This window comes from Schistocerca serialis, chromosome 4 (assembly GCF_023864345.2).
Source record: "Schistocerca serialis cubense isolate TAMUIC-IGC-003099 chromosome 4, iqSchSeri2.2, whole genome shotgun sequence".
Lineage (NCBI taxonomy): Eukaryota > Metazoa > Arthropoda > Insecta > Orthoptera > Acrididae > Schistocerca > Schistocerca serialis.
The window spans coordinates 536,553,949-536,842,306 of NC_064641.1; the positions used below are offsets into that span (position 1 = coordinate 536,553,949).

A 288,358-nucleotide genomic window follows, 5' to 3' on the forward strand; every position below is an offset into this window, starting at 1 on the left:
TCCCCAGACCCCCAGAGAAAATGTTGAGGTACTCCTTACTGAGGGATTCCAATTCTGGAAATGGTACTAATCTGAGACCAGGTGGACAGAGTCATTGATGACAAATCTGACAGCTGAAAAAGCATCTGGCCAAATAGATTTTCTGTACCCATGCTGTGGACCACAAGGGCGGTGAGGTGCTGGATGATATTTTTGTATGTCGCTGAGATTTTGAGTTGTCCTTTGCCTGGAAGGTTTGTTTGTTATATGTCACTAAGTGGCAAGCCATGGGGTGCTGCTTCCAGCTGGAAATACGTTTGAGTGTTTAACAGGGGTGCAGTGGCACTGGTTTCAACCTGAAGCTGAACTTGGCTATTGTGCAAAGTGAGTGTGATGAAAATTTTCTTAGGCAACACCACTGTGATGTGGGACTCTGACAAAATCACATTAACATCTATTATTTCCTGTCAAGATGAGTGTTTTGAGCAGAATGTAGCAGGCAGAAACAAGCTGTGCTTCCTTCTAGCATGCCTCACACTGTGCCCACCTGTTGGAGCTGGCTTCTCTGGCATATTCAAAAACAGTCCAGGCACAGTAGAAATGAACACTGGTCAGGCAACTGAGACTTCTTTCTTTGCTTATGAAATAGAGCTGAATTGCAGCAGTGCTTGGACTTTACTGTTGCCACATTTGCCTTATCAGTTAAGTTCGATCCCTCTCCTGTATCTGACACAACGGCCACAACATCGCCCCAGAATTCTAATTGACAGCCCACGGCCTGGGGAACTGTGAGGGATTGGGCTCATTTTGAAATGTCCTCCAAAGTAGGACCATCAAGTTCTAGAGCTTTCGGGTGCCCCTCCTTATCCAGAGCCACCTGCATTATCATGTCCATAATCGTCTCCTCTGCTTATGATTCCTTATTTTTGCTGGAGTAATAAAATGGCATTTCCTACTCAGTCCCTGCTGTTCGCCTGTCCATGTACAGTATGACGGATTAGGCTGTTTATGACACTGATAAAACTCCACACAGGATGCAATGACATGGCACCATTGGTGAAAGTAGAGAGCACACATTTAATCAAAGTCCTGGTGTACTGGTTCCACAACAGAGGCCAGTTTGTGCAAAAGCTGGTTTGTACTGGGTGGGATCCATGACAGGAAAAGTGATTTTAAAATGGTTGGATCCATTACTGGAAAAAGTGCTGCCAGATGTACTTCTCATATCTTCTCACTCTTCCACAATCTTATCCTAAGGTGGGAATGACGACGGACTTGTAGCTGATTGTTGGGAGAGCAACATGGAAAACAAGGTCTCCTGACATTTCTGTCCCTGTAACTGCTGTTGCAGAAATTGTTATAGCATGACTTCCAGCGACATACCTTCATGATAGCCTATTGAGTAGGGTGCATGGTTATGTAATGAACATGAAAAATGCTTATGATCATTTCCAACAAAGTTGCAAATGAAAACATGGAAAAACACAAGATGACCCCTCCAGAGCAAGTATATTTATTGATCTCACAGGACAACAGTTCACAAAATATACAATGTATGTCATAGCCACATGGCAAGACAGGTACAGTACAGTTCTAACTAGCATACTAAATAGCTTGATGAATGTGTAGATGGTGTCTCACAGGCAGCTGTGGGAGGCACCTGCGCTGCCATCATGTGCAGTCTCTCGGCAGTGGCGTCTTCACTGGTGACCACATTTCGCAACTGTGGACAAGGAGTGACTGTCACATTATATGTGCCAGTCATGCTATGAAGGCCAACGTCGGATACAAAGTAGATTCTTCACTTTTTGACAAACTTTGTGAAAAATGTTTTTATTGCAGTAACAGCCTTAGTGCTTTTATTGAAGAAAGTTGTAAGTCATTTTTTATGTGTCTGACTATTTTGACAGAAAAGCAACTTAAATTCAAATGGAATATACATCTGCAGCTCAAATTAAATTGATAGTTGCTCCAAATGATAAACAAAAGAATTGTGATTTCGTAGGTTGTCAGCATTGCATAAGAGCAACTTACCCTCTGCTCCTCGTATCTGTCTTTCCTCATGACAGAGTAAATTCTCTTTGCTTTCATCACCACCCGCTGAAAGATCTAAAATTAACAAAACAGATGGTATTTTTAAATGAATACAAATCATATTCAAAGTGTCTGGATGATACAACTTCTGTAAATGCATTGCTGCAAAAACCACATTCTGGTTGTAACAAATCAGTTGAAGTAAAATTAATCCAGAAACAACAACCAAGGGAGCCTCTAGGGTAGGAAGAGTTGGAATTAGAAAATGAAACACCATTGTGCATCATATTAATAAGTATTTGACATAAATTTCAAAGTAAGACCTCTACCCATTCCTGAGAAAAATGGGTCTTAACAGACAGGCAGCAAATGGCAAAACAATATTTTTTATGTGATACAATTATAAATTAACAATTTCTTGATTTTTTTCCTTTATTTGTACTGTGAAATCTTATTTCTCACCAAATTTCATGATTCCAGGTCAGTGGGAAGTACCCTATGGATTTTGATGAATGAATTTGTATCAAAATATTTTACATAAAAAGCCATATCTTTGGATTGCATTGACTTAAAATCTTAAATTTTTTTACAGTGCCTGCGGACCACAGATTTTCCTATTTGACATAACTTTCAACTTGATACCTGAACCCATTCCCACAAAAAGGGTGGGGGAGCCTTAACAGATGGACAGACAGACAGGTGGATAGCTGAGCTATAAGGGTTCCATTTTCACTGACTGAAGTAAGCAACCCTAGAAAACAAAGGAGGAGATCATGGTGAAAAGTTGGAGCCAAGTGAATATCTAAAGTGCAGCATGTTGTATAGATGGTTACATGTTTCCTTGGGCTGAATATTAATTTCATAAATACATTTTTTAGTTTACCAGTATTTTTTTTGTGAAAGGCATCATGTAAACCTCGTGATACTCTACATCCAGTAATTTACTTATTTTCAAGCATTTGTTGTTTAGATTCTTCAGTATGTGTTACTGTGAATGTGAAAGAGGTTGTTTATGGTGTCTTTCCAGAAGATCAAACTGATTTGGCCACGTCACATGTATGCTGTTACTAGTCACATAGTAAAGATCTGAAGAATGTATAATTTTTAAACAACATGGAATTTGAAAATATTTTATTTCTAACTCTTTTTAAGTATGTATATAAACATTGCATAAGGTCCTTAAATGATTTTACAATCGCATATACTATAAATAAGATCTGCAACTAGATCAAGCGGTGGTTAAGCACAGAATAAATATTTCAAAGCTTTCTGGTAACTGAATGTTTTAAATATATCATATCATTTTACTTGCAGTATTAATGATCTGAAAATACAGTGTTCAAATTCTCACCAGCAGCAAATGTAACTTATCTCACTAATGTCAAAGTTCACACTATTATTTGTTACCATGTCTATTTAATTGAAACATTCCATTGCTTCATTGTCTTTAAATACCAAAGTCTGTTGCATGAATGAGAGGTAATCTTATTTGATACATATAAATGCTGCACTTCAATTGTTGTTAATCTTAGGCACTATAGAAGCTATACAACAATTCTTTCCATCAGTAGTTCACTTATTATAGGTTATATGAATAATCTTGCTCACTGTTTCAAAATTTTATGATATTTTGCATGAAAAATTTTGATGCCTTTAAATAGGAGAATGATGCATATTTAAAGGAACACATAAATTAATGGTACTTATTGATTTATCACATAGTAATTTGTTTGTCTGTAAAACCACATTTTTCAGCTTAGCTGGTGAAAATTGTTATATCATGATAAATTTCAGCAATACACACATAATAAAGCAATATGTGTTACAGTAGGTGGTCATTTATCAGCATGCTACTTCCAGCATCTCAACTGTTTTTAACCTTTCCAGAACTTACTAGAGTGTAAAATTATGATCTAAATAAAGGAAATAATGATTCAACAAGTACACACAATGATCACTGTATTTTTGTCATTTTTTTGTATTCATATGACTAAAAATATTAACATCTAGAAATATAGAGAGAGTAATACATCACAAATTCAACTATAAAAGTACAAAACTTAGGAACTGTGTGAAATTTTACTGAGAGCAGTACATATTTAAAACAAGGAGTGCCATTTCTGAATTATCACAGGTAAATCATACAATGCACTTTGCAGTACTAGATATCAAATAATATTTTCTTGATAATATTCTTATATGCAATTCAGTGCGTCATCTATATTCAAAGTAGAAGAAGTACTAAAAAAAAAAAAAAAAAAAAAAAAAAATACGAAAAACAAGTTAGTCTCTGATTATGTGTTATACCACTATGATGCAAAGTACTCCTTTACAGTATATAAAAAAAATACAAAAGAAATAAACAGAAGAAACTGAAATAGGCTGCCTGCAAAAACCAAGTATGCCAAACCCAACATCTGCAAGAAGAAGGCGACAACAATCTTTTGGTATTAATGATTCCTTTTTGTGGAGCTGTGGAACTAGGAACAATAGAAGAAGACAGAGGAAGAGGAACAAGGTATCTAATTAAGAACCCAAGTGCCACAAAAGTAGGTTTTTAAGAAATTATGTTTTCTACCTAGAGCTGGAGAATCAGAGCATTAATGTATAATTCAAATTTAAGCCAGAAGCATGGTTTAAAGCTGTAACCCACTCAAAATGGGGGAACTAAAATAAAGTAAAAGCATTAATACTGCAGGTTGTTCATCATTTCAAGTAAATTACTTCACATATAAAAATAGCATCTACATAAAAGCATTGTTAGGACTAGGAAGCAACCACTGTGCACTATTGTTGGTTTGCACTGCAACTGCTAGTTCCCTTCTCTCTTTTTCTTCTTTGGAGAAGAAACTTTTCAGTTCAAGGTCTACAATTTCGACAAGAGATCTCCAAGTTTCTGAATATAATATCTTGGTTTATATTCTGGATCATCTGAAGCATCATCCAGGGTACAAACCCCAGACAATACAAGAATTGTCTGAAAGCCACATCTGTTGCCAAAGAGTATATCCTGCTTCACCCTGTATGGAAGATATTCAGCAATATAATATGTGATAAATTTCCCCCAAAGCTAGTACAAAACAAAAAGTACACATAAAATTGTTGTGGTATATTCACATGGTGAAACTTTTCATTACAATAGAAAGGAATTTAGAAACACCAGAGTTTTTAGTCCTCCATTCATGTTTCTATAAATCCCAGAATCCGGGCAGTACGTTTGACATATTTATACTTTAAAAGGGCAAGTCATTGTTTAACATCATTACTAAAAATATTAAAAAGTACTTGACCAATTTATCTCTCTCTCTATCTCACCAAGTAATCTATAAATACATATAACAGGCAAACTCTCAAAAAGTTCTTGACCAATTAACCAATCTCAGATTCTTACAGGATGCTTGTATTACTAGAGTATCGTGTAAGACTTTTCGACATTTATGCTGTCAAAGTGGGGGAACAAAGTTAGCAAAAATTTCTTGACAAACTTACTTCAAATTTTTACATACTATATTAACTGCGAACGGCTGAAAGCAAGAGGAAACTACAGCCGTAATTTTTCCCGAGGGCATGCAGCTTTACTGTATGATTAAATGATGATGGCATCCTCTTGGGTAAAATATTCCAGAGGTAAAATAGTCCCCCATTTGGACCTCTGGGCAGGGACTACTCAAGAGGATGTCATTATCAGGAGAAAGAAAACTGGTGTTCTACGGATCGGAGCGTGGAATTTCAGATCCCTCAATCGGGCAGGTAGGTTAGAAAATTTAAAAAGGGAAATGGATAGGTTACAGTTAGATATAGTGGGAATTAGTGAAGTTTGGTGGCAGGAGGAACAAGACTTTTGGTCAGGTGAATACAGGGTTATAAATACAAAATCAAATAGGGGTAATGCAGGAGTAGGTTTAATAATGAATAAAAAAATATGAGTACGGGTAAGCTACTACAAACAGCATAGTGAATGCATTATTGTGGCCAAGATAGACACAAAGCCCACACCTACTACAGTAGTACAAGTTTATATGCCAACTAGCTCTGCAGATGACGAAGAAATTGATGAAATGTATGATGAGATAAAAGAAATTATTCAGGTAGTGAAGGGAGAAGAAAATTTAATAGTCATGGGTGACTGGAATTTGAAAGTAGGAAAAGGGAAAGAAGGAAACATAGTAGGTGAATATGGATTGGGGCTAAGAAATGAAAGAGGAAGCCGCCTGGTAGAATTTTGCACAGAGCATAACTTAATCATAGCTACACTTGGTTCAAGAATCATGAAAGAAGGTTGTATACATGGAAGAGCCCTGGAGATACTAAAAGGTATCAGATAGATTATATAATGGTAAGACAGAGATTTAGGAACCAGGTTTTAAATTGTAAGACATTTCCAGGGGCAGATGTGGACCCTGACCACAATCTATTGGTTATGAACTGTAGATTAAAACTGAAGAAACTGCAAAAAGGTAGGAATTTAAGGAGGTGGGACCTGGATAAACTGACTAAACCAGAGGTTGAACAGAGTTTCAGGGAGAGCATAAGCGAACAATTGACAGGAATGGGGGAAAGAAATACAGTAGAAGAAGAATGGGTAGCTTTGAGGGATGAAATAGTGAAGGCAGCAGAGGATCAAATAGGTAAAAAGACGAGGGCTAGTAGAAATCCTTGGGTAACAGAAGAAATACTGAATTTAATTGATGAAAGGAGAAGATATAAAAATGCAGTAAATGAAGCAGGCAAAAAGGAATACAAACATCTCAAAAATGATATCGACAGGAAGTGCAAAATGGCTAGAAAATTAGAGAGACCTTTGGAGAAAGGAGAACCATGTGTATGAATATCAAGAGCTTTGATGGAAACCCAGTTCTAAGCAAAGAAGGGAAAGCAGAAAAGTGAAAGGAGAATATAGAGGGTCTATACAAGGGTGATGTACTTGAGGACAATATTATGGAAATGGAAGAGGATGTAGATGAAGATGAAATGGGAGATATGATACTGCGTGAAGAGTTTGACAGAGCACTGAAAGACCTGAGTCGAAAGAAGGCCCCCGGAGTAGACAACATTCAATTAGAACTACTGACAGCCTTGGGAGAGCCAGTCCTGACAAAACTCTACCATCTGGTGAGCAAGATGTATGAGACAGGCAAAATACCCTCAGACTTCAAGAAGAATATAATAATTCCAATCCCAAAAAAATCAGGTGTTGACAGATGTGAAAATTACCAAACTATCAGTTTAAACAGTCACAGCTGCAAAATACTAACGCGAATTCTTTACAGACAAATAGAAAAACTGATAGAAGCCAACCTCAGGGAAGATCAGTTTGGATTCCGTAGAAATGTTGGAACACATGAGGCAATACTGACCCTACGACTTATCTTAGAAGAAAGATTAAGGAAAGGCAAACCTACGTTTCTACCATTTGTAGACTTAGAGAAATCTTTTGACAATGTTGATTGGAGTACTCTCTTTCAAATTCTGAAGGTTGCAGGGGTAAAATACAGGGAGCGAAAGGCTATTTACAATTTGTACAGAAAGCAGATGGCAGTCATACGAGTCGAGGGGTATGAAAGGGAAGCAGAGGTTGGGAAGGGAGTGAGACAGGGTTGTAGCCCATCCCTGATGTTATTCAATCTGTATATTGAGCAAGCAATAAAGGAAACAAAAGAAAAGTTTGGAGTAGGTATTAAAATCCATGGAGAAGAAATAAAAACTTTGAGGTTCGCTGATGACATTGTAATTCTGTCAGAGACAGCAAAGGACTTGGAAGAGCAGTTGAACGGAATGGACAGTGTCTTGAAAGGAGGATATAAGATGAACATCAACTAAAGCAAAACGAGGGTAATGGAATGTAGTCGAAGTAAGTCGGGTGATGGTGAGGGAATTAGATACTTAAAGTAGTAAAGGAGTTTTGCTATTTGGGGAGCAAAATAACTGATGATGGTCGAAGTAGAGAGGATATAAAAAGTAGACTGGCAATGGCAAGGAAAGAGTTTTTGAAGAAGAAAAATTTGTTAACATCGAGTATAGATTTAAATGTCAGGAAGTCGTTTCTGAAAGTATTTGTATGGAGTGTAGCCATATATGGAAGTGAAACATGGACAATAAATAGTTTAGACAAGAAGAGAATAGAAGCTTTCGAAATGTGGTGCTACAGAAGGACGCTGAAGATTAGATGGGTAGATCACATAACTAATGAGGAGGTATTGAATAGAATTGGGGAGAAGAGGAGCTTGTGGCACAACTTGACTAGAAGAAGGGATCGGTTGGTAGGACATGTTCTGAGACATCGAGGGATCACCAATTTAGTATTGGAGAGCAGCGTGGAGGGTAAAAATCGTAGAGGGAGACCAAGAGATGAATACACTAAGCAGATTCAGAAGGATGTAGGCTGCAGTAGGTACTGGGAGATGAAGAGACTTGCACAGGATAGAGTAGCATGGAGAGCTGCATCAAACCAGTCTCAGGACTGAAGACCACGACCACAACAACAACAACAACAACAACAACAACAACAACTATATTAACATTGCAGCAGACATGGGCAGAACATTCTTTTGAACAACAATACGCTAGTTTTCTGTTAAATTACACTGAGAGAAAGAAAATGTTTAAACATTAGAAAAATTATTTTTCCCATGTATATTCTTTCTCTTCAAATATAAATTTAAACAAAAATTGTATACACAACTATGAAAATTTTGTTTTCTTCTTCACAGTTGATTTTAATAGAAGACAGAGAAGTTGTATTTATAGTTTATGGGCTTGTGATTACAATACTACTACAGAATCTATATAGCCTGAAACTTTGTAATCCTATGCATTTGCTGATTAAAACTACGAGAAATATTATCACTGAAGCTACTACCCATGAAGATCCAGCAGCACTACAGGGGGAGGGGGGGGGGGGGGGACACGAAATGGACAGAGAGCAACAGAAAGGAAGGTCTGTGGGGAATGGACATAGAGAGGGGAAAGGAGGAGATGAACAGAGATAGGTAGGGGAGTAGGTGGTGAACAGAGAACAGAGAATGGGAGAGGAGGAGGAGATGGACAGAGAGAGGGGATAAAAGGTCAGTTCCATACATATTTAGCTATTGTGAAGCTTTGCTGCATTTGCTAATATAATGTATATTTGGTCTTTAAGCATTATAGATGACTGCAACTGCATGGTCTTTCAGCCGGGTACACACCAGCTGTTGTCAGGTGGTACCTCCGTAAAAAATAGCATAATCATGGAGACCTGTGAAGGAGGATGTGGGACTCAATGGAGAGAAAGAGTTATTTTGAGAAAGGCATGATTGTAGCGGTCCATATATTTGGCAGTTCAATCAGTTTTAGATACAGATAATACACATGCCTGGGATTACTGTTAGTAATATTACCATGAACTGAAAACAACAGAGAAATACAAAATACTTAAAAAGTAAATGACCTAAACTACTGAGCTATAAAACACTGCAGACAAGCAAAAATTGTCAGACTTTTTGTCACTTATTGTGGTGGACTTCCACAGCTGCTCAGGAAAGAAGATTTCTGACAGAATAATACATAAAGAGGCAGACTAATAAAGTTTTCATTATCGTGTTATGCCCAGAAGGCTGTGATCACAAGAATGAACACACAACTTATCTTAGAGTAGTGCAAACAATGCTTTCATTGATCTGCACAGCAGCAGAGGAAGGTTTCAAGAAGTGATAAGTCACAGCACATGCTATATAACTTAACTGGACATGCTTCAGTGTGGTGAGTCTTATTTACGTGACTGTGTTGTGTGGATAGTGAATTTTAGTATAAGTGATGTGATTATCTGGGACAGTTTTACTGTGGACTGGGCCCAGATAATTGGTTTTGATCAATTAAAAAAGGGATGTTGATAAGTAAACTTTACATAGCAGCTTATTTTCCAAACTTGATAACAGTCAAGAAGTATATTGTTCAGAATCAGAATGATAGTGATCCTGTCTACAAAGCAAGATCAATTACAATGTGATTTCAAGAAAATCAAGCGATTTTCTGGGCTGGCCTGCTCAAACCCTTTATCTGAACCACATTTATTGTCTTTGGAATGGACTAAGTGTTGTTTGCATGCTTAATCAGTTCATCCAAAAACCTAATAACAGACAATCATCCCGCTTGAGGATGAATGAAACTAAACTGTGCATTCATTTTATCAGAACCTCACAGTAATTATTCCCTGCAGATTAAATACCACAATGGTAGTGAAGGGAACGTAATCCATTCCACAGTTTATGTCTTTGGAACTGTAGCATCATAGCCTTGAAGATTCCTGTAGGCACCATGAGCGGTGCTTTGAACATCACCAACAATGAAGGACCTCCAGGCCCCTGACCACTGAAGACCACTAGGGCAGTGTTATAAGTGAAAGGACCTGGGCACTAGTTTTCTAGTACAAGATTACTCCCATGTGTTAATTGGTGCTATACTTATACAAAGTTGTTGATGGGTAGCAAACATTCAGTACACACAGACAAATGCCTGTGTTGGGCCTCTGGTTAAAGCTAGCTGTGTCTGCCACAAGTCGCCAATGGTGTAACATTTCTTCATCCACAAGTTGAGTACAACATATTTATTTAAAGTGCATTTGTGTCAACTAATCTTTTGCTTTCCTGTCCAGATTCCTATGGCGACAGATCCTCTGGCCATCTTCTACCCATTTATCACTAGCCCTCAAGTGGGAGAGCTGTTTTTTATAACACAAGCAGGTGCACGGCACACTTTGTATGCATGTGAAGAGTCGGTGTCTTTATGTTACCAAGTAAACATGTATGAGCATGGTTTAATTCAACAATAATAAATAAACTTACATTATATGAGCTAAATCACAGTTTAATTAAACAATAATAAAATAAACTTTCAAACAATGGAAAATCCAGGGTCAAATGTAACAATATTACGAAAAAGATAGTTGCTACTCACAATATAGCACAAATGCTGAGTCACAGTTAGGCCCAACAAAAGGACTGTCAGAAAGTGAGTTTTCGGCGAAAGAGGCCTTTGTCAGATATAGATGCCTTCGTTGGAAATAGAAACCCCCCCCCCCCCCCACACACACACACACAAAAGCAACTATCCTTTTCATAATATTGTAAAATAAGCTTTCCTTATATCAGTCTTTTGCTGTGTGCTAGTCTAATATGACAGTAATGACCAACTTGAAGTATTAAACAGCACAGCTGCTTCAGTATGCAGCTCATGATCTAAAGGTTAGTGTTGTTGCCTCTGGGTCCCGGGGTCCCAGGTTTGGTTCCCAGCTAGGTCACAGATTATTTCCGCCTGGGGACTCAGTGTTAGTGTTGTACTCATCATTTCCTCATTATTCAGGAAAATGGTGAGACTGGACAGTGTAAAGATTGGGAATTTGTACAGGCACTGATAACGATGCTGTTGAGTGCCCCACAAACCAAATATCATCATCATCATCATCATCATCAAAAGCTGCATCAGATGGCAGCCAAATGCTTATTCTATTACTAATTATCTTGCGGACAACTGTCACATTATGGGAGTGTGCTGCTAGCTCATAATCTGGGTCATTTTCTTGTATGGATAGTAAATCTTTTCTTGTGTAACTTGCTGTTTATTTTATGTTATTGCTGCTCACTTATGACGTATGACAACACAACTTACCACTGTGTTAGCAGGTGCAATAATGAACGAATAGATATGGAATCACAGTCATAAAACAACAATGGTACAAGACAATGTTATTTGGGGTTGGTACACTTTATGTATAAGTTCAACCTCTCAAGGGTTAGCAGCGAGGATGTAACATATGGCTTCTCAGAACGTAATAGTTACCAACTCACATCATACCAACTACCAATGAACCTTGTCGAATCTATTATGCCACATTATTTTACTTCCTTTGCCACCCTTTTTTTTTATTGCTTTTGTTATATCAGTCGTTTACCGGGTGCTAGTGTAACACCACAATAATGACCCACTTGAAGCATTAAACAGTACAGCTACTTCAGTCCATGGCTTGTGGTATAATGGTTAGTGATGCTGCCTCTGGCTCACAGGGACCTGGGTTCGATTCTCAGCCAAGTCAGGGATTTTCCCCACCTGGGAACTCAGTGTTTATGTTGTCCTTATCGTTTCTTCATCGTTCAGGAAAATGGTGAGACGGGACAATGAAAAGATTGGGAATTTATACAGGCACTGATAACCACATCATTGAACACCTCACAAACAAAATGTCATCATTGTCATCATCAACAGCTGCTTCAGATGTCAGCCAACTGCTTCTTCTTTAACTAATCTTATGGACAACTGTCACATTATGGAGCTGTACTGCTAGTACATAATCTGTGTAATTTTCTAGTATAGATCGTAAATCTTTTCTTGTGTAGCTCGCTGTTTATTTTATGTTCTTGCTTATTACTTAGATGTATGACAATGCAACGTATCACTATGTTAGATGGTGCAATAAGGAAGGAATAGGTATGGACTCACAATCGTAAAACAACAATGGAATGGCACAAGACAATGTTATTTGTTGTTGGTGCATTTTATATATAGGTGCGCCCACTCAAGGGTTAGCAGCGAGGCTATAACATTTGGCTCTTCAGAACATAACAGTTACCAACTCACATCATACTATTTGCCAATGAACTTGTCGAATTTATGATGCCAAATCATTTTATTCCCTTTGTTACCTTTTTTTTAATTGATTTCTGGATATCTTTATTTGCGCTTTTACCATTTGTGCTGGTGGATATTTCTGTTTCAGATCTGTGCTTGCTATTTTTGTTCAATTTACTTGTTTGTGCTGCCACTTACTGATTTAGCTTTAGCATTTTTTGCTTTGCCACACCTACCCCATCACCCAACACTCCATGCTTACCTGCCTCGCACTTAGCGGTATCACAATGGCAAGTGCCTTTGGCACCAATGCTTACTCTAAGACCCCTTCCTCAGTTACAGATGCAACAAATAACGCAGCCACTAAAATGATGAGAGGCTTCATTTAAATGCAGATGGCAGCCAACAAGAATTATAATCAGATGCCGCCAACTAAGCCAGTGCCACAACTTACACAGCCATCATTAGAGCCTGTGTTTCCCCCTTTTGAAAATGACAAAATGGATTGTTTTGAGTACTTGGCTCAATGTGAAGCTCATCTATCTGCACACTTAAGTACCAGGTACTGTTAAACAACTTTTTTTTCTTATCAGTGGCCAGTGAGTCTGTGTATGAAACATGCAAATTATTCCCGCACTTTGTTGCCAGAACTTACAACCTATGAAGAATTAATCCAGGCTTCAAATAGATTCTATTATGGGAAAGTCCACATGATGGCTGCCAGGTTTAAATGCTTCAGATTAAAGAAGCAGTCAGATCAAACTCATAGGCAGTGTGCGACAGATTTACAAGGGCTTACTTGACAGTGTCAGTCTCAATATGAGTGTGGCAAATATTATAGTGATCTCAAGATATGTGACATAATTACTCAGAATGTGGCTGATAACAGAATAAGGGAACAGATTTTGAAGTATCCCAATCCTTTCTTGCAGCAGATTTCGCACATTATTGACTATCGAGCATCTTGCGACAGTGACTTAGATAGTTTTCAATCAGTCAATATTTGTGATGTAGTGCCTAGCAATAGCATTACTGGCCACATTAACAAACTACTTCCAAGTTGAGTGCACAGCAGCCTCCTCAGGATCAGCATAGCCAGCCACATAAACAGCCACGGCAGCAAGGTACTGTCGTGAAGTCTTGCCTGCACTACTTCTCCGCACATAAGTGTCACTTATGCTTATCATGAAATGCAACTTGTTTTTTTTTATGTTGGCCAGAATGGGCATATTCAAGCAATATGCTTACAGAGAAAAGAGGGCTCCCCCTCCTAATATATGCTCACAGAAATCAAACTTTGTTGTATATGTTGTGCATTCTGAACCAAACAGAGCTTCGAGTGTGGAACAGAAGAGAGGCAGTTTGCAATTCAAGAAATCAGTAGTCTCTTCTTTACTGAAATGCCACTCTGACAAACCCTTTGTGGACCTTGTGATAGCTGGCCAAATTATTCAACTGCAATTAGATGTGGGTGCCTCAGTTTCTTTGCGTAATTGCACTTGGACAGCCCAAGCTGCAGAAATCACACACTACACTTACAGCATATAATGAACAAGACAGTCCAGTGCTAGGTTCTTGCAGCCTTCCTGCCTTATACCAGAATTTCCAAAAGACTGTGAAATTTCAGGTTTTTCATTCATGGAACAGTGCAAATATATCTGGATTTGATTTGTTTGGGTTGCACATGGTAGACAGTGTGTTGTCACTTGCTCCATTTGCTTCAAAGGATGGTGTTGCTCAGTTTTGCATTGAATTCAAAGAATTGTTTGCTGACAGCTTAGGCAGTTGAAGTCTCTAATTTTGTTGCACATGTAACCATGAAACACAATGCACAGCCTTGTTTCTTAAGGGCTTGCACTGTACCACACACAGTCCTTGAACAAGTTCCTCACGAACATTGACACTGGCATAACAGTGGTATTATTGCACCCATCATGGCCAGTTAGTGGGCATCTTCATTACTATTCATCAAGAACCTTCAGGCAAAATGCATATCTGAGCAGACTTTAGGGCAACTGTGAAACCCCCCCCCCCCTCCCCCCCCCAAACAGTGATTGATTCCTTTCTTTTCCCTTATGAATTTATGGAATGTTTGGGAGCTGGTAACTACTTCTCTAAGATTGCTGTACCTGATGTCTACCTCCATTGCTTACTTCCATATCCTTTCAGATGAACAGTTACAACAAGTGCTTGTCATTAATAAACACAGGGGATTCTTGAAATTTCTTTATTTGCTGCACCAGCAATTTTCCAGTGCTGTTTGGAACAATTAACTGCATCCATTCCTTCGTATACAAATTACTTAGATGATATAGTGGTACCAGGTCACACAGCAAATGAGCAGCTTAGTAATTTGTGCACTCTGTTTTGGGTTGTTTGCGGGAGGAGACCAAACAGCGAAGTCATCGGTCGCACTCTGTTTGAAGTGTTATAAGATCAAATCAGGCCTTAATCAAAACAGAGAAAAGTGTGTGTTCTTTCAAACTGAGATTGAGTACACGGGACATGTAATTAATTACCAGGATGTTCATCTGATGCAGTAGTACTTGCAGGCCATTCGTGACCCCAAACATCCAAGGAATGTTACTGAATTGCAATCAGTGCTAGAGAAGCAACATATTACATCTGCTTCATTCCGAATACAGTACAGATTGCAGCACCATTGCACCACATTTGCCTCAAAAATGCACCTTGGTGTGGTCCCAGGAATGTGGCATTGCTTTTCAACTGCTCAAAGATGATTTGCTCAGAGATCATTGCCTAGTTCATTTTGATCCTTCCAAACGTGTAGTCTTGCCTGTGGGTGCCTCTTTTTGTGGCACTGGTGCTGTACTCTCACACAGGATTGGTTCTGCTAACAGACCAATAGCCTTTGCCTCCAAATAGCTTAACATAGCTCAGAGCAATTATACACAAATAGAGATGGAGGCTCTTACCATCATCTATGGAGTGACTAAATTTCATTAGTATTCATATGGAAGAAAGTTCTACTTACTGACCATAAGATCTTGCAGTCACTTTTCAATCTGCCCACGCCCATTCCGAATCATACTGCACAGAAATTGCAACACTGGACTCTCATCTAATCCCACTTCCAATATGAGATAATGTACAGACCCACATTCAAGCAAGCTAATGCATCCATACTTTCATATCTTCCCTTGGGACTGGATGCTGACTTTGATGTATCAGAAGCATCTTGTTGCTACATTGATGCACAGGACTCAGACACACTGAACCAGTTCCCATTTGATAACTGGAAGATCACCTAGGCCATGGCAGCAGATCCAGACTTGCATATTACATTGTGCTACATCAACATTAGCTGGCCTCGCACTGTGAAACAAATTGTTAGCCTGGTGATTCACTGATAATTTGCGCTTTGTTTATCTGTCATACAAGGTGCCCTGCTGCTACGCACTGAATCTGAACAATTGTGTGTAGTGATTCCAAAGGTTCTCCAGTGAATTGTTCTTAGTTTGCTTCATCAGGTTCACTGGGGCGTAGTCCGTGCCAAACAATTAGCTCACTAACATTGCACATAGTTTGGCATGAACTCACAAATAGAGCAAAAGATGACTCAGTGCCATGATTGTGGGGAAAACCAGGCAGCCCCTCCCCAACAGTTCTTTGATTGGCTGAAGCCTGAAGTGCCTTGTCAGAATTGCATTTGAATATTGCTGGACTCTACTGGAACACTCACTGGCTTATTGTCATTGACACGTATAGTAAGTTTCCTTTTGTGGCTTACCATGCACTCTGTGATAGCATGTGCACTCTTCAAGCTCTGCAAGCTATATTTTGGCTTGAAGGTCTACCAGAGTTGCTTGTGACTGAAAACAGACCTCAATTTGTAACTGCAGAATTTGAGGATTTCTTAAAGCCAACAGGATTCATCACATCACCATCAAGCCTTTTCATCCACAATTCGATGGAAAAGCGGAACACTTCATTTGCACTTTATAGCAGCCAGATGGATAAACTATCCACCCACCACATGCGGGACCAAGCTTTGCTGCTCTCCTTGTCATCCTAATCACTCCCAGGCTCACAACAACCATTGCTAGTGGAGTTGCTTCATGGACAGTGTCACCATACTTTTCTGCAGTTGCTGCTCCCACCATAGTGGCCAGTAACTACTCTGCCCACTCAGGCAATGTATCAAATTAATGACTCCCTTTTTTTCAGATCATACAGAGCTCAGAAGCACAAGGAAAGCAGATTCATCATAAAGTTGTTTGCCAGTTTCATGTTTTTGATAGAGGATCCAGGCAGATTGCAGTAATGGCGCCTGACTCAACTTCGCACCTGTAAATTTCGTAATCCTGCTGCTAACTCTTCATCCACAGATTCACTGCCTTCATAGATGATGCAGCATGGATCCCCTCTGGCTACCTGGGGTCTTGTGTTGCTAGCTCCTTGATCCTACAGCTTTTCCACCACCAGGCAGACAGCAGCTGTCCACAGCCCCTTTCACTCCCTGGCCAGCCTGGGGGCTACTGTACCACTTCAAGATAGAATTGCAGTTTAACCACCTGAAGACCTTGCACCATCGTTGAATACAGTAGCATGCCTTCCATCTCATTTCTCAGCTGACATTCTGGGATAGTCTCAAAGCGAATGCAGGGATGTGGAAAGGAGCTCAGCACAAGCAAAGCATCAGCTCCTTTCTTTCCTTTCTCCATGCCTCCCTCCCATAGTGATTGCAGCAATCAATGAGGAGGTTTGAGGGCAGGGAGGAGTATGGTATCGTAGCTTATTGATACTGCTGGAGCCGGTGCCTTGAAGATTACTGGAACACCATAGGGGCAGAGTGGAGTGTGGTATCATTGCTAATTCATACTGCTGGAGCGAGAGTGTTGAAGATTCCTGTGAGCACCATGAGCAGCACTCTGGACATTGCCACCAATGAACCTCCAGACCACTGACCAATGAAGACAGCCAGGGTGGTGTTATAAATGATAGGCACCTGGCACAAGGTTACTTCCATGCTGCTAGTCAGTGTCAAATGTACCAAGTTATTGATAGCTGTTTCTACCAGCAAACATTCAGCATACACAGATGCATGCCCATGCCAGGCCTCTGCTTATAGATAGCTGCATCTGTCACAAGTTGTCATTCACCCACAAGTTGAGTACAATATATTTATTTAAAGTGTACTTGTGTCAAATAATATTTCACTTGCCCATCCAGATTCCTATGGCAACAGATCCTTTGGCCATCTTCCACCCATTTATCATTAGCAGCAAAGACACAACATTTGGCTCCTCTGAACATAATGGTTACCGCCTCGCATCATAACAGGAACTGCATATACATCACCTTCTGGTAATGTGTTTGCAATCTCCCTTTTATCATTTACATTTTCTTATTGGTTTGATGTTTTTTCCTGATTTTGTGGATGATAGAAGTCTTCCTGTGTGTAGCAGTTCAGAAATTTATTGGAGTGTTGAGTTCTGTCTCACATTTTCCATTGTCACAATATCTTGAATGACATTTGATGATTTTCCATTAATGAGAAATCAAACCAAACCGGAGAAAAGTAATATTACATAAGAGAAATAAATAAAAGGCTGAGAAAGCTTAAGACAAGCCTTGGAAAAAAAGGAAAAAAAAGACAATTAGTTTTTCCTTGAGTAAAGTAAAAGTTGATTGTCCCTATAAAGCTTCAAAGCTTCTACTTAAATCTGATCACTGAAAATTGCCTTTTATATCTATTACATGTAACATTATTTTTAAACAAAGGAACAGTTATATTTCTTCTTCTTGACCCATGGGCCTGAGTGTGTGTTATCCTTTTCTATGCAGCTTTTTTTTTTGCTCTCATTTCATTCTTTCTTTCTCCTGTTGCTCCCTGTAAAGCAATGTGAAAGTATAAGTATTTCCTGAACTGTTTCATACTGCTATTTCACACGAATAGATGTTCAAGTTGCCTACCATGTTTGTGCAGTCTTTGCCTGTTAAAATTTAATTCATAGCTTTCACTTATCAACTTTGGAGTTCAAGGTTATTATGGCGACTAACAAACTTCCAATAACGCACAATATGTTTCTATTATAATTTCTTGGAAGGTAGTACTTTGAATGCTACTAATATCGTTTACTCATGCCATGCATTGTTACATGTTGTACCTAATATTTCATTTGATAGCCATTACATCTACAAAGAGATTCCATTTATCTTTTATATATCAAGTACATAAGCCATATGTTTCTGTTTGTATCTCAAGAAAGAAGAGACTGTGAGTACCTTCGCAGCATTCCCTGTCATCTGGTAGTTTTACTGAAATACTGGCAGCTATAACCTCTTGCATAATTACATTTATTCAGAGCCACCCACACTTCATGTTGATAAAGACAATTAGTTTGGTGTAATGGGACTTGTGGACATATAACATTAAAAATGTGATAATGAATTTTTCGCTCCATAGGTAACACAGGAAAAATGAAAATTGATATCATCCTTTTTTTCTGTGTTCTTTCTACAAGTGTGCTTGCCAATACTGAAAATAAATTTGAAATCTTGTAACATCACTTTCAGAACTGCCTCTGTCCTTTTTAGAGCGGTCACTGAGAAATAATAACTTGTCTGATTCGAACTCTTGTGCAGTACATGTATTGTTTGGAGGACTCAACACACACTCAGTATTTATGTTGATCGAGTATTAATGACAATGTGGCAACATAAAGGTGTGCAGTACAATAGTGTGAACATAAACCAAAGGTTAGAAAGTAAATAATTTACGAGTAATAATTAAAGTAAAGGAGAGCCAACCATTCATCTCTAGCTGATTGATGAGTGGTGCAAAGCTACACAACAGAAAATAATGTAGTACTTATACTAGTAACTCTTGCTCTTTCTGTAGTAAAGTATACAAATTCACTCACACATACACACATGTATACAAAAGATGCACATATCTATGCCACTGTGAGACTGACTGTTGATTATGGATAGCAGTTGCCTGGGCAGATGGAGGTGGGACGGGATAGGGAAGGCAACATGAGGCAAGGAGGGAGTAGTGGGATAGTATGTGGCAGGTTTTTCAACAGATGACTCAGTGGCAGCACAACAAGATGAAAGGAGTTTGGAGGGTAGATCATATAAGAAATAGAAAGAGAGAGGTGGGGATGAGGTAAGGAGAGAAAGGTGGAGATGAGAAGGGAGACAGGAAAAAAGGGAGGGGGGGGGGGAGGAAAGGAGAGGAAGGTGGAGATGAGGAGGGAGAAAGGAACAGAGAAAGGAGGGGGGGAGGAAAGGGGAGGAAGGTGGAGATGAAGAGGGAGGGGGGGGGGAGGAAAGGAGAGGAAGGTGGAGATGAGGACGGAGAAAGGAACAGAGAAAGGATGTGGGGGGGGGGGGGGGGGAAGGAAAGGGGAGGAAGATGGAGATGAAGAGGAAGACGGGAGAGAGAGAGAAAGAGAAAGAGAGAGAGAGAGAGGGGGGGGGGGGGAAGACTGTAAGCATTGCTAGCTGCTGCAAATTCCTGCATAGCATTTTATGTAGGCATGACCACCTACCGACTGACCACTCAAATGAATAGCCAGCACCAAACTGTGGCTAAGAGCAGAGTTGACCACCTGGTGGCAGAACACAAAGCTGAGTACAACATACTTGATTTCAATGGCTGCTTCTCAACCCATTCCACCTGGGTCCTTCCCCAGAGCAACAGCTTTTTTGCACTACATGAATGATTGTTATCCTCGGAACACATCCTCTGTTTCCATAACCCTCTGGCCTCAGTTCTCCACTAACCCTTGCCCCACACTCACCTCCACACTGCCCCAGAACCCTAACTTTATTCACATCCTCTTCCCCTCAGTCTCCCCCTCATGGTCCACTTCCCCATGTAATCATACCCTGGACGAACTTATCAGTGCTGGTGCCCACATTGTCACATTTCTATCACTTGTACCTGCTGCCTCTCCCTCATGCATTCCTATCCTATATGCCCTGTAATGTAACATACCCAGACATGCCAAAATGAAGAGATTGCTACCTTATGTATGAATCTGATAGATTCAAATTTCTTTTTACTGAAAAATACAAATTCTATGTTTTTGCTCATTTAAATAATCTTACGTTGTTTGCTTGTGAAGATATCGCAGCTTATTACTAAGTAGAAAATTTTTTCAAAAACATAAGAACTAAAGTTGAATGAACTGAAAATATACTTGTATTTTCTGCTTCAAAAGTAATTGGTGCAGTAATTTTTACACTAAACACAACTGTACAATGATATAAGGTGATACAAATGTTAATAAAATTAATAATTCAGTTATTGGATCTGTAATTAGAAATAACATTTAACCATTGTGGCAACTACAATTTTTTTTTGATTTAAGCATTCTGTTTAGTTAATCTATGTGTACAGTACAGATTATGTCATTCATAAATTAGTAAAGCAATTAGTTTCATGTAAAAATTTATATTTCATTAAAATTTGTAAATGTAACAATATTTGGGAGAACTGCCATTGTTAAAAGATATAAATAACTGAATGGCTGAGTCCACAGGGTCAGTCAGTCAATTGCAAATTTTCAGGCCGTTGCTAGATTGTACATTTATGGACAACATCTGTACATAACATTTTCAAGAAATTTTTGATTAGTTCATTAAAAATTTAAGATGCAACTGTAAAAATGTGTCCAGCTTTCATTTTACATATCAAGTTTGCTGTCTCATATGCCACATGCACATTTAATTTTTGTATAGCTTATAGTGAAACATTGTTCCACTTTAAGACTACTAAATAAGAGAAAAAAAACTTTTTGCTCATTCTTAATTGACTGACTCTTGACAGTTGTCTCATACTGTGATAAAGAATAGTACTTAAAGCACTTACATGTCTCCAATCATAAGGGTCTTTGAAGGAACAATAGAATGTCTACTTGATACAACATCTTTTATAAATAATCCTGGTTTGCCAAGAATAACAGCATTTTTTTCAGAAACTGTTTCCATAATTGAAAGGAAACTCCCTGGACCTGTGTGAGAGTAACATATTATTATCACAATCAATAATTTCATGAAATGTGACATTCAAATATGATAGCACCAGTCTAGTACATACCTATCATTTTTAGATCACTACGGAACATTACAGTTTCATCCGTTGCTCCAGCAACAAATATACAATCAGGTTTTTTCAGCAGAACAACAGCTTTCATCATTTTTAAGTAATTGATGTTGGGATCATAGTCAACAACAACTGCACCATATGATGAATCAAGGGATGTGATTTGATTTTTGAATCCAGACAAAGAAGTCTCTGCAAGTTCAGGCTGAATAACATTTAAAAATTATTTTGAAGTGAAAATCACATAGCAAAAATATTTAGTAACACTTTTAATTCTAGAAAAATTTAGAATAATGTGATTGGTTTTTTAGTATGCAGTAATGAACATGAAAATTATAATTTAAAACCATGTATTTCAAAATCAAACAATGGAAGGACACAGATATAACTATCTAGTAGTTGAGATAAATGTCCTTTCTTCATATTGCTTTGCAACATTACACCCAGATATTTAATTGACTTGACTGTGTCAGGCAGGATACTAATAATACTGTATCTGAGCATTATAGGTTTGATCTTCCTACCCCATCTGCATTAACTTACACTTTTCCATCTTTGTATCTTTCTAAATTTTTAAAGCTGGGTTTAAGGTTGATACCTCACTAAGACCTCAGTTTTATTGATACTGACACTTTACATTGTTTTACAAGTTCTAAATTCTGATGAGTGAATCTTTTAAATTATTTTTAATGTTTTAACTTTTCTTGTCTTTTGTAGCCTGATAATGTATAATAAATGCTTCTCATTTTTTTCTTCAGTCTTAATTGCATATCTAATGATGACAGTAACTGAAAGAATGTATTAAATTATCTATAGTCGAGATCGCACAAGATGATCCCTGACAGCTCATAGCACTGTTCCCAGCTCTCAACTATGAAGCATCAATGGCTACAGGTGAAATCAGTAGCCATCGACAGAGCTGTTATGACAATGAAGTGTTGCCACAGAGACATTTACAAAATCACATTACATTACTGGTTGAGGTAGGCCAGCGAAGCTGCTCCACCCAGCCCACTACAACTACTGGGGATCAACTTACACTGACTCAGTTATAGGTGACTTTACTCACAAAAAGAACATTAAGTTTAAAAACAGCTGTAAACAAAGCATTCAGTGAACTTGAAACCTATTTTTGTTTTTTTATAACATCCATCAAAAAGTCCCAGGAACATTTTAGCACATGTAGGATTAGTTAATGTCTTAAAATAATATGTTCAGGCAATTACTGAACCTTAAGAACCAAAGTGGCAGACAATCAAATGAAGGTTGAAATTTTGAATTATTTCATGGAAGAATGTGGCACCATGGTTTTCATGCAGCCACAAGGAGGACAGATATAAGGATAGAGGCTATAAAGTTCAAAATCAATTGGTTACTCAGTTATGAGACATGACACTAGCCACGAAACTATTAGATTTTACTTCGATTATGCAGCAGAAATTTCTGCACTTCCAACAGTTTTTGAAGTTTGCCAGAGCAGTATATCTGTGTAACTGGGAAACAGCTGACAAAGATTCATATTGGTATTCTGTACTTCAACTGTTTATTTAAATGTGCATTCTCACTTCCTGTAAACAAATTCAATACAAGCCTAGCAAAATTTCTAAAAATTGAATCATACCACAGTACAGGAAGTTTAGGAGTCTGTGACAGATGACTTGTAATTTTAGCGGGCTCAGTCATAATTCTGACGCTGCTCAATGGCAATAAAGCAGCATATTGTGATGTAAGGTAGCTATTTGTCAGAAATATAGTATAAGATGAAGTACTGTGATGAATGTACACTTTAAACAGGTTCAAGCTGGATTTTTAGTGCACTTTGTGTTTAGGTGTCTTATGAAAAATGTAAATAATTACAAATACAATGTAATCACTCTGAAGTAGTCATGTAACTTGATTTCCCAGTATTATTCTACAAATGATCAAGTAGCAAATCCGATAAATAATATCTAATAAATCTAGTAGTTTACAAGCATTATTTCATGAAAATGCTAAAAAATTATAATACTCAGAGATGAATAAAATACAAAACTGAAACTTCCTGGCCGATTAAAACTGTGTGCCCGACCGAGACTCGAACTCGGGACCTTTGCCTTTCGCGGGTAAGTGCTCTACCATCTGAGCTACTGAAACACCACTCACGACCAGTACTCACAGCTTTACTTCTGCCAGTATCTCGTCTCCTACCTTCCAAACTTTACAGAAGCTCTCCTGCGAACCTTGCAGAACTAGCACTCCTGAAAGAAAGGATATAGCGGAGACATGGCTTAGCCACAGCCTGTTATAGTATGTTATGATTATACACAGCAGCAATTTGGTAGATGCTTTGCTAATTTTACATTGGCATTTAATAGAAAAAATACATAATAGTCAGACTAAGCCTGTAACAGGAATCAGTAATTTCTAGCAGGTTAAAACTAGAGTAAATGCAGTTATCTACCCCAGATGACCATGTAATGCCAATAGGACATCATGTCATCTTCTGCCAACTGCATCGCTGGATGTGGTGTGGAGGGGTCAGGAGATCAGTGCATCGCTGTCCCAACCATTGTTGGCCTTCTGAATCCTGGAGTTGCTGTTTCTCATTCAAGTAACTCCTCAATTGTTACCACATGGTTGAAAGCATCCTGATCTAGACTTCCTATTAAGGAATAATATCTAGTAGTATTGAGAATCAAACATGGAGTCTCCACATGGAAGTCAGACATGCTGACCACTTAGCAGTCATGCTGACCACTCAGCAGTGAATGCACACACTTAGTAGCTGTGAGAACATAAAAAATTTGTTCTCAATTAGGAATCGTCATTAAAAGTGATAAGCAGAGTTGAACTATCACAAGGAAGTACAACTCGAGTGGTACTGGTACATGTGAAATATGTTGCAAAATTTTCCAGTAGGAGTCAAGAAATGTATTACCACCAGTCTCATACATGTCACAGAATTGTCTTAATGGGAAAATTAGAGTTACGTTTAGTACAGAGGTGTGTGGGCAGTTGCTTTTCTCCAGAACATTAATGGGTTAGTTAAGAGGGAGAACTAATGATAGTGGTACAGTACGTGCCATTTATGCAGCAAATGGTTGCTAACAGAATACAAATGTAAACATAGAGTCTAGATTGAGACCCAGCCTGGAAGGCAGTTGTACTTTCCTAAGAAAATTCACATCAGAACCACTTATCTGCATACTTTATGTTCCCTTTGGAACCAGCCTGATGGCTTTCATTTTGTCATCACCCTCTGTATCCTGACCCTTTCTCCCACAACACCTTGTCCATCAATGTATGTTGGGGAACCTCTGTAGAATCTGGAAGAAATACAAAATGGTTACAGGCTATCTGAAGCTTTCAGATTGTCCATGAGATACAATCTGATGTAGAGAATAGCTGCAAGAGGCAAAGTTCTTTGTACAAGTTTCGGTCTACAACACAGTACCAAGTTGTCAGACAGTCTTATTTCAGTGTACACTGTGACACCGAGTCAAAACTTAGTGTGGAATTTTTTGAGCAATGTTAATGTAAATTTATGAAAAAAATGGTGGAGATATAGAGTCATGGGGCAGGGACGAGAGTGATAGATGGGTAGGTGTGGGGGACAGTGAATTTCTGCTTGTGGGAGGATACAGAGACATAGTGGGCAGCGGGTAGGTACGGCAGATAGTTGCAAATGGGAGGTTGGACGGAGGGTGTGGGAGGGTGGGAGGGAGCAGAAAAGGAGAGAAGTAACAGACCACGGATGTACTGGTGGAATAGAAGACTGTGTAGTGCTGATGTGGAAACAAGGAATGGAAAAAGTGGTGAATGACAGTGAATAATGGAGGTTGAGGCTAGGGGGTTACAGGAAAGTTCCCACCCGCACATTTAAGAAAAACTGGTGTTGGTAGGAAGGATCCAGATGGCACAGGCTGTGAAGCAGTCTTTGAAGTGAAGAATGTTGTATTGGGCAGCGTGCTCAGCAACTGGTTGGCCCAGGCCCAGTTGTTTTTTTGGTACAGTTTGTCAGTGACCATTCTTGGAGAGAGACAGCTTGATGGTTGTCATGCCCACAAAGAATGCCACACAGTGGTTGCAGGTTAGCTTGTAGATCACATGACTGCTTTCACAGGTAGCCCTGCCTTTGATGGGATAGGTGATCCTCGTGACCAGACTGGAATAGGTGGTAGTGGTGGGAGGATGTATAGGACAGATCTTGCAACTAAGTCTATTACAGGGATCTGAGACATGAGGCAAGGGGTTGGGAGCACGGGTGGAATGGTGATGGATGAGGAAATTGTGTAGGTTTGGAGGGTGGCAGAATACCAGTGTTGGAGGGGTGAGAAGGATTGTGCGTAGGACATTTCTTGTTTCAGGACACAACGAGATGTTATTGAAACCCTGGTGGAGAATGTGATGCAGTTGCTCCAGTCCTGGGTGGTACTGGGCCGTGAGGGAAATGCCCATTTGTGGCCAAACAATGGTACTCTGGGAGGCAGTGGGTGACTGGAAAGACAAGCCACAGGAGAACTGTTTCTATACGAGACTGGGAGGTTAATTTCAATCTGTGAAGGCTTCAGTGAGACCCTTGGTATATTTTGAGAGGGGCTGCTCATCACTACAGATGTGACAGCCACTGGTGCCTCAGCCGTATAGAAAGGACTTCTTGATATGGAATGGGTGGGATCTGTTGAAGTGGAGGTATTGCTGGTGGTTGTTATGTTTGATATGGATGGAGGTACTGGTGTAGCCATCTTTGAGGTGGTGGTCAGGAGTGAGGAATGTGGTTTGTTGTGTTGAAGAGGACCAGGCGGAGCCAATGAGGGAGGAGGTGTTGAGGTTCTGGAGGAATATGGATAGCATGTCCTCACATTGAATCAGATCACGAAGATGTCATCAATGAATTTGAACCAGATGAAGGGTTTGGGATTCTCGAGGGTTAGGAGCATTCCTCTAGATGGCCCATGAATAGGTTGGTGTAGGATGTTGCCATGTGGGTGTCCATTGCCATACCGCAGATGCCTTCAAAGGTCAGGTAATTATGGGTGAGGATATAGTTGGTCATGGCAACCAGGAAGGAGGTTGTAGGTTTGGAATCTGTCAGAGGTAGTGTTCAATGGTGACAAGGCCATGGGCATTAGGGTTGTTAGAGTACAGGGAGATGGTATCAACAGTGATAAGCAGAAGATCTTGTGGTAAAGGAACAGGAACTGTGGAGAGTCAGTGGTTGAAATAGTTTGTGTCTCTTATGTAGGTAGAAATGGTTGGTGTCTTTTATGTAGGAGGGTAGGTTGCAGGTAATACGCTGAAGGTGTTGGTATATAAGAGCAGTGACCAGCGATAATGGGGTGTCTTGGGTGGTTGAGTTTATGGACTTCAGGAAGCATGTAGAAGGGAGGAGTGTGGGGAGTGGTAGGAATGAGGAGAGAGATAGACTCAAGGGAGAGTTTCTGGAATGTGTATAAGGATTTGTAGAGAGACTGGAGATCCTGTTGATTTCTGGAACGGAGTTTCTGTGGCAGGTTAGGTAAGTGGATGAATCTGACAGCTGGTGGAGTTGTTACAGCAGGTAATCCTTGCAGTTCAAAACCAATTTGTTAGCAGGTACGATTACATGGTCAGGATCACATTTTAGGTGGTGGACTGTGGTTCTTTTTGCAGATGTAAGGTTAGCTTGTATGTTAAGGGATTTGGGGAATGATGGTGAGGCAAAGTTTGAGGTTAAGAAATCCTGGAAAGTTAACGGGGTGACTTGGGGGCAGTGGAAGTGTATCATGGTTGGGTGGAGGAGTGAACTGAGTCAGGCAGGGTTCAACAGGGGTTTGGGGTTGAATCTGATTGGCAGGGCTGTTGGTAAAAAAGTGTTTCCACAGTAGGGACTGGGGAAATGAGAGAAGGTCTTTAACAAGACCAACAAGATAGAATTTGGGAGTGGGGCAAAAGGTAAAGCCTTTGGAAAGGACTGATACATCTGTGGGACTATGCTTTTGAAGGACAGGCTCATGACTGTGTTTCGGGTTGGTTTAGGTTCTGCATTCTGTGTGATGGCTGGAGCGAGTTTCTGAGTGTGATAAATACAGTGGGACTGCAAGACGGGATTTGTCAGCTACGAGGGGTTGAGGGGAGGTGTGGAGGCTGTTGTAAAGGTGGTGTATAATGGTAGTCCAAGGCAGGAGCAGAAGATGAACAGGTTGGAGAGTTTTTTTTTTTGAGGTAGTGTTGTGCATCCTGCTCTATTCCTAGAGGGCGAGAGTTTCAATGTGAGAGATAGGAGAATTTTACGGTTATAGAGGTGGTATGACAAGGAGGTTTGGGCCTGATTTACATAGTTTTGCAGAACTAGTTTGGTGAGTGTTAGGACTGGTGGAATTCAAACAGATGGAGGTCATTGTAGAAGGAGGGGCTGCATCTGGAGATGGATGATTTGATGGTAAGGCCATTTTGGAGGATTCCATAAACCATGCAACGCATAAATACATGTTTAATAACATAAAAATGTGTGAAAAAATATACAAAAATATGTGGAAAAAATCACAAAAAGGACAGAACAGATTAATTATGGTAAAGAAAGATGAAACCTGAGGGAGTAGGGCCACTAGTAAAAGGTGAAAACAAAGTAAAATTGACATGAAAACACAATGAGTTCAAAGATAAAAATAAGTAAAAACGATTATAATATGGGTTGCAGTTTAGTGAGCAGATATATATATAAAGAAGGGGGATATCAGGTGTGACTATATTAGGTGTGATTAGTATGTGCATACTGGAATAAGAGAGGAGAAAGACTGGGGGTGGGGAGGGGTTGGCAGAATGAGGTAAAAGTTTGTGTGACACAGGAAGGTATGGAAAATAACATACAAAAGCATGTGAAAGTGGTGCAGGAAGAGTTAATCTGAAGGTCTAGGAGTAATGATATCGGCTGGATTAATGTGGGACATGAAATGCTGCACCGACAATCAGTGCAGTCTTGCAGCAGACTGTCATATGTAGATGTGATGGTTGATACAGTTTGGCTCGTAAATCAGAGCATTTGATGCAGTTTTAAAGACATGTCAGACACAGGAAAGAAGAGAAAGAAAAGGATGGACAATGAGTAAAGTAATGTATTAGAAAATACATGGTGTATAACTTTGCTTCCACCGTTTGCCAATATGTGGTTGAAAGAAACAGATCCAGACATCAGGCAGTTAGCTTGAACCTCAGTCAAGATTCAAACATTAGTCGATTTGTGTCTGCATCATAAAGTTGTTCTTGATTGAAAATGTCAGTTTACGAGCCTAATTTTCATCATTTGCAGGAGGTGTTACTGTTTTGTTTCAGTATGAAGAAAACAGTACCTGAGTCTCATCAAATTCTCTCAAGTATGTACGGTAAGGACGCTATTAGTGAAAGAACATGTCGTGAGTTGTTTCAACGCTTCAAGAACAGTGATTTTAACATTGTAGACTGGTATAGTGGTGGAAGAGAGAATGTTTTCAAAGTTGCAGAATTGGAGACATTTCTGAGTGAAGACTCACGTCAAACTCAAGAAGAATTGGCACGATTAGTGGGAGTGACACAGCAAGCCATTTCAAAATGTCTCAAGGCTATAGGAATGATTCAAAAAGAAGGAACTTCGGTCCCGTGTGAGCTGAAACCAAGAGACATTGAATGGTGTTTGTGTTTGCGAATAGTTGCTTCAGAGGCAAAAATGGAAGGAATTTCTGCATTGCATTGAGACCGGGGCTGAAAAATGGGTTCATTATGATAACAATAAACACAAAAAATCATGGGGATATCCTGGCCATGCTTCCACATCGACAGCCAAAATGAATATTCATGGCTCCAAGATCATGCTCTGCATTTGGTGGGACCAAATTGTGTACTATGAGGTGTTAAAACCAAGAGAAACAATCACCTATGCTCGTTACCAAATGCAATTAATGTGTTTGAGCAGAGCATTAAAAGACTAATGGCCGCAATATAGTGAGAGGCACAATGTAGTGATTTTGCAGCATGACAAAACTTGACCTCATGTTACAAAAGAGGTCAAAATGTACTTGGAAACGTTAAAATGGGAAGTCCTACCCCACCCACCGTATTCTCCAGACATTGCTCCCTCTGTCTATCATCTTTTTAGATCAATGGCGCATGGCCTGGCTGACCAACACTTCCAATCTCATGAAGAAGTCACAAATTGGATCAATTCGTGGATCACTTCAAAAGATGAACAATTTTTTCAACACGGGATTTGTACACTGCCCGAAAGATGGGAGAAAGTAGTGACCAGCGATGGAAAATACTTTGAATGATACCTGTGTAACCAATTTGTTTCATTAAAGCCTCAAATGTTGGGGAAAAATGGTGGAAGCAAAGTTGTACACCTTGTAGTAACAAAGGAAGATAGCACTGGGTTATGGGATGGAAGGAAAGCCATTAGGCAAAATCAAACAACAGAAAATCACACACGCATGACCATTCTCCCTGGAAGCAGAGACCAGACTGTGAGCAACAGCACACAATAGGAAAAGCAATCTGGGGGATAGGAGGAGGCTGGGCAGGGAGGGGGAGTGACAGCAGGGTAGGAGTGGGGGACAGTGGAAGTGCTGCTTGTGGGAACATATGGGATGTAGTGGGGAGAGGGTAGGGCAGCTAGGTGCAGATGGGAGGTTGAACAGAGGGTGGGGAGTGGAGTGAGGGGGAGGGGGAGTAGAAAAGGAGAGAGTAAAAAAATTGTGGGTGTATTGGTGGAATAGAAGGCTGTGTAGTGCTGGAGTGGGAACAGGGAAGAGGACAGGTGGGTGATGGACAGTGACTAATGATTATGGAGGCCAGGGAGGTTTTCCACTGTTTAATGTAAATTTTAATTTGGCTCAAATTTTTCTTAGCATAGTTTTCCATTTTTATCCAGACTTGGTGGTTCAGTGATTCATAACATTTAATTCACAGAGCAGCAAGAAACAATACCACTGTCACCAGCACAACAGTCTAAAATATAAAAGTTTTATGATTCAATGAAGAATAGAAAGATGATGTGTGTATCCCAATGACTCATTTTGTCTTTTTCTGTCAATTTATTTGATGACCTGTTTCTTCACTCGTTATTATTAGAGGTCTAGAATGAAAAAGTGTCTAAGGTAAACACAAAAGTAAATATATCACTCACCTCATCTCCATGACAATCAATCCCAGCTTCTTTTAATGTTGCAATAAGTGACCTGGTTCCTATCACATATGCTTTCTTATTGAAATCCACACTTTTCAAATAGGCTGCTATGGTAACACCAGGTATTAAAATCTGCTCCTAAAAAATGCAAACTATTGTGGATGCTACTAACACAGTAAACCTCTATTTTCACACCAGATAATAAAGTTACATATTGTAAGTTCACAAGACAAAAAGATTAGTCACCCCTAGAGAAATCAGTACAAGCATAATTTAACAGTGTGTAATTCTAACCACGGAATTGATAACTGCTTGGATTCTTATGAAGTGAGTGCATAAGGTTGTGCAGATATGTCACATCCAGGGGAAGCCACTCACTTAGGATTTGATCATGCAGCTCCTCCAACTAGCAGGAATGCTGACATTTGTGTTTTACCTGCTGTTCCAACATGTCCACAGATTTTCTGCAGGGATCAAGTCAGGTAATTTTGCAGGCCAGTTGAGCTGTAATAGAGTCAGGGAGTGTTAAAAAAACCAGCCACTTATTCTTCAAGCCTGATTAACTTTGATGTTGTCATCTTGTGTGGCTGTGTGAGCAATGGCCTCTTGTGATGTGACTGACTCCAAATGTTCATTACATGCAGTTCCCATTACAATGTTCTCTCACTATTAAGTTGGACTGGACCTTCATTCGCTGCCTTCAGCAATTCCTGTCAGGTTTTGATTCACAAGCTGTGAAGCACATCTTCAGTCCCTCCCAGTCAGGTCCTTTTTCAGACCACAATGCTGACATCATGTTTCATGGCCTTGTATGTTACTCCACTGCTTGTAAACACATTCAACTGTATGCCACAAAACAACAACAAATGTGGCAACTTCAAAGACCATATGGCTGCAGGCATGGCAAACCACAATTGCCTCTTTCTGCCATTCTGTCATGTCTTTACATTTACCCACATTAAAGCACAATGTCCATTTGAAGCATAAATGTCTCACTGATTGGTACTGCTTTATGCTCACACAGAGGCAGTGCATGCATGGCTGAGCATGTGACCCAATCGCTGTGCCCTCTGTAAGGGCGAAAAAGTCACCTGTGCATGCACTCTGAGGTGACTAGTTTTTTGTCCAGTGAGTTTAAGTATGATTTGTTGCCTGAAAAGTACTACAAATATTTTGAAATTAATAATGCCTGTGAATTAAATTTATTTTTTAATTTTCTTCTAATAACAATTCACAGATAAATTTAGCCATTATGTCAATGTAGAAGTAAGGAAGTTAATAGCAATACATAATTCCACACAAAAAGCAAATTATTTTTGCACTTTCAGACCTAGGACTTACTACATTAGGGAAACAAGGAAAAAGACAAAGAAAGAAAGTTATGTAGACTGTCATGAGTATCACACTGGAAGAGAAAGACTGATTACAAAAATGAGAGTGCAGCAACAGATGTTGCTTACACCTCTTTACCTATGTACCTAACTTATTCACAGAAAATGCAAGAAGAGTATCTAAAACTAATACAAGAACATTGAAAATAATCATTAAGTGCACTTCACTGGATTTATTGGAGGTACCATGGTATCAGCTGATTTTAAAAGGGAATTGTGTTGTATGAGGAAACAGTATGACTGGCCAGTACTTACCTCCAAGAAGCTAAATTCCAAGTATTGCCAATACAAACACTAAAACTATTCCTAACTTTTGGAACTTTCCAGAAGAAAAGAGGGATTGAGTGAGGCAGGTGGAAAGGAGGGACAAGTCATTCAGACACCAAGTTGAAAGGGAGCCCCATGATGTGAGGATGAGAGTAGAAGGAGAAGGCATCATACAGAGTATGAAATTACCCTCCTGGTTTAATCTCCATTAACAACCCCTTCTCCTTTTTTGCCAGTGGCCACCATGATAATGATGCGGGCCAAGTTTGAGGGTTATATGGAGATCCAGAACCAGATGAACTGACTTTGGCAAGACCTGTTTAATAAAGGAATCTGGACTGGAGATGACCTGTGATGAAATTTATAATGAACCAAATGGTAACAGGAAATTTATCTAGTCCATAATAAATTCATGTTGTTATCTGAAAATAGCTTTCTGCATAAAGTAATCAGAAAGGACATTAAAAAGCCATCCAAACAACCATGGATCATTAGAGGGATTAAAGGATCTTTTGAAAGGAAAAAGAAAATGTATCTGTTGGCAAGAACAAGTAGAGATCCTGCAGTAGTTGTGCAAACTACAAAAGCTGCTCAAAATTGCTAGGAGAAGTAATTCAAAATTCAAGGAATACGCACACAATGTCAGAAATCAGTAATTCTGACAATGGACTTAAAGCTGTATGGAATGTTGCGAAATGGGAGACAGGACAACCAGTGCTTTAGCACTGGATAATATCACTATTGAACTGAATGGAAGGGCTATAAATGATGGGTCACAGGTAGCAAATATAATTAATAATCATTTCTTAAATATAGTAGAAAGTATAGGGATAAAGAAAGATCACAGCAGTATGTTCTAAAAGCAGCGCTCATAAAATTTAATCATATGAATGTATCACCAGCTTCTTCTGGAATTAAGAAAGTTCTAAATTCTCTCAAAAAGGAAATCCCATCTAGATTTGATAGTGTTTCCTATAGGGTATTAAAGATTTGGTTCCACATAAAAAGTGCTGTCTTATCTGAAATATATAATGTGTCATGTCAAGGCATTTTTCCAGAGAGACTGATGTGTGCTGTTATTAACCCCCTCTTTAAGAAAGGTGAGAGGAGAGATGTCAATAACTACTGACCTCTTTTACTACTAACATCATTTTCCAAGATTTTGGAGAAAGTGATGCATTCTAGAATAGCATCTCACCTGAGCAACAATAATATCCTCAGACAATCAGCACTTGGATTTCAAAAGAGCTGCTCTACTGAAAATGCCATTTACATGTTCACTCACCAAATTTTACAAGCATTAAGTAAGAAAATAGCATTGGTTGGTATTTTCTGCAACCTTTTAAGGCATTTGACTGTGTGAACCACAATGTTATCCAAAATAAACATAAGTTTTATGGGATTGATGGTATAACACCCAGGATAATGTCATATCTAACCAAAATAACACAGGAATTTGTACTTAATGATTCAACCAACGTAGTATGGGGACATTGTTCTGACTCGGGAGAAATCACATATGGGGTTCCCCCAAGGTTCAATCTTAGGTCCACTATTGTTCCTCATAATTGTATAAGATCTTCTGTCTAATATATGACAAGCATAATTAGTTCTTTTTGCAGATGACACCAGTATTTTAATCAGTTCAGGCACACATACAACAACAGAAGAAATGGTAAACAAGGTTTCTTAAAAGTGTCAGCAACTGGTTTTTGTGAATGATGTCACCCTCAATTATAAAAAGACATCACATGTCCAATGCTGTACATCTAGGAGTACTACACCAATGATAAGTGTTTCACATGGTGAGGAAATAATAAATAGGCTGAAATCTTCAAAATTCTTATATGTCCATATTAATGAGAATGTAAAGAGAGTAAAGCACATTTTTGGAACTCCTAAAACAGCTTATTTCAGCCACATTTGCAGTTGGAATCATTAGAAATCCTGTTGAGGAATGAATCAGTAAGTTGACATATTTTGCATATTTTCATTCAAGAATGTCATATGGAATAATGCATTGGGGTAACTCATTTTTAAGAAAGGAAGTCTTCATTGCACAAAAATGTGCTGCAAGAATAATATGTGATGCTCACCCACAATCATCTTGTAGACATCTGTTTAGGGAGTTGGGCATTCTGACTAGTGGCATATTCCTAGAGTCATAATTTAAAGCCAATTCTTGAAACTTTATTAATAGTCTTGATAGTTTCTGTCTATCTTCAAGAGTATGCCAGCTCAGTACATTCAACATCTCAGGGGCACACTCCCACAGGCCACACAAACCTCTGACCATACATGCTGCCCCTCTGCTATGTTGCCTCTCCTGTATGCTATGGGTCCAGCACACATGAGCAGCATTTTAGTATCGGTCACATGAGTGACTTGTAACCAGTCTCCTTTGTAGACAGCATTTGCCTAGTATTCTACCAATAAAATGAAGTCTGCTTCCTGCTTTACTAACTGAGCCTATATGGTCATTCTACTCCATGTCCTACTAAGAGTTATACCCAAATATTTGTATTAGTTTACAGATTCCACCTATGGCTTGCTAATATTATATTCATAGGTACTGCGGTTTTTTGTGAAGGGCACAATTTTTTACATTTCTGAAAATTTAAAGCGATCTATCACTCACCGCACCACTTTGATATCTTATCAAGAACTGACTGAATATTTGTGCAGCTTTGTTAAGACTGTATTTCATTACAGATAAATGCATGAATGCAGAAAGTCTGAGGTTACTATTAATATTGTCCACAAGATCATTATATACAAAATGAACAGCAAAGGGCCCAACATGCTTCCCTCTCACATCTGTATATTCAATAATAATAATAAAGAAACCAAAAAATTAAAAGAATTGAACTTATAAATGTTTGTAATGTAGCTATATCTATAAATTAATTTGCAGTATGAATGTATAATGACTCATTCCACATTATTATGGTTTATTGTGCATGGAACATGAAACTAACTAGCTAAGTGACATCAAAACCAAACCCAGCTTTCACCAAGATGGTTATTATGTTAATTCAGCCACAGAAAACGACTAAGGAACATGAATGTGTTCAAATGAAAAGATATTACATAACATGAGATAGCTAGCTTGGAGGACTTCTTCACCACTTATATTAAAATTATGCTGCAAACAACAGAGAGAACATTTGGGGCAGCCGATCCATAATGACTGAATGACTGTCACATGCATGCCTCACAAATGTGAGGCACACATCATCAGTGCCTGTGGAGCAGCTGAGTATGAATTTTATTTTTTATATATCTGTTAGCAGTGCTGTACACCTTTTATGACCAGAGAAAGGATGATGCTTCTAGTGATGGAAAGACTGAGTTGTCTATTCAATGACACTCTAAGTGATACTCAGCTGAACATACTGGGTGCTTTAAAAAGAAAGAAGAGACTTCAGTTGTTTATTTAAGAGAAACTATGAAAGATACACATTGTGCATTGTGCACATTGTGCACACAGATACACATTGTATATTTCACTGGATAGAGAAGAGTTCAAAATACTATGTTTGTACAGACACTATTCCACACGCCCAACATGGGTACCATGTGTTGCTTGAGAAACATCAAAATGGTAAACCATTTCTTTCCATGCAAGAATCAACAGGTCCCTGTCTAATTCAGTTTCTCAGCTCTTGAAGATTAGCTATCATAGATCTGACAAAGATACTGTCTTTTATGTACCCCCCCCCCCCCCCCCCCCGAAAAAATCACGAAGTGTGAGGACTGGTGGCCTGGGAAGCCAAAAGCAATGAACAATTTCTTGTTGTCTACCTCTTCCAATCCAATGTAATGGGATGATGGTGTTACGATAATGCTGCACCTCACGGTGAAAGTGAGGGGGGATGCCATCATGCACAAAAATGAAATCATAGTAATCTTTGTCAAGTTGAAGAAACAATCAGTTTTGCCGCATGTCCAGATATGACATTCCTGTCACAGTTTCCTCTGCAAAAAAGAAAGGCCCATAAACTTTGTGAACAGGAACAGCACAAAAAACATTTAGTTTTAGTAGGTCTCTTTGATGTTCAGTGATGATGGCAGGATTTTATGACACCCAAATTCTTACATTATGGCAGTTTACTTTACCTAACAGATGAAATTTTGATTCATCCAAAAAGATGAGTAGCTCAGAAAAAGTGTCCTCTGCTCTGAAATACAAAATTTGTACCTTGTTATATGGTCGCCAGGATGAAATTGTTACAATAACTGCAACTTGTAAGGCTTCACATGCAGGCATCAATTCAGGACATACCACACCAACCTGTGGACTTCTGAGGGCTCCATGTGAATGCATCTTAGATATACTCAACATTTTCATCAGACATGCATGGCCAACCAGTCCTCTTCCCTTTGTGTTTGCAACCAACTTCCAAGAATTTTTTATGGCAGTCACAAATCTGCTTGTGCAGAGGTGGCTTGTTGCTGAATTGATGGCAGAATGCACAATGCACTTCAACAATAAATTCATTTCAAGTAAATTCTAACACACAAAATGATTTCTCTTGTGTGGTGTAATTGCTATGTTGCTACAAACGATTAACAGTGCAGCTCAGTCAAAACTTTCCTCTATGTAGTGATGTATGCAATATGTTTCTATCTTTTACAGTTTATTTGTAATAAACAACTGAAGTCTGTTCTTTCTTTTTGAATCTCCTGGTAATCAAAGGTAGCTTGAAGGCTATTTAGAGAGGTCATATCAGATGAGGAATTTTACAAACAATTATATTTTTTCTGCTACAGTGCACCATCAGTACTTCACGTATTTGCACAATCAAAACACATGAGTTAATCGTGCAATCATATCTTTTGAAGTTCATCAAACTTTCCTAAATCCATCAAGGTACACTAATACATATTTGCAATGTTGAGTTAGATTTTGATAAGTCAGGTACACTATGTGATCAAAAGTATCCGGACACACCCAAACACATACTTTTTCATATTGTGCTGTGACCTACTGCCAGGTACTCCATATCAGCGATCTCAATAGCCTTTAGACATCATGAGAGAGCAGAATGGGGGACTCCACAGAACTCATGTACCTCGAACGTGGTCAGGTAACTGGGCGTCACTTGTGGCATATGTTTGCATGCGAGTTTTCCACACTCCTAAACATCCCTAGGACCACTGTTTCCAATGTGATAGGGAAGTGGAAACATGAAGGGACACATATAGCACAAAAGCATACAGTTCGACCTTGTCTGTTGACTGACAAAGACTGCTGACAGTTGAAGAGGGTTGTAATGTGTAATAGGCAGACATCTATCCAGACCATCACACAGGAATTCTAAACTGCATTAGGATCCACTGCAAGTACTATGACAGTTGGGTGGGAGGTGAGAAAAATTGGATTTCATGGTCAAGCAGCAGCTCGTAAGCCACACATCATGCTGGTAAATGCCAAACGATGCCTCACTTGGTGTAAGCAGCATAAACATTGGACGATTGAACAGTGGAAAAACATTGTGTAGAGTGACGAAACATGGTATACTATGTGGTGATCCAATGGCAGGGTGTGGGTTCGGTGAATGCCTGGTGAACATCATCGGCCAGAGTGTGTAGTGCCAATAGTAAAATTTTGGCATGGTGAGAGTAGTCTTTTTGTTAAGGAAACTAAAACCAATAGTTAGCAGAAAACAACTTTTATCTTCTTATTATGCCTTCTTTGAATCTCACTTACAGTACGGAATAAAATTATGGGGCAACTCAACTGGTGCTCAGACAGTGTTCATGTGGCAGAAGAAAGCAATTAGAGCAATTACAGGTATTAAAAGCCAAGAATCATGTCGAAAGCACTTTCAGGAACTTAACATCTTAACATTACCTTCTCTGTATATAAAAACGTGTCTTCTTTCCATAAAAAAAACAAATACATACCTTACCGTCCAGAACAGATGGTCATTCACATGATACCAGATATAAAAACAATCTTGATGTAGACTTTACTAGGCTATCTAAGGTCCAAAGTAGCTTTAAGCAAACAGGATTAAAATTATATAACAAGTTACCACAATCACTGCAAGACCTACAAGGTGATGCCTTCAAGAAGCAACTGCACAAATTGTTAGCTGATAAGTGTATCTATGATGTAAAGGAATTAGAATGTAGTAGAGAGTGAGAGTAACTATGATGTAAAGGAATTGGAATGTAGTAGAGAGTAACTATGATGTTAAGGAATTGGAATGTAGTAGAGAGTAACTATGATGTTAAGGAATTATAATGTAGAGAATAACTCTTTATCCTCATGTAATGTAATCTGAATGTACATAGTTTCCCAATTTTAGATTCACTATCAAATGTAATGTCAAAACTGTCTATTTCAACAAATGTTGGATAATGACAAGTAATAAATAAATAAAAATAAATAAATAAATATGGTGTGGTCATGTTTTTCATGGAGGGGCCTTGCACCCCTTGTTGTTTTGTGTGGCACTATCACAGCACAGGCCTGCATTTATGTTTTAAGCACCTTCTTGCTTCCCGCTGATGAAGAGCGATTCCGGGATGGCGACTGCATCTTTCAACACGATTGAGCACCTGTTCATAATGCATGGCCTGGAGCAGAGTGGTTACATAACAAGAACATCCTTGTAATGGACTGGCCTGCACAGAGTCCTGACCTGAATTCTGTGGAACACCTTTGAGATGTGTTGGAACATAGACTTCATGTGAGGCCTCACTGACCGACATTGATACCTCTCCTCAGTTCATCACTCCATGAAGAATGGGCTGCCATTCTCCAAGAAACCTTCCAGCACCTGATTGAATGTATGCCTGTGAGAATGGAAGCTGTTGTCAAGGCTAAAGGTGGGCCAACACCATATTGGATTCCAGCATTACCGATGAAGGGTACCATGAACTTTTAAGTAATTTTCAGCCAGGTGTCCACATACTTTTGATCACTTAGTGTACTTCAAATACTGTACCATTGTGTAGGCTATGTCTTGTAGTGGTACTGTTTTTGGTTTCTGAGCCTGTTTAATACCAGCACTTCTAAGCAACTGCAAGTGACTTACGAATTTATATTAATGAATATTAAATGATTTGATAAATACAGGTGAAGCCAATTCCATTTCCTGAAGGTAGTTCCCTTTTGTCACTGCAAATCACTGCAGCACACACTGCAGAAACATAGTGCCAAATTGTGACCAGAAAGCTATCCTCTGATGAGCAAATGAGAAAAACCATGTTGTCAGTACTGATTTCACTGGGCATGATTGACCACAACAGGCTGTGAGATGGTGGGGTGGGGGAAGGGGGCCACATCAAAGCGTTTCCGTTTGGGTAATTGTTAGTAAAATGAAAGTAAAGAATGAATACTGTTTTTCAAGGCAGTGTTAAACAACCTATCATACTGAGGATATGCATGTTAATTACTATACTGCAAGTATACGTGCATGCAATCAGAAGATATAATATGTTTTCATTGTAGTGTATGGTCCTCAGTCAGAAGATCAGTCTGATGCAGTGCTCCACACAAATCTTATCGTGTGGAAGTCTCATCATCTTTGCATGACTACTGCATACATTTGAATTTGCTTACTGTATTCAAACTTTGGTGCTCCCCTCTCCCTGCCTCCCTCCCCCCCCCCTCCTCCTACACACACATCCCTCCATGATCAAAATAATAATTTGTTGATGCCTTAGGATTTGTTCTATCAGATGATCCCTGAGTTTACCTATAAATATCTTTTTTCCCCAGTTCGATCCAGTACCTCTTCTTTGTTATTCAGTCTACCCATTTAATCTTCTATATTCTTCTGTAGCACCACATTTCGAAAGTTTCAACTCTTTTCTTGTCTAAACTGTCTAATATCCACATATCAATTCCATACACAACATTTTTGCTAAAGCTAGAGGAGGTTCTTGGTTCACTTTATAGGAAATACGAAAAGTTAGTTATATGTGGTGACTTCAATATTAATTGTATAAGTGATTGTGCAAGGAAGAGGATGCTGGTGGACCTCCTTAATTCATATAATCTTATGCAAACCTTATTCTTTCCAATGAGAGTGCAAGGGAGCAGTAGAACTACCATAGACAACATTTTTGTTCATTCCTCATTACTAGAAGGGCATTCTGTTAGCAAAAAGGTGAATGGCCTTTCATATCATGATGCACAAATTTTAACTCTAAAAGATTTTTGTGCTGCAACACGTGTTAAATATAGTCATCAGCTGTTTAGGAAAACTGATCCAATTGCTGTAGAGACCTCTCTAAACCTTATCAAGGAACAAGAGTGGCAAGATGTTTATAGCGCTGATACAGTAGATGACAAATATAATGCTTTTCTCAAGACTTTTCTCGAGCTCTTTGAAAGTTGCTTTTCGTTAGAACGTTCAAAACAGGGTACTAGCACAAACAGGCAGCCTGGGTGGCTGACTAGAGGGATAAGAATATCTTGTAGAACAAAGTGACAATTATATCAAAACGTTAGAAACAGTCTAAATCTAGATGCAGCAGCCCATTACAAACAGTATTGTAAAGTGCTTAAAAATGTTATTAGGAAGGCAAAAAGTATGTGGTATGCAGGTAGAATAGCTAAGTCTCAGGATAAAATGAAAACCATATGGTCAGTCGCAAAGGAAGTGGCTGGAATGCAGAGACAGGTCAAGGATATAGAATCAGTGCATAGTGGGAATGTCCGTGTTACTGATAAGTCGCATATATGTACAGTATTTAATAATCACTTTCTGAATATAGCAGGTGAACTAAATAGAAACCTAGTCCCAATAGGGAATCATATAGCGCTCTTAGAAAAAAGTGTTCCGAGACTGTTACCTGAAATGCTCCTCCATGATACTGACAAGAAGGAGGTTGAATTAATAATTAAATCACTAAAGACCAAAAACTCTCATGGATATGATGGGGTATCTAGCAGAATACTGAAGTATTGTTCTATGTATGTTAGCCCAGTACTTAGCCATATCTGTAACTTTTCCGTTAGGAGTGGTTGGTTTCCTGACCGATTAAAGTACTCGATAGTGAAGCCACTTTATAAAAAGGGAGACATTGATAATGTTGACAAGTTTAGACCTATTTCTATGCCATCGGTGTTTGCTAAAGTCATTGAGAAGGTTGTATATACAAGGTTACTGGAGCATTTAAATTCACATAATTTGCTGTCAAATGGTCAGTTTGGTTTTAGAAATGGTTTAACAACTGAAAATGCTATATTCTCCTTTCTCTGTGAGGTTTTGGATGGATTGAATAAAAAGTTGCGAACACTAGGTGTTTTCTTTGATTTAATGAAGGCTTTTGACTGTGTTGACCACAAAATATTACAGCAGAAGTTGGACCATTATGGAGTAAGGGGAGTAGCTTACAATTGGTTCGCCTCTTACTTTAAGAACAGAAAACAGAAGGTAATTCTCTGCAATATTGAGAGTGGTAGTGATGTTCAGTCCCAATGGGGCACTGTTCAGTGGGGCGTTCCCCAAGGGTCGGCGCTGGGGCCACTGCTGTTTCTTATTTATATAAATGATACGCCTTCTAGTATTACAGGTGATTCAAAAATATTTCTGTTTGCTGATGACACCAGCTTGATAGTGAAGGATCTTGTGTGTGATATTGAAACATTATCAAATAATGTAGTTCATGAAATAAGTTCGTGGCTTGTGGAAAATAATTTGATGCTAAATCACAGTAAGACTAAGTTTTTACAGTTTCTAACTCACAATTCAACAATAACCGATATTTTTATCAGACAGAATGGGCATATTATAAGCGAGACGGAACAGTTCAAGTTCCTAGGAGTTTGGATAGATAGTAAGCTGTTGTGGAAAGCCCATGTCCAGGATCTTGTTCAGAAACTAAATGCTGCTTTATTTACCATTAGAACAGTATCTGAAATAAGTGACACTTCAACACGAAAAGTAGTCTACTTTGCATATTTTCATACGCTTATGTCGTATGGTATCATTTTTTGGGGTAATTCTTTTGATTCAAAAAGGGTATTTTTGGCTCAAAAACGGGCTGTTCGAGCTATATGTGGCATAAGTTCAAGAACCTCTTGTCGACCCCTATTCAATAGTCTGGGAATTCTGACATTGCCCTCACAGTATGTATTGTCTTTAATGTTGTTTGTTGTCAGCAATATTAGCCTATTCCCAAGAGTTAGCAGCTTTCATTCAGTTAATACTAGGCAGAAATCCAATCTGCATGTGGAATGCACTTCCTTGACTCTTGTGCAGAAAGGAGTGCAGTATTCTGCTGCATCCATTTTCAATAAGCTACCACAAGAACTCAAAAATCTTAGCAGTAGCCCAAACTCTTTTAAGTCTAAACTGAAGAGTTTCCTCATGGCTCACTCCTTCTATTCTGTCGAGGAGCTCCTGGAAGAGCTAAAAAATTAAGCAAATTCCAGTGTTACATTGTTGATTTTCCTTATTTAAACTTACAACTTGTCACCTGAATATGTTTTTTTATATTTCATTTTATCTGTTTCTAATATCATGTTATAATTTCATGTATTGACTTGTTCCATGACCATGGGGACTTCTCCTTAATTTGGTTCCACGGAACAATAAATAAATAAATAAATAAATATAAGGCTACACTTCATACACATAGTTTAAGAAAAAAATTCTAACACTTAACTTTTTATTCATTGTTAACAATTTTCTCTTTTTTCAGAAATGCTTTCCTTGCTATCAGCAGTCTGCCTTTTATATCTTCTTTACTTCAGCCATTTTTCAGTATTTTGCTGCCCAAATAGTAAAACTTATCTACTACTTTTAGTGTCTCAGTTTCTAGTCTAATCCCCTTAGCATGACTTGATTTAATTTGAATACCTTGTGTTACTCTGGTTTTAATTTTGTTAATGTTCCTTTTATAACTTCTTTTCAAGACACTATCCATTCCATTCAACCATTCGTTTGAATCCTTCAATGTATCTGTCACTAAGTATATAGGTTCGATAACATCTGATATAGGCTACAACTCTGTCTCATTCCATTCTCAATTACTACTTCCCTTTGCATGATCAGCAAAGGTTGTAGGTAAGTTTTTGCTTCCTGTTTTTTTATATCTGCTATGTTTAGAATTTCAAAGAGTGTATTCCAATCAACACTGTCAAAAACTTTCCCTAAATTTATTAATACTATAAATGCTGTTTTGTCTTTCTTCAACTAATCTTTTAAGATAAGTCAGATGGTCGACATTGCCTCACATATTCCTACATTTCTGTGGAACTCAAACTGATCTTCCCAAAGCTGGCTTCTATCAGTTTTCAATTTTTCTGTAAATACTTCTTGTCAGTATTTTGCAATCATGATTTATTAAACTGATGGTTCAGTAATATTCAAATCTGAGACTGCCTCCAGTGCTGGATGGTTAGTGGTGCTGCCTTTGATGCCTAAGGACCTAGGTTTAATTCCTGGTACAGCCTCAGATTTTTTCTGAGGGTGGGAGGTATGGTATAGGGTCCACTCAGCCCTCATGAGGCCAAATGAGGAGCTGCTTGAACAAAAGAGCAGCAGCATCATCAGAATTCATTTACTGGTAATAGCAGCTGGGGGAACTAGTGACAAGCTGATCACATGTCCCCCTGTCATAGATTGCTCCTTGTACAATCTCATAGGTAACAACCAGTGAGTCAGAACAGACCTAAGGCCTAATCTGTGAGTGGTGTGTTTATCTTATTATCTTGACACCTGTCAGTACCTGGCTTCTCTGAAACTGGAATTTCTGCAGAAGTCTGAGGTTGGTTTGTCTGTCCTAATATATCTTGTAGGGAAGGTGGCAAGGATCTTAATAATCCTTTGGAAGTGCCAAGAAGCCCATAAGCCTTTTTTGACTTAGAACTTTTGATGATCTGTCAAATTCTTCTCACAAAATCATATCTCTCATCCCGTCTTCATGTATTTCATCTTCCCATTCTATAACATTATCCCTATTATTCAATATCATTTCAATCTTTTGCTTCTTTGCTTAGCACTGGGCTTCCATCTGACAACATGGTATTCAAACAACTACTGCTCTTTTTTGCAAAGGTCTCTTTAATTTTTCTGTAGATAGCATCTACAGTGTGTTAATAGTCTTTCTCTGATTACAAAACTTTGTTTAGAAAGAACTGTCCAAGATACAGCTACGTAGTTTGTTGCAAGTGTTAGCTGAATTTATGGATACACTTCCACATCATCTCTGACAGCTCCCCCCCCCCTCTCCCTATCCCCCTCCCCCCGCTCTCTCTCTCTCTCTCTCTCTCTCTCTCTCTCTCTCACACACACACACACACACACACACACACACACACACACACACACACACACACACACACACACACATACAGAATATGCACAGCACAATTCTACATATCAATATAATAAATATGAAATTAACATTGTACAATATTTTTAAAAAAATTTCACAATGAAGTAATGCATTAGTCTTAGACATGTTCTCTGATGATACCTGCAGTACACTTTGAGAAACATACTTATCACAACATCTACAGTTAAAAGAGTATAAAATTTATGATGAGAACAGCATAACTAATGACAATGAAGAAAATACAAGCGGTTTTATTGATTCAGGAGCTCAAATTATTCATCTATGTTATAAAAACATTTATCTAACACGTAATTTTTTAATTCTAACTTAAATTTTCTCTCATTTTTAATTCCCTTGATGCAAATTGGCAAAGCATGATACAGCTTTATTCCATAATCGCTAAGGTGTTTTTGTTTTGATAGCTGTAGGTAAATCTGAATTCATTCGTAAACTACTCAAATATGTTCTTGTATACAGTAGGCTACACTTCTGATTATGTACAAAGATGGTACTGTAAGTATTTTTAACTGCATGAATAATGGCTTACAGTGTGTTTGTGGAGAGCTGTGTGTAATAATTCCAATGGGTCTTTTTTTTTTTTTAATTTAAAAATGTCTGACAACTGAGATTTTGATATACCACGGAACAATATTCCATGAGATACAATGGAATGGAAATAAGCAAAATGCACTAATCTTGCAAATTCTGTGCTACAAACTCTAGAAATTATTCTTAGTGCAAAACATACAGAATTGAGATTTTTGGATGTGTCCGTGTCATGACCTTTTCAGCTCTAGTCAAGATCAATGTGCAAGCTGAAAAAATTTGTAGATGGTACTTTCTCTACTTCATGGTTGAGCCATGCTGGCTTGTATCGATTGATCAATTGGGTCGGCATGGTGTGATCTTTGGGCTTGGCCGTTTGATGTGGCTTTTGGCCACAACGGGCGTGGGGGCTAGAAAGGGGACAGTTAGAGAGCCGCGTGATGCATGAGAACCAGAGGCGAGCGTGGTTGAGCAGGCCGGGACACGATGTAGAGGTTGTGATGTGTTTGACACGTTTGCTAGACCAAACCTGGTTTGTAGTGTGGGAACTGGACTCGGTCACATTAGCCGAATTGAGTCGTGCGACCCTGATTTGGATCTGCAAAGGATTTTATAAAAAATTTGGTGAGAATTGCTTGTCATGTTTCTGGTGCGCATATTAAACTGATCCTTGCTTCCCAAGTATTGGCACCATGACTGGAAACTGTTGTCATGCTAACCAAAAGGTCCCCTCTATTTAGTGCTGTTTAAGTAAACACATGTTACTGTGTTTGGTTAAAGGTTTATCTGGATTTTGTGATGTGATGCAGTCCGAGTAAGCGAGGTGTATTAATTGGTACTAATGCTGTTCGGAGTGATGGACGGCATAAGCCAGTACAGTGAAACTGTAATATTTTTCCTGGTACAGTGAGCCGTGTGGATGTTGCTATAGTGGGTTCAAAGCACAGGCTTAACATTGAATCTGTATGTTCTGTGTTATCTAATTGCATTACTTGTTCACTCATAAACTGTGAAATGGTAGCCTTACTTGACTGTTTAAGTTTATCAGTACCCCGTCAAGGGGTAATTTAAATGAGCTCCCCAGTTTCAGTGAGCATATGTTAACCTACTAGTGTAGTTTAAATTTCTAAGCTGACTTGGTATTATGCTATTCGCCCTCGTCCTTTAAGGTTATGTCAAGGGCATTAATTATTGATTCACCCTTGACTATTTTATTTCAATGTTCATGAAATAGGCTGTTATTTTATACATCGTAGTTATTTTACGTTTGAGGAATTAATGTTTGCCGTTTTCTCGTTTCCTCCCCCCCTCCCCCTTTTCTCTGAATTGTATAGTAGCAAGGGCTCTAAGACCTTTTTTTCCAGTGTGTTATAGTGTACTGTGTGCGGCACCCTGTCCAGCTCGCCCGCTTGCTGTGGCGTCTGGTTCTTGTCGCCTCTGGTCTGGGTCCAGTGGGGCCCCCCATTCTGCTACTTGAATTTGCCTGTGCCTATGCAGCATCACCTGTTTTGAAAATGTGTCACGAAGGGGTGTATCTGTTGGTATTTTCTTTTGTGTTAAAAAAATTGTGTGATATCCATTATTGGTTAAACTTTATCTCATTATTGTAGTCTCCTTTTAGGAGCTTTACTGTTTATAGAATTTAATTAACTTGCAGGGAACTTAATGCTTGGTTAAAGATGAATGTTGTTGTTTGAATAGGGCAGTTGCCCATGCTTGTAAGGATTTTGAATTTTAAAGACAAAATTTTATTTGGGCAAAGAAAAGTTAATAAAAGTGTTGTTGTTATAAACTGTGAATGTTGCTTATGTGACCCGGCCCTCCCGCTCAACAGCAGTTGGCCTATTAGGATGGTTTAACCACCACAATGGTCACCCAATAACAAGTGGAGGTCATCCATCTCATTTGCTTTACTGTACCGTACATAATTTGTTTTATTTAAACTCACTATTAACCTATTAGCATGCAACCACTGCTGCACACAGTTGAGAACTTTTTCAGATGTAGTGGGTAGGATTTTCTGTCATCATTTATAATTGTGATTGTATCAGCTGCAAATAACATATTTTGAATGAACTGTTGGGGCTGTTAAGGTTATTTATAAAGATCAAGAATAACAGGGGGCCAAGAATACTACTGTGTGGGACACCTGTTTCCATTCTTTTAGCATCTGATACACACTTTATTTTTTGCCTGTTCTGAGATGTGAGTTCTACAGCCTATGTTCTATCTTGGAGATATGATTCAAACAATTTTCTCCCAATTCTTCTGATGTCTATTGTCTCCAGTTTTTCAAGGAGAATTTAGTGGTTTACTGTAACAAAGACTCATTATTTGTACTTTTCCTAGATTAATTACCCTCCCATACACTTTTTTGTAGTTTCTTATATATTTTTTTGAACTGGGGTCAGTACAAGTTTTTATTTCAGAGCTGAGTCTTTTCAGAGTCTTGAAAGAATTTTTTATACCAGATGTGATCAATGAATTTGTGTTGTCTATGACCAGATGAGTTGATTTTAACTAATCTTTTTTAAGCACATTTCAAAATTTGTCATGAAAAGAAATGAGAAAACACTGCATGCAGAATTTGTATTTGTTTGTGGCAACGTTCCTACCCAGGATTGGTCAGTCAGTGTAACAGCAAACTGATTGCAGTTTTCAAGGGAGAAAATTCCTTTATACATATGATGTATTGTTTTTTTAACTGTCAGAACTTTTATGATGAGTGCATTGTAGTTAGATAGGCCTAAGCCAAAACTCATTACTTCTGTATCTGCAGTATCTATATTTGAAAATATATTATCTGTGAGACTTTTTGGAGTGTTTGTTAGCCTTGTAGGGCCATTTATATAAGAATATAAGTTGAAACGGTGTAGAATATTGAGGAACTGAATTTTAATTGGACTTCCTACCAACATATGAGGTCCACGAGTTGTGATGAGCATCAAAGGATGATAAGAAGAATTTTAAAAGACTGGCAATGTTGATGACAAGACAAGAAATGGTAGACCTGGAGTGAGTGACAAAACTGTTGATACCGTGCTTACAGCATTTCAGCACAGTCCGTGGAAATTGACACATCACATTTCCAGAGAAACAGTCACACCTAAGGTCACTGTAGTGAAGATTTTACACAAACAATTGCTTTTACATTCATACAAAGTGCAAAACCTGCTAGTTTGCAGCCAGATGACAGGCCAGATGTGCTGAGTTTGCTAGGAACATGCTGGACCAAAATGATGCAGACAATGACTATCTCAATAAAATTTGATTCTCTGACAAAATGATCTTTCACATCTCCAGAAAAAAATCAGACATAATGTCCAAATCTAGGGGTCACAATACCTATATATTGTGGTGCAGCAGATAAGGAACAGCTTAAAAGTGAACATGTGGTGTGGCTTAATGCACAATTATTGGACTGCTCTGTTCCAGTGAGCCTACCACTACAGTGGCAGTTTACCTCGACATATTAGAACTTTATGTTGCACCTCAGTTACAATAATTTTAGCCATAAGTAGTGTTTCAGTGAGATGCTGCACTTCCACACTGACAATTATTTGTCCTTTGTTTCTCCATTTCTAAGAGGGTGCTGATTCTGCAACTGTATGTACAATTAACAAAAATGTCACTCTAGTTATTAATAAGAAGTTTATTAAGTCTACAACCAGTTTAACTCCTGACACTATGCCATTTTCAAGTAGACCTGAAAATGTACTATAGAGAAGCAATTTCTTAAGTTCTCGGATGAAACCTTTCTGGACAGATGGATCGGTAGAGATGGTCCAACATCATGCCCACCGTGTTTGCCAAACATAAACCCTCATCATATTTTGTAAGTTTACATTAACGATAAAGTGATCACTTCAATTTCCTGTTGTACAAACTCTTATGGCATGAATATCTGATGCTGTAGAGGCAGTGGTGGAAGAGACTTCTGATGAAGCAAGCTGGGATATTTTTAATTTCCCTCTTGTTTTGCCATCTGCCTCCTTAAAATTCATTTTTCATTTTTGGCTAATTACTATTAACATATGTGAGCTTAATCTGCATTTTCATAAAAGAGAAAGATTGACCCTCAACTTTAAAGAATATAAAACTAGATCTAATTTTGTGTTTAGTTTTAGGTATGTAATTGATTATCTAATTTATTTTGACTATTACCAATTAGTATCTTTCATTATAGGGTGAAATCAGTAATTGTTTCATAAATTAAATTCTATTGTTGACATATAAACAAATATAAATTCTGTAATAATATTGTAAACATTTGGAATACGAAATGCTAGTACTCTTAAAGTATCTATTTGACTCTAGTCGGAAACATGTTAGCAAAACCAGCCCTTCATTAATTCCAAAGTAATTAACAGTTTTGTCAAAAGTATTGTTTGCATAACTATATCTGTTAATTTCATGAGTTAAACAAATAATTTGGACTAACCCTTGCAGTAGACGAAACTGTTAAAAAGAACCAATATTTTGATGTATTCAGTTAATTTAATGAGTTAAGTTTTGATTGTAATTTCTGTAAATTTAACTTTAAACAATGTAGGGTTTCAGCACCTATTACTGTGATGATATATAAGGGCCCGATTTTTGGTCATGAGTCAGTCAGTCCATGGCCGAGATTCAGATGAGGAACCTGTGTTGGTTACCACGACAACAATGATCAACTTAACAGTGAAATAAGTGTTACACCAATAGCCCATGTGTAAAATCAATGACAGTGTCTGCTCCATAAGTACCTGATTATTCTTCAAGAACTGTGAATTTTGTGGTTAGGTCTTACTGCTCGTAGATGTTCAATAGAAAACTATTGTAGTGGTATATGGAGGTTCACCTGAAAACTATTCATGAGGCTTATAGAATGCTAAGCAACAGTGCACTGGTCATATAACTGTGTAATATTAGGGGTTGGGAAAAGTGAAATTAAAGTACAGTGAAACGCAACTATGCATCTATTGGCTACATTATTTATGGTAGTCAGTGTCCAAATTTCAAATCCCATTTTTCAGTCAGTGTAGCAACACAGTATGTTGACACCAAGGACAACAAACAAAAGAAATATTAGCAGGTGGAACCGCTACAGACTGACAAAAACATGGAGAGAAACTGAGGACCATCTAGACATTCTGTGAGCAACAAATGGAGTATATGTGGAAGTGTATCCATAAAATACTTGATGAGTTAGGCAACCTTGAACCAGAGACTGTGAAGGTTCTGTCACAAGCTAGGCTGTGGCTTCCTAGACTTAAGCCATAGGGTTGAGAATTGTAGAGCCCACCCAAACAAGTGTTGAGAATTGTAGAGCCCACCCAAACAGGTCACATGTGCACATCATATATAAGAGGCAGCTACACAGATAGCTAACAATGTGTGGAGTGCACACAACAGTTTTTAGATTGGGTGACTCTCCATCCATTTCAGATAATGATAGCTGTAAGAGCCAAAGAAATGTCACTCCCCCCCCCCTTTCTTCTTACAGGCGAAAGTATTAAAATCCTAGTGGTTAACTGCTGAAGCATTTGCAACAAAGTGCCAGAGTTTGAAGCATTCCTAAAAAGCTCTGAAGTTCACATAATACTAGGCACAGAAAGCTGATTAAAACCTGAAGTTCATATAGGTCAGATCCTTTAGAAAAATTTAAGCATTTAGCAAAAGGACTGAGAAATGGGAAATGAAGGTGGTATAATTGTCGCAGTAGACAAGTAACTCAAACACACAGAGATAAACATTTAAGCAGCATGTGAGATTGTTGGGCAACATACAGTATCAGTGATGGGCATACAATTGTAATAGGATCCTTCTATCAACCACTCAACTCACTTGCTGATGAACCAAAAACTTTAGGAAAAACCTCATGAACCAAAAACTTTAGGAAAAACCTCAGTTCCATAATCAACCTGTAATCATTGGAGGAAACTTTAATCTTCCAACAATCAATTGAGATAATTATAGTTTTGCTAGGTGTGGGTGTTAAAAAAACTTCCTGTAAAACATTACTAAATGCCTTCTCTGAAGACTATATAGAACAGATAGTTTGGAACTCCATGATGGAAATATATTAGATCTAATGGTAACAAAAACCTGATCTGTTTGAGGATGTCCACATTGAAACTGGTATCAGTGAGCATGGGGCAGTTGTATCAACAATGAATACCAAAATAGAAAGGGCAGCTAAAACAAGTAGAAAGATATACAGGGTGGTCAGAAAATGTCTGAAATGCTTGTCGTGACGTTGTAGGGCAGATTGTACTGAAACATAAATGTTAAGAAAAAATGTGATACGTTGTGCCGTTTCCGAATTATTTAGCATAGAATTTAGCCAATCGGGGCATCGCGTGCTCACATTCAAGTGGTCTGCCAGGGGCGGTGTTGCCCAACAAGTGCTTTGTCTCGTTAGCTGAAACTTGAATTTACGCGCGCGACGATCTGATTGGCTAACTTAAATGCAAAATAACTTGGAAACGGCACAACGTATTGAATTTTTTTCTTAACATTTATGCCTCAGTACAACTTGCACCTCATGGTATACAGTCACTGTAAAGAAACATTTAAATAAATAAAGACTACTGCATAACAGGTATAAAATAAAGCATAAGGCTATGGGTGTACCAATCTCAATGTAGTCTCTAGAAACCCTCTACCACAAAAAGAGAATGATCTTGGACTGTGAAAAGACAGAGTTATAAGTCTTGGACTGAGGCAGGTGCAGGTATATATGTTGACAAATAAAGTTTATGCAGATGTGTCTGCTGCATTCGTTATTTAGTCAATAAGTATCAGCCCATACTATGATCTCCCTTCATTTGTGACCCCATGTTGGTTTTGAAATGCACATTTCTTCCAATTCTCATCATAATTTTTTGTCATGCCAATGTGGCTGCCTCATCACACTCCGATCAGTGCACTGCTTCTGGATTGTAGTGCTGGAAGGACTGCAGTGCAGGATGGGAAGTGCTCTCCATGTATAAAAATGATGTCAAAAACCGAGTGCACCAATGACTCAAGACTAGTACATACCAACATCATCAAACTTTTGGTACATCAACAATGTCCACCACTTATGAACCCATTCCCAAACCAGGAGTACAACTCTGCTGTTAATAGTGCTACCTGTGTACAATGATCCCACAGCATTTGTGTCATCCATACCTGCATCACATGTGAAGTATGAATATCTGCGTACCACCTTATAACAACCATTCATGCATTATGAACAATCACTGGCCATGATGTCTCACACCAAGGGCCTGCTTTTAGATTTGGAGAATAATGCCTTCATGGGCAATGCTTCCATTCAAACCTGCGTGCGCAATACTTGTGACACAAATTGTGTGCTTCCCCCATCTTCTGTATCGTGAAATGAAAACTGCCAGTCATTTAATGTTTTATCACAACAAACCAGGATTTGTGCACAATCAGTAGCCACCTTGCCTGCTGCAAGAGACAATGCTGCAAATTCAGGCTTTGCTTCATGTTTGAAGCTTTGTGCTCACCTTTCGATGCTGCCACCCCATCTTGTGGTTTGAGATTATTGATAATATTTTACAGCAACAGGAGACTTTGATGATGACACTAGATACATCAGTTTACTCTGTTATCTAGCAGTTCAAGTGGAAGTCATCAGTGACATCATAGTGTCACCACCTCAAACAAACAAATATGAAGTGGCAAATTGTGTACTTCTACAATGCTTTTCACAAACCTCTGAACAACAAGCACACAAGGCTATGTATGATCAATAGCTGCACAACAACATGCCATCACATCTCTGGTGACTTCTCCATGCAATCATCAACTGGGCCCTCATGCTGGACACAGTACTATGGAAACTATGGTGGGTTAAACTGCTGTCATAATTATAACTAGTAATGATTATGGATGAGACTGAACTTCTCGATGAATGACTCATGCTAGCTGACCATATGTTCTCTGTCATCCATTACTATTGATTAATAAACAACCAAGATGTGACACATGAGGCAGCACATGGGCATTATCTTCTTCAATGGCAACCACTGACAGCTGAACCAACTTGAAGGAACCTCACTATGACATCACACCTCACTGTCCAGCTCCAATATGTAGCAGCAGGGAAACGCTGCTCCTCGCCACAGGATAAGTATCTCTTCACAGCTGTTGCTCTCCTGGTTTCATAAAACTTCAGGCACACAGCTCAGAAATGTTGAAAACCATGTGAGTTACCAAATGCCTTCAGCAGGATGAAATAAACACTTCAGCCTGCTCAACACAACATAGTTTCCAATCACCTTTTCATGTTGCAGAGGCTCATATCACTTCTATAGCACCTGTAGACAGATGCCTCTACATTCAAGACCTAAATACAAAATAATTCTTCCCTGAGGATATGGGCTCTGATACCAGTTCCCTGTCCTATGTCACCACACCCACTTATAAGCTGTCTGCACTTGGCAGATGACTCAGATATCTCCATCCATGGCACCACCTCGTGCACTGTTCAGGTTACACCAGAATTACAATGCACCTGGACATTTTATGTCATGCATGTGTGTGAGCCTATTATTGGCATGGACCTCCTGTTGTTGTTGTTGTTGTTGTTGTCTTCAGTCCTGAGACTGGTTTGATGCAGCTCTCCATGCTACTCTACCCTGTGCAAGCTTCTTCATCTCCCAGTACCTACTGCAACCTACATCCTTCTGAATCTGCTTAGGGTATTCATCTCTTGGTCTCCCTCTACGATTTTTACCCTCCACGCTGCCCTCCAATGCTAAATTTGTGATCCCTTGATGCCTCAAAACATGTCCTACCAACCGATCCCTTCTTCTAGTCAAGTTGTGCCACAAACTTCTCTTCTCCCCAATCCTATTCAATACCTCCTCATTAGTTACGTGATCTACCCACCTTATCTTCAGCATTCTTCTGTAGCACCATATTTTGAAAGCTTCTATTCTCTTCTTGTTCAAACTAGTTATCGTCCATGTTTCACTTCCATACATGGCTACACTCCATACAAATACTTTCAGAAACGACTTCCTTACACTTAAATCTATACTCGATGTTAACAAATTTCTCTTCTTCAGAAACGATTTCCTTGCCATTGCCAGTCTACATTTTATATCCTCTCTACTTCAACCATCATCAGTTATTTTACTCCCTAAATAGCAAAACTCCTTTACTACTTTAAGTGTCTCATTTCCTAATCTAATTCCCTCAGCATCACCCGACTTAATTTGACTACATTCCATTATCCTCGTTTTGCTTTTGTTGATGTTCATCTTATATCCTCCTTTCAAGACACTGTCCATTCCGTTCAACTGCTCTTCCAAGTCCTTTGCTGTCTCTGACAGAATTACAATGTCATCGGCGAACCTCAAAGTTTTTACTTCTTTTCCATGAATTTTAATACCTACACCGAATTTTTCTTTTGTTTCCTTTACTGCTCGCTCAATATACAGATTGAATAACATCGGGGAGAGGCTACAACCCTGTCTCACTCCTTTCCCAACCACTGCTTCCCTTTCATGCCCCTCGACTCTTATAACTGCCATCTGGTTTCTGTACAAATTGTAAATAGCCGTTCGCTCCCTGTATTTTACCCCTGCCACTTTCTGAATTTGAAAGAGAGTATTCCAGTTAACATTGTCAAAAGCTTTCTCTAAGTCTACAAATGCTAGAAACGTAGGTTTGCCTTTTCTTAATCTAGCTTCTAAGATAAGTCGTAAGGTTAGTATTGCCTCACATGTTCCAACATTTCTACGGAATCCATGGACCTCCTATGCCACAACAAACTTTTGCCCAATGTAGTGCACATGGCATTAATGCACCACACTACTGGATCTCTCATTTAAGGGCAATTCTCTGAGACTACACCCACTACAATTCATCCTGCTAGATGCGTCTCTGCTCACAAGTCTATTACAGGAACAATCCATCAATGTGTCTTTATGATTCAAAGCATTCTCCCCACTCAGCAGCAACACATTGACTGCTTCACAGAAGCATGATTACTTCACAATGAAAATTCCACCTCCCCATCAATGCATCAGAAGTCAAACCTGCAAGAGCACGCACACATATACATGAGCTCACTTCACAATGGCCAGCTGCAGACAACATGCTGCCACTGCACGCTATGTGCCCCCCTTCCAGCTATGGCAACTCTCCTACGTGACATTACTGCTGAATTGGTTGCACTCATTTTGGCAAACCCTTGCTGGTCATCAGTGATCAGAGTAGCAGTTCAAGTTGGGTCAATTCAATGCCCTGGCCCAGCTCTGCAGGATTACCGCCATGTGGACAACAGTGTATTACCTGCAAAGCAATGGCCTTGTAGAGAGATGTCACAAGACCTTGAATGGAGCCCTAACATGCCATGCTGGCTTGTGGACCAAAGTGCTGCTCTGGATTCTCCTCAGCATCCACTCCTCATATAAAGAAAAGTTATGTGCCTTCCTAGCAGAGGTGATGTATGGGGAACCATTAGTCCTACCAGCTGACTCTGCACAATTATTACTGATAATCATCAACAGGACCTACCAAAACTCATACAATATGTTTGTCAGCACATTCAGTAGACGCACTCACCACCCCTCCCCAAGGTATTCATACACGAAGAGCTCTCTATATGTGAATTTGTCATGGTAAAGGATGACATGGTTCAGCGAACCTTGCAGCCACCATACACTGGCCCACATCGGGTACTTCAGTGCGGGCTGTAGATATTTGTTATCTTGCTTTGAAGCAAGCCCACAACAGTCTCCCTCTTCTGCCAAGATGCTCTGGATACATTGCATCTTGAGTATGATACCTTGGTCAACACTACTGTCAATCAAAGCATGTTGCAGCTTTCTTCCCCATCAGCAGAGTTGTCTCTCAATGACTGATCTCCTCCCAATCTACCATCTCCATCATCAGCCCCAGCTTTGCCATCCAGACCATGCTGCAGCTGCCCATGAAATTCACTGCAGCACCTGGCACCATATCATACCTATAAACTACGCATCAGTTATGACAATCACTTGAAATATGGTCCAACCATGTCCATTCATGTGCCAGCCACAACACATCCAGTCAAGTGCACCTGCACCTTCACCTCCTCATCTACCACTGTTCTCAGCATTGTGCTGGAACAACAACGTATTCACGACAGCCACCACAAGAAATGGTCCGGCCTTGTCCGCTCATGTGCCAGCCATGACACAGCCAGTCAAGTGTACTTGCACCAGCCACACACACTGCTGCAACAACCCACAGTGCTCTACACTTCCAGTGAAGGAGGGGAGGGGGGAAGGAGTTCTTTGGGAGTATTGACCTCGACACAGTCTCCAGAGACCCTCCACTATGAGAAGAGAATGATCTTTGGATTGTGCAGAGAGAGAGTAGTGTGATCTAAGTCTTGATCTGAGGCAGCTGCATGCATTTATGTTGGATAGTAAAATTTATGTCAATATATCCACTGCATCCATTATTTATGGGTGTGATAAGTATCAGCCCATATCACAATCTTCCTACAGGTATATAGAGATACTGAATGAAACACACTTGGCAGTCAAGAGACCTTCAATAACTGCCTTAGCAGAATATTGTTGAATGATGTTTCACCAAACTCAAAAAAATTCTGGTCAAATATAAAGGCTGTTAGTGACACCAAAGTTAGCGTCCAGTCACTCATGGACAAGACAAGAACTGAAATTGAAAGTTACAAAGCAAAAGCAGAAATGCTTAATTGTGTTTTTAAATGATTCCTTACAAAGTAAAATGCAGTAGTATTGTCCCAATTTAATCTTCATACCACTGAAAAGATGAGCAAAACAGATACTAGTGTCAGTGACATTGAGAAATGGCTGAAATTGTTAAAATTCAAAAAAGCCCTAGGACCAGATGGAAGCCATGTCAGATTCTGTACCCAATTTGCAGCTGAGTTAGTCCCTCTGTAAATATCATCTTCATATACCTCTCAAACAAAAACCCATGCCCAGCAGACAGCAGGTGGGACATTATAACAATGCTGACAGATTAGGTGATTTCTAGCATGGTTTCAGAATAGGTCGAAGTACCACATCAGCAGCAGTACAATTTGACCACCATGTACTTGAAAAAAATATATGAAAAATCCCAAGCAGCAGCAGTATTCCTGAACCTCCCAAAGGCTTTTGATACAGTACATCATGACATGCTCTCATCAAAAATTGCAAAGAGTGGTGTCACTGGAAAACTCATGCAGTTGCTAGAAACAAATTTAAAGGGTAGACAGCTGTGCACCGAGATTATATAATCTAATGGAGAGATACCACAGAGGAGAAGGTCAAGTATAAGAAATATGCATCTTGGTGTTCTTCAGGGCTCCATTTTAGGTCCAGTCCTATTCATATGCTATGTAAATGATTTCCCAAGTTCTCTTCCCAATAAGCAATTGATCACTATGTATGCAGATGATACATCTGGTGTCTGCTGAAGTTGAAGAGTTATGTAACTCTATCGAAAAGGCAAGAGCTCACTTTGAAACAGACAACCTAAAAGTAAACATGTTGTTGTTGTTGTGGTCTTCAGTCCTGAGACTGGTTTGATGCAGCTCTCCATGCTACTCTATCCTGTGCAAGCTTTTTCATCTCCCAGTACCTACTGCAACCTACATCCTTCTGAATCTGCTTAGTGTATTCATCTCTTGGTCTCCCTCTACGATTTTTACCCTCCACACTGCCCTCCAATACTAAACTGGTGATCCCTTGATGCCTCAGAACATGTCCTACCCACCGATCCCTTCTTCTGGTCAAGTTGTGCCACAAACTTCTCTTCTCCCCAATCCTATTCAATACTTCCTCATTAGTTATGTGATCTACCCATCTAATCTTCAGCATTCTTCTGTAGCACCACATTTCGAAAGCTTCTGTTCTCTTCTTGTCCAAACTATTTATTGTCCATGTTTCACTTCCATACATGGCTACACTCCATACGAATACTTTCAGAAATGACTTCCTGACACTTAAATCAATACTGGATGTTAACAAATTTCTCTTCTTCAGAAACGCTTTCCTTGCCATTGCCAGCCTACATTTTATATCCTCTCTACTTCGACCATCATCAGTTATTTTGCTCCCCAAATAGCAAAACTCCTTTACTACTTTAAGTGCCTCATTTCCTAATCTAATTCCTTCAGCATCACCCGACTTAATTAGACTACATTCCATTATCCTTGTTTTGCTTTTGTTGATGTTCATCTTATATCCTCCTTTCAAGACACTGTCCATTCCATTCAAAAGTAAACATAGAAAAATTAATATTATTCATTTTAAACCAAGTGGTCCAAACAGACAAAATACTGTAATTGATGAAATTCTATCAAAAACCTGTACACATTGTAAATTCTTGGGTTTATGCATAGATGATCAACTTTCATGGAAGCAGCACCCTGATGATGTCAGTAAAAAAATAACATCCAGAGTATATGTATTAAGAAGATTATCACCAGCTTGGATGTCAGCTCCATCCTAGTGCAGCATCAAGGATATCGAGGACCAGTTACAACAACTGTGACCATCTTGCCTCCAGGAGAGGATACAATGGTTTTGTGACAAACTTCCCAACTGAATCAATGCTTAAATCCAGGTCAGATGGGGTGCGCTCATACTGCCAAGTTCATTGTAAATTTGACTTGATTTTGTATTTGCTTAAATAATGTCACATACCCTCACAACTCATTAAACTTAATTTGGTTTTCTCCTCCCCTTCTGATGCTTCACTTGTTTTTTCAGGAAGTGTAATACTGTCTACATCAGGAAAGATCGTACAACTTTAGGACGTATCCCACATTACCCAAAATAGTAAAGATGAATTTTATAGTTTTTTTCTGTGGCAATAATGCCATGTCCAATAAATATTCAAATTATTTTACAAAGTTTAATGAATTTTCTAATTTCTCTAAGCGCATATATAAAGAGTCCACACACTGGATTGACTGTATGAATTAATGATTATTACTGAGTATAAATGGTGAAGACAGTAATTTCTTACCCATTAAGTAATAATCAAGGAAGCACATCAATTATTCTAATGAAAGAAATTTAGTGAAACAGAAGACAGTAAACAATATTTGTCATCAAAGTTTGAAAACAGAATATCACCACAGTATCCAAGTGTTGTTTGGAGACATTTGTGATTCTGTAAAGTAGTTATTGCAAATCTATCACGTCTGCCATAAATGCTCCTGATGGCATTCAGTATTTCTTCATAACAAGGGAAACAAGTAATCAATGTCAGAAACACATGCCACTGACTCTTCCCTCCCTGATTTTCATTACTACTTTGGAATAATGACCTGAAAGACTGTAAGGTTATTCAAAGACACTTGTCATTTGAACCACCAAAGTGAGACACACCAGTTAGTTGTAACTGAAATGCAGCTACTCACAGAGTTCAAGTGTGGGCTCTAATTATCATATGGCAGTGAAACTAGGTATATATTTTAATGCATTAATGTTGTTGTTCTGGTCTTCAGTCCAAACATCTACACATCTACATCTACATGATTGCTATTCACAATAAAGTGCCTGGCAGAGGGTTCAATGAACCACCTTCAAACTGTCTCTCTACCATTCCACTCTCGAACAGCATGCGGGAAAAACAAGCACTTAAATTTTTCAGTGCAAGCCCTGATTTCCCTTATTTTATCATGATGATCATTTCTCCATATGTAGGTGGGTGGCAACAGAATGTTTTCGCAATTGGAGGAGAAAACTGGCAATTGAAATTTCATGAGAAGATCCTGTCACAATGAAAAACACCTTTGTTTTAATGATTGCCACTCCAATTCACGTATCATGTCTGTGACACTGCCTCCCCTATTTCACAATAATACAAAATGAGCTGCCCTTCTTTGTACTTTTTCGATGTCATCTGTCAGTCCCATCTCATGCAGATCCCACACCATGCAGCAATACTCCAGAATAGGGTGGATAAGTGTAGTGTAACCAGTCTCTTTGGTAGACCTGTTGCACCGTCTAAGTGTTCTGCCAATGAATCGCAGTCTTTGGTTTGCTCTACCCCACAATAATATCTATGTGATCGTTCCAATTTAGGTTATTTGTAATTGTAATCCCTAAGTATTTAGTTGAATTTACAGCCCTCAGATTTGTGTGTCTTATCGCGTAATCGAAATTTAGCTGATTTCTTTTAGTACTCATGTGAATAACTTCACACTTTTCTTTACTCAGGGCCAATTGCCACTTTTTGCACCATACAGATATCTTATCCAAATCATTTTGCAAGTCGTTTAGATCATCTGATGACTTTACAAGATGGTATATGACAGCATCATCTGCAAACAATCTAAGATGGCTACTCAGATTGTCTCCTATGTCGTTAATATAGATCAGGAACAATAGAGGGCCTATGACACTTCCTTGGGGAATGCCGGATATTACTTCTGATTTACTTGATGACTTTCCATCTATTACTACGAACTATGACCTTTGTGACAGGAAATCACGAATCCAGTCGTACAACTGAGGCGATACTCCATAGGCAAGCACTTTGGTTAGAAGACACTTGTGAGGAACGGTGTCGAAAGCCTTCTGGAAATCTAAAAATATGGAATCAATTTGATATCCCCTGTCAATAGCACTTATTACTTCATGATTATAAAGAGCTAGTTGTGTTTCACAAGAATGATATTTTCTAAATGCGTGCTGACTACATGCCAATAAATCGTTTTCTTCGAGGTACTTCATAATGTTCGAATACAGTATATGTTCTAAAACCCTAATGCAAATCGATGATAGTGATATAGGCCTGTAATTCAGTGGATTACTCCTACTTACCTTTTTGGGTATTGGTGTGACTTGAGCAATTTTCCAGTCTTTAGGTACGGATATTTCTGTGAGTGAGAGGTTGTATATAATTGCTAAATATGGAGCTATTTTATCAGCATACTCTGAGAGGAACCTGACTGGTATACAATCTGGACCAGAGGCCTTGCCTTTATTAAGTGATTTAAGCTGCTTTGTTACACCAAGGATATCTACTTCTATGTTTCTCATCTTGGCAGTTGTTCTTGATTGGAATTCAGGAATATTTACTTCATCTTCTTTTATGAAGACTGATTTGATGCAGCTCTCCATGCTACTCTATCCTGTGCAAATCTCTTCATCCCTGAGTAATTACTGCAACCTACATCCTTCTGAATCTGCTTACTATGTTCATCTCTTGGTCTCCGTCTATAATTTTTACCCCCCACGCTTCCCTCCAGTACGAAATTGGTGATCCCTTGATGCCTCAGGATGTGTCCCACCATCCGATCCCTTCTTCTAGGCAGGTTGTACCACAAATTTCTCTTCTTCCCAATTCTGTTCAGTACCTCATCATCAGTTATGTGATGTACCCATCTAATCTTCAGAATTCTTCTGTAGCACCACATTTCAAAAGCTTTAATTCTCTTCTTCTGTAAGCTGTTGATCGTCCATGTTTCACTTCCATACATGGCTACACTCCATACAAATACTTTCAGAAAGGACTTCCTGACACTTAAATCCGTACTTGATGTTAACAAATTTCTCTTCTTCAGAAATGCTTTTCTTGTCATTGCCAGTCTACATTTTATATCCTCTCTACTTGAACCATCACCAGTTATTTTGCTTCCCAAATAGGAAAACTCATCTACTACTGTAAGTGTCTCAGTTCCAATAACCATACAGTAGAGCTGCATGCCCATGGGAAAAATTACAGCTGTAGTTTCTCCTTGCTTTCAGTTGTTGCTGTTTGCAGTACCAACACAGCAAGACTCTTTTGGTTGATGTTACAAGGCCAGATCAGTCAATCATCCAGACTGTTGCCCCTGCAACTACTGAAAAGGCTACTACTCCTCTTCAGGAACCACACGTGTCTGTCCTCTCAACAGATACCCTTCCATTGTGGTTGCACCTACAGTATGGCTATCTGTATCACTGAGACAAGCGAGCCTATCCACCAGGGCAAGTTATATGGTTCATGGGGGAGGGAGAGGGGATGCATTAATATGGAACTGATTAATGCTGGAAAAAAGTTAGTTCCCATTTTTAGCAGCAGGTGCAAATTGAGTGCTTTGAATGCAAGAGAAACATACTGAAATGTTTCCATATGTAATGGACTAGGAATTGGATGTGGGCAGAAAACATCAAACAAATGAGAGAGGATTAATTTTGATTTTATTATTAACCACTGATTAAGCAATTTGTCCAATATGAGCACTGGAGATGTCATTGAGTTGCTGCATCCATAATATGATGTGATCAACAGTTGCTCAGAGCACTTTCGGTAGAATCTGAGCAATGTAGTTCTGTATACTGGCCTTCATATCAGGCAGAGACCAAACATGTCCCTGGTAAACAAATTCTTTCAGATATCCTCAGAGCCAAAAGTCACATGGATTAAGATTGGGTGATCTGGCAGGTCATCAGAGCGTTCACTTGGTGGTTTCAATACAGTTGTGCTTTTATAAAGCAGGAATCACATGCAATACAAGGAGGTCTTGAAAATGTGCTGTTGCCATGATACACCAGACAGATCCTCTGGGTACATTCATTCAAAGAAGAATGGACCAAGAATGAAATGCTCTTGAATCCACAGCACACAGTCACGCATGGTGAGTGTAATGGCTCTTCATGCACAGCTTGCAGTTTAACAGTATCCCAAATTCAGCAGTTCTTTGAATTCAATGCAGCCTGTAGTGTAAAACATGCCTCATCATTCCATAGAATATTATCCAGCCACAGGTAATCAACTTTGATCTGTATCAGGAATCGAAGACAAATCCAAACACTGCTACGGATTATAAGGTATCATTTGCTGCACTGTGTGAATGTTGTATAGGTACTGGTGTAAAATAGGCCACAAAACTTTCTGTACTGTTGACCATGCGATGGGCAATCCTTGTGATACTGCACAAGCACTAGCACTATCCACGGCACTTGCTGCATGGTCACTTACAACAACAGCAACCTTGTCAGTAACTTCCACTGGGATAGGATTCTTTCCTTTTATAGGTACCACACCAATGTTTTCAAATTTAATTATCATCTTCTTTAAAACATCTAATGGCATCAGGCCTCTCCTCAGACCTTCCAGTCGGTGACACTCTCTCAATGTAGCACTATAACTGCTGCCATTCACATAAAACAGATTCACTAACAGTACATGCTCTCCTTCGCAGTTGTCATACTGTTCCTTACATAATGGCTTGTCAAATTTCATTGTAGAAGTCATACCATCATACAAACAGAGTACAGTGCCAGATTCGCACCTGGTGGGTACAGTTGGAAGTAATTTTCTTTCCAGCATAAATCGGTTCTGCATTAACATGACAGAATATCTACCAAGGATCACTGCCATATGATAATTACAGCATGCACTGGCCCTCTGTTAGTAGCTCCACTTTAAATAAGCACTCACTCGCTATCTGATCCTAACTTTAATACTTGTAATTCCTTAATGGGGAACATTTCTCTTAAACAGAAGAGAAGCTTCAGCACAATGGTGATTCAGTCCTGACTGCTGTCTCACTGTTCAAAAGGACTGATGACCTCAGCAGTTTGGTTCTCTAGGAATTCACACACACACACACACACACACACACACACACACACTCTCTCTTTGTTCAAAAACAGCTAGTTGGATGAACAACATCCAGGTTGTTCTGCAAAAGATCAATTCCTGGCAGCTCTTTCAATGTACAGGTTTGTCTAGTATATGAATGTGGACAGGAAAGTGGATGTGTGAGAATCAGGACAGCTACCATTTGCTACTTAACTTAATTGGTAAGAGACCACAGAATTAGAGGACAGCACTGGAGAATGGTGCCTATATGGTGCTGAAGTGCAATTTACCATCCTTATTTGGAAGTTAGTAGTGCAACCATAATCCTAATAATTTATTTCTGTAATGTAATGAACTGGTTCACTGTTAACAGAGATAAACAGAATGTACAAATTATTTTTGGAGTATTGTGACACTTACACAATGCCTAATTACATTGTACTCTCATAAGCGTTCATTTCAGTTGTAAATAATACAAGAATGAAGTACAAGTGCACTGAGAACAGTTTCTATAGGAACTCATGTCTGTACTGAATTTGTCAACTTCCCACTCCTAGTTCCACTTCCAGTGGTACAAAAGGTTTCTTACACTCACTGAATGATTTTCCCCAGTCAGAAGATTGTATTTACACATAGTTCCGTTACACTTGCCTGAGGTATTATGAAGTTATGTTTAAAAGGGTGGGAAAGTCTTACCAACACAGTATTTTGTATAACATAATATGTCATGTGTGCATCAATATATGCTCAAATTGCTCCATGCACTCCACAATTACACATACTTTTACATGTTACCTTCTTCTCATCTTCACCTCTAAGGGTGGTAAGGTAATATCATACCAGAAGTTACAATATTTTTTCATGTAGTAAGCCATATGTGCAACATATTTGGTTGAAATTTCTCCGGGCATTCCAGGATAATGCTAATGTTATATGCCACCATTTTGCTGTATCACATTCATAGGTTTTTTTTTCAGATAGTAAGTTAAATGTGTGCAAAGTGTGACTGAACAAACGCATGTCACACATATCCATTTTTATGTAGGCAGAGAGTTTGTAAGTGGTATAAACATTGAACTGAATGGTATGATACACTGCAAGAAAACTAACATTAAAAATACTTTCATATTCAATTTCTCATATTGTATGGTTGTATCCTTCTACTTATCAATATCTATAACGTTTGTCTTCCCAAAGAAAGGCTTTAATCACCAGTCCACTTACCAGTCCAATTAAATACAGCTAGAGCAAAAAAAATACTTTTGCATAATGTCGTATTTAGCAAACTATCCTTAATAATGATAGTGTCATACAAATGAGCAGTACATAATCATTATGTTTCTATAAAATAATTTATTTATTTTTTCCATATTTCTCAGGGTTCTCTAGCTTGCCGTGCTCTGTGGCACATCACATTTAATGAGTATATGAATATGTATGTCAATCCATGGAAACAAAATAATGAAGATCTTACCTTTGTAGCATTGTAGCCCATAGCTTGGATCTTCATTAGATATTTTTCAACAGTCAGAAGATTGTTATTAGATATAAAAAATATTTTTTTCCCCATTTCATCAAGCTTTTTAATTGTTTCTATAGAGCCTGGAATCTGCTGGTCACCCATCCACAACACACCTACATAAGACTTGCTGAATTAAAACATGTGAAAGAAACATATATTTATCTACATGATAGTATATTTCTAGTCTAAAGATAACATCAAACGTCATTATAGCAGTGTGATCTACTCAAAAAAACATACTGAGCATGGAGAATATCTTGTCAAAACTTAAATTAATCATTCATTATATTTTGGTCATCCAAAGTTTTTGCTAGTATAGAACAAAAGTTGCAAAAAACACAAAATGTAACTAAATTTATCAAGGAATCTTGTACTGAGAGGTCGCAGGACTGAAATGAAAATTTACATTACTTCTATTACCATAAGACAGTTGTTCATGCACAATGTATTTAAGTAATACACAAGACTCTCAGCTATCCAGCCCAAAGTAGCAGAAGGTCAAGTTGGACCCAAAAAAGTTGGATAGGTTGGAGTAGGTTGGAGTTCTATCAGCTCTCTCTTCCAAACCCACCCATTCAAAATGCCTATCTTTTATACCAAAATCCAATTTTATTAATATTTTCTGACTTCTTATATAATTCATGCTAGTTATAAATGTTGGTTATGTACATACTGCATCCTTCAAAAATTATTACAGGAAATAGGGAACATTGTAAAGTATGAATGTATGATTACACACATGTGAAGAGCTAGACCTAAGATAAAAGGTGAAACCTGCAGATTTAATGTTTTAAAAAGTCTTTGAGAGGTTACTATTTCCCTCCTTTACCCTTCTTCTGTGCTGCAGTATCCCTCCACTTATGCAAACAGGTGGTACCAGCTGGTGTTGGCTTCCTCCTGCTCACTAATGTACTGTTGCAGTGCCTCAATCATCTTGAATCCTTCCAAATGTGGAATGACATTACTCCTGTAATCTAAGTTTGCCTCCCCCTGTGTTATTTCCCCCTGCATTACCATTTCTACAATGTCATTGTCAGTTAGTTCATCAGCTTCACTGCTTGCCATCCATTCTGAGATAACCTCTGCATCAACATCCTTACAGCCCAGTACATTATTATGATATCAATAAAGTAGGCTGGATAGCGTGAAGGCTGGGTACTCATGAGCTAGATAGCCGAGAGTCTACTGTACTTTCTTTCAGTACAGTTGCATAATTTTAATATATTGTAAACAAGATATGAAACTGAGAACAGATAGTTGAACTGACTGGAAAAGTTCAAATTATCCTGTAAAATAAAAGAATGGAAAATGTAACAATATTATTATGAAAAGGATAGTTGCTACTCACCATATAGCAAAGATGCTCAATCACAGATGGGCACAATAAAAAGACTACTGGAAAGTGAGCTTTCCGTCAACAAGGCATTTGTTGAAAATGACAACATACACACACACTCTCTCACACAAATGCAACTCACACACACATGACCACAGACTCTGCTAGCTGAAGCCGGACTACGTGCATGATAGGGGGGGGGGGGGGGGGGGAGGGTTTAAGGAGGAGGCTGGGGTCGGGACAGGGAGGGATACCAGGGTAGGGGTAGGTGATGGTAAAGTGTTGCTTGTGGAGGTGAGCAGGGATGAGGTGGAGAGAGGGTAGGGTACCTGGGTGCAGTTGGGGAGGTGACATGGAGGGCTCTTAATCAGAAGTTCAAAGTGATCTGATCAGTTGCTAAAGATTTTCAAGGAGAGAAGTAAACAAACTGCGTGCATTGGTGAAATAGAGGGCGGTGTAGTGCTGGAATGGGAACAGGGAAGGGGCTAGATGGGTAGGACAATGACTAATGAAGGTTGAGGCCAGGAGGGTTACGAGAATTTAGGATATATTGCAGGGAGAGTTTGTGGACTTCACAAAGGCATATGACTCCATCGACAGACAGACTCTTATTAGGATCCTGAAGAACAGAGGACTTGATGGAACTACACAAGAACTCATAAAAGAAATTTTGACAGACACAAAAGCAAGGATGAGATTCAGAGGAGCACTGTCACAAGAATTTGAGATCAAGACTGGTGTTAAACGGGGAGATGGATTGTCACCATTGTTGTTCAATATAGCACTGGACGAAGTGATCAGGCAGTGGAGAGCAATAAATGAGGAAATGGGAATATCAAAGACCCATGTGGGCTACAAAAAGGGCAACAGGGCTCAAGTGGACTGCCTAGCCTTTGCAGATGACATAGCAATAGTAAGTGAGACAGAAGAAGACGCAAAGACACAGCTCGACAACTTAAGTAAGGTAGCCAGAAAGGTGGGACTTAGGATAGCCTATAACAAGACAAAGACATTAAACACCATTGCAGACTGGGAAACACCGGAAGGCACTGTGCAAATGGTGGACAAATTTAAATACCCGGAGAATTTATAACAGAAAGGAACAGGAGCAAGGAAGGAATAACAGAGAGGATATAGAAGATGAGGTCAGCCTTCTGCATGATGAGAGAGATATACAATAAAAAGAATATATCCACAGAGGCAAAGATAAACCACTACAAGGCAACAGTGAGGAATGCAGTATTATATGCTGCTGAGACGATGACACTAGGAAGAAATGAGGCAGAACAACTAGAGAAAGGAGAGAGAAAAACACTGAGAAAAATATTAGGTCCCAAAAGTGGTGGATGCAAAGACCTAGGGAAGAACTGTACCGGAACATGAGAACAATATCCGGGGAAATCAGACTCAAAAGGGCAAGGTTTGCTGGGCATGTAGTTAGGATGAGACAGAATGACGAAGAGAGTGTGGGAAACAACAGGGAGGGCAAGGGAAAAGACAGGAACCAAGTGGATTGTTGAACTTCAGAAGGACTGGTTGGAATTGGGGATCAAGGTCGAAGGAAAGGAAAATTGGAGGAACAAATATACACTGACAAATATGCCGGAGATCAGTGACAGAGAAGAATACAGGAAAAGATTAGAATGTCACCAGTGGAGCCGCCAGGAGAAATGGAAATTGAAGATCTCAGAAGAAGAGCAGGAGAGAAGAAGAGAAAGAATGAAGAGGTTCAGAGGTTCTGGGAGAAGAAGAGGAAAATGCAGTCCACGAAGGGGCTACCTGTGGCCCTACAGAGGTCGTAACACAAAAAGAAGAAGAAGAAGAAGAAGAAGAAGAAGAAGAAGGGAGAGTTCCCACCTGCGCAGTTCAGAAAAGTTGAGGATGGGGCGTGACTCATGCTTGGGTAACTCAGTTGGTAGAGCACTTGCCCGCAAAAGGCAAAGGTCCCGAGTTTGAGTCTCGGTCCAGCACACAGTTTTAATCTGCCAGGAAGTTTCAGACAGCCTGTTGGTTGTCATGCCCACATAGAATGCAGCATAGTGGTTTCAGCTTAACCTATAGATCACATGACTGGTTTCACAGGGCCAAAAGCTGATTTTAAAACAAAATTATGCTGTAATATAGATAAAATTGAGCCCAGAGTTTTTGATGCAGTTTGTTTGCTCATCTCACAAAAGGAAAGGAAAGGAATTAATTTTTCAGGTAAGTCAAGGTTCAGTGTCCTTGTGAAAGTAAGGTCATTAGACACAGTGAGTTTGCTCAAAATGGGCAAGAAGGGGATAGGGAACTGCACATAATCTGGTTGAGGAAATTGTCCTTGCATTAGCTTGTAGAAATTTAGGCAAACTGTGAGAAATTCCTTGCACATATAGCCCTATAGTACACCAGTATGTATGGGAGTTAGTGAAAAATAAAGCAAACAGAGCACAGAAAGTACTCTTGGTTTTCCAGTTCCTTTATGGGAACAGGGCACAATTATGTAAAAATTAACACAGGACATTAACATAGTAAAATTGCATAGCAATAAAAACAGACACATTTTGCACACAGTAGCCACACAGAACTGTAGGTTTCAGTGAGTGGCAGGCAAAGAATCATAAATATCAAAAATTATTCACAGCTGTTCCATACTTAGCAAATACAAGAAAAGAAAACTTACAGGTATGCACATGGTAGATACCGCAATCAACAGACATGTGGCACACTATGCACTATGATAAAATCATTACTTAAAATTGTATGATGCTAACGTAGTCCACTGATCCTGTGACATGGCAGGGGACAGCATGGAAAACATAAATCTAAAATTGGCTCATGTGCACAATATTCTATCGTTCTGCCACTAAGGCTCAGCAAGCTCTTTTGTAGATGTCTACAAACACCATTCAGCCTAAGCGTATGATGCACACTCACCAGCATCATCTGCTTTGCAACCATACATGGTCAGAATACTATTACTGCACCTGGTGACAATTCCCATCTTCATATCCACACAGCACGAAAGACACTCACTACATAACACTAACTCACTTGGATGAGTATGTCAGACATTTGGTGTTGGTGTGGGAAGTAATGGTCACATGCTTCTCTCTGGGAAACCCATGGGCTACAGCAAGGCAGTGCATGGCAGAGAGATTCCCCTACTTAGTCCGTTTTGCTCATGGCTGATTTATGTCATCTGCTGTTGTGATCTGCTGAAGCAGATGGTTGGTGAACCCACACACACTGTAATGCATCTCCACAAAAGCATGATCACATAAATGAAGGTAATCAGATTGGCACTTGAACATAGTCTCTCCTGAATACAAATTCTGTGATACCCACTGATAACCACTGTAAGACTTTATTCCATATGAAAAAATAATGAAGAAAAAAAAAAAAAAAGAAATTAAAACATATGCATAGGCATCCTTATAGTATATGATACTGAGAATGTGAGTAAAGAAATAATCATTCAGTTCTTGTCACTTGTAGGTTTCTCTTAATCAGAAGTTAAAAATTATCTGCTTGGTTGCTTAAGATTTTCAACCCTTCATTTCTGTGTATTTTGTCTCAAGTCCCAGAAGAAACAAACTGTTTTCACACAGCTTAAAATTTAGTATTTTGTTACAGGTATTTGTCTCTTAGTTATCTCACAGTTTTTGTGGGTAATTTCAGCTGTTCTACTTGCCATTATTTTTATACTGTTAATTCTCTGTAGTATTCATTATTATGAATTCACATCCATCAAATAATATACAGAGCTTATATATTCATCCCTGCTCCAAGCATGCTTATCCTTCATGAAAGTTAATGTGATTTTATTAGCTTCCTGAAATAATTTATTTTCAAATAAGCAACTGCTTACTTCTCTCTGAGACAAGCTTGGTTGTCATTGCCTTAAATTCTTAACTCAACTGAAGTTATCACTGAGCAAGAGAGCAGTCACTTAATTCATTTAAATTTATAAAATGTGTACATCAAATATTCCTTTGCATGAATCTTCTTTAACTTTAAAATGAGTGTTTTGCCTTCACTGGGCACAACCAAGGAGATAAAGGGCCATTATTTTATCATACTTTATAGTACTTTTCATCATGTAAATCATAAATAATTTAAACAATGGGAATCCAGGATGGAATTATGACAGATCTTATGAAAAGGATAGATTGCTACTCACCATATAGTGGAGACATTGAGTCACAGACAGGTACAACAAAAAGATGCTAAACAAAAGGGTTTCTTCTAAAGTAGACAAATTCAAAAACACATTCACAAAAGCATAACTCTCTCTCTCTCTCTCTCTCTCTCACACACACACACACACACACACACACACACACACACACACTCAACCATTGAACTCGGCAGCCAGAGACAATGGTCTTGTGTGTGTGTGTGTGTGTGTGTTGTCTAATTCAGAAGCAGGCCTTTTGGCTGAAAGCTCACTTGTTTAGTGTCTTTTTGTTGTGTCTGTCTGTGACTCAACATCTCCATTATATGGTGAGTAGCAGTCTATCCTTCTCATAAGATTGTCACAAATAATTTATGCATTTTATTCATTGGTTTGGGAGAAGAGCATGTAAATTTGTATTGTTATCATATCCACCAAGCTGTGAAACATTTGGAGACAACATGTGAGATCAGCATTGAAGCATAGAGACGTCTAGAAGAATACGAATAACAAGAAGAAGAAAAATTCATCAGTCTGAAAAGTGGTCTATTGCAGCTCTTCATGCTAGACAATTAGTGAAATTATTTTTTGTATCTTTGTAACTACTGCATGCTGCCTCAATTTGAATTTTTTAATGTACTGAAATGTTGATCTCCCCTACAAGTTTTATCCCTCAGAGTTCCTTTGATTACCAAATTAATTATTTCTTGATGCCTCAGGACATGCCCTATCAACCACTTCTTCCACCTTTCAGTCGAGTTGAGTTTTAAGGATCTTTTCTTCTCAATCCAATTCAGTACCTTTTCATAAGTTAGTTGATGCACTTGAGGGAATATGGTATGTTGTTGTTGTGGTCTTCAGTCCTGAGACTGGTTTGATGCAGCTCTCCATGCTACTCTATCCTGTGCAAGCTTTTTCATCTCCCAGTACCTACTGCAACCTACATCCTTCTGTATATGGTATAGTTGTAGGTAAACAACTAGAATTCTCTCATATACAGATTTATTCACACTTAGCATCTACACAGATACAAGTCCGGAGGCTAACTGCCGTTAGCGTCCAACATGCTCTCCAAAGCCCTCTCCTCAAAGATAGCACACTTACGCACAGAACAAATATCAATTTTTATGGCGCTCTACGCCACACACTCATTTGATCTTCAGTATTCTTTGGTAACACCACTTCTCCTCTCCTCTTGTCTGTATGATTTATTATTTATGTTTTGCTTCCATATAAGGTTACAGTTCAAATGATTGCTTTCAGATAAGGCTTCCTAACACTTAAATTTGTTCTGTTTTAATAAATTTATCTGTTACAAGAAATCTTTTCTACCTATTGCCAGTCTACATTTTAACATTTTATGTCCTCTTTAATTCTGTCTTTGCTGATTATTTTGATGCTAAAGCAGCAAATGTCATCTACTACTTTTAATGTCTGGTTTCTTAATATAATTTCTTCAGAATCATCTGAACTTAATTTGAGCACATTGCAAGATTGCCTCCAAACGAATTGACCAACCGTCTGTTCACCTTCTGGCAAAATAAGAAGGTTTGCACCACTTGGCTGATTGAAACTGAAAAGGACATTAACGAACTGGGAATAACTGATCTCCAGAACAGACAGTCTGTGAGATGTACTTTGAAGGAAGCCTGAGGATTTCAGGCAAAGGCCTGAAGGAAAGGTACTCTCTGGACAGAAGAAAGGAAGGAATTACATCAGCAGAAGATGTGACAGTACTTGGCAAAGATTACAGCCTAACAGTTGAACAAGCATGGTCCGAAATAGGTCCATTTGAAACAAGAAGAAGAAGAAGCTGAAGATGTGTGAAAACCTGAAAAGTGTCTTGGCATAAATAAAATTATGTCAAAAGTTGTTGGTTGCTGTATGTCTTCAAGTATCATGGATAAATTAACCAGTCAACATTGGCAAATGCATTTATTAAATCTGAGACTGCCATAATTGTGAGTTTGCCTTTGTGCAACATTTCTCCTAATATAAGTTATAGGACAAGTATTCCTTCATATGTTACTTCATTTCACTATCCATTCTGTTCAGCTGATCTTCAAAGTCCTTTGCCATTTTTCATGGAATTACAATGTCATAAGCAAACCTTAAAGCTTTTATATCTTCTCCCTGAATTTTAATTCCCTTTCCACATTCCTCCTATGCTTCTTTTACTGCATGCTCAATGTACATATTGAATAACATGGGGATGGAATGCAATCTTGCCTTGTATCCTTCATTCATTTATTTGTGATAATTCCAGAATTTCAAAGAATGTATCCCAGTCAGCATTTTTACTGCTACAGCATTAAAAATTCAGTTGACATAAATGTACTAATAATGAATCCTCAGGAAGATCCTAGGCCTGGTAGAAGAAGATGGAGAATTCAGGAGATGACATAACTCGGAGCTCTACAAGCATATTCAGAGGCTCTCTGACCGTGAAAGAAAAAGAAGGGTAGCTTTCTATAGCCATGCTGCAAGATTGCCTCCAAACAAATTGACCAACCGTCTGTTCACCTTCTGGCAAAATAAGAAGGTTTGCACCACTTGGCTGATTGTAACTGAAAAGGACATTAAAGAACTGGGAATAACTGATCTCCAGAACAGACAGTCTGTGAGACGTACTTTGAAGGAAGCCTGAGGATTTCAGGAAAAGCCCCGAAGGAAAGGTACTCTCTGGACAGAAAAAAGGAAGGAATTACATCAGCAGAAGATGTGACAGTACTTGGCAAAGATTAAAGCCCAACAGTTGAACAAGCATGGTCCAAAATAGGCTCATTTGAAACAAGAAGAAGAAGAAGCTGAAGATGTGTGAAAACCTGAAAAGTGTCTTGGCATAAATAAAATCATGTCAAAAGTTGTTGGTTGCTGTATGTCTTCAAGTATCATGGATAAATTAACCAGTCAACATTGGCAAATGTGAGTTTGCCTTTGTGCAACATTTCTCCTAATATAAGTTATAGGACAAGTATTCCTTCATGTTACTTCATTTCTCTAGGACTCAAAATTGTCTTCTCCCAGGTGGCTTAATGGCTGGGAGCAGTTCTTTCAATTGGATGCCACTATGGTGACTTGTGTGTCCCAGATCTGAACAGGTTAGCAAACTAGGGAAGGGGGACCTACAGTTTAAAGTGGAAGCTGAATCATGTGTCTTTCCTGGTGACTCCTCATATTTTTGAGAGGTGAAGACTAGATTAAAGGCACATTGAAAATTTCCATGGTTCAACTGGGATTTGATCTCACGACTTCTTGGTTGCTAGGGATGCACTTTACCACAAGAACGCCAGGTCCGAGGTTGGATTATACTAGTTATTCCAGCCTTCTGTAGAAGATCTGTATCAGTATTTTACAATCGTGAGTTATTAAACTGATGGTTCAGTAATACACTTATCAGCATCTGCCTTCTTTGCTATGGAATTATTACACCCTTCTTGAAGTCTGGGGATATTTTGTCTCTGTTATGTATCCTGTATAAGGGGAGTAACAGTTTTGGTATGCTGTGAGGGAAACACTGCAGGTTGGATGGGAGGCCAGCACCCTCAATTAAACATGTTTTCAAAACTACAAGTAGTAGTAGCTATTCAGCCAAAGATCTAAATAATTCCAAGGGAATGCCATTTACCCCAGATGCATTATTTTTGGTCAGGTCTTTCAGTGCTTTGTCACATTATTCTCACAGTATCCCATCATGACTCCTATCTTCATCCACTCATTCTTCCTCTTCCACGATACTGTCACCAAGTCTCTTTTGTTTATACTCTTCTACATATGTCTCCCATCCTTCAGTCTTCCCTTCTTTGCCCTGTACTCACTTGTCATTTGAGTTCTTGATGTTAATACATCTTTTCTTCAGATGTTTCTTTAATTTTTCTATAAATGGCCTCTATCTTACCCATAGATATGCATGCTTCTACAGCTTTGCATTTCTCCTTTAGCCATTCCTAATGTTCTACTATGCACTTCATGTCACTCTCACTTTTAGGTGGCTGTATTCCAGTTTGCCTGTTCCATTTTAGAAGCTGACCTTGGAGAAATGTAGGAACATGTAAGGCAATACTGACTCAACAACTTGTCTTAGAAGATAAGTTAAGGCAAGGTAAACCAACATTTATAGCATTTTTAGACTCTGAGAAAGGTTTTGACAATGTTGACTGGAATACCTGCCATTCTTCTGTAAAGAATTCATGCTAGTATTTTGCAACCATGGCTTATCAAACTGATAGTTCAGTAATATTCACACCTGTCAGAACCTGCTTGCTTTGGAATTGTAAATATTACATTCTTCTGGAAATATGAGGATATTTTGCCTGTCTCATCCATTTTGCAAACTGGGTGGAAGAGTTTTTTCATGGCTGGCTCTCTAGGGCTATCAGTAGTTCTGATGGAATGTTTCTACCCCTAGCATCTTGCTTGGATTAGTCCTTTCATCGTTGTCAAATTCTTCTCACAGTATCATATCTCCCACCTCATCTTCATCTACATCCTCTTCCATTTCTATAATATGGCCTTCAAATTCATCTCCCTTGAATAGACTTTCAATATACTCCTTCCACCTTTCAGCTTTCCCTTCTTTGCTTGATATTCATACAGCTGCTTCTCTTTTCTCCAAAGGCCTCTTTGATTTTCCTGTAGGTGGTATCTATCTTTCCCCTAGTAAAATATGCTTCTAAATCCTTACATTTGTCCTCTGGCCATTCCTGCTCAGCATTGCTGCACTTCCTGTGAGTTTCAGTTTTTTAAGACATTTGTATTCTGTTTTGCCTGCTTCATTTGCAACATTTTTATATTTTCTCCTTTCACCAATTAAATTCAGTATCTCCTGAGCTATCCAAGCATTTCTATTAGTCCTTGTCTTTTTACCTACTAGATCCTCTGCTGCTTCCACTATTCCATATCTCAAAGCTGCCCATTCATCTTCTACTGTATTCCTTTCCCCTGTTTTAGTCAATTGTTGCCTAATGCTCCTAGTGAAACTCTCAACAACCTCTGGTTAAACTTATTCAGGTCCCATCTCCTTAATTTCCTACCTTTTTCCAATTTTTTTACTTTTAATTTACAGTTCATAACCAAAAATTGTGGCAAAGTTCACATCTGCCCCTGGAAATGTCTTACAATTTAAAATCTGGTTTCAAAAATCTATGCCTTATCATGATATCATAAATCAATCTGAAACCTTCCGGTGCCTCCAGATCTCTTCCACATATACAACCTTGTTTGATGATTCTTAAACCAAGTGTTAGTGATGATTAACTTACGCTCTATGCAAAATTCTACCAAGTAGTTTCCTCTTTCATTCCTTTGCCCCAGTCCATATTCACCTACAATTTTTCCTTCCCTTCCTTAACATCAAATTCCAGTCCACCATCACCTACAATTTTTCCTTCCCTTCCTTAACATCCAATTCCAGTCCACCATCACAATAAAATTTCCGGAAAATCCAGGATGGAATGTAACAATATTATGAAAAGGATAGTTGCTACCCACTGGCACTGAGTCGCAGACAGGCACAACAAAAGGCCTTCATTGGAAATAGACAACATACACACATACACTCACGCAAACTCAACTCACACACTCATGACCACAGTCACTGGCTGGTGTGGTCACACTCAGCAGCCAGAGACTGCGGTCATGTGTGTGTGAGTTGTGCTTTTTTTGTGTGTGTGTGTGTGTGTGTGTGTGTGTGTGTGTGTATTTCCAGTGAAAGACTTGTTGGCCAAAAGCTCATTTTCTGAAATTGCTTTGTTGTGCCTATCTTCAACTCAGCATCTCTGCTACATGATGAGCAGCAACTACCCTTTTCATAATATTACTGTATTCACCTCATCAGAAAGTCCTGATCCTCCTGCCACTGAACTTCACTAATTCCCATTATATCTAACTTCAACCTATCTATTTTTCTTTTCAAATTTTATAATCTACATGAATGATTAAGGGATCTAACATTCCATGCTCCATACTTGTATTAAACACATTAAAAACTAGTTCCCTGATATATCTGATTCTGTCAAAACCATATTGTTTTATCCTGCTAATAGTTTCTTCAATTACATTCATAGATGTACTGCAGTTCTGTCTTACAGAAAATGAACTGGAAAAATAAAATGTGAAAAGCTTTGTTTATATTTTAGAAATTACTGAAATCACGTGGTAGTGTTTCGACCTTACAAAGCACTTTCAGTCATTCAAAAACAGGCTCTGCACCAGGCCGCGAAGGCCCAATGGATATCTACGGGCAACTGTGTCATCCTCTGCCTAGTGGCATGATGCAAATGCAGTATGGACGGACTTGTAGTTAGCACACCACTCTCCCGGCCATTTTGCAGACTTTCCAGACATTTGAGCTGCTACTATTCAGTCAAGTAGCTCCTCTGTTAGCATGACAATACTGAGTTACCCTGTGCTAGTCTTCCCACCAAGGAAAAATCCTTGGCAGTACCAGGAATCAAACCCAGGTCCTCCATAAGGCAGCTACCTATGCTGACCACTCAGCTACAGAGGTACCTTACAGTCATTAGCTGTACAATAAACCTCTTACCTGGTGGACTCAGATAGAATACAAATCAAATATGATGCAGCCAAGTGCGGGACTACTTCTAAATCATAGCCATATTTCAACATTTCATACTACCAAATAATTTCCTAAGTTCCATTCTCATATGCTCAACAAAATGTTTCGCTGAAGTGTATATGTATGTATAGATTTGTGTAAGACAGAAGTTTGGAAAATTTCATTGCAACAAAGCAGCTAGGCCAATTCAATATTAGGTCAGTTTGAAGATAAAGTACGGAAGAGGTGACAGAAAAAAATGTAGCCTAAGAAATACAAAAGAATACAACAAAACGAAAATGCAATACACAAAATTTGTAAAGCACCTAGTTTGTGCCACTACTGAAAAAGTGTAATTATTGTTTGACTGAAACAGTTCTTGTAAAGTGCTTTCATTCACATCATACCAGTCTTATTACTACTGTTATCTTCAATTATTATAGCTGTTGTTAGGAGGGTAAAGGATTGTTTGCAGTTCCAGCAGACAAATTTTACTCACCATCACAGTCGGTCAGAACTGTATCAAATGAACTGACAAATGCTGCCACTTCTTTACTGCTGAAGGATGACAAATCTGGAATCTGTTGTCTTGGTGCCATTGTGGTGGAATATAACTGTGTTATAGCAAATACTGAAATTACTACACACAGAATTAATGTGTACATCAACAACAAAATGGGGAAAATTAACACACTTGGAAGTATGATTTACAAAAGAACTTATAGGACACACAAATGAAAATACCAAAGTAAAACAATGTACATTTATAAGCATACAACTGCATGCTGCTTGTATCACTAAATGAGATAAATATTAACAATGAAATGACATGTGAGGGGAAGGTTTATATCCTAAAGTGTGGAGAATATCTTGATTTAAAACATTGTGAAATATCCTATAACTTGGTTGGTACACAGGTGTAATAGATGCAGAGAATGATTTTTGTTCTTTCCCAGAGAAAGGAAACATTTAAAAAGTATACTGTACATTGTGAAGATAGTTGATTAATGTAAATTACTTCAGAACAATGGCATCTGGATAGCATGGAGAGACCAAACGATAGATTAATGCTGGAAGGTGGAAAGCTGACAGTCTAGTAACTAGCTATTTGTTATTGGTGAAACTGTGGGATCTTTTTGTACTACACTATGTGAATGATGTAGCCTTAGTGATCATCTGTTCCTTTCTTTCAAGTTGTGATTAATGCTACAAGTAGTTCTACTGTTCAGGCTCTACTAAACAGAATCTGCAAACATTAGTAGGATCTGTTAAAACATTTAAAAGAGACATATTCCAATAATCTTTTAGTTGTCCATGTGTAATGTTAAAGATTGTTTTTGTGCTACATCTGTACTTGCACGTTCCCATGTCAGTTTCTTCAAAATCTGTTGTGCTTGCATTCCATGTTTGTCTTATTACCTCTTCGTCTTACAGATGCACACTTACGGCTGATGTACTATGTTTCTCCACGGCATACGTCGTAGAAGTTAACACTCTCCTGTAAAATATCGCTTCAGTCGGTACAGTGCGTACTCAGCGTTTTTATGGCGAAACATATTTGGCGGTAGTAAGGGAGATGGGGCAGGAGATAAGGGAATTTTCATTTTGCAGTTTCATTTATTCTCAAACAGCTCAAGGTGAAGATCCGAAAGGAGGAGCACGACCGGACGCCGTTTACAAGATAATTTCATGACGTCGGCTGACGTCACGACTGACATGACCTTCTCGATCCCACACTTAAGATAACACACAGAACTACTTCTAAATGCGTTTGTTCATTGGTTTTTCAGAAATGACTGTTATACAGAAGAAGGAGCCAGGTCACATGTAAGCTGACATACAACTACTGAATTTTGCAACTCCGAGACACATGTTTTTGTCTCGTCATTTTGAGAGTAACGAGCGTCTGCTTGTCTGTTGTAATTATTCGTGTTTCTGAGAAAAGCTGAAATATTTATTAAAAACCAGCACATTGTTTTAATAAAATAATTTGTGGACGTGACAGTCGTTTGTCACTGGCCAGTCCGAGATTGTTTTCGCGGTTGGTTGCATGCTTCTACATTGCCAGGACACTGGACAGTCAATACCGCTGTAGAAGTTTAACAACAACAACAACAACAATAATCATCAAAATGGTGCTAGACATATTGTAGCTGCAGTCTTGAGAATAGTGAATCCATATGGGAAATATTTCACAGTTTACGTTGTGTACTAGGCGAACACTATAATATGTCGTCTGTGTGTAAAAGTTGTGCCAAACGTTTAAACTTAACCAGATAATCGCGATCTGTCAAACATAAAGAGGAAGTGGAACTGTACGGGCAGAAATGTTTAAAGCAAGCATTAATCGTTGCATATACAATTTATACCTTTTATCATAAAACACATTTATATTCAGTGCAACGAATTATGAATTATCGTAAAGTATTCGAAAGTTTTTAATGTAATGTAACGACCGGTTTACTTTCTGAACAAGTATCTGGTTATGTCGCAAATTTATGAAAGTCGGAGAATACCTCTCTTTAACTGCAATTTTGTTAATATTCTTATATCAAATATTTTACAGTATTAATAATTTCTGTACATTGTAGTGTCCAAAAGGGAAAATATGTCGGACTGTAAAGAAATATTCTATAAGAGGAAAAGATGCATCATTCCTATTGACATGCGCGACCAAAATATAAAATATGCCGGGCAGGAAAGAAAAATTTCGTAAAGGAGAAAACGCTCTAATTACTGTTGCTAATCAAAGACGAGTGATGTGAAAAGAGCAGTTTAACAAATTTAGGGAAAATTCCAATATTGGTGATGAAATTGATAGCTGTGGAGACTTAATGCTAAGTTAGTAAGAAACTGATCTGAACGTGCTAAAGGAGAAACTAAACACATTGAAACATAACTGGCGTAGCATATATGGAATGAGGGATGCTTTTTCTTGTTAAAACTTTTATCTTTAATCACATAGTTTACCATATCATTTAACTCTTAAGCCATTTATGAACTATATTTATAGGTAACATTTCCTAATTGAAATCAACTGCAGTATTACCTCTGCCATAAAGACTAATAGGAATTTAACCAAGAATAAAGACTTAGTAAAATAGTTATAACACATACTAGGTTCTCCCTACAATGAGGAATTGAACAACGAAAATCTTCGATAATTTGCGTTTTTATACAAGGCTCAGTGTGGATTTCATAGAAGGCAAGCTTCAATTAAAATTTTAGAGAGATTCAGAATATAAACAGCACTCTGGCATTACATTAGCTAGTCGGCAACCCTTTTGATCATACTACGTATAAATTAGAAAACAAAAAACCTTTGGAACAACTGAAATGGAAATGTCACCACTGAAATGTTACTTATCAGTAGAAAGTAAATGAACATCTCTGTAAAGTATTGCAGGTGATATGTGAATCCCCTGTTCACTTCCTGTTGACCACTTGAGATTTGTTTATGATGATTCCGAAAGAGAAACCAGATTAGCCACTAAAAATGTTTTCCGTGGCTGAGAGATCAGAAGAATGTGTTTGGCAGGGAAACAGTCAAACACCCTCAGTGTAGAGGTATGTCAGGGGAGTAGAGAAAACAGGTGGTCTCATGTTATCTCGTTGAAAGGTAATGCTGTGGAGATGTCAAAGGCAGGGCACAGCTACAACCCTTAACACTTCAAAAAAGTAACATCTAAAGTCCAAATCACCAACTGTGCGAACTAGAGATGATTGTTTTGTGTACCTAATGGCAACTAATACAATCACATTGAGTTCTGACCCTATATAATGATGATGATGATGATGATGATGATACTGCCGGCATGGCTCTCTCTGGTGCTGCATCAGGGGAAGCAACGACAATGCTTGCTGTAGTGATAGTTATGGGTACTTCAGACATTCAGTTAAGTGGATACGGAGAAAGTTATGTCTTTCCTTAGACAGGAACTACAGTCATTTGATTCAGACAGTGAACATTTAGAGGAACCATGCCACATGTTCAAATGAACAGTTAACCAAACTGTACGAAAATATGTACTTAGCAGGGTAATTGAAGATATTAGAGATCCCCTGTGCTTTTCAGACTGTGGAAGCTCCTGTAAAAACTGTGTGTACTGCACAACAGCTATAAAACAGAGCATAATTGCACAGATAAATGTTAATTAAAACACATTAGATATCAGAAGGGCAAAGCAAGATGACTTCAATAACTGTTGTTGTAAAATATATTTTACAGCATTCTCAAGCTAATTTTATTTCTCATACAATTAGAGTGCATACAGCTGTAAATAAGCTAGGAAGTGGAATGAAAAATAGCAAGATGAAAGCTGGAATGTAGAATTCTGTCTTCAAATATTCCTTCACAAAGGAAAAGGAATTAATGTTTCCTTCTTTAATAATATACTACTATCATGATGAGTGACATAATAATCAATACTAGCGTTGTTGAAAAGCAGGTTAAATCGCTAAACCTCAATTAAGGCCCCAAGTCCTAATGAAGTCCCTGTCAAGTTCTACAGAATTTATGAGGCAGTTAACCATAATTCACTGCAGATCTCTTGAGCAAAGACATATTATCCTTGAAAAGAGTGTACATCATACCCACATACCAAAGAGGAAGTAGAACTTATCCATAGAATACTGTCATGTGTCACTTGCATCTTTATGTAATTTAATACTAGAACATATTCTTAGCTGTAACATTATGACAAACATGGAACAAATTAATCATCAGCATGGCTTCTAAAAAACAGTGAACATGCAAAACTCAGCTCGCCTCTTCACATACATCGTCTTCATTGCTATGTATACAGGAAGCTAGAGTGATTTAGTGTTTGCAGACTTTTGAAAAGCTTTTGATTCAGTAACACATCAACACCCAAATAAAATTTTATCAAAAAGGAAAATTAACTTGAGAAAACTGTAAAGTTATATAGAGAAAAAAATGGCAGGTCATTACTTACCGATAGCAGACATAATTTGAGCACCAAACTGCCATTAGCCACATTTAAGAGTGAAAAAACTACTCTTTAGTTTTGGAACTATTGGGGAGGTTGGGTTGGGGGAGGTTAGAAAGGAGTAGCAGATCTCTCACATCTGAGGGTGAGAAGGACTCAGCCGTTACAAGGTCAAGGAGAAACAAAGACGAAGGAGAAGGTGTCAGAGAGAGAGAGAGAGAGAGAGAGAGAGAGAGAGAGAGAGAGTTCTGAATCTGAAATGTTCAAAATTGAGAAATGCTGAGTCTGTTTCTTTTTGGATATCATTGACGAAGAGTACAATATTGAAAACTGTTTACTAGGCACTTTCAGTATCTGTACTGGCTGCTATGCCCAAAACTATTTTGTTCAAGGAAATTTATTATGTCACTAAATGCAGGGGAGAAGGTTGTAATTTGTGATTCAGTTCTGTTGCTCTTGACACAGATGTGTGTTGTCTTATTCTCCTTCAATCACCGGGGACAATTCTGTGCTCAGAACAAATTTAGTAAATTGCACATAATGTTAAAGCTAACTCATTCCTTTACTGCAAATAGAACCAGCCTGTGTATCCACTGCATCTGCATATTCAGTTTGATTGATTTCAGTAGTTTTTCAACTTAACATCATTATTCTTTATAGTGTTATAGCAATAGAATGTTAGAATTATTCCCTGGTGTTATTTGTGGAGGGTATATTCAGTATGGAATGTAACATTTTGGCTTTTGTGTTGCTTTGTAGTGCGTATCTTATAAGAAAGTCTCTGAACACTAGTTTTAATGTAACTGAAATCCTTTCAGTTTTTTCACTAAATTTCTATGATTTTTTTTCATTAAATTTCATTGAGTTTTGGGGAGATCCTGTGAAGATAGCTGAACTTTCTGTGAAAAGTGCCACCATGAAGCATTTTCTCTGAAAGAGGCTACACACTTCTATGAAAGTAGGTCTGATGTCAGATCATATGGAATAGGGTGCAGGTATGTGATAAGTATTCCTTAGACTGCATGAAACAAAATGTAATTTATACATAACAGCCCAGAGCTGTACAACTGCCCCTGCTCTGTGTGGAAACTATGGTCTCCACTATCAGCAATGCACAGGACAACCTTTGGAATGGACAAGACATAGTACCAGCTCGCTACAGAAACTGAGCATGGAAGTGAAAGAAATCATTTTGTGTCCATTAAACAAAATCTGGGCTGAAGATTGCTATTCATACTGATGGCACCAAATAGCTGTGATTCACTTCTAAAACCAGAAGAGGACTGATTATCCCTAACTAGTGTTGCACTCACTATCTTTATAGGAAAGTCTTTTAAGCATATTATTAACTACCACACAACACTGACTAAATGATTAATCAGTTATTTATAGTTTGAGTTTCTGAAATACTGGTTTCACCCTTGACAGTATTATCCAATTAAAAGGCGCATTACTAGAGTCTTGCCTATGGAAACATTATGGTACTGGCATGGTTGTGAATCTAGAGAAAGCTTGTAATACTATTGAGAAACATACAGTTATTGACAGCCACATGGACTGGTATCCTCTTAAATTTTAAAATCTCTATGAGTTTCTTAGGGGCACATCTTTGACAAGAAGTTATCATTGCTGACCCATCTGCGTGATGTAAAATGAGAATCTATGAAGGCACTCAACATGTATTTCTACAGAAAGAACTGGCTTGCTCATTGAACTGATCTCACATTTTATAGAACCTCCTTTCACAAAGGTACTTTACAGATCAGCTAGACCTTGTCGTTTAAAGACTTGAATGTGATATACAGTGAGGGCAGTAGACTGGCCACGGAAGCCAACTGAACTATACCTGTAAAAGCTCTGCACTGAGGCTTGTTAGCTGCCTCTTGCTCTATAGCATAGCTCTTATATGCAACACTACAGAGTTAGTTCTATGGCAGAGAGTCTATTGCATCATGGCTAGGGTTGTGTTGTCTATATTGTACAGTGGACATCTAAGAACAACCACGGACCAATTAAACAATTTTTTTTGTCATAACAAGGGAATACCTACTTCGCGTAGCAGGCATTTCAGACTTTAAACAGATAAAGCTCAAATATCATCCATAGATGATTGATGAACCCATTCCACCTTCCTGCCTCCATTCCGCTATCGAACCCCTCCTATTGCTTTTCTACTCCAGCTGACCTCATATCTTCCCTTCATTATTTCTTTCTGTTACTCTGTATTCTGAACCTTCCTCTCAGTGTTTCTTCTAATAGCTAACCAACAACCTGCTTTCTTGTCTACGTTCCACACACTAACATGTTCCATTCTGGCATTATCACTGACTTTTACTTGCCTGCAGCTCAGTGCTTATTCTGTTTGGTGAGTATGTATCTCTCCTCATATACATTATTTGATCATGAGTTTCTCATAATTTTTTTATCATTGTTGCCAGGAAAGAAGCTATCCTTTTTCCTTGATACTTTTGTATGTTTTTCAGATAATTTGTTTTAGAAAGAATGTGGAACTTCAGCTCCCAGTCTGCAGGACCATGGTTTGTGATCCAGATTTCTTTTCTGAGAGAGTGTCTTTATCTTGTGTAGAGATATCCCACTTCCCTTTGTTGTGATTCCTTTTTTTCTGTTTTCTTTCTGAGGGCCTGCCAAGTTTGAGACACCCCCTACCTTCAGCTACAGTACAGCTGTCGTAGCACTTGGTTTGAAGCAGCACACGGTTGTTTCCATGTAGGCTAATGTCAAATGATTGACAGCTGCTAGGAATCAGTGTGTTGGATGAGCTCCCAAGAGCCATGAATCTGTGATACCTGTATCACAGGTACCTCAAGTACTATCTTCTTCTGCAGATACTGTCTCCTATGCAGAAAGTACAGGATCTGTCATTACCCGTCCACTTGACTGCGAGTGACATGTCAGTGGTAGATATAAGCAGCCTGACATGATGGATGTGGACGAGGGCGTCCTCAGGGTGTTGTACCGATCCCCCTAACCAACAAGTTCGGGGTGCTGTCTGTCACTGAAACTGGGACTGACCCAGTGGGACTCACTTCACCTGTTGTGTGGAAATCTGTTTTGTCCAGTGTCAGTAGGAGGAAAATGCAAAAGGGTGGGGGTCTATTAATTGTCAGCAGTTCAAAATTATGGCAAATGACGGTATCCCTTAGGGAAATTGCAGTAAGGGGCAGGAAAGGACATCAGGTGCACTCAGTGTGTATGCCTGGGGGCCTCATTTAACATGTTGAAGAGGCTATTCCAGCAGCCATTGAGGGAACAGGGTACAACCAACTGCAGATTATGGTGCATGTTGGAACAAATGACACCTGTTGTCTGGGCTCTGAAGTCATTATTAGGTCATTCCAGCAACTGGCAGAGAAGAGTGAGAAGACCAACCTTGCATGTGGAGTTTCATGAAGCTCACAATTTGCAGCATTGTCCCCAGAACTGATCATGGCCCTTTGGTTCTGAGTTGAGTGGAAGGACTGAACCAGAGATTTTGAAAGTTCTGTGACAAGCTAGGCTGCAATTTGCTGGACTTGCGCCATAGGGCTGAGAGCTGTAGGGTCCCCCAAAATAGATCAGGTGTGCGCTACATATCAGATGCTGCTACTCAGTAGCTGACTGTGTGTGGGGTGACAAGGTTTTTTTAGATTGGGCAACTCTCCATCCAATCCAGATGATGATAGCTGCAGGAAGGCAGAAGTATCAGTGTAAGATTGAAAGAAATGCCTCCCAGAGGTGAGAATATTAAAATCCTAATGGTAAACTGTTGAAACATTCACAACAAAGTGCCATAGTTTGAAGCGCTCATGAAAGGCAGTGAAGCTCACATAAAACTAGACACAGAAAGCTGGTTGAAACCTGAAATTGACACCAGTGAGATTTTTGGGGAATATTTAAGTGTATATCAAAAGGATATGCAAATGAGAAATGGAGATAGTATATTTGTAGCAGTAGACAAAAACTCAAATCCACCGAGATAGAAACTGAAGCTGCATGTGAGATTGTTTGGACAAGACTCAGTATCAGGGGTGGGCATAAAATGATAATTAGATTCTTCTATTGTCCACCTGACTTATCTCTTCATGTAACCGGAAACTAAAGAGAAAACCTCAGTTCACTTGTACGTCAGTTCCCCAATCAAACTGTAATCATCAGTGGAGACTTTAATCATCCAACAATTAATTGTAAAATTACCCTGATGGGTGTAATAAGACCTCCTGTAAAATTCTACTTAATGCCTTCACTGAAAACTATGTAGAACAGATAGTTAAGAACCTCACTCATGATGGAAATATATTGTATCTAGACGTGATCTCCTTGAGGCTATCCACATCAAAACTGGTATCAGTGAGCATGACACAGTTGTGGCAACAGTGATTACCAAACTACAAAGGACAACTAAAACGAGCAGAAAGATATATATGTTCAGTAAACTAAATAAAAAAAAAATCAGTAATGCCATATCTCAGTGAGGAACTTGAAACTTTCAGCACAGGTCAGGAGCATGTAGAGAAACTCTGGCTCAAGTTTAAAAGAATAGTTGACCAAGCACTGGATAGATATGTACTCAGTATAACGTTCATAATGGGAGGGAACCTCCATAGTCTACTGTCACTGTAAAGAAACTTTTAAAGAAACAGAGATTACTGCATAATAGGCATAAAACAAAGCGTATGGCTATAGAAAGAGAAATACTGAATGAAATACATTTGGCTGTCAAGAGAGCTATGCATGATGCCTGCAATGACTGCTGTAGCAGAATATTGTCAAATGACATTTCACAAAATCCAAAGAAATTCTGGTCGTATGTAAAGGCTGTTAGTGGCAACAAAGTTAGTAAGACAATAAGATAATTTTTTTAAATCTAGTTTACCTAGGTTTCAATGCCAGTACTGGTATCTTCTTCAGAACCTATAAATTTACCCATACAGACATATATTAAACACTGAAATACATCATCAATCTAATGATTTCATAATAAGGAAATCTTGATACTTACAAAACTTAAATTATTTTGAGGGCCAAATGTTGGTCATGTCACAGAATAAAACTAATACAGAATAAAGATGCATAATCATAAGATTATGTCTGTCAATACTAAAAACAATAAGAAAAACGTAGACAGAGCTACACTGGGCCAGGAATAAGGGTCATATGTAAGCAACAGGGAAACCAGGCACTGCGAGCAGTTCCGCGGTGAGGCTTGACCAGCAGCCAATCGCATGCACGAGCATATGCACAAGCGCTAGAGACAAGCTGTCTCAAAATTACTTAGCGCAACAGAAATTGTAAAAAAAAATATGACGAGAAACAGTACTGCAGATGGACAAATGCCTACCTATGGTACAGTAGATTAAACAATTTTGCTAAGAACTAGCTACTAAGTCAGAGCAAGAAAATTTACATTCAAATATAATAAGATGGCAAAACCCCACTACAGTAACTAATAAATTAGTATGGGAGACACAGGCGTGCAATGCTTGAAATAGCCTGAATATAAAACAGGCAAATTAAGAAACACTTTTGCAACTGGTGTCATTACCAGTATAATACAAAATATATGGAGACACAATGTACAAACACACTATAATAAAGGGGCAAAGCAGATAGGAAACAGCATCGGCCATTCGAAGCGGACCGTAGGTCAACTCCACTGGAGTAAAGGTTGCGTTTGTACATTGTGTCTCCAGATATTTTGTATTATACTGGTAATGACACCAGTTGCAAAGGTGGCTAAAACTGCTAGTAGTCCTGATTTGAGAATGAAACACAAGGTATATTTTTGGAGTCTAGATGTGGAAATGTAAACTATTGAAGTAGTTTGAGGGTGAACAGGTGTTCTCAATAGGGGTGTAGTGGTCACAAAATTTGGTTTATCAACATAATGATATTGATGATAAAAAATAAAGATGTGAGTTAGAGATGTATCATTTCATAACTAACTCTTATTTGTGTTGTTGATTACATATGCTGCAAGAACAACACATTGATAAAAAAAACCCTCCCAAAGGCGTTAGATAGATCCACCCAATTTCATAATTATGTGCAGCATCTTCACGAAACTCAGTGGCATAATAGAGAGACTAATTTTGGGTGACTGTATGACTATTTAATGGCTAACACCCCTTTTAAATCGTGGGAAAATCCAATAGGTTATAGAAATAACTGTACAAGGATAAAACATCACTCATGAAGTAGAAGAGGCATAGAAATGACAGTTAGTAGTGATCTGGAGCCTTCAGACAAAGAGCTAAAAAATACTCACTTCAATAGCTAAGTTTTCAGAAAAAGCTGGCTCCTTAGGGGAGGCTTTGTCTGACAGCTCGGTTACTGGTTGACAGTTCTGTAAGTCTTCAGTTTCTTGAGTGGTGATATATCTTCTCATAGAAATTTGGTAACCCTGATTTTATTAATGTATTGTTGTAAAACTGTTTGGAAATAATATTGAAATCATATTTTGGTTTTTACTGTGAACAGCTGCTGAGTTTGTATGTATGGGAAAGATGCAGTGATTGAATGCTTACCCAAAAGTTTGTTTGTAAATTCAGTTTTGAAAATTATGAGGTTGTTGATGTGTATGACTCAAATTCAGCTGCACAAGGCTGATCAGTATTTATTATCCATCAGAATTTCTTCTTCTTCTTCTTTTTTTGCGAGGGGGGAGGTGGGGGGAGGGGGGGGGGAAGAGGCAGTTGTTGATTCAGACTATATAAGAAATCATCTTCAGACCTTGCTGTCAATAAGCATATGAATAGCATAGCATGGCATGTTAAAACATTTTTGTGTTCTTGTCATACTGATGGATGACAAATAGTGTTTTTTATATCACTCAACCTGTATTTCCACTTACACTCGGTTCAGACACACAAAATAAATGTAGCATCATAAAATTTGAAACAAAGTTCATGAAAGGCTAAGGCAGACAAGACATGAGCAGGAAAGTCCATGTGTAGGCAAGAAGCCAACAGCAGCAGATACAGGCAAAATCCAAATAGCAAACCAAGCACAGTCATAAGAACCACACTGCTTTCTCATATAAGGCGCACAAAAATACTGTAGGTTCTGGCTGAGGCATACACTGAAGTGTCTTAACAGCAGGCAGTGGCTGGTCTTCTACCAGGCCAGTTGAGTGGCTTATGTGATATCATGCCACAGATCTTATGCCAGATGGCTCACAATATTTACATCTACACACATACTCTGCAAACCACTGTGAGGTGCATGGCAGAGGGTACATCCCATTATACCAGTTATTAAGGTTTCTTTCTGTTCCATTCACATATGGAGCTTGGGGAGAATGATGGTTTGAATGCCTCTGTGCTTGCAGTAATTATTCTATGCTTATGATCACGATCCCTGTGTGAGTGACATGTAGGGAGTTGTAGTATATCTCCTTGGAGTGATCATTTAAAGCTGGTTCTTGAAACTTTGTTAATAGACTTTCTTGGGATAGTTTATGCCTGTCTTCAAGAGTCTGCAATTTCAGTTTCTTCTGTATCTCTGTGACACTCTCTGATGGATTAAACAAACCTGTGACCATTCATGCTTTCCTTCTCGGTATATGTTCAGTATCCTCTGTTAGCCCTATCTTATACGGGTCCCACACACTTGAGCAATATTCTAGGATGGGTCGCATGAGTGATTTGTAAGCAATTCTTTTGTAGATTTATTGCACTTTGCCAGTATTCTACCAATAAACCAAAGTCTACCACCTGCTTTACCCATGACTGAACCTATGTGATCATTCCATTTCAGTCCCCGATTGATATTATAGTCAAAGCGTACCGTAGTTTTTAGTTTTATGGAGTACACAGATTTACATTTCTGAACATTTAGAACACGTTGCCAATCTCTGCACCACATTGAAATCTTATCAAGATCTGACCGAATATTTATCCAGTTTCTCTCAGATAGTACTTCATTACAGATAACTGCAACAGCTACAAAAAACTTAATTTTACCATCAATATTGTCTGTAAGGTCATTAATATACAACACAAACAGCAAATGGTCCCAATATGCATCCCTGGGGCACATCTGAAGTTACTTCTACATCTGACGACTACTGTCCATCCAAGATAACATGCTGCATCCTCCCTTCGAAAAAGTGCTCAATCCAGTCATAAATTTCACTTGATACTCCATACGATCATGTAGGTGCGGTACCGAGTCAAATACTTCTTGGAAATCAAGAAACACTGCATGTACCTGGTTGCCATGATCCAAAGCTTTCAGTATGTCATGTGAGAAGAGTATAAGATGGATTTCACATGACTGATGTTTTCAAAAACCATTCTGGTTGACATTGAGGAGGTCATTCTGTTCAAGATACCGCATACTCAGAATATGTTCTAAGTTTCTACAACAAACTGATGTCAAGGATATTGGATGGTAGTTTTGTGGATCACTTCTACTACCATTCTTGTGGACAGGTGTGACCTGTGCCTTTTTCCAAGAACTGGGCACGGTTCTTTGTGTGTGAGATTTATGATAGATTATAGTGAAGAGACGGGCTAACTCAGCTGCAAATTCATTACAGAATCTGACAGGGATTCACTCAGGGTCTGGAGCTTTGTTCAATTTTAACGATTTCAGCTGTTTCTCAACACCACTGACACTAATACTTATTTCATTCACCTTCTCAATGGCACGAAGATTAAATTGGGGCAATTCTTCTGAGTTTTTCTTTATAAAGGAACATTTGAAAATGGAGTTAAGCATTTTAGCTATTGCTTTGCTACACTCAATTTCAGTTCCTGTCTCATTCATTAGGGAGTGGACACTAACTTTGTTGCCAATAACAGCCTTTACATACAACCAGAATTTCATTGGATTTTGTGAAATGTCATTTCACAATATTCTGCTACAGTGGTCACTGGAGGCATCACTTGTAGCTCTCTTGACAGCCAAATTATTTTTCATTCAGCATCTCTCTATCTATAGTCCTACACTTTGTTTTATACCTTTTACACAGTAATCACTGTTTCTTTAAAAGTTTCTGTACAGTGATAATGTATCATGGAGGTTCCCTCCCATTATGATCTACTGGGTATGTACCTATCCAGTGCTTGGTCAACTATTCAAATATTCTTTAAACTTGAGCCAGAGTTCCTCTACATGCTCCTGACCTGTGCTGAAAGGTTCAAGTTCCAAATTGAGATATGACATTACTAATATTTTATCTAGTTTACTGATCATACACTCCTGGAAATTGAAATAAGAACACTGTGAATTCATTGTCCCAGGAAGGGGAAACTTTATTGACACATTCCTGGGGTCAGATACATCACATGATCACGCTGACAGAACCACAGGCACGTAGACACAGGCAACAGAGCATGCACAATGTCGGCACTAGTACAGTGTATATCCACCTTTCGCAGCAATGCAGGCTGCTATTCTCCCATGGAGACGATCAGATGCTGGATGTAGTCCTGTGGAACGGCTTGCCATGCCATTTCCACCTGGCGCCTCAGTTGGACCAGCGTTCGTGCTGGACGTGCAGACTGCGTGAGACGACGCTTCATCCAGTCCCAAACATGCTCAATGGGGGACAGATCCGGAGATCTTGCTGGCCAGGGTAGTTGACTTACACCTTCTAGAGCACGTTGGGTGGCACGGGATACATGCGGACGTGCATTGTCCTGTTGGAACAGCAAGTTCCCTTGCCGGTCTAGGAATGGTAGAACGATGGGTTCGATGACGGTTTGGATGTACTGTGCACTATTCAGTGTCCCCTCGACGATTACCAGTGGTGTACGGCCAGTGTAGGAGATCGCTCCCCACACCATGATGCCGGGTGTTGGCCCTGTGTGCCTCGGTCGTATGCAGTCCTGATTGTGGCGCTCACCTGCACGGCGCCAAACACGCATACGACCATCATTGGCACCAAGGCAGAAGCGACTCTCATCGCTGAAGACGACACGTCTCCATTCGTCCCTCCATTCACGCCTGTAGCGACACCACTGGAGGCGGGCTGCACGATGTTGGGGCGTGAGCGGAAGACGGCCTAACGGTGTGCGGGACCGTAGCCCAGCTTCATGGGGACGGTTGCGAATGGTCCTCGCCGATACCCCAGGAGCAACAGTGTCCCTAATTTGCTGGGAAGTGGCGGTGCGGTCCCCTACGGCACTGCGTAGGATCCTACGGTCTTGGCGTGCATCCGTGCGTCGCTGCGGTCCGGTCCCAGGTCGACGGGCACATGCACCTTCCGCCGACCACTGGCGACAACATCGATGTACTGTGGAGACCTCACGCCCCACGTGTTGAGCAATTCGGCGGTACGTCCACCCGGCCTCCCGCATGCCCACTATACGCCCTCGCTCAAAGTCCGTCAACTGCACATACGGTTCACGTCCACGCTGTCGTGGCATGCTACCAGTGTTAAAGACTGCGATGGAGCTCCGTATGCCACGGCAAACTGGCTGATACTGACGGCGGCGGTGCACAAATGCTGCGCAGCTAGCGCCATTCGACGGCCAACACCGCGGTTCCTGGTGTGTCCGCTGTGCCGTGCGTGTGATCATTGCTTGTACAGACCTCTCGCAGTGTCCGGAGCAAGTATGGTGGGTCTGACACACCGGTGTCAATGTGTTCTTTTTTCCATTTCCAGGAGTGTATATATTTTCTGCTTGTTTTAGTTGTCCTTTGTACTTTGGCAATTATTGTTGCAACAACCATGCCATGGTTTAGATGTGGAGATCCTCAGAGAGGTCAGATCTATTTGTTGTTTGCAAGTGAACTGAGGTTTTCTCTGAAGTTTTCGGTTACCTCAGGAGATGAGTCTGGTGGATGATAGAAGGCTGTAATTATCATTTTATGCCCAACCCTGATACTGATTCTTGTCCAGACAATCTCACATGCAGGTTCAATATCTATCTTTGTGGATTTGACTTTTATATCTACTGCAACAAATACACCACCTCCATTTCCAATTTGCCTATCCTTTTGATATACACTTAAATTTTCCCAAAAAATCTCACTGCTTTCAATTTCAGGTTTCAACCAGCTTTCTGTATCTAGTATTATGGGAACTTCACAGCCTTTCATGACTGCTTCAAACTCTGGCGCTCCATCTCTGATGGATGTAGTAGCAGTTAAGTGGATATGTTAATTTCTGGCCCTGCTCCTAAATGTCTTCCATCTCAAACTGACCTAAAGTGCAAAAAATACCCTGGCTGGTGTGATGGAGGATGCCTGACATGTGATATCACAGTGCTGGAGCCACTGTATTGTGTAGGTAGGATACCAGTAACAGTTTGTTGGCTGTCTTCTGCTTTGGGCCATCCCTTGAAAGGAAAAAGTAGTGGAGGTGCCGACTGACCTGCTTCCATTGGGAAAGTTGTCCAAAAAGTCCTTGGCATGTGGTTGCTGGTTGTTCTGGGGCTTGGAAGTGGTGGTCCTTGGAATAGAGTGGTGAGAGCTGACAGTCCACTGCCTGTGTGGGACAAGCACAGATGATTCCAGTATCATAATATTTGCTGGCCGTAATGACTCCATCCTGATATAGCTCCAAACATGTGTGCCCACACTGTAGTGGCTACTCGGAATGGTGTGGTGGTGTCCCTTCACTTCAGTGACAGAAACAGCTGATGGAGACAGGTCAAAGCCTGACTAAAATGCTACGAAGTTTTGGTCTTCCATAAAGTCTGTAAGCAGACCAAAAATTGATTCAGTCACACAATGGCCACGAAAAGGCGGATGACAGAGAGAAAGCCAAACTACTGATTTTGGTCTTCCAGAATTGTTTCTCCTTTCAGTCATCACATGAACACCAAAATGCCTGATTTCAAGATAAGTTATTCCAGAAAGAGAAAAGCAAGTAAGACTAGTTTAGTGAACAAAATACAAGCTTACCAAATTTTGGATCAGATTTGTGATTGGATGCATCAGTTTCTTGATGATCAACTTAACAGGACAAATGTAGTAGGTGTAAAAGAAATTGTAGGAGTACCTCAAGGTGCTCCACAGAAGTCACGGACTTTGAACATGGTCAAGTGATTTGGTGTCACTTGCATCATACGCCTCTAAGCAAGATTTCCACACTTCTAAACATCCCTAGGTCCAATGTTTCCAATGTGATAGTGAAGTGGAAACATGAAGGGACACATACAGCACAAAAGCGAACAGGCTGACCTCATCTGTTGACTGACAGAGACCACCAACAGTTGAAGAGGTTCGTAATGCGTAATAGGCAGTCATCCATCCAGACCATCACACAGGAATTTCAAACTGCATCAGGATCCATTGCAAGTACTATGACAGTTAGGCGGGAGGTGAGAAAACTTGGATTTCAGGGTTGAGCGGCTGCTCATAAGCCACACATCATACCGGTAAATTCCAAACGACTCCTTGCTTGGTGTAAGGAGTGTAAACATCATATGATTGAACAGTGAAAAAATGTTGTGTGGAGTGATGAATCACGACACACAGTGTGGCGATCTGATGACGGGGTGTGGGTATGGCGAATGCTCTTGGTGAATATCATCTGCCAGCACGTGTAGTGCCAACAGTAAAATTCAGAGGCGGTGGTGTTATGGTGTGGTCATGTTTTTCATGGAATGGGCTTGCACCCCTTGTTGTTTTGCATGGCACTATCACGTCACAGGCCTACACTGATGTTTTAAGCACCTTGCTTCCCATTGTTGAAGAGCAATTCGAGGATGGTGATTGCATCTTTCAACATGATTGAGCACCTGTTCCTAATGCATGGCCTGTGGCACAGTGGTTATATGGCAGTAACATTCCTGTAATGGACTGGCCTGCACAGAGTCCTGACCTGAACCCTATAGAACACCTTCGGGATGTTTTGGAACACCAACTTCATGCCGAGCCTCACTGACCGACATCGATACCTCTCCTTAGTGCAGCACTCCATGAAGATTGGGCTGCCATTCCGTAAGAAAACTTCCAGCACCTGATTGAATGTATGCCTGCGAGAGTGGGAGCTGTCATCAAGGCTAAGGGTGGGTCAACACCATATTTAATTCCAATATTACCGATGGAGGGTGCTACAAACTTTTAAGTCATTTTCACCCAGGTGTCCAGATACTTTGGATCACATAGTGTATAAAGAGATTAAATTTTACACGCTTTCAGAGCATTAGCTCCTTCTTCTGGCAGAAAGATTAAAGGGAAAGAGAGAGGGATGAAGGAAAAGCACTTGTGAGGTTTAGAGAAAGGGGTAGATTCCAGAAAAGTCGTCCAGAACCCCAGGTCAGGGGACGCTTACCAGACAGGATAAGGAAAAGTTGATTTTTGGGGGCTGCACCAGACAAGATCTGAAAACCTGAGAGCTTAAAGGTGGAAGATAGGATAATACACAACAGAGGGAATATTGCCGAAACACCATGCACAAGTCAATAAGAGTGCATTGTACATGATAGGGGTGGGTGGGTGGGGGGGAGGTGGGGGGGGGGGGGTGCAGCGTAAGATAGAGAGGTCAGTAGAAAATGAAAGATATAGAAAACTAAAAGGGAGTGAAGAAAGGAATAGTTAAATTATTTTCATTCATACATCAGATCATTTATGGATATAGAGAACAATGTGTCAAATGCTTTCTGGAAATCAAAACATATGGAATAGTCCAACTTGGAATATGCACAGGAGTTCTGCAGCAAAGCAATGTTAAGCATACTGGTCTGTATTTTTGTAGGTTTATTCTTTTACCCCTATGGTAGTTACCTACACTTTTTCCAGTCCTTGCAACTTTGTACTGAACAAGATTTGCAGTAAATGCAAGCTGAGTAAAGGGCCAATGGGAAAGAATACTCTCTATGAAAACTGAACAGGGATTCCATCTGGACCTGTTGAATTTTTTTGTTTTTGGCTCTTTTAGATGCTTTTCAAGCCGAGGATGTTTGTTTATATGTTCTCCTTACATTTCACATGTTGCCATCCTCTCACAATGAAGGATTTACCAGCGGTGGATTTGGAGTAAGTGGTAGTGGGCGGGCGTATGGGGCTAATTTTACTGGGAACAATTGCAGACGCTTGGTGCGGCAATAATGACCTGGGAATGTCATATGGTTTGAAACTGATGTTGCAGAGTTTAAGAAAGCAGCAATGATTACAAAGGATAGTGCAGGGAGGATATCAGGGAGAAAAGCTTTCATTTCAGCACTGGACTTGAGAAAGTCATAGACTTGGTGGAGTAAGGTACTGATGCATTTGAGGCCTATGTGGTAATGGGATGAGGGAGAGTGGAGTGTGCAAGGGAGTGCTTCTACATTTTTTAGACGTATGAATTGTGTTATTGAGAGTGTGAGAGCAGAATACTAGTTGGGATGTTTATCTGTGCATAACATCTATGGGAGAACAAAGCCTAAGTGAAGTTGTTGTAAGTGTTGATGAATTCAGTGGTGGAGCAAATATGTTTGCCACAGACGCCAAGGCTGTAACAAAATGAGTTTTTGATGCAGAGGTGTGGCAGCTGTCAAAGAGTAGGTATTGTTGCTTATTGGTGGGACTTATATTGACTGAGGTTTGGGCGTGAGATTCAGTGAGATGGAAGTCAAGGCCAGGGAAAGTGACTTTCGATTTGGAAAAGGACCTGGTGAATTTGAACTGGATAAAGGAGCTACACTGTTGCAAAAAGTGAAGGAGTTCTTCCTCAGTCCAGACCACAGAGATGTTACTGAAAAATCTATATCAAACCAAGAGTTTTACCTTTTGTGGCTTTAGGAATGCCTCAGCCATTCAACCCTTGCAAGGCCATTCCAATTCCCATAGCAGTTCTCTTGATTCATTTCTAGACCTATAGAAGTGAAGTAGTTAGAGGGATGGACAAGTTTAGCTAGATTGATAATAAATAAGGTTTTAGAGAGATTTTCAGGTAGTCATTGAGAGAAGTATTGTTTTAGGACCAATGTTTGTGTATGTGGGATGTTTATGTAGAGTAAGGTGACATCAGTAGTGACAAGGCACAGGTTCCAGGTGGGCAAGGGATGGGAATGGATTTGGAAATAGTTGGTGTCTTTTATGCAAAGAAAATTAGAGAGGTGCTATGCTCAGAAAAAGAGTGCCTTGGTCTCAGTGTTCCTGGAATTTATAAAATTCCTTGTAAATTCGGCAGCAGTTGCATTGCTCAGTCAATATGAAAAATTCAGAATGCGGCCCACTGCACTTTCTCCACATTAAATATTGCGATTGCGACACATCTGCTGTTGCTGAATGAAACCTCATGATCAAACATATGGTTATATCTGACGAAATGAATATTTATCCTTTGCATTTGCCTACTGAAATTCTGTCATTAAAGAAACTGTTCAGGTAAGAATGTGCAAGAATTTTAAGTGGGACAGAGCTATAGTCTTAGTGGTGCATGGAAACAGATGTTTAATGCTCAAAGGTAACAAAAAAATAAACTGAGTTATTCGCTATCTAACAAATTTAGCATCACTGCCAGTGTTCTTCCATCATAGACATCAATATAATCTCTGATAGCTGATAGCATGTGGAAGGTCTGTGATCCATTGACATCTCTAAGATATAATTTGGCCAACTAAGTAAAGTATTAACCATGCTTGCGATCGTATGTGGTTGTGTTACTCTTGGTTTGTACACAACAGCTCTTGCAGTTTTGAATGAAGGGAGGGTTAATATGCCATTCAGTCAGTTATCTCAGCAAGTAGTTGCCATGTTTAGTATACATGTAAAGCAAAAATGAATGAAACCATCAAATTTAGAATAGTTTAAATATTGTGGCATTCAAGTTATGAAGGCATTATCCGATGGAAGATGGTGTAGGACAGGATGATGACATGAACAATGTTTTTGGTTGATCTGATTATTCAGAAGCATGACTATACATTTTGCTGCTCAACTGAATTGTTCTGGATAGGATAGTGGATGAAGAAAACAATTTTATAGATGATAATGTGATTAATAGTGTTTAAGATCGTAGTGCAAGTGGCAATGGCAGAAACAGTGATCCTCAAAGAGTAATGGTGACAGTTCTGGTGACTATGAACTTCCACCAGAAAAGAAATCCAATATTGTTAGTATGTCAACCAAATTTTTGGAAAAACATCTCGAACATATTTGTGATGATTATCATACACCTCTACATAAAGAATTTCTTGGATATATTTATGATGATTATTACACACTTCCATGTAAGGCTGCAATATACAGCTTGTTATTGAAGATGCATCCATTTATAAAAAGTACATTGAAACCAAAGTAATACTTGATTATCTGGAGAAAAAAGGTTGTACTGAACATCCATTTTGAGGAAATAAACCACTCAAATAACTGGAGGTAAAACAACACATACTATCCCAATTTCACATAGCATGGAATGAAGGAAAACGTGTCCATTATGGCACCTGAACTTTTGGGCAATGCAAAAAGCAAGAGAAATTGAGCACACAAAGTTTAACTGTTCTCCACCTTCCATAGCACGTTTCAAGAAAAAAATACGGAATGTGCCATAGACACATCACTGTTTTCATGACATCCAGAGATGTACAGGAAGACTAAGATATTCACATGTCTGGGATCTGTTTTGTCATAGAAGTGAACGAGAAAACTGCAAATTTCCAGATACAGCCACACTGCATTTGGAACATTGATCAAAATGGATGTAATTATGAAATAATTTCTTGTGTGACTTTATCCAAACAAGGGCAAAAATCAACAACTGCTTTGGTCCAGTCTGCACACACTGCAACTCATAGTTATGCAATAGATGTTGAACTTTCACCTGTAAGTTAAAAAGGCTGCTGAAGACAATCTTCCACCAAACATACATTTGTTGTGTGTGTCTATATATATATATATATATATATAAAAAAAAAATTCTAGCTTTCGCAACCAACGGTTGCCTCATCAGGAAAGAGGGAAGGAGAGGGAAAGACGAAAGGATGTGGGTTTTAAGGGAGAGGGTAAGGAGTCATTCCAATCCCGGGAGCGGAAAGACTTACCTTAGGGGGGAAAAAAGGAAAAAAGGACGGGTATAGACTCGCACACACACACACACACACACACACACACACACACACACACACACATATCCATCCACACACATATAAAGACACAAGCAGATGTATATATTTTGTCTAGAAATATATAATATGTGCAAGAAAGACAACAAACACTATAAGGACTCTCCACAGTGATTTCGACACTAAATTGGGAAATAGAATTTTCATGATGAAAATGGATTCTGCTATTCATAACCAGCTGTGTCCTCCAGTGTATCAGTCTGTGTTCAAGTATTTCCATCTAGCAGCTGGATACAATACTCCCACATATTCTGTTGAATTCAAGAATGTGATTCAAGTGGCATTTGATTTTGCAGCTCTCGAGTGTGATTCTGAGGGCAGATATTGCTTTTGCCAAATGTGCCTATTGTGATTCTGCATATTGTTTTATGCATTTTGTTGGGGAACCTCATGTACACATTTTTAAAGTCCAACAGTGGACAAACTATGAGTAACACAATCGAATGCCTTCACCATTCTAATCACAATGGTACATAAAACTTACGAATACAACTGGAACACTGAATTCCTGTTCACTGCAATACAGTCTAGTTTTAGGAACTTTGTTTCTGCCTCCAGAGTTCAAATCAAATACCTCCTCCAAGCTAATTACCTTCAGTGTCAGTAGGAATTTTTATTTGACTGTGTGATATCTGTACAGGAACAAACAATTAAAGCGTGGAGTGTTGCTGACTGAATTCACAGTAACTTTTAGTATCTTATATCTGTTTCAGATTCTTTTTCCAACACAAAGAAACTGGTTTTGATACAAGATGTCTCACTCAGGAGATGCAGCAAATAACATTAAAGATATGGCTATTGATTTCATAGCAGGATCCTTAGGTGAGTATATTTTGTTTTTCTTATCATCTAATATGTTTTTGTTCTTTGACTTGAAGCAACTATTAGCTAGGAATTCTTTTCCTTTTCTAATTACATCATACATACTGTCCAGTGTTCATATTAAAATGTGGCTTTGGAATAAGATGATTTAGTGAGTAATGACATAAAATATAAAAACAAAAAAATCAGAACATGTAACACGCCAGCTTCAGTTGCAAATAGAAACCAATCTTTTTACCCAGGTTTCAGCCAAAGTAATTTGGCCTTCTTCAGAAGCCAGTGACACTAAACTATTGCATGCCAAAGTTTGCCCATGTCAAGTATAAAACTGTAGCTCCATAGTAACCAGTCATAAATCTACATTACTTGGGCTGAAGAGAAACAGCAGGCCCCACTGCACGGACAAGGTTGGTAGGCCACGAGAGCTGGTGGAATTGAAACTGTGAGGATGGGTCGTGAGTTGTGCTTGGGTAGCTCAGGTGGTAGAGCACTTGCCCGCAAAAGGCAGAGGTCCCTAGTTCGAGTCTCGGTCCGGCACACAGCTTTAATCTATGCCAAGAAGTTTCAGCAAAGTGGTTGTTGCCATAGTGATCATTCTCAAAGTTTAACAAAAACAAGGAAATCCTGCATTAAGTGTTTCTGCTGCCAGAGCTGGCACCATTGACCACAGTCCAGTGTTACATGTTTGCTTGCAAGAAATGTGGGTGTGTAGGCATTATCTACTGAAACAGCCCATGGCCTACATCATGCATCATGCCAGTGCCATTATCTGATACCAAAAGTATGCTCAAGCTGATAATCTTACTGGACAACAACAAAGCAGACATGCATTTACAAGTGACTACCAAAGCTTCTGTATCGCTTATTAGTGCTGAAAATTACTTGTATATTGGCTTATCACTTTTGAAGAAAATTAAGTATTGTTTGGTAATACGCAGTAATCAGTCAGTGTTTGCTATAACGACAAGTGTTAGTTATAAACATGTATGTATATAAATAACATTTTCTGTAGTGCATTTGCCAGTAGCTAGTAACATATTTGGTTTAGATGGCTTCAGTGGATTTGGCTTTCAGATATGAGATTCAGTTAACATCATGTCTAATAATATTCTGTTTAGTGATTCAGATGGGTCATGTAAGAAATAATCTGATTTAATGACTCTAATCTATGTAGCACACAAAACTGTGGAACACACAGAGCATTTCTTCAGAGCTTGACCCATATATTTCACTGTAAGGAGCCAGTTACAACAAAACTCAACCATTTAAAGGCATTTCGTATTGTGATACCATTTGCATTTAGCCAAGGGGCAATGGTTTTGGTGGTAAATTGAAGGATATATCAGTGCCAAATCTAACATAGCTGTTTTTCGAATTCTGCACCCAAAAGAACTACTGACTAAGTTATCATGTAAGATATATTTAGCTGACACTTATTTGCTGTTGTCCTTAGATGCAGGCTCAAAGGATTTTATGATGATGATGAATATACATTTTGGGCTATATCAGTAGTTTGGTGTTGTGAGTGCTCATGCAATATTTCAAAAATACTTAACCAGCTTATACAGCGAGTACCGGCTACAAAATATTTAATAGACTTAGACTTAATGGGCTCAAACATAAATTAAATAAATGTAGCTTTTTTTTCCAACAAAGTATTCAGAACCTGAGTCATGTACTGAGTGAAGCTGGTCTCCGTCCCATGTTAACCCACACTGAAGTGACTGATGGTCTCTCTGTGGCTAAAGCTTTTAAGGCACTTTAGATGTTCTTGGGCTAGAGTGATTACTATGACAAATTTATATTGAATGTTGTGAGACATTATACCTGCTCAAACAGCTTTGAAAAAGAATGTCAAATTTTAATGATCCCTCACATTCAGACCTTGTTGTTGAAGCTCAAAAAGTATGTGAAGTTTGCTCCCTGCTTGGCCACATTTAAACCAGGTAAATATTTAATCCTAGCATTAGATGTATAGCAGTTTGGTATAAGTATCTGGATTGGTATTTTAAGTAAATCCTCCCCTGATGGCACTAAAGAACCAATTGTGTATGTGCCTTAAACACTAACAGTAACAGATGAATTGTAACCAAACAGAAAAAGAGGTGCTGGCTATTACTTATGATATCAAAAAATTCCATGTTTTTATATACAGAACAAAATTTCATCCCGTCAAGGACAACAAGTCACTAATTACACAGAAGTCCTGGTGAAAGTAACTTTAAAGTTGTCCCAGTCTGAGATGATATTGGGTGATGACATGAGAATTCTTTCCCATCCCTCCCAAAGTGGCATTTCATTTCCCAGCCATCTATAAAATAGCCTGGTTCCTCCATATAGCACACCTACTCCCAACCACTTTCCACATGGGTCACAGTCATGTAGAAGGCCCAATTCAAAGGCCTGTCCTGTACGCCTCATCCAGCACATACTACCCCTGTTCCATAATAGGCAACTCCAATCCTAGCAAAGTCAGAGTTGCCTGTAAATCAGCATATCATATACCAGCTCTACTGTAGCTTCTGCACACCATTTTATGTGGACATGTCCACCAAGTCAGGCAGCAGTAGCTGACCGAGACAGATGCAGCAACAGGGAAGTAAACACTTTTGTGTCATTTACGAGTTCCCAACCAGAAGCGAATTTTATTGTATCATCTATGTGCTTTAATAGTTTAGTTTCTTGAGTTTCTGTGAGTAAATTTAACATCTAATAGCCACAGTTCTTGTGATTTCATTTGCGTCAGAAAGTAAACCAATTTTGTTATATATTAAAAGTTCCTAATCAGGGGCAAATTATTTACTTTCACTTGAGTGCTTCGTTAGTTAGGTTTTTCAATATCTGTGTATTACTAGACACAGTTTGTGCATTTTTGTCAGGGTCTACAGTAGAGTTGCGCAGCATGTGCCAATAGTCCGTTTATCTGAATAGTTTAGTTTTCCACGGTCTTTAGTATGGACAGGGACTGTGATTGTTGTGTGTGGATGTGAGCTGAGTTGGCGACACTTCGCTCGCAGCTTCAGGCTGTGATGGCTTCGGTTAAACAGCTTGAGGCTACAGTGGATGGGGGCCACTATTGTGGGCCGGCTGTGGGGATCCAACAGACGTCCAGCACGTCAGAGTCCTCCCATTGGTCCTCATCGGTGGCATACGCAGTTACTGCTCACAATGAGGCCAACCCCTCACCTGTGGTCAAGTGGTAGGTCGCCCCAGGGTGAAGCAGGCGGCGAAAGACTTCCCAGGCGGCCGCATGTAAGGCCTCCCCAGTTTGTCTGACAAACAGGTTCCAGGTGCTGTCTGTGGCTGACACTGTCACTGAGCTGGATGCTGTCGCCTGTCCTGTTTCAGAGGAAACCACTCAGCCTGCAAGATCCAGGCAATCGCAGAGGGTGGGATTATTGGTAGTTGGGAGCTTCAATGTTAGGCGTGTTGTGAGACCCCTTGGGACTTGGAGCAAGGAGGGTAAGGAAACCAATGTGCACTCCGTGTGCATACTGGGTGGAGTCATTCCAGATGTGGAAAGGGTCCTCCCGGATCCCATGAAGAGCACAGGGTGCATCCAACTGCAGGTGGTTACTTACGTCGGTACCAATGATGTGTGTCACTTTGGATCAGAAGAGATTGTCTCTGGTTTCGCGAGCAGCTAACAGAAGTGGTAAAGGCTGCCAGTCTTGCTTGCAAGATGAAAGCAGAACTGACCATTTGCAGCATAGTTGACAGGACCGATTGTGGATCTCTGATGCAGAGCCGAGTGGAAGGTCTGAACCAGAGGCTCAGATGGTTCTGCGAGCGTGTAGGCTGCAGATTCCTTGACTTGCGCCAAAGAGTGGTTGGATTTTGGATTCCGCTGAATAGGTCAGGTGTCCACTATACGCAGGTAGGTTAGAGGGTCTCGGGAAAACACAAGAAGAGCTTCAGTCACAAGGGGTGCAGGCTGAACACAGGAAGAACGTAGATACAGGAACTATTGGTGTAACAGTTGTAAATTGTCGTAGCCGTATTGGGAAAGTACCAGAGCTCCGAGCACTAATAGAAAGCACTGATGCTCAAATCATTATAGGCACTGAAAGCTGGCTAAAACCTGATATAAGCTCAGCCAAAATTTTTGCGAAGAACCTAACAGTGTTCCGAAAAGATAGGCTAAACACGGTTGGCGGTGGCATGTTTGTTGCTGTCAGAAGTAGTTTAACTTGTCGCAAAATTGAAGGAGATACTTCCTGTGAGTTAGTATGGGCAGAGGTCATTGTTGGCAACTGGAATAAAATAATAATTGGATCCTTTTACTGACCTCCCAGTTCAGATGATACAGTTGCTGAAAGGTTCAAAGAAAACTTGAGTTTGATTTCAAACACGTACCCGACTCATACGATAATAGTTGGTGGTGACTTTAATTGACCCTTGATATGTTGATAAAAATACATGTTTAATTCTGGAGGTATGCATAAAATATCATCCAAAATTGTGCTAAATGCATTCTCTGAAAATTATTTCGAGCAGTTAATTCATGAGCCCACGCGAATAGTAAACAGTTGTGAAAACACACTTGACCTCTTAGCAACAAATAATCCTGAATTAATAATGAACATCAAAACTGATAAAGGGATTAGTGAACACGGGGTTGTCGTAGCGAGATTGAATATTGAAATCCCCAAATCCTTGAAAAATAAGCGAAAAATATACCTACTCAAAAAAGCAGACAAAAATTCACTTGACGCCTTCCTGAGAGACAATTTCCACTCATTCCAAATTAATAATATAAGTGTAGACCAGATGTGGCTTAAATTCAAAGAAATAGTATCAGCAGCAATTGAGAGATTTATACCAAATAAACTAACAACTGACGGAGCTGATCCTCCTTGGTACACAAAACTGGTTAGAACACTGTTGCAGAAACAATGAAACAAACATGACAAATTTAAAGAGACACAAAATCCCCAAGATTGGCGATCCTTTACAGAAGCTCAAAATTTAGCATGGAGTTCAATGCGAGATGCCTATAACAGTTTCCACAACGAAACGTTATCTTGAAACCTGGCAGAAAATCCAAAGAGATTCTGGTCATATGTGAAGTATGTTAGTGGCAAGAAACAATCGATGCCTTCTTTGCGCAATAACAAAGGAGATACTATCAAAGACAGTGTTGCCAAAGCAGAGTTATTAAACACAGCTCTCCGAAATGCCTTCACAAAAGAAGATGATGTAAATATTTCAGAATTCAAATCGAGAACAGCTGCCAACATGAGTAATGTAGAAGTAAATATCCTCAGAGTAGTGAAGCAACTCAAATCACTTAACAAAAGCAAGTCTTCTGGTCCAGACTGTATACCAATTAGGTTCCTTTCTGAGTATGCTGATGCATTAGCCCCATACCTAACAATCATATACAACCGTTCGCTTGACAAAAGATCCATACCCAAAGACTGGAAAGTTGCACAGGTCACACCAATATTCAAGAAAGGTAGTAGGAGTAATCCACTAAATTACAGGCCCATATCGTTAACATAAATATGCAGCAGGATCTTAGAACATATATTGTGTTCGAACATTATGAATTACCTTGAAGGAAACGGTCTATTGACACACAGTCACCATGGGTTTAGAAAACATCATTCCTGTGAAACACAACTGGCTCTTTATTCACATGAAGTGCTGAGTGCTATTGACAAAGGATTTCAGATCAATTCCATATTCATGGATTTACGGAAGGCTTTTGACACTGTACCACACAAGCGGCTCGTAGTGAAATTGTGTGCTTGTGGAATATCGTCTCAGTTATGTGACTGGATTTGCGATTTCCTGTCAGAGAGGTCACAGTCCATAATAATTGACAGAAAGTCATCAAGTAGAACAGAAGTGATTTCAGGCATTCCCCAAGGTAGTGTTATAGGCCCTTTGCTGTTCCTTATCTATATAAACGATTTGGGAGACAATCTGAGCAGCCGTCTTCGGTTGTTTGCGGATGACACTGTTGTTTATCGACTAATAAAGTCATCAGAAGATCAAAACAAACAGCAAAAAGATTTAGAAAAAATATCTGAATGGTGTGAAATGCAGCAGTTGACCCTAAATAACAAAAAGTGTGAGGTCATCCACATGAGTGCTAAAAGGGAACTCGTTTAACTTCGGTTACACGATAAATCAGTCTAATGTAAAAGCTGTAAATTCAATTAAATACCTAGGTATTACAATTATGAACAACTTAAATTGGAAAGAACACATAGAAAATGTTGTGGGGAAGGCTAACCAAAGACTGTGTTTTATTGGCAGGACACTTAGAAAATGTAACAGACCTACTAAGGAGACTGCCTACACTATGCTCGTCCGTCCTCTTTTAGAATACTGCTGTGCAGTGTGGGATCCTTACCAGATAGGACCGACAGAGTACATCGAAAAACTTCAAAGAAAGGCAGCACGTTTTGTATTATCAAGAAATATGGGAGAGTGTGTCACAGAAATGATACAGGATTTGGGCTGGAAATCATTAAAAGAAAGGCGTTTTATGTTGCAATGGAATCTTCTCACAAAATTCCAATCACCAACTTTCTCCTCTGAATGCGAAAATATTTTATTGACACCGACCTACATAAGGAGGAACGATCACCACGATAAAATAAGGGAAATCAGAGCTTGTACGGAAAGATATAGGTGTTCATTCTTTCTGCGCGCTATACGAGATTGGAAAAATAGAGAATTGTGAAAGTGGTTCAATGAACCCTCTGCCAGGCACTTAAATGTGATTTGCAGAGTATCCATGTAGATGTAGAAGTAACTGTCCATCTGAATGATCGGACACTGCCAAACCATAGCCAGGAGCTGATTTGGCCACCTAGTGACCAAACGTGCTGCTGAGTACAACGTGATGGATTTCAGTGCCTACTTTACAACTTGCTCCTTTCTGCAATTCCAGTTTCACTGTATTACCTAGAAGAGAACTGTCCTTGTAACATGTCCTTCAATAACCCTCCTGGCCTCAATCTCTGCTGTCCCTTCTACACACCCTTGTCCTCAACACCCATGGCCCTATCTCCACTTATCCAACATTCATACCTTTCACTCTACCGTCTTCCTCTTCCTCTTTTCTATCTCCCCCTCTCAATACACTGCTTGTGTGCTGGATGTAACTCCCACTCAGTGCAACCAGATGAGCTCACTGATGCCATGTACCTATCCTTTGCGTCTGCTGCCATTCCTTCCAAGTGCCAGCCATCCTTTCACAAGGGTACCCATACCCAGTGTTAAGGGGGCGGGCACACCACACTCCCCTCCCCAGCTCTCAGGGGAAGGAAAAAATATAATGTAGTTAGATGCTTTTCATTCAAGAAATTTTTTTAAAAGTTGGTATTATGCAGGTTTTTACAGGTTCAGAACTGGAACTATTTTATGGCTACTTAAAAGTCATCACTTGTCCTCCAAAATTTTTAATATTAAAAATACTCCATAACCCCTCTCCCCTCTTCCCCCCCGCCCCCCCCCCCCTCCTCCGCAGGACTAGCTCTCTCCCCCTTCAAACTATGCATGGGCATCCTTGTTCTACAAACCATTTCTCACCTCCTTTCTCCCCTTTCCCACTGCACCTGGCACAGTTCCTTGCCCCATTCGAGGTGCAGTTCCACCATAATCTAGTCAGCTGGGACGATGTAGCCATGCAGATGTATGTGTGTGTGTGTACCTGTATTCTATAATGTAAATGGATAGATAAAAAATCTACTCACCAAGCAGTGGCAGGAGAGAACACACACAAAAGGATTTAACTTTTACAATCTTTCGGAGCCTGTGGCTTTGTCTTCTGGCAGAAGAGTTGAAGGGGAAGGGAGAGGGGTGAAGGAAAAGGACTGGAGAAGTTTAGGGAAAGGGATACAGTTCAGCTAAGTCACCCACAACTCCAGTTCAGGGGAGACTTACCGAAGGGATGAGAAGAAAAGACTGATTGTTGGGGACTACGCCAGACGAGTCTTGAAAACCTGCAAGCTTAAAGATGGAAGACAAGGTAATATGCAAGACAGAGATTACTACTAAAACATTGAGCACAAGTTAATAAGAGTGGAAAGCTAAGTGCACTGTGTAACAGAGGCGGGAGGGGGGATGGCAAAAAATAGATAAGTCAGAAAATGAAAGATGCAGATAACTAAAATGGAGTGAAGAAAGGAGTAGTTACTGTGAATAAATGCTGAGACAGAAGGAATTAACTTAAATTAAGGCCAGGTGGGTGGTGAGAACCAAGGGCATGTTGTAGTCATAGTTCCCACCTTCAGAGTTCTGAGAAACTGGTGTCTGGGGGAAGAATCCAGCTGGCATGTATGGTGAAACAGGCACCGAGGTCTTCTTGACTGTCATGTTGTAGAGCATTCTCTACAACAAGATATTGTGTGTTGCATGTATACACCCTCTGCCTATGACCATTCATCCTGACTGATAACTGGGTGGTAGTCATGCCAAATCATCATGCATTATCCTCCCAGCAGACAAAGGATCTGCCACTATAGTACTTAACCAGTAGGAGAATGTTAGTGAAGGTCTACACTAGCTATCTGACATCTCTACGTACAGCATCTGCCATCAATATCCCATCCCTGTGATTCAAACTGACCTACAGTCCCTGCTAAAAACCTCAAGCCCCTCACAAGGACTTGTACCTCAATGCATAGAACTTCTTACCCCACTCAAACCATGCACTCCCACCTTTTACCTTCTTCCTAAGAACCATAAACACAATGATCTTGGCCGCCCTAGTGTTGCTGGCTTCAAAGCACCCACAGAATACATCTCTGCCTTAGTTGATCAACACCTGCAACCCACAGTACAAAGACTTACCGCCTATATGAAAGATTCCAACCATTTCCTATATCATCTGAAATGTGTGCACGACCCACTCCCACCACACACCTTGTTTGTCACTATTGATGCCATCTCCCTCTATACCATCATCCTCACATACATGGTCTGTCTGCTGGTGAACATTTCCTCAGTCAACACCCACCTGATTCCAAGCCTATGATATCCTTCTAGCTCACCTTAATCAACTTCACACTTACCAACAATTACTTCACCTTTGAGGAGCAGACATAAAAACAGATCTGGGGTGTGGTCATGGAAACCAGGATGGCTCCTTCCTATGCCAACCTTTTCGTGGGTCACTTGAAGGGGCTTTCCTGGGATCCATAAACCTTCAGCCCCTGGATTGGTTTAGGTACACTGATGGCATCTTTGCCATATGGACTCATGATGAGGATGACCTGTTAAAATTCCTGGAATCTCTAAATACCTTGGCCCAGTTAAATTTCACATGGTCCTATTCCATATCTCATGCCACTTTTCTTGATGTTGATCTCATTCTCACTGAAGGCCAGCAACAGACTTCCATCCACATCAAACCTACTAACAAACAACAGTACTTCTGACAGTTGCCATCACTGACATGTCAAACATTCCATCCCATACAGTCCTGGCATTCGAGGCAAATGTATTTGTTTGGATGCAATACCCCACTGCTCTCACTCCAGCCTTCACTGGATGCAATTGTCCCGGCAGCTTAGTTCAAAAGTAGGTTTCCTAAGCCATCAATTCCAATCCTGATACTGCTGATCTTCCAAAAAACAACTTTGGAGCACATTACCTGTCAAATGTTATCCTGGTCTCGAATATATCAATCATCTGCTTCGACAAGGTGTAATGTCCCCACAGAAAATACCCTCTACCACGCACCAATTAATCATTGTCAATCAAACCATCCACATTCATTCACTTTGGAAAAGTATCTGATCTGATTTTCTCGTAACATATGCGGCGACAGCTAGACGACGCCAAAGTATTTTCTAGCGCGTTTATTCTTTGAAATAACAGAGATGCATATATGCATTCTCCATGGTTGTTAGAGTGGTAACTAGGACAGCTTCTGGAGTGGGGATTGAGGGATTGACGTATTTCTGAGAATTACATATTCTGATTTTCTTCCCGCTAAATCGAGTGAATTAACTTTTGTCCCACTAGCGGTTTGTTTGAATAGAAAGAGAGTGTAAACGGAAAATAATTAAGACGTGGAATCACCGGAGATCTGGACATGCAATGGAGATGGATTTAATACACAATTTCCTTCATAAATAAGGTTTGTGACTTTTTGTTCCGGAGTGAATGAACGAATGAGTTTTTTCTGAACTATTTGATGATCACGTTGGCCCTGTAATTAGTGGGGAAGTTTCAGCTGTGTCGAAGAGGGCCTGCAATCACTGAGTCTGTGTTAAATTGTCCAAAAAGGCTTTGTACACATCTGGAATTCGCAATCTTTCGTAAAAGGAACAAATTGTCCACACGATTGATTCTCCCGACTGAATACAGTGTTTAACAGTAATAATAAATGTAAAGATCTCTTACAGAAAGCCAGCCGCTGATTACCAAGATGAAGGACTCCACCAAAGATCCTATTTGGCTGATTTCACATAATGAAATATTATATTAAAAACTGTACATAGATAAAGGAGAGAAAGAGAGAGAGTGAATGAAAATAGAGATAATACTAATAATCCTCCATTAGTCTAACTTTTCGCCTGTCTTATCACGGATCAGCCAAGACACGGGAGGCCCTTACATTACTGTATAGATTTATGTGTGAAGGTGAAAGGGTCTTAAAGGCAACAGATTCACGGCTATACAGACAAGACACTACACAAAGTTAGCGGCTAGCTGCATTCATCATCTATTCATAGAGGAAGAGACGACAACTTATTAATCATGTTAAAAAGGCCATCACTTCCTAAAATCGTGGCCTGGAATTAGATCTATTCCGCCTGGGGTTTTGCCCACAACACCTAGAATAGCTTTTCGTTGCCCTCCCAATCTCCGCAATATCCCTGTCTGACCTTATGCTCCTTCTGCACCCATCTCCCTAACGTGTGGCTCCTACCCTTGTGACCGTCCCTGCTGCAAGACTTTCCCTATGCGCCCTCCTACCACAACCTATTCCATCCCTGTAACTGCCAAAACACATACTCTTAAAGGCAGGGCCACCTGTGAAACAACACATGCCATATACCATTTAATATTACTGGCATTTATTTTTTTTTTAAATGACGTAATATTATATTTATTGCTTTTGCTGGTGGAAAGCTACTAAAATGGTAAACTGGTGCATAGAAAATTTTTTACTTGTTGATGTTGAAATTATATATTCCACCAACCAGCATCAAATTCCCGTCAGACTCATGAGAATGTTGACCGATGGCATTGTTTAGAGGCCAGTGACCGATCTAAAAATTACGCAGTTTCCGTAATTACACTGGCTGGATATTGACAGAAAAGAATGGTAAAAGAGATCTCAGGGATGCTGAAATAAAAGTATTATAAAATACTAGGTGACTGAACACTAGTAGCGTTCGGCTGTGGCCACCAAACAATTCATCGGCAACTCTCCTTCATTGCAGCCTGAAAAAGTTCTAAAATGTAGCATAACAATTTGATATGTGGAATTAATGAAAAATGAAAGTACAGTGTTAATTAAAACATGGCTTTTGAAATTAAATTATCATAAGTATTTACCAAACATTAGAGAGAGACACATACATCTGTGAAACAGCCATCGAAAAAAAATGAGAGAGAGAGAGAGAGAGAGAGAGAGAGAGAGAGAGAGAGCTCACAGGTCCTATTTTTATATAATCCAAAAACAAATTATGGCAACTGCCTTCAACTTGCTTTGCAGTTTCAATACGTAAACATTTCTCTCGAACATTCTTTAGCTGAACAGGGGGGGGGGGGGGGGGGGAAACATTGCTTTCGTTAAATAATGACCTTTTCTCCTTTGCGGATTTATTTCAACGGAGAAAATTAATTCTTAACGTATTTTCACCTTAATTAAAAAACTGAGGCATATTCTATTAATTATTCAAAAATGCAACATTTCAACCAGCTGTTATGTAAATGCTATTCGGCCTTTTACATCGGCATGAATACAACCCAGTTATCAGGCAGGAGAATGGACATAGGCAGAGGGTGTATACAGGCAACACACAATATCCTGTTGCAGAGCATGCTGTACAACATGACAGTCAAGAAGACCTCGGTGCCTGTTTCACCACATGCACCATCTGGATTCTTCCCCCAGACACCAGTTTCTCAAAACTCCGAAGGTGGGAACTAGTACTACAACATGTCCTTGGTTCTCGCCACCCACCTGGTCTTAATTCAATTCATTTCCTTTTGTCCCATTATTTATTCACAGTAACTACTCCATTCTTCACTCCATTTTAGTTTTCTACATCTTTCATTTTCTGACTTGTCTATTTTTTGTCGTCTCCAGTCCCACCTCTGTTACATACAATGCACTTAGCTTTTCACTCTTATTAACTTGTGCTCAATGTTTTAGTAGTAATCTCTGTCTTGCATATTACCCTGTCTTCCACCTTTAAACTCTCAGGTTTTCGAGCATTGTCTGGTGCAGTCCCCAACAATCAGTCTTTCCTTCTCATGCCATCTGGTAAATCTCTCCTGACCTGGAGTCGTGGGTGACTTTTCTGAACTGTACCCCTTTCCCTAAACCTTTCCAGTCCTTTTCCTTCACCCTCTTCCTTCCCCTTCAACTCTTCTGCCAGGAGAAGGAGCCACAGGCTCTCAAAGCTTGTAAAAGTTGAATCCTTTTGTGTGTGTTCTCCTGCTGCTGCTTGGCGAGTAGATTTTTTATCTATCCATTTACGTGATATTAGCAATAATTGAATATTTTCGTTGATATCCATCTGTATTCTGTAAGATTTAAAGCAGAAGTGTTCAAAATCTAGCAACTTTCTTAGTAATGTTACGTGCCTGTCTACGGCTCAATGTGTCTGCTGAAGTATGAGTTATTAGCTTTACTCCAGTCATTATTTATCGTCCACCAAGTACTTTTGATTGTCATAAAACTGTTTAGATTTACTTGAAAACAAATTTTATAGTATGAGCAGCAAAATGCATATTATGAACCTGAACCTAGGATCAGCAGAAGTAGCAAAAGAAGATTCAGTGTACAGCTTTACTGTATTTATTTTTTTTCATATTACAATGTTTGTTCGATGAATACTGCCACAATTTATTTTAAAGTCATTAATATATACAGAAAAACATCCATTTATTTGCTTCAAATTTGATATTTCTTTTGCACGTTTGTCAAGTTTCAAACAATTACAAAAGGTTGAATGGTCTAGTAAACCATTGAAATGGCATCTATCCAAGACACTTGTTTCAATCAGTGTGCTGTGATTGAATTCTTTGCTGGGGGAAAATAAATTGTGGTGAACATCCATAAACGTTTAGGTGCAGTGTGTGGTAATGATACAGTTGTGTTGGATCCCAAAAAAGGTATCATAGGCAAATGCAAAATGTTCTTAAAGTTTTCTCCTGCCAGTACCTAGCCAAGATAAACCAGGCCATTCTGTGTAGTAATCAGAATGACAAACAGGCAGAGAGACAATCCTTAAATAATATGGCACACGTAGGAAGCTATTGCTTCACCTCATTTGAACGAGAGGACTGAATTATTATCTTAGCAGCATGACATCACTGAGGAAGAATCATCACATTATTCTGAGAGCACAACATGATGGTTCAAGAACAAGTAGGTGTTCCACAAGAACACTTATCAGCCCACTGACATGTCAGAAAAGCACAAAACTGAAATTGTGAAACCACTGTTGTGACACCAAGGTGGGGCAAAGAGTGCAGATGAGCCAGGAGGGTTTGGACAAATGTGGTCATTCTCAGCCAGATGTAACATCTTTGCCTCAGTTACTTGGTGGTAATATCCATATAAAATGCTGTGCAGAAGCTCCCTTAGTGCTGGTATATGATATGGCTGCTTTATAGGCAGCTAGTAATAAATACTCAGGCTTCTAATCCCATATGTTATTCAGTTACAGTGAGCCATGTATGATGCTGACCCTACGATGTGCTGCCTACCATTTCCCAGATGACTTCTACATGTGGCATTGCTGCCTGTCTGTTTTACTGAACCTGGTTGCTGTGAGCTGCCAACATCCCATCCACTGAAATGAAGTCCTTAGCACTTCTACTTCTAGCTTTCTGAGAGCCAAACGGATGGTGTTTAAGGCACCATCAACCTGTTGCTGTATTCAGGAGGTGCGCTAAAGGCTGCTGCCCCCAACTTGCATCTGTGAGCAGGCACTGGCACCCACAGCCTACTTCTAGTGGAGAATCTGCTGTAACTTAGCATTACCATCTACATGACTATAGTTCAATTCTTTTATCTTGGCGGCTCGCGCGTGCCCGCCCAGACGCGGGAGACTGCTGCGTTGCCTGTTGCACACGATGCACGCGCCAATAGAAGCAGCGCCATAGTATAGCTAGTTTGCAAGCTTACGTTTAGGGCGGAGCGCGCAGTTCATGAAGTAAAGCCACCACGGCCACATTAACCCTTTCACTGTTACAAAGACGTGCTCCCTGCATTCCGCACTGTGTGCGATTTTGCCACTGCACTGCTCGCCTGTGCAGACACATGGTGTTGCCACTGCTTTGACACACCTATCATTCGATTCCACAAAAACTATTTGGCCCAAAAATTAGATTTTTACATGTCTTCTTGACTGATACCTTCCCCCCATAAATGACTTAATTTTGTTTCGATGTTCAACGCAGTTATTATGCAGCATTAAATGTAGTAAACCATTGCACAAAATTTTGAAGAGTTTGCAGAGGTAGAAGTCCATAGCGTATAATTTCCGTATGGTCGATTTTAGTTGCCACAATGTTGAGAATGAAATGTGGACAAGATACCTAAATTTCATATAAAATTTACTGTATAACAATATCTCATTTAAGTACCACATAGGTGTCGTATGTAATATTGAGAAATATTCCATCTTTCGCGACTGTAACAAAAGTTTTATTTACACTGAGCACGTTTGGCTTTATTTTAAAGCACTTCAATGAATCAAAAGGAAGTAGACAAAATACATTAAACAAAACTGTGGACTTACAAAAACATTAGGACTTGAATATACCGTCTATCAGTGAAGTGCTCTGAGCTATGTCAAATATAATTTTTGTGTGGGGCACACACAAAAATCATTTATTTGCTAAAACACTGATCAGCCAACAAAAACGTTGAATATTGTGTTACCGCAGCACAAAACTACGAAAGGTGACTTGGCAATGGAGGAGACAAAGTAGTGTCCACTGAAGATGCTTCAAAAGAGAGAAACGCGTCTGGTCTAAATAAGTCGCTTATTACAGTTGCAGAAGAGGAATATATTTCAGTACCATTGGTGAAACTGCGACTGTGGAACAAAAACAAGAAAGAGAACATGAGTACCATTGTGTATGTGCCATACCTTTCATTGATTGAAGTGCTTTAAAATAAAGCCAAACGCGTCCGGTGTAAATAAAACTTTTATTACAGTCGCGAAAGACGGAATATTTCTCAATATTACATACATATAAAAACAAAGATGAGGTGACTTACCGAACAAAAGCGCTGGCAAGTCGATAGACACACAAACAAACACAAACATACACACAAAATTCAAGCTTTCGCAACAAACTGTTGCCTCATCAGGAAAGAGGGAAGGAGAGGGGAAGACGAAAGGAAGTGGGTTTTAAGGGAGAGGGTAAGGAGTCATTCCAATCCCGGGAGCGGAAAGACTTACCTTAGGGGGAAAAAAGGACAGGTATACACTTGCACACACGCACATATCCCTCCACACATACAGACACAAGCAGACATTCTCTGCCCAAACTCTTTGTCTTTAAATATGTCTGCTTGTGTCTGTATGTGTGGATGGATATGTGCGTGTGTGCGAGTGTATACCTGTCCTTTTTTCCCCCTAAGGTAAGTCTTTCCACTCCCGGGATTGGAATGACTCCTTACCCTGTCCCTTAAAACCCACTTCCTTTCGTCTTCCCCTCTCCTTCCCTCTTTCCTGATGAGGCAACAGTTTGTTGCGAAAGCTTGAATTTTGTGTGTATGTTTGTGTTTGTTTGTGTGTCTATCGACCTGCCAGTGCTTTTGTTCGGTAAGTCACCTCATCTTTGTTTTTATATATAATTTTTCCCACGTGGAATGTTTCCTTCTATTATATCAATATTACATACGACACCTATGTGGTACTTAAATTAAATGAGATATTGTTATACAGTAAATGTTATATGAAATTTAGGTATCTTATCCACATTTCATTCTCAAGATTGTGGCAACTAAAATCGACCATACGGAAATTATACGCTATGGACTTCTACCTCTGCAAACTCTTCAAAATTTCGTGGAATGGTTTACTACATTTAATGCTGCATAATAACTGCGTTGAACATCGAAACAAAATTAAGTCATTTATGGGGGGAAGGTATCAGTCAAGAAGACGTGTAAAAATCAGATTTTTGGGCCAAATAGTTTTTGTGAAATCGAATGATAAGTGTGTCAAAGCAGTGGGAACACCATGTGTCTGCACAGGCGAGCAGTGCAGTGATGACAAAATTGCGCACAGCGCGGAATGCGGGGAGCACGTGTCTGCAGCAGCGAAAGGGTTTATGAAGAGACAAAGCACTAGAAATATCAAAATATTGCATTCAAACGAATATAATTCATGAAGTAAGGCACTTCGATATTGTTTTTAAATAATTAAAATATTAAGCTCCGCCCAAGGTTTGAACTCATAACCTGTTGCGTAGAAGTCCAACACCTTAACCATTACGCTAACGCAGATCATCTGCTTACAGAATACAGTGAGTAGTCTAATACCTCATGCAAAATACTAACAAACACTTTTGGTATGACTATGAATTACTCACGCTTCGTCGAAGTACAATAGGAAATAAACAATTACCGCTCTTCTTTAGTGCGAAAAAGCGGTTCGTGAGATTGATACAAACACCTTTCCTTCCTATCGCCTGAATTAGGAGTCTTATTGCTTGTTTCGTTTAATTAATTAATAGAATATGAGGCAATTGGTATAAAGAACGCTTTTTTCCAAACTTTCTATAAAAGAAAGTCTGCTATCAAGACATTGCTTTTGTTCTATTACTTTATTTATGACTGAACATTTCTAATACTGAAGACACTCGTCCATGCTATGCACTGCAGTTGAGATCTGGCAACGTCGTTCTCTGTTCATTGGCTGACTGTGTTTTGTGACGTCAGATGCGCAGAACGAACCTAAACTTGGCCGCCAACATAAATGATGCGCACTTTAGGAGATCTAACAATGGAAAATCCAGGATGGAATGTAACAATGTGAGAGAAGGAAGGTTGCTACTCACCATATAGCGGAGATGCTGAGCCACAATAGGCACAATAAAAAGATTCACACAATCATAGCTTTCGGCCATTAAGGCCTTTGTCAGCAGTAGACACACATACACACACGCACACACACACTCACGCAAGCGCAACTTGCACACACATCTGCAGTCTCAGAGAGCTGAAACTACACTGTGATCAGAGTGATGGGAGTGGCGACTGGGTGGGGGTAAGGAGGAGGCTGGTTTGGGAAGGGGAAAGGATAATATGGTGGGAGTGGCGGACAGTGAAGTGTTGCAATTTAGATGGAGGGTAGAAGAAAAGGTGCGGAGGGGGGAGGGGCTAAGTAGCGGAAAGGAGAGAAATAAAAATAAAAATAAAAGAAATTAAAAGACTGGGTGTGGTGGTGAAATGACGGCTGTGTAGTGCTGGAGTGGGAACAGGGAGGGGGCTGGATGGGTGAGGACAGTGACTAATGAAGGTTGAGGCCAGGAGGGTTATGGGAATGGAGGATGTATTGCACGTAGAGTTCCCGCCTGCGCAATTCAGAAAAGCTGGTGTTGGTGGGAAGGATCCATATGACGCAGGCTGTGAAGCAGTCATTGAGATGAGGTGTATCATGTTTGGCAGCGTGTTCAGCTACAGGGTGATCCACTTGTTTTTCGGCCACAGTTTGTCGGTGGCTGTTCATGCGAACAGACAGCTTGTTGATTGTCATGCCTACATAGTCGCATCTGCAGTGATGAGCAGTCTCTCTCTAAATATACTGCGGGTCTCACTGAAACCTTCACTGACCATAATTATCCTCCCAACCTTGTACAAAAACAAATCTCCCGTGCCTTATCTTTCCAGTCTCCCACCACCTCCCAAAGTCCCACAGTCTGGCCACAGAGGAGCATTACCCCCGTAACTCAGTACCATCCGGGACTGGAGCAACTGAATTACATTCTCCGCCCGGTTTTCGACTACCTCTCATTGTGCCCTGAAATGAGAAATGTCCTACCCACTATCCTTCGCACCCCTCCTACCGTGTTATTCTGCTGTCCACCGAACCGACACAATATCCTCGTCCATCCTTACACAACCCCTGCTCCCAATCCCTTACCTCATGGCTCATACCCTTGTAATAGACCTAGATGCAAGACCTGTCCCATACATCCTCCTACCACCACCTACTCCAGTCCCGTCACCAACATTACCTATCACATCAAAAGTAGGGCTACCTATGAAATCGGTCATGTGATCTACAAGCTAAGCTGCAACCACTGTGCTGCATTCTATGTAGGCATGACAACCAACAAGCTGTCTGTCCGCATGAACGTCCACCGACAAACTGAGGCCAAAAAACAAGTGGACCACCCTGTAGCTGAACACGCTGCCAAACATGATACACCTCACCTCAATGACTGCTTCACAGCCTGTGCCATATGGATCCCTCTCACCAACACCATCTTTTCTGAATTGCGCAGGTGGGAACTTTCCCTGCAATACATCCTACGTTCCCATAACCCTCCTGACCTCAACCTTTGTTAGTCACTGTCCTCACCCATCCAGCCCCCTCCCTGTTCCCATTCCAGCACTACACAGCCGTCATTTCACTACCACGCCCAATCTTTTAATTTCTTTTATTTTTATTTCTCTCAATTCCACTACTTAGCTCCTCCCCCCTCCACTCCTTCTCGCCTACCGTCCGTCCAAAGTGCAATACTTCACTGTCCGCCACTCCCACCATACTATCCTTCCCCCTCCCCACCCCAGCCTCCTCCTTACCCCCACCCAGTCACCACTCCCATCATGCACTGATGCTGCTGATCGCAGTGTAGTTTCAGCTCTCTGAGACTGCAGATGTGTGTGCAAGTTGCACTTTTGTGTACTGCTGACAAAGGCCTTAATGGCTGAAAGCTATGATTTTGTTGTGCCTATCATGGCTCAGCATCTCCGCTATATGGTGAGTAGCAACTTTCCTTCTCTCGTATTGTAACAAGGAGATCTGCTGAAGTTGCTCTGTCACATCCCTTCAATTTACATGGGAGTGCCCTAGGAACACACGGTCTACAGTCTGGTGGTCGACGCCACTGTGTGAGCTGTGCCTGCTGCTGGTCGACGCCACTGTGTGAGCTGTGCCTGCTGCTGGCTATCCTTCATGACATTGGGGTATTATGTAAACAGCCACACTGGAGACAGTTGCCTCAAGATATTGTTGAGCATGCATGTCAGCACATTCAATTCTGTGTACTGTGTTTGCGGTCTTCCTCTCTGCTGTCATAGAGAAGATGATTGGATAGTAATACTTGACTGAATAAATGCATGTCTTGCTAATGCTATCTCATTGGTGCACAGAGCACCATCCAGCATTCACCACTTTTTGCCATCCTGCATGGTAAGGGCCTCAATCCATGCCCTTACAATTGATAGGAGTACTGTTGGCAATGAGTATGAGAGTTAAAGCCTCAGGAGGTACATAAATTGAGTTCCATTATCAACCATTGTTTGGTACATCTTCTCACAGCCACTGCTCCCAACATGATAAATCACACAGATGCCATTATTCATGCAGACTGGCACATCAGACTTGGATTTACAGCTATCAGAGAGCTTTGGGGGGGAAGGGGGCAGAGGGAGGGCAGGTGTTTTTTTGAGGCCAATGGAGAGGACTTCCTGCTATGGATCATTACGCATGAGGGAACCTGATTTATCACTAGGATGGTACCACCTGCAATCACCAAAAAAGAAGATATTCAAGACAACTCCCTCTGTTGAAAGTCATGATGACACTCTTTTGGGGACAATGAGGGTATCATTCTCACGCACATGTTGCCAGAAGGGTCAACTATTAACAGAGAGACATATGTGAGTACTCTGAACAAATTCTAGACGTGTTTACTCTGAGAGGAATTCAAAAGAAATCTTGCTCTAACATGACAATGCATGACACATCTTGTCAGTTCACTTGTTGTGGTTTGATTTGTATTTATGTATAGGGGGGAAAAAATCATAGTATATAGGAGTCTATGGAAATGACATATCTGTAGCTCTGTAATGCAGGGCACAGTTATTTTGTAGAACAATATATGCCCTCTTGTATTGTTCACTGTATTGGTGTACCTTGTGCGTGTGTGTGTGTGTGTGTGTGTGTGTGTGTGTGTGTGTGTGTGTGTGTGTGTGTGTGTGTGTGGGTGGGGGGGGGGGTGAGGAGGATGTGATAGGGACATATAAACAAAATTACTTAATTTTTTTTTGTTAATTCATTTATTTGCAGGAGGAATTGGCTCAGTTTATGTTGGTCAACCTTTGGATACTGTAAAAGTGAAAATGCAGACATTTCCAGCATTGTATCAGGGAATGGTGGATTGTTTTCGACAAACTCTAATGAAGGAAGGAGTTGCAAGAGGTCTGTATGCTGGGACAGTGCCAGCTATAGCAGCAAATGTTGCTGAGAACTCTGTTCTCTTTGCTTGTTATGGATTATGCCAAAAAGCTATAGCAAAAGCTGTGGGAGTCCAGGTATGTGAATCTGTTTAAAGGTGGAGCAATCTTAGTCAAAATGATTGTTGCTGTACACTTTTTAATGACTATCTACAGTCAACAATGCTCACAGTGTCGCTGACATCAAACTAGGTTTCCAGTATCTTTGTTTCCAAGAGTAACTTAGAAATGGATTTGTGAAATTAAGCAATAAGAGTGAAACAGAGGCACCAGCCTTGGATGCTAAAGAGATACATGTGATTATGAGTAGTAATTAGTCAAGCACTGTTTTGTAAATGAGAGTCACATGGAGCACAAACATGAGACATAATAATTTTGTAGAATAATGCACTGTAGTTTGCTTTCTAAGGGCAAATGTGCAGTTATGTCTGCTGAAATACATAATTTGATTCTGGAATACTGGTGTGATGCATTTCAATGCATGAACATTGTTCTGAATTCTTTCCTATTCTATCTTTCTGCTTTCTCACTTACATAACACGTAAGTTTAGCATAAGAATAATACTATTTTGTCACTCTTGATCCTGTATTTTCAGTACTTATTGTGATCTGCTGCCGGGCTCACTACCTTGTGTAGTCTATTGCCTGGCTTACAATGGACCTGGGTCTCTTTTATCCATATTCATGGTGACCCAGCTTTCAGCCCAGTTTATTTGTAACTTGGCCATTAAATGATATTTTCCATTGATGAGGTGGAGCGATCTCCCATGCAATATTTAGTACTGTCATATAATAATGCACGAAGTTCATGGTTACACTACTTTTCATAACTTTAGAAACCTTCCTTTGTTGTCTTCTTGCAAAAGTTGTCAGCAATGCAGGAGGAGACAAGTGGTGGTGTGCAAACATGTAGTGCATAGAGAATTGTGTGAACACTGGACATACCCGTGAGCACAGTGGGTAAAATCCTACGAAACATCCTTCTTTGCTATCCATTCAAAATTACCCATGTGCACGAGTTGCTTCCTGTTGACCTGTCAGCAAGAGGGACCTTTGCTTTAGAATTTCTTACTGACATGGAAGTGGACAGTGATTGTCCGTGGGATATTTTGTGGACAGACGAAACCCACTTCCATCTGACAGGATATGTCAATACACGGAATTCTCGAATATGGTCAACGGAAAATCCACACGTAAATCAACCAGTACCACTTCATCCTGAAAAGGTCACTGTGTGGTGCAGGTTTATGGCCTCGTTTATCATAGGACCATATTTTTTCAAAGAGACAGGTGCCTCCAGTCCTGTTACCTGTACCGTCACTGGTAGGCGCTATGAGTGTCTTTTGCACAACCACATCATTCCAGCTCTCCAACAGCATGGATGTGTGGATGGGATCATTTTTATGCAAGATGGCACACCTCTGCACATTGAAAATCCAGTTAAGCAGCTACTGAAGTGCAATTTTGGAAATGCTAGAATTATCAGTTGCCATTTTCCTACAGCCTGGCCATCCCGATCACTTGATCTTAATCTGTGTGACTTCTGGCTGTGGGGCTGTCTGAAAGATGTGTTCAGTGTTCCAATTGCAAACTTAGCTGCATTAAAGGCAGGCATTGTGCAACACATTCTGAACGTGACCCCGGAAACCCTTCGATCAGTTGTGGAACATGCTGTTTCTCAGTTTGAACTTCTTGCAGAAAATGGTGGACAGCATATTGAACATGTTTTGTGCCAGTCACACAGAAATTAATAATTTGATTTGATTTTGATTGATGCTTTTTATGCAGTTTTTGGCCTCAGGACAATTAAAAACTGCTGTGACTGATGCTTTTTATGCGGTTTTTTTGCTTCAGGACAATTAAAAACTTGTGTGATTTATGCTTTTTAGGAAGATTTTGGCCTCAGGTCAATCAAAAACTGATTTTCCCATCCAATGTGGTATGACCTTATTGTGGTGGATGGGCTTCTGTAACTAACAGTATCACACCTATACATCCATGCACACTGAGTAGTGCAGTTTGTTTAACGTCAAACATACACCTTAGGCTTCATTGTATGATTCATTTGTCATTTGTAGTTGACCACTATTAAATTATGATGCTTACAGTGCCATTTATTGCTACATTTTGTAACTATTTATTTTTCTTCTGCCATACATTTCCCCCCTTCTCCAAAAATATTCCGTTGCAGTTTGATGTCATTCTGACCAGTGGTGTTATTTCTACAGTGGTTTGAAAGTTTAACTTTAATTATAATCACCCTGTATATCAAAGACAAATTCAATAATAATATGTAGTACAAATTTGACTTACTTTCATGAGGTGAAATCAGTTGTACTGTCAATAGGCAAACATAAAAGTGACACAATTTCTAGCTTTTGAAACTAATAGTTCTTTCCTTAGGGAGGGTAGAGGGATAAATTGGATGATGGCAAACATAGTCACTATAGGTGTCCCCTGTCACATTTTGGGGTTTGAGAGACCTGCTCTTCCTTTTGAAGTTTTATTTGGCCTGTTACCTTATGCTTGTATTGCTTAAAGATTAATGCAATGTTATGTAGAAGAGGATAGTAACTGTCTGTCATGAGGATCAGGCATGGTCTTGCAACTTACAAGAGATGCCTCATATGGAAGTTAGTCAGTTAGTTTCATGTCCCATGGATCATTTTGCATGTTAAAGCATAATGATGTAGACTGAGTCATTTTACATTCACATTGCAAATTAATTTGTACATATGGTTAGATGCTGAACATTTCTGAGTTTTCTTTTAGAGTTGCCAAGGAGAACTATTTTAGTTTGTTTTCAAATGATTCTTTGCTGTCTGTCAGACATTTTATATACCTATCTGGGTATGTGATCAAAAAATTTTGTTGCAGCATTGTACAGCCCTTTTTGTGCTAAAGAAAACCTTAATGTGGAAGAATGAATATAATTTTTTCTTCTGATTTTGTGATGGTGTACATCATCATTCCTTTTGAAGTGTAATGGATTATTTACAACAAAATTCATGAGGGAATAAATACTCATATACTATGAAGCAGTAGTCAGAATGCCCAACCACTTAAACAGATGTCTACAAGATTATTTTGGGTGAGCACCACATATTATTCTTACAGCACATTTTTGAGCAACAAAGACTTTCTTAAAGATGAATTACTCCAGAACATTATTTCATATGATTTTACTGAATGAAAATATGCCAACTTACTGATTTGTCTCTTCCCAAGATTTGCAATGATTTTAAGTGCAAATATGTCTAAGTTATCTGAGGAGCACCAAAATGTGATTTTTCTAGTTTAAATCCTTATCAATACGGACATCCTTATCAATACGGACATCCTTATCAATACGGACACCGAAGAATTTTGAAGTTTCCACCCTATTTTTTATTTCCTCACCAGGTGTTACACTTATCATTGGTGTAATACCCACAGACATGCAGAAATGAATATCTTATATCTTTTTAAAACTGAGGGCAAGAATGTTTGCAAAAAACAGTAATGATGCATTTAACAAATTTGTTTACCTTTTCTTCTGTTTCTGTATGTGTGCTTGGATTGATTGCAATACTAATGTTATGTGTAAAAAGAACCAATTCTGCTTATTGTATAATGGAGGAAGATCATTTACAAATATGAGGAACAATAGTAGATCTAAGGTTGAGCCTTGGGGAACCACATAAGTGTTTTTTTGGAAGTCAGAATTATGTCCGCATACTAAGTAGAACTTTCTGCCTTCATTTGGTTACACATGACGTTAGGCATACGGTAGCTATACCAACAGTCCCATAAAACTTCAATTTAAGTAGACAAATACTGTGGTTCACACAGTCAAATGCCTTAGATAGGTCACAGAAAATAACACCCGGAGTTATTTTATCATTTAATGCTTGAGTGAGTGAACATGTAAACGGCATTCGCAGTAGAGCAACTCTTCTGAAACCCAAACTGTGATTTGCTGAGGATATTGTTGTTGCTAAGGTGATGTACTATTCTAGAATACATCAACTTCTCAAAAATTTTGGAAAATGATGTCAGCAGTGAAACAGATTAGTAGTTATTGAAATCTCTTACCACCTTTCTTAAATAGTGTTTTAATTATGGCACATTGCAGACTCTCCAGAAAAATGTCTTGATTTAATGATGCATTGCATATTTCAGGTAAGACCGGGGATATTATGTGGTAGCAGATCTTTAGTACTCTATTGGAAACACCATCAAAACCACATGAGCTTTTATTTCTGAGAGAATGTATAATTTTCTTAATTTCAGAAGGAGAAGTAACCTTCTTTTATTCACTTTATGAAAAAAAAAATGAAATGATCGTATGGCATTGTTGGTCGGGAGGCCCCATGCGGGGAAGTTCGGCCGCCGTATTGCAAGTCCTTTTTAGTTGATGCCACTTCGGCGACTTGCGAGTCAATGATGGTGAAGAACACACAACACCCAGTCATCACGAGGCAGAGAAAAATCCCTGACCCCGCCGGGAATCGAACCCGGGACCCCGTGCACCGGAAGCGAGAACAAAAGTTACTTATTCAACACTGTGCTGTGATTTTTCTCTTGAACTGTTTGTCCCCATGCTCTACTATATGTGAGAAATAATTGTTAAATACAATTTCTACCTACATCTCATCATTTATAGCCCTTCCATTCAAGTCAATAGTGATGTTATCCTGTCCTGTGGCTGGTTGTCCTGTCTCTCATTCCCCTACATTCCTTGTAGTCTTAAGTCTATTATTGGAATTATTGATGTCTGACATTATGTGCATATTCCTTGGTTTTTAATGTACTTGCTTAAGAATTTTGAGTAGTTTTTGTAGTGTGCAACTATTGCAGGATCTCTATGTGTTCTTGCCATTAGATACATTTCTCTTGTCCTTTAACAAGATACTTTAATCCTTCTAGTGATACATGGTTTTTTTACATGATTGTTTAATGTCCTCTGTGATTAGCTTATGCAGAAATCTATTTTCAAACAATGATTCAAAATGGTTCAAATGGCTCTGAGCACTATGGGACTTAAGTTCTGAGGTCATCAGTCCCCTAGAACTTAGAACTACTTAAACCTAACTAACCTAAGGACGTCACACACACCCATGCCCGAGGTAGGATTTGAACCTGCAACTGGAGCGGTCGCGCAGTTTCAGACTGTAGCGCCTAGAACCGATCGGCCACCCTGGCCGGCTCAAATAATGATATGAATTTGTATCGAAGTAGAGTAAATACTATGTTAGCATTTGGTTCATTATAAATTTCATCCCTGGTCATTTCTTGTAATCTATTATTAAAAACATATATAATGGAGCCATTAATTATCCTAACTGATTTCTGATGAGCTGCCATTTCTTACATTGTAGCAGTTTTCTTTATCATGTGGCATTGCTCATATGGGATAGTTATTACAGTAGCTGAAGCTTATTCAGTAACTAGATATCAATTCGAAATTAAAGAGCCAACCATTAAGAGTGTACATGAAACACTCTTTAATGGTGTAAATGTTGTTGTAGGGACAAAGGCTCATAACTAGAACTATTTTTATCTTGGTTATTAAAGACATTCAGTACATTTTTAACTTAATCTGTTCCACTTGACATAATCCACAACTTGTCTTTGTTTTATCTTTTTAACATGTGTAATGTGTTAATATTTCAGCTCATTTGAGTCTGAATGAACCATAACACTTAAAACATGATTGAGGGTTGAGATTTCGCATCCTAAGCATCATCAGAAAACACTGATTCAGTTTTATTGCTGGTGTACTTCCCTAACAATGATCCTTCAATTTTCATGGTAAGAGTAACTGTTCCTCAGTTGCTCAACTGAGCATATACATCTCCCTTCAGTTAGTCAACGAATGTATGCCAGGGTCTTCCTTGGGGTTTGCTCATCTGTTATTTTGATGTTTTAAATTCAATACTTTTAACCACTGGATGAATCATTTCAGTGCACCTGATTCATTCTACTTTTATGTAGAACACCAGTTCCTGTCAGATCACCGAAGTTCCGCACTGCCGGGCTTGGCTAGCACTTGAATGGGTGGCCATCTGTTCTGCTGAGCACTGTTGACAAGTGGGGTGCACTCATTCTTTGTGAGGCAACTTAAGGACATACTTGATTGAGAAGCAGCTGCTCCAGACACGAAAACTGACAATGGCCAGAAGAGCGGTGTGCTGACCTCATGCCCCTCCGTATCTGCATCCAGTTACACTGAAAGGCTGAGAAGGGCACAGTGGTCAGTCAGTATCACTGGGTCTTCTGAGACCTGTTCAGATGGAGTTCATTTGATGCATGTTAAATTTTAATCATTAACATCATCAGGATTTCCTTCCAATGAGCTAGGTAGGAACTATGCCTTCATTGATTTCTGTTCTGTTATAGCTTTACTCTCTCAACTGCATCCCACGATATTTCTCCCCTCTTGAGATATTCATTAACCTGGTCTGCCTGTCTCTCCCTAAGCCACCCAATCATTCTTTTCCCTGATACTTCCATCTCCAATTACTGATAAGGAGTTCAAGACAGGAGAATTTGCTTCACATGACTTAACCACTTCAATCTCATAGTGCTCATTCTTTATTCCATGATCACAGTCACCAACAGGTCTCTCCACACATATATATTCCAGACTCTGTCTCACCTGGTTTGTTGAAGAGTCGACCCAAGGAACTTCATATCACATGTTTCTATTTCACTCTCTTCTCTCTTATTTATGGCACAGCTCCCCATACTATACCTCATAATTGGCAGGAGATAGGTTTGACACTTGGTTTGTTTAGCTCTTGTCCCAGACTAGGTTTAATACTTGGTGGAAGAAGCTGCATCCATTTGCTACTCTGTTTAAAGCTTCTAGTTTGGCACTTACTACATTTGAAGGGACACTATCCATATAATTGAAACTTTTCATGCATTCAAACATCTCTTCTTCAAATATGATGTTACAAGTTGTGGGTACCCTACTTTTTATCTGCATTGCCCCTGTTTTGCTCTTACTCACAGTCATCTTGAATTATTTAACGTTTTTATTCAAGTAATCCAGTCTCCTCTGATCCTTCACTTCCATCTGTCCCCAGATAGTGATGTCATCAGCAAAAGCAAAGGACATTGAGATCTTTATTTTCTGCTTCCTTGATTTCTTTCATGTTTGTGTCCATAAGTGTGATGAGGACTAACAGGGAAAGCAAACTGCCTTCCTGAACACGGCTCTTTGTCTCAAACTATTTTGATCTTACACCTCCTACTTGTACACTGCTTTCACAACCTTCATACATACATACATACATATGTACATGATACCTTCGTACATATAGATCTTTACAGCCCAAAGAAGATATAAGGAATGCAAGGAAAACCACTGATAAAGAATGAAAAACTAGAACTCCACAAAAAATAAAAACAAATTGAGAGTGGGAACATTAAATGTAAATAAGTTGCAATGTTTAACATAAATACGACAATTTTCTTGTGGACAGTAGGTGAATGTTGTTCTATGATAAATATCAGTATGTTCCTATAGCAGATAAAACACTAGCTATTTAGTAAAAGCAAGGCAGAAATGTCATTTTCAAACTAGTGTTTTTCTTAATGGTTTTACTATGTTGTAAATAGCATATGTAAGCATAAATGGTTTATAGAAATTTAACAAAAGCAAATTATTAAACTAGTTTTTATCAGTTTGTTCTCTGTATTAACAAATGTCCTGACTTCTTGTACGTATCTGAAGGTTCTTCTTCATGGTGAAGGTCTATGAAATTTGATGACTGAATCCAGAAAAGTACTTTGGTGTAGATCTCTGAGGAGCATATTTCATTGTACTTTTTGTTGCCAATTTAGTTTAATTGTACATACATACATTAATCCTGGTTCCATAGATCATGAATATGACATTTTGTAATGATGTGGAATGTGTCACTTTAACATTTTCTTTACACAAAATAATTTATTATGATTATGATTATTATTATTATTATTATTATTATTATTATTTTACAGTTACTACTTCATATCTAAAAAATCATCTATTGAGTAGAAGGAGTTGTCATTCAGAAATTCTTTTAGTTTGCTTTTAAATGTTGGCTGTCTGTCTGTTACACTTTTAATGCTATTTGGCAAGTGACCAAAGGTTTCTGTGGCAGCATAGTTCACCTCTTTCTGTGCCAAAGTGAGATTTAATCCAGATTAGTGAAGATCATCCCTTCTTCTAGTGTTGTAGCTGTGCATTTTTTTTTAAATTGGGTTGGGTTATAAATAACAAATTTCATAAGTGAATATATGTATTGCAAAGGTGCTATGAATATCATGAGTTCCTTAAATAAATGTCTGCAAGGTGATCTTGGGTGGGCTCCAGCTATTATTCTGATTTCACGCTGTTGTGCAATGAATACTTTCTCTTGCCATGACGAATTGCTCCAAAATATGAAGCCATATGAAAACAGTGAATAAAAATAGGCATAATAGGCTAATTTACTGATATGTTTAATACAAAAATTTGCAATAACTCTAATAGTGTAAATAGCTGAACCTAACCGTTTCAGCAGATCTTCGATGTGCTTCTTCAAATTCAATTTCTCATCAGTGGACGCACCCATAAATTTTGAATATTCTGCCTTAGCAACAGACTTCTGTTCACAGTCTATATTTATCAATGGTGCTATGCCATCTCTTGTACAGAATTGTATAAACTGTGTTTTCTCAAAATTTAGTGAGAGTCCATTTGCAGAGAATCATTTAATAATTTTCTGAAAGACATTACTTACAATTTCCTCACCTGATTCTTGCTGGTTGGGTTTGATTACTATACTTGTTTCATCAACAAAAGGAACTAGCTTTGCATCTGGCAAGTCGTTAATATATAATGAGAACAATATGAGACCCAAGACTGAACTCTGTGGGATACCATTCTTAATACCTCCCCATTTAGAAGACTCTGCTGATTTTTGCAGACTATTTGTACAGTTAATTTCAACCTTCTGCATTCTTCCAGTCAAATATAAATTAAACCATACCACAATACTTAAGCTTATGTAGAAGAATTTCATGATTCACGCAATCAAAAGCCTTTGAGAGGTCACAAAGTATTCCAATGGGTGATGTTCGGTATTCATGCATTTCATATTTGATCAGTGAAAGCATATATAGCATTCCAGAATGAAATTTTCACTCTGCAGCAGAGTGTGCACTGATATGAAACTTCCTGGCAGATTAAAACTGTGTGCTGGACCGAAACTCGAACTCGGGACCTTTGCCTTTCGCGGGCAAGTGCTCTACCAACTGAGCTACCCAAGCACAATTCACGCCTCGTCCTCACAGCCTTAGTTCTGCCAGTACCTCGTCTCCTACCTTCTAAACTTTGCAGAAGCTCTCCTGCGAACCAGGCAGAACTAACACTCCCGAAAGAAAGGATATTGCAGAGATGTGGCTTAGCCACAGCCTGGGGGATGTTTTCAGAATTAGATTTTCACTCTGCAGCGGAGTGTGAGCTAATAGAAACTTTCTGGCAGATTAAAACTGTGTGCCGGACAGATACTTGAACTCAGGACATTTGCCTTCCATGGGCAAGTGCTCTACCAACTGAGCTACCCAAGCACGACTAACAACCCATCCTCACAGCCTTAGTTCTGCCAGTACCACGTCTACTTCCTTCCAAACCTTACAGAAGCTCACCTGAGAACCATGCAGAACTATCACTCCTGAAAGAAAGGATATTGCGGAGACATGGCTTAGCCGCAGCCTGGGGGATGTTTCCAGAATGAGATTTTCTCTCAGCAGCAGAGTGTGCGCTGATATGAAACTTCCTGGCAGATTAAAACTGTGTGCCGGACAGAAACTCGAACTCAGGACCTTTGCCTTTTGTGGGCAAGTGCTCTACCAACTGAGCTACCCAAGCACAACTCATGTCCCGTCCTGACAGCCTTAGTTCTCCCTTTACTTCATCTCGTACCTTCCAAACTTTACAGAAGCTCTCCTGCGAACCTTGCAGAACTGGATAGCTCAGTTGGTAGAGCATTTGCCCGCGAAAGGCAAAGGTTCCGATTTCAAGTCTCGGTCTGGCACACAGTTTTAATCTGCCAGGAAGTTTCTTATTAGCGCACACTCCACTGCAGAGTGAAAATCTCATTCTGGAAAAATCCCCCAGGCTGTGGCTAAGCCATGTCTCCACAATAAATTTTCTTTCAGGAGTGCTAGTTCGGCATGGTTTGCACGAGAGCTTCTGTAAAGTTCAAAGGTAGGAGACGAGGTACTGGCAGAATTAAGGCTGTGAGGATGGGATGTGAGTCATGTTTGGGTAGCTCAGTTGGTAGAGCACTTGCCCGCTAAAGGCAAAGGTCCCGAGTTTGAGTTTCGGTCCGGCACACAGTTTTAATCTGCCAGGAAGTTTCATATATAGCATTTTCTGTTGAAAAGCCTTTCTGAAAACCAAGTTGACATTTTGTTAGTACTTCATTTTCACAAATGTCTGATTCTACTCATGAATAAATTACTTTTTCAAGAATTTTGGATACGCGTGTCAGAAGTGAGACTGGGCAGTAGTTGTTAGCATCAGACCTATCCCCTTTTTTATACAATGGTTTAACAATAGCGTATTTCAGTCTATCTGGAAAAATTCCCTGTTTTAGTGAGCTATTACATATGTGAACAAGAATCCTACTTATTTGTTGGGAACAAGCTTTCAGTACTCTGTTGTAAATGCCATCTATTCCATTTGAGCTTTTACTTTTGAATGAATTTATTATTTTCCTAATTTCAGAAGGAGAGGTGGGGTGAATTTCAATTTTATCATATTACATAGTTATTGCCTCTTCCAAATACTTCCTTGCATTTTCTAATGAATAGCTGGATCCTGTTTTCTCTACAATACTTAAAAAATGGTTATTAAAAATGTTTTCTACTTCTGGCTTCTTGTTAACAAACTGTTCATTGAGTTTGATAGAAATACAGTCTTCCTGCGCTCTCAGTTACCCTGTTTCCATTTAACAGTTCCAAAGTGTTGTAATTATATTATCGGATGTGCTAACCTCAGACATAATGCACATACTTCTGGACTTTTTAATAACTTTTCATAATACAGTGCAGTAGTTTTTATAATGTTTCACTGTTTCGGGCTCATTACTCCTCCTAGCTGTAAGATACATTTCCCTTTTCTGTTTACAAGATATTTTTATCCCTTTCATAAGTCATGGCTTTTCACATGGTTTCTTACAATTATATTTTACTGTTTCCTGAGGGAACCTGTTTTCAAATATACTCACAAAGGTATCATGGAATAGGTTAAATTTTAAATTAGTATCAGGTTCCCTGTACACCTCATCACATCCTAACTGTTGCAGGCTTTCCCTAAAATTTTCAGTTGTTAAATCGTCAATTGAATGCACTATTTTGGAGGACTGTTTTGCATTACTGTATGGAGCTATATCGTATATTGTAATTATGATCAGACAGGCCATTCTTAACAGGAAAAGTTTTTACTTGAGTAAATTTATCTTGTATTTCATAGATCACTTTTGCAACATGTATTACATGTAGAAAGCCTCAGTAAAACAGAAGTTGCATACATTTATGAAACAAAAATATTTTTGTATTGTTACATGCTGGTCATTTACAAATTTGTGAGTGACTGCTTATTTATTTTGAAACAAAACTTAAGAAGAAACAGTCATGAAAAACTAACATAAAGTTGCATTTGAAAAAAACTGCAGATGTCTATCCAGGAGTTTTGTAGCTGTGCCTTTCACACTTTTCTGTGCCAAAATTATGTTCAACAGAGCATAGAGCAGATAATATTTCTTCTTACTGTATCTATGATACAAATGAATATTTGACAGTAAATTTCTTTACTGAATAAATGTACTGTGAAGCTGCAGTTAATATTTTCAGTTGATTAAGATAAAGTCTCAAGATGCACATATGCAAACCTGACACACAATTTTAATTTAATTCAATAAAATAATTAAACAATACATTCTTCACAGAATATGCAGCCTATATTTTAACTTCCTTCTGTCGTATTAAAACATTATCTGTCAGGTTCCTAGTATTTTTAGTTATTCATGTTGGAAAATTTCAGGCTGACATTAAATTATTAAGTGACTATTAGTATTTTAGGATATATTTTTCAGTCAGGCTCAGTAAAAGTATGTACATCAAAATATTTGCAGGTAAATAAACATTTCATTCTGTCTGACAGACAAAGTAATAAATTGTGAATATTTTTTCATGGAAATTTCTGGTACCATACATACTTGATGCTGCAACAATTACAAATATTGCATTTTCCTTTATTAACTCACAAGATGTTCCTTCTGTATCCTACCCTATACAGAATTTATCTCATTCTATATTTTTGAATTTATGGTAATGGAGCTACATGAATATTCAAATGATTTATAACCACTTGCATTAAAGATTTCTCCCTGTGGATACATGGTGTTCAGACAGACATATCATGTCAGTTCCCATTCAGCTCTGGAGACCGTTCAGACTTTTTTATGTGATGAGCCATGAGTCTCCGAATATTTCATTTCCATTAACACTATATGCTAGTGAGTCAAAATATTAAACATTATGACTACATGCTTGATAGCATGTTGGTACACCTTTGGAATGCTATACATCAGTGGTTCTGCATGGTATGAGTTTGACTGGTCTTTGGTAGGTTTCCAGGAGTATATGGTACCAGAAGTCTATGCACAGGTTACACAATTCCTGTAAAGTGTGGGCTGGTGGATTGTAGGCATGGAGCTAGTGCCTGAGAGCATCCCATATGTGTTCCACTAGGTTCAGATTAGGCAAATTTGGAGGCCAAGACATCGATGTGAGGTCACTACTGTGTTCCTCAAATCTTTGTGGCTCAGTTCTGGTCTTGTTACATGGACAGTTATCCTCTGGTAAGTAAGCCAGGGAAGACATTAAGCATGAAGGGATGGAGCTGGTCCGCAAGAATGTTTCTGTAGTCCACAGCTGTCACAGTGCCTTTGATTACTACCACATGTCCCTTGGAAGGACAGGTGGACGCCCCCCCCCTCCCCCCATTCCCCCCTCCCCCCTCCCCCTCCCCCTCCCCCCCCCATAGCTTAGTACTGCCCACACTGGCCTGTGTGCATGGCATAATGCATGTTTTGAGCAGCCATTCGCATGGATAATGGCATATCTGGACTGGATCGTCAACCTGGTTTAACAAGAACTGTGATCGATCCAACCTGGTTACATATTTCCATTGATCCACAGGCCAATTTTTATGATCCCATGGCCACTGCAATCATAAGTTATGATGTTGGTTAACATGGGAACATGTAGGGGTCATCTGCTGTAGATCCCCATGTTCAACTAGATGCACTAATTTGTGTGGTCCAAAACATTTCATGGTGGGGCCTGAATGTCCAACATTGTGTTGCCTACTCATGATTTTACCACTCTTCATCCACTTTACGTAGATGCTCGCTGCAGTAGCACTCAACCAGCTGACCAGCTTTACTGTTTCAAAGATGTTCATTCCCAGATGCTAGGTCATAGCAATCTGCACTTCGTCAAAATCATCTATGTCAGTGGATCTCCCCTTTGCTGCCTTTATCTACACTGGACTGCCCCTATTCATATCTGCTTTGCTAGTCCAAACTATTAGATCTATGATTGATACGGTCATTAAACTAATTAGAAAATATAATTGTTCAACTGATTATATATGAGGGTTGGAACTTCAATAGTGGCAACTATTTATTTACAGCTTGTACAAAATAGACGTGTGTTTCAAAGTTTTACTGACCTTTAAAGTAGTCATCAGCATTGTGTATAACCCATTGCCAGCAGTTATGTTGACAGTTTGAGCGGCACGGCCTATTGCCCAACGAATTTGTAGCAGTTCTGAAGCAAATGCCATGAAGTGTTTCCTTCAGTTTATAAATTGAGTTGAACTTACGAGGGCCTAAGTCAGGGGAGTGCAGTACATCTACATATATACTCCGCAATCCACCATACGGTGCGTGGCAGAGGGTACCTCGTACCACAACTAGAATCTTCTCTCCCTGTTCCACTCCCAAACAGAACGAGGGAAAAATGACTGCCTATATGCCTCTGTATGAACCCTAATCTCTCTTATCTTATCTTTGTGGTCTTTCTGTGAAATATAAGTTGGCGGCAGTAAAATTGTACTGCAGTCAGCCTCAAAAGCTAGTTCTCTAAATTTCCTCAGTAGCGATTCATGAAAAGAACGCCACCTTTCCTCCAGAGACTCTCACCCGAGTTCCTGAAGCATTTCCGTAACACTTGTGTGATGATCAAACCTACCAGTAACAAATCTAGCAGCCCGCCTCTGAATTGCTTCTATGTCCTCCCTCAATCCGACCTGATAGGGATCCCAAACGCTCGAGCAGTACTCAAGAATACACCGTATTAGTGTTTTATAAGCAGTCTCCTTTACAGATGAACCACATCTTCCCAAAATTCTACCAATGAACCAAAGACAACTGCCTGCCTTCCCCACAACTGCCATTACATGCTTGTCCCACTTCATATTGCTCTGCAATGATACGTCCAAATATTTAATCAATGTGACTGTGTCAAGCGCTACACTACTAATGGAGTATTCAAACATTATGAGATTCTTTTTCCTATTCATCTGCATCAATTTACATTTATCTATATTTAGAGTTAGCTGCCAGTCTTTACACCAATCAAAAATCCTGTCCAAGTCATCTTGTATCCTCCTACAGTCACTCAACGACGACACCTTCCCGTACACCACAGCATCATCAACAAACAGCTGCACATTGCTATCCACCCTATCCAAAAGATCATTTATGTAGATAGAAAACAACAGCAGACCTACCACACTTCCCTGGGGCACTCCAGATGATACCCTCACCTCCGATGAACACTCACCATCGAGGACAACGTACTGGGTTCTATTACTTAAGAAGTCTTCGAGCCACTCACATATTTGGGAACCAATCCCATATGCTCGTACCTTAGTTAGGAGTCTGCAGGGGGGCACAGAGTCAAATGCTTTCCGGAAGTCAAGGAATATGGCATCCATCTGATACCCTTCATCCATGGTTCGCAAGATATCATGGGAAAAAAGGGCGAGTTGCGTTTCGCAGGAGTGATGCTTTCTAAAGCCGTGCTGATGCATGGACAGCAACTTCTCTGTCTCAATGAAATTCATTACATTCGAACTGAGAATATGTTTGAGAGTCCTGCAACAAACTGATGTTAAGGATATTGGTCTGTAATTTTGAGGTTCCATCCTTCTACCCTTCTTATATACAGGCGTCACCTGCACTTTTTTCCAGTCACTCGGGACTTTACGTTGGGCAAGAGATTCGCAATAAATGCAAGCTAAGTAAGGAGCCAATGCAGTAGAGTACTCTCTGTAAAACATAATTGGAATCCCATCAGAACCTGTCAATTTATTTATCTTCAACCCATTCAGCTGCTTCACAACCCCAGGGATGTCTATCACTATGTCCTCCATACGGGAATCTGTACGAGACTCAAATGGCAGTATGTTTGTACAATCCTCCTGCGTGAAAGATTTCTCAAATGCTAAATTTAAAATTTCAACTTTTGTTTTGCTGTCTTCCGTTGCCAGGCCAGACTGATCAGTGAATGACTGGATGGAAGCCTTTGACCCGCTTACCGATTTTACGTAAGACCAGAATTTCCTTGGGTTTTCAGCAAGATCTTTTGCTAAGGTATGACGGTGGTAGTGGTTGTATGCTTTGTGCATCGATCTTTCTACAGCAGCACGAATCTCTACTAACTTTTGCCTGTCCTCTTTCTCCCAATCTTTGTTCTACTGCGAGTGCAACTGTCTTCGCTTCCTGAGCATTCGCTGAATTGCGCTGTTAAACCACGGTGGGTCTTTTCCATCCGTAACCCACTTTTTCGGCACATACTTGTCCAATGCATGAGTTACAATGTGTTTAAAATTTGCCCATAATTCTTTCATGTCCATCGTACCGGAAGTAATGAAGTCGATTCATTTATGAAGTGGGATGCTAACAACTGCTTATCTGCTCTTTCTAGTAAGAATACTCTCCTAGCCTTCTTGACTGACTTTTTAACTTTCATAACCATAGTCGTAATGACAACATCATGATCACTAATCCCTGTCTCAACACTGACACCGTCGATGAGGTCTGGTCTGTTCGAGGCTACCAGATCTAAAATATTTCCATTACGCGTTAGCTGTCAAGTTAGCTGCTCAAGACAGTTTTCAGATAATGTGTTCAAAAGTAATTCACTTGACGGCTTGTCTGTACCACCTGTAATGAATCCATAGACATCAGAGTCTATACTAGTAGGTTCAAGTCGCCTCCGACTAATATAGCATGATCCGGGTACTTCTACGATACAGAGTGTAGACTCCCTTTGAATGATTCTAGAGCTGTCACGGTGGAACCTGGTGGCCGGTAATAACACCCAACAATTAACTTTATGTCTCCCAGCCCTGTTAAACGTGTCCAGATAACTTCACAATCACACTCTACTTCCACCTCAGTATACACAATATTTTTGTCAACTGCAATGAAGACACCACCTCCTACAGTGTCTAATGTGTCTTTCCGATACACATTCCAACCCTCACTAAATATTTCAGAACTTCCTATCTCAGGGTTCAGCCAGGTCTCAGTCCCGAGAATAATTTGCATGCCACACGCTTCCTGGAGGGCAGTAAATTCAGGAACTTTATTCTGAACACTCTGAAAATTTACTGCTAATATCTTGATAGCTGAAGTGTCTTTACACTGAGCACGTCCTGATTTCCCTGCCTGCACATCGACTGGTGAGTGTTCATCAGGACACCTCACACTACTGCCTAGCCTAAAAAAACACCATGTGCATGCCACAAGCACTCTGCTACCTGAGTAGCCGCTTCCTTTGTGTGGTGCACCCCTGACCTATCTAGGGGCGTCCTACAATATCCCACCCAATAGCGCAAGTCTAGAAATCTGCAGCCAAGACCCTCACAGAGTCGGTGAAGCCTCTGGTTGAGACCCTCCACTCGGCTCCAAACCAAAGGACCCCGATCCACTCTGGGAACGATGCTGCAAATAGAGAGCTCTGCTTGCACCCCATGTGCGAGGCCAGCGGTTTTCACCAAATCCACCAGCTGCCTGTATGAACAGAGGATCGCCTCAGAACCCAAGCAACAGGCATCATTGGTGCCGACTTGAGCAACTATTTGCAGACGACTGCACCCCGTACGCTCGATAGCCGCAGGCAAGGTCGCCTCCACATCTTGGATGAGGCCCCGCGGCAAACAAACCGAGTGCATGTTGGAATTCTTTCCAGCCCTGTACGCTATTTCCCTAAGGGGCTCGATCACCCGCCTAATGTTGGAGCTCCCAATAACCAGCAAGTCTTTGCCCCATGTGCCTGCTCAGGCCCTGCTGAAGGAGCGGCCACCTGCCCACTGACAGGACGAACGGGCAAGGCCAGCCTCCACATTGACCCTCCGCCTTGAGTGATGTGAACGCGCTGCAGTCCGCCACTCACCCTGAGGTGAGGGTGGCCCCAACGCGCCGGGTACACTAGAAGGTGCCTCGGCGGCTGAGTCAGCCGACGCAGCAAGCAACACCTGGGGTTTCTCAAGTGACGTGCCAGACCCTCCGCTGTCGCTGCACCTCAAGGCAGCAGCATGAAGGTGGCTGACCGTGGTCAACAGCACGCTCAGCTGCTCACGAACCGCGGCCAGTTCCTCGTGCACCCGCACACAGCATGCATACACCCTATCCATCCTACTGCTAATATCTGGACGTATAGAGTTGCGAAATATGAAACAGCAATATGCGACTGCACAGTTGCGTCACCAGTGCCAGATTGAGCTGCGATATATGAACAACTACTTACGAACTAACTAATCAAATGATCACGACTACTTCACTATACAGATATTACAATGCGATCCTACCCCTGTCTTAGTACAAATGACAACCGTCTATGCGATGTTACACTCTACCATTATTAAAATTTGATACTACCCCTTTCTAATTCGAAAATACACAAAGATCCGAAAAATTTCACCACGCAAGCACACAAACACACAAAATAATTTGAAATAAACCTGCAGAACTAATACAAAAAACTGAATATACGACTAGTTTCTGCTACTGCTACTCGCACACATCACTCTGCAAGCACAGATGAAACTGCACTGGCCTCTGTCTGCTGCTAACTGACTCTATGAAATAAACAGAAAGCACTGGCTGTACAAAACTGACTAACGACTCCGCGAATTTATACTTTACAGCTATCAATAAGCAATATTACTCCTCTCAAATATGAGAATATGCAAGGATTTTATGTAATTAAATATGCAAGCACACAAACACTCAGAAAGAAATTAAGAATCAAACTCCAAAACAAATATGATAGCTAAATATGCGACTCGCTACTGCACTACTGCTGCACTGATACTTCACCAGCGGCTGCTCAAGGCTCATTAGGTGGTATAGCACTCAGCAGCCCCATCAGTCAAACAAATCAGTAACAGCTTGCACTGTACGTGCTTGAGCATCGTCCTGCAAAATGATGGTTAGGTCCTGCAGAAAGTGTCATCACTTCTGTCTCTGTTTGGTTCATTTTTGGAACAAAACCTACAACCAGCTAAGAGACAGAAATGATGACACTTTCTGCAGGACCTGATCATCATTTTGCAGGACAATGCTCAAGTACATACAGTGCAAGCTGTTACTGATTTGTTTGATTGATGGGGCTGCTAAGTGCTATACCACCTACTGCAAACCCCTGACTTAAGCCCTTATAAGTTCAACTAGATTTCTAACCTGAAGGAAACACTTCACAGCAGTCACTTCAGAACTGCCACAAATTCATCAGGCAATAGACCTGCCACTCGAACTGTGAACACAACTGGCACAGCTAAGAGTATCCTACGACTTGCACATTGCTGGCAATGGGTTATACACAATGCTGGTGACTACTTTGAATCTCAGTAAAACTTTGAAACACGTCTATTTTGTACGAGCTGTAAATAAATAGTTGCCATTATTAAAGTTCCAACCCTTGCATATTACAAAATTTTAAGTATGATTACAGAATGTCACTTCTGTTAACTAACTGCACCTCTTCAATACCTTTGTAAATTTGTATTACACTAATTAAATTTTAGATAGCCTTTATTAAGTAAAATTTACCAGTATATAATGCAATTTTACCAGGCTCATTCCAAAACCAATACTCCCCATTTACTTTCATGGAAACTAGAATAGATACAGAATGCACAAAACACAGTTAAAGCAGCAAGATTTCAGCTGTGTACTGGCATTTTTCCACAATTTATTATGCAATTTTGCCTGTGATGAACAAGAGCCTGCATGCCACACTTGTAAATACCTGAACCAGCCGAGGCAATCCACTGTCTTACAACTTTGATGATAGCATCTGAGACTGGAAAATATGGACTATGTAGTCCATTTTTCACAGGCTCGAAGAGATTGAAGCATGAAGGTGCCAAAGACATTATGATGTATGTGGTAGAACAGTCCAGCAAATATGGCAATGAGTTCCATAGGCTAAAAATTTTTGAGAGCCTGACATTACGTTTCAAGCAGAACTTTGCGTTCTTCTGTGGCCTGACTCTGGAAATTTGGGCTTTCATACTAGACTAGTGCCATCTTGTAGCTTTGTGAACTGACAGTTGCTTTAGGCTTTCAAAACATCCAAAAGATCTACACCCTTGCTATCCAATAAGACTGTGCACGTCACATTACCTGCAGATGGCTTTTTCTTGAACTTCTTTTTTGACAGAGAACTCACATGTTGCCACTCAGAGGGCTGTCTTTTGAATACTGGCTCTTAGCTGTAATGCCAAGTCTCATCTTTGGTGTTCAGAAAATTTCCACTTTCAGCCTCATATCAAACAGCAGGCCCCAACAAATTACCATTTCACACACACTTTGCGATAACTGAGGTATGCATAACATTTTGTCTAAGGCATTACAGCCAACACTGTACAAAATTTCTTGGTCACAAATTATCAATCAACTCAGTTGAGTTGGATGAGATACTGTTCATTATGAGGGATGGGAACTGAGCAGCATCAACTGGGGTGTGCCTTTTCAGGCATATCATTTTCACCACTAATGAAACACAGTGTCCACTTCATCCCATTAGTCGCATCTGCTGCATTGTTTCCATACAGCTTTAACAAGCATCGATGGATTTCAGTTGGTATAGTTTGCTAAGCAGTAAAGAATTCAATGACACATATCTGTTTCATAAACACCTTGATGGGAGGCACCATTTTGGAATGCTCTCTTACTACTGCCATTTGTCACAGGACAATGAAACTAACAGGAGACTAGCAAGAAAATAAAAAAATTACTTCCACATCAACATAATCTGGCTGGGCACACAAGTCAGCACAGCAAAATATAAGGCATTGGTTTCAGAAGGCCCTTGTGAATATAAACTGGTTAGCAACTAGATAATTATAACGCAACTGCTTTCTTGTATGTCAAAGTAATGAAATTTTCCTTTACTTTCCAGAATACTGGTGATCTGAGCACTCTTGCAAATGCTTCTGCAGGTTTCTTTGCTGCCTTCTTTTCATCCCTTGTTTTGTGCCCTACAGAGCTGGTTAAATGCCAACTACAAGCCATGCGGGAGGTTCAGATGCAATCACTGAAACAAGGGGATACAGTGGTTAGTATTGTGCTTAACTGGTGAAAAGTGTGTTTTTGGAACATAAAAATATTTTTTTTGATTTTTTAAAATGGGAGAGTTAAAAAATAAGCATAATGCTTAGACCATAACAATGTTTTGATGAATGCACAAAACTATTTCAGGAGATTCTAGCAGGTGCTACATGTGAAAATGAAATTTATTTTTTTATACTGTAATGTGTACTAAGGCAAGATCATAGGAAGATCAATAATGTGTAGTGTGATAGGTTCCTGTCCTACTGAATCTACTCTTTGTAGTTTTTTTTTATTTTATATATATATACATACACACACACACACACATATATATATATATATATATATATATATATATATATATATATATATATATATATATATATATATGTCTAAAAAGAAAGATGATGAAACTTACCAAACAAAAGCGCTGGCAGGTCGATAGACACACAAACAAACACAAACATACACACAAAATTCTAGCTTTCGCAACCAATGGTTGCCTCGTCAGGAAAGAGGGAAGGAGAAGGAAAGACAAAAGGATATGGGTTTTAAGGGAGAGGGTAAGGAGTCATTCCAATCCCGGGAGCGGAAAGACTTACCTTAGGGGGAAAAAAGGACAGGTATACACTCGCACACACACACATATCCATCCACACATACACAGACACAAGCAGACATTTGTAAAGGCAAAGAGTTTGGGCAGAGATGTCAGTCGGGGCAGATGTACAGAGGCAAAGATGAAGTTGAAAGACAGGTGAGGTATGAGCGGCGGCAAATTGAAATTAGAAATTAGCGGAGATTGAGGCCTGGCGGATAGCGAGAAGAAAGGATATGCTGAAGGGCAAGTTCCCATCTCCGGAGTTCTGACAGGTTGGTGTTAGTGGGGAGTATCCAGATAACCCGGACGGTGTAACACTGTGCCAAGATGTGCTGGCCGTGCACCAAGGCATGTTTAGCCACAGGGTGATCCTCATTACCAACAAACACTGTCTGCCTGTGTCCATTCATGCGAATGGACAGTTTGTTGCTGGTCATTCCCACATAGAACGCTTCACAGTGTAGGCAGGTCAGTTGGTAAATCACGTGGGTGCTTTCACACGTGGCTCTGCCTTTGATCGTGTACACCTTCCGGGTTACAGGACTGGAATAGGTGGTGGTGGGAGGGTGCATGGGGCAGGTTTTACACCGGGGGCGGTTACAGGGGTAGGAGCCAGAGGGTAGGGAAGGTGGTTTGGGGATTTCATAGGGATGAACTAAGAGGTTGCGAAGGTTAGGTGGACGGCGGAAAGACACTCTTGGTGGAGTGGGGAGGATTTCATGAAGGATGGATCTCATTTCAGGGCAGGATTTGAGGAAGTCGTATCCCTGCTGGAGAGCCACATTCAGAATCTGATCCAGTCCCGGAAAGTATCCCGTCACAAGTGGGGCACTTTTGGGGTTCTTCTGTGGAAGGTTCCGGGTTTGAGGAGATGAGGATGTGGCTCTGGTTATTTGCTTCTGTACCAGGTCGGGAGGGTAGTTACGGGATGCAAAAGCTGTTTTCAGGTTGTTGGTGTAATGGTTCAAGGATTCCGGACTGGAGCAGATTCGTTTGCCACGAAGACCAAGGCTGTAGGGAAGGGACCGTTTGATGTGGAATGGGTGGCAGCTGTCATAATGGAGGTACTGTTGCTTGTTGGTGGGTTTAATGTGGACGGACGTGTGAAGCTGGCCATTGGACAGGTGGAGGTCAACGTCAAGGAAAGTGGCATGGGATTTGGAGTAGGACCAGGTGAATCTGATGGAACCAAAGGAGTTAAGGTTGGAGAGGAAATTCTGGAGTTCTTCTTCACTGTGAGTCCAGATCACGAAAATGTCATCAATAAATCTGTACCAAACTTCGGGTTGGCAGGCCTGGGTAACCAGGAAGGCTTCCTCTAAGCGACCCATGAATAGGTTGGCATACGAGGGGGCCATCCTGGTACCCATGGCTGTTCCCTTTAATTGTTGGTATGTCTGGCCTTCAAAAGTGAAGAAGTTGTGGGTCAGGATGAAGCTGGCTAAGGTAATGAGGAAAGAGGTTTTAGGTAGGGCGGCAGGTGATCGGCGTGAAAGGAAGTGCTCCATCGCAGCGAGGCCCTGGACATGCGGAATATTTGTGTATAAGGAAGTGGCATCAATGGTTACAAGGATGGTTTCCGGGGGTAACAGACTGGGTAGGGATTCCAGGCGTTTGAGAAAGTGGTTGGTGTCTTTGATGAAGGATGGGAGACTGCATGTAATGGGTTGAAGGTGTTGATCTACGTAGGCAGAGATGCGTTCGGTGGGGGCTTGGTAACCAGCTACAATGGGACGGCTGGGATGATTGGGTTTGTGAATTTTGGGAAGAAGGTAGAAGGTAGGGGTGCGGGGTGTTGGTGGGGTCAGGAGGTTGATGGAGTCGGGTGAAAGGTTTTGTAGGGGGCCTAAGGTTCTGAGGATTCCTTGAAGCTCCGCCTGGACATCAGGAATGGGATTGCCTTGGCAAACTTTGTAAGTAGTGTTGTCTGAAAGCTGACGCAGTCCCTCAGCCGCATACTCCCGACGATCAAGTACCACAGTTGTGGAACCCTTGTCCGCCGGAAGAATGACGATGGATCGGTCAGCCTTCAGATCACGGATAGCCTGGGCTTCAGCAGTGGTGATGTTGGGAGTAGGATTAAGGTTTTTTAAGAAGGATTGAGAGGCAAGGCTGGAAGTCAGAAATTCCTGGAAGGTTAGGAGAGGGTGATTTTGAGGAAGAGGAGGTGGGTCCCGCTGTAATGGACACAGGCAGACAGTGTTTGTTGGTAATGAGGATCACCCTGTGGCTAAACATGCCTTGGTGCACGGCCAGCACATCTTGGCACAGTGTTACACCGTCCGGGTTATCTGGATACTTCCCACTAACACCAACCTGTCAGAACTCCGGAGATGGGAACTTGCCCTTCAGCATATCCTTTCTTCTCGCTATCCGCCAGGCCTCAATCTCCGCTAATTTCTAATTTCAATTTGCCGCCGCTCATACCTCACCTGTCTTTCAACTTCATCTTTGCCTCTGTACATCTGCCCCGACTGACATCTCTGCCCAAACTCTTTGCCTTTACAAATGTCTGCTTGTGTCTGTGTATGTGTGGATGGATATGTGTGTGTGTGCGAGTGTATACCTGTCCTTTTTTCCCCCTAAGGTAAGTCTTTCCGCTCCCGGGATTGGAATGACTCCTTACCCTCTCCCTTAAAACCCATATCCTTTTGTCTTTCCTTCTCCTTCCCTCTTTCCTGACGAGGCAACCATTGGTTGCGAAAGCTAGAATTTTGTGTGTATGTTTGTGTTTGTTTGTGTGTCTATCGACCTGCCAGCGCTTTTGTTTGGTAAGTTTCATCATCTTTCTTTTTAGACATATTTTTCCCACGTGGAATGTTTCCCTCTATTATATATATATATATATATATATATATATATATATATATATATATATATATATATATATATATATATATACTACACCGTTACTGGTAATTAAATTTCTTACTCTGTGTAGTCTAGTACATGTTGATTCTGTAATGATAAGGCTATAAGTAATTCCTTTTCCATTTCTTTGGTGGAGAATGTACATCACCATACACGCACACACAAGGTGATGAAATTATTTCACTCCAAATGAAATTAACTAGATTTTTATTAGCCACATCAGTTGATTTCGTGTCATCCATCCAGCTATAAAACACACATTTTTGGACATTTATTGATTTATATTGTTAGAAATAATTTTCAAATGTGCAGCTTTAATCATTCATTTCTTCTGTAAAAATGATGGGGACTTTAATTGCAATGGAAGTCCTGCAAGAGTTCAGCAGACTTCTGGAACTAAAGTTTGACTGAATGAAACAAACTCATGCAGTTTCATTTGAATTAGCAAATTATCTAATACTCTGAATTTAATCTTTATTTCACATATCTTCCTCATCCAGAGTAAAATTGGACCATTCCGCTTAACGAAGAATATCTTACAAAAAGATGGGATCAGTGGTTTGTTCAGAGGATTAACATCAACAATTGCCCGTGAAATGCCTGGGTATTTTTTCTTTTTTGGAGGATATGAGGCATCTAGAACATTCCTTACTCCACAAGGGCAAACAAAAGATGATATAGGTAAGTAAAGAGCAAATTGGCCGAGAGAAATGTGTACATTAGAGAAGAAGCTTAATTATGAATGCATAACACAGAATATAATCTTATAAGTTGCCAACATATTTAATTGCCACAAAACTATCTGGTTACGGAACTTAATCATGAACAACAGATAAAAATTGTATGAAAATTGTACTTCCAAGCTGATGTGAACACTATGTATAATTTTGTGTAATTTTAGTCTATTCTCTGTCAGTGCATCTTGCCACTGAAAGCAAGAAAATTTCTGCTAATCTGTGTCCCCGTAAGAGATTTGGGACTGAAGTATTTCCAATTATCCGAATGTCCATGTGTTAAGATTGTAAAGAAAACTTTTTCAATGGTTATTCCTGTGTTCCAATGCAATATAAATATTCTGATACCAGTCAGTTTGCCAACTGGCTTATATAGCATAAGAAAAATTACTCTACCTTACGAAACACGGAGGTGTACCAGATCAGCATTAAATCAACATTTTTCATGACACTTGGCCTGCTACACTAACCAGCCTGAGGGTGAGTTACAGTTAATTTCTCACACTGATTTAGCTAAATGTGAGTGTGGCATCAGAAAACATGAAACATAAATCGTTTAAAGTACAATAACACACAGAACAAAGTTTAGACAACTCCTAGACTGATAACACCTGTAGCTGTACTCCCCTAGGTTGACTGATGACAGCAGCAGCAGGAAGGGCATCTAGCCAAAAATTTGGAATAAATAGTTGCCAAATCATGAACTGTGGTGAACTCTGTGACTGCAGTACATTGCTCCTTGCTTCTGTTAATGTCATAAACTACATACACCTTAAATCTACTCTCCAGCAAATCATCTTCAGTACCGTCATTTTCTTACTTGATTAAGCACACTAAAGATGATAGGACAGACAGTAAACCAATTCACTTTAAAAAAAGATAGATTATTTTTGAGCTTTGAAATAAGCTAATTGTCTATCAAACAACAGGCGACATATATTTGCTTTTCACCAAATACTGCTGTGTGAAGAGCTGCATGATGATGTGAAAGACCAAGGTTGGTTCATATGCTGTTTGTGAAACAGCAGTCATGAATAAATAAACTGAATACTGAAATTCAAGAAAGGCTGAAGTGATAGGTCTCGAGGAGTAAAAAATGGTACACTTGCAAGAAAAGCAACAGAATAGAAAGAATATAGGAAAAACAAGCTAGTTTTACTAATAATAATTGCTGCAACATACATCCTTTTGAACCTGCTTACTGTATTTATTTCATGGTCTTCCTATTTTTTTACTCCCCCCCCCCCCTCCACCCACCCACCCACACACACACACACACACACACACACACACACACACACACACACACACACACACCTCACCTCACCAAATTGGTGATCCCTTTATGTCTCAGAATGTATTGTTCTAACCAATCCCTTCTTTTAATCAACCTGTGTCATAAATTTCTTTTTTTCCTTGGGTTTCAGTACTTCCTCATTAGTTACTAGATCTACTCATGTAATCTTCTGAAGCACCACATTTCAAGAGCATTTATTCTCTTGTTATCTGAGCTGCTTATTGTCCATGTTTCAATTCTGTACAAGGCAACACTCCAGACAAATATCTTCAGAAACGACTTCCTGACACTTAAATTTGTATTAGGTGTTAAAAAATTCCTCTTTCTCGAAATTCTTTTCTTGCTATTGCCAATGTGCATTTTATATCCTCTTTACTTTGCCCATCATCAGTTTTTTGCTGCCCAAATAACAAAATCCTGTTCTACTATTAGTGTCTCATTTCCTTCTCTGATTCCCTCTCAATATTTCATTCAGCTACATTTCATTACCCTTGTTGATGTTAATTTTATAATCTCATTTAAAAACACTATTCATTCTGTTCAACTACTAATCCAAGTCCTTTGTTGTCTCTGGTAAGATTACAGACCTCAGAATTCAGATTTATTCTCCCTGAACTTTAGTTCACTTTCCAAATTTCTTCTTGGTTTCCTTCACTGGTTGTGCAATACATAACACTGACACAATGGAATAACACCGGGGATAGGCTACACCCCTGTCTCAAGTCCTTTCAGCCACTGCTTCCCTTTCAAGGAACTCATGTAACTTTAGTCTCATCTCTGTATTACTTATACGTTATCGTTCAATCCCTGTGTTTTATCCCAGCTACCTTCAGAATTTCAAATAGTGTATCCCAGTCAGTGTTGTCAAAGGCTTTCTCTAAATCTGCAAATCTATAAGTGTAGATTTTCTTTTCTCTCATCTCTCTTCTAAGATAAGTCTTGGGGGGGGGGGGGGGGGGGGAGGGGGTCAGCATTGCATGGTTTACAACATTTCTCCAGACTCCAAATTCTTCTTCCACCAGAGTTGGCTTCAACTAGTTTTTCTATTCTTCTGTAAATAATTCGTGTCCATATTTTGCAGATTTTTCAACCATGTCCTCTTTAACTATTACTTCTATAGTATTCACACCTGTCAGCATCTGCTTTCCTCAGAAATGAAATTATTAAAATTTTTTTGAAATCCTTGGGTATCTCATCTATCTTCCACACCAGGTGTAATAGTTTTGTCATGGCTGGCTGTCCCAAGGATCTCAGTCCTTCTGACAGAATGTCATCTATTCCATAGGTCTTGTTCTGGCTTAGATCTTTCAAGTACTCTGTCAAGTTCTTGTTGCAGTATCATATTTCCCATCTCATTTTCATTTACTTCCTCTTCCCTTTTTATAATATTGCCCTCCAACTAAAGGTGTGATATCAAATATTAACAATTTAGACTCTGTTTCCTGTGCTAAAACGAGATCATAATGACACAATTGCAGTTGTGGTCCCAGTTTCCTGAGCCAATGTTATACAAGGGCAGCGTGAAATGTTCATGGTTAGGCACTGAAAGACACCTATTTTTCAATGTTGTCTCCTTTTATGTGAATTCACTTTGATCATTGTTTTTTCAGTGAATAGATCCTGTCCCTGAAATTGAACTCCAGGTTGTTTGTAAAATACCCATTTCCTGTTGTCTCTTAATTGGACTTAAAACAAGGTATGGTAACAGTTGAAAAGTCGGAGGGACCCAAATATGTTGGTTGGGGAGGATGTTTCAGTCATTAGTACTACAGATCCCCTAGCTTGCCTATTGTTAAAGGAACTTTTTAAACGGTTTCTTCTAAAAACCTAGTTTTGTATTCACCAGTTATTGTTTTATCCTTTGCCAGACAATGAATAAGGAAGAATCCTTTTTCATTCTACATAACACAGGAAATTACCTTACCGAGAAGACCAAGGTTTTCCATCCACTGCTTTGGTTGTTGTTTTATTTCTGGTGTGAAATGGTGGATCCATGTCTCATCCAAAGTAAAAAATCAGTTGAATTTTTTTAAATACGATCAACACATTTGATTTTTGCTCAACACTTAACAAATCAGTCAGTTTATTTCTTCGTGTAAAATGTTATTTATTCCTTGTTGTAAAATGTCTATGGGGTTAGCTATTTGTTGGTGCCTTTTTGCTACACCCTTCATGTGGATCATCTTAAAGAGAAGTAAAGAGAAACATGTTTGAAATCAGCCACCCATTTCTCAACCACTGAAAAAGAAGAAACATCCCTTTGGACCATCACCAAATGTGGATGATAGCACAGTATTCCAGTTAATCCATTTGAATGAAACACAAATCACTACTTCACGAAGCTATGTAAAAATGATTATTTCTTAGATAAAATGACACAATCTCTCTCTCTCTCTCTCTCTCTCTCTCTCTCTCTGTGTGTGTCTGTGTGTGTGTGTGTGTGTGTGTGTGTGTGTGTGTGTGTGTACACTCGTACTCTATTTCTTCCAAATGCTAGCAAGTTTTAATCTCTTTTGTGTGTGCCTGTCGACACCTCAACATTTCTGCTGTTCAGTGAGGGGTGTCCTTAACTCCTAAATAATTCACATACTACTGAAATTTTCTGTACTGTGTTTTTCTTAATTTCATTAGTTTCAGCTGATTTAGGGGCATTAATTATTAAATTATTAAAGTATATATCTGTCTGTGTTATCAGCTTTGGAATGAGGTGGCAAGAATAAAACTAAAAAATTAAGAAAGAAAACATAAATTCTGAAATTAATATTATGTTACTTCTTCAATTTTGACATTCCATTTGTGAGTGCATAGTATTCTTATAATTTTCTGCTGAAATGGAATGTTTGTATGATCTAGGACCCCTCAAGACAATGGCCTCAGGTGCAATTGGTGGAGTCGTATTCTGGATGGTCACATTTCCTGCTGATGTGATAAAATCACGTATTCAGGTAGCAGGTTCAAAGGAGACAATGACTTCAGTTCTGATGCGTATCATTCGGAAAGAAGGTATATTTATGTTATAAAATATTTATTACACAAATAATGATTGTAAGTTCAAATAAGTGGCAGTTGAGAAATCCCCACTTTTATTTTTTTTCTTTCAAACAGATGACTCCGTTATTAGTAAATATAACTAAAAAAAAAAAAAACCATAATTTCTGGATTCTACTTTCAATTATTATTATTCATGAGCAAGTACCACAGGAGGAATTATTACAGAATCTGAAACTTTTGACATTTTAAAACTGTGTTTTGTATGGGAAATTGAGCCTAGATCTTTTCCTTTCCCTATCTACTGACATCTCCCGTTGCTTTGTAAGAACATTGAAGTGTCAGGAAGTTTTATAGCTGTGCACACTCTGCTGCAGAGGGAAGGATTTATTTTGGGTTATAGAGTCATTAGAAGCACTTAATAATCTTAGTTATTTTGTCCTTTACATTCTGTTTTCTGAATATTTTTTGTCATCAACAGGTCTTGCTGATAATTTGTACCATCTGTGAGAAGTTCAATTTATACACGTACATGAAAATTCTGTGGGTTTTGAGACTGTAAACACAAATGCTATGTGGTGGAAACAGATGTATACAAATTCAGGATTCCACAAGAAATGTTCAGATCTCTCCATCTAGTGAACAATATTATGAAAAGGAAAGTTGCTACTCACCACATAGCGGAGATGCTGAGTTGCAGATAGGCACAACAAAAAGACTGTCACAAATAAATAAAACTTTTGGCCATTAAGGCCTTCATCAGCAATACACACACACACACACACACACACACACACACACACACACACACACACACACACTAGTGGCCGAAAGCTTTATTCATTTATGACAATCTTTTTGTTGTGCCTATCTACGACTCAGCATCTCTGCTATATGGTGAGTAGCAACTTTCCTTTTCATAATATTATTGCATTTCATCCTGGATTTTCCATTGTTTCATCTTGTGAACAGTTATATTGTAAATTGACTTCACGTCTTGCCCTTACCTTAGATTCTTTTGAATTTGTCAGGAATGTCGAATATTCTGCTGGGGTTACTACTTTAACTTATTCAATTGTGATTGTGGCAACATGTACACTTGCATTGAAGAAAAGCATGTAATTGTATTGTTCCCTTTCTTTAATCATTTCCATTTGCTGGTGTGCATAATTAAAGAAGAACCACAGTCATTGGATCCATTCAGAGCAGCAACATTTCACCAGAAATTGTGGTGTTGAAAATTGTTTTTGAATTTAGCATATCAAACATTTTCCCATAATAATGAAAAAAGAGGCACTGCTGTTCTGAGTGGCTGGCAATAACAGAGTTCACAGAGTGAAATATGATCTAAAATTAAACATCTAAACATAGTGACTACTGTAATCTCTCAGGTTTTCTTGGTGTGATCGATTAATACTGTGCATTCCAGGTGTTCTGCTGAGTTGATGTTTCCATTTTAAGCACAATATTTCAACAAGCAACCCAGCTATCTTCTTCAAGTGCTGTGAGTTTTGCTGCTATTTGTACTTGCTGCGTGGACTCCAGCACTCTATAGCTGCTTTCACTCATAATAATTTATTTTCAACTGACCACTTGAACGTATAATGGTTGTGTTGCACAAAATTATTATTATCCATCTGGTAACATATGCAAACAGAAAATGACAAGTAACACATCCAATAGCTCTGTACTTCATATTGGTATAGTGCTGAGATTTCAAATTCAGCCATTTCTTTTCCTTTAATACTGAGAGGATCAAAAAGATAGGGATGATTTCAGAATAAGACATAAGCAGTTCAAAATCATGATAAGAACAGCAATACGTAGCAGGAAAGATTTTCTATGTTAATGTTTTCTTTCACTCACTTTCAAATGTTTTTATTTTATTGCACTCTATAATCATTATTACTTTTGATCAGTGTAGCATTTTCTTGTATCTTAAATCTTATTTTTGTTCTTGATTTCAGTGTTTAGTTTGTACATTAAATTTCATTTCTCAGAATATATTGCTTATATCATATGTGAGTGCAGTTGCTGGGGCAGGCTGTTGCATCTGATATGAAGCCTTTGAACCAGCCTGAAATTTTGAAACAGTATGACTGCTGATAAGCTTCTTTACTGTAACACTTACGTTCAAACACATTAGTATGCAGTTCTTTTCTGACTTACTGTTTTAAGTGACTGGTGCCACATGTTGCAGGTAAATGGATAAAGATTAGGTTCTTCCAATGAACTAAATGAAAGGCTATTTGTATTGTGCCATATGTGTTTCACTCCTTTTTATTTATGAAGCATCTTCAGTAGCATGTAATATGTATTCGTTTTTGTATGTAGTAATTGCCTTATATAATAAGTACAGATTTGTTATTATGTTACAGTTCTTTGTTATTCTCTTGTTCTTAGGTGAGAGAAAACTTCTTGTAGCACAAATTTTGAGAGATTAACTTGCTACTTTGTTTCTGTTTATGATATTATTAGTGCATATGTGCCATTGTGCAGCTGTACATAGTTGGTCCACGTACCCAGAATGTCTGGCTTTGAGCATTTTATGAACACATTTTGACTTAACACCACACTTCCGCTGTTGACTGTGTTTTGGTTTGGTGTGTTTACTGAATGGGGTGTTGCCAACTGATACTCTGTGTGTCTTGTTCATCTTTTGTTTGTGTTGTGGTGCCTGTGTGTAGTTTCGTATTCTTTTGCATATTATGTGTTTTTTGTTTTGTTTTATGTAATGTGTTAGACAGGGTGGAGAAAAATTGTCACTAAATTTTAACCATGGATAGCTGATGTCAGTAGGAACCAAAATTACTAATATTGTGTAGGTCGACAACACACAATTTTTAAATTATGGAAACTTGGCACCACACGCTCTAATTGGCCGCAAGATTGCCCTGTTGCTGAATGCTCTGAGCAATGTATGACCGTGAATGCTTTGCCTGCCGGAGGATCGTGATGTATCCAAGGTGGCCCACACGTTTGTTGGTAGTGCACAAGCCTCCAACTGTGGGGGCCTGAGGGTGAATCCATCTGGGTCCCAACACACCCTTTGTAGTTTCATGATAAGACGTACCGGGCACAAACCCATCAACAGCTGTTAGTTCGTGTACAAAAAGTCTTTTACAAATTGTGTCATGGTTTACTTAGAGCAGGTGCTCAACTGGCAACCATCTGACACGTCACAAGGTTGGTAACGTTGAACGGTGTTTTGTCAAACTCTTTCAAAGATTCCTGCCATTGCCCTGATGTGATTGGCAGCATGTTGAATGCGATCCATTAATCCATTCTAGGTGGTTCATGTCTGGGTGGGTGAATTAGAACCTTGTAGAATCCCCACAGAAAAAAGTCCGGTGGCATGAGGTCTATGATCGCGGGGGCCATGCCCTACAAGCACCTCTGCCAATTACCTGGCTGTCAAAGAGTTCATTTAAATATCCGCATGCAGTAAACTGTTATTTGCGGGTGCCCTGTCGTGCTGCAACAACATGCATAACTGTATGTCCAGGTGAACATGTTCCAGCAGGCCAGGTGGTGTTTCTTACAAAAAGTGGAGATAATTTGCCCCGGTAAGTCGAGGAGGTAGGTGGACTGACCCAATCAGATGGCCACCCACTCTGCCTGCCCAAATGTTGAGCGAAAATCATTCCTGGTGTCCATGGATATACGTGACATGAGGATTTCCCCTTGCCCAATAATGAACATTTCGAGTGTTGTAAAGGCCATCCCAATGGAAGGTGCACTTGTCAGTAAACAACACAATGGTGGGGAAGTCAGAATCCCGTCCAACACGTCGCAGAAACCACCAGCAAAACCCTAGCCTGTGTTCATAGTCCACTACAGGATATAGGTCGTGGACAGGGTGGAAACTACATGGATGCTGGCCGTCACCCCTCAAAACCTCCCAGACTAACCAATGAGTGACCCCCATGTTGTGTCCAACTGCTCAGGTACTTGTCGTAGGTGCTTCCTTGAAATGCTCGAGAACAGTCTCTTCAAATGCAGCATCCCATCATGTTCAAGGTCTTCCAGCGTCACCATCATATCCCGCTAATGAGTCTCTTTTGCCAAGTCACAGGTGAATTGCTGTAAACATTTACAGGCGTGGGTGGCATCTTGCTGGGTACCATTCCTCATACAACCATCGAGCTTCATGCACATTACTGTCGGCTAGTCTATAAACAAAAACTATATCTCGTTGTTCTTCAAACCAATACTTTGTCACCATGCTTACTGTATGACTAAATCACAGGTGACATGTGTGTGCTCCGAAGCGAAGCTTACATGTGAATGGCTCTGATATGAGGTGGACACAAACAGCAAGACCTATTTGACACATGTGCGTATCACATTGGGGCAGTGAGGGTGCGAGGAATGTTTGTATGTGTGAACTGACAACCATAGCGCTGTCCCTCAACTGACGAACGGCAACAGGGCAATCCCATGGACAATCGGAGCGCGTGACACCAAGTTTCTGTAGTTTAAAAATGGTGCATTGTTAACCTACACAATATTAGTCATTTTAGCTTCTACTGGCATTAGCTAACCAGGGTTAAAATTTCGTGACATTTTTATCCATCCTGTATAATCTGGTTATGTACTACATCTGCATTTGTTATTGTGGTAGTGGCTAACATGATTGATGGATTGTTACTTATATTGATTTGGTCATTCATTACTTTCATGTCAATTGGAAGGGATCCTCCTACCAGTATGTGAAAGTTTTCCTGCAGTGTTAGGAGCTTTCTGTTGTAGTACTTTCTCCAGTTCATGCCAAGATGATACAGAAACCATTGATAAAAGTTTTGAAGAGGTAAAAAGTTTTGGTTGCAAAATAGGCTTTATTATTTTATATTCTGCCAATAATGTATTTTGCCTTGTTTAAGGCATCTTCAGATTGGCTGGCATAACAAGTGTTAAACACATAGGCTGTCATCCATATGAATGTCTTAGCACAGTGGCGTTTGCCTGCTAAGACTTTTGCCTGGATGGCAGCCTATATGTTTAACACCTGTTGTGCTTAAATAAGACAAAATATGTTAATAGCATAATATAAAATATTAAAACTCTTTCGCAGCCAAGACTCATTATCTTTTCAAAAAATTTTCTGTTGTGATTGTTCATCCCAAAAGTTTTCATATTCTTTTCTATGCTAGCTCGTTCATGTACATGCTTTATTACAATATAATGAAAAGGATAGTTGCTACTCACCATATAGTGGAGATGCTGATTCACCGAAAGACACAACAAAAGAACTGTGTCACAGTTAGCTTCCAGCCAATAAGAGATTTGCCAAAAGTAGACACACACACACACACACACACACACACACACACACACACACACACACACACACACACACACTCATGCAATGCTGTGTGTGAGTTGCATTTGCATGATGTGTGTACGTGTGTGTATGTTGTCTAGTTTTGACAAAGGCCTTGTTGGTCAAAAGTTAATTGTCTGACAGTCTTTTTGATGTGCTTTTCTGTGACTCAGCATCTATGCTATATGTGAGTAGCAACTAACCTGTTCGTTATATTAAACAATGAAAAATCCATGATGGAATGTAACTCCCAAATTCAATCATGCAGGACTTGTTAAAGACCTTCTCTCCTTCTCCTGGTTCCTACAGCAGAAACACTTTTTCGCCACCAACCCTACCAATCAGACTCAACCAAAGACCAACATTGAACCTTGCCGAACTCAGTTTATTCCTACATCCAACTATGATTCACCCCCCACTGCCCCCAAACTACCCCTGTTAACTTTCCAGAATTTCTTAACTTTGAACCTTGCCTCACCATCATTCCCAGAATCCCTTAACGTACAGACTAACCTCCCATCTGCAGAAAGAACTGCAGTCCACCATCTAAAAACTGATCCTGACCTTACAATCCTACATGCAGACAAAGGCTCCAGCACTGTTGTTTTGAACTGTAAGGATTACCTGGCGGAAGGACTCAGCCAACTGTCGGATACTTTCAGCTACAAACCTTGCCACAGTGTCCCATTACACTAATCCAGCAGGACCTCCAGTCACTACTCAAACCCTTAGGCCCATTCCAGAACCTCTCTCCGGAGTCCATCTCTCTACTCACCCCTACCACTCCCTGCACTCCTAACTTCTACATGCTTCCTAAAGTCCATAAACCTAACCAGCCAGGTTACCCAATTGTGGCCAGTTACTGTGCCCTCACTGAGAGAATCTCTGCTCTTGTAGATGAGTAGTTTCAACCTATTACCCAGAACCTACCCTCCTCTATGAAAGATACTAACCATTTCTTCCATCGACTCCTCCACAGTTCCTGCCCCTTTACAACATGGTGCCCTGCTCGTCACTGTTGACGCAACTTCCGTGTACCCAACTCTCCACAGTTCCTGCCCCTTTACAACATGGTGCCCTGCTTGTCACTGTTGATGCCACTAACATTCCTAATGCCCCTGGCATTACCACTACTGAACAGTACCTTTCCCAGTGCCCGACAGATTCCAAACCAACAACCTCCTTCCTGGTTGCCATGACCAATTGTATCCTCACCCACAATTACTTTTCCTTTGAAGGCATTATCTACAAACAAATCCCGGGTACAGCTATTGACACCCACATTGCACCATCCTATCAACCTATTCATGGGACATCTAGAGGAATCCTTCCTAAAGATACAGAATCCTAAACCCCTCACCTGGTTCACATCATTGATGACATCTTTGCTATGTGGATCAAAGGTGAGGGCACCCTATCCACATTCCTCCAGAACCGCAACAACTTCTCCCCCATTTGCTTCACCTGGTCCTACTCAATCCAACAAGCCACCTTCCTAGAAGTTGACCTCCTCCTCGAAGATGGCTACATCAGTACCTTTGTCCATATCAAACCTACTAACCACTAGCAATACCTCCACTTTGACAGCTGCCACCCATTTCATACTGAGAACTCCCTTCCATACAGCCTAGCCACCCATGTTCATTACATCTGCAGTGATGAGCAGTCCCTCTCGAAGTATACCGAGGCTCTCATTGAAGCCTTCACTGGTTGTAATTATCCTCCCAACATTGTACAAAAACAAATCTCCGGTGCCATACCTTTCCAGTCTCCCACCACCTCCCAAAGTCCCACTGTCCGGCCACAGAGAAGCATTCCCCTTGCAACTCAGTACCACCCAGGACTGGAGTAACTGAATTACATTCTCCGCCAGGGTATCAGTTACCTCTCGTCATGCCCTGAAATGAGAAATGCCTTGTCCACTATCGTACCCACCCCTCCCACAGTGGTATTCTGCCATCCACCAAACCTACACAATATACCTGTCCATCCTTACACAACCCCTGCCCCCAATCCCTTATCTCATGGCTCGTACCCCTGCAATAGACCTGCATGCAAGATCTATCCCAAACATCCTCCCACCACCACCTACTCCAGTCCAGTCACTAACATCACCTATTCCATCAAAGGCAGGGCTACCTGTGAAACCAGTCATGGTCTAAAAGCTAAGTTGCAACCACTGTCCTGCATTCTACATAGGCATGACAACCAACAAGCTGTCTGTCTGCATTAATGGCCATCAACAAGCTGTGGCCAAGAAGCAAGTAGATCACCCTGTTGCTGAACACGCTGCCAAACATGACATTCTTCATTTCAGTGACCGCTTCACAGCCTGTGCCATATGGATCCTTCCCTCTAACACCAGCTTTTCTGAATTGCACAGGTGGGAACTTACCCTCCAATATATTCTACGTTCCCGTTACCCTCCGGGTCTCAACCATCGTTAATTACGGTCCTCACCCATCCAGCCCCTTCCCTGTTCCTGTTCCAACACTGCACAGTTGTCATTCCACCACTACACCCAGTCTTTTTATTTCTCTCCCTTTCCTCTACTCTTCCATCCCCTCCTCCCCACCTTTCCCCTCCCTCCATCTAACCTGCAGCACTTCACTGTCCGCCACTCCCACCATACTATCCCTCCCCCTCCCCCTCCCCACCCCAGCCTCCTCCTTACCCCCACCCAGTCGCCACTCCCATCACGCACTGATGCTGCTGCTCACAGTGTGATTTCAATTGTTTGAGACTGCAGTCTTGTGTGTGTGTGTGTGTGTGTGTGTGTGTGTGTGTGTGTGTGTGTGTGTGTGCGCACATGCGTATATGTGTCTACTGATGATGAAGGTCAGTGGCCGAAAGCTTTAATTATGAAAGTCTTTTTGTTGTGCCTATCTGCGGCTCAGCATCTCTGCCATATGGTGAGTAGCAACTGTTGATTATATTGTTACATTCCATCCTGAATTTTCCCATTGTTTGATTTTATATGCTTCATTGGGTATTCAGGAAAGACAAATTGACTATTCTCATGTTTAGAGTTCTTATGTGCTCTTTGTATCTGGTTTTGACATTTCTGCCAGCCATTCCCAGGTACACTGATTCACACTACTGACATTATAATTGGTGTATACCAGCCCCTTGGTATTTGTTTGGTTTTACTTTTAGCATTTGTAAAAGTGACTGGAAGCATTCCTTGTTCTGTATCCCATGTGGAGTCCTTATTTCTTCAGTATCTTTGCTATCCTCTGTGTTTATTTGTGTTTGTTTGTCAAAGTATACCATTTCTTTATGTTAAACATGTCATGGGTATTTCTGTTCGTGTGCACAGTAGTGTTTGTGGAGCTTTGTGGTTCTTGTATCATCTGTTTATTTTCAGTTTTCTTTAGTTTTGTCTTGAGTTTATTGTTCAGTTTTGTATTATGTGGGTGTTATACTTGTCATTTTGGCTATGTGTTATATTGTTTCTAATTCTTTGTCATAGTTTTCTTTGCTGAGTTGGACTTTAGTCAGTCTGCATATCATGAGTTAGAAAGCTGCTAGTTTAGAATTTTGTGAGTGATTCGATGTGGCATGTATAATTGTGTCTGTTGCTGTTGGGTTTCTGCAAATGTTTAATTTATACACATGCAAATATCAAATGGTTCATAATATGTCAATATTGGACAGTTTAGGAACATCTTATTGAAAAATTAGGTCTCAGTTTCTCTTCCATGTTGACATCTTTCTTATATGATCCTTAAATCTACAGCTGCACCTACATTCATACTTCAAAAACTACCTTGTGGCATGTAGCAAAGGGTACCACTATCAGTTTCCTCCTTCTCTTTTTCATTTGTAGTTGGTGCTTGGGAAGCATGACTGTCATAAACTTCCATATGAATTCTGATTTCTCAGATTTTTTCGTAGCACTCATTTCACCAGACATATGCGCACTCTCAGAATTTCAACAGTAACTTTCTCTGTGATGCACAACCCTTCTCTTGTAGCGACTGCCACTGGAGTTCGTTGAACATCCATTGTAATGCTCTCATGCTTGCTAAATTATCCTGATGACAAGATGTGCCACTCTTCATTGTATCTTCTTTATCTCTTCCATTAATCCTACTTTGTAAAAGATCCTGATAATACTCAAGAATTGGCTGAACAGATGTTTTGTGAGCCACAGCTATGTTTCATTAAGATTCTTCCAATGAAACACAGCCTGACACCTGCTTTTCCCACAATTTATTTTATGTAATTACACTTCAGGTCACTCTGTACAGTTTTTCCTAGGTATACTATGGTTCTTAGAGTTTCGTGTGATTTTACATCAATAGCATAATCACTAATGGATCTCTTCTTCTATTTACAAGCAATGTAGTAGATTTACTTATGTTCACAGTCAACTACCAGTCCCTACACGAATCATCAACCCTTTGCAGGCCATTCTGCATTTTGGGACTCTTCTGGGGCTACCATGTTACCAACTTTACTAAAGAAAACAGCATCGTAGAGCTTCCAATGTTATCCACTAAATCATTTATTCAGGTAGTCCTAGGAGGACTGATCAGTTCTCAGGCATATGACAGGAATGATCATTCAAAGCAGAAGTCTAGTAAACACGAGTTGTGAAATGCATACCTTAAGAGATATGGCACTTCTTCATCTTATATACTGTGGAACAAATGAGTTCTACCCAATATTTTTGCTTTTCATGTTTTTAGAGTTCGTAGTATGTATTAAAACATGGAAAAAAAGTCCAGTAAACATGGGCTCTACAGTGCATACCTTAAAAGCTAGAGCACTTGTTCATCTTTGTTACTGTGAAGCACATTCTTGGTATGCATCTTAGAATGTTTACTAGCCATTTTTTACTTCGAATGATCATTCTTCTCGTATCACTGAATATTTATGTCCTCTTGGGGCACCCTGTATATGCTATAAACAGTCCTTTGGGGAGTGCCTACTTTTACCTTTACCTCTGTTGATTTCATCCCATTACAAATAACATATTGAGTTATATATCTTATAAAGTCCTGAATCCAGTCACAAATCTGATCTGATACTTAGTAGTTTGCTAACTAAATGACAGTGCATAACTGTAGTCACCTAGAAGTGAAGGAACATGGCATCAACCTGAGTCCCTATGGCACATGGATCAGCAGAGCATGCTGTGTTTTGGGAGATCTTTGTTTGCAGAATCAATGTTGGTTTTGTTTATAGAACAAATTTTTGCTGTCCAGAAATGTCATAAAGTGTGAGCACGGAACATGTTCCATAAATATGTGACTGATTGACATCAGTGATATAGGCCTATAATTATGTGCATGAGTTTGACATCCCTTCTAGAAAATGGGAATGACTTGTGTTTTTTCCCGATCACTTGGTCCTCATCATTGTTCCAGTGACCTATGATATACTACTTTTAGAAGGGGATCAAATTTATTTGCACTGTCTCTTAGAATCTCACAGGCATCTCTGGCCCAGAAGCCTGAAATTTTAATTGACAGGCAGTTGTGAGTTGACTGAAAAGAGGAACCACATCAGAGTCTTCCACAGTGAAACTATTTCAGAATACTGAATTTAGTATTTTGACCTTCTTTCTGTCCTCTTCCAGTCCAATACCATTATGGTCACTGACTGACTGAATAGATGATTTCAATCCATTTACTGACTTCACACAAGACCAAAACGTCTTTTGATTTTTAGTCAGATCTGTTGTCAAAATTTTACTTTTGAATTCATTGACCACTTCTTGCATTGTTCTCCTTATGGTTATTTTGTTGTGTTCAGCTTTTGCTTGTGAACTAAACTCTGACTTCACTTACATTCTGTGGTGAAGCTCTCTTTGCTTTTGTAGCAACTTTATAACATGGCTATTGGTTCAAGGGTCTTTATGATCATTCATAACCTTGCTTAGCACATACTGGTCTAAGGCATTTTGCACAATAATTCTGAATTTCATCCATTTTTGATCCACATCTTTGTCCTCAGGGCTAAATATTTGATGTTGACTAACCAAACTTTGCAGTTTGTTTGCTTTCACACTTGTTAAACAAAAACATTGTCTTACCTTTTTTAACATTCCTTTTAATACTTGTAATCAATGATACTATAACAAACTTGATCACTAATGCCTCCTCTACATTAACTGATTTGAAAAACTTGGGTCTATTAATTATCAGGAGGTTGCCTCTCTGCTCAAAGTAGTTTTCAGATAATCAAACAATCTCATGTAGCCCCGCACTCTGATATCACTTTTAATTTCATGACTCCTATTCTATAGCTAGTAAACTGAAGTCTCTACCTAGAGCAAAGGCATGATTAGGATATTTCTCTGAAGCACTATGTCAGTATGACCCCAGAGGCAGGTGGTCTAAAAAGCATCCAATTACCATGTTTGATCCACCTTTGATGCTAAACTTTAACCAGAGTGTTTTACTTTTGGATTTTTTTTGTAACTTCACTATATACTGTAGAGTTCTTCATTGCAGTAAATATGCTACCACTATTGGAGTCCTTTCCATATATACACCAATTTGTATTTAGAATTTCATTGTTATTTACTTCTGAATAATTTTTATGCTAATACTATGTGGACAGTGCTATTTTTTTTTTTGTGTAAAGAATACTAACTTTTAGACCTTACCATAGATACTCCTGCAGTTTACTAATATTGTATTTCCAGTCTGCAAAGGCAAAAGTTAGCCTCTGACCTTAATGTTGCTGATCCCTCTTTGTTTTCATGAGGCAGTTCATCTTGTCCCTAAAGAGGGATTCCTCCGATTAAAAAAAATTCCTGTGTGCTCATCATACATATTGTATTCTTCTAGTAGCCACATCCTACATGAAGTGCATACCTGATCTATTGGGAGGGGGGGGGGGGGGGAGTAGAGGTTGAGAAATTCGCTTCTGAGAAAAACGCAGAATATTCTGATCCTCTGGTTTATACCTTCCACTTGACTCCAGACCAAAGGATCTTGATATTTTCTGGGTATGACACAACATGAAGTGCTATGTGCAGCTGTTTGCCCCCGTTTTATTCAGTACTGGCCAGAGGAGCCTCTTTCACATCTTGGATGAGACCTCCCAGCAAGTGCACACTGACATTCTGTCCCAACCTGCCTGCTATTTCCCTGAGGGGCTCTATTTCCCACCTAACACTAGAGTTCTAAATGACCAACAAACCGTCCTCATAAGTGTTGTTTTTTCAATGATTAAATTGTGCTCTGTGTAAAATTCTACCAGACTGTTTCCCTGTTAATTCCTTTCACCCAGTCTATGATATCCTGCTTTCCATTTTCTTACTATCCAATTTCACAATTAAGTTTTCATCTTGCTGAAAGTATCTAATTATTTCTTTTATCCCTTCAAACATTTTTTTCTTCATATATTTTTTTCAATCTCTTCAAGATCTATGGAGTTAGTAGGCATATACTGTATACTTTTACTTCTGTGGTTGGTCTTGGCTTTGTCTGTTTTGGCTGTGATAATGTGTTCAATATGGTACTTGTAGTACCAAACCCACTTTTTTCTTATTCATTATTAGTCCTGCTCCTGAATAATCTACATATGATTTTAAATACTCATTATGAAATCACACAATAGAGCGGCATGTCATCAGAGAACATAATAGTTCCAGTTTCCCCTTGCTTTCGGCCATTCATAATACCAAAATAGCAAGGCCAAGTTGATTAATGGTGTGTTACTAGTCAGTGCTCTTGACTGTTGCTCCTGCAACTACTGAAAAATCTGCTGCCCTTCTGCAGGAACCATATGTTAGTGTTACCTCTCCACAGATACTCCTCCAATGTCACTGTACTTATGGCACAACTTTATCTGCATCATCAAGACACATCACCCAGCCAGAAATTTAAACATGTGCACTTGCACCTTATGGGTCCATTGCCACTATCCAAAGAAAATCTTTATTGTTTGGCATCCATGGACCGATATTAGTTGTTGGATGGAAATTTCCCAGTGCCAGTGCTTACAGAAGTTACTCTAACAAAGATTTTTGTAAGAGGATGGATCTCATGTTTTGAGTGAACCATTGGTGTAGGAACACAGTTAAAATAAAGTTTGTTCCTGATACTGATACTGGTAACAAAATACATTTGATAACTCACCTATCATGTAACTGGAAACTGCACCTTGGGGGGGTCACAGTGTCACTTGAAACCTACGATCAGATGCCACATCACAGAACAGTGGGTAGATAAGTTGTCATTGAGTCTGTTGAGATTGCATGTATCTTTTAAACAAGGTTTACACACAATGATCACCCAGATGCTATCCAGCCAAACAGCGTGGCTACAGGAAGAAATTTTTGGCACTGTATCACACAATACTGTCAAAGCGCCTAAGCTAGTAAGATAGCATACTGGTACTATCAAACATGACAAAGGAACATGGTAAGAGAGCTCTGAGCTCAAATATACTGACACTATCAAACATGGCAAAGGAACATGGTTTGTTTTGACAGTTCATTACTGAAGAATTGCAAAGCTCCAAAAGAAATTTTTGTGTGCTATGTGTTTATGTGTATTCTCCTCCATTCACCACATGACAGTCTGTGCAGAGACAAGATTAACAGTCACACATACAGAACAATGAGCATGGTTAAATCCCAGCTGTTATTGGCACTGTGGAGGGAATTATTTGCCTGACTTTTATGTGCTTGCCCATTTGGTAATAGTGAATGCTTTTGTATTTACTATTTGTTCTTTTAGCCTCCTCCTGTTTTATTTTTGGTTGGAATTATAATCTTTTGTTATTCTTCCTTGTGTGAATATTTATAATTTAATTATTGAAAGAAATAATCACGTCTAATGATTATGAATGGCTTAGATGATTCATCCAGTGTGTAGTAGCGGGAACTATAAGAACTTTTGTTCTCTTTTTCTTGCAATTTCTTCTTTTTGATAGAGCTCACAAAAGACAGCATGTTTGTGTGCTTTCCATATTCAGTAAGTGTGTTAAGACTGTCAAAATAATTATTTATTTTTCAGCATCTTCTTTTGTTTAAATTTTTGGAAGGAAACAGTATCTGTCTCCAAAAACTGCCAATATTCATTGAATGTGAATAATGCAAGTAATTAAATATTTTCCTCCTGTGGTGGCTGATGCGTTTGGCATAGATCCTATTAAAAACTGTCCAAGTCCTACAATGCTAGAAAAAATATGTTACATATGTTATTTCAGGAGAAGAAGTAAAGGTAACAATTCACTGAATAGTGGAAGAGCTGAGTCGTAGAAAGCCACATAAACTATACAGAATACTTTACTAGCTTTTATATCAACCCTTTTTCAGACAACTATATAGTCTCTCTCTCTCTTTTTTTTCTCAGATACAAACATAAACAACTATATAGCTACATTTTCCCAGCTGGAAAGGAGGCAGGGAGCAGGAGGGAGGGTTGGGAACAGTGGTTGACTGCTGGGAGGGACAGGTAGCAGGTCCATGTGATAAAATCTAAACAAAAATGTACATCTTGAAATAATTAATTTTTATCCATGTGAACAGCTTGTGTGATGAATCAAGAGCAGTGACTTATAAAGAATTTTTTTGGGTTATTAAGCACCTGACTGGTTTGATGCAGCTTGGCATGACTTTCTATCCTGAGCCAACCTCTCTGTCACAGTAGCAATTGCATCCAGTGTCTTAATTATTTGTTTGATACATTACAATCTCTTTCATTATCGTTTTTACCCTCTCGTCCCCCTCTACTTACATGGAAGTTATTCCCTGATGTCTTGACACATGTCAGACATACTTAACGTAATTCTTTAAACATGTCCAATGTTACATGAATGACACCATTCCAGGATGTTGGATTGCAAGAGGAGGAGCAGAAAACGAACCTTAGTGCTGGTGGCCTCCCAGGACTCCAGACCTCAAACTTGTGACTTATGTCCCCCCCTATGTCTGACACTCTTGAAAGTCTGCAACATCGCATTGTTGAAGCTATGAATTCAATAATGAGAGACCAGCTGCATTGTGTGTGGCAAGAAATGAGGCACTGTTTTGATATTTGTTGTGTAACATGTGGCACTCGCATTGAATGCATAAAAATTTGAACTTTCCTCTTTTCAGGAGTGTTGGAATTATATTTCTATCGTTTGTAGTTTGGAAGCAATAAATGTTTGAAACCTGTTCCTCCTTTTTGAATAGCCCTGTATATATGAAGAAAGAATGTTCATAGAGAGAGAATTTTTCTAAGGGTTTAAATGCCCTTATACCATAGTTAAATACATAGCCTATGCTTGGTCAAATGTTTGTTTGAGCAATTTATAAAAAAATTGAAGTGATTTGGTCAAGAACTTTCAAGAGTTTTGCTAACAATGGTTCCCCTTTACACATTATACATATATTTACATACCTTATATATTTCAAAAAATATGTTGCCTAGTCTATCTGGACATTTAGTAGAACAGTGTGTAAAAATCTTAATTGGATTGGTCAAGGAGTTTTCAAGATTTTTTTGGTAACAAAATTAAACAATGCCTTATCTGTATGTTGTGGTATAGATATACCTACATATATTAAAAAACATATAGCCTATGTCCGTCCAAATGTTTGTTAGAATATTGTGTAAAAATGTGAAGTAAATTGGTCAAGAACTTTTCAAGATTTTTGCTAACAACATTTCATGTATACACTTACTGTTTTTTAAAGAACCTTTATTTATTTTTATTCATCAACTTTGACTTTGTCCCATACAAAGTTGTACCTCACAGATATATTACATTTGTGCCAGAGCTTTTTCCAATTTTGGAAGGCCTTCTGGGACTCACTTTTCGTTACGGTGTTCAGCTCCTCCAGCAATTCTGTTTTTGTCTTCGTCGATGGTGGCAAAATAACATTCTTTCACAGTTCTCTTCATCCTCGGGAACTGAAAGAAGTCACAGGGGGCCACATCCAGCGAATATGTTGGCTATGACAATGCAATGATTTTGTTTTTTTACCAAAAAGTCATGAACAGGCATTGAGGTGTGAGCAGGAGAATTATCATGACGCAGTTTCCATGAGTACTTTTGTTCTGGTTGTTTCATGCAAATGGCACATAACTTCTATGTGACCATAAGGCAGAAACTCATGATGCACTATCCTGGGATGATTGGCTCTTGGTTTCCAAACCATACCCCTATGCCCTTGTTTTGTCACCTGTTATAGCCTTCTTTATAAGATCTGGATCATTGTTGGCTTCATTCAACAAGTCCTGAATGATGTCTACATGACATTGTTTATGGTCTAAATTCAACAATTTCGAATCAAACTTCAGTGCTATATAGTTCATGCCCAAAATATCCAGAAAATGTTGCTTAGGAGGAGCCAGAGGCTATGCTGACATCATCAGTAACCTCTCTGATGGTGATCCAGCAATTTTCCAGAACCATTTTCTTTACTTCTTCCACATTGTAAACAGTAATTGTTGTGCTAGGGCATCCAGGGGAGTCATTGTCTTCGTCTTTGGGTCCTCTTTGAAATGTTTATGTCACTCGTAAGTACCCTTGTCTTACTTATAATAGATTTGCCAAAAGCCACAGTCAACATTTCGAATGCAGTGCTGCACTTTATTCCATATATCAAGCAAAATTTAATGCAAATTCTTTGAGCCACCTTTCCCACAATTAAAAATTCACTGATCACTCGAAAAAACATATAACCATTTTGACTGTCAACAATAAACTAAATATTCATAGGTGCTGAAAATACAAATATACCTCTAGAACATGTGTACTGACAAGATGAATTTTTTTTGAAAATCAGACATACATACTGCTCAAAATTTTTTGAGATTTTTTGCTAACAACTTATCCCCTTTATACAGTATGTAATTTACGTCTGACCAAATCTTTATTAGTCTACCGCATAAAAATTGGAAGTAAATCAGTAAGGAACAATTTGAGTTTTTTGCTAACTAAGTTTCACCTTTATGTAGCAGATATATTTACATACCATGAATATTAAAGATATCTAGCATATGACCATCTGAATGTTTATTGAAGTAATGTGCAAAATTTTGAAAAAAATTATTGAAGAACTTTATGAGATTTGCCTTGCCCAGTTATTTAGTATACATACATACTTATGACAAAGGAAAAATTCAGAATAGAATGCAACAATGTTGTGAAAAGAAAAGTTGCTACTCAATGTATAGCGGAGATGCTGAGTCGCAGACAGCCACAACAAAAAGGCTTTCACAAATATAGCTTTCAGCCAGTAAGGCCTTTGTCAAAATTAGATCACACACACACACACACACACACACACACACACACACACACACACACACGCACGTGAACACAACTCACACACATATGACTGCAGTCTCAGGCAACTGAGACCACACTGCGAGCAGAAGCATCAGTGCATGATGGGAGTGGTGACTGGGTGGGGGTAAGGAGGAGGATGGGGCAGGGAGGGGGAGGGATAGTGGGTAGGGATGGCAGAAGGTGACATGCTGTTGGGGAGCACACAGGGACGAGGTGAAAAGAGCGTAGGGCAGGATCATTCCATACAGCCTAGCCAATGGTCATCGCATCTGCCGTGACATGCAGTCCCTCTCAAAATATACTGAGGATCTCACTGAAGCCTTCACAAACTGTAATTATCCTCCCAACCTTGTACAAAAACATATCTCCCAGCCTTATCTTTCCAGTCTCCCACCACCTCACAAAGTCCCACTGTCCGGCCACAGAGAGGCATTCCCCTCGTAACTCAGTACCATCCAGGACTGGAGCAACTGAATTATGTTCTCTTCCAGGGTTTTGACTAACTCTCGTCCTGCCATGAAATGAGAAATGTCCTGTCTACTATTCTTCCCACCGCTCCCACAGTGGTATGCTGCCGTCCACCAAACCTACACAATATATTCATCCATCTCTACACAACCCCTGCTCCCAACCCCTTACCTCATGGCTTATATCCTTGTAATAGACCTACATGCAAGACCTGTCCTATACATCCCCCACTCCAGTACAGTCTCAAACATCACCTATCCCAACAAAGGCAGGGCTACCTGTGAAACTAGTCATGTGATCTACAAGCTAAGCTGCAACCACTATGCTGCATTCTATGTGGGCATGACAACCAATAAGCTGTCTGTCCACATGAATGGTCACTGACAAACTGTGGCCAAGAAACAAGTGGACCACATTGTTGCTGAGCACGCTGCCAAACATGACGTTCTTCATTTCAATGAATTGTAGCCTGTGTCTGTTCAAATGTCTATTAGAGTATCATGTAAAAAACTGAAGTAAATCACTCAAAAAGTTTTTTGAGATTTTTGGTAACAATGTTAAACTACGACTTATCTTTATATAGTAGTATAGATTATCCATCTTGCCCTATAGCTGACACCTATTTTTCTAAGAATTTCTAACATGTTGCACCATTTTACATTGTTGAATGCTTTTTGAAGGTCAACAAATACATTTGAAGGTGTCTTGATTTTTCTTAAGTCTTGCCTCCATTATGAAGTGTAAAGTCAGACTGCCTCTCTGGTGCCTTTACTGTCCCTAAAGCCAAACTGATAATTACCTAAGAGATACTCAATTTTCTTTTACATTCTTCTATAAATTATTATTCGGAGCATATGAACTGTTAACCTGACTATGTTGCTAATTCTCACACCTATCTGCTGTTTGTATCTTTGGAACTGTATGCTTGATATTCTAACAAAAGTTTGATGGTATGTCCCCAGTCTCATAGAGTGTACACACCAACAATAGTTATTGGTTGTCACTTCTTCCAATGATTTTAGATATTCCAAAGAAATGTTATCTGTGCCTTATTTGATCCCAAGTCTTCCAAAGCTCTGTCAAACTCTGACTGCAATGGTGGATCTCGTATGCCTTCTAAATCGACTTCCATTTCTTCTTCTATCACATCACCAGGGAGTTGCTCCTCCTTCTCATCTGGACCTTCAAAGTATTCCTTCTACTAACCCACTCTCTCTTCTGTATTTAGCAGTGGGATTCCTCCTGAACTCATGCTGCTAACACACATGCCTTCAATTTCACTGAAGGTTGTTTTTCATGATGAACTAACCTTTGAAAGCCAAAGAAAACTATCAGCATGGCTATGACATTTGTCCTGACCTAACGAGACTTTTTTGGTCTTGGATAACCATTCCTGAACCTCATGAGAAGATTGAACCTTGGTTTCAACATTGTAACCATAGACCCACATCTCGTCACCAGTTGTGATACTCGTAGGAACGTCTCGTTCTCATTTGTGAAATCCAAAAGTTCTTCACAGACTGTGACACAAAGGTCTTTCTGGTCTTGATTCATGAGCTGTGGGATGAACATGACAGTAACATGATGCATTCAAAGATGCTGCTTGAGGATATCATGACATGATACAACTGAAATGTTAATTTCTTCTGCAGTCTCTCAGTCGGTCTTCAATTAGCACACACAGTTTGGTTGACATTCCTGACATGGGTGTTGTTGATAGACACTGAAGGACATCCTGAATGAGGGTCATCTTTAACTTCCATCTGGCCATTTTTAAACCATGTGAATCATTCATAACACCAACTAAGGCTAAAGTACACATCGCTGTAGGCTTCCTGCATCATTTGGTGCGTCCCTGCAATGGTTTTCTTGAGTTTCATGCAAAATTTAATGCAAACACATAGCTCCTCTAATTCTGCGATCTCAAAATTTGCAAACTGTGTCCTACTCAGTACAGCACTGAACAAGAACTAACAGACATACAAAGGGCATTCAAAAAGTTTTGCACAGTTGTCTCTAATTTTTTTATTCTGGAGGAGAATGAAATTTTTTGTTAACCTACTTGGAACATTTAGCTATACATTGAGCCTACTCAATGTAGCCTCTCCATCAGCTGTGACACATCTGGCCCAACGTTCTTTCCATGATGTAAATGCACTTTGGTAAAATTCTGGGGATTGACTTTTACACCATCACTTGACACAGGAAATAAGGTCTTTCTCATTATCAAATGTTTTACCACAGGTGGGTCTTCAGATGACCAAAGAGGTAAAAATCAGATGGAGCCAAGTCCGGACTGTAGGGAGGATGAGCAACAATTTTCCAACCCATTTTCCTGATTTTTTTCCTGCATCATAAGGGCTGTATGGGGTTTGGCATTGTCATGGTGTAGTCTGATGAGCTGACCCTGATACCACACTACCCAATGACAAACGAGTCATTTCAGCAAGCTGTAATGTCATCACACATCTGTCATTTAGGATGATTTGATCAATGGTCTCCTTATTCACATCACTCACTGCTGTCGTTGGTCTACCGCATCGTGGATTGTCCGGTAGAGAGAAATCACATTCTTTAAACCTCTGCAACCACTGCTGGATACTGCTGTGATCCACTGTGTCCTCCCCATAAATAGGGAGCAACTTACTGTGAATTGATGTGGCAGAGTCATTGCTGGTCTTGAAGAGGAGATCCACCACTGACCATTGTTGCAACCTGACATCTACTTCACGGTCCATTATAGCTCACCTGTAAATAAATAAAAAAAAAACTTTTATATACCAACTTATAGCTAAATCTTCCAAGTGTGTTCACAAAAAATTTCATTCTCCTCCTGCAAAAAAGAAAAAAATTAATGACGACTTTGCAAAACTTTTTGAGTGCCCTTTGTACAACAGTTAAACTTCTGGCAGTTACACATTAAACACAGGTGTGTACAGAGATACCAACTGTATTTCTCCCCAACACACCACTGGCATGAAACTATGAATGTTCTGGAATTTTTTGAACAGACCTTGTATGTTGAATTTGTCCTAGCAATGACCATTTTTTTTTCTCCATTTCTTCACATTTTTTTTAATGACAACTTCACAAAACTTTTTGAGCGCCCTTTGTACAACAATGAAACTTCTGGCAGTTACACATTAAACACATGTGTGTACAGAGATACCAACCATATTTCTCCCCAACCCACCACTGGCATGAAACTATGAATGTTCTGGAATTTTTTGAACAGACCTTGTATGTTGAATCTGTCCTAGCAATGGCCATTTCTTTTTCTATTTCTTCATATTTTTCCTGCAGCCATTTTGTCTTAGCGTTCCTGCACTTGCTATTTATTTCATTCCTAAGTGGCTTATATTGATGTAGTTCTGCCTTTGCTTAACCATTTTTACACTTCCTTCTTCCATTGTTCAATTGAAGTCTTTCTTCTGTCACCCAAGGTTTCTTCACAGTCCCCTACTTTGTACCTATGTTTGTCAGTTCAACTTCTGTGATTGGCCATTTTAGCAATGTCTGTTCCTCTTCAACTGAACTGCAACCTGTGGTATTCATTAACGCAATATCTACAGCCTTAGAGAACTTCCAACACACATCACCTCTCCTCAGTACTTCAGTATCCTCTTCTTTCCTCATTGATTCTTCTGGTAAAATTAAACTTCAGCCTACTCTTCATCATTACTACATTTGGTTTGCATTGGGTGTGCCAAAACTTTACAAAATATGATTTAGAATCTCTGCCTCACCACCGTGTAACCCATCTGGGGTCTTCCCATGCCGCCAGGCTTTCTTCAAGAATACTTTCTCATCTTGCGATTTTTGAACAATATATTCACTATTAGTTAAGTTTACTGTGAAACTCCATTAGTTATTCTTCTTGTCATTCCTATTGCTGACCCTATAGTCTCCTGTAACACCATCATCATTTCCTTTCCTATTTTCATCTTCCTTTACTACTCATTCAGTGTCCTTTTATACTCTCTTGCAACATCGGCACGTACACTTGAACTATTGTTGTTGGCATTAGTGTGCTGTTGATACTGACAAGAATAAACCTATCATTGAATTATGCACAACAAATCCTACTCTCTTTAAATTCCATTTGCTGCTGGTATTACCCTTTATTTGACCAACTAGAAACCCTTATCTTCTTTCCATTTCACTTATCTGATCCCTGCTGTATCTAGACTGACCGTTGGATTTCCTTTTTCAGATTTTCTGACTTCCCAACCACAATCAGACTTCTGACATTTCACTCTTTCATTGTTACTTTTCCCTTGATAGTCCCCCTCCAGTGATCTGAATGAGGGGCTAATCCAGAATCTTCATGAAACTTTTCCAATTACAGGCAACTTGTCCTATGGATACACACAGTTGTTTTCATTGCCTTTACATCCTGTCATTGTTTCCCACACTGAGGGCAAGAGGGTACCCCAAACTCTGTCCAGCTTCTGCCTTTTTTGACAATGCCATTGGCAAAACAGTGGTGAATTATTTAACTTATTATACCAGATTTTGGTCACCATTCCTGATTGTATGTGGTCTCTTTAATAAGTAATGCAACAGTTTCTTCTGAAAGCAGGTTAGTTTTAGCCAAGACTCCAGTACACCATGTCATTCCTCATTTCTTTTGCTTCAAAATGCTATTTTTCAACATAATCTCCGTTCAGTGTGATAGCATTATGCCACCTTATTGGGAGCACCTGTATGCCCACATTGTATCACTCAACTGGACGTCAGAGCCATCTTGCTGCAGTCAATAACCTCCCCAACACCCATGTCCTACTTCCCGCAAAGTGCATCCTTCATTGGCCCAAACAGATGGAAGCTCTTTCGTTAGGTGGCGAGGAACGCAGCAGGCAGACAATTCGAGTACCCCAACAGGTGGATGAGTGCATCAACATTTCCAACAGGGATGTCCAGTTGACCAGTGAGGTATCCGCACATTCCAACATTGCATGAGTCACAGCTGTGTGTGGTTAGCCAACTCACAGAAGGTCAGACAGGTTTGCGTGACCTTGCTGCAATGATAATAGATGCCTTGCCTAACAACTCACCACACTTTTGTTCACTGACAGGTCCCTGTTGACATTCTACAAGTGTCTATGAATATCCATGATGATGCTCTGGTTTTCTGCCAAAAGAAACTCATTGACAGCTGTCTGCTTGGAATGCACTTCCTGTACAGACATAATTTTGAAGACTATGTCTAGCACCATCACCACCTGATGGAACCACGATGCCCCACAACAAATGCCACATTTTTTCAACCGAAACTGGCTGAGAAATAAATGTGTTGCATTACTTACTGAACACCCTTCCTATTTATTCAAAAGTTAAGCAGAGAATGGGACTGACCGAGATACCCAGAACATTTTGATTAGTAACCAGTAGGGAATTGAAAATGTAGCCTCTATTTTTGGCAAAATTTGCTTCTATTTTTGGTGAAATTTGCATCTACTATTTTTTTTTGTAAATGGTCAAATGCACAAATTAAAAGGTTGTCACACTATATGCTTGAAGACAAAGCCTTAGTGGTTAAAAATTGGCTGTTAAAAAACTGAAATTATATCTGATTTTTTTCTTCTTTTGCTTTAATTTAGACTTTCAACAAATGATTGTTTCTGTTGAGAAGCTGCAGCATTTGGCCACTGGCGAACAGAGTGTTTCTCTGATCTGAGGCATTTCTCATCATTATCTTTCTTTTCCCAGCCTATTCATAACAGCAAAATCTACAGAATGTTGTTTTTGACCTTTTGTAGGTATTTCTAGCTGTGTGACTCACATTTGACAACACCACAGAAGAACCTGACAAGGTACTTACAGCCCCCATCCATGAGCAGTCTGTCAAACTTTACTATGTTCGACAATTATTTGACTGTGTACAGTGCTGGGTAATGTGTTAGTCAAACATAGAGCATGTTTTATGTAATTGAGAGAAATTTTGATTGATGGTAAATTTGACAAGATGATGGACATTGTTTGTGTTAATGTTTCACCACATATGGTTAGTGAAAAAGGGTTTTATTACATTTTATCTTACTATATGGTGTGTTTCCATAACTCTGGAAACTATGATCAATGATAAAGGCAAAATAGCACAGGCAATTACAGCACAGTAGAGGTGTCACATATTTCCCGGCCACACATTACACAGGAAGAGGTTCAGAAGCAAATCAATATTCTGTGCATAACATACAAGCAGGGGTGCAATAAAATAAAAGAATTGAGGTTCTCCAGTTCCCATGGATGATGTAGTTTATATGATCCCAAATTGCAGTATTTTAATGAAATTTCACTGGAGGACCAAGTAGAAGAGAATGACTTTTCACATATTGTGTCTTCTTTCTCAGTGTGAGGGCAACCTAACTCTAAACAAGTTATTGAAAGTTTCATTGTCCAGTCGGAAAAAAATTTGTTGTAATCATCAGGTTCAGAATGTAACATTTCTTTTAACAGGTTTATCCTGTGAATATTTATATCTCATTTTAAGCCATTTTCAGACCAGCATCTTGCTTTCTTCTTCTTCTTCTTCTTTTTCTTCTTTAAGCACACCTGCAGTTGTAGGCATTCCCATAAGTCTCTAAAAGCAGTATACACAAACAGCATCTGCGTGAAAAGTGAAGTTAAATTGATACACATATTGAAAAATGTATGGGACTTGTTTGACAAATCCTTGGACATACAAGAGCAAATTTTAAAAATAAGTCTGATCATGGATGGATGCCTCTAGCACAGAAGTAGAATAAAAATAACTGTATTCACATGTTAGGGGAAGACTTTCAGCATGGTGAAAATACCTTGACAGGATTTGTTATCCGGTCATTGTAGTGCAGAGTACAGATACTATAAACTGACAGTCTGCCATGAGTCTAAACAGACTGGAAATATGACTGCCAGGGGGAAAGGGATGGTGCAGGGAAACAAGGCCCATCTCCCTCTTGCAGGACACACTTGTAATCTGTGTTTCTGCGAAACAGAGCTGATAAATGGTCTCAGGGATCACTGTTACATTCTTGTGTCATGATGATCATAATCGAACTCCGCAATGGACAAGGATAAATATTTTCCCTCATTTTAGAATAAGAAAAGAAAACAATCAGTAACACACAACACAAAGCATTCGGTAATAGCTACCTTGAAATTCCTTGCTGATATTGGCAGGGTCGTAAACCAGGTACTTTAGGCCCAACCTGTAATGGTATTTGATGCAACAACAGTTCAAAACACCCATCACCTAAAACTGCCACATTAACTGTCCACATTGTACACCCTATTGAACTTTAGCTATCAGACAAACATACATGTTTCTTTGTCCTAAGTCACTAGGTCTCACCCCTCAGTCCAACGTTGCCATACCGGCATGTGTCATCTAGAGACCACTCAATCACCCCACAGTTGGTGTGGCATGAGAGCATTGAGTGTGCTGAAAAGTTGTTGCATTCATGCACTTCATTTTGCATACATTTTCTTACACAAATTATCTTTCTAAATTGAGCTTCTCCAATGGAATGATGTACAATACTAGTAACCAAAAGTTGGTTGCATTTTCAATATTTACATGCAGAAAATAAAGCTGTTTCATACTATTGATGATAAAATAACTCACCTGGATAAATTCACTATGAAATAGCATTCATTAGGTAAGTTAGCATATTTGCATTTTGAGGCAGAATTCACATCTGTATTCACAATTATCACAAATGCAAATTTATCATGTCCCTAACAATCAAAGACACTACTCCCCCGCCCCCCCCCCCAGACCATGGTCACCATAGCAGTTCATTATAACTTGAGAAATTAATTATTAGGCTTATGCGCTCTTCAGATCGATGTTAGATATTTACAATAAGAACATTACTTCTTGAAATTTAATCATTGAAAATTTTCGCTTTGTATCAAACAATTAATTATGATGGAACTGTATTTTATATTATTTCAGATATAACTAATAATCTGATGTTTTGTGTTTGCCAGGTCCATATGCACTCTACAATGGCCTTCGACCAACTGTTGTCCGTACAATTCCTGCCACTGCAACATTGTTCCTTGTGTATGAGAATAGTAAGAAACTCATGCACCATTTTACTGACTGAAGTATTTAAATAGAAATGATCATGCTGCACTAGAATGCATAAATTGTGCAAAAGTACTGTAATGTGGGTAATAGTAATATATTAGCCAACACAAAGAGCATGTAAATCCACAAACTCACCTAGGACAGTTAACTCTTGAATAATATGAGGGGCATCATTTTGTTACTTTTTGTGAAAATATAAATAACTATATTTTAAAGACAACATTTTTCATAAGGAAATGTGATGAGCATTGGAATCATTCACCCAGTATGGCAGAGCTATGTGGATGTACGGTATGCACTCATAATGCCTGTGTAGAATTCTTTTGTATAATTTCCATAAACTTACAATGTAAGTTTGTTTGTATTTAAGACAGATGGCTGGCTATGGATCATTTGTCAAAAAGTGTGAAATCAAGGTTAAGTTTATAATAAAACAAATTACAAATACTTCTTCATCCTGTTCAGCAACGTACATAAGCCTGTGTGATTCATACTTTGGGTTAACCTAGTTTACTGTACAGATAAATACAAGACCATGCTTTTTGTTAACTGGATTCTTTGACTTTTAAAAGCCAAAGTGGATTGAATGAGCTAAATTGACGGGTCCAGAAAAAAGATGTCCGTCAAATTTAGAGCGTGTACCATGCTGTCATGCTCTTTGAAGCATTTTTTTGGAACATAGATTATGTTTGAGAGAATTGTTGATTGGTGTCAGATTTGATAAGATGGCAGACATTGTTTGTGATGATGTTTCACCGCACACGTTTAGCAAAAAAGAGTTTAAGTACAGCTTATCTCATGTATTATGAGCAATTGAAACTTTGATTAAGAATTAAAAACAAAATGGCACTGGCAATTTACCAAAATGGTAGAGGTGTTGTGTCTTTCCCAGTCATATATTATGCAGGAAGAGGTTGGAAAAAAAATCAACAGTCTACTAACGTCAATGCAAGAAACACTTGCATTGGTAGGCATTCCCACTAGTGTCAAAATACTTAATGACACAAACAACATCTGCTTTAAAAGTGATATTAATTGACAAAGTTGTTTCTACGTGTATGAGCTTATTTGACAAACTTGTGGATAGAAATAAGCAAATGTGATAAACAAGTCTGATCACATATGTGATCTTTTATTTTCAGTAGGTCAAAATCTGTTCACGTTTTAGGTAAGTATTATGAAAATCATGTTCATTACATTACTACAAAGAAATATGCAAGCACTCCTTTACCCTTATTGGCATCTATAATTGGAAGGAGAACAATATGTTACAATTTTAGAAGACGTATTTGTGTCTTATTATTTAATCGACATTGTTCAATAATTCTATGTACCTTTTATATTTTGTTCATTTTCTCCATAATGATTGTGGTTGATTCCATGGCTTCCTTTAATGGGTAATATTGAAGAAAATGTATTGTCAGTCACAACTGAACATGGTTTATTTCAAAACATGACCAGTTTTGTGGTTATGCACATATTCAGGTAATTACATTCAATTTTGTCTTTACATATTCGATGTTGGTTTTCATTGATTAACATAAAAGAATCATTCCATGCCATGTCATCTAGAAACTGGAGCCATCGCTGAAATAATGGATGTGGATATTTGAGCAAACTGTGTTTTTACATTTTTGATCAATTCATTGATAAAAACATGCACAGTAATTGTGCCATGTCACAGTCAGTCACTGACAATGTCAAAACTTTTAGATTCCACCTTCTGATTTTGCTGAAAATAGATGACAAATGAATGGACTGTTGCTTGACATTTTCCTAGTGGGAACATTGCAGTGCACCCTGAATGATAAATGAATAATTTTCATCAAAATTCATTAGGCTAATAAGCTTGTCTTCCAGTGAACCAAAATTGAGGGATTTTAGGTGCAAACACTGATGTTTGAGGAGGTAATGATGGCTTGGTGAACTCCAATTTTTTTCTTTTTTTTAATTCATCAATAGATGGCTGTTTTGATTGGAGTTTTTTACTCATGTCGACTTCCTCTTCATTAGGACTTCTGATATTACATTCCCCAGACATTAATAAGCAACTGTAAAATATAATTAAAATGTCAGATATAATGTGAATGCCTGTGGAATATGGCCATATTTTCACAGCGCCTCCATTTTCTTGTTTTTTAGAACATTTTTAGGTGGTTTAAAATATGACTTTTCTAATAAAAATGGTTCAAAAGAGTGCAGATGATACTTTTTTTTGTAAAAGAGGGCTAGAAGTACCCATTTTTGGTATTTTTTACAAAAATCATCAAATTTGCACTCAATTTGTAAACTACTGGAAAGCAGTAGGAGAATAAAATTTGTGATGGTAAGTTATTAAATGCAAAGTTTCACACTTTTGTGCAATTACTTCCAGAGGCATATCAAGCAAAACTTCATATGTTTTCAAGCAGCACCTTTTTCAATGAACTTCGCTTCAAACTATTTGTATGAAAATTATTTATGAACATTTTTGTTGTTATTCCACTTAAGAAAGTGCAAAAAGTTGCATGAGTTATACTAATTTTGTTTCAGTCAGGGAAATATTACCAGAGATTTTATGTTTTAAAGTTTATGAAAACTCAGGGGAGCACTGCTGAAAGCTGCACTATGTAGTCAAACAAATGCCTATATTTACACCAGTATTAAGTGTACAAGTAAAACTTTACCAATGTTCATTTGGTAAATGTGCTAGTGTTCACATAAAATTTCATAAAAATTCATGATGTTGTTGCAGGAACATTTTCCAAAATTAACCAAATGGAATAAAATGGCCCAGAAAACAAATTATGTGTTGTTGACTAATGAGACAAAAGTGAAAGTGACAAGAGTCAGACACACAGGTAAATGACAACAATGGGCTTCCCGAGCATTCTTTTTTCCTGAGCAACAAAACAAGCTATTATAACCTAAACTCCTTGAGCGTACTTTTCTTGAGCAACAAAACGAGCTATTATAACCTAAACTCCACATGTGATGAGACTGTTCTGGATTGCTTAATCTGGAGTGGTACTCATTGTGCTTTTGCTTGAGGAGGCCCAGTTTCTGGGAACTGCGATGTTTTACCCATGTGGACAGAGTCTGGCACATATTTCATTATGTTACTACTAGGTTGATTTGATTTGCACGAGGAGAGAAAAACAACAGTGGTCTCAGCTCTCTATTGCCCACTCTGAAACTGGATTTATTGTGCAGTTCTGCTCCTTGTTATTCTAGTAACGCCAACCAGCACACTTAAATAGTGGGAGACCCTTTCCCTGTACTAGTTTTCCTCATTATATACGATTTCTTCAGGATTTACTGACCTGAATATTCAGTGTCTTTTGACTTCCAATACTTCACATTGGAAAATTAGGTGTGGTGTGGTTTCATGCCCCTCAGAACTTTGTCAACACCAAGGGGCTTTGTTTCCGTAGCCATCATGTCTAGGTGTTTCTTGAAGTTTCCATGGTCAGTCATTAGTCCTATCATGAGTTTAATATGTCTCCTCTTCAAGTGCAGGATTACAGAGCTTCTCTTGAAACATGGCTTCAGCATCATTAGCTTGTCATGTTTCTTCTTTCTCATATAGCCAAATAATTCTGTTTTACCATTTCCTTGGTGATGGAGTCATCACACCTCTCCTGACCAGCCTATCAGCTTGCTCACTACCATTAATTCCCAAGTGACCAGGGACCCACGGCAGATTCATCTTATTGCTCTCTTCTTGTCTCACAGAAGCATCATGGCATTCCGATACGATCTTTGTTCTCATTGAAGAGGCTGATAGGGATTTCAGACCCGTTTGGCAGTGTGAATAAAAGTAGATGCTATGTTCCTTATAGCATATGCGCAAATTCTCCTCTGCGATACTCTGAGAGCAGATATTTCTACCTGGAGTACCATGGCCAGTTTCCCTAGAGAGACTGCACTCTCTAGTCAGGCTGTACTGTGTATAACCCAGCCCCAGCACCTTCAGATGTTTTCAACCTGTCAGTAAACCAGACTGTGTCTCCTGAATGAAATTGTGTTTCATTCTTCCACTGCTCCCTTCTTCCAATTGTTATACTGAAAGGTTTATTGAAGCAGCTGAAAGTTATTGTATGGTCAGCTGGTACACTCACTAAACTGGTGAGAGTTCTGGCTGCCCTAAAGATATCCAGTTTATAACCCATATGCCCCTGCTGCTGCCTTCATTGCAATGGGTGCATGTCCAGCATGATCTCCGTCCCAGCATTTGGTAAGCTGATAACAATGCCTGTGTGGCTAAGCAGGCCAACCCCTGCACCTTGCCAAACTCCTTAGCAGCCACCAACTTTTTTACTTTTCTACTATGGGCCCAAAAATTATTGTAACTCTTATTATAGTGGTGTATATCCAGTATATAATACTGGGGTTTTGACCCCAGTTTTTACCACAGGCCCTTCTAGTCCTCATAAGAGTACCTTTCGCTGTGGAACATATTTATTTATTTATTTATTTATTTATTTATTTATTCATCCGTAGACAACTTGTGTTGTATGGATGTCGTCAACTGTATACATGGAATGAGTATATACATAATAGTACTTCTGGTAGCACATATTTCTATGGTGCAACTTAATCATTTGTACACAAAACAAATACAGACCAATCTTAATTAAAATAAATATAAATTTACAAATGTATTCTTGCATGGATTACACAAAACAAATACATACCAATCTTAATTAAAGATAAATATAAATTTACAAAGGTACTCTTGCATGAATTGAGGTGAACACATGTCATTTACAGTATTCTTTGACAGTATAGTAACATTTATCTGCTAAATAATTTTTTGCAGCTTTCCTAAAGGCATGTATTCCAGTTTCAGCTTTGATCTCCTCTGGAAGTCTATTATACATTTTTAATCCATTAAATAATAAACTATTTTGGGTTTTTGTTTTGTTTTTTCGTATGAGATGCAAATGGTGGCAGGATCTAGTCCAGTGTTGGTGTATAGATCTGTTTTGTGTGTACTGGTCAATGTGTTTCTTTATATATATCACAGTCTGAAAGATGTATTCACATGGTACTGTCAAGATTCCCATGGTTTTGAATAAATCAGTACAGTGAGCTCTCTTGCTGCTTTTTGTTATTATTCGTACTGCCCTCTTTTGGAGCTTGAAAATTGCTTGTATGTTCTGCACATTTGTACCCCAGAAGGTTATGCCATAACTAATTATTGAATGCACATATGCAAAGTATGTCGTCTTAGCACATGAACTATTACATACTGACATAATTATCCGGAGTGCATAGCAAGCAGTAGCAATTTTCTTTTCTAGTGCTGCAATATGGTCAGTCCAGTTAAGCTGTGAGTCAACATGCATTCCTAGGAATTTTGTGTTTGTGACACAATCTATAAGTTCATCTTTAACTCTTAGGCCTATGTTATTATGTTTTTTATTTATGTGGAAATTAATACTGTTTGTTTTTTTAATATTGAGGGTTAATTTGTTGCTTACTACCCACTTGCATACATGATCGAGAGTTTCTTCAGCTTTGTCTCTCAATTTGTCTGGTGGCTCGTCACTGATAAGGATGCTGCTATCATCTGCAAATAGTATTGCTTCCCCGTATTTGACACTCTGGGGAAAATCATTGATATATATTAGGAAGAGTATTGGCCCTAACACACTTCCCTGAGGGACTCCTATGTTAATATGTTCTGGTTTGGAAATGTGTTTTGTCAATCTGCTGAACTTCGTTTGTGAGATCTCTACACACTGTACCCTATTTTCCAAGTACGATTGAAACCAATTATTTACTGTTCCCCTTATTCCTAGTGCCTCCATTTTGTTTAGTAGTATTTTGTGGTCTACCGTGTCAAATGCTTTGCTAAGGTCAAGGAATATGCCTGTTACATGTTCACCTTCGTCAAGTGCTTCTAAGACAAAATTTGTGAAGTGAGCTACTGCTGTACCTGTGCTTCTTCCTGGCCTGAAACCAAACTGTTCTTTACACAGTAGGTTGTACTTGTTTAGGAAATCCATTAGTCTCTTTTTCATTATATTTTCTATTACCTTGGAAAAGGATGAGAGTAATGAGATGGGCCTATAGTTTTCTATATTTTCTGGATCGTCTTTCTTAAATAGATGCAGGACTTTTGCACATTTTAAGTATTCTGGGAAGCAGCCTGCAATGAAAGATTCATTTATGATGTGTGATATTCTTTATGTGTGGGGTAGATGGTAGTTTTACATCCAATGTTACCCCTAGATACTTCACTACCCCCTTTAGTGGCTGAATTTCACTGCAGAACCTTAGATTCCAGTACCTGTACTGGATATGCTTCCTTATAAATGGTAATAAAACCATTTCCTTGGGACTGACCTTTAGTTCCTATTTTCTGCACCTGTTCTGTACAATGTTCAGTGCACATTGTGCCATTGTTCTAACAGCACTAGCAAATTTGCCAAGCTTTACAATGATTTATGTTCTTTCTACTCAGTGTGGTATTAATCTAACTGCACATAGTGGTCTCAGTGCCATTCTCTTCTGCAGCTCTAACTCTGAATTTGGAGGTAGTATTGCTAAAAGCCCCCTCAATATTCAGGAAGATGCAGAAAGCAACTTCTTGAAATTGTAGAGCTTTTTTCAACTTTCCCAATGAGTTGGTGAAGTGCTGTCTCACACAATTTGCTTGTATGGCGCATTTGTTGGTTTACATGTACAGGAATATCAGTTAACCTAACATGCACATTAACCAGTTTTTATAATGCCTTTAGAAGAAAGAAGGACATGTTGATCATTCTAGTACCATTAGTCTTGGTATGATCAATTCTCCCTGGCTTCAGAATGAAAACAACCCTCACTGTTCTCCAAGCATTAGGAGTGATTCCTCTAGCTGGGCTGATCCTAAATAGTCTACATAAGAATCTAGTTAATCCCTCTTCTGCTTGTTGCAGTAGAGCTGAAAAGATTCCCTCTGGGCCTGGTGACATGACTGGTTGAAACCTTCCCACCACCCACTGGACTTTTTGAAACCAACACATTCTCTGGCAGATTCTCAGTTCTCTCGTTGCTTACCTTTAAACTAGTGCCTCTCGGGAACAGACTCTTGGTTTGTGTTATTGGCCAGAGTGCCTTGAAGGAAATGAGTCTGGAGAAGCACATCCAGCATCTCACTTGCTGTGCTTGCATACCCACTGCCCTCTTTCCTTATAGTACCTCCTGGATTAGTTTTCTAGTGAGCACTTTATGAAGTCTACTGCAAGCAGCTGTACCGTCCATTTCCTCACAGAATACCTTCCAGGATGATAGTTTCAACCGCTTAATCACAATGTTGTATTTGACAAGGGCCTCCCGATATTTTTTTGCCCATTGTCCTTTCTCTCTCACAAGGTTGAACAGTACTCTTAGATGCTTCCTTAGTAGTTCAGATTGTTGTTACACCAAGTTACATTCCTGTTCGTGCACTTCTTCGTGGCTGGGCAGTTTGAGGTCACAATGGCAGATGTCTCTGTGTTTGCAATTTCCTCAAAATCTACTGGATTTATTATCAGAGTTCTGACTTTAGATAAGCCTGACTTTGGGCCTGTCCTTGATAAGTTGTCCTATTTCAAACCAAACTTAATATACACATGGTCAGATAAGTTTGGTTCCAGTGCCACGTGTCATTGTTTTATGTAACTACCCATTAGAACTGATCCAATAGAAAAGTTAATTTATGATGGTGTGCTGAAAAGTAATGACTCCAAATTTTTATGTGAAAACTCTCAAAGCTTTTGAAATGAAACAAATGTTATTAATGTTCTACATCTTTATTCTTCATGTCTACATATTTGCAGACCTCTGCCACAAGAGAGCACCAAATTATAGTGTGTAACATAGCAGTGTATAACTTAACTTCGTTGGTGTTTGAGAAACAGCATGCTGTAACGGAGTTTCAAATTTGAGGAGTTTGTCTACAAAACAGAGCAACCTTTTCTTCAGCATGATAATGCCAGACCACATACAAAAGTTGTGACATCTGCAACAATCCAATCCCTTGGGTTCGTCATTAATCATCCTCCATACGTTCCCAACCTAGACCCATCTTGATTTTCATCTGTTTCCAAAACTTAAAGAACATCTTCAGGGACTTCACTTTGATGGTGATGAAGCATCACAAGCAGAGGTAAGGTTGTGGCTCCATCAAAAAAGTCAAACATTCTACAGTGACAGAATCAAGAAACTGGTCTCTCATTGGGAGAAATGTGTTCTTCACCAAGATGACTTTGTTGAGAAATAAATAAGTGTATGTGAAGAATACAGTTGTAGAACATTAATGAAGTTTGTTGTATTTAAAAAGCTTTAAGAGTTTTCACATAAAAAATTCGGAGACATTACTTTTCAGCATGGGCCCCGTACTTCTTCACTTCTTCTGTTCCTGAAGGTAGGTTCCCTAATCCTGTTCAGTATTTCCAAGTTATTGTTGAGTAGGTATTCAGATAGGTAGGCCTACTTACCTCTGCTGTTGGTGTCACTGCTTCACCATGCCATGTTGTGGGCAATGGAATGTTAACCAGCCAACAGCTATGAGCAGCTGTCTACCTATTTCCTCACTTCCTGGGAAGGAGGAATACTGTTCTTATAAGCAAAATAAGCTGAGGCCAACACAGATTCCCTTATGTGTCATTCTCCACACTGTTTCATAGTGCTTTACCTCCTCCCATGGAGATATCTTGGGCACCTTAAGCCAGTCCACTGTTCCCATCCTCTCACAGACAAAGATAAGAATATCATTGTCGAGACAGACCCTTTTGAATATGGGACCTGGACTTGTCTTCTCCTCAGTCTCCTCAAAGAGAGCCATTTGAACAAGCTCCATCTGTGTGAGGTTATGTTGACCAGTGGATATTCCTGTTGGATAACCACCACCCTGAAAACCGAGACTGCAGTACTATAGGTATTTTTCCATGTTTCTGCCTTGGCTTTCTCTGGATCTGATTAGCCTGAGAAATGGGGGTATTAGATTCCTTCCACGTTCTCTCATTCACTTTATTAATGGTAGAAGGGGTCTGTTTGTCCTCTTCATTCTGAGACAGTCTTTTTTGGAGCTCTTAGTTTAAACACCTTTTAATTCTCTCCAGTTATGTTTAGAAGCCATCTTTTACCTTCCTTTTCTTTTTATTCTTTGAGAAGTTTTATCTTCTGAGCCCCAGACAAGGATTTAATCTTGACTCTATCCAACTGCTCAGTGACAATTTCTACATTTTGAGCTGATCTATCACTCAATCCAGTTGTGGAAACAGCTTCCATTTGTTACAAACCTGATGTTTATGCATTTGGGATTTCATCATGTTCCTCACATTTGGTTTTACTGTTTTCTGCAGTCTTCATTTTGAGCTCATGAGAACTGAGGATTTATTTGGTCAACAACACAGAGCCCCATGCGGTGTAAGGCTAATTACTCATGGAGGTCGCCCAGTCCCCTGAGGATCCATTAATGACACATCTCCCCTTGGCATGGATTGCATCACACTTTGGGTTGGGTATCTGGGGAATTGGGGAAGGACTATGGGAATGGATATCGGAGAGGAGGAAGGGGGGGGGGGGTTGTTTGCAGGACACTTTTTGTCTGGTTCATCCACTGAGGCCTGTCTGGCATAGGAGATATTGCCAGTAGCTTCACTACAGCTGTCATAGCCCTCAGCTTCCCATGAACACACAAGCCTCTTCACTCGCACGGTCAGTGCATTGGAAAGGCAGTGTCCTCTGTAGAGGTTATTACTAAGTTTGTTTTATTCCTTGTCTGAGGTAACTCTGAATATGTTGGATGGAGTCTGCAAGTATCTATCTGTTTCCTGTGTGCTGTGTTGTTTTGTAAGCCTGAAGTATTTCTCTGAATGGGAGCAGAATGTTTGAGAGTTCATGTGTGCACTTTCCTATCTGGCAAATATCTAGTGATCCAGTCTCTAATTGTTGAGTCTCATAGGAGTTTTTACACTTACCATTTGGGCCCACAAATCTGCAACAGTGACAGAGATCCTTTAAGCATGCAGTACAGTCTTCACAGGACTCTAATTGTGTTTCCTGACACTGGTATAACTCTTAAGATGGCAATTACTATTTTGGTTTTCGTGCCTTGGTCTGATCACACTGCACAGATTTCAACTAAAGACAAACTATCTGTATCCATAGTGGAACACAACTTGTGGTCACTGCAAGTACATCTTGTGGGGACCAAAAAAGGGAAAGTTCTTTGAAGATCTGCATAGATTATCTTAAATGTACTGAAGTGATGGTTGAACTGGTGCAGATATTTTCCCCACTTATCAACTTCATCTTTACCAGAATGGAAATGGTGGAAGTCAGTTTGCTAATTTCTTCCTGATAAGCTGCTAGCTGCTGCTGCAGTAGGCCCATTTGTTGTTATTGGTGTTCCTGCTACATGGTCATTTGCTGCTGAAGTACATCCAGTTACACCTATCATTGCAGTCAATTATGGCATGTTTGATGTTTACACAATATATGTGCCAGGCTAGTATCATGCAATGTTTACAAAATATATACGCTAGACTGGTATCATGCAATAGCACCACTAATGAGTGAGATTACCCAAAGCAACCATACACCATTAATTACTATTACTGCATGACCACTCTGCAGTTCACACTCACACGTCTGGCAGAGGTTTCATTGAATCACTTTCACACTATTTCTCTACAGTTCCATTCCATATCAGTGCGTGGGGAAAATGACCACTTAAATCTTTCTGTGCAAGCTCTGATTTCTATTATTTTATTACAGGATCATTTTTCCCTACTTAGGTGGGTGTTGGAAAATTATTTTTGCATTTGGAGGAGAACATTGGAGGCTGAAATTTCACAAAAACATCTTGCTACAATGAAAAATACCTTTGTTTTACATATACAACAGTGCATGGTGCAATTAATATTAGTGTCAGTGAACTTAACAAGAAGTGAATATTGTTTGCCTTCCAAAGCAAGAAAAAGGCCTGGGGAGGCCAGTGAGCAACAATACACTTCCTGGGAGCATCCCAAGTATGTTCTTTGGCATTCAGATGAGTAGTTTCTACTGCCCACTCCATGACATGATTTACTTAATATTGGTGATATTTGTCCATGAGATAAGCCATGTGTGGCTAGCAAACATAATCTTGTTGGATGAAATTATAACCTGTTGCACCCTGGCAAACACAAAAATAAAGAACATAAACTCATAGGCATTTACAGTCACAGTTCCATGTAAAAAAGAAGAAAGTTATTCCAGATATTTATCACTCCACACATGGATATTGCCTCATATAAATGCTTTCCTTTTTTGGTAGTCTGAGGTATGATGATGAGATGATGAGTTTTATTGCTCCAAATCTAAACATGTCTGCTGTCATCAGTGTTTAAGTTAAACTAGGACCCATGTACAAAGAAAATGATCCTCTGACGTTACAAAATCTAGTTTGCATTTTGGTGTATCTGCAGCAGGCATTACCTCATATTATGAGAGAAAAATACATTAAGCACTCTCTCTAATCTAGGCCTCAGCAGTCAGACCTGGCCCACATCTGGCCTCTAGTCACTGAAACAGAAGTCCCTAGTTATGAATGGAGTATCATGTACAACAATTCTGTGCAAACAGATACACTATCAATATTTGGACAAGAGATTCCCTACGCAATCAACTCTAAAATTTTAGAGAATAATGTGTACCTTGGAAATCATTTGGCCCGTTAGGTGGGATAAACTCTTCATCTAGGACAGTAAAAAAAGAAAAAACTTAGAAATCTGTAGGCCACAACAAATCATTGCAGTTACTCAAGCATTGCATGGCATTTGCAAAGGAAATTTAAAACATGCCTGATTAGCTATGTTATTATCATTTTGCACAATGGCTAATGTCTTCAAAGTGAATGAAGGGTGCTGACTGTAAACACTGTTTTTTATTTTTCCTTTTGGAGGTGGTGTGAGAATCCTTCATAATTAGGCTGTTCACAAAGTTCAAGACTAGGTCAGAGGCAAGTGTAATCATATCATCACAGTTCCACAAAACTGCAAAAGCAGATGCAAATGTTTTAGAAATGTGTATCTTTGGATATTCAAGTGCAAACTTTTCCACAAACTCAATAAAAAAGTAACAGTTTTTCATGCGAACTTCACTGTGAGTCACCTTTGAGCAATCAATGGTAATTTAGAGAGATTATCTACTGTGATAATGCAAATGAACAGATTTTATTATTAATCAAGATTTCATTAACTCAGTTAGTTAGTAATTGCTTGAAGGAAAATCATAGAACCCTTTCCTAAAACCATAGATAAAAAACTGGATTTAGCTCAAACAGTACATGTAGCTTATTAGAAATGATTAGGTAACCTGTGTTTTGATGATAATGATATTTGGTTTCTAGGGCACTTAACTGTGCGGTCATCAGCGCCTGTATGGAGTCCCAATTTTTTCACAGTCTAATTTTTTACACAGTCCAATATAGCCACTGTCACGAATGATGATGTTGATGAAATGATGAGGACAACACAAACACCCAATCTCCGGGCAGAGAAAATCCCCAACCCGGCCGGGAATCAAACCTGGGACCCCATGAATCAGAGGCAGCAATGCTAGCCATTAGAACACAAGCTGCGGATGAACCTATGTTTTGAACAGCGCTTCTCAGGTCAAAAAAGATTTACTATGGTACTGAAAATAACTTAGAAGTATACTATACAGAATACATGTTTAAATACATCCAAATTCTTACGCTGCAAAGCAGTTAAAATGGAATAAACATACAGAATATCTGAATGCAAAATTAAGCAAAACCTACCACCTTCTTTGCTCACTAAAAGTTACTGCAGTGAGAAAATAGTGAAGAGTGCATATCATCCCCACTTCCATTATCACCACAAACACAGGGTCGCAGTTTGCAGAACTCAAAAGCAGCCATCAGCACATTCAAATTGCAAAAGAAGAGTCCTTAGAATCATGTTTGGATGCAAACATAGATACTCATGTAAACTACTGTTTCAGGTTTATGGCATTCAACCTTTACAGTATATCTACATTATGGAAACTCTTGGTTAAAAGAAATAAATATAATAGGTAATGGATAGTAGATTACAAGAAAACTGTGATATTCAGCATCACTGTGCAAGAAAAGAAAACAAAAACATACCTATGACCCTGATCAGCACTTCCCTATGTGAGAACATTACTTTCCACATTTTCAAATGGTGCCACCCAAAATCGCTATGGAATCTGAATAGCTGGTAACCACTATGGCATCAATAGCAAGAGGATGCTGGTCATTGGGGGTACCCTCTGATGGGTACACACCAGAATCTGACAAATATGCTGGCCCACGATTGGTCTGAGTCAGTTGTGATACAATCTTTGAAGTGCATGGTGAGTGTACTATTGGTCTGGTTCAGGTGCTAATACTGTGGACTCTGTAAACGATTTGGTGTTGGACTTTGGATGAAAGGTAGCATGCTCTGTTCCTGAAGAGCATATCATATTATATATTTTGTTGCAAATAACCCAGAGTAAGTCCCTGCTAGCTCATGTGTAACTCACCTTTATAAAAAGTTAAGCTTTATAACAAACTTCCCAAAGATATAAAAGCTAATGCGCTGCTGTGGTCTTCAGTCTGAAGACTGGTCTATTGTAGCTTTCCTGACTAGTCTATCCTGTTTCAACCTCTTTATCTTTGCTCAGTTACTGCAACCTTCTTCCGTTTGAACCTGCTTACTGTAAGCAATCCCAGGTCTCCCTCTACAGTTCTTACCTTCCATTACTAAACTGACCCATCCTTGATGCCCCAGGATGTGTCCTATCAACTGATCCCTTCTTTTAGTCAAGTTGTGACATACATTTCTTTTCTCCCAATTTGATTCACAAACTTATTAGTTATTCGATCTACTCATCTCATTTTCAACATTCTTCTGGAAAAAATCTTTGTAAAATCTTTAAAGTGGTTGTCCAATAAACTACATGTGCTTCATTTAGACATTGATATGCAAAAACAAGCAGTTACATCAATTATTCAACAGGTTATGTATTGGTCATTATACAATTATATAACATTCTGTGAAAAATCCTACATAATTTCACTTGGTCGTATTTATGCTCTTGGCTTACATTACAAAAGAAAACATCATTTTACAAACTGATTGACCAAGACTAGTTTTTCCTCAATGTATATACCCTTTAAACATTTACAAAATCATATGTTCTAAAGGGTTCTTTGACAAACTGCATTTACGTTCACTGTGACAATTAATATTTGTAATAAGAGCTCAGATCGACCACCAATTTTAACTAATGTGTTTGTTCACAGTGTGTAAAATGTAATACATAGAAACATTAAAACCCAAAGTATCATTAACAAAGAAAATGACAAAGAATAATTTTACATAAATACGTACACAAATAAAAATCTGGAAATACACAAATATATAAAAATAGTGAAGGACATCACATCATTATCAAAGAAATGTCAAGCAATATTTTACATGATAGATACATAAATATTTTCTTAAGACTACCCTGAAAAATAAGTGCAAAACGTGTACACAAATGATAGATATTGGAAACTGTTAGTTTGTGGGTGTAGCTGTTCAGTGTTTACTACATTATGCACCTTTTTTTTTTTATCAGAAGTCACACACTGATTTGGATTTCACAACACACTTTCGCCTTCATTTGTGTATGGGGATGGAAGCTACAGTTTTTTGTGAAGTTTAGGACACGAAGATTGTTCGAGATCAGACATGTTACCTTTGCAAGTCAGTCTTTGAACCCTCAGCCCATTGTTGATTCTGTCAGGTTACCAGCCTCTCGTAGAGTTGATGATGAGGAAGGGTCCTCAGAATATACAACCAGGTAAGTGGGTGTATGTTTTAAAGCAGCCAAGATTTTTGTCGAATTTGCACACAGTCACAGTCACCCTGAATTCTTCTGCGTCCGCTAAGAGAAGTGTAATTGTATCTAGTCATCAGTTCTTTGTGTTTCTTCTTTTACTATGTTTGTGTTCCTACTCTTCTGCTCTTCATGTCGCTTCTTTCTCTTGATATAACTATTGTTTTTTGGATAAGGATATCGGTAATTGTGGACAGGTAGGTTATCTGTTTGGTGACCCTATATATGGAACTTGAGTCATCGTGTGAGACTCAGATTCCTCAGGAGTCAATGCCAGGTGACTGACTGCTACAGATTATGATGTTTATCAGCCTGTCTGATGGAGAACCACAGAAGAAAAGCAAACATAGTTGACAATTCCGTACAGCTATTAGCAATTGGTTTATCTTGTCTCCATTGTGTAGTACAACAGTGGAGACAAGTCATTAGTGACTGTTTAAATACCACCTCTGCTGCACTGGCCACGTTACCTGGTGCCATTGTCTGCCGCCTGGGCAAGGTCTTCAGGCAGCCGGTGAATAGCCCACGTCCTCATATCCGCTGCGAAATGACTGACAGCACTCCTTGCTTCTGGAGTGTTCCGTCCACACACCATGTTGTTGCTTCCAGTGTGTCTCACAAAGTTTTTTGCACATTCTGTGCTCACTAGTGCCCACAATTAGTTTCTGATTTACAACAAATACTATACAATACATAACACAATTTGTTGACATTTATGAAATATAAGAATTTAAGATGCACGCACTAGTGAGGTTATTTACCTTTACATTTATTATTGTTCTATTTTTATTATTAGCTAAGACACTCATGTATTTACTATTATTATTATTTTGATTTTTGTACAAAGTTAAGGTTACTTATAAAGGAATACACCTCTACCTATGTCAATGAATTATTAAGTATCTGTCATCAGCTGTATACCTATAAAATACATGTTAATTAGTTGTTCATAAAATAATAGAATTAATCCTCACCCAATCCCAATGTTAATAGTTGCAAATAATACTTGTTAAACTATTTGTTAAACTACATGTTAAACTACTGTTAACTACTTGTTAAACTACTGGCCAGTAGGATGTTTGAATGAGTCTAACTACTACACTGTCTTGGGTATCACAAGATCATTGGATCTCATAGCTCTTGGTTTACATTTTGGATGTCATCGTCAATATCTGTGAACAATAAAGTGCACGTCTGCACACACAAACATACACAAATGAATGATTAGGTGGGCCTCTTCTTCATTTCATGCTTCTGGCATGCTTCCTATGGACAATCATACTACATAGCAAATTTAGTGCAATTACTGATATCTTTTATTTTAATCACGCTTTCATGTACCTTTTCTCATGGTTTTACTCAGTAATATCTTCTCTTCTCTGTCATCCTTTTGGGATCTGCTGGTGTTACTTTTCTCTGGTGGTGTCTTCTTTTCATCTTAATAAAGTTACATTTTATTTTATTAGTGGTACCTAGAAATATAAAGATTTTAGTACATTATATAAAATCACTGCTCATCAACATGACTGCCATGTCCTTATGTATTACCCTCTGTGTCCTGTGCTTTGAACGTACAGCTTTGTGCTTTTCCTTTATTACATTTTACGTGTCTATATCCCCTTATTACACTTCCATTTCATGTCCCTCTAACACTCAAATAATATTTCGGTGCCCTCATACAGAATTCTACATAACTGGCCATCATGTACACAATTATTCCATCTTTTTGGACAGCATAAATACAACATTCCCATACAAATAATGGTGCGCTCTCGCATAGACACATGGAGCTGGCCACCTATTGAATTCCTGTTTCTCTGAATGGAGACAAATCATACTTGGACGACACACCTGTGTGTCACCGCAAACCCTATTAGCAAGTCACTCATTTATGATCCTATTGCTATACATGTAAAATAGACACTCATTTCTAATTTTTTTACAGACATTCTCTCCTAATATGTTCCACATTAATTGGTTAACAAATTTTATCTATTCACACATTTTTACAACATTTTTGCACTGTACCACACGTTTCTCAATTTCACTTTATTCCTTCATGGACAGATAACACATCTTAAACTCTAAACACCTTCTAAATTTGTACACTCAGCTTTCTGTACACATATTTATAGCCTATACCAAGAAACATACCCTAATTTTCTTACTCACGACATCCTGCCCTTTTATGTACTGTAGTACCCCTTTTAACATGATAACAACATAGAAAATTTGATAAATCTACAGATCCCTTCAGTGTAATACTTAATTGCTAACTATACACAGTACTATACTTTTGCCATACAAGCTCCCTTCATTTCTCCCTACTTATTCTATAGATGGCTTGAGATGGCTCACATGATGGAGTCCCAAAGATTTTCCTGTGTTCACAGACTCAATTTCAACCACATTTGCGCTAGTCTTCTTATACTTACAGGGCCACTGTATTTCTTGAAGAACTTTTGACACAGCTTCATTTGTTTGTTGGACAAGCTATAAGACTTAACTAAGACTTTTTGTCCAACTACAAATTCCCTTACATGCGCCTTTTGATCTGCGTGCGCCTTGTGCTTCTCACCAACAACCCAAATATTGCGCAAAGCCTCCTCCACTATGACTTTATGCTGTCGGCATGTCCTTTGTGGAAAATTGATCAATCCTTAAATTTTATCTGGAGGATCACTATTCTTCAGAACCATCATAGGTGGCATCAGTGTAGTACTGTGGGGAAGCTCGTTTATCACATCTGGAAAATCTTTTAAGAAACACATCCCAGCTAGCATGATTCTTTCCACAGTATAATCTACATAAATTGCCCAAATCTTCCTTTGTTCTCTCTGTGGGGTTCGAACTTGGGTTAAACCTACTAATAAATATGGGTTTTGTCTTATACCTCTGTAGTGTTCTTTTCCATACCTCAGATTTATATTGGGGTCCATAGTATGAGGTGATACAGTCTACAGTTCCCACTTGGTTTATGAAGTCTCTACACAAGGCTCTACTTACAGTTGCACCAGTTACCCTTTTTAGTGGTGTCAACGTCACAAATTTGGATGTCTGTTTCAATACTACCAATATACACTGATGGCCCCTCGGTGTCTTGGGTAATGGTCCCATTAAATCCGTCGCTGCCTTATGCCTTAGCTTCTCACGAATAATTGGGTATAAAGGAGCCTGGGTTCCTACAGTTATGGATTTCACCATTTGGCAGTTTTTACAGATGGCTAGTACTTTCCGTATGTGTTTCTCCGTGTTTTTAAAGTAGCAGACAGCCCTCATTTTCATAAAACATTTTTGTGGACCGTAATTGTGTAACTTAGGTGTGTGTATCATATAAGCTTATTAAGACCTTTGGTATGCACACCACCCACAGCGAATCATTAACATTTGCCCTATAAAACAGAATCCCTTTTCTCAAGAGGTACTGCTGTCATATGCAGGCCTGCGTCCAATCCTTCCATTTTTCTTTTATTTTGACTAAATCTGGGTCCTTGTCCTGCTCATTCTGGACATTCTGCATCGTCCCAGTAACAAAGTTTTCAAATGCCACGCATTTGAAGTAGAACAATGAAAAGTGCTCTGCTCTAATGCTTCAGCCATCTCTTCTGTTATACCAATAGGTGAGTGGGACAGGGCGTCAGTGACGATGTTTCTTGGACCAGGTACATAGACCTTTGAAAACTGGTATTCCTGAAGCACAGCTATCCATCTCGCTAGTCTTCCATGCGGAAGTTTGGCGGTTATAAGAAACCATAGGGCCCTATAGTCCATGTAGACTTTTGTTTTTCTACCGAACAGAAAGTACCTGAACTTTTTAAATCCCCATACTAGTGAAAGGGCTTCAAGTTTGGTAACAGAGTAATTTCTTTCACTTTTGGATAGTACCCTGTTACCAAAGGTGATTGTTCTGTGAACTAATTTACCATCTTGTTCAAACTCCTGAAACACCATGACTCCCAGACCGGTTTTCGCGCTGTCAGTGGCCGTACAAAAATCCTGTGGTAAGTCAGGATGTGATAAAATAGGAGTATTGGTGAGTGCTGCCTTCAAATTATTGAATCAAATTATTGAATTCTCTGTCTGCACACTCATCCCACACCCAGGGTGTTCCTTTACCTGTCAATTGGCAGATTTGGGGGCTTGCTAATGTTTCCACATAGATAAACTTCTAGTAGAAATTTATGATTCCTACAAACCCTCTCAGTTGTTTTCTGGCTGTAGGAGTGGTAAACTTTGCAATTGCTGCCATCCAATCTGGGCCAGGACTAATCCCTTCTCCTGTTATCATGTGTCCCAGAAAGCTGACCCTGCTGCTCCCAAAACAAGACTTTTGAATGTTTGTGGTCACCCCATATCTTTTCAAACTGCTTAACACTTCCTCTAAGAGTTTGTTATGTCCCTCCCAGGTCTTTTCTGCTATAAGTATATCATCTACATAATGCGTAGGCTTCTCTTTTAACTCTTCACTCAATATTTTACTAAAACCCCTGATAAATGCTGCTGAAGATATATTCAATCCAAAAGAGATCCTTTTGAATTGAAAACACCTTCCGAAGGCAATAAAGGCCGTGTATTTTCGGCATTCAGGATCGAGCTCTATCTGCCAAAAGCTCGAGCGCAAATCAACTGAGGAAAACACCGAAACCCTGTGAAATCTTTGAAGGAACTCCTCAAGCCTTTCAGAGCGATCCGTCTCTGGCACAATAACGGTATTTATTTGCCGTGAGTCTAACACCAGTCGAATTACACTGTCCTTTTTGTCTACTACATCTACATCTACATCTACATTGATACTCCGCAAGCCACCCAACGGTGTGTGGTGGAGGGCACTCTACGTGCCACTGTCATTACCTCCCTTTCCTGTTCCAGTCGCGTATGGTTCGCGGGAAGAACGACTGTCTGAAAGCCTCCATGCGCGCTCTAATCTCTCTAATTTTACATTCGTGATCTCCTAGGGAGGTATAGGTAGGGCGAAGCAATATATTCGATAACTCATCCAGAAACGCACCCTCTCGAAACCTGGCGAGCAAGCTACACCGCGATGCAGAGCGCCTCTCTTGCAGAGTCTGCCACTTGAGTTTATTAAACATCTCCGTAACGCTATCACGGTTACCAAATAACCCGGTGACGAAACGCGCCGCTCTTCTTTGGATCTTCTCTATCTCCTCCGTCAACCCGACCTGGTACGGATCCCACACTGATGAGCAATACTCAAGTATAGGTCGAACGAGTGTTTTGTAAACCACCTCCTTTGTTGATGAACTACATTTTCTAAGCACTCTCCCAATGAATCTCAACCTGGTACCCGCCTTACCAACAATTAATTTTATATGATCATTCCACTTCAAATCGTTCCGTACGCATACTCCCAGATATTTTACAGAAGTAACTGCTACCAGTGTTTGTTCCGCTATCATATAATCATACAATAAAGGATCCTTCTTTCTATGTATTCGCAATACATTACATTTGTCTATGTTAAGGGTCAGTTGCCACTCCCTGCACCAAGTGCCTATCCGCTGCAGATCTTCCTGTATTTCGCTACAATTTTCTAATGCAGCAACTTCTCTGTATACTACAGCATCATCCGCGAAAAGCCGCATGGAACTTCCGACACTATCTACTAAGTCATTTATATATATTGTGAAAAGCAATGGTCCCATAACACTCCCCTGTGGCACGCCAGAGGTTACTTTAACGTCTGTAGACGTCTCTCCATTGATAACAACATGCTGTGTTCTGTTTGCTAAAAACTCTTCAATCCAGCCACACAGCTGGTCTGATATTCCGTAGGCTCTTACTTTGTTTATCAGGCGACAGTGCGGAACTGTATCGAACGCCTTCCAGAAGTCAAGAAAAATAGCATCTACCTGGGAGCCTGTATCTAATATTTTCTGGGTCTCATGAACAAATAAGGCGAGTTGGGTCTCACACGATCGCTGTTTCCGGAATCCATGTTGATTCCTACATAGTAGATTCTGGGTTTCCAGAAATGACATGATACGCGAGCAAAAAACATGTTCTAAAATTCTACAAGAGATCGACGTAAGAGATATAGGTCTACAGTTTTGCGCATCTGCTCGACGACCCTTCTTGAAGACTGGGACTATCTGTGCTCTTTTCCAATCATTTGGAACCCTCCGTTCCTCTAGAGACTTGCGGTACACGGCTGTTAGAAGGGGGGCAAGTTCTTTCGCGTACTCTGTGTAGAATCGAATTGGTATCCCGTCAGGTCCAGTGGACTTTCCTCTATTGAGGACTATGTGTAGTGTAGTGGACTATTATACTCAGATCTCGTGGTCTCAATTACACCTTCGTCCTCCATTCTTTGAAGTTCACTTAGAACCCTTTCCCAGTATGACCATGGGATGGTATAAGGGAGTACCCAAAATGGTCTACGTTTCTTTACCTCAAATTTATATCGATACACCTTAATGCATCCGATTTTGGGTACGAAGATCTCTGCATTATTTTTGAGTGCAAGCTCCAACCCTTTTCCATCCTCATCATCTATGTTATCCAGATTCTCGAGTTTTGCATCTATCCTACTGTTAATTTCATTAGTATGTTCACGTTTTGACTTGAACTCTGCTCCATTCTCATTATCCTTTTTACACTCTTCCCTCTGATCTGCATGTTGGCCCGTGAATTGTAGTTTTAAACAGCTCGCCGGAATTTGAGCTTTTATTGCCTTCTCATCAAATCTGATTTTTATTTTATTCTCTTTCCCTAACATTAACTCCCCTCTTCCTAGATCGATGATAGCTTTCTACACTGAAAGAAAATCTACACTGATTATTATATCAGCTGTTAATTTCAGTATTATGAACAGATTTGCAGACATATGGTGTCCTTGGCAATCAAAGTCTATATGTGTTTATTGCAATATTTCCATACCCTTTCCAACTAACACACCTTGTACTTTTGTTTTTTGTACTGTGAGCACTGGTGGATAAACTGAATCTTTGCATTTAGCAAACAGCCTATCTGAAATAGCGGAGAGTTCACTTCCACTATCTATTACAGCAGTACCCATAATTCCTCCAGTTTGTACTTTTACCACCGGATGGATTTCCTGTTTGGGTAACATTTCCTTTTCATCAAGTGATATCTCCTGCATGTCCTCATATTCTATAATATTTATATTATTAGTTCCGAGATGGTGCCCGTCGTCTGGTCTAGTCATTATTCATTTTCCATGTTATTTTGGCGTACTCCCCCAGGGTTAGGTGGTCTAATTTCAATCGATTGCTCCCAATTCCTGTTGTTATTCATTCCACTCTATCCTTGGACAGACCATTGACGAGTTTCTCTATTGTCGCCCCATGATGCGCCATTATTTTGTGGCTCCCATCTCCGGTCATTTTGTTGCCTATATTCTCTGCCATTCTCTCCATTATTCTCACTATGATCTCTCTGGTCCACATTTCAGTGAGGCGGACAATTTACATTGTTTTGCCAATTATGTTTTCTAATATACCCTCCGTTGTTCTCCCTTCTTTCACCTTGCACATGTCTCTGCCTACGTTTTTCTCGCACCTGCTGCTCATTGAAAGCGAACTCCAACTCTCTTAGGGTACCTTCGAACCCTTCTACATCACTTCCACAACAGCTGATGAGCGTTTGCTGGTAGGAAATGGGCAACTTCGTGTAACATAATCTTATGATCTCAGCCGGAGTGCATGGGTCATCCAAATACTGATTTTTCTTGGTCAAGTTTTTGAAAAACTTCACCAGACTATGGGACCCTGAACTCTCCAAGTCCCTGCTCATCATTATTTCCTGCTTGATCCTGTCCTGTGTCTCCTTGGACCAGTATTTGTTTAAAAATGCATCACGAAACTCTTCGTATGACGTGCCCATTTTTGCAATGTCCCCCATGCATTCGACTGTCGTTCCCTCAATATGTGAACATACGAAGTCCAGTTTGTACATCAGAGGCCAGTGAGGAGGTAATGATAAATCAAATGGATCAATAAAGGTTTTCGGGTATAAAACTTTACGCTCATCTTTGTAATGCTGAAATTTTCGTACAGAGATAAAATGCTTAAAATCAAAAATTTCTTCCCGCTCGGCCTATCACACTCTCTCTTGGCGCTAACGTTCCCTGTATACTGTTACCTTGGGCATCCCCTCTGTTATTCCATGTCACATTTTCATCACTGGAAAAATGTTCCGTGGTGCACATTATCGTATAAGAATTATGCATATGAAATATTTAATTACTGTTGTCCGTATTCGCAATTTGTGATCCAGTCGTGCCCCATGTAGACGCAGGGACCATATCTCTAGCGATATTTCGTTGCTCTGCGGATACACTTTGAGTCTGTAGTTGATGAGCAACTTTTACATTCAAGCACATTCTAATATCATCTGGGCTTGGACATGATCATGAAGAGTTTGAACTGGCTCTTTCGATATCTGTTGTTTCCAAATCACCCACTATTTCTTTTCTGAGAGGTGATTTTTGCCTTGGTTATGACCTGACTTCCTGAGATAATTGTTTAATTTTGCTTTCTATGTGCTGTTTGAAATGGGAGTGCTCTGCGGTCAATACCTTATTTGGTGCAATTTCTGTCTTTTTGCAGCTGCATTATTTCTACTTGTTTCATGTGCCTCTGCAACTTCGTTAATGCACCTCTACCTATCTTTGTCATGTTTTCTGTCTTTTCTAATGTTTCAAGAGCAATCTGCTTTGTGCCCCTCACTAGTAATTGTGCCTCATCCGTGGTTCTTCTGACGTCTGCAATCTCTCGTTCTAGTTTTATTTCGGAGTGTCAGTACCTCATTTTTCACTTCACTCATTTCATGTTTTATCGACTGAATTTCGGCACTAACATTTTGAATTTTACTTCTCTTTTCTGAGCTGACCTTCTGAATTTCAGCACTAACGTTTTGAATTTTACTTCCCATTTCAGAGTGTACTTCATCATTCCCCTGTTTTATTTGGCTTTCCAATTCCTTTAGGTATGCAAGGATGTCCAATGAACCTATGTTATCTAAATCTTCTCTCCTATTATGACTTTCTCTTCCTGTACTCTTAGGTGGTCTTCTCCCCTTTTCCCTTTCCATTCCTTAGTATTCAAGAAAGTCATCACCGCATGCCCCTGATATGCTGCCTCGTGACGATGCCACTGATGGGGATCTACCACAATTCTTAGTTGTTCTGCATTCACTTGGACTCCCTACATTATTTCCCATATCTTTACAATTGCCTCAGTGTGTCACTGTTCCTCATCTTCGCTATCAGATTGCCCACCATGGGCTTGACTGTGTCTATCATCCTCAAAAAATTCCCTTGGATCGGTATTTCCCTCAACAGTGCCTTGTGCTGCTAACATAGCTAACTCTTTCTCATCCCATAGGCTTTCTTGACTACCCCATGTATCTGCCATTTATGTATTGTTACAACTAGTGCTCTGTTGTGCTACTAAGCGTGCTTTCACCCTAGTTAACATTGACTGATCCCTGATAACAATTCTGTCTTAAAATACACTCAATTTACAATATCCACATTTAAGATAAGTATCTACAACAAGAAATTAACGAGCAGTGTCATTACAATACAAGCAAAATACACTGATAAATAACATTACAAGATCAATAAATTGCAGCCTGCGGACTGAAGTGCAACGCATCTGAAAAGAAATATATTAAAGTACACAATACTATTTTTTAAGTTATTGCGTGATTTTACCTCTACAAACTATACACACAATACTCTATCACTATCAATAACACCTAAACATTAAATGGGAAATTTTTTTTTTAATTTCTGAGGTTTCAAACCACTTTATGACTGTGATGTTTAAAGCTTTCCCAGCGTACTGATTGTTCCATAAAAACATGGGAGAACTGCCGGATATCAGTAACATCTTGCCACGATATTTCGGTGCAGAGTCTTCTGACCATCTTCATGTGAGTACCACTGTAGTAGTACTGGTACAGGTGCAGAGCACGGAGTTGTTATGAATTCGCACGCTGAGCAGTGCATATGCTTTGTCACCTCAATATGGCTTTAAATAGCAGAGCTCAGCACGTACTTGCCAGTACTACTACAGTGGTACTCACCTGAAGATGGCCAGAAGACTCTGCGCTGAAATATCGTGGCAGGACATTACGGCATCCAGCATTTCTCCCGTGTTTTTATGGAACACTTTATGACTAGTATCAGGAGACTCTAAGTAGGATCCTGGCAGCGTAAGCCATATCCAAGATGCTACTCCAGGTGGGTGTAAAATGAATGTGTGCAATGCAGAATAATAAACTCTAAAATGAAGATTTGGCCCTGTCTCACTACCCCCCGAAGCAGATCTTAGGATCTCTTAATTCTATAATTTACAATCTAAACATAAATAAATGATGAAGGCAACTAATCCTACTAAATGATAAATGTTGTTCCTGCTTATTAATTTATTGTAGATTAAAAAAACCTTTATATTACAAAGTTTACATTTCCTAAGTAAAATTACTAATCACTTGCCCAACTCTGCCCCTTATTATGACTGCATGGTCTAATTCAATAATGCGAAACGACTGACACCATCTACGTACCAAACACTAGAAGACACTACTTTCAAAGATGATCTACAGTGGTGTGGAACCTCAGTGGAAATAAACTAACATTATCACAGCTGTTTAGCTTTTATAGCTCTAATAAGCTGAAGAAATTTGTGATATCACCTTATGTACTGCATCTGGTACATCGAAGTGATCATTCTCGTACTCGTCTGCATCGATGAAAGAACTCCAGCCACAAATAAACTCCTTCGAACACTAGGACTGCAGAGGAAGGTCCTCTGACTTATATACTCTAATACTGTCTTCTCCTCTCTGTGTTCTACAGATGAGAAACTCCCAGCCACAATGACGGAGTTCAGATAAGGTCTCAACATAAGTATAGGCACAGGAAGTGCTCTTAATTACTGAATGCTGCATACTCAATGATGACTTCGAACCCAGAGGTGAAGTCCAGAATCATATAGGTTCACAACAGTACAGTGCCTAACTGTTCTAACTACAAACTCTCCTGAGAGCAAAGACAGAAAGTCCGTCTGTACCAACAAAAGCTGATATTGAGCGACCATCACACAAGGGCGTTCACAACGGAAGACATCGTCTCTCCAGCGCTGGCTTCCCAGCGAGGCTTGGCTCTCCCCACCATTGTAATTCCGAAAATGAATCATATTCCCGAAACTACGGAATATTCTCCCTCTCTACAGATTCTTCTGAACGCCGACCACCCATATTTTAGTCTTTTGTTATCCAGTGCGGAAAGTTTGTGAGGAAAAACCTATATTCGTACAATGGTATGCTTCTGAGTAAAAATCCTTGGAAATAACCCAGCCTGTGTGGTTTCTGAGATGCTGCTTCTTCATTCCTCTCACCTGCGTCTAAGATTTTCAGCATTCTGAAGTATTATCCGGTTTCCTTCTGGCCCCTACTACAATAGGGGCCGGCCGTCACCCTATTGCACTCCAGAGCTCAGGTGCCACGACGTCTGTCTAGCTACTTCCTGTGTTTAAGCAGGACCAATACCTGTGCGAGCCTTCCACCCAGAGCTTGAGTTCTGCCTGCCATTTCATCTCCACTGGCATTCCAACCTCTACTATTATAGGCAACCATTCATTACGCCGTTTTTATAATATAGTCACTCTGTCACCTTTCATGCAATAAGCGTTAACAGTTATTTACAAGATGTACATGACAATGTCAGTCTCCTTTATATATTCATATATACGATGTACAACCTATCACATGATACCTAATTGTGTTTGTAGATCACAGCAAAATATGTGGATGAGTTCTTGTAAGGTGTGAAATTATAGCCACCATACATACTCTCATGTCAAATGAAAACAAAACGGATTTCTGTGGCTGGGAGCTATCAAGTGATTTAAAGTACATTCACATAATTACGGAAGGCTAACATATGTTTTTAGTTTCAGATTTCATTTTATTTCCACCTTTCTGACAGTCAAGCAATAATCACCTTGCGGAACAATGAAGTTATTTTTGGCTGTTTGCTAAAGAAATTTGACTTTTATTAACCTTTCCCGCAGAGGCAGTCAATGTATTTGAAACGAAAAGTTTAATTCCACAGTACTGGCCAGTTTCAACTGTTCACTGCATCTCAAGTGCATGTTTTCATCCTCTAGCATGTATGGCGTTATGCCATAATAAAGAACCAAACATGGTATAGTACAGTACTGGTGCTCCAAGAAAATTTACATCCCGAAACCCACAATGAAAAACGTAATATCAGGTCGAGGTCTACTTCATTGTGAATCTGGGCATGCGAATGTGCACTTTAAGTATGCTCTCGGAGTATCCACTTTTGTCTTGTTTCTTTTATGACATAATGTATGATCTTTCAATGTTTTACACATACGTACATATGGGCTTCCTACATCATGGTAGCTGCGCAACCGTGGTGGCGCCTGTTACCTGGCGCTGTGTGGCAACTGCGGAAATGAACCTATTTCTAGCAGGTCGCAGGAAAATATTGTGAATGGTGGTTTGAAAAGCATTACTTTCACAGTAAATATCCTTTTATGTAAGTTGAACTATGTGCGAGAATGTACCATAAATTTCTTAAATCACATAGCTTTTGAGTCTCATTTAAAAATCAACTCTTTGATGATGAGCCATTTAGAAGAATTTTGAACCCTGAAGATCAGACATTTATGTCATTTTTAAAATTTTACTGGCTCATTTGTGTGATATATCTTAAAGTGTAACACGCGCAAAAAAGATCAACATTATATGCAAAAGCTTAGCTTCTCTTGCAGCTTATTAACCTTAGAGACCAATATTATATGTGAAAGCTTTTCTTTTCTTGTAGAAACACTATGTATATTAATTTAAACTATTAACTTTCCCTGTTTGTATGTTCGTGCTACTTAACAGTGATGTTGCTGGTGGCTGACTACATCACATGTCCTGTCATTGGCAGCGAGATCATGTGACATGAACTATGACTGGCTTACAAGAGCACATCGCAATCTCGAGTTCAATGATCCGGAAAGTAACATGTGGTGTTTGGTGGAATGCCAATGTATACTTTCGTAATATGAAAATATGCAGTGTACATGTTGCTGCACATGAAAGATATTTCCAAAACGTGTCTTTTTCCCTGAGTTTCGTTTTCTAAAGTGCTGTGAAATTCTAAGCCTGTGTATAAAACCATAATCATTCAAAGGATTGATAAGTTTTGCAATTCTGAGGGAAAATATACTGCCACTTAACACAGAAAAAGTGTGTTTTCACCTGGGAGAAAGTGTATTTTTAACTGGGAAAAATCCGGGATTTTTTCTCTTGTCTGCATATGCACCCTGATTGAAACAAGCATTTTAGAAACTATCAATTGAAAAATATGTATTTTTAATGCATTCACCATCAAGTGTTATTGTATATGTCAACAGTATTTTTTGACAGTAGCAGGAGCACCACCATCGCAGAAGCCATAAACATACACCATATCTGCACATTTTTCATTAGTGTGGATGTGTGACATTTTAGACAGTGTGTGTATAAACAAAGACAACTGATGCTTCTCTCTGATATGCTCTCAGTCCCTCTCACTACTCTGCTCACTGTACACTATGGACAACTGCACATTGAAGAGGCTAGATAAATGGCAGAAAAACATTCAGAGCAAAGAGAGCAGCTTGGGCCAGAATAAAATGCTGAAGAGGTTGGGTGGGTAAAACATTTGTGTGCCATTAGCCCAAAAATGAATATACTTTAAATGTAACAGTGTCATGAAAAGGATAGTTGCTACTCACCCTAAAGTGGAGATGCTGAGTCACAGAAAGACAACAAAAGACTTTCAGAAAGTTAGCTTTCAACCAACAAGGCCTTTTTCAAAAACAGACAACATACACACATGCACACCCACACAGACACAACTCAGACACACTTGACAACAGTCTCTGGCAGCTGGAGCCAGACTGTGAGCAGCAGGACTTTATGGGAGACGCAACCGGGTGGGTGTAAGGAGGAGGCTGGAGTGGGGAGGGGGAGGGACAGCAGGGTGAAGGATGGGGGGATGTTAAAGTGCTGCTGGCAACATGCAGGAATGAGATGGAGAGTGGGGCAGCTAGGTACAGTCAGTACATTAGATGGAGTGCAGGGGGCGGGGGGGGGGGGGGGGGGGGGGGGGCGGCTTAGCGGAAAAAGAGAGAAATAAATGACTGGATATGTTGGTGGAATAATGGCTGTGTAATGCTGGAATGGGAACAGGGAAGGGCCAGATGGGTAAGGACAATGACTAATGAAGGTTGAGGCCAGGAGGGTTACGGATTGTAGGATATATTGCAGGCGAGTTCCCATCTGTGTAGTTCAGAGAAGTTGGTGTTGGTGGGAAGGATCCAGGTGGCACAGGCTGTGAAGCAGTCACTGAAATGAAGGACATCCCCCACCCATACTCTGCTATCCCTCCCCCTCCCCACCACAGCCTCCTCCTTACCCCCACCTGGCTGCTTCTCCCATAATGCCCTGCTGTTCGCAGTCTGGCTTCAGGTGCCAGAGACTGTGGTCACGTGCATGTGAGTTGCATTTGCATGAGTGTGTGCATGTTTGTATGTTGTCTGTTTTTGACAAAATCCTTGTTGGCCAAAAGCTAATTTTCCGACTGTCTTTTTGTTGTGCCTTTCTGCAACACTTTGTGGTGAATAGCAACAGTCCTTTTTATTGTGTCGTACATTGAATATGTTTCACCTTGGAAGCCATGGAGCAATACATATGACCATATGAAGTCTTTTGCTTCAAATGAGCATTCCTGTCATATCCCTAAATATTGACCATTCCTTCTAGGACATTCTGTATAAATGAGTTGGAATTTAAATAAGTATGCATTAAAATGTAAGCTCTATAATGTATTACCATATATAAATTTGTCTAATTCCTGCTGATTTTGTAGACAAGAGGAGCAGGAATAATATATGTACATGCAACATGCACAAATGATTGTGTACTTTAATATTTTTTCCTTTGGTGGAATTTCTTCCTTAACTGATGGAATTCCTCACGTACAAGTAACAATACAATGGATTTTCCATTGTTTGATTCACATAGAAGTAAAATATTTATTCACAGAAACATAAAGAAAAGAGTTGCTTAAGTAAAGATACCACAAATGCAAGAACATAATTAATGTAGAAAGAGGCAAACTAAAATGAGACTAATACCAATATCACTCATCTCTGCAGTGCTGCAATAGTTAAAACTTGGATAGTTTTCCCACATTCTCATTTGGAAAGGAACATTTTAATACTGAGTTCAGCTTTTGTTTTGCAGCCTTAAATTCACTCCCTTTTGTCATCCTTGAGTTCATGGACACTAATGTTGGTGCTGAAGGCAACATTTACATTTGACAGAATTTCTTTCGATTTTGTGAGAGATCCTGTGGTAAGCTGCTGCTACACTAGCCATTGAAGGCTTCACACACTGCCCTTTTGACAGTCAAGTGCATTTCATTTAGCATTTCTTAATCTAAAGCCCTGTGCGCTTTTGTCTTAACGTGCATTACATAGTAGTCAGTATTTCTTTAAAAGTTTCTTTACAATGAATGTCTCCGCACAGGGCTCGCCACTCTCTGGTGGGTTCGTGCTTGGCTACCATGGGGTCCCAGCCTTTGCAGCATCTTTTCCCTTCTGTGCTACACTTCTATCCTCTTGCTATTCTTTTTCCCCTCCCTTGGCGAACATGTCTGGGATGTTTTTGGGAATGTTCTGCATTGTCTGTCGCTGACATAAGAACAGTCTTGCCACTTTTTTTCCCATTTCCTTTCTTTGTTCACTTTCTCCTATCCTTCCTAAGCTTTGGTGAAGACTTCCTATGAACCTCGAGCCAAACGGAACACCCGAGTCTTCCCCTGAAAACCAGAAAGGCTCAAATAAGTCCAACAAAGACAAATGGTCTTCTCCTTCGCCAACTTGACGATCCTCTTCGAGAGTGTTGCCATGTGATACCTTCTCCTGGTCGGCCTCTGTTCGCCGGTGCACTCCACCAACCATTTTTCTGCACTGAACTCCGCTGAAGCTTCTGTGGACCTCACGGGGCAGGGTCCTCCTGCTTCTATGCCCTGTAGCAGCAAGTCTTCACAGGCTGGCACTCAGCAGCCGCTGAGGTGACACCCCTTCAATTTTTCCTCATTAAGACTCTCCTCCAATGGAACGTTCACAGTCTTTGAGCCAACAAAGAGGATTTATGGCTGCTGTTAGAATCACAGTGTCCACTTGTACTCTGCCTTCAGGAAACAAAACTGCATCCTCGTGACAGCTTTGAGCTTTTGCTTTTCTTTCTGGTCCAGTTTGACTTCCCCCCTGAGGTCGGCTTCCATCTCATGGGGGAGTCATGCTGCTCATATGGGATGATGTTCATAGTTATTCCATCTCCCTGATCACCAGTCATCAAGCTGTAGCAGTTTCCCTGACTACCTGTCTTCAAGCTGTTGCAGTTCACCTTTTCCTTCCTCACCTGACCTTTTCTGTTTATACCATTTATATCCCTCCATCATTTGATGTCACCAGTGTAGACTTCCTCCAGCTTATTGGGCAGCTACCTCACCCATTTCTTCTGCTTGGCAACTTTAATGCGCACCATCCCATATGGGGTTCACTCAGAACCTGTCAGAGTGGTGCCCTGACCTTCTTGATCAACTTCACCTCTTCTGCAGAAGAGCACCCATATTCCTTTCTAACTCATCGCACATCTATTCCCATTTGGACCTATCCTTGTGCACTGCCCAGCTTATCCATCATTTAGAGTGGTCCATTCTTTCTGACACCTACTCGAGCAACCATTTCCCGTGTATTATCCATTTACTGACTCCTATCCCACCTGCGTGCATTCCCAAATGGCGGCTTACTAAGGCCGACTGGCAGCTTTACTCCTCCCTGGTGACCTTCGACAAACACGATTTCCCCAGTTGTGATGATCAGGTGAACTAAGTTACACATGTTAACCTTACCGCTGCAGAACGTTCTGTTCCCCGCACTTCCTTTTTACCACACCGTTTCCTGGTCCCTTGGTGGACTGAAGCATACCATGACACAATTCTCATGTGGAGACGTGCTCTCCGTATTTTTAACCATCATCCTACGATGGCAAACTGCGTTCATTATAACCAGATGCATGCACAGTGTCGTCGTGTAATTCAGGTTAGCAAAAATGCTAGCTGGATTTCATTCACTAGTTCTTTTAACGGTTCAACTCCCTCCTCCGTAGTGTGGGCCAACCTCCGACAGCTCTCTGGGTCCAAGATCCATTTCTCAATTTCCAGCCTGACAGTAGCAGATGATGTCATAGTGGACTCTATTGCTATCTCCAGCATCTTGGGCCACAATTTTGAGGAAATTTCGACTTCCTCCCACTATCACCCTGCCTTCCTCCACCAGAAATGAGTGGAGAAGGCTTGGGCGATATCCTCCTCTTCTCAGAATCATGAGTACTACAACGCTGCCTTTACTATGAGGAGGCTAGATCATGTTCTCACTTCATCCCGATCCTGCACCCTAGGCCCAGACGCTATTCACATTCAGATACTGCAGCACCTTTCTCTTGTAGGCAAGCACTTCCTGCTTAATATATACAACTGCATCTGGGCAGAGGGTGCGTTTCCCAGATGCTGGCATGAAGCCACTGTCATATCCATAACTAAGCGGGGTGAGGACAAACACCTTCCTTCTAACTACTGTCCTGTCTCTCACACCAGCTGTGTTTGCAAGGTTATGGAACATATGATTCATGCCCAGCTGGTATGGTGGCTTGAGTCTCGCAATTTACTAACCATTGCACAGTGTGGATTTTGAGCACGCCATTCTGCAGTTGACTGTCTCCTCACTTTGTCCACTCATGTCATGAATGGTTTTCTGTAGAAATCCCAGACTGTGGCCGTGTTTTTTGATTTGGAGAAAGTCTATGACACCTGCTGGAGGACCAGTGTCCTCTGTACTCTCTACATGTGTGGCTTACGTGTTCGCCTGCCCTGTTTCCTTGAGGAATTTTTAACAGACCGTGCTTTCAAGGTCTGTGTGAGTTCTGCCTTGTTGGACACTTTTATCCAGGAAAACTGTGTGCCTCAGGGTTCTGTCCTGAGCATCATCTTCTTTACTATTGCCATTAGCCCTATAATGGCCTGTCTCCCGCCAGACATCTCCGGCTTCCTTTTTGCTGATGATTTTCCCATCTACTGCAGTTCTCCACGGACCTGTCTCACTGAGTGGCAACTTTAGCAATGTCTCGATCGTCTTTGCTCATGGAGCATCGACAATGGCTTTTGTTTTCCATTGACAAAACTGTTTGCATGAATTTCTGGTAGCACAGTTGTTTTCTCCCACCATATTTACATCTTGGGCCTATTGCTCTTCCGTTCATTTAAACTAATAACTTTCTGGGGCTTATGCTCGGTAGGAAACTCTCTTGGTACTCCCATGTGTCTTACCTGGTAGCCCACTGTACATGATCCCTCAATGTCCTATGTGTCTTCAATGGTACTTCCTGCAGGACAGATCAAATCATTCTCCTATGTTTGTACCAGTCCCTTGTCCATTTCAAACTACTCTATGGGTGCTTTGTTTATGCAGTCTGCCCCTCTTATGCCAACTCAATACTATCCACCATCATGGCATCCATGTGGCCACTGGCACCTTTCACCTTTTACATGAGCCCAGCTGAGTGTCTGTATGCAGAAGCTGCTGAACTACCACTTTCCTACTGCCAAGACTTTCTCCTCAGCACGTATCCATGCCATTTGTCTGCCGTGCATGGTCACCCATCCTATGCCCCTTTCTTCGATGACGCCTTTGATCGCCAGTATGGGGCACAACCCTGTTCTCTGTTACCTCCTGGAGTTCGCTTTCAGCCATTGCTCTGGCAGCTTAACTCCTCACTCCCTGCTACTTTCCTGGTGGTGTGAACCCTTCACCACCTTAGCTTTGTGTGGCGACCCATGTTCACCTTAGCCTTCATTTGCTTCCTGAGCACATTACTCCAGCCTCGCTCTATCGCCTTCAATTTCACGACCTTTGCATGGAACTTCGCAACTGTACCCTTATGTACTCTGGTGGCTCGCAGACTGACCATGGTATCGGGTGTGCCTTTGTCATTGGCGCCGACGTTTTTCGGTGTCGGCTTCCGGCACACTGCTCAATATTTGTAGCAGAGGTCTTTGCTCTGTATCAGTCCATGGAGTACATCTGGTGACACCGGCTTTTCACTTGTGTCAAGGTACTATTTTGCTGTGACTGCCCGCCGTAGCAGCAGGCAGTAACTGCCAGCTGTAACAGCCGACCGTCACTGCCTATGTATTTCGTTGAGACTGCTGACCGCAGCGGCCACGCCGCTCAGTGAGTTACCTCTGTGAAAGGAACACGCACGTGAGTTCGCAACATGGATGCTAATACCATTCTAGGTTTTTTGGTGGGCGAGGAAGAAGAAGAGGAAATTATTGCAATGCTTACAAGATCTTGTCCCTACAGCATTTTCCAAACACGGAAAAGTGAAGGAGTTTATGTTAACTTGGGAACCGGTCACTTGCGAAACAATGAAGAGAGGTTCAGAAATTTCTTTAGACTTAACCCATCTCAGTTCAATTTTGTGAAAGAAGATATAGCAGGAACAGCTACCAGTGCAGTGCAAACTCCAATAGAAGCCGACGAAAAAATGGCAGTGACTTTACGGTAAGAAGCTGTATAAAAATGTATGTATTCATCAACAATGGTTTAAAATGGATAATTTTGTATCTCTAGGAAATAAGATAAATTTCTATTAAAATAATAGGTTTATTTGGAAACGACTCAGGGCCTGTACAGTTTGTTGTTTATTTTTACATTATCTTTACACTGTGTTTACATTATGATTAGTAATTATTTTTAAAAGTAGTATCACCTGCTTGTGGTTCGATGTTTATTAATGGGGCGAAAGTGTACGTATCATCTCCAACCAAAGATAAGATAAGACAAGATACTTTATTGTCACATAACAAGGTTTTATACAATCATTCGATTGAGAACATTGGTGACCCGTCAGTCTTTAACCTATGTTATTACAGTATTTTATATACTTCTGGAAATACATACATTGCTTATTATAATAAAAATACAACATTATATTTAAATCTTTTCGTAACTCATTGAATCATTACCATAGCCTTCACACACCTATATGAAGTATGGATGTACTGAACAGGATACAAACCGCCATTCAAACTATAATTCTATATATAAACATGAATATACAGTGAACGTGTATACTTTGTATCTATATGGCTTCGAAAGTATACCATTTGTACTTGTATCTTTACTCCCTGTTCCTATTTGTAAATTCTTCTAAACTATAACATTGCTTTTTATTCATTTAGAAATTCTTCTAGACTATAATAACATTTGCTTTTTAGGTATGTGCCAATGGTCTCCAATGTGGATTCCCCAAATATTGACCTTATCTTATTTCTGATCTTCAGAGCCATGTAATATGGATTATTTTCATATACTGTGAGTCGGTGACAAGGTAGTGTGTATTTCAGTTTATGTCTAGTTTCATAGGCATGTGTGAATGTATTTCCTTTAAACAGATGCGAGTTTTTCTGTTCAAAGAGAAATATTTCATATATGAAGATGGAAGGGATTGTCATGAAGTCCAGGCTTTCGAATAGTGGTTTGCATGAATGTCTACTATTGGTTCCTGTCATTGCTCTGATTTTTTTTTTATGCTGACAAGTAGTGGCACAAGAGATGATTCTGAAGAACTGTCATGTCCCATAACATAGCTTAAAATGTCAATTTTCACTTTATTAATGAGGTGACATGGTAATTTCCTAATTGATGCTGCAATGCTTCTCATGAACAGCCCCACATCATCTTCCGGCTCCCGATTATTAGCCAAGCGCTGCAGCAATTCCAATCGTTGTTGGCCCCTTTGGTTGATTGAATCCCAGTGTGTTTTCCTCAATCTGCGAGCTGAGATGGAAGAGTTGGCAGCAGGTGCATCATTAGAGGACAAGGAAGCAATGGCTTGTTGAGTGTCAGGCCCTGTTTCATTGGCATTTTGTCCTTCTTCATCAGATAGCAGTCCTTCAACACTTGTTGGCTCCTTTAGCGGAACACTACAAAAAGACGACTGCTCCCTTTCTACATCTCTCTAAAAGCCTAGTCTGCTGAACAACGCCCATTTTGTTGTTGAAGTTGGTGCTGCAGAACCTGTTTGCAGTTGTTCTTTTCGAATTGTTTTCCAGTAGTTATCTCTGATGTCTTTCCATCTCTTCTTACACTGGTTACCTAAAACGGAACGATATTTATTTAGCTCTGTAATTCGGACAAGACATGTTATTTATGTTTCATTTATTAATAATACGAGTAATTATTGTTTGCGTTACAGGTTTCTATCTACAGGGGAGTTTCGTGTCCTTTGGATATGGTTTCTGGATATCACCAAGCTACGTGACCATCATAGTTCGTGAAACAGTAGAAGCTATGTGCCAACACTTGGCACCTATCTTCCTGCCTCCTCCATCTCAAGAATCTTTCAGGGAAGGTGTGAAAGAATTCTACACTCTTTGGGGTTTCCCTAACTGCTGTGCTGCGATTTATGGGAAACATATAAGGATACGGTGTCCTGGAAAAAGTGGTTCCCTTTTCTGGAATTACAAAGGGTGCTTCTCCATAGTACTTTTGGCATTGGTTGATGCAAACTGTAAATTCGTTGCGATAGACGTAGGTTCATATGGGAAGGAAGGAGACAGTGGCATATTTAATAAGTCAGCAACGGGGAAAATGATCATGAAAGGAGACGTGTTACCAGCAGATGAAGAGCTTCCATTAACTGACATCAAGATGCCATTTGTTATAGTAGGCAACGAGGCATTCCGCTTGCGAAAGCATATTCTCAAGCCTTACACTCGCTCGTCTGCCCAGCAAGATAAATCAAAAGCCACCTTCAACTATAAATTGTCACGAGCGCGCCGAGTTTCTGAAAACGCTTTTGGACTTTTATGACAGGTATTTCGAGTGTTCTACACAAATCTGAATCTGCAACTTAACACATGTAATAAACTCGTTACAGCTTGTTGCTGTCTACACAATCTTCTCAGGGACACCTATATAGAAAAAAGAGGACGGCCTTTTTATGAACTTGACCATGATGTGAGTTTACCACAGAACATTATTCCCCTGCCCCAAATAGTAGGATTCTACCAGGCTGAAGGGTTTCAGGTACGAGATACATTTAAGAATTACTTCTGTGAACCTACAAATCAATGATTACAACCTGGAAAAGAACTAAGGCTCAAATAAAGGAAATAAATTATTGTTACTACTTGTAATGACTATTGTTGTAATCATTTGGTGACAGAAAGAATAGAAGCATTGTTGTAGCCTCCATATTGTACAATTTGTCACAGTAGGAAAAAAAAACATAAATAAATGAATGTGTATATGCCATCTTTTTTCATTGCTCCTCCTATCTTCTTCCCCACACATTTCTGAAATCTGTATGCTTATGATCATACAGTATAGAGTATCTGCTCACATACTCCACTAACTGTTCGTCGTCGTCTTCATGAAAACCTGTCTTCGACATAGCGCGTCGTTGATTTCTGCAGTCGTCACACACCTGGCAGTCACGGCCCAACTGCTTGACTGCTTCTGCAGTGGCCAAGACGTGGCAGTCACGATGGCGTCACAACAGCTGACTGCCGAGCAGTTACAAGGACATAGGTTCCGTTGCTTTGCCTAAGAGCAGTAGTCAACTGCCCGCAGTCACTGCCAGCCGCTACGGCCGACAGTTGCAGCGAAATAGTACCTTCATCTGCTCAGACTCTCTCAGCACCCTTCAAAGCCTCTGTGCGCTTTACACTGTCCATCCCTTAGTGCAATGGGTCCAGGAAAACTGTCACTTGTTCACTCTTTATGGAGCCACTGTGCTGTTTATGTGGGTTCCTGGTCATGTCAGTCTGACAGGAAATGAGGCTGCTGACACTGCTGCCAAGGTTGCAGTCCTCATACCTCAGCCCACTAGTTCTTATATTCCCTCTGATTAGTTCTGTGTTGCCATCTGTGAGGAGGTGGTGTCACTTTGGCATCGCCACTGGTTATCCCTTCATGGAAATAAGTTCCAGGTTATTAAGCCTCTCCCAGCGGCTCTGACGACTTCTCTTGGCCCTCCCACCATGAAGGGGTCATTTTAACTAGGTTCTGTATTGGGCACTGCCTTTGTAGCCATCATCATTTGTTAAGTTGCGCTATCCCACCAATTTGTTCACAATGTGCCCAACTTTTAACTGTCCACCATTTCCTGATGGAATGGCCATTTTTAACCGTTTACATTGCCACTTGGGTTTGCCATCTGAGTTATTGGCCATTTTAGAGAACGACGCGTGGACTGTCGACCATGTAGCAATATGGCAAAGGCTATTTAAATTTTAGTTCTGGACCTCCGTTTCTCTTTAGTATATTTTATAGACCTTTCTCCACATCCCTGTTTTTATCTGTCTTCTTGTACGTCGATTCGGGTTGATGTGTAGTCGTTTTTTAATTCCTGTTCTATAGTTTTGACATGGGTGCATATGGCCCTAGTTATTTTTGTACCCTAAAACAAAACGGGCCACCTCCTTTCCCTACAGCCCGTCCTTCCGCTCGCCATTTGTGCCTTCTTTGGCTAGCTTCTGTGCTATGTTTGGTCCATAAGAGATAGTTGACTGACGAAGTGAATGTAGGCCTATACAAGTAAACAAAATCCCTTCTTTTGGGGTGGTGGAAAGAAAATAGGTACGCCACATTCTTCCGTCATTGTGAGGGAGCGATTCTTGAGGGAGAGCCAAACATACTTCATCCTGCTGGCGTCTCATGTTTGCGTCGGCAACCTAACTGTGCTTCTACACTAGGGCAAAGAGGAAACGAAATAGCCACCTTCTTGACGAAAAATGAATGAGAAACTTAATAAATAATTTCATAAAGAAAAAAAGGAATCCTGAGATTGAACAAAATATCGTTTGATCGTTCTTCAGCTCTGTTGCTATGACAATGTTTGGTTCAAGAAATTTGCGTAATTTTCTTTGTATTTCTTTTGTCGTTTGAGCTTTTGATGTTCGGTCACCAGGTACATCCAATAATCTGCTTTACTCTTTGTCATAGCCGTTGAGATGTAATGGACTGTCAGTCCTTTGAGCCAGTTGGCTGACCTTCTTTTAGTGTTAGGATATGGCACGCCATCAGGCAGAAGGACGTGTGTCGGTGTAATCGTGTTAGGTGACGCGCGGAGAACATCTGCTAGTTTTTGCCTGAAGAGATTCCACACGTCTTTCACATCGTCACAGACGAAGCGGTGTTCGTCAGTGTCAATGACAGTGCAGCTGGAATAGTTTGGTGTACGTGCCAGATGTATCGTGTGCAATTTGGAGTTGGTGGGGATTTTTCTATTGACTGCGAGGTACCACGTTGATCGCACATTGGATGGTAGATGGGTGTCAGATATGTTTTCCCATATGTTTTTCCATTCATAATGTCGAAACTTGTTTTCTATTCGATTGCGCAGTTTTCCCTCCAGCAAGGTGTTGTAAACCTCCTTAACCTGATATATGTCGTCCTCCGGTATTCTATGGCGTACATAGCTGTCTTCCACAAGAAAATGTTTATAGTGGTACAGCTCGTGGGAGATGTGATGCACATCGATTGGTGGATCTCTGCTGACTGGGGTGATTTCACGTAAGAGATGAGCCACTAAGGTCCGCGGTGATCGTTGCCACTGTTTATAAGTTTTGCTAACGTATAGCGCTTGCGCTTTAAGGTAGATGTCTGTCAGATGTAGCCCGCCATTGCATGTTGGTAGCGTCAAGGTATCACATGAAACCTTAAATATCTGACCTCTGCTGACAAAATAACCAAGCGCTGCTTGCATTTGGTGTGCTATGGTTCTTGGCAGAGACAGAACTTGAGCAACATAGTTGACTTTGGAAGTTATATAGGTTTTGGCTAGTTGCACTTTTTGTATTACATTTAAATTACGGAAGCTGTGTTGTTGTATGCTTGCCTGTAATGTGGGAAGTAATTTACTATAATTGAGAGCAGCCGTGCGGCGGATATTACTCGAATATTCTATTCCAAGGCATTTTATTTTTTCCATAGTGTTGATAGATCCAGCGGCTCTGATTTCTATACCCCGACCAAGATTCATAATACCAGATTTATTGTGACTGAGTGTAGCTCCAGACGCCAGTTCGTAGGTCGCCACAAGTTCAAGTACTGTGTCCACCTCTCTTTCGTCAGTCAGAAGTACCCCTACATCGTCCGCGTAGGCTTGACATACCATTTTCTGTCCGTGTATATGTAGTCCACGGAGTTCCCGAGTCAGGGATACTAAGAGAGGTTCAAGCACAATCGCGAAAAGCTTCATGGACATGGGGCAACCTTGTCTTACCGAACTCTGAATATTGATCGGGAGACTGAGTTGTCCGTTGACACTGATTCTTGACGTGCTATTCGTCAGTATGTTTTTCACGGAGGCTATAATTTTCTGTGGGAAGTGCATGGATGCCATACACCGGAACAGGTACGAATGATTAACTTCATCAAAATCTTTTTCAAAGCCAAGCGACATCAGAGCACAGTGAATGTTGCAGGCTTCCGATATCGCTATAATGTCTCTGTAGTCGCATAAGGTCTGAAATATCGTTCGATCCTTTCCCACACTTGTCTGGTAAGCTCCTGTCACTGTACGAATAACTGAATTGAACCTTTGCATCATGATACGGGCGAAGATTTTATAATCACTATTGAGAAGTGTTATGGGTCGAAGATTCTCCACTGTTTTGCCTCCTGGTGTTTTGGGGACTAAGACCACTGCACCTTCACAGATTTCCTTCGGAAGGTCAGTTTCGGCATTTATTATTTCATTGCAGACGAGTGTCAATTTAGCAATTATCTGTTCGCGAAAAGTTTGATAAAATTCAGCGGGTAGCCCATCTGGTCCAGGTGAATTATTCTTTGGGCTCCTCGAGATGGCATCTTCGACGTCTTCGTCCGTTATTCTTGCTGCGAGCATATCAGCTTCTTCTGGAGTGATTCGCTCTGTCGTCCTAGCAGTAAGAGCTTGCTGCGCTGTTTCATCTGTCTGTGTATTGGCCAGCAATTCACTAAAGTGTCGATGGATCTCATCTCGTATTGCAGCTTGATGTGTCAAGAGTCTTCCGTCTGAAGTTTTTAGTTCCGTCAGAATTTTCCGTTTTTGTCTTTTATTCTCTTGGAGGTTGTGGTACATTGATGTTGTCTCTTCTCGTGTACCGTTCTGCAAACGCGTTCGTATTTTACAGCCTTCGAGATGTTGCCTCTGCAGGGTGAGCAATTTTGCTTTTATTCTGTTGATCTGCCCATGATTTGTTATGACTGTAGCATCCCGAAAGCACAAGTCTCTCAGACAGCTGAAGTAAAAGTCTAACGTTCGCTTCCGCCAGGCGACTTTTTCACGGGAGTAAGTTTTCGTTGTCTTTATTATTGCGGGCTTCGCGCAGTTTAGCCACCAATTCACCGCCGTACCGTACAAGTGGAACTTCCTTTCACATTCTGCCCATTTGGTGTGGAAGGCTGCGTGACATCCAGGATCCGAAAGATGAGCGACGTTTAGCTTCCACTGACCTCTTGCCCTGTATGTTCCTTGTTTCTCTAAATTTAACGTACATATGTACGCGATATGATCAGAAAAAATAGTGGGCCATAGCTCGGACTATAAAACTTGTCTCCTTAAATTGGATGTTGAATAAATCCTGTCGATACGACAGGCAGAATGGCTGGTGATATAGGTGAAACCTAGCTTATCACCATGTTTTAGTTCCCAAGTATCAAGCAGATGAAAGTCTCTGCCGATGTTCTCCAGCTCCAGAGATTTGTTAAAATTTGGCGTCTGATCTTTGGGACTCAGCACGCAATTTAAGTCACCCGCAAATATTGTTTGTTCAAATCGCACCGCGAAAAGAGGGGCGATGTCCTCCTTGAAAAATTCGGCCCTGCGGCACTTGTTTCCAGTTCCTGATGGGGTATATATGTTGGTAAACCTGGTGTTGTTTATCGTGACAGCGAGACCTCTACTGTTCGGCAGTTTCTCCACGTCTGTAAGTAGGATCCCCTCTTTAGTCATAATCGCTGTGCCGAGGCCATTGTGATTGCCAGGATTGATGACGGCGTTGTAGCCAGTGATGTCGTCCAAACGGATAGCCGTTACTTCTTGCAGCATTAAGATGTCAACATCAGCGGCGTACAGAAAATCTTGGAGATTCCTCAGATTGAAGGTGCTGCTAATTTTATTTATGTTCAAGGTCGCAATTCTGTACGCCTGCAAGGACGTCATGTCGACTATACCATGTCATGTGGGATACTGTTTGCCAGATGAATTGGATGTTTGCTCCACTTAGAAGAAGTCGGCATCATCATCTGCTGCACGAGTGTCTTTGATGGTGGTTGGTTGCCGGGTGGACACATTTTGTCGATGGTCGGGTGCTGTCCGTCCTGAATGTTGTGGTATGTCAGCCATCTCTGCATCATGTCTTTGCTCCTCCATGTCATCCGCCCAATCTCGCGTGCATGTAACTTCCCGCGTGTCCGTTTTTGGTACACGTGGAGGGTCCTTCGGACTAGCTGTACTGTCTGGAATGTGGATTCCACGTTCGGTTTCAGTGTCCTCATTTCGGGTCTGCTTTTTTGTTGTTCGATCTTCCAGAGGAGTTGCCTGTGTCGTCCCCACCAGTTCTTGGCCTATCTGTTTCGCCTTTTCACGCACGATTGGCGCGATTTCTGCTGCTCCTTGACGGGCTCTTCGACGTTTCTTCCGTTTCTTTGGTGAAACAGTTGTAGGCTGCTGGTCATTATCCTCCGACGTTGCAACCGTGTCCTCTTTGTGTTGCCCGACTTCTTCGAGTGGTTTACACATGCCTTCTTCTGCCGTCTTAGCCCGGTCTGGTTCTGCACGCCTGTCAGTTTCCTCGTCTTGTGAGTGTGCCGGACCTGTAGCTTCTGTGCTGCTAGTATCCATGGCTACGTTACCATCGGGAACGTCGGCATAAGCAACTACCGCCCTGTCGAAACACACGTCTGGGGCGACGTCACCACGAAATGCGGCGGCGTACGTGACGGGTAGCGTGGCCACCTGATTAGGCGGGTCTCGCTCCCCAGTCGGCAGTTGCGTCACACGCCGTTGAACACACTGCGCGCGGACGTGTTGGGTCGAACCACAACCCGAGCAGGTTCTCGGCTGGCCATAGTAAATGAGGATCGCTCGATATCCACCAATCCAGAGATACGGTGGGATGTTTCAGCATGTCAATCTTAACTTGCCTGACTCCATTTAATACTGGATACTTGTGCAAGCTAGACCATTTTTCGGCGACATTGCTGATAATGGCGCCATAGTCTCTCAGTTTGTTGTTAATTTCCTCGGGCGTTATTTCAGAGGGGAGCTCAAAGATTCGAACCGTTCTTATCCCCATCCCTACACCCGAAACCGTGACCTACCCTTCGTGTCCGTCTGAATGTTTGAATTTGGCCACCCCACCACATGCTTCTACAATTTGGTCGCACTTGTCGGAACTAGATAACTCAAGGAACACAGTCGGACTGACAATCGACAGGTGAATTCCAATCAATTCATCCACTTTGATCTGAAAAGTTTCTACGATAAATGCCTCAACTTCGTAAGATTTCGGTCGTGCGTAGTTCGGATCGAAAATCAACTTCAAAATATCTCGTCGCGTTGTCTGTTCCATTATTTCATATTGGAAATGTGATCGTGTACTATAACTTACGCTGAAAGCGCACACTCGCCACACAGCGCCGGCCGCTCGCAGTGACAACGTAAACACAGCAACAGCCGCTCCGCACATCCGCACAGCACGGCCGCCGGCGGCGGAATACGAATACGCAATTCAGTTCGTCTAATCATGTTTCCAAACACAAGTTGTAACTTTCTGGCAGATTAAAACTGTGTGCCGGACCGAGGCTCGAACTTGGGACCTTTGCCTTTCGCGGGCAAGTGCTCTACCATTTGAGCTACTCAAGCACGACTCACTACTATCAATATACGCCACTATTTTGTAACCTATTTTACGTCCCCTGGAGAATGTGTTCCGTGGCAGTACGATGGACTCTTGATTTCACTACGACTCAACAACATTGAAAAACTTACTTGTTCTACCCACAAAACATTATTAAGAAGTGTAATATGATAACAGTGTTAAAAATATATCAATAAAAGCAACTTTGTAAAATAAAAACTTACCTGCTTGTTTTTTCTTTGTTCTGTAGAGAGTTGCTCCCAGATCGTTCTCCACACGTTTACACACACTTCTTCCCATAGTTTGCTTTTCAAATTAGCGTCAGAATAATTTTTTAAAGTTTTATTGAACAATGCAGGCCTCTTTTCTACTTCATTTATGAGCAATTCACTATCGATGTCTTCATCCCTCACAACAGCCATTTTACGAACTATACAATTTCCAACTGCAAACAACAGAGACGGCACGTCGCCCTTCTGTTGGCGGCCAGAGCGGCTGAGAAGTTGTGTCGCTGTCGCATCGCTCCGTGTGCGCTCTTACATATGATTGTACAGACTCTGGAAAAAACGAGACAGATGCGCGACAAAAAGTCTGCAGTGTGCGCCCGCCCTAAAAGTGGCAAAGTTGCCCTGCTTGGCAAAGTTCTACCAGGTACCCGCATCTAGGGTTGCCGTATCTAGATGGGATTTCTTCCAGACACTCTAAAACGGGGATGTAGAAATGAAGTAAAAATTTTTTTTAATATAATTTTTTATTTCGAACACAATTACGTGAAACTTGTGGCGGCAGCAGTAGTTCGTACACCATATCTTTCGGAAGATTTCACCTTTTTCAGCAAGTCTATTTTCCCTTATACGTATTCATAAAACTCCATGCAAGTCAGCTTTTAGTTAAACTGACACTGTGAGATTGATTCCACAGCCCTGGCAGCAGTCGATTTCTTTCATCAGTCTACTGTGCCATCAGCAAAACTACTCTTTCCACAGTGCCACTATGAGCTGGAATAGAAAACAAACACCTGCATAATTTTAGCAGTTGGCATTTGCGTTTAGGATTTTCAGTTTCCTTAAGAACTGAATCCACCTTTCGATGGCGTTACTTTAATACTTGAGCCAAGTTCGTAACAGTATTTTGCAAAATCAGGACAAAACTGGGTCTTTTCGGGATATAGGGGCAAGAGGGTCCATAACGGTGGCGGTCCCGATATATCGGGGCGGATGGTAACCCTACTCCCACTGGAGTTGCGCTACATTGCATGTACGCTGCAGCAACGTCCTCGAACGGAAACTGTGTGCTTGCCCCTTACAATTATCGACTTGAGTAAAGATCCAAGCGCACTGATAAAAGAAAAGTAAACAGCTGCTCGTGCATTTGTTGAGCCTACAATAATTTTCATAGTTACTCAAATGTCATAGAAAAATAATTATCAGAAAATCATAGGAAGTTATGGTAATGAAAAGGTGGAAGCCTTTCTATCGGTCTCTCTTGGATTCGTCTGGTGTGAAAACTGATGATAACAGTCAGAAAGCAGAAACTGTAGATTTTGCATTTAAAAATGTATTCGGGCAAGAGGACACTACCGCCCCATGTTTTTTTGTCACTTCCTCGTGCGACCCTTACCGAGCTACAATAAAGGATCAAACGCGCTTGTAATACACCAGACCAACGTCCGCTCCCAAATCCCTCTGCATGCTGTACAACTTAATGACAACAGTTTCTTTTCTCTGCGCATATCCAAGTTCTGTCATTGTGTGGTGGCTTGGGGAGACTGCATTGTTTTACACGATAGAGCAATTTTAGTACACCAGAAGTCCGTCACACAATACTGGAGATACACTGATCAGCCAGAACATTATGACCATTGACCTGTCGATATAAACCCGTCCAGGCGATAGCAGCGTCAGCTGGCGAGAAATGACTGCTAGTCAGACAAACGCAAGGTGCACTGCAGCGCCAAAGAAACTGGTATGGGCATGCTTATTCAAATGCAGAGGTGCGTAAACGGGCAGAATACGGCGCTGCGGTCGGCAACGCCTATATAAGACAGTAAATGTCTGCCGCAGTTGTCAGATCGGTTACTGCTACTACAATGGCAGGTTATCAAGAGTTGAGTGAGTTTGAACGTGGTGTTGTAGTCGACGCACGAGTGATGGGACACAGCAATCGGCGGAACCGATGAAATGGGCATTTTCTCGTGCGGCCGTCTCACGAGTGTCCCGTGAACACACAAAGTCTCCGACATCACTGCTGCCGGAAAAAGATCCTGCAAGAATGGAACCAACCACGACTGAAGAGAATCGTTCAACATGATGAAGTGCAACCCTTCCGCAAATTGCTGCATATTTCTATTCTGGGCCATCAACAAGTGTCAGCGTGTGAACCATTCAATGAAACATCATCGATATGGGCTTTCGGAGCCGAAGGCCCACTCGTGTGCCCGTAATGACTGCACAACACGAAGCTTTACGCCTCGCCTTGGCCCGTCAATACCGACATTGGACTGTTGATGACTGGAAACTTGTTGCCTGGTCGGACGAGTCTCGTTTCAAATTGTATCGAGCAGATGAACGTGTATGGGTATGGAGACAACCTCATGACTCCATGGACCCTGCATGTCAGCAGGGGACTGTTCAAGCTAGTGGAGGCTCTGTAATGGTGTGGGGCCTGTGCAGCTGGAGTGATGTGGGACTCCTGATACATGTAAATACGACTGTGACGGGTACACGTACGTAAGCATCCTGTCTGATCACCTGCAGCCATTCACGTCCATTGTGCATTCCAAAGGACGTGAGCAATTCCAGCGATACCCCACACGTCCAGAATTGCTATATAGTAACTCCAGGAACACTCTTCTGTGTTTAAACACTTCCGCTGGTCACCAAACTCCCCAGACATGAACATTATTGAGCATATCTGGGATGCCTTGCAACGTGCTGTTCAGAAGATATCTCCATCCCTTCGTACTCTTACGGATTTATGGACAGCTGCAGGATTCATGGTGTCAAATCGCTCCAGCACTACTTCAGACCTTAGTCGAGTCCATACCATGTCGTGTTGCGGCACTTCTGTGTGCTCGCGGGGACCCTACACGATGTTAGGTATGTGTACCAGTTTCTTTAGCTCTTCAGTGTAGTATCAGCGAGCGTGCTGTCCGGGTGTACAATGGGAAAGGCGCGCGATCTGTCTGAGTGTGATCGAGGGCAGACTGTGATAGCCCAGAGGCTCAGCACGAGCATTTCGAAAACTGCACCACTTCTCGGGTACTCGAGGAGTGCTGAGTATCTTCAACACATGGCGAAACCAAGGTGAAGCCACGTCCAGACGTCGTCGGGTTGGGTGGCCACCCCTCTTTACAGACGCCGGACATTGTAGGCTGGGCAGACTGGTAAAACAGGACAGGTGGCGAACTGTGCCAGAACTAACAGCAGACTTTAGTGCTGGACAGAGTACAAGTGCGTCTGAACATACAGTGTTCTGAACACTCCTTAACAATGGTCCTCCGCAACCGACAACCACACATGTGCCAATGTTAACACCATGACATCGGCAACCACGGCTTAAATGGGCACGTGACCATCGGCACTGAACTTTGGCGCAGTGGCAGGGCGTTGCACTTCTTCATCATGCCAATGTCAGGGCATGACTCCGTCGTCTTTCTGGGAACAGCTTCTTGACACCTGTTCTGTATGATGGAGACAAGCTAGTGGTGGCTCCAGTTTGCTCTGGGGAACATTCATGTGGGCATTCGTAGATCCAGTTGAGCTTGTGCAAGGCACAATGACGGTCAAGGAGTATCGTACATTGGCTGCAGACCGCGTACACCCCTTCATTACGCTCATGTTTACCGACGGCAGTGACGGCATTTTTCAACGAGATAATGAGCCATGTCACAAGGTCAGGATTGTGATGGAGTGGTTCGAGGAGTACAGTGACGAGTTCCAATTGATGTGCTGCCCCCCTTTCCCCACCCCACCCAACACGACAGATCTAAACTTCATCGAACACATCTGGGATGCAATTGAACATGGCATCAGAATGTGATGCCAACTCCCTCCAGTGCTCCACGAAGGCCTAATTGCTTCCATCCCACGACGCGTCAAAGGTGGACTTACCAGCTATTAGGTAGGTGGTCATAATGCTCTGGCTGACCAGTGTATGCTGATCTGCACTTCGTGTGTGGATCCAAATGCAATCGTCAGAAACAGAAAAATCAAATTTCTGGGATAGAAAAGAGAAAGTAAATGCGAAATTTCAAGATCAGAAAGGATGAGCACTTCAGGAATAAGCACCTTGTCGTATTTCAAGAACGGCCACACGCAGTGATACATTCAGGCAATTACGAATTCTGCAACCTAACTGGTACAGTCTCACGACAACATGTCGAAATGGGGAGACGAGGACGGTCTTGGTTCAGTCCTAGGATATGAAACCAATCTCTGAGCACATTTGAGGAGCTTTCAGTCGAATGCTGGACCTGGGTTACACTTTACGTAAGCAACCTAAAAATGTAGTTTTCATAGCACATTTTGTTCAACTTTAATTATAACATTCAACAATAACAAATAAACTAAGCTTCGCCCGAACAAGCCATGAAGGCCCAACGGTACTGACCGGCCGCCGTGTCATCGTCAGCCCACAGGCGTCTCTGGATGCGGATGTGGAGAGCCATGTGGTCAGCACACCGCTCTCCCGACCGTATGTCAGTTTACGAGACCACAGTAAAAAAATATGCCTGAAAATAACTGTATAAATCGATTAAGATGATACAATTTGAACTTTTGTAAGTAAACACATTACTATAGATTACATCAAAAGCTCTATAAACGATTTTCTAAAGTTTATTTTTTGTTTCTATACTTTGAATAGTATTAACCAATGGAATTATTAATTTTCAAAGTCAACGTAAAAAACAGGTATATAAATACAAATATTTTATGCAGATATTTTATGGCTATATTTTCTGAGTTGTTGGATTAACAATCTGAGGACGTAATTTCATTTCATTAACTCAAAAAAAGTGACATCCATTGTGATACCAGTGTTAACAATTTTGTGTAGTCTAATGAAATATGCTTCCATTTTAGGTGTCAAAGTAATTTGATGAAAGGTATGTTGAGTGGATAACTACCAAAATTTAAGATTCAGTAAAATTAGTGTACTCCTTGTCTTCAAATTCACCGAATCAGTTATATCAGAAGAGGTAATTTCACAATCTGTGGATACCAATGTGTCAGCTGAACAGTTCCGTTGCATGGACCAGTTCCTGAAACATTCGATAGAGTAGATTTTGTGCACTATTCTTACATCTGTGCTGAACGTAAACTTAACGCCAGAAAATAGCAAAAGTTTGGGGAATTTTTGGTTTTGTCTGATGCGATAACTGGCATATTACTGGGAAACAACGTAACATGCCTTCGAAGGCCATATTTATAGTTGTGTTGCAATGTATCTTCATTGTACCTATAGTAAATCATTTGGGACAAACTTTTGTCCACATTTCTGGACGTTCCTGTTATTCGCACAGATGGAAACGGAGACTTCTTGTAGTGTACTTGGCCAGTTATGAAAGTGTAAGGGCCCAGAGAAAAGTGAGCAGCGGTTTTGATATCAGTGCCAGTTTGCATAGGAAGATGGTTTTGTTCAGGTAGACCATTAAGTTTTGACACAAAATATTCTAGAATTCTGCTGCAATAGATCCAAGAGGTCTACAGCGTATAATTTAGGTTTTATTTTGCGTTGTGTAAGTTGGTAGTGTTCTCCTCCAACCACGTACGTGGAGGTCAGTACAAAGGACAAAAGAACACTTCGGTTCCCCTTTAAACGTAACTTTACAACCCACTGTTGTAAGATTTTTTTCTCGTTGCGTTTAGCCACAGCAGCTAACATCACCTTGTTTCCAAGCCCATTAAGAACTGGCGGGGTTTATTTGCTGGACTTCCCTGATAAGCGCTGACGGCAGAGGAAATGACACTGCTGTTACTGACGAGCCACGATTCGAGTGACACGTGTGGGTACTCAGATTGTAGACAGCTTGAGTGTCGCAGCGGGGATTCGAGATAACAGAACAATGAATTTACACAAACGGCCGAAGCGAATGTTCGCAGCAGTTATAGCCGTGGTTGGTGCTTACCCGAAGTGAATAGTACGCGAAAATTTATCAATAATATACAATGTGTCCGACTCATAATTCCCTAATTTCACTATGTTGTAGAACCCAAAGAAGAAATTGTATTGACATAGAACTCACACCACAACTGCTAAGTGTCACTTTTCTTTTCCAGCAACAACCATAACTTTTCAGCGTCGGTTCCTTGAGTTGAACGAATCATATCCAGCCTGTGCACAATTTGTAGCCCATGACCGTTCATACGCATTGGAATGATGGCTTACGTTGTCAGTGGCTTATCTTAAGGTCTTGAATAACACACTCGACACAGTTTTATATGGTTAAAACATGATTTACATATTACAAGAGCTTTGTTCCGCTACTGCCTGCTGCGTATTTTTACATACTTGCGTCACAATATTGTTGACAGACACTGTTTGCTGTACATGGTTAACAAAGCTCACATAAAACTCCAAGACTGATTTTTTAAACGAGTGCTGCAATAAAAAAAAAATAAGTTTAAGGACCGTCTCTACTAGTAAAGACCTGCAACGTCTGGTAAATTTCAATTCTATTTGTCGGTGGTAAATCGTACGGCGGTAAAAATGAGGAACAGTCGTTTCTTTAGCCATACCGCTTACGCGAGTTCAAATTTGTGTGAAATCTTATGGGACTTAACTGCTAAGGTCATCAGTCCCTAAGCTTACACACTACTTTAACCTAAATTATCCTAAAGACAAACACACACACCCATGCCCGAGGGAGGACTCGAACCTCCGCCGGGACCTGCCGCACAGTCCATGACTGCAGTGCCGAAACCGCTCGGCTAATCCCGCACGGCGCTTACGCGTGTTAGTGAAAACAGTAGCAAGAACACACTGGGCACTTGGTCAGTTTCAGTATATACGATTTACGCAGGGTACTGGTCCAAAAGTTATGTTGGTTTTATTATGGAGAGAGTCATTCATAAGCAGTGACTTTTCCTTGATATACGAGGTGCATTCAAGTTCTAAGGCCTCCGATTTTTTTTCTAATTAACTACTCACCCGAAATCGATGAAACTGGCGTTACTTCTCGATGTAATCGCCCTGCAGACGTACACATTTTTCACAACGCTGACGCCATGATTCCATGGCAGCGGCGAAGGCTTCTTTAGGAATCTGTTTTGACCACTGGAAAATCGCTGAGGCAATAGCAGCACGGCTGGTGAATGTGCGGCCACGGAGAGTATCTTTCATTGTTGGAAAAAGCAAAAAGTCACTAGGAGCCAGGTCAGGTGAGTAGGGAGCATGAGGAATCACTTCACACGAAGAAACTGTTGCGTAACATTAGCTCGATGTGCAGGTGCATTGTCTTGGTGAAACAGCACACGCGCAGCCCTTCCCGGACGTTTTTGTCGCAGTGCGGGAAGGAATTTGTTCTTCAAAACATTTTCGTAGGATGCACCTGTTACCGTAGTGCCCTTTGGAACGCAATGGGTAAGGATTACGCCCTCGCTGTCGCAGAACATGGACACCATCATTTTTTCAGCACTGGCGGTTACCCGAAATTTTTTTGGTGGCAGTGAATCTGTGTGCTTCCATTGAGCTGACTGGCGCTTTGTTTCTGGATTGAAAAATGGCATCCACGTCTCATCCATTGTCACAACAGACGAAAAGAAAGTCACATTCATGCTGTCATTGCGCGTCAATATTGCTTGGCAACATGCCACACGGGCAGCCATGTGGTCGTCCGTCAGCATTCGTGGCACCCACCTGGATGACACTTTTCGCATTTTCAGATCGTCATGCAGGATTGTGTGCACAGAACCCACAGAAACGCCAACTCTGGAGGCGATCTGTTCAACAGTCATTCGGCGATCCCCCAAAACAATTCTCTCCACTTTCTCGATCATGTCGTCAGACCGGCTTGTGCGAGCCCGAGGTTGTTTCGGTTTGTTGTCACACGATGTTTTGTCTTCATTAAACTGTCGCACCCACGAATGCACTTTCGACACATCCATAACTCCATCACCACATGTCTCCTTCAACTGTTGATGAATTTCAATTGGTTTCACACCACGCAAATTCAGAAAACGAATGATTGCACGCTGTTCAAGTAACGAAAACGTCGCCATTTTAAGTATTTAAAACAGTTCTCATTCTCGCCGCTGGCGGTAAAATTCCATCTGCCGTATGGTCCTGCCATCTCTGGTACATATTGATAATGAATGCGGCCTCATTTTAAAACAATGCGCATGTTTCTATCTGTTTCCAGTCCGGAGAAAAAAAATCGGAGGCCTTAGAACTTGAATGCACCTCGTATGGAGGCTGTCATGAGTAGGTGTAGTGCCCCAAATGATGTGGAATATATTCCTCAGATATTGATTTGCAACTCAATGCGTATAGCATCTCTTTTGCTTAAATTAGTAAAACAATTCCATTAGAGATTGTCTTCATGTATCGGTTGGAAGTAGGGCCTACAACAATACACAAATCTAACTCACGAGGTGTGGTCTCTCAGACTGCGAGAAAAGTTTTGAACTCTTTCTGTAAGAACAGTTGTGGCTTCTATACCTTCCCTACCCTCCTTAAATCGCCAGCCCTACAATATTTTGTTGTTGGTTGCATTTATCGCATTCTTAGTTGTTATTGAGACGTGCTGGCGTCTTCTAGAACAGCGCCTCGTGAACTGCGTGTCTGTTTTCTTCAGTACAGTACAATATTTGTTCTCAGGAATGCGTCAGTTTTAATGATCCGAGTGTAATGAAATTGTTTACCGGTGGATGCAGCTAGACCACAGTGGCATAGATTAAGAAACAGACGGAAAAGATTATGGTTTTTCAAAAACCAGTGATCTCAGTGTGCTAGCGGAGGATCGCTAAGAAAAACTTCAGGACACTTGTGACGGTGACCTTCCCGTTTCTCCAATAAAACATAGCAGGTTAGTTAAAATAAAATGTGTTCTATGTGGTAATATAAAGACCCCAGCTCTGAATGTCAGTTTTGCAGATTTTCTTTTAGTATCTGTGGAGTGCAGTTTTGACGTACAAGTTTAAACTCTGTCATTTAGTTTTATATGAACATTTACTTGATACAGAGACACTATAATTTTTCAGAATGTAAAATTCAGTTCCCTAACAGGTCTTTTCTGTGTACTATTTAAAAAACTGCAAAAACAAAGTGATTTTTTGTGATAAAAATAATATATTGCAAGAATTATTAGTGCAATTAAAACAACAAGGAGTATTTAAACAACGCTTTAATAATTGAAAAATAGATGTTACGTAACTAAAATTAACAATGTCAAATGATTTGCGCCTTAAATCTCGGTTTAAATCTAGCGTTCCAAGAGACCCCACCTTAGGGTTACAAAAAAGTCACATTGCGAGTTAAGGGTTAAAATGGCGTCAGTACTCATTTCTTAATCCTACAGTAGTCGTGCCATGTTTCTTACAGAGATAAATATAAATTTATAAGCGAAAAACCAACAAAGTTCTCGATAACACATAATTTACTATTTTTAAATGTTAATGTGCTAAGTACATACTCTCATGAATCCATAAATTCTGCTCGTTTCCACTGCTGTAAATTTCTTTATACGTTACACATGATTCATATTCACGAACAAATATTGTATAAGAGTATAGTAAACAGGATGTCTTCAGTTTATACAATTCCGTCAGTCTTCCCTTTCTAAGTGTACTGAACAAACAACACTTACATGCTCCAAACAGAGATATTTGCAGCAGCTGTTTCTGTTAGACTCTTCATCCACCTGTCGTACCACACACGGCGCACCTTCTGTTTGCCAGGTTGTTCATGGCGCCTTCCCTTCGGTGCAGTGAGGGAAGTTTCGCAAACCCTTGAAAGAATATTAAATGGTAAGTTACTCACGTCAGCCATGTGAAGCTAGTTGATAGGCAAGAGGCGCAGAAAATCTCCTCTTCGAGTGCAGTTGGTTTAGCAGCATGAATTAGTAAAAAACTGATACTTCCAACTTTCAGTAGGGAATAAAATATGACAACAGGTCATTGCCGAGTGTGTCTTGTGCAATTATAGACAGAACACAACTTATCACACGTCTACGCTTCCTCTTGTATATAACTGTCGTTTCAGCTTTGTCCATCTCTTCGTCAACATTGTGATCTTGGCGGAAACTGGATACAAGTACAACATTTTTACCTCTCTTGGGAATATATGATACAAGAGTACAATATTTTCTAAAGGCAAACATATTTGAACATTCTGAAGCTTACTTGGCTTCGTGAACTCAAGTGCCAATTTCTTCTTCTTTTTTTTAAAGTATGGTTCCTAATAAAGTTATCCGAAAACCATTTTTCAGTGTTTCAACCAACTGAAGACTGGTAAACCAGGTATCCTCTGTGATATTGATGGAGATAGGCGTTTGAAATAAAACAGCTGCAGTATTACTTACGTCACTGGTTCTGTTCCAACAAACACTTCCAAATTCGTAGTATCACACGTCCTGGCGCCACGTAGGACCAATATTTTTATTCCATATCTGTGCGGTTTCTGAGGTATACTGCCTAAACCGATGGGTGCCTCGAAATGCCTGTATCTTCTCGTCAATTTTGAGTTATTCGAAAGGAGTTTACGCTGTTTTGCAATTTTTGTCGAAAACGTTTAATATTGGAACCACCTTCTTATATTTTAGTGTTTCGCGTCTTGTTAACTTGCCGTCAAATCGTTGATATCTGAGAAGAAAGCGAAATCTAGATAGTGAACCTGAATATTTCTGTCTATTTGCCATCAGTCACCCACAGATCGTCTGCATTTAGATGATTAGCCTTCATCATTCCAGACGAATCAATAAACCTACACTACTGGCCATTAAAATTGCTACACCACGAAGATGACGTGCTACAGACGCGCAAAGTAACCGATAGGAAGAAGATGCTGTGACATGCAAATGATTAGCTTTTCAGAGCATTCACACAAGGTTGGCGCCGGTGGCGACACCTACAACATGCTGTCATGCGGAAAGTTTCCAACCGATTTCTCATACACAAACAGCTGTTGACCGGCGTTGCCTGGTGAAACGTTGTTGTGATGCCTCGTGTAAGGAGGAGAAATGCGTACCATTACGTTTCCGACCTTGATAAAGGTCGGATTGTAGACTAACGCGATTGCGGTTTATCGTATCGCGACATTGCTGCTCGCGTTGGTCTAGATCCAATAACTGTTAGCAGAATATGGAGTCGGTCGGTTCAGGGGGGTAATACGGAACGCCGTGCTTGATACCATCGGCCTCGTATCACTAGCAGTCGAGATGACAGGCATCTTATCCGCATGGCTGTAACGGATCGTGCAGCCACGTCTCGATCCCTGAGACAACAGATGGGAACGTTTACAAGACAACAACCATCTGCACGAACAGTTCGACGACGTTTGCAGCAGCATGGACTATCAGCTCGGAGACCATGGCTGCGGTTACCTTTGTAAGTAGGCTGTTTAGATTCTTATATTGGTAACGCCACGTAGCGCTCTGAAAATCACTGGCTGTGCTGTGTGCAGTCTGTGGCTAGTTTGCATTGTTGTCTGCCATGGTAGTGTTGGGCAGCGGCAGCTGGATGTGAACAGCGCGTAGCGTTGCGCAGTTGGAGGTGAGCCGCCAGCAGTGGTGGATGTGGGGAGAGAGATGGCGGAGTTTTGTAATTTGTCATGAACTGCTATATATATTATGACTATTAAGGTAAATACATTGTTTGTTCTCTATTAATATCTTTCACTTGCTAACTATCCCTATCAGTAGTTAGTGCCTTCAGTAGTTTGAATCTTTTATTTAGCTGGCAGTAGTGGCGCTCGCTGTACTGCAGTAGTTCGAGTAATGAAGGTTTTTGTGAGGTAAGTGATTTCTGAAAGGTATAGGTTACTGTTAGTCAGGGCCATTCTTTTGTAGGGATTATTGAAAGTCAGATTGCGTTGCGCTAAAAAATATTGTATGTCAGTTTAAGGACAGTCTTGTATAAATTGTTCAAAAAGGGGACGTTTCACCTTGACGCTGCATCACAGACAGGAGCGCCTGCGGTGGTGTACTCAACGACGAACCTGGGTGCACGAATGACAAAACGTCACTTTTTCGGATGAATCCAGGTTCTGTTTACAGTATCATGATGGTCGCATCCGTGTTTAGCGACATCGCGGTGAACGCACATTGGAAGCGTGTATTCGTCATCGCCATACTGGCGTATCATCCGGCGTGATGGTATGGGGTGCCATTGGTTACACGTTTGGTCACCTCTTGTTCGTATTGACGGCACTTTGAACAGTGGACGTTACATTTCAGATGTGTTGTGACCCGTGACTCTACCCTTCATTCGATCGCTGCGAAACCCTACATTTCAGCAGGATAATGCACGACCGCATGTTGCAGGTCCTGTACGGGCCTTTCTGGATACAGAAAATGTTCGACTGCTGTCCTGGCCAGCACATTCTCCAGGTCTCTCACCAACTGAAAACGTCTGGTCAATGGTGGCCGAGCAACTGGCTCGTCACAATACGCCAGTCACTACTCTTGATGAACTGTGGTATCGTGTTGAAGCTGCATGGGCAGCTGTACCTGTACACGCCATCCAAGCTCTGTTTGACTCAATGCCCAGGCGCATCAAAGGCTAGAGGTAGTTGTTGTGGGTACTGATTTCTCAGGATCTATGCACCCAAATTGCGTGAAAATGTAATCACATGTCAGTTCTAGTATAATATATTTGTCCAATGAATACCCGTTTATCATCTGCATTTGTTCTTGGTGTAGCAATTTTAATGGCCAGTAGTGTATTAGAGCTTGAATTTTACTTGCAGTTGTTGCGTTGCAATCCCTGTCTCTAGAAAATTTACCTCTCTGGGACTCGATGAGCAGGTTCGTGTTTTCTACTAAATTGTGTTGCTAATGTTGTCAGTGAAAAAGTGTTTCCACGTTTCAGTTAGAGTTTACAGTTGTTTTAGAGTAGGCTTTATACCATAAGATGGCTAATTATCTTTTCGGACCTGGTTCTAAAAGTTTTTTGGATGCGCAAGTTCATTCCATTTCGTAACCTGATCTTTTCCAACACACATTGAACGGTTTGTGAAATTCTCAATAGCACTTTCGCAATCAGACACCTCTTTTTCTGTATCAGAATTTTCATATTGCATTTCTACCTCATCTACACTTCCATCACATTCATCATCATAGTCACTTTTATTGTCTGTCTCTGCCAAAAGCTCAGCAACCAACTCCTGATTCTTCCATACTTTCTTTCTTACTGATCCATTCTGCAAAAATATATAAACAGAGCAATTGACTAACCTGAACCTGTCAAAACAATGTTACCAACAGAAAGTAAAACAGTCGTATAGCATGAATGGCTGGGAGACCCCGAAGGACAGATACAACCGCCTAATTGGAAAGGCTTACCGTATCTTCCGCGTCCATCGGCACCATTCCCGTCGAAGTCTGAGAGCTGTATGGCTAAAAGACCTAGTAAACGTAGGGGACTGTAATTGTGTGTGTGTGTGTGTAGTTTAGCGTCGTCTTCGTGTCGGAGATGATAAGAGATGGGAGAGGCCGAATCTCGGTGCCGGCATGTTGCCTGCTCTTCTCGAAGAGCACCAAGGGGACCACATAACTGACGTCCCCATCCGACAGACGGATGACTATCAATAGTGTTGCGTGCCCTCACTTCATGAGACACAGCGAAGAGGTTTGGAATTGAATCCAAGATATTGGCGCAAAGACTGGTGATCAGGGCTTCACGCCAACACCCCTCTTGTCTCCTCTGCCATAATGGTAAAGGAAAAATTGTCTGCAGCACAGCACCACCCATCCTAGTACTAGCAACGCCCGGCGGTGCTTAACTTTGGTGAACCAACAGGAACCGGTGTATCCACCTCGGCACGGGCGTTGACAACTAATAGTAAGATCGAGCGGTTCTAGGCGCTTCAATCTGGAACCGCGCGACCGCAACGGTCGCAGGTTCGAATCCTGCCTCGGGCATGGATGTATGTGATGTCCTTAGGTTAGTTAGGTTTAAGTAGTTCTAAGTTCTAAGGGACTGATGACCTCCGATGTTAAGTCCCATGGTGCTCAGAGCCATTTTTGAACTAATAGAAAGTAACACTGCAATAATCAGGAATCTCTTGAGAATAAACTATAATATGGTTATAAATGCTTACCTATTTCTCCTAAAGACTTCAATGCAAATTATATCGAATGTTGTTCCACGCGCAAAACTTTCAGTCCGCAATTGTTGACCATTCCGCTGCTCTCATTCAAATGAAACAAAGGAAGGTACTCAGGTCATGTAATACCTAGGTCGAAAGAGATTCAATATACAGACAGTCTGCGCGACTACTGCAGAGTGGGGCCCTGTGTGACCTTAAACCGGCCCTGTTGTATACACAAGTAACACTACGTTCCAGATGCGATAGAACACTATTCGCAGCTGATTTTCAGCACTTGAATTTACAAGATAAAGGCACAAACACTCCTAGAACTATTAATTCCTAATATTAGACAGCATTTTACACTGCACGGCCATGCAAGCGACGATGCCTCTGCTCTGGACTTGATGACTACAAGATGCGTTGCTTGCAGTAATCTCTAGACCAGTGGTGGTGCCCAAACTGAGGGTAATTACCCCGTGCTGGGTAAAATGAAATTTGCTGGGGAAGGGGTAAACAGAGAAGGGTTCGATTACGATTCTCCCTAGTAATCAAACTATTTTCAAAAAATGAGTATCACCACATGGAAGACTAATAATTTTTAATTCTAAAATTTTTAATTCTGAAATTGTCGGATAAGAGCATTAGAACATGACGCGACGCTGCGGAGGTTACAGCGATGCGTAAACGACATTATTTGAAATTCGTGCGCAACTGGAGGTAACAACTGTAACTTCAGCCGGCCATTTGCTTAGTGTCGCACTTTCAGTATAGGATCTAGCGAGTAATCGATTCGGTAATTGTCCTGCTTTCGTTAGCCTTTTGCTTGCGATACCAGCGAGTCGAAGGATAAGTGAAGTGAATGCATTGTTGGAGCCTTAGATTTCACTAACTTCCAAACGTACACAGATTTTTAAGCCTAGTTTACACAACAGTGGGTTGCACGCAACTTTGTTACCGACCACTGCACATGCGTGGCTCGCGTTTGGTAGGTGGTAAGTTTGTATGCCCCCCATGAACCATGGACCTTGCCGTTGGTGGGGAGGCTTGCGTGCCTCAGCGATACAGATAGCCGTACCGTAGGTGCAACCACAACGGAGGGGTATCTGTTGAGAGGCCAGACAAACGTGTGGTCCCTGAAGAGGGGCAGCAGCCTTTTCAGTAGTTGCAAGGGCAACAGTCTGGATGATTGACTGATCTGGCCTTGTAACAATAACCAAAACGGCCTTGCTGTGCTGGTACTGCGAACGGCTGAAAGCAAGGGGAAACTACAGCCGTAATTTTTCCCGAGGGCATGCAGCTTTACTGTATGATTAAATGATGATGGCGTCCTCTTGGGTAAAATATTCCGGAGGTAAAATAGTCCCCCATTCGGATCTCCGGGCGGGGACTACTCAAGAGGATGTCGTTATCAGGAGAAAGAAAACTGGCGTTGTACGGATCGGAGCGTGGAATGTCAGATCCCTTAATCGGGCAGGTAGGTTAGAAAATTTAAAAAGGGAAATGGATAGGTTGAAGTTAGATATAGTGGGAATTAGTGAAGTTCGTTGGCAGGAGGAACAAGACTTCTGGTCAGGTGACTACAGGGTTATAAACCCAAAATCAAATAGGGGTAATGCAGGAGTAGGTTTAATAATGAATAAAAAAATAGGAGTGCGGGTTAGCTACTACAAACAGCACAGTGAACGCATTATTGTGGCCAAGATAGACACAAAGCCCATGCCTACTACAGTAGTACAAGTTTATATGCCAACTAGCTCTGCAGATGACGAAGAAATTGAAGAAATGTATGATGAAATAAAAGAAATTATTCAGATTGTGAAGGGAGACGAAAATTTAATAGTCATGGGTGACTGGAATTCGAGTGTAGGAAAAGGGAGAGAAGGAAACATAGTAGGTGAATATGGATTGGGGGACAGAAATGAAAGAGGAAGCCGCCTTGTAGAATTTTGCACAGAGCACAACATAATCATAACTAACACTTGGTTTAAGAATCATGAAAGAAGGTTGTATACATGGAAGAACCCTGGATATACTAAAAGGTATCAGATAGATTATATAATGGTAAGACAGAGATTTAGGAACCTGGTTTTAAATTGTAAGACATTTCCAGGGGCAGATGTGGACTCTGACCACAATCTATTGGTTATGACCTGTAGATTAAAACTGAAGAAACTGCAAAAAGGTGGGAATTTAAGGAGATGGGACCTGGATAAACTAAAAGAACCAGAGGTTGTACAGAGATTCAGGGAGAGCATAAGGGAGCAATTGACAGGAATGGGGGAAAGAAATACAGTAGAAGAAGAATGGGTAGCTTTGAGGGATGAAGTAGTGAAGGCAGCAGAGGATCAAGTAGGTAAAAAGACGAGGGCTAGTAGAAATCCTTGGGTAACAGAAGAAATACTGAATTTAATTGATGAAAGGAGAAAATATAAAAATGCAGTAAGTGAAACAGGCAAAAAGGAATACAAACGTCTCAAAAATGAGATCGACAGGAAGTGCAAAATGGCTAAGCAGGGATGGCTAGAGGACAAATGTAAGGATGTAGAGGCCTATCTCACTAGGGGTAAGATAGATACCGCCTACAGGAAAATTAAAGAGACCTTTGGAGATAAGAGAACGACTTGTATGAATATCAAGAGCTCAGATGGAAACCCAGTTCTAAGCAAAGAAGGGAAAGCAGAAAGGTGGAAGGAGTATATAGAGGGTCTATACAAGGGCGATGTACTTGAGGACAATATTATGGAAATGGAAGAGGATGTAGATGAAGATGAAATGGGAGATATGATACTGCGTGAAGAGTTTGACAGAGCACTGAAAGACCTGAGTCGAAACAAGGCCCCCGGAGTAGACAATATTCCATTGGAACTACTGACGGCCGTGGGAGAGCCAGTCCTGACAAAACTCTACCATCTGGTGAGCAAGATGTATGAAACAGGCGAAATACCCTCAGACTTCAAGAAGAACATAATAATTCCAATCCCAAAGAAAGCAGGTGTTGACAGATGTGAAAATTACCGAACTATCAGCTTAATAAGTCACAGCTGCAAAATACTAACACGAATTCTTTACAGACGAATGGAAAAACTAGTAGAAGCCAACCTCGGGGAAGATCAGTTTGGATTCCGTAGAAACACTGGAACACGTGAGGCAATACTGACCTTACGACTTATCTTAGAAGAAAGATTAAGGAAAGGCAAACCTACGTTTCTAGCATTTGTAGACTTAGAGAAAGCTTTTGACAATGTTGACTGGAATACTCTCTTTCAAATTCTAAAGGTGGCAGGGGTAAAATACAGGGAGCGAAAGGCTATTTACAATTTGTACAGAAACCAGATGGCAGTTATAAGAGTCGAGGGACATGAAAGGGAAGCAGTGGTTGGGAAGGGAGTAAGACAGGGTTGTAGCCTCTCCCCGATGTTGTTCAATCTGTATATTGAGCAAGCAGTAAAGGAAACAAAAGAAAAATTCGGATTAGGTATTAAAATTCATGGAGAAGAAATAAAAACTTTGAGGTTCGCCGATGACATTGTAATTCTGTCAGAGACAGCAAAGGACTTGGAAGGGCAGTTCAATGGAATGGACAGTGTCTTGAAAGGAGGATATAAGATGAACATCAACAAAAGCAAAATGAGGATAATGGAATGTAGTCTAATTAAGTCGGGTGATGCTGAGGGAATTAGATTAGGAAATGAGGCACTTAAAGTAGTAAAGGAGTTTTGCTATTTGGGGAGCAAAATAACTGATGATGGTCGAAGTAGAGAGGATATAAAATGTAGGCTGGCAATGGCAAGGAAAGCGTTTCTGAAGAAGAGAAATTTGTTAACATCCAGTATTGATTTAAGTGTCAGGAAGTCATTTCTGAAAGTATTTGTATGGAGTGTAGCCATGTATGGAAGTGAAACATGGACGATAAATAGTTTGGACAAGAAGAGAATAGAAGCTTTCGAAATGTGGTGCTACAGAAGAATGCTGAAGATTAGATGGGTAGATCACATAACTAATGAGGAAGTATTGAATAGGATTGGGGAGAAGAGAAGTTTGTGGCACAAGAAGAAGGGATCGGTTGGTAGGACATGTTCTGAGGCATCAAGGGATCACCAATTTAGTATTGGAGGGCAGCGTGGAGGGTAAAAATCGTAGAGGGAGACCAAGAGATGAATACACTAAGCAGATTCAGAAGGATGTAGGTTGCAGTAGGTACTGGGAGATGAAAAAGCTTGCACAGGATAGAGTAGCGTGGAGAGCTGCATCAAACCAGTCTCAGGACTGAAGACCACAACAACAACAACAACAAGTTTGTATGGGACCAAACTGCTGAGGTCATCGGTCAAGCTTGTTTGGGCAGCTCGTTGATGAAACTAAACACTTCCGGCTTGTTTCAACTTTGGCCACAATAGTTCAAAATGGTTCAAATGGCTCTGAGAACTATGGGACTTAACTTCTGAGGTCATCAGTCCCCTAGAGCTTAGAACTACTTAAACCTAATTAACCTAAGGACATCACAAACATCCATGCCCGAGGCAGGATTCGAACCTGCGACCGTAGCTGTCGCCCGGTCCAGACTGTAGCCCCTAGAACCGCTCGGCCATCCCGGCCGGCGCCACAATAGTTGCTCGAGTATAAGGTTGGTGTGTCGGTACTCGGTAGAGTGTAAAAATATTGAAGTATGAAGTGGGGAACGGAGGAAATTGTTCGCTTGTTGGATACCTATGCTAGGCATACGTTTTTGTAGGACTTAAATTGTGCTGACTACAAAAACAAGTAGCGTCGCGTTGCTGCGGATGAGACCGTCGTACGCGATTTGAACGTGAATGGAGTGAAAGTGTCCGAGCTGTAGAGCAAATTTAGTTCAGTACATATACAAATAAATTAAGAAACATACAGGCATGCAAAACATCTGGCTGTGGAGCAGCTCTCTTCTACAAAACTAAAACGCTTTCGTTCGAGTTGGTCGATTCTTTTTAAGGAACATTGTTAACGGGAGGAAAAGCTATACAAGTCTGGAAAGTTCAATCCTTTATTCAATAATTATTTATTTACAAGTGGCAGTAGTGCTTCCCATTCAGAAACTGATATGATTGAACTTCGAAATGTTGCCGCGGTACAGATTCATCTTCAAGAAAGTAATATGCAAGCCGTTCTTTCCTTAATGCTGCCTGCTTCGAATAATTGTTGCAGCTTAGCATTTATGCTTCTGATTGTTCCTGACTGGTAAACTCCATTTTCGAGGCACTCCTGGTCTATTAGCTGTGGTTTTACATACTGTAGGAGAGCTGTTTTTCTCTGACCAACTCGCACATGTAGCACTGTCAATTTCGTCAACTGTTTCTAGTCATAGTGGTATTGGCTTTTCATGCAAGTGAAACCTGGAAATCAGAATTCCAAAATGCATTTTTCATAACACAGTGAGCTATATGCCTATTCTTCTTTTAAACTCAGTGGACCATGTGTTCAAAAAGGCTTAATTAAATATGGTGTTAATGTGAATGCCTCGTCAACAGCTAAAACTGAGCCTTCTAGCAGGACGAGAGTACTGGACCCTGGTTTGTAATTTCAGTTCTGGGTACAATGCTTCACGCATTACATTTTTTTTTCTTTCTTACTCCAGTATTAACTGTTTACAAGGAACGTGAATTGTTCTGGCAGCATTCTAATAAAATTAACACTACTTCTAGGATCTTTTATTACAGTTTCTTTTAGCAAGATCTCTGACAAACCGAGCTGTCGTCTTTTCTTTATTCAGTCACGAACATAAATACATTCTTTATTTCTTTTCTTATGCAGCGATTTCACGGAAACAGGCATTAACTCCGCCACAACTTGTGCAGCTGCCAAAAATTTCTTTTAGACACGACGACAGTACTCACAAAACGACGAGATTGAAGTGAATAGCCGCACGGGGTAGCCGAGCGATCTGAGGCTTCTTATCACGGTCCGAGCGGCTTTCCACGTCGGAGGTTCGAGTCCTCTCCCGGGCGTGAGTGTGTGTATGTCGTCCTTAGCGTAAGTTTGCTTAAGTTAGATTAAGTAGTGTATAAGCTTAAGGATCTATGACCTCAGCAGTTTGATCCCATAAGACCTTACCACAAATTTCCAACTTTGAAGTGAACATTTGTCGCCGTGTCTAGACTCATATATGAATCTGTTTGCGTGCAACGAGAGGCGCAACCCAGTGTCGTCGTGTAACTAGCCTTTAGACGAGGAACAGAAGCAGATGAGTGAAATTTTTCCTATTCAAGTGTCAGTTCTTAGGTAACAAATTGCTAATTTACAGCACTGTCTTTCGTTTACTATTGGATATAAATAGCTGAATAGCTAAGTTGGTAAGATGTAAGTAGGCGTGTAAGTTTCTTTCCTATTTGTTGTAGTTGTCGTGTCACTAAGCAGCAATCATAAAACGATCTCCATATTACGTACACGATTACAATCCAAAAATTACTCCACCACAATGACAGTTTCACTGCAAAATAAAATTTGCACATACATGTCTGTGCTTTGAAAAATGGGCATAATCGTGATTTTAAGTTTGTGACCTTGAGCAAATTTAGGGCGAAGAAAATCCCTATGGAAATCTATGAGATGTATTTTGCCACAATATTGTCATTAACTTATGATACAATATTCGCTATCATCACAGCGCGGTGAATGGTTTTATTTACGATCAAGGGCAACAACAAATTTATTATCTGGTCATATCTCGAAAGGCAGCGCAGTGTTTGATCCACATACCGCTCTCTGCCCGCCCCAGTTTGTAACGACGCTCGTGCTCGCCTAACTGTATCCTGAATACGTCTGGTCTACACGTGTAGCCGCTGACACCATTCCTCTTGTAAAGATTTTAGTATGTACTAATCCATTATTCAGACTATTGCCGCAATTCCTTGTCGCATATTCTTTGTAGCAGCGTTTTTCGCCCTGCCACGCGATGAATCGTATCGACATCAAAGAAAGCAGAAAGTTGAGTCACCTGCAGCGTTGTTAAAAAATTGTTGATGGAAACGAAACAAAGCTGCATCCCTTTTTGAAGTAGTTTTTCGCGAAACGCTTTACTTATGCATAATAAAAACTTTCTATAGCCAAGGTCGCTTAAATATACTTACAACAATTAATATTACTGTTAGACTTCTCTCTGGCATCGCGTAACTTATTTTAAAAATTGAATACTGCTTCATACAACGATAACTGTGCCGTTATTCCAATTGTATGAAATGTTTGTTAAAAGCCACTGCTAATTTTTCTCAGGGCGCTATCGCCAGAAACATCATATGTATCCCAGTATCCCAACGTGAAGACATCCGTCCTACTCACGATGGATTAAAACTCTTTCTTTAATATTACGCGATAATCTATTAAACACAATGCTTAATTATTTTTTCTGTGGGGCTTGATGCTCCAGGATAGCTGCCTATGTACAATGGCAGCGTACACATTTATAGATATTACTATTAATAAAAAACTGTACCTCGGGCCTAATATGAATTGGAAAATATTTCAAGACGCCGTTTTCAGTTTATTGAGATTATTCTTTTTAATACTTTTCGCATTAAGAGACCGTTAAAAGAACTTATAGGATTTTTGTCATCAATGGCGTCGCCACAATAATGAGCCTACACAAAATGGCCAGGGCTACATTTAATTATTATGTAACTGAATCATATGTAGGATAGGTACTCGCTACTGACAAAAACACATATTACTATAAACCATTTCATACATATTGAACAAAATGGTATTGTTTCTACAGATAATCGTATCAGTTACTGACAGTGAGCAACAAGCATTCGTCAGCTAGAACATCAGAATCGATAAGACAATGAAACAAAAAATACACTCATTCTTCTTCTGCAAAAGGATAAAGATCATAATACAAATTGCTAATCTGAGAGTGCAGGTCACGCTTCCATTGTTGAATATTGATAACTTATTTACACTCTTTTTTATCGGATGCTATGCTGTAGTGTCGATATCAAGGAAAGTAGAAAGTTGACAGGTGAGTCACCTGCTGCGCTGTTATAAAATTGTTTATGGAAACGAAACAAAGCTGTGTCCCTTTTTGAAGTAGTTTTTCCTGAAACACTTTACTTTTTGCATTATGAAAACTTTATATAGCCAAGGTCGCATAAATATACTTACAACAGTTAACAATACTGTCAGACGTCTCTCTGGCATATATTTTCAGTTCAATAATAAGATTTACTACCAGCAGTATGGTAAAGTTATCGGAAACTGGATAGCAGGAAACATAGCAGAATTATTTACTAACAATTTAGAAAACAAATTCTAAAATGTAGAACTCTTGAAAGTAAAACAGTACGTTACAAAAGGTATAAAAAACATCCGCCAACACGACAACTTGGCTTGAGGTTTTAACTCAAAATGAACACTTTTTACAATAAAAATTTTTGAAGACCTAAATAAGACAGCAAAGTCTGTCGAAATCGGTTGTTGTAATTAAAGAAAAACTTGGCTTTAGAAAGTCTTTACCGAGTAAAACAGATTGCTCCTTCTGATTTCTCCACATGACAAAATTCAGTCAAATTTAGCATAAGGGATAAATTAAAAATCACCGATTCTGAGTGTGCACTTTTTCACTACGCAGTCTTTCTCAAACAACTGCACGGGAACTATTCGCAGTAATATTTGATTTTTCACACCTCATAGTCTCACATCGCAGATCGATGGAAAAGTGGCTGTTTTTTCGTTATTGGTCACTTTTTTGCGATATCTCGAAGTTAAGTAGTTCACTGCCCGTAGTTTTAAGAATTTGCAGTGAATTGGAAGTGTAATTTCCGATCGGAGGGAAGTAGAAATTGACAGTCTGAAATTGTATCTTTATTCTAAATGATTCTCCCAAAAATCTCTAGAAGCCATTTGAAATCTTATGCCGTAATCTGCAAGTAATTTATGAATCCTATTCCATTCCTCATTATTAAGGCGCCAGGAAGATTGTGCTCATGTCTGTTACTTTCTTTGTGAAGCTCGTTAATCCACTAAAGTTAATGAGCAACTCTGTTACTTTTCGGTTGGCGTACGTTAGGTTTTAGATTGTTGTGTGTGAGATGTAGTTAACGTATCGAAATAATTTTTTTATGATCGTAAAAGAGTTATATCTCTTTCTCGCCAGTGGAGAGTCATTTAAGAGTATTACGATAACTTGGAAGTGTCCAGACAAATAATATCTGTATGCCTTATGACGCATCCACGAAGAGCGCGCTAGGTCGAGCATCTTACGCCTGTTGTCGGTATGTCAAAGGAAGCGGGGCCTTTGCGCGCGCTCTGTTTGGACGGGGCTGTTTGATACCGTGCAAATCTGTGCAGAGTAACGCTGCGTCGAGCTGCTGCAACGCAGCTGGAGTGAGTCAGGATTGCAAACGCCGCGTTTATTGTGCTGTACAATTACTTGAAACAGAGGGTAACAACGGTGTTAAAAAGTAAGGCAATATACGATAGAAATAATCTTTTCAGTGAACTGCTTGCTGGCAAGAATGGACAGTTAATTTTTTTTATCAAATGTTGTTTGTAGACTTTGAGCATCTGTTGTCTCTGAACAAAGAATAATGGACACAAATTGTACAGCTGATTTCTGACAATAACTGTACTTTCTGGCATCTGGGGATTTCTTTACGAGTTAGATGTTTCTTTTCGAGATATTCAAAGCGTATCAACGATTGTTATCGAAGTTTGCATGTTGTTTATCGCTTCATTGAGTTCGCTGCCAACATCACGCGTGACCAATTGTCAATCATCAGTTTTGTTTCTGTTTTATGTGGTAATTATTGTCGTTAGGGTTCCGCAGCTCGTACAAGTCGTGTATTGTCTTTACAATTCCATTTCATACTTAATGACAACACATTTCCGCAACGTGAACACAATACCAATTGAGTCACCGCGCCTGCGAGCAGAGAGTCGTTTCTGAAATACGCGGGATGCTGCGATCTTTCACACATGGGTACGGGGAGCTGGTTAAAGCTAGAGGTAAGTTCAGCTGAGATTTTTACGAAGAGGAGGAGCAGATTAGTGTTTAACGTCCCGTCGACAACGAGGTCATTAGAGACGGAGCGCAAGCTCAGATGAGGGAAGGATGGGGAAGGAAATCGGCCGTGCCCTTTCAAAGGAACCATCCCGGCATTTGCCTGAAGCGATTTAGGGAAATCACGGAAAACCTAAATCAGGATGGCCGGAGACGGGATTGAACCGTCGTCCTCCCGAATGCGAGTCCAGTGTGCTAACCACTGCGCCACCTCGCTCGGTTTTTACGAAGAATCTAGCCATGTTCAGAAAGGATGGATTAAACAGTGTTCGTTGTGGAGTGCTTACTGTTGTTAAAAGTAGTTTACTTTGTAGTGAAATTAATTGCTGTGAGTTAGCATCCATTTCGGATAGGATTCAAAACGCCTGCGAAATACTGTTGTGGAAGCACCATATTCAGGATCCAGTGTCACCGACTCAAGACACAATGGCGCGGATTCACTTGAATTGCAGTCCAAACAGCTCTACGACAGTGAGTCGCGGCCTTGCGACCTAGGGCGTACAAGGCTTTAAGTCTTTTATTATCTCCGTCGCTCTCTAGTACGTAAACACGATGCCGCTATCCTGGCCATGACTTGTTTCCCTTGCCACGTAATGTGTTGTGCAATGTTGACATTGTTATGGCGTAAAGTCGAGCTCTGGCACGCCAGTCGGGCTGTGACAAGACGTCAGCCAATTGCACGCTGACCGATCCCTCTCCAGGACGACAACGACACAGCAGCGGCCTTTATGTGAAGAGGATATAAGCGCCGTGTCAGACTGGTCGCGGTCCAGTTCCACGAGAAGCCTCAAGGCTAGTCATTTCGCTTGTACTATGTAGCATTGTCTATACTGAAAGAACTTACTTATTGTTTATTTCGAATGTCGCCCATTGTTTGCGACACATCTATGTAATTCTCAAAGTTAAGTATTGTCATTTAATTTTTGTAATAAAACTCGTTAATACGATTTGCATGAATTGTTGTCTAGCGATCCGAGAAAGCAGGTTTGCTAGACACCTCAAATTCGACGACTGGACACGATTCAGCTTTTGGCGACAAGGAGGGGGTTTCTTGTTGCCTCAATACCAGTACGAGATTGTGTATCGTCTGACAGCTCAACATGTTAATCACGTCTTCTGATTCGCCCTGATACAGACTTTGACGCTTTTACTGAATCTTGTCACATCGATGCTCACGATTCTGAATTGCTTCAAACCTTTCCTCTGAACTATAGGAAAGTTGACTATAGGAAAATTGCACAGGCCACGGAAGCTGATTCAGATTTGAATATTTTGCTAAAAGACAATCTTGGCCTCACTCATTGCATAGCATCAAGAACTCTGTAGTGGCCGACACTTTGCACACCGGCACAGCCTCGCTATACATCAAGGTGTGAGTCTTACTCAAAAAGACAGGGGACAATCACTTGTGTTGATTCCCAAAGCTTTGCAAAAAGAAATGTTGCAGTTACTTCACCAAGGACACTGGAGGATTGTTCATACGAAATAGTTAGCGTGTCGACACTGTACTTGGCAGGGCATGGACACCCAAATAGAACACATGACGTCTCAGTGTCACGCATGCGCGGAAAATCAGTCCGCTGTGCCATAAAAATTCTCTGCTATGGCCTAAGTCGCAATCACCATGGCAATGTATGCAAACAGACTCTGCGAAATCTTTTTGGAATACTCGTTGTTTGATTGTGGTAGACTCTTATAGCAGGTTTTCCTTTGATGAGCCAATGAAGTAGACGACGTCAAGTAGCACAATTCAGGTGTTGTGTTCTATTTTTTGCCGCGAAGGTTTGCCTGAAGTCATTGTGTGGGACAACGGCCCTCAGTTCACGTCAAATGAATTTGAAACATTCTGTGAACGCAATGGCATACAACTTCTAATTGGTGCACCGTTCCATCCACAGTCAAACGGCGATGAGGAAGGTTTTGTCAGAACCTTTAGCAGCAGATGGCTAAAGTTCACAGCACACACCCCAGGGATCAAGCATTGCTACTGTTTCTCGCCTCCTATCGTTCATATCCACGAGGTGGACCGTCGACGGCGGAATTGCTTCACGGCCGCTGCCATCGGACACTGCTCCAGCTGCTCCATCCTCCTCAGCATCTGGCGCCGAAGGAAGGCCGCAAGTATCGGCAACAGACGGCGGGACGCAAGGCTAGATCCTTGTTGGCTTGGTGCATCTATGTATGTCAGACGGATTGCAGCGCCGACGTCACATCAAATTAGCCAATGTCATGTGCACGGTGGTCCTTCTGTACCTCTTTCCCCAGATTCACGGAACCCGAGGACAACGCGGCCACAGCAGCCGCACGAGGGTGGTATCACGACACTGCGGGACGACCTCATGTAGACGGAGCCTTCGCCTCATCTTCCTCCTCTCGTCCTAACAAGGGAGCTGGACCCGCCCACACGCAGCAGCCAACGTTTTCTGCATCCTGTTAATGGGCCTAAGTGCCAGGCCTTAGAAAAGATTGCTGTATGGTGTGGCAGGTGGCAGTTGACGCTAAATAACGAAAAGTGTGAGGTGATCCACATGAGTTCCAAAAGAAATCCGTTGGAATTCGGTTACTCGATAAATAGTACAATTTTCAAGGCTGTCAATTCAACTAAGTACCAGGGTGTTAAAATTACGAACAACTTCAGTTGGAAAGACCACATAGATAATATTGTGGGGAAGGCGAGCCAAAGGTTGCGTTTCATTGGCAGGACACTTAGAAGATGCAACAAGTCCACTAAAGAGACAGCTTACACTACACTCGTTCGTCCTCTGTTAGAATATTGCTTCGCGGTGTGGGATCCTTACCAGGTGGGATTGACGGAGGACATCGAAAGGGTGCAAAAAAGGGCAGCTCGTTTTGTATTATCACGTAATAGGGGAGAGAGTGTGGTAGATATGATACGCGAATTGGGATGGAAGTCATTACAGCAAAGACGTTTTTCGTCGCGGCGAGATCTATTTACGAAATGCGAAAATATTTTGTTGAGCCCAATATACATAGGTAGGAATCATCATTAAAATAAAAAAAGAGAAATCAGAGCTCGAACAGAAAGGTTTAGGTGTTCGTTTTTCCCGCGCGCTGTTCGGGAGTGGAATGGTAGAGAGATAGTATGGTTGTGGTTCGATGAACCCTCTGCCAAGCACTTAAATGTGAATTGCAGAGTAGTCATGTAGATGTAGATGTAGACGCATACCTTTCTGGTCGTTTTCTGGGGGACGTTTCCGCCAGAGCGAAGACCGGATGCCGGAGTATGACTGGAGGTCTGCCCTCCACTGCAGCTACACCTTCCAGTCCATCGCAGTATCTACGCTCCTACCTCCACCACCACTGTCGTGCACCCTATACGACGACGGTCCGTCGCTTTAGAGGGAAGAGTGTTACGGCATAAAGTCAGGCGCCGGCACGCCAGTCGGCAATGAGACAGCAGAGAGGGCTGACCGACCATTCTCCAGGACGACAACGCTACAGCAGCGGCCTCTATACGAAGAGGACCCAAGTGCCACGACCGACTTGTCGCGGTCCAGTCCTACGAGGAGCTTAAGACTAGTCATTCGCTTGTACTATGTAGCACTGTCTATACTGAAGGAACTTATTTATTGTTTATTTCGCATGTCACCTTTTGCTTGCGACACATCTATGTAATTCTCAAAGTTAAGTATTGTCATTAAATTTTCGTAATGAAACTCATTAATACAATTTGCTTGAATTGTTATCTAGCGATCCGAGAAAGCAGGTTTCCTAGACACCCCATATTCGACGACTAGGCAGGATTCAACAGACATCCATGTTAAAATTACGATGAACAAAATTTAATAATACTACACTACTGGCCATTAAAATTGCTACACCACGAAGATGACGTGCTACAGACGCGAAATTTAACCGACAGGAAGAAGATGCTTTGATATGCAAATGATTAGCTTTTAAGAGCACTCACACAAGGTTTGCGCCGGTGGCGACACCTACAACGTTCTGACATGAGGAAAGTTTCCAACCGATTTCTCATGCACAAACAGCAGTTGACCGGCGTTGCCTGGTGAAACGTTGTTGTGACGCCTCGTGTAAGGAGGAGAAATGCGTACCATTACGTTTCTGACTTTGATAAAGGTCGGATTGTAGCCTACGCGATTGCCACGTCTCGATCCCTGAGTCACCAGATGGGGACGTTTGCAAGACAACAACCATCTGTACGAACAGTTCGACGACGTTTACAGCAGCATGGACTATCAGTTTGGAGACCGTGGCTGCGGTTAGCCTTGACGCTGCATCACAGACAGGAGCGCCTGCGATGGTGTACTCAACGACGAACCTGGGTGCACGAATGGCAAAAAGTCATTTTTTCGGATGAATCCAGGTCCTGTTTACTGCATCATGATGGTCGCATCCGTGTTTGGCGACATCGCGATGAACGCACATTGGAAGCGTGTATTCGTCATCGCCATACTGGCGTATCACCCGGTTTGATGGTATGGGGTGCCATTGGTTACACGTCTCGGTCACCTCTTGTTCGCATTGACGGAACTTTGAACAGTGGACGTTATATTTCAGATGTGTTGTTACCCGTGGCTCTACCCTTCATTCGATCCCTGCGAAACCCTACATTTCAGCAGGATAATGCACGACCGCATGTTGCAGGTCCTGTACAGGCCTTTCTGGATACAGAAAATGTTCGACTGCTGCCCTGGCCAGCACATTCTCCAGATCTCTCCCTAATTGAAAACATCTGGTCAATGGTGGCCGAGCAACTGGCTCGTCACAATACGCCAGTGACTACTCTTGATGAACTGTGGTATCGTGTTGAAGCTGAATGGGCAGCTGTACCTGTACACGCCATCCAATCTCTGTTTGACTCGATGCCCAGGCGTATCAAGGCCGTTATTACGGCCAGAGGTGTTGTTCTGGGTAATGATTTCTCAGGATCTATGCACCCAAATTGCGTGAAAATGTAATCACATGTCAGTTCTAGTATTATATATTTGTCCAATGAATACCCTTTATTATCTGCATTTGTTTTTGGTGTAGCAATTTTAATGGCCAGTAGTGTATATTGATGATTTTCAGATTACGTCCACGTGTAGCTAAATAAATGACGTGAGCAGCATGTAACATTTATATATTTTAGGCTGCTGAAAGTGTTTCATAATAAATTGAGATGAAAAGTGTATCTCAAAATATAAATTCCAATAATTCAACTAAAAGAAAAAAACGTCACACCAAACTCATTAATGTAGTAAACATCAGTCATATAATATTCTTGACAGTAATGTTACGTTTTTGTCACAGCGTTTCTTTCTGTAAAGAGGTTTACCATGTTAGTTGATAAAACTAACGAGGGATTCAAATGTGAATTAAGAGAAACCAAACACATCAGTCGCATTCGGGGTTTGAAATAAATCTAAGGACGACAGGTGGAAATTTATACCGAACTGGGACTCGAACCCGAATTTCGCGCTTAACGCAAGCGGTCACCTTGGCAGCATCGGCTGTACTGGCACGATTCCCTCCGATCCAAACTCTCATCCAGTCGAACGCAAGTAGAGTCCTTGTCCATCCTCCCCCTGCTGGTAGCTCACCACAGGATTTCGAACTGTGGAGGAAAGCTCGGGTTGTTGCGTTACTAAAACCAGGGAAAGACCCAGCTGAAACTAAACATTTCCGGCCTGTCTCACTGCTTTGTCATCTATTTAAAGTGGAGCGAATGATCCTCAAACGCTTAGCTGATTATGTGGACAAAACCCTAATTAACGAACAAGCTGGATTTCGACCAGAAAAATCATGCTGTGGCCAAATCCTTAATCTCACACAGTACATCGTAGACGGCTATCAGAGAGGAAAAGTAACTGGGGTCACATTCTTGGATCTCAGTGCCGCATATGACACAGTTAACCATAAGTTGCTTACCCAGAAAGTGTATAATTCACTAAGGACTACACCCTTATGTTCGTGCAATGCATGCTACAGAACAGATGCTACTATGAAACCTTACAATCTAAAAACAGCCGATGGAGGACACAGAAAAACGGAATTGCACAGTGTTATGTCTTGGCTCCAATATTATTTAACATCTATACCAATGACCTTCCCATCAGCCACCAGACACGAATGTTCATTTATACCGATGATGCAGCAGTGGCCACACAGGATAAAACCTTTGAACAAGTGGAGGAGAATCTCACAGGAGCCTTAACAGGACTTGCTACCTATTACGAAGGCAATAATCTCAAACCAAACCCTAATAAATCTCAACTATCCGCATTCCATCTTAGGAACAAACAAGCCAAACGGAAACTCCGAGTCATGTGGCAAAGGGGACGAGCTGAATCATACAAACAGCCCAAAATACCTGGGAGTAACATTGGACAGAGCGCTTACTTTTAAGCAGCACTGTCACAACACTGAAAAAAAGGTCTGTGCCAGGATCAACATACTGCGGAAGCTAACAGGTTCATCGTGGGGAGCTTAACCACACGTTTTGCGCACCACGGGTCTGGCGCTGAGTGTCTCAGCAGCGCAATACGCGGCGCCAGTTTGGAGGAACTCTGCTCACTCTAAGCAAGTTGACGTCGGCGTAAACGAAACTACGTATTGCCACAGGATGCCTCATACTCCCAAAGACAAAATTTATCCCATCATAGGCATAGCACCACCCACTATCCGCAGACAAGTAGCCGCCGAGATCGAAAGATCCAAACAAGCGAATGATCCTCGACACCCGATGCATATGCACCGAAACCAAGGTGTCCGGCTGAAATCCCGCAGGAGTTTCATTGAAACTACTGAAGAGCTCGCCACCAAGCCCGTCGTAAGGCGGCTATCTCTTTGGGAAGAAATGGTGCCACACTCCACAGTGGAACTACTTGAGGAGGGATCTGCAGGATTTCAACTACCTTTTACAACTTGGAGGTCATTAAACCGTCTGCGCACTGGAGTAACTGGGTGCAAATCAAACCTATTTAAATGGGGATACAGTGATAGCGATAGGTGTGAATGCGGAGCAATACAGGACTTGGATCACCTATTGATTTGCCCAGATATGTCTATAACATGTACTAAAGACGATATTTTGATAGTCAATGACTAAGCAACCTACGTTGCTAATTATTGGGAACTGAAGATATAATTGGTGCATCCGGATACAGAAGAAGATGAAGACAGGATTACAGACGTAATGTGCATGTGCATTGAAATGATTATAAGAAAAAAATGGTTCAAATGGCTCTGAACACTACGGGGCTTAACTTCTGAAGTCATCAGTCCCCTAGAACTTAGAACAACTTAAACCTAACTAACCTAAGGACACCACACACATCCATTCCCGAGGCAGGATTCGAACCCGTGACCGCAGCGGTCTCGCGATTCCAGACTGTAGCGCCTAGAACCGCTCGGCCACTCAGGCCGGCTGATTATAAGAGACTTCGCGCTCATAGACATGAAGATGTATACACATGCCCAACAGAATGGACACTATATATATATATATATATATATATATATATATATATATATATATATATATGTGTGTGTGTGTGTGTGTGTGTGTGTGTGTGTGTGTGTGTGTGTGTATATCTTCAAACCCTAGTATGTTCTACGCAGTAAAATGCTAAGAGCATAGAGTATGAAACACAGCGAATTGCCATTTTGTAAGAAGTCACGTAGATTTCACTGGAAAAGAATTCTTCAAACCCAAAGAAGCTGCACGAAAGAGGACGCACATGGATTGGTTAGGCTACTTTTCCCACTCAGCAGAAGCTGGGCTTAAACCTTCATACCGAATCGCTCTTCGAATCGCCGAAACCAAGAAGCCTTACACAATAGGAGACGATCTTATCAAGCCTTGCTGATTAGGTGCGTTGAAGTGAGTTATAGGAGAGCAGTATGTGGTAAAGGTAGTCCAGATATCTGATTCTGACAACACAATCAGAAATCATGCCGAGGAAATGAATTTGCACGTTTTGAACACGATACTCAACGAAATAAGGTCAAGTTATTTATTTGAACTGCAGTTAGATTAATCGACCAATGTTGTATCTTATTTTCAGCTGCTTGTCTATTTTCGATATATAGAAGATGATGGACTGACAGAAGAATAATTTTTCTCGGAATCACTGGAACTACTATCAGCTGAGAAGATCTTTTCCGATCAGTGAAGAATCTTGTTGATGAAAATGAGATCCATTGGTCGAAGTTGATAGGTGTGTGTACAGAAAGAGTACCTTTCATGTGGGGTGTTCACTTTGGATCTTACATACTGGTGAAAGTAGTTGCTGCAAATGCAACGTTCAGCCACTTCATTGTTCGTAGTAATGCTCTGGCAGTGATAATAGTACTACTTGATTTTTCGAGTGTACTCACTCAGGCAATGAAGACTGAAAACCACTTCTGAGGCAGTGCAACAAACACAAGAGTTTTCACAGAGCTGTCCACATAGGTAGGGGTCTATTAATCGTCTTAATCGTCGGCAGTTCAGATGTACGGTGAATGATGGGACCCCTTAGGGAAATGGCAGCAAGGGACAAGGAATGACTTCAGGTGCACTCAGGGCGCCTCATTCAACATGCTGAGGAAGCTATTCCAGCAGCCACTGACGGAACGGGTTGAAACCAACTGAAGATTGTGACAGACGTTAGACCGAAGGATGCCTGGCATCTGGGCTCCGAGGTCATACTTGGGCCATTGACTGGCAGGGAGCGTTGAAAACACTAGCCCTGCGCATGGAGATGGAGTTTCAACGAAGCTCACAAATGATAGCACTGTCCCTAGAATTTACAGTGGTCCTTTGGTTCTGAGTCGAGTGAAAGGACTGAACCAGAGACGTCGAAGGTTCTGTGACAAGCTAAGCTGCGATTTACTGGACTTGCGCCATAGGATTGAGAACTGTAAGGTCTCTCTAAATGAGACAGGTGTGCACTACACGTCAGAGGCTGCTACTCATGTAGCTGACTGTGTGCGGGGTGCACACAAAGATTTTTTGGATTAGGCGATTCTTCATTCAGTCCAGATAGCGACAGCTGCAGGAAACTCAAAAGAAATGCCAGCCACAGGTGATGATGATGATGACGATGATGATTGGTTCGTGGGGCGCTCAACTGCGCGGTCATCAGCGCCCGTACAAAGTCCCAATTTTTTCACAGTCCAATTTTTTTTTCACAGTCCAATCTAGCCATTGTCACGAATGACGAGGATGATGATGAAATGATGGGGACAACACAAACACCGAGTCCCCGGGCAGAGAAAATCCCCAACCCGTCCGGGAATCGAACACGGGACCCCGCGATCCAGAGGTAGCAGCCACAGGTGAGAGTATTAAAGCCTAACAGTTAACTGCCGAAGCATTTGAAACAAAGTGTCAACCTGCTTAGCTGAATTGTAACGTGCTTGCCTCCCATGCAGCGAGCCCGGGTTCGATTCCTGGCCGGGTTGGAGGTTTTCTCCGCTCGTGGACTGGGTTTTATGTCGTCCTCATCATCATTTCATCCTCATTGCTGGCACGTGAGTCCCCCAATGTGGCGTCGACTCAAATAAGACTCGCATTCGGCGGCCGAACTTCCCTGGATGGGGCCTCCCGGCCAGCAATGCTGTACTATCATATCATTTTTTTCTTTTTTGCAACAAACTGCCAGATTTTGAAGCACTCCTGAAAAGCAGTGAAGCACACATAATACTAGGTACAGAAAGTTGGTTAAAAACTGAAATTTATAGCAGTGAGATTTCTGGGGAAAATTTGAGTGTACATCGAAAGAATAGGCAAATGGGAAGTGGAGCAGGTGTATTTGTCGCAGCAGACAAGAAACTCATCTCCACCGAAATAGAAACTGAAGCTCTATGAGAGATTATTTTGGCAAGACTCAATATCAGGAGTGAGCATAAAATGATAATTGTATAGTTCTATCGCCCATCAGATTCACCTTCTGGTGTCACTGAAAATTTTAAAGAAAACCTACGTTCACTTGTAAGTAAGTTCCCCAGTCATACTGTAATCATTGGTGGAAAATTAAATCATCCAACAATTAATTGGGAAAATTATATTTTTGTTAGTGGTGGGCATAATAAGACATCCCCGGGCAGAGGACTGATCTAGAACAGATTGTTAGGAATCCTATTCATGATGAAAATATTATGGATCTAATGGCAGCAAATAGACTAGACCACATCATATTAGCGACCATGATGCGGTTGTGGCAACAATGATTACCGAAGTGCAAAGGACAAATAAAACAAGCAGAAGCATATATATGTTCAGTAAACTAGATAAAATATCGGTAGTGTCATATCTCATTGAGGAACCTGAAAACTTTCAGCACAGGACAGGAGGATGTAGAGGAACTATGGTTCAAGTTTAAAAGAAGAGTTGACAGTGCATTGGACAGATATATACCCAGTAAAAAACTTCATAATGGGATGGAACCTCCATAGTTCTAAAGAAACAGAGATTGCTGCATAATAGGTGTAAAACAAAGCGTAAAGCTATAGATAGAGAGATGCTGAGTAAAACGCGTTTGGCTGTCAAGAGAGCAATGTGTGATGCCTTCAATGACTACCGTTGGTTGGTTGGTTGATTTGGGAGAGGGGATCAAAAATGACTACCGTAGCAGAATATTGTCAAATGATATTTCACAAAACTCAAAGAAATTCCGGTCATATGTAAAGGCTGTTAGTGGCACCACAGTTAATGTTCAGTCCCTAGCGAATGAGATAGGAATTGAAATTGAGGTAGCAAAGCAAAAGCTGAAATGCTTTACTCCGTTTTCAAATGTTCCTTTACAAAGGAAATCCAGGAGAACTGCTGCAATTTAATCCTCGTACCACTGAAAAGATGAATGAAATAAGTATTAGTGTCAGTGGTGTTGATAAACAGCTGAAACCGTTAAACCTGCACAAAGCTCCAGGGTCCGATGGAATCCATATCAGATTCCACACTGAATTTGCGGCTGAGTTTGCCTCTCTTCTAACTATCTATCGTAGATCCCTCGAACATAAAATCGTGTCCAGTTCTTGGAAAAACGCACACGTCACACCCGTTTACAAGAAGGGTAGTAGAAGTGATCCACATAACTACAGTTCAATATCCTTGACATCTATTTCTTGTAGAATCTTAGAACATATTCCGAGCTCAAACGTAATGAGGTATCTAGAACAGAATGACCTCCTCAATGTCAGCCAGCATAGATTCCAAAAATATCGATCATATGAAACCCAACCAGAACTTTTCTCACATGACATACTGAAAGCCTTGGATCAAGGCAGTCAGGTAGATGCGGTACTTCTTGATTTCCGAAAAGTATTTGACTCAGTGCCACACCTACGCTTATTGTCAAAAGTATGATCATATGGGGTATTAAGTGAAATTTGTCACTGGGTTGAGGACTGTTCGTTAGGAAGGACGCAGGGTGTTGTCTTGGGAGGAGTGTCATCGTCAGATGTAACGTTAGGTGCGCCACAGGGAAGTGTGTTGGGACCATTGCTGTTCATATTATATACACTCCTGGAAATTGAAATAAGAACACCGTGAATTCATTGTCCCAGGAAGGGGAAACTTTATTGTCACATTCCTGGTGTCAGATACATCACATGATCACACTGACAGAACCACAGGCACATAGACACAGGCAACAGAGCATGCACAATGTCGGCACTAGTACAGTGTATATCCACCTTTCGCAGCAATGCAGGCTGCTATTCTCCCATGGAGACGATCGTAGAGATGCTGGATGTAGTCCTGTGGAACGGCTTGCCATGCCATTTCCACCTGGCGCCTCAGTTGGACCAGCGTTCGTGCTGGACGTGCAGACCGCGTGAGACGACGCTTCATCCAGTTACAAACATGCTCAATGGGGGACAGATCCGGAGATCTTGCTGGCCAGGGTAGTTGACTTACACCTTCTAGAGCACGTTGGGTGGCACGGGATACATGCGGACGTGCATTGTCCTGTTGGAACAGCAAGTTCCCTTGCCGGTCTAGGAATGGTAGAACGATGGGTTCGATGACGGTTTGGATGTACCGTGCACTATTCAGTGTCCCCTCGACGATCACCAGTGGTGTACGGCCAGTGTAGGAGATCGCTCCCCACACCATGATGCCGGGTGTTGGCCCAGTGTGCCTCGGTCGTATGCAGTCCTGATTGTGGCGCTCACCTGCACGGCGCCAAACACGCATACGACCATCATTGGCACCAAGGCAGAAGCGACTCTCATCGCTGAAGACGACACGTCTCCATTCGTCCCTCCATTCACGCCTGTCGCGACACCACTGGAGGCGGGCTGCACGATGTTGGGGCGTGAGCGGAAGACGGCCTAACGGTGTGCGGGACCGTAGCCCAGCTTCATGGAGACGGTTGCGAATGGTCCTCGCCGATACCCCAGGAGCAACAGTGTCCCTAATTTGCTGGGAAGTGGCGGTGCGGTCCCCTACGGCACTGCGTAGGATCCTACGGTCTTGGCGTGCATCCGTGCGTCGCTGCGGTCCGGTCCCAGGTCGACGGGCACGTGCACCTTCCGCCGACCACTGGCGACAACATCGATGTACTGTGGAGACCTCACGCCCCACGTGTTGAGCAATTCGGCGGTACGTCCACCCGGCCTCCCGCATGCCCACTATACGCCCTCGCTCAAAGTCCGTCAACTGCACATACGGTTCACGTCCACGCTGTCGCGGCATGCTACCAGTGTTAAAGACTGCGATGGAGCTCCGTATGCCACGGCAAACTGGCTGACACTGACGGCGGCGGTGCACAAATGCTGCGCAGCTAGCGCCATTCGACGGCCAACACCGCGGTTCCTGGTGTGTCCGCTGTGCCGTGCGTGTGATCATTGCTTGTACAGCCCTCTCGCAGTGTCCGGAGCAAGTATGGTGGGTCTGACACACCGGTGTCAATGTGTTCTTTTTTCCATTTCCAGGAGTGTATTAGTGACCTTGCAGACAGTATTAATAATGACCTCAGAACTTTTTGCAGATGATCCAGTTGTCTATGACGAAGTACTGTCTGATAGAACCTGCCTAAATACTCAATCAGATACTAATAAGTTTTGAAACTGATGCAAAGATTGGCAACTTGCTTTAAATGTTCAGAAGTAAAGCTCTGCACTTCACAAAAAGAAAAAGAATGTAGTATACTATGTCTAATATCGATGAGTCAGTGTTGGAACGGGCCATTTCATACAAATACCTGGGGGTAATACTTTGTAGGGATAAAAATGGAATGGTCGCATAGGTTCAGTTGTGGGTAAAACAGGTGATAGACTTCGGTTTATTGATAGAATACTGGGGAAGTGCAATCACTCTACAAAGTGTGAGTTAACGAGCATTGCGCTCTCAGTTAAATATATGGCCGAAATAGTCTATGGTTCAAGTTTAAAAGAAGAGTTGACTATGCATTGGACAGATATGTACCCAGTAGATAAGTACCCAGTAGTAACAGAAAAATGTTCAGTCTTCTTGATTGAAGCCAAAACCTTTCCCAACGCAGACTTTCCTACTAGATCAATGATCTCGTTTTGAATATCATGGGACGTCCACTTATAACCCGGTCATGTATATACGATCAACCAAGACTTCTGAAATGATCTTCCCTTACCGGATTGTCCAGGTTTCGGCTGTGAACGGTTCTCGCCTGAAGACGACGAAGCAATTGACGATACAATGATTGTTGGAGATTGACTTGCAGTATCATCAACTTCCAAGCGCTCCTTTTTGGTAACAAATTTATCCATTGCAAATCTTTAAACTCAGGTATGTCATTCTTTCGGAGTGGTAGAGGAGCAACAAGAAAGTGTTGGGCCAGAGATAGGAGGAAGAATTTCAATGGAGCAGGTGTTATCCTGATGAAAAAAAGACTTAGGAGATTTTCCGTGCTTTGAGACGCTTCACAGTTGGGCAACTGTGTGTACCTGAGGTGTTTAGAAGAATTCCCCCTTTCCTTATCTGCTTTCTTTTTGTCTATCTAGAATTTAGTTGATGTGCAGTGTTCAGTGAAGTAGTTAGCGTGAAGATATTGAAGTGGCAAGAGAGAAAGTGCCAGCTAAATAAAATGTGAGTTTTGCGTGCTGAGAAGATAAGAAGATAGAATATAAAATATTAAAGTGACTGTCCCCAGAGTGAATAATGTTGGAATGTTTTAAGTTAAAAAAAACTGAATTAAAGCTTGAGCTAAATGAAATTTGGTGCTGAGGCAACACTATGAAGTGTAGGAGGTGGTTATAACAAGTTTACTCCATTAAGGAGATGTCTTTTTTTCACAACAGCCAACTAAATAATTAGTAAGTAGGACTAAGTAGGCTAAGAAAAATGAGACTTAGCATCCTAGAGTGCCATGAGTAATGCTAAATTTAGGAATGAAGTTAGTTTTCATGTTTATGGGTAAATTAGAGACTGAGCTGTATAGAGAGCCAGAGTAGTGACAATTTTTTCAGTTTGTGATTAGTTTCATCGTTTTGCGTAAAGTGTGTTATTAGTGCTAGAACAAGGGGTGAATAACTCATGCACATAGTGTAGAAACCAAGGGAAACGTGTGAATAAACTAAAGAAAATACGATAATGAATTGAACGAAGTATTTCATTATAAAAGTTGAAGGGATAAAGCCGATGGAATCGAGAATTGTATTCATTCTGCAGAGAAAACTTGGTAAGAGCTAGTTGCATGCTTCCAACGTTTTCATGGTTCTGTTGTAAAAATATCCTGGCGATGCAGCCAGAAAAAATAACCTGTCTCTACGCCGAATCAAATCTTTTGTTACATAGATAGGCAATTGGTGATATTAAGTCACCATTGCTAGGCCAAGGTCTGAGGCTTATAAATGCAGCCTACAGTTGTCAAAGAGGGGCACAGCTTAGGGGTCAGAGCAGACAGACAGCAGCAGTTACGAGGCAGGGGGCGATGTCACAGCAGGTATATGGTGTGCAGAAGCACCTCATATTGTCCCATGACATTTATTCCACGTTAATTTGGAGGGCCATAGTTACTCCCCAACAGTCTGTAAGATCACGAGCTTAACATTTAAGTGTGTTGAGTGATGAAGTAGAGGTTTGAGTGTCAGAGAGTATGGAAATTGTTAATTGTTGTTTTATCGGAAATCCATGTGTATTAATGGTTGATGTGACCTAAAATAAGTTAGTAAGAGAAAAAAACCTGCTAATCAGCCAAATATAAAGATATTAGATGTTAGAAAAATTTTAGTTAAGAGATCAAATGCAGAAATTGGAGGTTACAAGTATTTTGCAGTACGGTCAGAAAGAGACACGTAAGATATTGTTATTCAGAACTACTGGAGTTTCAAAAATGGGAGCGATATGATATGTGACAGTGATATGTCCACTCACTGACTCCGCTCATTTCAAAGTTCCAAAGTTGTGGACTTATAGTAGCTAATTAAGATGGGAAACTGGAACATAAGCTGTAGGGTACGGGTTTTTGTTTAAGTGGAAGTGGTGCAAACCGCATTGTGATCTGAAACTGGGATTACAAGATATCTGAAGTTTGATAGAGCGTTATAATCAGAATTGACGGTATCAGGCGACTACCAAAAGCAGCCGTTATCGCGTGTTGGTGCGGCAGAGAACTTGAAAAAGTCGTTATCGTGGCGGGCTTCAGAAGGTGGCGTCAGAAAAACTGGAAGGCTAGTGTAAGAGTACCAAAGGGCAACAACTAAAAGTTTGACACAGTTGAAGGGGCAGACACCCCTTGGCACTGAACAACGGGAGTTGCCTCAGACTGCACAGCTAAGTGAAGTAAAATTAGTCCACCAGAAAATTACGTTACGTAATAGTTAAGTTGGATGGAAAATTGTTTTAAGTATTGTTACACAGGATGATACAGCTGCCAGTACCTATGGGTTTTATGCAACCTGCAACACCTTCAAATACCTAATGCAAATTTTCTTTTTCTCTTGCTACTATATTCAAACTACAGAGGGTTCCAAAAATGTATCCACTGTTTAAAAGTCCATAACTTGCAAACTAATTGACGGAGTTGTCTCATTTTTGGTGAAAGTGTAGCTTAAAGTCCAACTTAAAGATATCACTGTAGATGTTCGAAATGGTCGCCATTAACATCCACACACAAACGATGCCGGCAAACTGCAGCACGAACTACCGACTGTGACGTGTTCAGTTGGATATTTGCACATGAATGTACGATGGATTCTCGAAGTTCATCCAATGCGCGTGGCTTTTGTCGATGAACGACGTCCTTTAGTGTTCCCCACAGGTAGAAGTCCAGGGGAGTTAGGTCTGGGGAACGTGGTGGATACTCCACAGCACCTCTACGGCGTATCCATTATTCTGGAAGATTTTCGTCGAGATACGCCCTAACACGATTTTGGTAGTGGGCTGGGGCACCATCTTGTTGAAAGTAAATTCTTCCGTCTCCATAAAAGTCTCGGATGGCAGGTAAAAAGGATGTCTGAAGCTTCTGAAGGTACACCTCACCGGTAACTGTGCCGTCAAAGAAGAATGGCCCAATCAAGCCCCAGTAAGACAACCCACACCACACATTTACTCCTGCCAAATTCACGGCTTTGTCTACATGGACGTTCGGATTTTCGGGGGCCCAGTAGATGCAATTGTGGCGATTTACTGTACCATTGAGTTTTAACCGTGCCGCATCAGACCACACAATCATCTCTGCAAACTTTTCATCGTTGCGCACCATGTTAGTAAACCACTCGCAGTACTCCATTCTAAGATCTGGGTCGTCCTCGTTCATTGCGTGTAGGAATCGTGGGATGTAGCACTTCCACTTTGCTGTCTTCAAAATTCGCCGAACTTTGAGCGACTCACTCCAGTTTCACGGGCACACTATCTCACAGACTTCTGTGGTGAGCGAGTGAATTGTTGTAACACACGACGGGAGTTAGCTGGACTTGTTACTGTTACAGGTCATCCAGATCGTTGTTTGTGTACATAATTAACACAGCCTTCAGCTGCAAATTTGTCCTGAATGCGACGAATCGTTAAACGTGTCGGTGGCTCTGTTTGATACTCATTTCGCCATTGGCGTTGAACCTCATTAATGTTTTCGTACTTAAAATACCACTTCAAAACTGACTTCCTTTCATCGAATGTAAGCCTTGCGCCAGCCATGTTTACTCGAGTAACTAGGTGCAACTAAGAACAAAACACTCTCTGACGACCGTCATCTGACAAAACAAAACAACGCAATACAACGCTTGTGTGGCGATTGCCGAACTACAAACTATTACACTACCAAAGATGAGACAACTCCGTCAATTAGTTTGCCAGTTATGGACTTTTAAACAGTGGATACATTTTTTTGGACCTCTCTGTGTTAGCCCTAGAGAAAAAAATGAACAGGACCTTTTTGTAGGAAATTTAATGTAGTCAAATTTGGTACTTGGTACTTTTTTGCTAGAGGCTGTATTTCCGAAAATGAAAATCTCGCCTGTGGTTTTTGAAGCTGTTGCAGGTTGCATATAGCCCATATATAGGACAGCTTGATCGCCCTATATAAGGATCTCTAGTAGAGGGACCAATGTAGGAATCTATATTTACAAAAAGAAAAATATTTGTGAATTGGACTGGTTGATGCCAGAATAGTCCAAGAAAGAAGTAGGGCTGAGGAACTGCTGAGAAAACGCATCAGTTGTTGGCCCAGGTAGGATGTGTTTCAAATGGCAGCTCCACATCCCATGTGTAATACGCTTTGTTTTTGTTAATTGTAAGTTTACAGTATCTGATTAAGTACAGTCACATAGGAAGTGCTGTTAACTGATGTCGATGTGTTATTATTTGATGGTGACAGTATTTTGCAGACTTAGTCGATGTCAGTGTAATGTACAACGCTTCTTCTGCGTAATGAGCTAACCTTCAGACCACTGTTGGTAAGTTGTACGATGTTGATTAACCAGTTGTATGCTATCTTAGGGTTGTCAATAGATCGTCGCTGATGGCCTTCTGGTCGCGAATGTGGGTTTCGATTATTTTGGGTGTTGTAGAATAGCGTGTGACTTACTGCCAGCACAGCCAAAACTGTTTTGGCGTTTCGTTCCTAAATCCCATGTGACAGAGAGCAGAAATTCAATGGCAGATGGAAGAAACTGAGTGGCAGGTAGTGCCACAGTGGTATTTTATACGCGAGTAACTATTTCGTTGCAGGGGAAGGGCCTTCGGCATTGAGAACAGTTTTCGGATGCGTAGGTTAATAGCGCACTTGTAACTTTGTTGTTGTAACGCATTTATACCAGCTAAATTGGAGGATATAGGACCACATTATAATTATATTACGATTTTACTACATTACTTGGCTCTTTGTTTGATGGTGTACCAACCTCTCGTGGAGTCTTGTGTTGTAGTAAAGTGGAATCACGTTTCACATACGAGAGCACAGTGTATGAACAACTGCGAAATAGGTAAGGGTAGGTACGATTAATAGGTAGAATTGGACGTAGCATCAGTTCAGCCACGCACTCCTTTAAGTCCTCCACTTGCTGTGTATGGCAGATTGAAGTTACTGCGTTGCATATTAGAATTTTAGCTTTTATTTTCTCTCCGCGTAAACTGATGTTTAAATAAGTCCGGTCTCATTTCAGTTAGCATTAAAATGCTAAATAGAATTAAATTCAATCACTAGAGGGAATCTAAAATCTTCCACAGTCTCGAAACTTTTTGGACTGACGCTTTATTTTAATGGGTAGCCAAAAGTTCTTTCACGAAACCATGTTTTGAAGGTTTCGCTACTGCTGGTGGGTTAGCAAATGAAGTAAATTGTCTCTGAGCCTCCATCATACTGATAATTTAAGCAAACACACGAAATGTGATTTAAAATTTAAAGGAACGAGTGTGCCCTATATCTCAGATCATATTTTATAGTGTACGACCTTTATCACTACAACACGAACAAATATAGCACCAAGATAACTTGAGTAGATGCTTCCGCGTTCCACAGCGTTGCCAGTTCATGCAGATAGCTGATACTTAACTGTATTTCAGTTAGTACAAAACCAAGAGTAGATGAGGTAACTGGTGAATCAAGAGTCGGTCAAACAAGGAAAATATGGAAATGTGTGATAAGTACCGGTAGGACCAAACTGCTGAGGTCATCGTCCCTAGGCTTACACACTACTTAATCTAACTTAAACTAACTTATGTTAAGGATAACACATACACCCATGCCAGAGGGAGGACTCGAACCTCTTCCGGGGGCAGCCGCGCGAACCGTGGCAAGGCGCCCCACACAACAAGGAAATAAATGTATTGACGTGACTGTAATCCACCTCCAGGTAGTCGGGAAGTCAAAAGTCTCATCCAATGTGGTGCATTCTTAATTATAAAACAATCATGAAGTAGACCAATGTGGAACTCGGAGTCTGTTAGATTGATGGTAGGTCGGTACATCTGAGATCAGGAAATGATGCCCACTTCATGTGACCATTTTTAACAGGCATGACCAGACCTAACTCACTTCTGGTAATGACAAGTGAAGAAAGTAGGGTTACACAGTGGTTCCAAATCCACATTAAACACAATGTCCCTTTGGTAACGATTGGGACAGAGATAGTTTAGACTGTTCCATGACAGAGGCACAAGTCGCGGCAAGTAAGCTTCAAATGGTTCAAATGGCTCTGAGCACTGTGGGACTTAACTGCTGAGGTCATCAGTCTCCTAGAACTTAGAACTACTTAAAACTAACTAACCTAAGGACATCACACACATCCATGCCCGAGGCAGGATTCGAACCTGTGACCGTAGCGGTCGCTCGGTTCCAGACTGTAGCGCCTAGAACCCTATCGGCCACAACCGGCCGGCAAGTAAACTTCCTTACAAAAGAAATGGTGTTATGTATGACGAACCAGTCGTCATGTAAAGACACAAGGCACTTATGTTTTATTTTGTTTTAACTTGAAATGTTGATAGTACTGGTGTTGCATGCTGCATTGGAATTAGAAGTCGGATCTTCCTTTTATCGAAATTTGACGGTTTGGGACTATACAGTTCCACGATTTCGTTGTTTCTCAAGTTTCCCAACTTCTTAAGATCTCCACTAAAGGCGTGTGTCTGGGTTCGAATCCTGATACGGCATAAAAATTTTTGTCATGTCATTTCAAGCTCTAGAGTGGGCACTGTTAACTCCTGGTGGAAAATAATTTTATTTTTAATCTGTCTTCATGCGTTGTCAAAAATAACTACAGGTACCGGTTTCGATTCCCATTCAGATCAGAACTTTTCATCACATCATTTTAAGTTGAAAAATGCCACTCTTAGTTGCTGGTAAATAATAATTCTCTGTGTGTGTAGTCAAAAACGGCGATATGTACGGGGTTCGTTTCCTACTCAGCAAAGAAATTTTCGTCACATTTTTAGGTCAAACATGCGCATATTTCCATGTTGGTGATATTAACCGATATTTAACGTCTATTCGTGGCTAGAAGAAGCCGACGACATGTGTCGAGTTCGAATCTTGGTAGGGTGAAAATAACTCGTCTCGTCGTTTCAGGTTAAAATAGCTGCTGATGAAAAAAATGCCATATATAATATCCGATTGTGCTTAGTGAATAAGCCCATTGGGTGAAGGGTTCGAACCTTCTTTCAACACAAAACTTTAAGTCCCATTACTTAAATCTGAACATGTACACAATTTGTTACTTGTTAATGATTACATTTTCAACTTCATTCGAGATTAGTTAACATAGACAAAAGGTGATGGAGAGAAGGCCCCGTTTAAGACAAAAAGATTGCGTCGCGTAATTTCAAGTTCAGATTTTTTAACTGATACGGGCCAAAAACTATATATATTAAACGTCTTCCTATGGCTCGTCAGAAAAGTTGATCAGTGAGTGGTTTGTCAGGCACGAAAATTTTTCTTAATTATCATTGACTACAGATGCAACATTCGAATCCATATCAAAAATAAAATAGTTCATGTCATTTAAAATGCAAATATGTGCACAACTGACATCTCATGAAAACTTCGTGTTAGGTAATAAGGCCGTATGTGACTTTCAAACCGCGCATGGGGTCACGCACAGTGGAGTTACTTGTGATATTCTGTTGATGTTTCCACAGAGCGCTTGGCTTATTATTTAATGGGCGGTTAACAGAGCGGCTGGGGAACTTTTTAAAAAGAGATAAAACTTCGAATTATCATAGAACTTCGGGAGTTCAGATATTCTTGCAAAATATCTTACTCACAAAACAATTGAGATTTGAGTAACGATTACTGAATAATTCACATGGTAGAGTTATGGTTATTAGTTGTCACTTATTGGCAAACATTAAGGACCGTATCATTTCTAGTAATGTATCTCTTGGTGTTTGCAATGTTAAGGTATAATTTACTTGTCAATTGATTACCATACAGAGCAGTGTTTCTTAATGGTCTCTTGTATAACCATTTTATACATTCGAACGACTGCACTGAAAAGAGATAACAGAGCCTGCAAGAAACTTTTTATATGAGCTACGTACTAGTCAGATGGAAACCATTCCGGTCATTCCGATATTTTTGAACACGGGTATACCATAGACACAATAAGAAATATTAATGTTATTATCGAATGGTATCACAGAAGATACACGTACAAGACGAGATAGCTAAGATAGGGCACCCTCAGATTCATTCAGAACAAGTACATATATCGATGTGTTGTTTTCGCTGAGTAACAACGGACATTGTTGTGAATTTTCTGACGTATGCGACTAATTTTTAACATTTAGAGCTTCTGGGTGGTACCTACCTTATTTTACATGGAACCCTATAATTTTTCCGTGGCATTGGAATGAGCCCTCAACGGAGACTTATGCGTCATGATATATGTGTGAATGTGCGTCAGATAATCTCTGTCCCGCCTTCACAAAAGCTAGATAAACATGTGCCCTGTTGTTCCAAAACCAAGCAGACATGTAATTCTGATACGGTTCGCGTCTTTATTATTACGACAGTCATATCAAGTGCTCAAAATGTTTTCTTTGAGCATATATACATGCAATAAAATGATTCCGCACGCTGAATTTAATCTGGACTTATCGTAGCACAGACTAGTTTTATCCTGCATTTCATGATTTCAGGGGTCGTGATTGTAGACCTCTTACTTTAAGTTTCTCGACAGATAGAAACCCAGAAGTTTTAAGCCAGGTGAGCGTTCATACCATTATGTGTTTCTCTAACGACCAGCGATCTCCAAAACATTCTGTTAAGAATGTCTGCAATTATCTGTATGGAATGGGCGATACGTACACCCACCATATTAGCACCACACAGGTCTCCTGTTGTCCAATGGTATGCCTTCTAATAACCGCAGCAGTTTATCCGTTAGAAACTGTAGATAGTCGTGGCTTTTTAGGATCCTATCAATGAAACAGGGATCGGTACTGCGGTTCTTGAAAAGTCCGCACCAGACGTCGATAGACGGAGGTCTTTGTTTATCCACTATCCCAGCCATCGTGGATTTTCAGCTCACTGCTAGTGCTTATTGCGAAGACTGACTTGCCCATACTTAGAAAGCGATGCTTCATTCGTAATCATCTTACACAGAGACTTTGTGGTTCTTCGCAGTTTTCGTAGAAAACATTCGGAGAACTGTAACTGATTTTGAAAGTCACTGCCACGAAGTTGTTGATGGGGCGAATTGGGGAAAGGATTAAATACGATGCAATTTTGTGCAATCGTAACATTCACTTGGCGCATCCCACTCGCATATTGAAGCTAGTCGTCGTGACATGTGGATTTTGTGTTGCCGTTGATAAAATGTTAGTTGAGATACTGTCATGAGTTGTTGTTCTGCTTCGTTGGCGTAATTTATTCTTCAAGCGTTCATTTTCCGTTTCTTTTAATAAAGCGTACTAAGAGAGATCATGGGTGTTGGTACGACCAGGATACCTAGCAGCAAACAACCCAACTGCTGTTGCATATGTAGGGCTGCATTCGAAATTGGCGAAAACCATATCCACTTTTTCGATTGTCGTATATTTTGTGACTTCTCCTGATGACGGAACAGTGGTTTGCGTGACGCTGTTGTCTTGTTACTGTTTGATCATATCCACAAATTTAGCTAATGAGTTTGATGTCCTCCTCGAAGGCTCTTTCCTACTCCACAGACAGAAAACAATATCTTCTTCTTCTCATGGCGTACAACCATGCAAGGGTTTTAGCGTCTTGAAGTTTGCTCCATTCTGCACTCTCCAGCGCAATTCTCCGCCATCCTCTAACGAGAGGTTTTATATCTTCTTCCACGTCGTCTATCGACCGCTTTCGTGACGTTCATTCTGTCTTCTTCCAGTTGGCCTCCATCCAAAAACGTTTTTGGTTGTTCGTCCAGTATCCATCCTAAGGACATGCCCAGGTCAAGCTATTCACCTACTTTTTATTCTTTTAATGCTCATCTATTGTTCTCTATAGCGAAAGTCTTCTTCTACTAATAACTGCTACATCATCAGCATATGCAAATACCTGGGTTGACTTTGTGCCTATGTAACCAGATATTTGAAGCTTCTGAATGGCTGCTTGAAGAGTCAGACTAAAAAGCATTGTAGAGAGGGCTTCCCCTTGTAGTGGCAATATAGTAGCCATGGCATAACTGATTTTGCGTTGCGCTGTCAATCTGTTCGTTTATTGTTGCGAAATGAAGGATGAAGCATTTTCTAGTCTGTTGTGGTACCTACCTAGAACTCAAAATGTTTAAATGTGTGTGAAATCTTATGGGACTTAACTGCTAAGGTCATCAGTCCCTAAGCTTACACACTACTTAACCTAAATTATCCTAAGGACAAACACACACACCCATGCCCGAGAGAGGACTCGAACCTCCTCCGGGACCAGCCGCACAGTCTGTGACTGCAGCGCCTTAGACCGCTCGGCTAATCCCGCTCGGCCTAGAACTCGGAGAAGGCATTTTCATGAGATATTTATGCGTGTATGCGAGGTGTGATTGGAAAGTTTTAAGAATGGGCTTGTAATTGTACAATCGTGGTACTTACAAGCTACTGTGATGCATCTCCTTCAAAATAGTCCCATTCTGACTGAAGACACCGACTCCAACGGTGTATCCACTTTTGGAAACATCCCTCGATATTTTTTTCCTGAAGTGTTTTAAGTACGCTCTCCATATTTGCCTGGGTGTCTTCAATCGAGCCAAATCGCTTCCCTTTCAGTGAAAATTTCAATTTAGGAAAGAGGTAGAAGTCCGCTGGGGCTAAATCAGGGGAATATGGCGGTTGTGGAAGCACATGAATTTTGAATTTGGTCAAAAATTCAACGATGGAAAAGGCACGATGAGCCGCAGCATTGTCATGGTGTAGCACCCAACTCCTGTCTTTCCACAATGCAGGCCTTTTCTTCCGCACCTTTTCACGCAAACGCTCAAGGACTCATTTGGCGTATTCCTGGTTAATTGCCTGTCCTCCAGGGGTAAATTCGTTATGCACAACACCGGTAGAATCGAAAAAAAAATCACCAACATTGTCTTCACCTTCGACCGACTTTGCCGTGCTTTTTTCGGTCGTGGTGAACCTGGAGTCTTCCACTGCGAAGACTGCACTTTAGTTTCAGGATCATATCCATATACCCACGATTCATCACTTCTAATTACCTTATTTAGCAAATCTAGGTCATTTTTAGTCCGATTAATCAGTTCTTGGCACACTTCAAGTCGGTATTTTCTCTGGTCACTTGACAACACTTTTGGAATGAATTTTGTGGACACTCGACGCATATTCAGATCTCCAGTTAAAATTGACTGAACTGCATAGAAACTTAAATTAAGTTCATCAGCAATCTCCCTAATTGTAAGTCTATGATCAGAGCGCACTAAGTCGCGAACTTTCACAACATTGTCATTCTTTTTTGAGGTGGAAGGACGGCCGGACCGTGGTTCATCTTCAAATGATTCGCGGCCGTTTTTAAATCTGTTGAACCAGACAAAACATTTGAATGGCTCATACAATTGTCTCCAAAAGCTGCTTTTATAGTTCGTAAGTCTCAGAAGCTGATTTGCCGGTTTTTAAACAAAATTTCACACAAACTCGTTGCTCCATTTTTATGTCCATTTTCACGCAGACAGAATCCGGCAACAAGCCCTAACAGTCCCGCACTCAGCCAGCTGCCACAACGAACTGAATCAAGGAAACGCAGTTTCCTGTCACACGGTGTTCAACGACAAGGCAATGACTCATTTCCCACCCCGCCAAACCAGTAAGCAGTAGCGCATCCATTCTTAAAACTTTCCAATCACACCTCCTATGTCTCAATTTTGCTGTCATAGATGCATTGGACAAAGTACGCGGTATATGTGTAATGGGTGAACTGTGAGAGGAAGACGTTCACACTGCCCGCATCTCGTGGTCGTGCGGTAGCGTTCTCGCTTCCCACGCCCGGGTTCCCGGGTTCGATTCCCGGCGGGGTCAGGGATTTTCTCTGCCTCGTGATGGCTGGGTGTTGTGTGCTGTCCTTAGGTTAGTTAGGTTTAAGTAGTTCTAAGTTCTAGGGGACTTATGACCACAGCAGTTGAGTCCCATAGTGCTCAGAGCCATTTGAACCATTTTCGAAGACGTTCACACCGTTTTACGAGCTGTAACTTTGGTGTAGACAGCGTCCCGACCGACCGTAGCCGGCTGGCGGCGCATCCTTTTAAGCAGCAGCAACTGAGATCTCGGCTCCAAATAGAGTGAATTTGTAGAGTTACGAATACTCGTATTAGTGTGGAAGGCTGTGGTGAGGCACATTACATCCAAGCATCACAACATAGTAAGTGTTATTATTATTCAGAGATTTACATATTTGTATCAGCATTCAAGACCGTTTGTTATAATCAAGAACATTACTATCTTTTGTATATAACTCAGCACCACAAAACAACCTACAGCAGTCCAAGTCATACATAACTCAATTATTAAGTGTGTGTAATGTAGACAACTTTGTTAATGTGTCACCATTTTGTAGATGTCTGATTGTGTTGCCACCTCGTCTACTGATACAAATGTAACCTCCACTACATCATGTCATGTATTATTCCTACTATTTGAAAACTGTAGCTGTTACTGGTTACATTTTTACGAAATACTGATAATAGTCATGATCTTTTAAAAATAATTTAGTTTCACGACTGAAAAACAAATGAAGCCTTTTGCTTTCACTCGTTAGCAAATTGCGTTTTACCACTCAAGGGTAATAATTACCTCAGCTTGAGAACCACTGTACTAGATGGTAGTTAATGAGCCAGTGCCAGTAAAGGACGCCATGACCTCATTTAGACGTACTGTCATGTTGAAAAGTACCCTAACGACTCCAGCGTTCCGCCTGATTTGTATACAACATAGGTAACGTAACTGTCTTGCAGAGTCATTACACTATACAAAATGGTTACTACAAGAGACCACGAAAAATCTTTGCTCTGTATGACAAGTCCAAATGCAAATTAATACCACGATAATTAAAATATCAGGAAATACTTCATCAGAGATGACGCAGGCTTTAACACTTGTAAACAGAAATCTACAATGCATAACAAAATTAAAAAATGGTTCAAATGGCTCTGAGCACTATGGGACTTAACTTCTGAGGTCATCAGTCCCCTAGAACTTATAACTACTTAAACCTAACTAACCTAAGGACATCACACACATCCATGCTAGACTGTAGCGCGTAGAACCGCTCGGCCAATCTGGCCGGCAACAAAATTAAAGTTCACTTTTTCCGAAACCCCGTAATTGCTTTTCATTGGGACATTTAAGTTTGAAATTAGACCCATACATGCCTAACTTCTTCCTCTGTAATGACGCGAAAGCGTGGCAGCCTGCGACTCAGCCTCGGGCTTGGCGGAGCTTCAAACTGCAAGGTGTCGACACGTGCGAAGAAAGGCCACAGCTCGGAAGTTCATGCAAGCTGTAAGGTAGGTTACTAATGTCATATTGCTACCAAATTTCACCACAATTCTGCCCAACGCCACCACAGGTGTTTAACACGATAAGAAGGTCGTCATGGTCCCTCTTATCCACATTTCACCCCGTCTTTTGCGATGGAGGTCAGAAACGCGATACCCGAGCGGTTTCCTCATGGGTGGCCCAGGAAAACATTTCAGTCACACCGCCACTCAGAACCGACACGAGAAGGCCTCATGGGGTGGCATGAAGGTCATAAATGAAACCACTCCCTTTCCTGGGACGTTGATTCTCACACATTTCGCGGTCGCAAACGTCAGTTCGCTGTGCGATGAGCAAAAGGAAGATGTTCTTGACAACCTTTACTCTGCTGACACCGTCGGACGTTCCAGTACTTCTCTAAGGACATCGTTGGCATGCATCACCACTGAACGTGATCGCACGCTTTCGGAGAGCAGCGTGTCGGCAGTTTCTGTTCTCATGTACAGTTTGGAACCATTAGGAACTGTTCAAATCCATTCGACGACATTTAAACATCAACCAACGCAGCAACGGCTGCTTATGTTTTTATATCCCTCCTGTAGTTTGATCACGCTACAATGCAACATTAACATGTGCATGAATAAAACAGCGAAGGCTCCTTCTAAGATCCCCCCTCTCTCAGCTCGGCAACACCCTCGGTACCACATACGCGACTTCGTTGAGCACGTTTCAAATGTACAGTCGTGCTAAAAAAGTATCCGAACGATCTGATTTGCATTTCGCCTAATTCGTATTCAGCCCTTATAACGCAGCTGTCTAGCAGGTTCTCTAATCGCTCCTCGGTACAGTCGTTTGACTATTGAAAATGGTTCCAACAAATAACCACTAGAAAACACTGCTCTATATCGCAATAACTCAAGATGTAAAGTAGTAACACGATACTACAAATATTATGGAACACCTTATCACAGATAAGACTGTCCTTAAGGCTTGTGAGTTCACATTTATTACAATAAATGGCGTACCTCAAATGTTACCACTGTCATTATTATATCAGATAGGTAACGCACGTAATAAGTTCGTCATATTCATGATTTCCTCTTCAAAGTAACATACCGTACTTATTATTTAACACAAAATGACATCAAAAATTTAAGTTTTTCACGAGCTGCTAGTTGAGAATATGTGTGAACTTCAAATGACACGACGAACCGTCTCCTTCTGCGTATGGACTCAAACCCAGGTCATGCAGACTAAGCAAAGATTTCGTGACTGACGGAAACTAACAGTCATTCCTGACTAGGCATACAGAGAGTGATATACTTCGATTTTAGACAGTATCAGTTAGGAAATATCAACTTTAAATTACTAACGTAAACATATTCAGCGGACGCGAATTCCTACCCAGCATCAGTTGTCCCTGTTAACGAACTACGAGAGATGTTAAATATTGCTTCTTCACAAGTAACTTACATGAAATGTCGTGAGGTAAAGCTTTGTGTTGGACAGGGAATCGAACCCAGAACGTATTCGGATTGTTATCGAAGCACAATGAACTGTGACATATAGAATTTTCTCGGCAATAGCAAGATGTTTTAACTGAAATGACGAGACGAAACATTAATTTTTTCCTGCCCAGGACTCCAACCCGGCACCTATCGCTGTCATATTCTAGAGGAAACGAAAGTTAAATATGGGTTTGTTACACCAGCAACAACATGTCAACATGTTTGAACTAGAAACAATATGACGAAGAGTTCAGTGGTGACTGGTAATCGAACCCCACACATATCGTTGTTGACTACACACAAAGAGACGTCAGCTACCGAATTTTTCTCCACCAGCAGCACGGAATACCATCTTTGAACTTATACAGTGATCTCGCAAATAGTTCTGTGCCTCACTGGGAGTCAAAACCATTAGATACCGTTAGTGTAGACAACGAATGAAAATACACTAAAAATCAAAATTCTTATCCACAAGCAGATAGGTGTTCTCATGCCAGAGCTTGATAATACATAATGAAAACTTTAGTGCCGGGCCAGGATTCGAACCCATTCACGCGCAATATGTGGAGATGTTGAGGAATCTGTAGGTTTGAACAAACAACAAACCGTAGTCGTTGGTTGGTTGTTTTGGGGAAGGAGACCAGACAGCGTGGTCATCGGTCTCATCGGATTAGCGAAGGATGGGGAAGGAAGTCGGCCGTGCCCTTTCAGAGGAACCATCCCGGCATTTAACTGTAGTCGAGCTGTATTGTCACCAAGGGATCAAATTCCGTGTTAAGGGCGGTCTGAGTTGCATTCCCAGTTCAGAACCAATTTTATCGACATACAGAAGCTCAAATAAAAGATGGAATAAGTGTCCTGTGACCCTACAAAGCGTTTGTTTCGTCACTAGAAATAAATAACTAGTATAAGAAAAGTTACTGGTGATAGAGTTTCTACATGTCGCCACTTCCGACTTTATTGTGGTTCAACCTAACGTCTACTTGGTAGAGAAGGAATATCATGTTTAATGTGAATTTCAGACCACAATGCCATTATACCTTCTTCACGTGGTGTAGCCAGAAGAGAATAGAATCTGTCTCTCCCTATCAAAAATCATCGGCAGAAGTTCGAATCGAACCCAGCCCATGAATATTTCAACCTCTCAGCAACCCGACAGTCCACCAGACAGGCATCTCTGTGGCTCCTTTTTCTATTGTAAGGCCGTTGCGTCATACTGGATGACAATTCTGACACACAGGCTCCCTGTAGTGGTTTGCAGCATGTTCAGTACATTCATTAACCTGTATGATTGAATCGCCATGAACTAGCTGCCTCGGCTACCCAGTAAATACATTCGACTCTATTTTTTAATCACCGAAATAAAATCTTGTAACTGCCACCTACACAGAACTGCCAACAGTGTAGGATGCAAAAATTTAAATAGGAAGTGTTCCTTTCCACTTGAGCTACTCTATTGCGCTATCTGTTTGTTGAAAGTGTCGTGCAGTGCAAAAGGAAAGCTGTAACTGTCTCTCACAAGTCTACATCCGCCCATATGCATTATCTCACAACACTGTGGAATGCGGAAGTTCTGTAGGATTTGTTGTTGACTTGTTGAGCCAGCGTAGCTACAGTTCAGCTAGTAGTGTAGCGGTAAGTATAATGCACTGTAGACAACACGTCGCGAGTTGAAATACATCCACTGCTACATTTTTTAAAACGCAATTCTGCTGTCTGCTGAAGTTATCAGTCTAATGGAGCTTTGAACATAATTCCCTTCACTTCTCAACTCAAAATAGTCGCATGTGAGAAAAGGGCTAACTACTGCAACATTTTGTACTTTTCAGGTTTAATAGACGGCCAGGCAGCAGATGCATCTCGAAACTTTTGTATTATGTTTGGGGAGAGCGCATCATGCCAAAATACGTCAGAAAATTATTTTCTACATTAGCTGTCGTGTGGTAGTGGCATTTTATTCTTCTTCAAACCTTGAGAATTCGCATATATCGTTGATGATTAATTTCTCTCTCATGTTTACCATTGTTTAAACAACACTAAAAGAAACTCTACGAAAATTGTGCACTGTAATATAAGAAACGAAATAAAACTACCCACAACAACCTTACGACGAAAGTCTGTTTTAATAAAGCGGAGTATCTGTACACAAGCGTGCCTCTAACGAACCGAATTAGTAAAATACTACGCCTATGTCATTTCCCAACGTAAACTGGCTCTGCCCAGTTGGTAGTGAAGGAATGTGATGTTTAATGTGGATTACGCATTTTAACGTCTTTCTCTTGAGAGTACCAGAGGTAAAGTAAATCTGTTTGTGCCTCTTAAAAGTAAATGCCTGAACCCACGCATTGCCCCTGAGATAGTTCGTTCCACCAGACCATTGTGGCCACATTTCCCAGCCCCAGGAGTGTGCTGTAATGGATGATATGCTTAGCTTACAAAATTAGTCATGGTGGAAAACATGCGAGTCTATTAAATGGTTAAGTAGAAGCAATCTTCTGACACAGAGATTATGCTATTCTCATGTCAGGAGGACGTAAAGACTCTTCATTTACTTGCACCTATAAATGGCTGTCGAATACTGCCAAACCACAAGCCAAGGGATCTTACTGCCTTCCGATATATGTCGCTGTCCGTTCTTCCATATGATTTGGTCGACGTAATCTGTTTCAAGTTGTGTATGACAGAGAATGTTTTAGAAAATCAATTATTTTCCTTTGCGTTAGACAGAAAGATTTTCATTCTAAGCTACCGAAGTTCAAAATTTTCGCAATATCAGTTCATATTTAATATTAGCTTCTGTAATGTGGGAAAGTATTTCGCAGTTGCAAAACCCGCATCCGACCCAATGACCTTATGCTTAGTCGTTGACCATAAATTCTAGCTCAGAGTGACACCAATTTAAGTAACCTAATGTAGCGAAGACTGTTTGCCAGTGCTCTTTCTCACCGGAAAATACGCAATTAACCCATTGGGCTCCATCAGTACACTATAACAGTAATTTCTGTGTGTATGCAATGCATACGGATTGTAAAATTTAGTGGTGCTCTCTCTTCCACTTCTGTATACAATATGCCTGATCTAAACAGACCTTTTATCATCGCAGGCCCTGGGCAGTGCAACATTATACTGACAACAGTAATGTGCTTTTACTGACAACCTCACTGTTCGTTTTACCTGATTTTGTAATATTTTAAATAAAACAACATGACCTTCCAGTGGGAGACATTTCGTCCCCCTTTTACTTCTGTGAAATTTGTCAGGAAGCTTTTTGACTTCCAACCAGCGAAGTGCGGCAGAGTACGGTTGGTAAACGATTCACAAATCATGATTTAGTGCCGTTAAGACGATTTCTTTAAACATTGTCGTAGCTGAAGGAATTTAGTTTCTTCTTAAATCGTCCTATGCAGCTACGTTCACAGATATCTCAAACAGGAAAAGCTCTTTATCCAGGTACGGAGATTGTAAAACAAACTTCCCACAGTTTGTGTCAGGTTGATCTTTTCGTCTGATAGCACTGTGTAAGTATTTTGTCTAAGAATGATCACAATCAAGCGAATCTATAATATATTTCGCTTTCTGTCACATTGGCAATAACAGTTAGGTTCAACACTACTTTGGGGAGAGATTTCTTGGCCGGCCATCTGCCTCGAAACACCGCATGCGTATGAGTTCTCTGGAGCCCATTTGCTGCCTACCGGCGGGGCCTGAGGCACTGCGCTGCCTCGCCTTCTGCTGACAACGTCTGCTCCACTCCTCACTCTGGACAGTGTAACATGCTTTAATGTTGTTTAGTGGTGACCCATAAAATCTGTCTACGATTTGTGCCTCAAACTCGATAGCAACGGAGGTACAAAACCGTTTTTATTTTATGAGTATTTTATTTCACTAATATGCAATAAATCAATGTGCCACAGAATTAATTTCATTGTTCCTGATCCAGTGTACTATAATTAAAGCGTCATATCCTGTTCTTTTTCCTTTCACAGGAGATTCTTCAGATAATTTAGTTTTGTCATGGATTCATATGCGTTAGTCAAGGTACAGAGAGTAAACGCAATGTAATGTGTTTCATTGGTTTCTTTGATTCCCTATGGTAAATGGATGCAAAACATTGTGTCAATACCTTTCAGAACATGCTCTATAGCTACTCAGACAAATTACTTGTTTTGAGGTGCAAACATTAATTAATAGAGAAGTGAACGCTGTTCAAAAGTGATTTTTAAAATATTCATTTGGATTTAAGGCGACAAAAGCAAGCAAAACACAAATATTTCTTGCACCATGCGCAACACACAAACTAAATCTCGCTGTTCTGACGTGTTGTCTGATATATTGCTTGGAAAACATATCTGACTCATGTTGCTAAATACAGCTCTATCAGATATCAATGTGGATGCGTACCAAGCGTATAAAAGTATATTTTGAAATACACAGAAAGGCACAAAGGGGTATTCGACTGAAACATAGCCATGAACAAGATTGTAACAGGGTCGACAACATCGACGTCTACCAACTTGACGACTCGAGCGGTGGCAGAGCTCGGCCAGTTACTTACGTTTACTGGTATCAAAGCTACAGCATGAAAACACAAAAATGTTAACAACCTGAAGATCATTAACTTTGGAACCCATAATAAAGTAAAGTAGTCATCAGTTAGAAGATTGGTTTGAACACCACAGGGCTTTAATAGGCACAGACCTGTTGGAGGTGGTATGCCGTAATTCCTCCGACCTTTGAGTCGACTTGCCTAGACAGTTAATAGGGGAACCTACAGTTTAACGTGGCTTTCGGACCACAGTGCAATTCGGCATTTTTCACCCATTGGTGTTAACTAGTTTTCAACAAATGGTTCCCACAGCTACATGAACACTGCTTGTGATACCTCTTAGACAAAATACTTATGCAATGCTATCAGGCGAAAAGATGAACCTGACACAAATTGTGGGAAGTTTGTTTTACAACCTTCGTACCTGGATAAAAAGCTTTTCCTATTTGAGATATTTGTGAACGTAGCTGCATAGGACGATTTAAGAAGAAACTAAATTCCTTCAGCTACGACAATGTTTAAAGAAATCGTCTTAACGGCACTAAATCGTGGTTTGTGCATCGTTTACCAACCGTACTCTGCCGCATTTTGCTGATTGTAAGTCAAAAAGCTTACTGACAAATTTCACAGAAGGAAAAGGGGGACGAAATGTCTCCCACTGGAAGGTCATGTTGTTTTATTTAAATGATTACAAAATCAGGTAAAACGAACAGTAGGTTGTCAGTAAAAGCACATTACTGCCGTGCTTGGGTAGCTCAGCTGGTAGAGCACTTGCCCGCGAAAGGCAAAGGTGACGAGTTCGAGTCTCGGTCCGGCACACAGTTTTAATCTGCCAGGAAGTTTCATATCATCGCACACTCCGCTGCAGAGAGAAAGTCTCATTCTGGAAACATCCCCCAGGCTGTGGCTAAGCCATGTCTCCGCAATATCCTTTCTTTCAGGAGTGCTAGTTCTGCAGGGTTCGCAGGAGAGCTTCTGTAAAGTTTGGAAGGTAGGAGACGAGATAATGGCAGAAGTAAAGCTATGAGGACGGGGCGTGAGTCGTGCTTGAGTAGCTCAGTTGGTAGAGCCCTTGCCCGCGAAAGGCAAAGGTCCCGAGCTCGAGTCTCTGTCCGGCATACAGTTTTAATCTGCCAGGAAGTTTCACATTACTGTTGTCAGTATAATGTTGCACTGCCCAGGGCCTGTGATGATAAAAGGCCCGTCTGGATCAGGCATATTGTATATAGAAGTGGAAGAGAGAGCACCACTAAATTTTACAATCCGTATGCATTGCATACACACAGAAATTACTGTTACAGTGTACTTAGGGAGCCCGATGGGTTAATTGCGTATTTCCCGGTGAGAAAAAGCACCGGCAAACAGTCTTCGCTACATTAGGTTACTTAAAACTGGTGTCACTCTGAGCTAGAATTTATGGTCAGCGTCTAAGCGTAAGGTCAATGGGTCGGATGCAGGTTTTGCAACTGTGAAATGCTTTCCACATTATAGAAGCGAATATTAAATTTGAACTGATATTGCGACAATTTTGAACTTCAGTAGTTTAGAATGAAAAACTTTCTGTTTATTGCAAAGGAAAATAACTGATTTTCTACAACATTCTCTGTCATACACAACTTGAAACAGGTCACGTCCACCAAATCATATGGAAGAACGGACAGCGACGTATATCGGAAGGCAGTAAGATCCCTTGGCTTTTGGTTTGGCAGTATTCGACAGCAATTTCTAGGCGCAAGTAAATGAAGAAAGACAGTGAGTTTGTGTTATCAAGTGACGTCTTTAGCAATTACTTCAGTTTTTATGTAATCTACGAGTAATTGCTGATATTTGATATTAACATGAAAAGAATAGCCGGCCGAAGTGGCCGAGCAGTTTTAGGTGCTTCAGACTGGAGCCACGCGACCGCTACGGTCGCATGTTCGAATCCTGCCTCGGGCATGGATGTGTGTGACGTCCTTAGGTTAGTTACGTTTAAGTTAGTCTAAGTTCTAGGGGACTGATGACTTCAGAAGTTAAGTCCCACAGTGCTCAGAGACATGAATAGAATTCCGTAGACAGGAAAAGAACCAGTTCCTGGCAACTACTTCTATAATGAACAAAAGGCATTAAATGATGTTCAAGCACATGTGTTCCAGCAGCGGTATGAAGAAAATGATAGTAATAATGACGGTAATATTCGAATTATCCAGTAACTTCGCACTTCGCAGTGGATTTTCTCGAACTAAGAAATTTGCTGAATTAGTGAAAATTTCAAACTGGCTTCACATCGAGGATATGATGCCTAGAAGAGTCTTTACATCCTGCTGACATGAGAATAGCATAATCTCTGCGTCAGAAAATTGCTTCTACTTAACCATTTAATAGACTCGCATGTTTTCCCCCGTGACTAATTTTGTAAGCTAAGCATATCATCCGTTACAGCACAGTCCTTGGGCTGGGAAATGTGGCCACAATGGTCTGGTGGAACGAACTATTTCAGGTGCAATGCGTGGGTTCAGCATTTACTTTTAAGAGGCACAAACAGATTTACTTTACCTCTGGTAACCTCAAGAGAAAGACGTTACAATTCTTAATCCACATTAAACATCACGTTCCTTCATTACCAACTGGGAGGAACCAGTTTATGTTCGGAAATGACACAGGCGGAAGAAATGGTAAACAGTAATACTGTCGCCAGTAAAATTACTTACGTTAGAAAATTTCATTTTATTCGATGAACCGATAGCCATTCAAAGGAAGAGGGCTCTTATATTATTTGTACTTGATTGAACGGCAGACGTAGAAAAATTGGGTGCTGGACTGTGATTTGAATTCGTATCTCCTCTCTCGAGGATCTGAATCTCTCGGAACAGTATAGTTCAATCATTTCGTTCCTTTCCCCAAGGCTGCAGTCTCCTCTAGGTCCACTCCAAAGGTAAGTATGTGGGTCTGAATACTAATCCAGTAAAAAAATATTCATAATTTCATTTCAAGGCCTATCACGTGCATAACGGCCTGCTAGTGAAAATTAACATGCACTTTTAATGTCTGTTCTTGTGTTGCCAACATTCCCAATAGCTATCGTTATTTCTGGTCAGACACGCACACATCTTACTGTTGGTGAGTAACCAATTGATACTTGAGCCATATTCGTGGATGATAAAGAAGGATGGTAGGTGGGCAGTTCGATTGTCGCTCAGGCACAAAAATTAGTATCCTTATTTCAGGTTCCTAGACACCTAGCAGCTGGTAAGAAAAACCGATACATAACATTTGATTTTACTTAGTTAACAAAAAAAAAATGGTTCAAATGGCTCTGAGCACTATGGGACTCAACTGCTGAGGTCATTAGTCCCCTAGAACTTAGAACTAGTTAAACCTAACTAACCTAAGGACATCACAAACATCCATGCCCGAGGCAGGATTCGAACCTGCGACCGTAGCGGTCTTGCGGTTCCAGACTGCAGCGCCTTTAACCGCACGGCCACTTCGGCCGGCCTTAGTTAACAATCCGATTACGTGTTGGTTTTGTATCTCCGTCACAGAACTTCTCATCATGCGCTCCATCTTTAAATGCATGCACACTTTGTTACTTCTGAATGGAGGTATATCAGACATCTTCCGTGGTTAGTTAACAGAGACAAAAGGGTCTTGATATGAGTCCCGGTATATTACAAAAACTGTGGTCTTTTATTTTCAAGTGTAGATATGGTTACCGATATTGACGAATATTTCGGTAATTCATTACTCTTCATGGCTAGTCAGCAATATGATAAGATAAGATTTGATTTGATTCGATTAATATTTGTTCCATAGATCATGAATACGAAAGATCGTAATAATGTGGAACATGTCATTTTAATGAAAGATTTCTTTACATAACATGATGCAATTTCTTTACAACAATATTTACTCTCTCTCTCTCTCTGTCATTCTTTTTTATATTTCTCTCTCTCTCTCTCTTTCTCTCTCTCTCACACACACACATTGTTTTTTATTTTTCTTGTTTGTTGTGCTCGACTATCGGCCAGGCACGAAAACGTCCATAAATGAATATCTTAGTTTTGAGTACGCTTACGAAAGGAATATATAAACAACTATGAGAGTTACTGATTTATGATGCTTAGTTTATAGTCAGTTCTGATTATTATTAGTAACTACGCTCCAGTCGCTAAACCTAGTTACAGAAATGCATATCAGACGCATTCGAGGCCGTGCCAGCAGCGTCTGTGAGATGCCAGCTATGGTCACTTCCCAGCCCTCTGTAGGAACACATCAGATCGTCTTTTCCTGCTGGTACAGTAACTGAGATTTGGCAACAAGGCAAGGTATGTATGGCAACTCTGTGATCGACGAGTTACTTCCTGGTGTGCACGGAATTAAGCCTCAAAGTTCACTTGATTTTTCCTGTCATTTCCATTGATTAATCTGAGTTATTATCGCTTGAGGTGTAACGAAAGCCTATACATTTACGGTTTTCAGCCCAGGAAAGTCGTTGCACGTGGAAATCGCAACTAATCTTGTCCTTTAAATAGCGATTTACGAGTTCTTGTCACTATTGGGCTCGTAATAGGAATCCCAAAGGTATACCTCTGTGGTAATATACTGCTCTCTAAAAAAGCGTCTGGCCTGGGTCGCGGTTCCAGTCTCGCTGACTGTGACGTTTTTATCCCTTCTGTGAAAGAGCTACAAGCAGGCAGATGAAACATCGGTAAGGAAAACGCAAGAAAATACTTTCGGCTCATAGTGCAATGGTGAAAAACTTACAATGCTGCACAGCAGGTAATGCCTCTTTCCGTTGCTGACAAGCAAATTTTGAATTTCTAGGGATACATAACTTTATTCATGAAATGTTACATTCGCATACCTCTTGAGTATGACACAGCATACCAATTAAACACAGACCCAATCGAAATCAAAGTGAGTAGTATTTTACTAGTTCGGTTCGATAGAGGCACGCTTGTGTACAGATACTCAGCTTTATTGAAACAGACTTTCGTCGTAGGGTTATTGTGGGTAGTTTTATTTTATTTATTATAATACAGTGCTCAATTTTCGTAGGGTTTCTTTTAGTGTTGTTTAAACAATAATAAACATGAGAGAGAACTTAATCGTCAACAATATATGCGAATTCTCTGACGTTAGGTATAACAGTCTGACAATGCACATGCAGTTTATTGATTATATGCACGTAGAAAACTTGTTCTGAATTAAAGCTGTCAAACAAAGTTTGAAGAAGAATAAAATGCCACTACCACACGACAGCTAATGTAGAAAATACTTATCTGACGTATTTTGGCACGATGCGCTCTCCCCAAACAAAATACAAAAGTTTCGAGATGCATCTGCTGCCTGGCTGTCTATTAAACCTGAAAAGAACAAAATGTCGCACTATTTAGCCCTTTTTCCACATGCGAATATTTTGAGTTGAGAAGTGAAGGGAATTATGTTCAAAGTTCCATTAGACTGATAACTTCAGCAGACAGCAGAATTTCGTATTAAAAATGTAGGAGTGAATGTATTTCAACTCGCGACGTGTTGTCTACAGTGCATTATACTTACCGCTACACTACTAGCTGAACTGTAGCTACAACTGCTCAACAAGTCAACAACAAATCCTACAGAACTTCCGCATTCCACAGTGTTGTGAGATAATGGATATGGGCGGATGTAGACTTGTGAGAGATAGACAGTTACAGCTTTTCTTTTGCACTGCACGACGGTTTCGACAAACAGTTCGCGCAATAGAGTTGCTCAAAAGGAAAGAAACACTTCCTATTTAAATTTCTGCATCCTACACTGTTGGCAGTTCTGTGTAAGTGGCAGTTACGTGATTTAGTTTCGGTGATTAAAAAATAGAGTCGAGTGCATGTACTGGGTAGCCGAGGCAGCTATTTCATTGCGATTCGGTCAAGCAAGTAAATGAATGTACTGAACATACTGCAAACCCCCACAGGGAGCCTGTGTGTCAGAATTATCATCCAGTGTGTCGCAACGGCGTTACAATAAAAAATGAGCCACAGAGATGCGTGTCTGAGGACTGTTGGGTAGCTGAGAGGTTCGTATATTGAAGGTCTGGGTTCAATTCCAACTTCTACCGATGATTTTTGATAGGGAGAGACAGATTCTATTCTCTTCTGGCTACACCACGTGAAGAAGGTATAATGGCATTGTGGTCTGAAATTCACATTAAACATGATATTCCTTCTCTACCAAGTAGACGTTAGGTTGAACCACAATAAAGTCAGGAGTGGCGACATGTAGAAACTCTATCACCAGTAACTTTTCTTATACTAGTTATTTATTTCTAGTGACGAAACAAACGCTTTGTAGGGTCACAGGACACTTATTCCATCTTTTATTTGAGCTTCTGTATGTCGATAAAATTGGTTCTGAACTGGGAATGCAACTCAGACCGCCCTTAACATGGAATTTGATCCCTTGGTGACAATACAGCTCGACTACAATTTGTTGTTTGTTCAAAACTGCAGATTCCTCAACATCTCCACATATTGCGCGTGAATGGGTTCGAATCCTGGCCCGGCACTAAAGTTTTCATTATGTATTATCAAGCTCTGGCATGAGAACACCTATCTGTTGGTGGGTAATAATTTTGATTTTTAGTGTATTTCCATTCGCTGTCTACACTAACAGTATCTGATGTTTTTGACTCCCAGTGAGACACAGAACTATTTGCGAGATCACTGTAAGTTCAGGGATGTTATTCCGAGCTGCTGGTGGAGAAAAATTCGGTAGCTGACGTCTCTTTGTGTGTAGTCAACAACGATATGTGTGGGGTTCGATTACCAGTCAGCACTGAAATCTTTGTCATATTATTTCTAGTTCAAACATGTTGACATGTTGTTGCTGGTGTAACAAACCCATATTTAACGTTCGTTTTCTCTAGAATATGACAGCGATAGGTGCTGGGTTGGAGTCCTGAGCAGGAAAAAATTAATGTTTCGTCTCGTTATTTCAGATAAATCATCTTGCTGTTGCCGAGAAAATCCTATATGTCACAGTTGATTGTGCTTCTATAACAATCCGATTATGTTCTGGGATCGAATCCCTGTCCAACACAAAGCTTTACCTCACGACATTTCATGTAAGTTACTTGTGAAGAAGCTATATTTAACATCTCTCGTAGTTCGTTAACAGGGACAACTGATGCTGGGTAGGAATTCGCGTCCGTTAAAAATGTTTACGTTATGTAATTTAAAGTTGATATTTGCTAACTGATACTGTCTAATATCGAGGTATATCACTCTCTGTATGCCTAGTCAGGAATGACTGTTAGTTTCCGTCAGTCACGAAATCTTTGCTTAGTCTGCATGACCTGGGTTTGAGTCCATACGCAGAAGGAGACACATATTCTCAACTAGCAGCTCGTGAAAAACTTAAATTTTTGATGTCATTTTGTGTTAAATAATAAGTACGGTATGTTACTTTGAAGAGGAAATCATGAATATGACGAACGTATTACGTGCGTTACCTATCTGATATATACCGAGCGAGGTGGCGCAGTGGTTAGACACTGGACTCGCATTCGGGAGGACGACGGTTCAATCCCGCGTCCGGCCACCCTGATTTAGGTTTTCCGTGATTTCCCTAAATCGCTCCAGGCAAATGCCGGGATGGTTCCTTTCAAAGGGCACGGCCGACTTCCTTCCCCGTCCTTCCCTAATCCGATGAGACCGATGACCTCGCTGTCTGGTCTCTTTCCCCAAACCAACCAACCAACCAACCTATCTGATATAATAATGACAGTGGTAACATTTGAGGTACGCCATTTATTGTAATAAATGTGAGCTTACAAGCCTTAAGGACAGTCTTATCTGTGATAAGGCGTTCCATAATATTTGTAGTATCGTGTTACTACTGTACATATTGAGTTATTGCGATATAGAGCAGTGTTTTCTAGTGGTTATTTGTTGGAACCATTTTCAATAGTCAAACGACTGTACCGAGTAGCGATTAGAGAACCTGCTAGACAGTTGCGTTATGAGGGTTGTATGCGAATCAGGCGAAATGCAAATCAGGTCGTTCGGATACTTTTAACACGGCTGTACCTCGATCAACACTGCACCGTGTAGTTCACCAGCGTCTTCGTATGTGTGCTTACAAAGTGCAAATTCTGCATCATCTGACGCTGAACGAAAAACCACGCTGACAACAATTTGCTGCGGATAAGCTGCAGCGTATTGATGAGGATGCCAGCTTCCTGGAAAGATGTTTATTCTCAGATGAGGGAGCCTTTCATCTATCAGGAAGGGTTAATAGGCATAATGTTCGGATTTGGGGTTCGCAAAATCCTCACATTTTCATTGAACATGTTCGTGATAGCCCTAAACTAAATGTGTGGTGTGGGCTAATGCATGACAGGAGTTTTGGACCGTTATTCTTTGCGGAACAAACATTGAATGGGTCAGTGTATCTGTACATGTTGGAGCAGTTTGTGTGCCCTCAGATACAAGACTTCCAACACAACATTACTTTTTAAACAAGATGGAGCTCCGCCACATTGGTCAATAGCTGTTCGCAAGTTCCTAGATAGGAAATTTTCCAGTCGTTGGATCTGACGCGGTGGACCCATTGCCTGGCCAACACGTTCGTGAAGAACCGACTGTATGCGACCAAAGTGGACGATATTCCTACGTTGCGACATCGTATAACTAGTGGGATTGCAACAATTACAGAGGAAATAATGTTACAAAGAACTTTGCAAGAAATTGAATATTCTTTGTGCTACAGATGGTTTACATGTAGAGGTGTATTGATGATAGATAAATAAATTCTTTGCGATGCTCTACTATGTGGTACATTTTTCATTGTCGTATCTACTGTGAGTTTTTTCCTGGGTCTTGGAAATCATGGAGGTTTGAGTGGTACACCCTGTATTTTATAGAGGCGTGGAGGGCTAACAATTCTCTACCAAACGCCTGTATTGTTGCTGCCTTGGCATCAGCTTCAAGGAGAAAAGGGTGAGAGGCTGCCAAGCATCGTTTACATATTATTGTAGTAGGGCGCCGTTTACTGATTGGCTCGCGTCAACGACAGTGGCTCGCGTCAACAACAAGCGCGAGAGGAGCGTCCAAAGCAGGAAGTGATAGTAGTACCGCCTCAACTATGACCACATAAAATAAATAGTGGGACAAGCAGATGCCATACTCAGATTCATAGGAAGAATCTTAAGGAAATGTAACTCATCCACGAAAGAAGTGGCTTATAAGGCGCTTGTTCGACACATTCTTGGGTATTGTTCATGTATCTGTGTTACCTGTCAGATAGGACTGATAGAAGAGATAGAGAAGATCCAACGAAGAGCGGCAGGTTTCGTCACAGGATCGTTTAGTCGGCACGAGAGCGTTACGGAGATGATTAACGAACTCCATTGGCAGACGTTACATGAGAGGCGTTTTACATCACAGAGGGACTTACTATTGAAATTTAGAGAGAGCACTTTCCGGGAAGAGTCAGACAACATATTACTCTCCCCTACATACGTCTCGCAAAAGGAGAAAATTCGAGAAATTAGAGCCAATACTGAGGCTTACCGACTGTCATTCTTCCCACACGCTATTCGCAAGTGGAACAGGGTTGGAGGGCTCAGTTAGCGGTACAAAAAGTACCCTCCGCTACAGACCATTAGGTGGCTTGCGGAATATGATGTAGATGTAGATGCTTCGCTTCGCCGTTAGAGTTTTTAGATCCCTGCTGTATGGGGCAAGTGGCAACGATAAAAGTTGAGGACCCCTAAGAACCGGCGCAATTCCATGGCCATTTCTGATCAAGCTATACTGAGGATAGCCTCTATCTTTTCTGGCAGCGAGCGTGAGCTCTCAGAGGGAATAAAGTATCCCAAGAATGTAATTTCTGCCCTACCGAATAAGCACTTCGATATATTCAAAACGATTCCAAACTCTCCCTTGTCAAAACCGTTCAAACTTCTTAACTGATACAGATCCCAACCGCGCTGCAGTACGGAGCTTTACCGACGATCATTTCTTTCACGTACGTTTTGTCAATGGAACAGAAAAAAGGAGAGGGGAGAAGCAGTGGCAGTGGTGCAAAAAGTACCCTCCACCACCTACCGCAAGACGTATTGTGGTATGTCGACGTGGGTGGATATGTAGACTGTTGAACAAGCTTTCGTATTAGTTTGATATCGTGCTGATGGCGAACCAGCATAATATTCTTCTAAACTGGTTGAGAAATTTCCGGCTTTGAAATGCAACTGTCAATAATACTACGCTCTAATTCGATTCAAGATAGTGTCATTTTCTTGTTTCGCATGGCAAATTTTTTACTCTATAAGAGCAACGGCTTCTGTAACTGAACAGCAGTGGCTCACGATAGTGAGCTCATTTTGTCGTCTTGGTACTGCACACTGTAGCTGGCCTCTGACTATGTTACACATGTGGCAGTGTTTTTTTTTTCTTTTAGCTGTTATAAGTAAATGTAAGATGCATACATAATACATAACATAGAGTATTGTACTGAGACAATGAATGCAGGGGAGTAGATGTAGCATCGCCGTCCTGGACAAGCTTCTAATGGTGGTGGTTTGCCAATGCCTACCTCTGACCTGTTATGAAGTGCCAAGTGTGCATCTCTACAGCGTTGATGACTGTGATGGGTACTTATACAGTGCGGTGTTGTGTTTGTGTTGTTGATGACGAAGGGAAGGGAGAGAGGGTCAAACTCCACGCCGTTACGTAGCCTACTCCTCCCGAAGAGCATGAAGGGGGCCTCCGACTCTTTATGTCCCCTACGACGGACTGATCACAACAGTGCCACATGCCCTTACTTCATCAGACACTGCTGAGAGTTTTGGAATTTAATTCAGGACGCTGGCGCAAAGACTGGTGATTCGGGAACTTTACGCCGCCACCTCTCCTCTGCGCCGGCCAAATATTAGCTGTGAAAATATTCTTCTCTCTCACGATCTCGTGCGATTTGTATGTGTGTCTTTCGAAAGCTGTTTGCTCCCTTATTGTGACGTCGACGAATCTCTCCACAGGCGCAGTAATGGGACTGTCATGTCAAAATTCAGTAAAAAAACAAGGCAAAGTAAGGTTATAGTATTTATTTTGCAATTTCTTCTGTACATGATTTATCTCTGTATCGATGGGAGGGGGTAAGCAGTTCCGACATTTGCCTTACAACCAAGGAAAACCTCCCGAAAACCCTGGTCGGAACTGAGGGTCCGTAGTCAGCTGGACGCACTGGATGGGGCGGCGACGCT

At 40.4% G+C, this 288,358-nt stretch overlaps 2 protein-coding genes across 9 annotated transcripts; one reads left to right on the top strand and one right to left on the bottom strand.

The window, feature by feature from the left end:
• Positions 1 to 1,469: 1,469 nt before the first annotated feature.
• LOC126475253 (glycerol-3-phosphate phosphatase-like) lies at positions 1,470 to 79,503 on the bottom strand. 6 transcript variants are annotated; one of them, XR_007586680.1, is made up of 8 exons: positions 78,852 to 79,502; positions 77,932 to 78,046; positions 65,340 to 65,500; positions 30,807 to 30,944; positions 21,686 to 21,896; positions 21,458 to 21,599; positions 2,014 to 2,088; positions 1,470 to 1,702 (listed from the first exon to the last, which is right to left on the bottom strand). XR_007586680.1 is itself a non-coding variant. In XM_050102959.1 (7 exons), exons 2-7 carry the CDS (start codon positions 78,029 to 78,031, stop codon positions 1,651 to 1,653), a joined length of 804 nt encoding a protein of 267 aa, XP_049958916.1. In that variant the 5' UTR covers positions 78,032 to 78,046; positions 78,852 to 79,503; the 3' UTR covers positions 1,470 to 1,650. The 6 variants fall into 6 exon arrangements, 5 of the variants coding, with proteins under 5 accessions (XP_049958916.1, XP_049958918.1, XP_049958919.1 ...); XM_050102959.1 differs by lacking the exon at positions 2,014 to 2,088 and having other exon boundaries at positions 78,852 to 79,503; XM_050102961.1 differs by having other exon boundaries at positions 1,470 to 2,088.
• LOC126475252 (mitochondrial ornithine transporter 1) lies at positions 79,148 to 176,556 on the top strand. 3 transcript variants are annotated; one of them, XM_050102954.1, is made up of 7 exons: positions 79,148 to 79,259; positions 100,101 to 100,209; positions 120,675 to 120,919; positions 141,347 to 141,502; positions 145,471 to 145,651; positions 149,855 to 150,004; positions 176,007 to 176,556. In XM_050102954.1, exons 2-7 carry the CDS (start codon positions 100,140 to 100,142, stop codon positions 176,123 to 176,125), a joined length of 921 nt encoding a protein of 306 aa, XP_049958911.1. In that variant the 5' UTR covers positions 79,148 to 79,259; positions 100,101 to 100,139; the 3' UTR covers positions 176,126 to 176,556. The 3 variants fall into 3 exon arrangements, with proteins under 3 accessions (XP_049958911.1, XP_049958912.1, XP_049958914.1); XM_050102955.1 differs by lacking the exon at positions 79,148 to 79,259 and adding an exon at positions 79,547 to 79,567; XM_050102957.1 differs by lacking the exon at positions 79,148 to 79,259 and adding an exon at positions 80,619 to 80,637.
• The last annotated feature ends 111,802 nt before the right edge of the window (positions 176,557 to 288,358 follow it).

Excerpts from the sequence above, each read along its gene's own strand:
- LOC126475253 (XM_050102962.1), bottom strand. The coding sequence starts at position 78,031 with ATGGCACCAAGACAACAGATTCCAGATTTGTCATCCTTCAGCAGTAAA. Across the intron at positions 65,501-77,931 it reads AGTTCTGACCGACTGTGATG|GTGTGTTGTGGATGGGTGAC; the intron begins GTGAGTAAAATT and ends AGTCTTATGTAG. Across the intron at positions 21,897-30,806 it reads TTGATTGTCATGGAGATGAG|CCTGAACTTGCAGAGACTTC; the intron begins GTGAGTGATATA and ends AATGTTATTCAG.
- LOC126475252 (XM_050102954.1), top strand. The coding sequence starts at position 100,140 with ATGTCTCACTCAGGAGATGCAGCAAATAACATTAAAGATATGGCTATT. Across the intron at positions 141,503-145,470 it reads TGAAACAAGGGGATACAGTG|AGTAAAATTGGACCATTCCG; the intron begins GTTAGTATTGTG and ends TTCCTCATCCAG. Across the intron at positions 145,652-149,854 it reads GCAAACAAAAGATGATATAG|GACCCCTCAAGACAATGGCC; the intron begins GTAAGTAAAGAG and ends TGTATGATCTAG.